The 284,469-nt window shown below is 48.0% G+C and overlaps 5 protein-coding genes across 26 annotated transcripts; 2 read left to right on the top strand and 3 right to left on the bottom strand.

Moving 5' to 3' along the window:
* Positions 1–9,584: 9,584 nt before the first annotated feature.
* ATL2 (atlastin GTPase 2) lies at positions 9,585–50,958 on the top strand. The gene is made up of 15 exons (XM_050894201.1): positions 9,585–9,714; positions 29,582–29,862; positions 34,641–34,775; positions 36,156–36,260; positions 37,404–37,454; positions 39,591–39,647; positions 40,671–40,763; positions 41,048–41,186; positions 42,040–42,167; positions 44,359–44,415; positions 45,694–45,765; positions 48,412–48,843; positions 50,287–50,301; positions 50,403–50,636; positions 50,926–50,958. Exons 1-14 carry the CDS (start codon positions 9,585–9,587, stop codon positions 50,508–50,510), a joined length of 1,803 nt encoding a protein of 600 aa, XP_050750158.1. The 3' UTR covers positions 50,511–50,636; positions 50,926–50,958.
* Positions 50,959–55,167: 4,209 nt separating this feature from the next.
* On the bottom strand, positions 55,168–62,791 carry EIF4A3 (eukaryotic translation initiation factor 4A3). The gene is made up of 12 exons (XM_050894149.1): positions 62,617–62,791; positions 62,374–62,446; positions 61,492–61,558; positions 60,408–60,470; positions 59,816–59,948; positions 58,636–58,716; positions 58,059–58,200; positions 57,124–57,262; positions 56,499–56,614; positions 55,822–55,929; positions 55,608–55,735; positions 55,168–55,374 (listed from the first exon to the last, which is right to left on the bottom strand). The coding sequence occupies exons 1-12, from the start codon at positions 62,786–62,788 to the stop codon at positions 55,358–55,360; spliced, it is 1,239 nt and encodes a 412-aa protein (XP_050750106.1). The 5' UTR covers positions 62,789–62,791; the 3' UTR covers positions 55,168–55,357.
* Positions 62,792–62,938: 147 nt separating this feature from the next.
* LOC127014255 (ninein-like protein) lies at positions 62,939–85,860 on the top strand. Of its 4 annotated transcripts, none has more exons than XR_007766163.1 (17): positions 62,939–62,956; positions 64,179–64,245; positions 65,544–65,694; positions 67,069–67,252; positions 67,514–67,650; positions 67,734–67,871; positions 68,153–68,291; positions 68,965–69,075; positions 73,797–74,122; positions 77,259–77,366; positions 78,072–78,141; positions 79,327–79,578; positions 80,644–80,856; positions 81,690–81,806; positions 81,900–82,154; positions 82,632–82,838; positions 84,969–85,860. XR_007766163.1 is itself a non-coding variant. In XM_050893498.1 (15 exons), the coding sequence occupies exons 5-15, from the start codon at positions 67,529–67,531 to the stop codon at positions 82,086–82,088; spliced, it is 1,785 nt and encodes a 594-aa protein (XP_050749455.1). In that variant the 5' UTR covers positions 62,939–62,956; positions 64,179–64,245; positions 65,544–65,694; positions 67,069–67,252; positions 67,514–67,528; the 3' UTR covers positions 82,089–82,593. The 4 variants fall into 4 exon arrangements, 1 of the variants encoding a protein (XP_050749455.1); XR_007766164.1 differs by having other exon boundaries at positions 65,544–65,649; XR_007766165.1 differs by lacking the exon at positions 77,259–77,366.
* On the bottom strand, positions 84,173–87,489 carry GINS1 (GINS complex subunit 1). Of its 3 annotated transcripts, XM_050893500.1 has the most exons (7): positions 87,415–87,489; positions 87,267–87,331; positions 87,064–87,159; positions 86,566–86,656; positions 85,919–86,035; positions 84,948–85,022; positions 84,173–84,669 (listed from the first exon to the last, which is right to left on the bottom strand). In XM_050893500.1, the coding sequence occupies exons 1-7, from the start codon at positions 87,487–87,489 to the stop codon at positions 84,601–84,603; spliced, it is 588 nt and encodes a 195-aa protein (XP_050749457.1). In that variant the 3' UTR covers positions 84,173–84,600. The 3 variants fall into 3 exon arrangements, with proteins under 3 accessions (XP_050749457.1, XP_050749458.1, XP_050749459.1); XM_050893501.1 differs by lacking the exon at positions 85,919–86,035; XM_050893502.1 differs by lacking the exons at positions 86,566–86,656; positions 87,064–87,159; positions 87,267–87,331.
* A 13,366-nt stretch (positions 87,490–100,855) lies between these two features.
* SLC8A1 (solute carrier family 8 member A1) lies at positions 100,856–222,844 on the bottom strand. Of its 17 annotated transcripts, none has more exons than XM_050894299.1 (10): positions 221,022–222,844; positions 118,613–118,719; positions 115,929–115,949; positions 115,094–115,111; positions 114,927–114,941; positions 114,151–114,219; positions 113,158–113,288; positions 111,884–111,983; positions 105,827–106,102; positions 100,856–103,389 (listed from the first exon to the last, which is right to left on the bottom strand). In XM_050894299.1, exons 1-10 carry the CDS (start codon positions 222,818–222,820, stop codon positions 103,013–103,015), a joined length of 2,913 nt encoding a protein of 970 aa, XP_050750256.1. In that variant the 5' UTR covers positions 222,821–222,844; the 3' UTR covers positions 100,856–103,012. The 17 variants fall into 17 exon arrangements, with proteins under 17 accessions (XP_050750256.1, XP_050750245.1, XP_050750241.1 ...); XM_050894288.1 differs by lacking the exons at positions 114,927–114,941; positions 118,613–118,719 and adding exons at positions 114,488–114,502; positions 118,167–118,270 and having other exon boundaries at positions 221,022–222,840; XM_050894284.1 differs by lacking the exons at positions 114,927–114,941; positions 115,929–115,949; positions 118,613–118,719 and adding exons at positions 114,488–114,502; positions 118,167–118,270 and having other exon boundaries at positions 221,022–222,840.
* Between the last annotated feature and the right edge of the window lie 61,625 nt (positions 222,845–284,469).

Here is a 284,469-nt window from a genome sequence, read left to right on the forward strand (position 1 = left end):
AGCCCCCAGCCCACCCGCCAGCAGCAGCACACCAGGATACAGCCCAAGCCTGCTTTGTGCTGCAAAGCACCAGGCATGCACACGAGGCTTTTAAGATCCAAGGACCAGCTCCAAAGCAATTCCCCATTACCTGTAAATGGGGAAGCAGACTAGCTTTGCAAAACCAAGATATTCCTAGCAAGCCAAAGCTGCTTCCTCCAGCTGAGATTTGACTCGCCCAAGGGGAGGGCAATTTGCCTTTGAAACAGCCAAAATGTTTTCTGCATTAAAGGCCCAGCTCACCTCTCAGTGAAAGCACTGACAGATTGTGCCACCTATTTATAAGGCAGCTTTGGAGTTAATTGTTTATGTAACCTATTAAAAATACATTCATTCATCCTTTTATTCTTTTCTTCCCTGTCAAAGAAATTGGTAAGACATGGTTTCAGGTGAGCTCTGACAGCTGGTTGCTGCTGCAGGTTGAAGAGGGGTCAGGCATGGTGGCAGCTCACAGACTCAGCATCCCTCCGTGCTGCTCACTGGGCATTGCAGGAGCATCCCTGTGCCTTGCTGCTTATCATCTCCCATCGCTGGCACACGCAGACCTCAGGCTCAGTAATGCAGCACCCTGCTCCTCAGAGAGCATCACACCTCTTTAGACCCCTGGTTAATGGTTAGACTTAATTACATTGCAGCAGCTGGCTCCCCAGCCCAGCTGTGGAAAGAGTCACAGATTTTAAATATTGGATTTTCTGATCTTGCCCTTTGAACCTATTTTTGCTGTGGCTGTTGGTAAACTGTGCGCTCCTGAGCTCAGGCTGCTGCAAAATCCTCTGTGGACTGCTGCATCCCTGAGCAGGTACATCTTTGTAAGTTGTACAAAAGCAGTGTTTGATGTAAGTTGGCATGTATGGCTGAAGGCAGGAGGCTGATTTCAGCTCAGTTTGGTGTAGAATTGCCGCCCAGTTTATCATGGACTCATAAAAGTGCTGGTGGGAAGGGACCTATGGAGGTCTCTGATCCAGCCAACCCTTGGAGCAGGACTGTTGCCAATGCCGGGTCAGAGCAGCTGGGGCTCTGCAGAACTAAGGCTGAAAAACTTCCAAGGATGGAGACCCCTCCTCTCTGAGTACATGTCCCAGGGCTGCACCACCCTTCCAGGGAAGGAGTTTTTCCTAGTGGCCCACCTGAACCGGCCAGGCTGCAAACTCTGCCTCTTGCTTCATGTTATATTGTCTTGACCTACTAGAATGACTTCGGCTCCATCCTCCCTGTATCTGCCCTCCAAGTCACTGTAGACTTCTGCTAAATTGCCTCAACCTCTTCTCCTTCCCAACTAACCAAGCCAGCTGTCTCCACCTCTCCATGTAGGCAGTGTCTCCTGACCTCAACCAGCCTGGTGGCCCTGCTGAGTCCTCTCCAGCTTCCCAGCAGATCCATGCTCATTCTGGAGGGGCTGTTCATAGCCACTGAGACCTGCTCAAAGGGGATGCTTAGAGCCAGGGCAGGCTGAAGTCAAGCTCAGAAACAAGCTCCTTGTTGTGTCTGCTCAGATAAGACTTCAGGAGAACCTGGTTTTGGTCGATTTCTGAATGAGATGGGTCTGAACCAGCTGGCAAGTGCCCAGCAGTGATAAGCAAGGCCTGCCCATGCCTGTCTCCTTGCAACATTGCAGCATCCTTCTGACCACTGAGGGCTATAGGGCACTGCCCTGAACTGTCTCCTCAGCCACACGAAGGAGCATCTTCCTGAGAGCAACACAGTTTTGGGACATCACCAGCACAAGACTGATGTGCCCCGAGCCCCAGACTATGTGGGGCTCTCCAGAGCAGCAGGCACCTCTCTACTGCCTCCTGGGCAACGCCCACCCCTGCTGGGGCAGGTCCCAGGGGCTCAGCTGCTCTCAGGCCCCAGAGGCAGTGTGGCTGCACCCTAGGGGAGCTGTTGCAGCTGGTTGCCCTGCCCAAGGCTAGCTCATCCATCTTCACCTTGCCAGCACAGCTCATCCTGACATGGAGAGGCGAGTGTAGTGCTTTATTTAGATGGATACCAGGGAGCAGGGTGGCTTTGCAGGGTCAGCCTGGGCATTTTGGCCGGGTCTGGGCTCCACACCTGAGCTTGGTGGAGACCTAATGGCTCCCTCCTCTTCTCCCCTCCGTGGGACTGTGATGTGCTGGGCAGCCCGTTCCAGCCCAGAGCTACCCGGTCCCCACTGATCACTCCTCTCTGAAGGATGGTGTCAGATGCCCAAGGCTGCTCCCCCCAGGTCTGAAAGATTAGACTGGAAGTTTCTGGGTGGGAGATGTCCCAGGGCTGAGGTCAGGGACAGAAATGTAATGTCTGCCCCGCTCTGTTATACAATCCGCTGTTAAATAATCACTTGGGGTCATTGCGCCTGCCAAGTGGCTGTGGCTGGTGGTGGGGCTGCCTGGAAAACAGGCTGTGGGTTGCAGGACTGCTGTCCCCTGGACGAGAAGAAGAAGGAAAAGCAGCTACATGCTTTCAGGCAGTCCCACGCTTGGACCCTTCCCAGCCTTGGGGTTCCTTGTTGCAAGGGGCTTTTTTGTGATGGAGGCACGAGCCTCGCAAGGGCACAACCTATTTGTAAAGCCAGTGGCCCGATGTTTGCAGTGGGCAGGTGGCTTTGGCCACGGTGAGAAAAGGCTGGTGTTTATCTGCAGGATGCTGTGGCTTGATGGGCACAAGCAGGGACCTGTGCCTGTCGCTGGGACACCAGGTCTCCACTGGGTCTGGGCAAGGTGCAGCGGGAACTGACGGCTGTCAGCTCCCGCTGCACCTTGCCCAGACCCGGTGGAGAGGCAGCACCCATCCAGCACAGCTCTGTGTCACCCAGCCTCACAGCTGCTCTCTGCGTTTCATAAAGCTGCAGTGGAGCAAAAGCTGGGGCTGAGCCATGGAGCCCCCATGCAGCAGCTACCAGCACGTAGGGGTTGGGCCAGTGCCACAGTCCCCAGACCCTAATTTCAGGTGGTGCTGCCCCTCTGGGACTGACACTCATTTAACAGCAGTGTATTAATGATTTTGAAGGTGCTACAGAACAAAGTAGCTGAAATGGGCACGTGGAGGACATTGGGAAGCCTGTAGGAATGGCTAGTGATGATCTGTGCTGGCCAAGTCCAGGAAAAGAAACCATGCTGGTGGGAAAAGCTCCCAAAAGCTCCCAAAGCAAGGCTGGGAAGCAGCCACACTGTGCTCAGAGCCTGAGCCTCGCTGCCCTGGGGTTGCCGTCCTTGAGCACGCATTTACAGCTAGCTAGCCTATTTTTGCTGGATAATTTCTTTCTAATAAGGGTTTTTGGAAGGTGGCCGTGCTCCCCTGAGGGTGAGGGAGAGCAGTTCAATACGAGCAACAAACTGGTGCGGGGCAGTGCGAGTTCCTGTTGTTTTCAACTCAGACGGTGGGTGGGAAATAGAAACGCTGGGGGATGGCTGGATGTCACTGAGGAAGCTCGAGTTATCCCTTGCTGGTGTTTTGCCACCCTGAATACTGTGCTGCAGAGCAGGGCATCAGCATAGCCCTGTGGTGGTAGAGGAAAGATGCTCTGGGCTTCTCAGTTTTGCTCTGCATCTCTCTGCACAGAGGTCAGGGTACCGCAAGCAGCGGGGCCGTGCCAAGAACTGGCCCAGCAGCCAGAGGCCAGTGCCCATGTGGGAGCACCGGGGGCCTGGGATGATGTGAAGTGTCTCGTGCACCTGCCAAACGTCCCTCATCCGGAGTGACAGCTGCATGGCAGCCCTGGTGCTCCTCTCCTCCCAAAATGCTGCTCACAAAGCTGGAGGGAGTCATGAGCCGGGTCCCCTGTGGTCCCTTCTGCTCCATCCCTGAGGCTGCTCCAGGACAGCAGGGACCCCAAGCTGCCCTTACGCCATCCCCAGAGACCCCTGAATGGCACTCATGGGGCTGGGGTGGGACACCGGCTCTGCCAGATCACTTGCGCACACGCACAGCTCACCTGCCCCAGGCAGCAAGCTGCCCTGCTCTTCCCATATAGTCAATTGCTCAACCCCCAAATGCTGCAGAGCCATGGCACCGAGCGTGCTCGCCTGACCCTGCCGGCAGGCTCTTCGGTGCCTGGCTTCCTGTGATCCGGGGAGGCATTCTAGCTTAATGCAGCTATTTTGTTATTTAATCCTGCTTGATTTTCCTTAACACCTTTCCAAATGTTTTAAGCTATCCTTTGTGGTGCTCATCCACTGTTTAATCTGAGATCAAATGATTGTATCTTAATCCCTGGATCTCAAATGAATTTGCCTTTGGTTTGGGCAGCTAACCATCCAGTCCTCTGCTACAGCCAGGCTGCGTTTATCCAGGGCAGGCACAATCAGGAAAGGAATAAAATGCCTTCTCCCTCCCCTTCTCTCGCTATTTCTCACTTTCTCACAAGTTAACGTTACTTAAACTGCACAAAATAGGTGATATCCCCCTGATTAACATTTCCAAATAATTTTATGTTTTTCCTTGTGATGAGCCATTGGAGCCTTTTTTTGTCAAACTACCTAAATGCAATCAAAGCCAGTGCAATACCGTGTTTTTTGTGGCTGACTGGGTGCACAGAGCAAGCTGACATGGAGCGAGTGTACAGGACAGCACCTGAATCCATTGTACAGTCTTCCTGGAGGACCCAGCCATGCTCTCGATGAGCAGTCCCCAGCGGCAACCTGGCACTGTGCTTTTCCCAAAGGACATGTGCACTTCACTTTGGTGGCATTGGAGTGGCCGCCTTTATTTCGATGCTGTCCTGTTTTCAGCTGGGATAGAGTTAATTTTCTTCCTAGTAGCTGGTATAGTGCTGTGTTTTGGATTTAGTATGAGAATAATGTTGCTAACACACTGATGTTTTTAGTTGTTGCTAAGTAGTGCTTATACTAAGTCAAGGATTTTTCAGCTTCTCATGCCCAGCCAGCAAGAAGGCTGGAGGGGCACAAGAAGTTGGGAGGGGACACAGCCGGGACAGCTGACCCAAACTGCCCAAGGGAATACTCCATACCATATGATGTCATGCCCAGTATATAAACTGGGGGGAGTTGGCCAGGAGGAGCGGATCGCTGCTCGGGAACTAACTGGGCATCAGTTGGTGAGTGGTGAGCAATTACCTTGTGCATCACTGGTTTTGTATATCCTAATTCTTTTAGTATTGTTGTTGTCATTTTATTATTATTCTTATCATTATTTTCCTTCCTTTCTGTCCTATTAAACTGTCTTTATCTCAACCCACGAGGGTTTTTTTTTTCCATTTCTCTCCCCCATCCCACTGGGTGGGGGGAGTGAGCGAGCAGCTGTGTGGTGCTTAGTTGCTGGCTGGGGTTAAACCATGACAGATGCACTTGCCTGGCCCAAGGGAGTGCATTTCTCAGCTCGGCAAGGGGACACCTGCAGTTGCTGAAACTCCCCTGGAGCCAGCAGAGCGGCACAGCCTTCTGCAGTTCCTAAGGGCACTGAGACAAATGTGGGGACCCTGTCGACACAAGCCCTGCTGCCTCTCGAGGAAGCCCAGGAGCATGGCTGGGGCTGGCGGGTACCAGCCCCTGTGACCATGCCTTCCCCACGTTCCTCTGCCTTCCCCATGCTCTCCTCTATCACACAGAGAGGTTTTGGTGCAGGAGAACCTCTGAATCAGACCGGCACAAATCCAAAGATGACAGGACGCTTATCTCAGCCCCCTCCTCTGGGTGCTGCTAAAACTTGGCTTCTCGTTTCATTGCGATTGCCCATGGCTATGCTGCGGGCCCCCTGCTCAGATGCATACGAAGAGGCTTGGAGAAAGATTAAACACCATTTTTCTACAGCTTGTTCTAGATTTTATTGAGAGTAGATTAAATCTAATAAAATTCACATGTTAATCCAGCCAGATTAAATGGCACATTCTGCTTTGTGTCCTTAGCTCAGCCCAGAGGCCAGACTGAACCTGGAAACGCAGACTGCAGAACTGGTCCGGTCCTTCATGTCTAGACTCAGCTGCAGGCTTTGATTCGATGCCAGAGATTGGATCCAGACAGTTTCATCAGTGTGTTAAGCATCATGCCCCAGATCCAGGCCTGGTTCAGAGCAGAGCGTAGCAGTCATCCTGGCCCTGGAGGGTGCTGCTGCCCCAGGCGCCCTCTTGTAAGCCCACAATGCTGGTGGGAGAAGCTCAGGTCCCCATCTGACCTGGGGTTTCCTGTAGGTGCTGCCATCACTGGGTCTCACGCCAGCTCCTGCTGACAGCTACCATGACTTTGAGGTACCTGAGTCCTCGGTGAGGCAGCCTGCGGCTAGTCCAAAACTCCTCCCGAGCTGGGCAGGGCTGTGACCACATGGCTAAATTGCATCCAAACCCGTCCTGATGGAATGATGGCCTGATGCAGCCTCATCCAAGGGTGTGGGGGGGACCCTGTGTTGGAGGGGGTTTGCCTTCCACGAAAGGACAATGACAGCTGCAACTCAGCTTCTCTGGTGCTGTGGGAATTCACAGCAGAATCCCTCTTTTAAGCACCACTCACCTCTGTGCAGCTAGTCTGGACTTGCACGGGAAGAAACCATGTGAAAGACTGGGAATAAACCACCTGCCTCCTTGTGAGGACCTGTAAATCTCGCTCAGCAGAGCCAGTCATGTAGCTGCAAAGGATGCAAATAAACTCTGCTGTGTAATTAGCACCCTTTGTGTGCCACGGCAATCATACTCAACCCCACATGCAACCAGGAGCCAGGTCTGCCTGCACAGGGCTCAATGCAAAATATCCTCCTCAGGTGTAAAGCTGCACTGCTTCACTCAAATCAGTATCACACAGTGATGCTTTGCCCCACAGAGGAGTTGGCTTGCGATATGAAAGGTCAGTTAAGCTGCAAGGACAAATATTGTCTTCTAAAAGCTACAGCCAGTGCTGATAGGAGTGTTTCCTAGCAAATACCTGCAGCACGCTAAGCAATCAGTCTTATTTTATTACATTAAAGAATAAAATGTCTACACAGCATTTTTCCAAATGAGACTCTGAATTGACATAGATGCCTCTGTGATGGTGGAGTACTTTCTCTCATCCCAAATTGTCTCTGGTAACCTGATCTTTGCATGCTGCACCATGCAGAAAAAGCACTAGTAGTGTGGACTGAAGCATGGTATCACCAATCACGTAGGCACCACTGGGGACTCCTCCTTTCTTGAACCAAGTGCCTTGTTGTTTGTACCAGCAAAGCAGACACAGCTCTGTGCCTTGGAGGGAGGCTGTACAGGTTCAGTGACTGGTGTGATTATCTCTGCAAGACATTTGATGGGCATCACAGTGACAGCTGGAGCAATTCCTCTTTTTCTAGGACAAGAGGTTTGGGAACTAGAGTCTGGGGGTGTGGAAAAGTTCTTTCTCTGTGGTAGCCTTGATGGCCTAAGGAGCCATCGGGAAATGCCACCAAGGAGACCCGAACCCCCGAGGTGCTTAGAGATGCCCAGGTCAGGTGAGAAAAAGCAGTTTAAAGCCTGTGTGGAAACGCATTTCACCATACTGGCATTTAACATGTGCGTGCATACTCCCCAGCAGCAGAGCTGGTCTCATTTTTAGAGAGGCAGGTCAAAAATCACCACAGAGCAGGCAGTAGGTAGGCAGACATGTCCTCCGGGTGAGGCTGGAGGCACCATGCTGGCTGTAGACAGAGCCATCTCTGCAGAGGGGCAGCCCTGGGATTTGCAGGTGTATTGGCACTCTAAGCAGCACTGCAGCTCCACAGCAGACAGTATCTAGCCCAGGCTTTAAAAGCAGCCTCATCTTGTTGTGCTCTTGCATAACAGTGAGATTGAAATTGCACTGTGTTTATACAGACCTAAATGATAGGAGTCTGTTTGCGCAAATGCTTGCACATGAAAGCTTCAGCTGGCTACAGAGCTTCATTTCCAGGAGCAGAAGAAAACCACTTAGCCATTTAACCTTTTGAAGACTTCAATCACCCCGATAAAGGAAGACAGGGCAGGATGGGGGAGAAGGCTCCCATTTGCACCTGCGAGACTGCCACCTCTACGGGCCGGCTGCACACCACCACCCCAGAGAGCCCCCCTAACACATACCATGCAGGCAAGCACGGCTCTGGAGTCTGCCCACTGCCTTTCCCCCAGCTGTGCCACAGCCCCTCGATTTAAACCCTTAATCCTGGGGAGATTATGCAATAGCTCCTTCAGGCTGAGAATGGATTATGCCTGTTTCAAAGGTATTTGGCACTGGGGCTGCACCAGAAGAGCCCAGTAAACCGGTCCAACCCCTCCTGCGAAAGCATCTGCAGGCAATTCCTGCAGCTGGTGCCTAGCAACATGCTCTGAGCTGCTCTGACAACAGCTAAAATTCAACATTATTTCATCCTTCCTCCCCAGAGGAGCAGCTCTTGAGTCATCACTAGGAGAGAATGGGACGTGTCTCCCACTCGGCTTGCTATAAATGAGTGGTATGCGAGGGGCTGCTCTCTGTGTCTTGAGCATGTGTGCTGCTGCCAGCTAAAAAGGCATCTCCTCTTGGCATGTGGGACAGCTGCAAGTTCAGGAGATTTGGTGAATTGTTTTTTCCCCTCCTTCCCAACTTGCTTTCTGCTCCCAACAGCCTCTCTGCTTCCTTGGAGCTCTCTGCAGGGAAGCCTGCAGGAGAACCAGGTTTGGATGCATGCTGAGTCCCACCTTGGCTTTGCTTGGGTGAGCCCCAGGTCATGCAAAGACACACAGGTAGCTAGCTACAAGCTCAGGGCTGCGCTGGGCACTCTCTAGTGACAGACAGCAACTTTTAGATCACCTGCATGACAGATGAAGGCACCTCTGAATCTGAGGGAGATGCTCTTGGGGAATGGTGAACATCAGAAAAAATGCATAGGAAACCAAGCTTCCCTCTTTATGGGGCTGAGATCCTCACAGAGGTGGTGAGGCAAACACCAGCCAGCCCAGGCAGGACCAAGCAGCGTGTTTCTGCATGTAGGTAGGGCGCAGGGATTGGTGACAGGAAGAGGGAGTCAATGGGAGGATCCAGCTGCAGAGAGCACAGGGGCTCGGTGGGCCGCACAGCCTCCAATGCCTGCTGGCACTGTGCAGAGGTGAGGAGGGCTCCAGCTGGAAGAGGTGGGAAGCTGTGAGTAGATGAAGCCCATGAGTAGTAGGGCCGTGGTGCTGCAGCCTGGGTGCTTCTCGGAGAAAAGTGAGACGAGGTGCCTTGCAGGGCTTTTCCAAGGGCTTTTCTCAAGGCCTCTGGGAGCAAGCCTGAGATCCAGGCAGATTTCCCAGTGGGAGACTGTTAGGAAATCTCAGGCTTGCCGGAGTGACGTGGCTCCCTTGGTGGTGTCGGGTCGGAGGTCAGCTGACCACCGTCTTCCCTGGCTGTTCCCAGTGCTAGCACTGGTTCACCACCACAGGGCTGACCCCTCCTCCTCTCCCCAGTCTTCTCCCTTGGGAAGCCCTGGGCGGCCCTAGTGACTGCAGCCAAGGGTCAGAGGTGTCTTATTGCTGTGGACGGTGGGGGCTGCCAGAAGAACCACCTTTATCTCACGGCTGTCTGTCCTCAGCTCCCAGCTGTCTGCAGTGCTGCGTAGCCTGGAGGGAAGGCTGAGACTCACCTTGTCACTAGTTTGGACTCTCCAGCCTGAAGCAGATGAGGAAAGACGTTGGTAAGCGCGCTACCACCAACAGAGACCTCTCCAGCTCATCCCAGGACCCTCAGCCCTTCCGGATGGGAGATTGCTCTGTTCCCCAGCCCAGGAGCGGTGTTCAGCATGCTTCAGGTGGGTGTTTGGCTTATGAATTTGTCATCATGCAGGTCATCTTAAACAAACCCAGCAGCTTTGCACAGGTTAGCTGACAGGAATAGAGAAGCATTTTATACAGAAAGGCATGAAGAACCTGAGTCTGATCTGGCCTTTTCTACTGTCCAGTGGGTGACTCTGCTTGCATGGATCAGGAACTGTCCTGTCCCCGGCCATGCCATGCTGTCTGAAGGCCAGGAGAGATTGTGGTGGATCCATTTCCCTTCCAGCTGCGGGAGGGGACAGCTCTAGCAGGGTGGCTGAGTTGCCCCTGCCTTGGGCAGAGCTGGCTCATTGCACTGATGACACTGGTTGTGTTGACTGGCCCAAAGTGGGTTTGGGACAAGCTTGGGACATCAGTTTTTTAAACCAGCATGGCCAAATCCAGGAGAAGATGCTGTCTGTAGTGCAAAACTGTGTCTTTGCTGGCTGAGGGGACTACTAGCCCAACCTGCACTTGCAGGTTAGACGTGTCCTCCTGCTCTGGCAGTCCTTTCCCACCACAGCCTGCCAGTGGTTTGCGCAGTTGCTCCCAAGCTCCTTTCAGGCCAAATCCATGGCTAGCTTAAGCAGTTTCAGCACAAACTCCTTGCATTGGCTGGCTCAGAGGAAAGTGGCACGCAGCTGGGAGTGTGGTGGAGATGGGGACCTTTGCAGCCAGGAGATGACATGTTGATAGCAAAATCCTCAGCTCAGAAAACATCTCCTTCCTTCCTGCAAACACAGAAGGACAGAATTAAGGTTGAGCTTTCTGACCTCCAAGTTCTTGACTTCTGTTCTCACATTACAGCAGCAGCAAATCCTGTTGCATGGAGCAGAAATCTATCTGTCTGTATACGCACTATTTCAAACTCTTCTCCATGTAAACTGTTCCAGACTTGATCAGAAACAAGGCTGTTTACTAACAACAGAACTGGGAAACTTTTTTAGTATTGTGGGTTTTTTCCCCCAGTTTTTTAGTTTTCATATTGAGCTGCTGAAGCTTAAGTCTTTACTTAAGTAAACACTCTAACAGTGTTTCTAGCTTTCAATGTGTTTCATACTTCAAGGTATTTCCCTTTGCCTGATTTCCTGTGTATTTCTGAAATACCTCTGTATGTAGAGTGTCCTCTGCCTTCTTTCTGATGTCAAGAAAGGTTTTCCTCTTGACTTGGGATGAGGTTAGAAGGACAGGCAATGGCACACTCATTTTCCCCAAATAAGTAGAAGGTATTAAACTGCAAAAGGTGAATGGCAACATTTTTTTTCTAGCATTTATACCAACACTTCTGTACGAAGGGGTTGAATCCTGCTTCCATTTATGCTGATGTAAATCTAGAATAATAAAGGTCTTGACAGTTTGACAGCATTGCATATTTTATTATTAAAAGTGGCATAACTAGAATTGAATATATTAGTTTGATCATTGTATACTTCTGCAGTTCTCACTTGCTGTGATTACAGCATCTTTTAGACATTTTAATGTCTTTTTAATGTGTTTTAGACATTAAACTCTCTGAGGCAGGGACTGCCACTGTAAGCACAGCACCAAGTATAACGGACCCCAACGTTAGGAAGACCCTTATGTGCTACCTCAGTAGTAAAGGACCAAAAGCAGGGTTTGGAGGTCTGGAAAGCACTTTCAGGTGCCACAACAGCCCGTTGGTTTTTGCTTTGAAGATCTCTTCTGAGCTTTCCCTCCACCTCCATTTAGGCAGAACCAAACTGTGCTTGTTTTTTAGATTGCTGTCATTCAAAAGTTGCACCTCCAGGACCAAATAAGTTAGCATAGCTCAAGACTTCAAGAAAAATGGTTTCTACAGAAAGCATTACCACGGTGAGGTGGCTTTTTGCAAAGCTGTTGCCCACTTCACATGCTGATTTATCAGACAAATGTGTTGTCATAACAAGTGACAAGGTCAGACTGACCAATTTGATTGTGAAGGTTTACATGACCTTTAGCAATAGGAAACCTCACAGACCTTTGTGCAGTAAAGGCAGCTAGCTTTAACAGTTGGCCTTTTAAAAGGACACAGTAAGTCAGTTTGGGTTTAGAGGAACAAGACTCTTACAAAACCCAGAAACAGCAGGAATGTTTGGTCCCTTGGGAGCCTGTGTGGCTTGTTCTGCTTCAGAGCTGTCCTTTTGTGCGTTTCCAGCCCAAATGCAGCAGCAGTGCCACAGTGAGCGAGAACTCAAGAGTGAGGAGCTGCTGTTATTGCCAGAAATGTAGAGCACTTGGCTCACTTTCCTGGCTGTCCCCATGGCCCAACAGAGGTACAAAAGGGAAGCGAGGGCCTAGCAGGGTGACAGCGCAGTGCAGGTAGCGCTGGACACCATCAGGTAGCCTTAAGGGATGGGCCTGGCAGCACACTGCCTGCGTTTTCTACATAAGCGAGCTATGCTGGGAGCAGTGGGCCGATGATGAGTGAGGAATCCCCGAGGGATGCTCACCCTGAGGTGCTTTGTGTGGCCTTGGGGCCTCCTCACCCTCTGTGCCATCTTCATCTCTTAGCCCCAAACACCCTGCTGCTCTCAAAGCCCCTCGAGGCCCCTCTCACCCAATGCACTGGAGCCCTGCATGCTCCATGTCATTTCGACGGCGGGGTGCAGGGCCGTGAAGAGGGCACCCCACCCTTCAGCCTGGGGGCCGGGCCGGGCCGGGCAGCAGGGCCCGGTTGGGGGTGTGTGTGTGTGTCTCTCCCGCAGCAGCGAGAGGCCCCTCACACTGCGTGAGACTCCGCCCCCCTCCTCAGGCACAGGGAAGGCTTCCTCCCGGTGCACGCGGGGTACTCTATCCCCTTTCTCCGATGCCCGTCGGCCCGGGGCCGCGCAGCACTTCCCTAACCCGCGGTCCCGGCAGACGACAGTGCGGCAGGCGCGGGCCGCATGAGGGGAATGAGCGCGCATGCACCACCCCAGGGGCGGCAGGGTCCGGGCTGCGCGTGCACCGCCCCGCCCCGCCCCTCCCCTCCCCTCCCCTCCTCGGACGGGCAGCCGGGGGCGCTAGGACCCGCCCTGCCCACGCCCCGCGCGCTGCCGCCGGCGGGCGATAAAGGTCTCGCGGCGGAGCTCTGACGTCACGGCGAGTTAATTTTAAACCCGGACAAGATGGCGGAAACGGACGCGGCGCGGCGCGCGGGTCCGGCCCGCCAACGGCCCGACCTGGCAGGTAACGCGCCTCCCTGGGCGGGCGGCGGTGGCCGCGGGCCGGCGGTGGGGCTGTCCGCGGGGCCCCCGCGGGAAGTGCGGGGCTGGGCGGTGGGACCTGTCGGCGGGCGGCGCCGGGGGAGGCCCCGGTGTCTCCCCCCTCCTCAAAATGGCGGGGGCGGCCGCCAGCCCCGACGCCCGCTCTCGAGGGGCGGCGGGGGAGCCGGCGAGGAGGCCCCTCCGCTCGGCCCGCTGCTCGCTCCTGAGCGGGGTCACCCCGCTCTCCCTGCGCGGCCAGGGCCTCCCGCTGTGCGGACGGCGGCCCATACCGGAGCGGGGGCGGCCGTGAGTGCGGGCCGGCGGTCGGTGACCTTATTCCCCGCTGCGGCGTGGCCAGGCCGCCCTGCTGCCCGCCCGTGTGTACATCACGTGAGGAACGGGGGGGTGCGGGCCGGCGGGGCCCCCGGGCCGCGGGGCGCTCGCCTGGTACGCTCCCGGGGCCGGAGCGAGGCAGCCCGGAAGGTGCCTGCTTCCTCGGAGCCACGTCCACCTGCGAAGGGAGCAGCACCGGGCAGCTCGGGGAAGGAGATGGCTGATACATGTTGGCCCGTCCCCCATACGGACCCCGTGCGGTCCACCGTCCGTGCTGTTCTTGTAATATATCCCCTGGTGGTGATGGGACGTGTCTCTGGCTTGGGTGTTTAGCCTTGGATGCGCTGGAGTCTGCGCAGTATGTTTTTTATAATATGGTTATTTCTCAAGAATAGCTTAAAAGCTGAGCGCTTGTAACCCTCTCTCTGCCATGCTCCATGTGAGGGTGGACCTGGGACTTGTGAGGACTGTACTGATTTGAACACTAAGTTGAATTGTGTGAGGTTTTTAGCACTGCACTAGAACACTGAACTATTTTAACATCTTTGTATAACTGTCACTTAATTTGGAAGCATAATGATTGGACTAGGCACGATTAAACAAAATCTAGCAGATGCCATGTGCCACTATTGGTTTCAGTTGCTTCATTTGCAAGCCAACTAGAGACTGGGAAATCTAACCGCACTGTAAACTGGCAGGTGTGGAGTGGCTACTCTACTGACTTTTTTTATAGGGAGGAAAAGGCAACACTTCTGAGCCTGTGGAAGTGTTTGATTGTGTTTGGCAGCATTGCGATTTTAATAATTTAAAAGAGTTCAGAGATTGAAATTAAGGATATGATACTGCTTGGGTACTGGCTTCTCCCCAGCACTGCTGAATTTTCTTTGATGGTTGTCTGTGTTTTCACCACTATGTAGTTTAATAATCTCAAAGCATTAGATTATTGCTTAACTTTCTCAGGGTCATAAAAGTGCCAGAACACCTGTAATAAATGGCCTTTAAAGTAGCTGTGTCATCGTTAGTGGTGGAAACATGTGCATGTCACTTAAGTTGCTTGTGTACTTTAGGCATGGAACAACTTAATTGACAGGGTCTGCATGTACAGCTATGGATGATCTGTACCTGCTTGCAGAAGAGCTTTCTGTACAATGAAATAAAGCAGAGTGGTAGATTGGAATAGTTACAAGAAGAGAAATGTAACAGGAGAGGCCTGTAACTCCTCCTGTACTATTATAAAGTGTTGCTTAACAGCTGTTATGTTCTAGCTTACCCTAAAGTCACTAATGATGTTACAGTTCCTCCTCAAATAATAGCAATAGCTCTGTGGTGTTTCAACTAGAATTCTTTTGAAAGCAGGGAGTGGGGTTGAGGTAGGCTGTATTCCTTCCTTTTCATGTTCACCCGCCTGCAATTTAAAGACATTTCTGAAATAGTTATGGCACAGAACAGTTTTACTTGAACTGTCATAAAAGCATTCTTTTAAATACGATAGTCATTCCTGGTTTAGGAGGCCAAGCAGCTCTTGTTCGTGTTGGATGGACAGGAATGCTTGAGCCAGGTCTTGCAGGAGTGCTGATACTTCTCAGGTACCTTGTGCCAACTGCAGTCCCTGTGTTTTGGTTAAATATCAGTGATTAATGTTTGCTTACTAACTATACTAATAAAATACCACTGACTGGAGTGAGATACTGTGATAGATGAGGGATTGTTTTCTCTTCTTGTTCTAATAATAATAGGGACACTGCCTCAAGCTGGCTAGACCGGGTAAGAGTGGGTCTGTTGGAGGGGAGGAGGGCTGAGGATTTTCCTCTGATGTAATAGAAGAGCACTTATCTCCTTGGTGGCAGTATCACATCCTTTTCAACTTTGAGTTTTGCCCAGCTACAAAAACAGATGTAATAAGCAGATGGAAATGCAGGTAAATTAAATTCTGTGTTCTTGTTTTGGTAGTGAAGCACAGTGTTGTTAGCCTCCAGTGCAAGCTGGATTGTAGGTTTCACTTCAGCACTATGATAAAACTAGTTTTAACTTTGTGCCAGTTGTTAGTAGACTGTTGTACATTTTAGCGTAGTCTATAAAAGCTTCTAACTGTTCCAAGGACATTAATAAGGAAGACTGCCAAGTTTCACTTAAATCTAACTTTTCTATGTAGGTGAAGTTTGAAGTTGCTTTTGTTACTGCACTGCAGTCGTGAACAGGCCCTGTCCTTGGGATGATTTTTGATATCCTGACATGGCAGTCTTTGAATGGGAAGTTTTAAACTTTAAAATGAGACTGAATTGTTTCCTTGTTTTTACTGTTGCTGCATGCTGTGCCTGCAATGTGATCTGCAAGCTGCCAGTTTGAGTGTGGTTTTCCAACTTTTTGCTAAATCTTGCATTAAATTCTCAAACTTACTATACCAATCATTAGTATTTTAAGGTTTTGTCTTTAATCTCAACTATTTAAGGTGAACAGGGCACAAAAAAATTTTCTAAGCTTCTGTATAGGCAGGCCTGCTGTATTTGTCACTTGTAAACAACTGGAAGTTTTCAGAAGTACTTATATACATTGGTTCTTAAGACTTTGCTTTTAGTGGAGAATGACTGGGTCTTTCTCAAAACATTTTCAGCAACCTGAACTTCTTGAGATATCCTGGAGGAAAGATGGAAGTAGCTTTCCTTGGTTTTGGAAGGTTGTTCTTGACACGAAGAATACTATCTCATCCTATAGCTGATTTTGAGGTCATAGGGCTGTGTAGGGAGTTGATTTACACTAATACATTTGTGGGATTGGGATTTGTATCTGAAACACCAGAACAAACAGATGAGCAAGTTTGAAATATATGTGAAAAGGTTGCTCAGATTGATGTCTGCTATTTCAGTTAGCTGCGAAGAAATGACTGATAGGAAGTGAGTGATGTTTGTTAGGACAAGGATTATGATTAAGTCATTTCTAGCAGCAAATTAATATGTACTAGGGACTAATGTTCTGAGAGCATTGGTAGCTAACTTGTCTGACCTTTAACTTCTGTTTATTTCTGACATTAATATATTTTGTGTAGTGTTCATTTCTAGGAAAGCAAGATTTTATGTGCTTGCTAAGCATGCTTTTTGAAACACATTCAATATAAAAGTCGGAGGAACTCAGAAGGCATTTCAATTTGGAAGTTGATCCTCTGCCCACTTAAGAAACCTGGAATGAAATCTGAGGAATTTGAAGATCTGTCTTTCCTCCCCCACTGTTAATTCTTATTTGACTGAATTTATCTCCTAAGACTTGAAGGTAACACCCATTGTATTCTGTGGCTGTGCAAACTAGTTACTGGGAGATGATCTAGGGTATAAATTAATGCTAGGCAAGTAACTCCCTGTTGGTGTTTAACTGGAGTTCTCACTCTGCAGCAAAGCAAGGAGGTTACCCTCCCCCTTTGCATTTGGGAGGGAGCGTACATATGCCGTTATAGTGCCGTAGCTGGTAAATTCACTTAATGAATTACCTCCGTAGCAGGTTCTTCATGTGCTAACATATCCTAAAGCTATCTAGTTAGTTTGCCTGGAGTCTGTCACTGAGAATTCCAGCTGCTCCATGGGGACATTACTCCTTGAGGTAACAAGACTAGTTTGTATGCCATTCTAACATGAGAATAGTAGATCTTTGTGCTCGGTATCATCTGTCAAGCTAGATAAGTCTCTTCTCCCTTTCCCATTAAGTAAACAGAAAAAATAGCTATGCCCATTTTATAATGGTTAATAACTGCCTCCTCTTTAAGGTTGGAAAAACTTAAAGCAGAATGTTTGACACCAAAGATGGCATTGCTGAGCCGTACAGCATCCAAGGCAGTCTGACAAAAGTTACCTGAATGAACGCAGGTAGGCTGGGTATTGGAATTTCTGTTTGATGCCAGCTGAATGAACTCATAAGCAGGCCTAATAGGAAATCAAATGTAATGTGAAAGAGAAGTCCATTTGGGCCTCTGCAGAAATGATTTATGAAAGACCAGCTTCTTTTAAAAGAATTGCCCTGCTCTTATGTATCCTGGAGGAATAGATAAGAGAACTCTCAAAGATGTAATACTGCACAAAGTGCATTTTGAGAAAGGGCTCGACTTACAGCTTGGTTACTGGGCCTCTATTTAAGGCTTGTGTATGGTATGAGGGATATTCTGATATGCTTTTCTAGGAGGGGAGATGTCTCGTCTAATATTTTTTTCTTGTTCTAGATGCATTTCCAGCTTTATTTTCAGTGCAGACAATGAGCAAATGACTGATTGCATTTTCAGCCCTACATACCAGTGATTTCTGCATGGCAAGGTGGGGTTTGTGTGCTACTGCAAGTCTTGGCAGGTTTCTCTTGAAACACTGGAATGGAAGCCAAAACCTGGAAGGCAGCGGAGTTGAAGACTTGAACTAATAAAACGTTGTACAGATTACAGACATGGAGTGTAGAATGTAACTTCCAGTAAACTGATATTTGAGAGTAGAACTTAATTTGCTCTTACACAGTTGTTGCTCAAGTGAGATCAGAGTCAGGTTCCAGTCTGTAGTTAGTGTCAAATCATAATACTTTTCTTTTCCACCGTCACCTTAGGGGTAGTCATGTTGAATTTACAAGTTCTTATTGGTCTCAGTAAAATATTTGAAGTGTCTTTTGAGCAATGTGTTGTATAATGATTCCAGGACAACAAGGCTTTTTTTTTTTTTACTTGGATTGAAAATTATAGAAACCTGATGGAGAACATGCATGAACTGCTTGGACTGACGTGTTAGGACTACTTCTTGTATGTTGTGCATGCTTGGAAAAGTTGTTCTCACATCTTATCTTCTCAAATAGGGTGGTACTGCTGAGTGGAAGAATAAGTGGTTAACTGTCTCTGTAAGCCCAATCTTGTGATACTACTGCCTGCAAACTTGCATGCTATGTCTTATTCCCCTCCCCTCCTCAACCTCTTCTGCATTTTCAGCTCCTCAGGTAAATGTAAGAAAGTCTTCTGGCTTTTACTTGTGGCAGTTCATTTTATCTTGATCTGTGTAGTGTGATCTACTCAGGGAACCTTAAACAATTGGGAAATGAAAGGTACCATCTGTCAATCTTCTACCTAATATGGAAATCATCACAGTACTGATTTCAGGGGAGGAACAGTCACTTGAAGTACATGAACTGCTAGGCATGGAGGCAGAAGCTTGACTTCCTTTAATGTATTGCTTAGACATAGAATAGTAGTGAAAATGACTGCAGTACAAAATTAGGTTAAGGTTCTTGATATAACCAAATCACTTTCTTAAAACAAGAAGTCATCTTGCTTTTAAGAGAAATAATTTCTTAAATGCTTTGTAATTCTGAACTAATACTAAGGGATTGTTCTTGTTAACAACAGCAATGTGATTCTAAACATGGCCTTAAAGCTGCTCTCAAAGCAGTCATCACTTACCTTCTAAGCAACAAAGTCCTAAGCTTGTTATGGGGATAAGGGAGGAAATGCAGTACAAAATACTTAAAAGGGAATCTTTCTAAATGCTAGTATGTCAGACTTCTTAGTACAGAAATTGTTTGGAAAAGTGCAGTAAGTAATGCTTTTGGGGGATAGGGCACAGAACTGGGGTATTTTCTAGAGCTAATAGTATTGTAGAAATAAGTAGCTACTGAAAACTTACCACAAGTTATGCTCTGAGATTTAAAAGGCAAAAAACTCCTTTCAAAATAAAATAATGGTGGTAGAACTATTAAGAAATGCTACTTCTGCTATTAAGCTTAACTTTTTCAATGGAAAAACCAACACGCTATCCACTATGAACATTTAGATAGCAGATGCGAGTAAATACTTGTGGAACCTTCAGATGCTGCTAGGAATCCTGCTTGTTTGAGAAGACCCTTAAAATGCAATCTGGCTCTTTTAAAGAGGTTGGAAGTTGGCTCGTGATAGACTGAATGTTATTCTTAGTCTCAGTCCAAGTACTTTGAGTTGCAGACATATCACTGTTTCATTAATCAAATATCAAACTGAGCTGTTCTGTAGTCTACACTGTTGTTGACTTATTTCTGTAGTGCATTAGAACTGACTAGATCAAGCTTTTGTGAGCTTTAAAGAGCAGCATGCTGCTATCTATCTCTGTTTGGGTTCATCTTCTAAGCCTAGACTTCTCTCCCCAGTGTTTGTCCTCTCTACGCTGTAAGGAAAGATTTTGTGGATCCACAGAATGAGGACAATAAATACAATCTACAAAAACTAAACTGTTGCTTGGAGGGAGGTGTTAAATATACAGTCTTCAGACAGTTGTATTTCCCTCTTCCTCCACACAAGTGGAAGATGGATATTAAACCATTTGTACTATCAACATATGGTATGGTGTGCTGTCCTGTAGAAGAGCAGTTAGATTGGCTAGATGTATTCAGACTAGTCCAAGAACTTGACTTAAAGAGAAGTAGTAACCAGCTCCCCTTCTGTGTTTGTTCCTTTCAGGAGGATGGTGTGGCTTGCCTTACCTCTGGGATTACTCTCTTCTTTTTCCCCTCAATGCCATACTCACCACTAGGCTTGACTGGCCAGCAGCCATTAGCATACGTACACATAACAACAGCATTTGCTGTCCGAGGAAAATGCTGTTTAAAAACCAAAAATGCTCTTGTTAAGACTCTTGCTTTGCTAGCAGTGGCTGAGGTTTCTGTGGTAACAAGTGTCATGAATGATGTTAAAGAAGCTTAGGTGAGTAGGTAAGTCTTGAGCCCTTTGAACTGATATGAAGGTGCTTGTTGCGTGGAACTGAGCTACTAAAGTGTAAGTGTTTTACAGTGTCCTTGTGACAACTTAACTGGTGATTTTGAAATCAAAATTCTAATCTACTCTTTAGTAGAGACAGCTCTTCGCAGGTACAGTATATTCAATAGGAACGAACGTTCAAGGGAATGCTCCTCTAGTGCAGGAAGGACTATGCCAAGCTCAAGGTCTTCCCACCAGTTACACATCCTAGCATATGTTATTGACAAAACTGAAACTAGTGTTAATCTCTGTTTGCAAAGGAAGGAAACCTTGTTAAGTGAAGGTTAACAAATGTGTTGGCTAGCCCAGCCTAAATCTGAAGTCTTTCAGATCTAGACAAATCCTTGGCAACACACAGTCCGATCCAGTTACAGCCCAGTTGTCTACCCATCTTTGCAATGTTATCACATATCACCAAGTCAGTCTCCACATGAACATGCTTCTTAACTGTACTTGTGAGTTCTGAGAGTCTGGAGAAGTTTTCCAGTTTAACTAGGTTGTAGTCACAAAGCTGAACTTTTCTTTTGGCACCAGTGCCCAGTCAAGCAGCTTGCGCCGCCCCCTCAGTTGTGCTGGTGCAGCTGTTTTCAGAGGCTGTAGAGTGCACAGCACATCACCTTGTGTTTGTTCAAGATAAGTTGGTGCCTGGACCTAGGATGGTGGTGCCAACACAGAGGGCAGTAGTCCTGTACTGTTCAACAGTACAGCTGAACTGACCCTATGCCCTGCAGATGAAGCTGTGTAGCTCTGCTTTTTGTTTGTCTTCAGCTGTAGTGCTCATTGGACTCTTATTGAGGTGATACAGTTTGTAGAAGACTGTTCGAATTCGATTGCTTTTTCTGCTGGTTTAGTTTGTTTAGCTGACTTGACTCTCAGCAGTGTTGGATATGTGGCAAAATTAGCAGGAAAGGCAGTGTGGTACTGCGTGGTGCTGGAAATGGGAAAGAGTGGGAGAGCCCTTGTGTGAGTGGGTGGTTAAGACTCAGCTATGCTACTGAAACAGGCTTGAAGAGGCAACAGAGGAGAGAGGAGGAGGAGGCAGTTACTGGCACTGTGCTGTTGGCAGAGTAAATGTACTTTGAGCTGTTGCCTTAGTAAGGGACTTTTGTGCAGCAACAGCAATGATGCCTGGTAGAGACTTGGGAGTTGTGGAGAGTAGGTGCAGGGCTCTGAAGTATATGGTCATGTGCTGTATCAATTATTACGGGTTAATTGCAGGAAAGTGATATGGCAGCCCAGGCCTCTTTCTGTACGTGCTTAGCAGCAGGGACTGGGATGAAAACTACTCTTGTTGTAGCTGTGAGAAAAATCTCTTCCTCCAGTGGAGATAAACAAATCACATTTTGCATGTGTTCACTTTTTTTGTTTAAATTCTCCCTAAATGTGGCTTGTGTGGGGCTTTTTTCCTGTTTTGATTCACATTGTTGATCTGGACATTAATTGTGTTGGCACATATTGTGTTTCCCCCAGTCACACTTACCTTTTATCTGGTGGGTGTGATAGTGATGCTACCAGGTTAAGAACTGGTAGAGAAGGGAGAGGGAAGAGGAATTTAAATATTCCATGAAGATGTCTGAAGGTAGTTACTGTATCAGTTTTGCTAGCTACGTGATCTAGAGAAGGCAGTTTCTTAAGGTAAACCCAGTCTCTCCCTGTCCTGCTCTTTATTCTTTGAAATGAAATGTAGACCTTTTTATTAAGACAGAATTACGGAGTTCAGAGCTGGAAAAGCTGGATGGGAGGCTCTCTTAGCTGCAGGAACCTAAAGGGAGGTGGGAAGCTGAGTGTAAACTGGAGGTTGGGCTAAAATATCACTTTTATTTAGAAGCTTCAGATTGTTAGAAGCATGGTTTGATCAAAAAGCAAAAATTAAAGCCTCTTTGGCTTGCTCTGTTTTCATAAACAGGTTGGTGTTCCTGACTGATGGCTTGTTTATCCTGGAAATGAGTATAAAACTGGCCCTTTAGCATACCTCCCTGTACAGCAAAAGTGAGCACTTGCTTTGCTTGCTGCTGAACTCCTCTGTGGCCATGGTATGGATGCAGCTGGGTGACTAAACCTATTCTAGCTGCTAATCTAAAGATCAAACATGGGGTAATTGCAGTTAGCATATCTCGCCTTATTCTTTTCTCCCTATCCCTCTCACTCAAAATCTTGGTTTGGGTTAGCTGATGGTTGTTTAAATTAGCAGCTGCTGACATGAGGAATACATACAAGGTACATAAAACATACTTATGGCCTAAACCAAGTAGAAAATACTGACTGAATCTTCTTGGGTGAGCAACAACCTTAAATAAAATCACTCTGAAATACAGGTGGAAGTCTGCCTGGTTTAAATCTGTGTGGCCTGCAAGGATCCAGTTAGCCTGCAGTGTTCATGAAGAGCTTTCACTTGCCATTTCCAGAGCCCATGGGTGAACTAGGGCATTGTTAGATCGGTATATTCTCATTCCCATCCTCAAGAACCTGGGGGGATGGGTAAGAAAGGGGAGAAAAGGTGAGGAAGAGGCCTTTTAGTGCTTTCATCTGCCTTAGTCTTAGTATTCTAAAACAGCATTCTTTGAGGGGGCTGGAAAAGTACTGGTAAACCTTACTGTGGGTAGAGATCCTGTTAGGTCCTTCAGTGAGTGTGCTAATAATAGGTGTGGTTTTTACACAGAGTGGAAGAAGGATGAGAAGCATGCTTTGTCGCTATCCCTACCCTCCAAGTTTTTCCTTGTAGCTATGGAGAAACATCTTTCTTACTAAGTTCATGATGTGCTTTCAGAAAAGCAATCCTTATTTTATTTTATATTTTTTTTTGTTACTAGGTTGTGTCGGGGTTTGTGCTGCTTCTGTCTTAGTCTCTGCTTATTGGTATTCTTACTTGTATGCATGTGCTGAAAATAGCTGAATTTGAGGGTTGACTTTTTTGCTGCACCTCTTCATTATAGTGAAGTCTCCTGCTAGCTTTTCTGTCCCCTTAAATGGAGAATGCAAAGTGCTAGCTTGTCAGTATTTTGCATAGCTATGGGAGAGCTGTCTGCTCCTGCATGCATGCAGACCATTCAACAGAGAAGCAATTTAAAGCACTTAGGAGTAGACAGGCCTATTGTTTGATTAGTTATGACGCTTCATAGGTATCTAGGTCATCAGAATATCTTCTTTTTCCCCTTCCCTGGCAGAATTGTAGCTTCAGGTACTTCTCGCTTGTGCTCACAGTTTATGTAACAGTTCTAGATCTGTCCCTTAACATCCCATTGCCCTGAAGGAACAGAGAGAATTAAATGCGTCTTCCCCCCCTTCCCCTACTCCTCTGTCAGCCTTATTGGATATCCAAACAAGTCTTTGGAACTTAGCTCATCAGTCCTATTTATAGCTGAAATAATCAAAACATTTAATTATTTCTGGCCTTAAAATTTGCTACTTGGCAGTATTTGCTAGTCAGCAATAGGAAAGCAGTGATGCATTAAGGTCTGTGGCAGTCCCATAGCTTTCATGTGGGTCTTGCTGTGAGTTTATTGAATGGAGTAGGACTGCTGGAGAAAGGGGAGGACAATTTTGTGACTTAAATCTGGTAATTTTTTTTAGTAGATGTGCCAGATTTTTTACCTTGTCCAAATAAGGTTTGAAGGTTAGCCTATTTTTTTTTCCTACGCTCTGGAACTCAGTTCACACATGCCTACACTTTCTCAGTTCACTACACCAAAACAAGAAACATTTAAACAGTTTGTCTCCTTTCTCTAAGGAAAATTTCCTAGGTGAAGCTCTTGAGAGAATGCATTACATTTAAATGTGGTACAGCAGTTTCCTCATGATAACTTATTTTAAGCTTTTGATTCAAGCTGTGAACTACTTCAGGCTGTAGAGGTAGAACAGAATTTCAGGCCAGATGGTTTGAGGTTAGTGTAGCCCACATCAGCTTGCTTTACCATTCAGGTGTGTGTGGGAACCTATCATGCATCTGTATTGAACTATGAGTGGGAGACTTAGATCGCTTTTGTATGGACACAAACATGTGGTGTCTGTAGAGCACCTGGAAAAAGAGTTCAGGGATGCTGAGAGCTGAAGTATCTAGGGGTACTGGAAGTTTTGATTTAAAGTTGGACTTCTAGCAAAGTACAGGTTTCTGTACAAACAAGATACTAAGACTACTAGCTTGAAGATGTAGAGAGTGAAGTCTTTGTAACTACTTGTGATAGAGCAAATGGAAGGAGTACTGATGAGAGCCATATAAACTAATGAAAGTGACTTCTTTAGACTCTGTTCATAATCCAAGTCCTAAGCCACTAAAAAGCAAATGGGATTTAAATTTATTTTAATGTTGTGCTGCATCTGTGTCCAACCCACTGTCCAGAGAAGCAATTGCTAGTTGTCATTCAGTGCTTTTTGATCAAAAACCTATACTGTACCTAAACCCAACTGAGTTTAGCAGTTAGTGTGTGCTTTTTTTGTCATGAAAGAATGTGAATGATGTGTTTAACGAGCTCAAGCTCTATTGGGGTTGAAACTTAAAGGTAACTGTGTTGGTACTTTATTTCAATTAATGTGCTTAAAGGGAGGAACTTGCATTTAAAGCAGGCTGTCTCTTATTTTCATAGCATGCAGGTTGAGCTGACTGTTCTCACTCCCGTGTTCTTATACTGCAGGACTAATAGGTCATCAGCTGCTAGCTGTGTACTTAGGGGAAGCAGGAATTAGCTTTTCATTTTACTTCATACTTTAGGAAATGGGTTTTTAGCTGAGTTTGTTCAGTTGAAATATTGTCTGTACATACACAAGAAGCTACTGTTCTCAAAATCAGGCTTAGCATTTCAACAAATGGTGCTTGTTCTGGATACTTAGCTGATGAGTGTCAATATTAGTCCTGCTGTAGTTGTTGCTGAGTGGAGTGAAGAGCTTATAGGGAAACTGGGTGGTAGTATCTTCTTTTGGCTATATTGGCTTCCATTCAAGTCTGTCTGCTTCTGTCTTGCTGTACAGTATTGCTTCTCTTGTATCCCCTAGCATGTTTGACCTGGGTTAGGAAGTGATTATGCACAGTCAGAACTGTGCATTAGCTCACATGCTCTAATTGAATGATACAGGTTGGAAGAAGCCAAAATGGAGTAGGGAGTGATTAGTGAACAGCTGTAGTAATAGGTCTGAATGGATGGCAGGCTTCAGAGGCAAGTCAAATTGATCTTCTTGCATCAGCTCCAGCCAGAGTGGTAGATATGACTGTAGTCTGGAGTATGTTAGTTCAGTAGAAAAGAAGCTTCAAAGGTCAGATGAACACCTTGAAAAAAGAAAAATGTAGCTATGGCTTTCTGGGCCTGCAACACTGCACTACAAGCTCTAGTGCCATATGCTTTGACAGATGAGAGCTTTTCTGTATGTACTAAAAGCCTGAGGCCCAGTCTTCTGTGGACATGGGGATTTCCAACGGCATTGAGACCAACCCCGTGAGTGAGTTGAATTAATCTACCAGCCGGTCTTTAGTACTCTGGCAGGAGGCAGTGTTGCCTGGCTGTTCTGCATGCAGTGCAAGGAGCCATCAGCCATGCCTCTGAAACAACTGCTCTCTGAGTGTGAATGTATGGGGTGGATGTGCTGGGTCTGTAACCCCATTACTAGGATGGAACTGGACTTTTCAAAGCATTAAGAGACACTATAACAAACAAACCCCCAAAACAACAAAAGTCTGTTGCTTTGGTTGCCTCTGTAGCAGTACTGAATGTGTTGTCATGGAGACCTATACAGGGAGGCTGCCATGAGCTTTGCAAGTCCAAATTACTGTCCAGTTGGCTAGAAACACTTCAGTGTAGGGGTGGTCATTCTGTGAATGCCACCTTCTAAAGTTAGTCCTCATCTGTTCCTATACTTGATTTGCTGGGACTGGACTATTGCAAGAACCTAGAGCAGTTTGTGGCCCTTAGACTGGGCTTTAGGACAAATCCACTTAAATTCTGGGTTTCAAGTAGTACATTATGACTGTGTTGGGGCAGGTAAGGAAAGGGAGGGGTGGGGGAAGTAAGGAGTAGGGCTTCATGTTCTGAATTTCATTAACTCCTGGCCTGAGTTGACTTGACAGTGCTATCAACATGCTTATTTTATGAACTACTTACAGAACTTACTACAATGCTTCTGCAGCTTTTGCAGAAAACCGGACTGTGAAGTGAGACTTCTGGTCCTGACCATTATTGTGAGAGACTGCTCTGAAAGTAGTTCTTGGAAGTGGAATGTGATCCTTCTGCCCAGGATGCCAAAGCCTTCTAGAAAGGCTTCCGAAGTACTCCAGTGCTGCCTGAGACAGTGACTAGCCAGAGTAACAGGGTAAGCAGCCAGAAGGTGGTATAAAGGACCAAAAAGGTTGTGACATCTGCCTAGGAGCACGTGACAGGTTAGCATATGCTGATTACGGTGCTGGGACGAGCAGTAGCACTTGTTCTACAGTTAACATGCTTAACTTGTGCAATGTCTGTCCTGGTAATTGCGAACTGGTTCAAAATCTCTTGAAGGGAAGGGCGTTCTCTGCAACTCAAGCATGAAGTTATCAAACCATCTCTTCTCGATGGATCAAGTTTCCTTCACAGCTGTCAACACCGTAGTTCTCCACCCTCTAAAGTGCTTGATTCATGGCGGTGATGGTCTTTTCTGTAGGTAGGTTGGGAGCTTTCAGTTATAGTCAAACTGACTATAGGCTGACTAGTAAAAAAAAATCCCCAACAAATCAACCTGACCCAAACCAAACAAAAAACCCAACTTGATGCTCTGGACTTGACTTTCCAATTTCTGCTGGTGAGTGAAAACTAATAGGAATTGAATAGGGCCTAAGATGAAGCTTCTTTTCTGTCTCTTCTGAGCTAAGTGAGCTCCAGGGGTGCAGAATACTATTAACAAGATGTTGTGAGCTTTTAACGGGCATATATTGTGTGTAAGCTCTTGATATCTACTTGTGGTAGGGAGAATCTGCTTGTTTAGAAATAACTAATGATAAAAGACTACTCTACTTGTTTGTTCAGAAAGCTTCTTGGCTTGAAGAGGCTTAGGGTGGCTATGCTCTGTGCTGGCAGAAGGATGCTGCTACAACTTGTGCTTGAGGTCTGGTAAGGTTCTGATGACTTCCAGGTAGGAAAAGATGGTTAATGTCAGGCTCCAAGTGAATGAAGAGAAGTTGCACGTGTTGCTTCAGACTATTTTACAGTCTACCGTAGTTTACAAAACTGATACCTTACTGGAGCTGAAGTATGTGTTTAAATAAAAGAATATAAGGCTGTTTTAAGTAATCAAGTTAAACTTGTTGCCTGGGGAATACATAGAAGCAGAGACTTCGATATGTTGTGTGAATATCTGTTTGCTAAAACACAGGTGTCTCTTCCTGGAGCTATCTGATCTTAATGCTTTTATCAATAGAATTATTCCCTTTATGTTTCTAGGCTGTGATGTTAAAGGCTTTCTTTCAGACTGTCAAAATCTTCGTACCTCACCTGGGCTATCCTCCCAAGTTTTCTGGCCTACAAAGGATGCTGTCTATATGGGGCAAAACCTCTTGTAAACGCTTTCAAAAAAGAGGGCTTGTTTAATTTCTGGGAATACAAAAGCTTTAGGCCAAAGGTGAGAGTTTTTCTTCTGAAGTGGTGACCAATATTGTGTCAGTGTAGTTTGTATAGTTTAGTGTCCTGTTGACAGCTATTCTTTTTGAAGTTACTCCTTCCAGTTGTCAGGCCTGATGGTGCAATTGATATTTTTGACCTGCTTTGTCAGCCAGTTTGAGTTGGGGTGATGCTAGGAGCTGTTTTGCACACCTACTTGGATAACGTTCGAGTTTAGTTCTAGCTGCTTAGGATTTAAGCATTCAAGTTTACTTCCTGTTCAAACCAAGTACTACACTAGCTTAATACATTCAAACCAAATTTTTTTTAAGATTTAGTGCCACTGGCCTTTGAGGCAGCACAGATTCAATGCTCGGAGATGGAAACGTCCTCTCTGATTTGCAATGAAGTGAAATGTCAGAACCGGCTAAAGAGAACTGCTGGAAAAACTCCAGGGTCACCATGTTACCAGTTTTTCAAGTTCATGGTAATAACTCAGATGTCTCATTACATCCACAAAACGGAGTGCGTTGGAGCACTGTTCATAAGTCTTTTGCTGAGGATGGTATCTAGGATGCAAAGTCTGGCAGGAATGACTTGGCAGGCCTTGTGGGTATTGGCAGGGTCTCTGCCATGAATGAATTAAACTGTGGTGTGTTCCATGGTGCCTCATGACACATCCTGCAAGAGAATTCTGCTTCTGGGCTGCTTCCACAGGAAGCATGGGGGCCACGTAACATACCTGTGTGCAATGCATCAAGTAACTGGAGATGGCTGCTTCTTTGTCTTTGTTAAAGCAATGCTTGGAAATGCAAGCATGACTAGCAGTCCAATGTACTTAAATTCATACAGTGATGTTCCCAGATAAGGAACTGCTAGGAAGGTGCCTCGATCAGGTTTGTACACATGGGATTCTGATAGAATATGGCAAAATGTGAATCTGGAGTTGGAGGCAATTCTGTAAGCACAAAACCACTTCCAGATGCTTGATAGGAAAAGTGGAATCAGGCCAGTGGTAGAGTTCATTTCTGCTGTGGGACAAACTTCAGTGTTGTGGTACTTGAGCAAGAGAGGAGACTTCATCTTGGACAGGTCAGTTTGGTTTTCTTTTAGGCCTCTAACCCAGTAACTCCTGAATTCTGGAAGCCAGGAAAATAGGATATTCGTACTGTTGTGCTGTATGTCTGAAGGGCTGTGTTACCTTAATTTATCATTCTAATAACTTGAATCTCTTCTGAGTTATAGTTCTTTCAGCTACTGGTTGATCCTGAAAGGGTGTTGATTCTTAAATTGTGTATAAAATGTTCTCTTAACTCTTTCAAAAAGAGTTGGTACTTACTGTTGTTAAATCTTGCTTAATGTCTCACAGGACGAGTATGAAGCCAGAAACTACTTCAATGTTTTTTGTTTTTCTTATCCCAGAAGTGTTAGGCCTTGCACATGCTCAGGAGTTTATCCTCTTGCAAGCAGTTAATAGGCACTCTGAAGTCTGTGCTGTACTGAGAATTGAAATAGGTGTAATGTGTTGGAATTAGAGAGGAACTTAGTAATCTGCTGATGTATGTAATCCTGGGGTTACATACTAGACCAGTGGTCTTGCTTGTACATGTTGGCAAGCAAAACTAACAGAAAACATTGATTTTTTTTTTTTTTCCTTTTTTCTTAAAATAGTATAAGAAGGTGGTGATCTAAAAATGGCCTTTTTGGTCCTCTTTGGAGCTTATTTTAAACTAATTAATTTTTTCCAGATAAGAGAGCAAAGGCCCTTGATTTTTAATGGAAGTTATACTTAAGAAGCCTTTAAAAGGGGTTTTGATGCTGAAAACTAGATTTCTTAAAACATAGAGGATGCTGAAGATCTGAAATGTAGACTATATGCAAAGCTGATGAAAATGGACAGGGAACTGCTGTTGATCTCATTGTCTGCACATGTGCATTCCCAAGAACATCACTCATGCTGCTGGGAATGAAAGCCCAGCTCAAGGCTTCACTTCAGAGAAATGTCTAGCGCCCTAAGCTCTGACTTACTAATGTATTGTAACCTGTCAATTTGCAGGTAAGCATTATGAGGAAGAAGAGGAGGAGGATGCCCTACCTGATTCAGATGCCCTGCCAGACTCAGATGATGAGGTGGATTTGGATAAGCCGTGCCCCATACAGATTGTTCTTGCTCATGAAGATGACCATAACTTTGAATTAGATGAAGAAGCATTGGAAAAAATCTTGCTTCAGGAACACATCAAAGATCTCAACATAGTAGTAGTGTCTGTAGCAGGAGCTTTCCGCAAAGGAAAATCTTTTCTGCTGGACTTCATGCTTAGATACATGTATAACAGGGTAAGTAATTTGGATTTTCCCTGCAGGAGAAAAGTAGTTTGGTATTTTAGTCATTTACCTTTGTGTTTGTTGACTTGAGCACAATATAGCAGGTCAAATTTTTCTTACTTATTGGGGAGTGGGGAAGCCAGCTACTCTGTTTCTACTCTGAAGAAGTGTATTTAAGTGACAGTTTTTCAGTATAAATTTTTCTGCCGTTATCAAGGGAACTTATTGGTGTCCCGATGTAAGCGGGTGTGAGAAGAACTTGAATGAGGGAGTGTGGTAGCCTTCTAGTTGAGCTTTGATCCTCCAAGTGGTGGCTTGGAGGAATCTTGCTTTGACTTGATCTCCTGAAATCATATTGTAGCATTAGCTTACGCATTGTTGCAAAAAGAAGAGTCTTATCAGGTAGCTATTGGAGGACTAAATCTGTTTAAATCTGAGGTGTGGTAAAAGGGAGAATGTCTCCTGTTTGCTGCTTGGAATGTGTCTCTGAACATAATCAAGGAACTTTTTAAATCCTTTTAAGTCATTGGTTAATAAATGCCTCATCCAAAATTTAATTTCTTCTTTTAGTTTGTAGCTTTTTGCTGGTGTTGTCTTGTGTCTACTATACTTCAGACTCTTAGCTGATATGGAGAAGGTAGGGTAGGGCCTCCTGTGAACATATACATCTGCATGTCACAGGTTGTTGTGTATTTCTTTTAATCTGTATAGTGAATATTGACAATTCAGTGTTTTGTTTCTTTTTGAGGCTCTTAAAAAAAAAAAACAAACCCTAGAACTGATTCCTTTTTTGGTCACTGTTCTTTGGAGTTGGAATTCATGGTAGCAGAAACTAACGATGACTGCATCTGGTTTACTTTTGTGCTAGCTGGCTTGAGGAGAAATCAAGATGAACCCCGCAGTTACAGGAAATATGGGAATATTGCAAAGAAGCTGCTGGTAGCTGGCAGATGAAGACTTCTTTCTCTCCCTCCCAGTAGTGCCTGCTGTTGAATTCCTCTCACTGATTTGCCAAGAGCTCTGTAGGAAAGACACTGAGGATATGGTAGGAGGAATACAGAGTAGCAAGCTGGTGCTCCCAACTTCTTAAGACTCTTTTAACCTAGGGAGGAATAAATGTTTCATTGATACAGCTGTTCAGTAGGTAGCCTTTTGTGTGTGTGTGTATATAAACCCTCTCTAGTGTCCTGTTTATATTAAAAACAAACCAAAAATCCACAAACAGAAAACCCAAACTCCCAAGAAGTATAGCAATCTGAGCTAGATGGTGGCTGTGTAGAGGTAGTGCTAGTTCCTTCCAAAAATAGAAGGGGTGGGCTCTAAGCAAATACTCTAACTTTCAGATTGTGAAATAAAACAAAAGTTCATAAAGCAAAATGGATTGAAACACTGTTTCAGCCTTGTGTTATATCATGCCTCTCTGTTCCCTTTATTGTGCAGTCACTTTTTTCACTTTTCTATAGGTGTACTTCAAAATACTGTGTTTAATTTGAAGATGAAGGCAAACTTGGCCATCTACTGTAAGAACTATCTCCTACCAGAAGCAGAGAGGTCTTGCTCTTCATGTGCTGCTTCTGGCCAGGCATTTGCATTCTGAAGCTGTAATGCTTATGGGCCCTTAGCTGAGCTGATCCAACTCAATGATGCATCAGAAGACACTGCACTTTGCCAAACTGTTTTCCTGCCAGCTCAGTGATATAAACTGGCTTAGGGAAAGAGTTTGACAAGGATCAGAGCTGCTGCAAACTGATTGATGGGAGTTGAGGATGAGAGAATATAAGTGCGATGCCTCCTCTCTTGAGCACTGCTGAATTGTATCAAGTCAAATGGTATCCTCTATGCTTATGCAAATTTCAGTACAGGAGGGGAGGCCTTGGTATAGTTTTATAGTTTTAGTCTGATTGCTCCATCTTCTGTCAGGCTTAATTACAAGTCTGTGTTTTCTGTGAACTAAATATTGGATCCTGCACAAAATACTAAAGCATCTGCATTCAGTTCATACACTAATGAAGCAATTTTGGGATATCCTCCCCTGTGGATATTAAAGTGTCATGAAAAACTTACCAAGATACCTCAGAATCCTATTTTCTTGTCTTAAACCAAGAGCTGGAGGTCATGTGAAAAGTTACCATTCTAAAAATCTCACTTGTGCCAGTTGAAGTCACAGGTAAGATTTTTGGCATGGCTGAGATTGGTCACTAGCTTCAGGGAGGTGGGCATCTCATTTCAAGCACTGATACTTATTGTTATGATTGCTCATTTGAAAAGGAACAGAATAATCTGCCACAAAACAGCAGCAGTTGTGTACTCAGCAAGCTGCTGCAAGGATACTGTGATCTTTGTTGTAGTTTAAGCCTCATTAAGAGTTGGGTGCAGTAACACTTGTAAATTTAAATTTAAAAGCTTTTTTTACAGGGGTATGACCTTCTTAGCTTCTATTAATCTGCAAGGTGCGCTGTGTACTAATGGCACTCTGTAAATAAAGCTGCATTGGTCCTGTGGAATATATTTAGAGAGGTTATCTTTTAAGTGACTAATACAAAATTGTAGTGCAACATCTAGCTTGATTTCATGTAGGAACAAAGCCTTTTTTTGTCGTCCTATCTCTTGAGTCTTTCAAGCCAACTTGATGGATGGAGACTGTTAAAATACTGAGTTTTAACTAAGGAAAGACAGAGGTAACAAGCTAGGAGTGCTTGAAACTGATGCAAAGGTCAGTCAGAGGCAGGCTTGAGTGCATCATCCACAAGATGAAGCAGCTTCAGCTGAAGCTGTGCCTGTTGAGACACCAAAGTCCTGTGACATGAATCACATATGAAATCGAATGTGGTCATATCTAGTGCTCATTGAGAGACTTGTCAAAAGATTTGTGTATTTTTGGTCTGAATTGCTAAAAATAAGGATAATTTCTGGACCAAAGTGGGAAAAAGTATTCTTGCATAAACGACAAATGGAACATATTGTTGAATAACATAACAGATTCTTTTGAAAAGCTACAGTCCATTGACATATACCTGTGAAATATGATTCAGCATTGCAAAACTGTATCCTGGAGTGTACTGAAGCCCAAAGCAGGCCTGGAGCTTTGATTTCTAGAGTGGTCAGTGGATGCATAAGCATCTTCTGGGATAAAAACTCCAGGGAAAAGCTGTTCAGGTTTTGTGTAGTCTCTCTGGTAGAGGTGTATGTGCATGACAAAACACCCCCCCACCCCCCCCCCAAAACACCAAAAAAACCCCCCAAACCAACCCCAAACAAAATACCTGTAAAGAGCTGTGGTTCTCTTCACTTGGATACCTGTGTTCATTTTCTGAAACTTTTATCTGCTCATCTCACTTACTTTTGCCATGTCTGATCCAAATAGCAGAGCTGAATGGTGTGCACTTAGCATTTGGGAGAATCCTGGTGCAGAACTGCTTGATTGCCTTTCCCTCTTAGTATGGTTTGCTCTGCATGCTGCTAGGAATGAGGAATGTGTGCAGTTCCCCCTTTAGAAATAAGCAGTTTCACTTATTTGTAGTAAGTATTTCTGTTCTGTACAGCCGCTGGGTGCTCGTGCTGTTTTCTGAGATGTTTCTTGAGCTCTTTTCTGAAAACTGCCAGTACAGAGTCAGCAAGGTAGAGACCATAGCCTAGTGAATTGAGAAGTCTCCCCTTTGCCCATTTCAAAGAGCACACTTTCCTGGCTGGTAATCTTCTCTGGGCAGTCAAAGGCAAATTCATTAAATGTCTCTGTTCTGCCAGCATGCTGTGTTCTAGCCTATGAAATAAAGGTTTTTCTCTCAGCCCCCTCATCAGTTAAACTGTTGTCTGCCTGCCACTTCCCTCTTCTAGGATTTCAGTGTATATAAGCCTATCACAATGAAACTTCCTCAGGGTGCCTCTTCATGCTCCTTACTTGCCCAGTACATAAACTACATTTCTGGGTTAAATGGGCTCATATAATGGCTGGATTCTTCTGTGTGAGCCACTGCTCTGTGTGTTGCCTGTCCTTGAGGACCAAAGACCTCGTTACAGTACCATCAGCCCAAAATGTTAGCTGCAAACTGTACTTGACTCTCTGATAGCCTTTCCCAAAGTGGGCAAGGTGCCAATAAACTTTTAATATGGATGGGTTGATTGTTGACATGTATCAAACTCTCAATGTGACCTTTTCTCTTGAATCCTAATCACATAGGAAAAACTATTTTGTAACTGACGAGTATAGATTGTAGATCTTCTGGTCCTTGCCTATTCTCTTCGGCTTCTGCAAGCTGGCGTTGGGAGTCTTGTGCTGGTCACTGTTAGTGCAGGGGCTTAGATGCTTAGCTAGTTTCAGTAGTTGACCTGTTTGTGAGGGGAAAGGGGGAGGTTTAAGTCAAAGATCAGGTTTTTTGTTCCTTGCAGAGGATTAGCTGTTCCTGTAGTTAAAATACATGCTATTTACAACTGCGTTTGAGTTGAGTTCTCTCAACTGTGAGAGAAGAGCATGAGTGTGAAGTGTAATCAATGGACAAAACTGAACTGTTCTCATTAGCTCTGAGTGCTTGAGACTTGAAAGCTGTGCACATCTACTCTTCAGTGGCTGAGGAGTTCTGCAACCACTGAAATACATAGACTCAAACAACATTTCTTTGTGGATGATCCTTGAAACACAGTAGAGTAGCATTGTGTTTTGATATTTTGTGTAGTATTGTCCATCGGCTCTGAGGAAGAGACAACAATGTGGAAGTATGCTAAAACATAGCGTGTTAAAAAAAAAAAAAAATCTCCTCCTTGGTTTTAAATAACTTTCTCCTCTTGTTTTGTAGACTTCTCCTTGCTGGATAGGTGGAAACACCGAGCCATTGACTGGGTTTACATGGAGAGGTGGATGTGAACGGGAAACCACTGGCATTCAGATTTGGAGTGAAGTGTTTGTAATTGATAAACCCAATGGAACAAAGGTAAGTGCTTGACTTAAATAGGTATATGTAAGGATTTTTGCCTCTGTGTATATCTTTAATGCCATGGGTTTCACGGAGGCAGTTCAAACATCAGTTGCTTTCCTTTGCATTCAGAGCTGCATAACATATTTGGAAACCTTATACCAGTGCAAGTATGAATCTTCCTGCTGGGCTGTAAGATTCAATCTCCAACAATAGTCCCATTCTGGGAGTAGTTTGTTTTGGCAAAGTCTATTCTGTCCAGGCTGATGGGTGGGTTATCCTGTGGATGTTGTAAAACTGTAATGGCTAGAAATACTATATATAGACAAATGCTGTGATAAGAACAGCTCTGTAACAAACACTGCTTTTTGAGAGGTGAGAATGTATTCTAGCTTGTAGCTGTGTTCTAGTGAAATGTAATGCATGGCTATAAGTACTGGAAACAGCTTCAGTGTCTGGAAGCTAGTCCTTCCACAGAGCTTAACAGGTAGTCTGTGAAAAAGGACTAAGTCTAACAGTGGGATAAAAGGCACTAACTCTATTCTGATCAAAGCTGGTGCATCTTTTTTCACTCTGAGTCAGTTTAACTACAAAGTTTGGTTGTAGGCGTTTATCTTCATGCTGAAACTAAGTGTTAATGTTGTTAATAAATATTTAGTCCACAATACTGGTGGTGTATCTTGAGCTATTCATGTTCTCCTGAACCATAAGCTCTTGGTTATTTAACTTTTACACCCTTTGAATTTGCAAAGGAAACATCTGATGGCCAATTAATACGGGACACTGATCTTAAATAGATAGTGGCTTAGGGGCATGTGGGAAGTTTTATCAAATTTCATAGCTAACCAAACAGTTCTCTGGCTAAATAACAGTTAAGTTTTGAGGATCTGTTTGTGCTCTGGCTGAAACCAGGACACAGATTAACTCTTATCATTAAGATCACTTCATTCCTTGTCATTCCAGCAGATAGTCAGTATCAATTATCTTGTTCTCTTCTGAAAATGATTATTTTAAGATAGATATATTTTTAAAAGTAACCATCTGACTCTTGGCTCTAATGAACTATGCTGGATTGTCAGCTGAGACTGAAGTTTTTCCAGTGAATAAGAGCTGTCTGTTACTCTGCACTGTACCCCCACTGGGCTGAGGGAGGCTATTTCTGTGGGAGAGGGTAACTAGTGTAGCAAGGCCAAGGACTTAAGGCTGACATGGCCCTCTAGATGTTGCTTACTCAGCTGTAGATGTGTATAGGCATTTGTGCAAGGAGCTGACTGAGGTTTAATAAGTAGGTATAGGGACGGAGACTCGCTCTACTTGAAATAGAATTTATCCCAATGGCCTGGAGTTTGAAAGTGTTAACAATTTGGTTAACTATTGCTGCTCTTTAAAACTCTCTAGGTTGCTGTACTACTTATGGATACCCAAGGTGCCTTTGATAGCCAATCCACTATCAAAGACTGTGCAACAGTTTTTGCTCTGAGCACCATGACGAGTTCTGTTCAGGTGAGAATACCTGTGCTGGAAAATAATCGCAGCTGTAGGAACCCTCTATCCTGAACATGCAAAGAATATCTCTCTAGCCATGCTTTGAAAGTTCACCTGCTTATCTTCCTCCAGCTATCACTTAAGCTTTCATATTTAATGTCTTATTTTCAGTGTAGTATACTACATAAGTTTCTCTGTGGAATCAGGGTTATTCAAGGCCAAGCTGAGTTAAATTGCTGACTGAACTGGGGAATCCCAAAAAAAGATGTCGAAGTAGCAACCACTTCTGTACAGATGTGTTACAGAATCTTTAAGACTTTAGATAGTTTGGGGTGAAATTACACTGTGATCAGCTAAACTTACAACTGCTGCTACTGTTAAACTTCTGACAATTCTCTTGTGCTATGCCCAAAACTACTTTTCAGCTTGTGCCTTAAATGTGCCAAAAGTGAGCAGGTTTTTGAGAGATGACAAGCGACCTTCTTCAGACAGGCTACAACATAATAGTAACAGGAGTATGTAGAACACTACTTCTGCCCTGTGGGGTTGTTTTTGGTGGGTTTTTTGTTTGTTTGGCTTTTTTGTTTCTTTTGGTTTGTTCCTGTGGTTAGGATAAGTTGTGGGTTATTGATGCAGCTTTAAGTTTACTGCTGTTCAGTATTTGTGCTATTGAAAGAGTCATGAGCTCCCTGGATAAAATCAGATTTCTCTGGGAAGATTTGAAAGCAAAAAAACCTAACTGATGAACTAACTACCCAGTTATTTCTGTGTCGGAGATGCAGCTGCTGGATCACTGAATCCTAGAGCACTTGGACTTGAGGGTGGCAAACAGATGTGCCCTTCTCAATCCTCCTGTCTCACACCTATGTGGTGATTTGAAGCATTCAGCAGTCTTCTCTGATTCCTTTATGGCTTGCTTCCTTGGAAAGAAGCTGTTTTAAGAAGGATTAGGGTAGTCAGCAGTGGTTTTGTCCCTAGCACTTTGTATAAGGAGGTGACTTTTGTTTGAGATGTGTCCTATGACACCTTTCTAGTTGCTGACTTTCAGGTAGTTAGACTTTTCTGGAGGGGGTAAAAATACTCAAGATACCTAAAAGAGACTACATGAATGTAAGATAATGGTTTCATGTTACACTGTAATTCTTTTATTGTCCCTTGCAGGTATACAACTTGTCCCAGAATATTCAGGAAGATGACCTTCAACATTTGCAGGTAAGAATATGCTGAATTTATATTAAGCTGCTTCTGAACTGATAGTCCTGACATTGTTCTTGAAGTTACTACTAAGGTAACTGTGATTTGGGAGCTGCCTGCTACTTCATGTAAAAGACTGAAGCTGACCTGATGCTAAAACTAGTACTGCCTATAACAACATTATTTGCATCAACTCCATGATGCTGTGATGCTTCTGCTGTGCCAATGCAGAGGTAAAATAGTACAGGCTTCTAATCTTGCTAATCTTACCTTTCTGAAGTCTGTTCTCTATATAGTAAGTTCTGAAATTCCCAAAAGGATGAGAAAGGAAAATGATTTATGGAAGTACTTAATGAGAAAATTCCAATGTTTCTGCTTTTTCCCTAAAATAGGAAAATGGATGGTATTTCATAATCAGTTTCTAAAGAGGTGTGGGAGCTTGGGTCAGGGCAGAAAGAGTATCTTCTGCCCAGAAGCCTTCTCTAGTTTTGCAACTGAGAAACTTCTACAGAGTTTTATTTCTGCTTAGAAACAAAAGCAGGAAAGAGTTGTCCTCTCTTTACTGTGGGGTTGTCATCCTCTAATGGAACATTGTGGTCAAAGGCAACTGAATTCTGGCTTCATGTGAGTGGTTCAAGAACCTTATCTCCTTAACTTAAAACCTGTAGCTTTAAAGGCTAGCTTGTGTATTAACAAATGCCTGCCTGTGCTTAGGCCATGACCTTGTCGCAGCTTAAAACTGTTTTACGTGTCTTCTGATTGAAAGGACTTCTGTCTTGGTCAGTGCTGCAAAAGACTGGCTGCCAATACTGGAAGTAGAAGAGCACTAACTAAACATAGTCTTGTGATGCTGTTCTCAGTTAACAGAGTTGTATCACTGGGCCAACACCCGCCTCCCACCCCCAACCCAACCAAGCACTGCAAACGAAAAAAGCCTTAGCTAATTATTTGAAAGCCATGCTTTCCTCATGACTTTGGTCCTTTGATAGCCTCAGTGCAATCTGAATAGAGTGATCCCTTTCTGTTACACTGGAGGGTGAGATTTGAGGGAAGGAAGGGTGATAAATATAAGCAGTGGGTAGGAGACACCCATACATTTAAATTTGGGGCAAGGAATCATGGGCTGAGGGAAGGAAATTCTGAATTTCTGTTATAACAGGAATTTCTGTTATTCTGAAATACTGTAGTCTCTGGCTGCCTTTTGCATGTAGCAGGGAAGTGAATGGAGTAGGGAGTTAGGATCAAAGGAGCCAGTCTTATATGGGTGCTTGGCCGCTTCAGAGCTTCTTTTGCTCAGGGTGACAAGGGCTTGGAAGTTAACTTCTGTTAAATTAGTCTTGTAAGTTCTCAGATGTTCTTGTGATCAACACGGGGGGAATTGTCCTTTTAGCCATGAAATATCTGAGATGTTCCAGGAGTTAGTTTTAATGCAGAAGAACAGTTGCCTGGTACTAGAGGATACTGGTGTGCTTCCTTCATCTCGACCTCCAAGCTGTAAGGGGGCTAGCATGGATCAACACCTGATGGTATTGACCTTTGCTGAAACAGCCAGCACAGTCCATAATTTGTGTTCTTGTGGGTTGTCTGGTGCACTCAGTCCAGTGAAGAATGCTGCTGCTGGTATTAAAGATGGTGAAAGCAATGAGAGGAAGACAGGTGACTTCATAGTGGAATGAAAGAACAATTATCAGTTAAGGTCACAGGCTGAAGTAGAGATCTGGGAAGCTGCTGAACTTGGCTTGTATTTAAATTTCTGATACACTGACTCTAGCCAAATTCCTCGATTTCCAGGAATAAATCTTTTGTGGGAAGTAAGGGGCAAATGTTAGACAGGCTTACCTCCTTAGCCTAGGAAACAAGCGTTGGAAACTGGCTTGCTGAGAGATGCAGCCAGCCTTCCTCTGAGAATAGCCCACAGGCCACCTACTTAGAGCTGCGGTGCATTGACAGTTATGGAATGGCACTGAAACCAGTGGAAATCGTCTCCTTCCTGAATTCTACTGAGGATTGGTGTACTTGTTCTTGAGGTGTATTGGCCGTTCTCAATCCATAATAGGATTTAAGATCGAATGCTTTATTTTCTAGTGACATAATAGAATATTTTACAGTAAAAAAATGTGGTTTGTGTGGCACCCTTACACTCCTCTTTCTCAGTTGTTTACAGAATATGGAAGACTAGCTATGGAAGAAATTTACCAAAAGCCGTTTCAGGTAACTATGTGTTAAATGGATCTTAAGCAATTGAATGTGTAGACAATATGCTCAGGATAATTTATGAAGAGAAATTAGTTGCGCTGAAGCTAGCCTGTTCTTTACAAGACTGATTTTCCTTCCCTGTCACCATGTTTCTTGGCAAAAAACACAATGGAAACATGCTGAAGAGGATCACATTTTGGGCAAGTATAGGTTTGTGCCTGAGTTAAGGCATAAAAGGAATGAAAGTGTCAAGTGATATGCAGATGCTAAGGAGAAGTTTCACACTGCCTTCTTACTCATTACTCTTTGAGATATGGTTGGTCTTTGCTGGTGGTACATGGTTCTGTGTAAAGGTCATGTGGCCTCTAAGAAATAGCATTGAGGAGGGCCATGTTGCGTTTCATTTACTTGAAGTGTTACTGGCTTCAGTGTTAAAAGTCTCAAAACTGCTAGCATCTCCTGACTGTTTACTAGGCCAGAGAAGGGTCTGAGGCTTCTTCTGTTTAGTGGAGACAAAGACTGAGATCTCTTCCATCCTGAAGTATCTTCCTTCACCTATAAGGGTACTAGTCGACGGCTGTTAGTGGTGAGTTTTAAGACTCTTGTGTCTAGAATATTCAGCCTGCAGGTGTGAGTCCCCGATGTTCTTGTGATTGGCCCATGCAAGATGCATTCTTCGTAAAGCACCTCGTCTGATATAAGAGTAATGTCAAGGTTTGTTTTCTGTCTTCAGTTGATGGGAGAGAGGACAGTGTAACCCCTGTGGGATAGCGAAAGGCAAACCCATGGAACAGGGAAGCTATCTTTTTGAAACACTTGGGTACTTCCTTTCAGATGAGGAGTTGCACTTGTGTGTTTGGTGTGTGAGTTTGTTTGGTTTTTTGAACAAGCAAACACTTGCACCACAAAACTACAGGGCTGCTTCATTTAGAGCAGCCAAGCTTAGAAATTTTTTTACTGAAAATAATCATGTGTGATAGAGTTTTTGACGTTAGGAATGATGCAAGCCATTCACTGCTGTTGTTCTTCTGGTTACAGACACTAATGTTCTTAATTAGAGATTGGAGTTATCCTTATGAACATGCATATGGCTTGGAAGGAGGAAAAAAGTTCCTAGAGAAAAGATTGCAGGTAAGTTATCTACAGTAGTCCTAGTGTGGTCTTCTAACTTAAGCGATAACTTACCGTCAAGATGATGATGCACGATGAGCTAACTCTTTGTACTAATAAAATACATTTGTGATGTTCCTACTCGTGTGCGGCGTTCTGGGGTTTAGAATTTGACATTTTTAGGTTCAGGAATGAAAGCTTAAACACACTTTTGTGCTCTTATTGCTTTTAAGATTAAATATCAGCTTAATTGCAGTACTGCAAAACTATTAGCAGTTCTTACTGCCTTTTTGTTTTTTCTTCAGGTAAAGCAAAACCAACATGAAGAGCTACAGAATGTAAGGAAGCATATTCACTCCTGTTTCAGTAATCTTGGCTGTTTCCTGTTGCCCCACCCTGGTCTTAAAGTTGCAACAAATCCAAATTTTGATGGGAGGTTGAATGGTAGGAAGCATTCCATTGTGTGTTTCTTGATTCAGATCACTGAGTTTATTTTCTTTTGTAATGGAAGTTAAACACTGAAATAGTTGGCTATTGAAATGCTTGACTGGAAAAATGTAGGGCTAAAAGGTGAAACTATAGAATGTAGAAATGTGCATTTTGTGTTCTTTTCAGTGATTTAAAGCTAGAGGAGTCAAGCAGGCAGTGGGAAGGGATATCTTTGTGTCTTGCTGTGGTTTGTAATCTGATAACTTGAGACATACTTAAAGGTCATTAAATAAGGATTCTAAAGATAAATAAGGATTCCAGAGGGGAGAATTCACAAAATTAAAGACTTTACTTTCTTAAAATTGAAAAGCTTTTCTCTAAGAACTTGCTAAACTAAAGGTCAGAACTAGAATGACTTTAAAATAAAAGCTGTAGGCTTCTACTGCTGCAGAATGAGAGGCAGTCAGGATTCCTCCAGTTGCTGCTTGTCCCCCAATAGAGGGAAAGTATCAGAATGGCAAATGCTTAAAAAAGTGGGTTTGCGATAGTGGGATGCCAGCCACTTCTGTGCTGAGGGCACAGACCTATGGGATTATTGTGTAAGATGTTGGTGTAACTGGCGAAATGCATTTTAAATATTACAAGGACTATGGAACCTTGTTCTCTCAGTCTGAAGTTAAGATTAAAGAGTAGGCAGAACTTAGAAAAGCTATACTATCTATTTAAGCCCTTAAATATTTTAGAGGCAGTCAAGAGTTGTGACGCTATGGATTTTGAAGGTTTATGGGTTATCAGTGTTCCTTTAGGAAATTGAAAGATTGAAAAGAAAACTAACCACTTTTTTCTGAAATTAATTGAATTTTACTAGATATAGATGAGGATTTTAAGAAAGAACTGCGGAATTTGGTACCATTACTGCTTGCCCCTGAAAACTTGGTAGAAAAAGAGATTAGTGGATCCAAGGTGACCTGTAGAGATCTTGTAGAATACTTCAAGGTAAGCAAACTCATACTAATTATTTCTGTTAATGGCTTAAAAGAAAGTATTCTAATTTTAGGGCATGTTCTTCCCAGAGAAGGTATCTAGGCTGACACTCACTGATCAGCTCACTTTTATTTTCATTTCATTACTCTGACTTTCCAGAACTGGCACACAATTTCCTAACACTATAGCTCTTAGCAAGCTACTATTGGCAAAATTGTGGGGCTTTTTTTGTCTTTGTAAATAGGCTGAAATACTTCAAGCTGTATTAGAGATTTTTTTCCTACTTTGAAATCCTAGTTTGTCTGGATATGTTGCCTTTTTTTAAAAAAAAAAAGAGGGTCTCATGTAGATTGTACAGATAGAAAACCAGCTCTTAAATTGCTAGGTATGCAGTGAAAATTTCAGATACTCCCCTCAGGATCTTTTAAGGAAGATGCTTTCTAAACACTTGCATGTGCAGCACCACTGTATGCTCTGAAATATTTGTGTATGACACTTGCAGCTGTTAGACTCTTGAGCTGTTTTGGTATCATGGTGACACCAGCAGAAATGTGATAACATAATCCCTACATCACCAGGAATTGGTCTGGTGTGTGTAACCTTTTTTGAATTGGAATGACTTAGACAGTTGGCTTGGTAGGAGAAAGTGGCACTCATTCCTAAAGACATTAATTTTGCATTACTACTTTAGAGCATGCATGTTAAAGGTAGAACAGAGTTGGGCTAATGTTAAGAAAGAAGCTATGCAAGGGAGGAATCTGAGACCAGAACTCTTTAACGTTTGTAAAATGAACTAACTTTTTATAGAGGAAAGACATGATATGGGATGCAGAAGTCATGGCTGTTCTCACAAGCATAAAATCAACGCTCTGGAGCTCATATGTTCAGTCTCTGTATTGACATGGTTGCATGCTGCTTTTTGTTCCACTTTCTTCTCTAGTAAGACCTGATCCTATACAGTGTAGGGAGTGCACATTCAACAGCAGTTTAGAAAGGACTGCACCCTAAAAACTGAGTGTAAAACCTCCTCTATTGAAAAGCTGCCTGATTCACGTCCCGTATCCAGTCTGCAAGCAGTCATGCAGGGTGCTGCGGAAACACTGTGGTTATGTAACTAAAGAGGACTGCTCCCTTTGGACTGTGCATCTAAAGCTGAGATCGTGAAATCTGAGTTGGAAACTGGAGGGGTTTTACTTGGAGGAAATAGCTACAGAAGCAAGGAGGGTGTCGAGGGAACAGAGTCCTGTATAACTCTATACATTTTTGTAGGTTGTCCTGCAACCTAGAGGATTGGGTATATAGGGACCCTGATAACCTTGTTCTCTCGTCCTTTACAGAGAAAAATCCTTAGGGCAGAGGCTTGTAGACAAGCCAGGCGGGGAGAGCAGTAGTAGCATGAAGAAGAATAACTGCCCAGCCTCTGAGGGACTGAGTGGCCTTGTTGGTCTAACTTGCAGAGCTTGTCCAAAGTGTAAAATGGCTACTGCTGTCTGCTATGCCCCATCCACTAATCCGTCCCAAAGGGCTGTGCCGTGGGCAATCTTGTGGACTGGAGAAGAAGACATGAAGGACATGTTCTCTTCCAGCCTTCTGAAACCCTGGTGAAAGAAAGGACACCTGAGGATTGGTGGGGTGGGGCACAGAGGGATAGGCTGGCTGCCTGCTTGGCTTCTAGAAGTCTTTTGGCAGCTCAGCTCTGTCTGCATTAGTGCTTTGATCTGCTTCATTTTTCCTCCCATGCTTCAAGGGAGTAAGGCATGTGGGGAAATCTCAGTACTGGTTCTCCCAGCACTGGGGTGTGTTTGGACAGACCTCTTGCCAGAAACGCTGTGTGAGATAGTAATCTTCACTCTTTTGTTTTGGGTGAAGATTCCCTGCCTAGCAAAGACTTTTTCATGTATTTGAGGGAGCAGAAACCTGCTGTCAAGCCTGTCACTTCTTGAGATAGTGGCCATGTCTCCTCAGGGTGCTCTGCTACCCTGCTGGGCCCCAGCCTCAAATGCACAGGAAAGTAAAGGGATTAAAACACTAGGGATAACTGTGAGAATGCCAGACTTGTATGAAGAAATTTGCTTAATTGAGTATTTAGCATTATTACAAAGAAATAATCTATGAGCTGTATCTTTATATCATCCCTCTTTTCTCCTTCTCCTCAATCGTAAATGTTTAGGAAAAAGAAACCTTTTTTCTTTCTCCCATTTAGGCTTATATTAAAATCTATCAAGGAGAGGAGCTACCTCATCCGAAATCTATGTTGCAGGTATTTTACTTTTCTTTCAAATAATCTGATAGGTGATGTGTACTTTGTAAGTTCTTTGCAATTGAAGATCATGACTGCTGTGGGTCTGAAGCTCCCCCACACAGAGCTGTAGTTCTTGAAGGAGCTGTGTACTTTGAAAACCGTCTGAACTGTGTAGCCTGGGTACACATTTGTGTCTTCCCTCAGTTCCATCTACCAAATGGAGCAGGGCTAAATATATCTGGTTGGTTGGGTCTTTTAGCTGCTTCAATTTCTAGAGCATGTGTTTCCTGTAACTTTCTGTTTTGTCAGTATCTTTTTTTGGACTGTATTCAGGGGGCTTTTAGCATCAGATGCAGCAGATAAAATGGAGAAGGCTTATAGTAATGCAGCTATTGCCACTGTCTTGCAGTGTTGGGCTATTCTATGTGGGTTTGTTAGATTGGGTAACTGCATTGAGGTTTCTTTTCTGGGTTGATCCAAAGAGGATGTAATCAGCTTTAAAGTGATCTGAACACAAACTGATTGTATAAAGCTGTGTGTTGAACCCTTGAATTGTTTGGTATGAAGAGCTTTCACCAAAGTATGGGCTTTAGGGTCAGTTTTATCCATTTTGTGTTTGTAAGACTTGGGTTTTTTTAAGCTTCCTGTGTCACTTCATTAAGACATGACTGTTCTGGGTGTTTTCTCATCCTTCAAGGAACCAAATCTTTAGACTTTTGGGGGAGTTCAGAAAGCTCATTACAATGAAACAAAGGCTGCTATTATTTCCTCTACTTAGGGTGCCATAAATGTGGCTGGGAGATACAGAAGATGACATCTTGCAGCATTAGCTAGAGTAACTGTCCCTGACGTGACACAGGTTGAAAATAGTCTTAAATTCTTACAAATTCTGACACCAAAACTGCACATAATAATGCAGAAATAATACCAAATGCAGAAATAATACCAATGTGCTTCTTACATCACTACCTGTGAGGAATTAGGATTAACATTTAATAGTTTAGTGATCCTTATTTGCTTACTAACAATAGAGCATTCAGAAGAGATTGCTCACGATGAAAAGCCTGTAAAGCACATAGAAGTTTGTCTGCAGCTGTACTAGAAAGCTGAAGAAAACGTTCTCCTAGTCAGTAATCTGTTTTAATGTATATTGCTAACCTCCACTTGTTTTTGTGGGGCATTTTCCTGGCCATCTGAAGCTTTGGAGGTTGTGTGGGGGTATGTTGGGCAGTGTAACTACATGTATATAACTAGCTGGTAACGCTGTGATGATACATAGTGCTCAATGTTTTCTAGGCAACAGCAGAGGCAAACAATCTTGCTGCTGTGGCAGGAGCGAAAGACTTGTACAGTAGAGGCATGGAGCAGGTATGATGACACAACTTTTTCGAACTGCCTACATGCAAATACAGGCCTTCAGTTTTAATGTTGTACTTGGTGTTGGTTATGAGCATGTTACTGGAGAACAGTAGCTTAGGGCCAGTGCTCATGTGTCTTCTGCACTCTGCTCTGAGGTTAGATGTCTGCAGCAAAACCAGGATTCTTTGAGACAGAAATTGCTGGGGAGGTATGGGAATGGGCGTGTTTAAGATACCACCTGTTAGTTCCCCCTGCTGCTCTTGACAGACATCTTAAAATTCTGACATGAAATGGGTAAACAGGTGAGGAGACATTTGGTGGGCCAGGGTTGTGCAAGGGTAGAGTTCTAGTATTATAGTGTAATGCTTCTGAATTGTAGTCATTCATTAGCTGGAAAACGCAAGGATTGAAATTACTCTAAAGTTTTAAAAAAACCCTTGAAATACAAAAATTATCTTCTCTGAAAAAGCTGTATATGTAATTTCCTACTTGCTTCTTCTCTTGAAGATAATGATTTATACCACTCCAAGCTGAATGTCTGGATGGACTTCATACTTCAACGTAGTGTTATGCAAGGTTTTATCATAGGAAATCCTGAAAACAGTTACACGTCTTGTAAAGCTTAACAGGACTATGCTTGTTGTGAAACTCTACAACTGGAAAAGACCAGTAGGTGTGATAACATGCTACGAACATAGCTCCCCATTAACTAGGCTAATTCTGGTCTTAATTGCTGAAGTACCTTTCCAGTTTGAAATTAGAGTAAGACCTAATGCTAATAGCAGACTAGCCAGTTCCAGTTGTTAGCAGGCTGTTTTGAGAATGCCCTGCTGGTGTAGGGGGACTCCTTCGTTTGTTTCTATTTTGGAAAATCTCTTGAAATAGTAAATGGGTTGTTTATAATAAATGCCAAGTCTGCCTTCCTACCTTGAATCTTCAATGGTGGCTGAGATACTGTAGTTGTAAGGTTTCTTACTTGGGGCAAGGAATAAACAGGAACAGATGTTCTCTTCAACAGACTTTGTTTCCATAGTAATGTTGCCCAGTACTGTGTATTTTTGTATCACTGTAGAGATACACACAAATGTCTTGAATCATTTTTTATCCAGATGTCTCAGATGTTCTTAATGTGACACAGCTCTGAAATTTCTATTTTTAGGAATGAAAGTGGAGGCTTTTTGGATTTAAGACTGGATTATGTAAAAATAGTTCTTACTGTAGCTTCTGAGTTCTCCACATGAACCAAAGCCCTCCTTTACTGAGTGCGCATAACCAAAATGCTGTCCCCCTAATGACCTTAAATGTAAGGAACAACAGGTGCAGTCACACAGCGTAAGAAAACAGTGGCAGTTATTTGTGTGGTAGTCCTGATGCATCAGCAGCTCCTAGTGTTTAACACTCTCTGGGCAATGTGAAAAGATCCTTTTGGAGGATGAGACTAGTATCCATTTTCCAGGGAGTTTTGCCAGATGTGGAGGACTTCAATATGGAAAAAGCAGAAGGGTGCTTGTTAAACTTGAGCAAGGGGCAGAGTGGGGTTGTCAGGAGCTTGACAGTGAGGTTTGCCTTGAAGTTAGCCAGTGAAGCCATGCATCTTGTGAGGCAGAAAGGGGATGCTGTACTCTGAGAAAGTGATCTTCTGTGTGTCCTGCTGAAGGGATAGTAGCAGGAGAAAGTTAAAGTTGTTGCTGCACTCAGAACATGAGATGACAAGCACTATGATAAGACTACCTTGAGGCAGGAGAGGGAAGGCTGTTGTTTGACATCATATGGAAAGAATCTTCAGTTTTTAGACATAGTCTGACTGTGAGGGTCTGGAGGAGTTGGAGCTGATCTGCCATATGTATGTCTCTGGCCTAGGTAATCTCTAATCATAGTCCTCAAGGGGTCAGAAATCAGTCTTACAGAGTAGAAGTCCTTGGAGTCTAACTATTTTCATACCCATGCTGATTCAGGGAGAGGAAGATGGTGGTGTCCACATCACGGGTATCCATTTGAGTCCATGGTCTTGTCCCTTCAGCAGAAACATACTCTCACAAGTTGATCAGAATCAAGCCTAGAGGACAGTCTAGGGAAGAATAGACTAGAGATGTCAGCAGCTAGTTCTTGTTAATTCATATCACCTGGTAAGTTCCATGGAGCCTGCTAGTGGCAGCAATAAACAGGAATAAACTTGTTGAGTGGGCAAAACCTACCCTGTTTGTCCAAGTTCTGCACTGACCCTCTCACTGAGATGGGTGACCAGGAGTGAAAAGCTGAGGGGAGGGCTTGTGGCCTTCAGAGTTCTCCTTAACCTTCCTCAAGCCAAGCTTTCTCTGCCTCCTGGTGTTCCTTATTTCACCTTTTCATGACAGGAATGTACATGTGGCTGATGTCCTGTCCTGGGCTTGCCCAAAGGGAACAGTTGAAAGTATGAGTTCAGTCATGTACTATAGCTCTGTATGTGATTAGACAGATAAGGCTCTTGCTGTGCCATGATGCAAAGTACCTTTAGCTGCTCACTTGAGACAGGACTCTCGAGCTTACAGAGCCAAGAAAGCTGCAGGAGGTAGTCTGATGCTGGCTTGAGAGGGGGGACAGCGAGGAGCAGGTTTGCTTTCTGTACAGCAGAAGACACTCAGGATGTGATGACCTCATCTCTGATTGCTCTAACAGGTTTGTGGGGGAGATAAGCCTTACATTGCCCCATCGGACCTTGAGCGGAAGCACCAGGATTTCAGAGAGTCAGCTGTCAGGCAGTTCTGCTCAGTGAAGAAGATGGGAGGGGAGGAGTTCTGTCGGCGCTACCAGGAACAGCTTGAAGTGGAAATCGACGAGATCTATGCAAACTTTGTGAAGCACAACGATGGCAAAAACATCTTTTATGCTGCTCGTACCCCTGCCACTCTATTTGCAGTCATGTTTGCCATGTATATAACCTCAGGACTGACTGGGTTCCTTGGTATGAACTCCATAGCTACCCTGTGTAATCTTGTGCTGGGGATGGCTCTTATATCGTTTTGTACTTGGGCATACGTTAAGTACTCTGGGGAATTCAGAGAAGTTGGAACAGCCATTGATCAGATCGCTGAAGCTATATGGGAACAGGTTGGTATCTGTCTTGAATGCAAAATCTTCCTTTCTTGAGCAGGCATATCAGTTTCTGTTCAGTGCTGAGAGTGAAAAGCGGGTCTAGACCTAATGGAGAATGCTGGTGCTGCCAAAGGGAAAAGTGGCTCCGAAGTGTGACTGCTTTCTTCAGTAAGAGATGCTGCACACAAAGAATATTAAACAAGCTTAGGATATTATCGAAAAAGTGTTACTTAAAGCAGCTTGGGTGGTGGGGAGTGGAGGGAGTCTTTAAAAATCTTGTTACTTTTTCAGAGCAGGGAATTCTTCTTTTAAAGGTATGTTTAAAGTGATAAACTTGCCCTGTGGATGTGGTGGATAAAATCAGGTGGTGCAAGAAATGGCAAAGGTGAAGCACTGCTGCCCTCCCCCACCTCACCTGATGGTGTGACACTGGAGGGCTAATTAGACCTCAGCGAGAACTGGCTGATGACTTGCAGCAACTGCTACAAGAGGATGTACAGCAGGTTTCTTCCTTCAGGAAGACTTGTGTTGTCTGTGACAACTTCAGTTGGTGCAACTACTGTTGCAAGAAATACTTGACAGACAAGTAATTTCTGAAAGAAAAGATGACATGAGTGTAAGAGTACCAAAGCTGGAGGAGAAAATCTTCTGTACAGAGATTTTGCTGCCTGAATCCAGTTGACACAGCTGTGCCAGTAAAGCCAATGTAGAGAATTCCTGACCAACTCTTACAAGTAGTGTTTGGAGCATTCTGAGTAGCTATGTCCATTGCCAGCAGAAGGGAAACACTTTGGTGCTGTTGTTACTAGAAATAAAGGGCTCACTGAACTTAGCTGGGATGACATTAAAATGGGTCCTACAAGGCATGAGCAAGTAACTAACTGGAGCCTTCTATACAGAGGCTCTCTTCTACATCTGAAAAATGACTGTTCAAGGCTCATCATAGGCAGTGGTACATTAGACTGATCTGAGCAACCAGGTAAGGTCGAGCAGAAAAAGTGGATTTCTAATAATAGGAGGGAAATGAGCATCAGTGTACTAAATTTTGAGTTACACTCCTACCTAGTGATTAAAATAGAGGCTCTCCTTTACTGCTGTAGCTTCTTGCTCTGGAGCTTGGGGCTGAAGAGCACTGCAAGAAAAGTGGAAGGTGTCAGTTCTATGTGTAGTACTCACTGAGTGCAGCTGCTGCTGTAGGATACCTAGAGCACATAAGGCTTGACTTGACTGCTGACCTTCCCTGGAAGGGGGAGAACTTGGCTTATGCCAAGGAGCTTGCCTTTTGTGGGAAAGAGGAAGGTGATCTCCAAAAGAACTTGCTGGTGGTAGTGTTACAGTTGCACATCACCAATATAGGCAAAGCACCTACAGGTCCTGTCTGAGTCACTCTGATTATTTACCATGTTCTTGCTATTGATTTTTCTGAATCTCTGCCTTTCTTTTCCCTCCTTGCTTCAGAGGAATCCCAGGAAGGTGAGAAGTCACTGGCAATCAGTTTCTGTTTCTGAACTTGATTGACTTTTTCTGCTGCCTTCTAAGAGCCGCTCTTCCTAACAGCTGAATTCATGTTTTAGGTGTTTTCCAAACTCTTTGAAGTCCTTAGACGCCGAATGATTCGCCGTGCTCTTACATCAGTGCCACGACAGCGACTCTCATCCAACAATAACAAGAAGAAAAACTAGCCAGTATTTTTAACTTTCTTTCTGTATCTGAAGTGTTCACACTTACATATATAGGACAATAAGCTGGACCGTCTGGGCCGGTCTGCATAAATGCTGTAACCATACCAGACTGATGCTGCATATAGGGTATGGAATTGCACATCTATCTTCTAGGAACTGTAAAGTGGTTTGAATTCAGTGAAATACTGCTGCATAGGAGGGATATCACTTGTGTCCATAGCATGTGACTGATTTAACCTCATTACCGTAGCAGCAAAACTCATTTCTCTTTCAGTTCATGCCAGACTTCAGCATTCTAGTTTGTGTCAGACTTCAGCATTCTAGGTTTTTTCATTATTTCTTTGTATGTTTTTATATTTTATTTTCCTTGGTTACCTCATTTTTTTGTTTCTTTTGCATGTTTCTCATTCCACAGGTGTTGAAGCCCATGAGTGATAATTTGATGGAGGATCATATGAGGCAGTCTGTAAAAAACTCTATCAAAGCAGGCCTGACCGAGCAGGTGTCTCACCATGCCAGACTAAAGACAGACTGACAGTTCATCTCCTCTTCAACTCTGCCCTCTCATCTTAGACATGCTTGCTGTACCATGAGAACTCAATAATAAAAAAATAAATAAAAATAAACCAAAGTTTACAATCAACTGTAGAAGTAGTTTAGTGTGACTGGCTTCACAGATTGCTGCCATCACCTGGGAAGAGTAAGTTTGTCAGTGCTCTGCTTCTAAGACAAACTGGTGCCATGGAGACTGCTGGGGGTGGGAGGGAGGGTGTCTGTTTTATGTATAGTCCTGGTGAACTGCATGTGTGTGTTTGGGGGGGGGGGGGGGGGAAATCTTCCCCCAGTGTGTGAGTTGATGCAGTCTCTGGCTTACAGTGGGAATCTATCCTCTGCAGGAGGCAATTTCAGGGAAGTATAATGATCAGACCCACATAAGGTGTGCTCTCACCAAATGTACCCAGCTCCACACCATCCCCTTACCACCTCTAATGAGTGTTTCTGTGTATGGAGTGTATCAAGTCGGTGAAGCTATTAGAGCCACTACATTACAATATATATCTTGCTTTATTGCCTTTTATACCAGTGTTACACAAATGCATGTATTGGTTCCTCACGCTGCCGATGGCAGAACTGAGTTGTAAGGGAGGCAGTGGGTCAGAGTGTGTGGTGTCTTGCCTTGAACTCGCAGACCTGGTCCTGAAGGAGGTGCATATCAGAACTGAGCTGTCTTTTTCTGCAGTTTAGCCTTCATGTATATAATATTGCCATTAATTCTACTGGGGGAGAAATTCCATCCAAAAATGTTGCCTACAGCTACCAAGCAATGAGTTAGGATTGTCTGTACAGTGTGTTTAGTTTTTATTTTTTAAGAAATCACAGATAGGGCATGTATATGAAATATAAATATATAAATACAATTTTGTATCAAAGTTTTGTAGTTTATGGCAAAACCTGGTTCTGTGGTAGCTAAGTGCAGTCCCTGTAAAGGAATGTTTGTGGCTCATGTAAATGTGTGAATGCATCAACAACTTGAAGTTTTTTGATATATTTGTGATATTTACCTGCCTTGAGCACTGCAATCTCTCACCCCCTTGGGAAAATCAATGGGAATGTTTGTTGTGAAACTCTTGTCTTCTGTTGCATTTTAAAGTTATTTCCTGTAATTTATTTTCAGTACATGATTAAAATCAGTTGTGTATATATGAAATGAAATTCGTGCTTATTTTTAAAAGATGTTTGAGTATGTATTCTACTACATAAACTATGTCGAATACTTATCCTGACAATTATATGAACAAATTGTCTATTGTACTTCATAGCTTTCTGTTGAAGCTGATGTTCCTCTCATGCTTGTCTCTGAAAGATGACATCTGTCTAGCTCATATCCCCTCCCTGTATAGGAAAACTTTCTGGTATTCTAAAGCACGCTTCTTGACTTGTGGAGTTGCTTGTCAGCTTCTGCCCTCCAACAACTGTATCATTCTGAAATCTTGTTACTTGCTCTATTTTCACTCTTGACTAAATCAGTATCAACTAAAGCATTTTCAGATGTGTGGAGTGTAAAGGCAGCTAAATAATTAACTGCTGTAGTTTCAGCTGGACATGACTGTGCAATAGCTGGTTTTTTTGCATTCCTAAATGGTAACAATTTCCATCAACATTTGAGCTTCATCAGTCTCCCCTCTCTTGAGTGAGGGAAATCATCTGTCTAGGACTAAAGCAATTGCACTGTGACTTTTGTACCATAAAGAACTGCTGGGGAGTGGTGGTTACCTGCTCTCTGGAGATGAGGGCTCAGCTCCAGGTGAATGATGCTGAAGATGAGGTAGGAATGTTGCATTTTATGATATCTTATCTCAAACTGTACAGATTAAATACTGTTATTTAAACAATCTAATGCATTGTTGAATCTCTTTATTAGTCAAACTACTAGTCACATAGGGGGCTTAGAGGGCCATGCTTGCCTTTTGCTTCTTGTGTTCTCTGGGAAGGTATGAGTCAGATTTGAAGCTGTGCCATGCCTTGCTTGCCCTGCAGTGATGGTGAGAGCAGAACTCTGTCCAGGATGCGGACAGTGAAGCTGGAAGGCTTTATCCAGATTCTAACCTAGTAGAGGACTAGGAGGTAGAGAACAGGGCGTGGGGGGGGAGGGTTCCTGAACCCTCTGCCAAGAAGTTGCAGAATTAATGCAAAAAACCCCAACTTTGTGGGAGGGATCAAAGGTAGGAAAAGGCAGGGGCCAAGGTGACTTTTGGGAGGAGCTAGTATGGGAAACAAATGATTAAGGGGTCAAAAGGGGTTGGTCGCGGCAACAGGTTGCTGGTGAGTGTTCTTGTTCCCGTTTTCTCTGTTAGCTCCATGTCTCACCCTCTTCTTGGGAGAGGGGACTCTGTGCATGTGTGCATGGAGGCCAAAGTACCAGCAACTGTAGTGGGACCTTGGGTCACAGGGGCTGTATGTTTGGAGTGCCAGCAAACCGGAGACTGGAGCGAGTGGAAAGCAAGTGCCACCAACTGCAGAGTGAGGTTGTGTGTCTGTGTGTGAATATCAAGCCAGATTTAGCCAGCAAGTACGATAAGGGGCCTGGGAGCCAGGTACTGAAGCAGCAGTAGGATACACACCTATTTCTGCATGAGGCAACTGGAAGGACAAGGAGGTCCCAGGTAACTGTTGAGGAGCCTGTTCAACTGAGACCTATTTGTATGTGTATGCATCCCTCTATGGGAGGCACCTAGAAACAAAAGAGGCTCCAAGGGCCAGTTATACAGGATAGACTTGTGTCTGAAGGCCAGTTACTGAGGGCATCCACAGTGGGTGTGAGGAAGGGTGGGCTGAACCAGCAACTGGAGTGGGGCTGTGGGCCATGTCCATGGGCCAGCTACTGGAGCAGACTGGATGAACTGAGCCTCCTTGCCCAGTTACTAGAGGGATCTACAGCTTGTGTATGCATGTTTATTATTTCCCACTAACAGACTCCATCCTGATCAGCTGGAGAGGGACAAGATGAGGGTATCGGTGCTCTTTGTGCCAGTGCTGAATGTTGACCTGTATGGGTGGTGTGAGCACATGTTGTGTGTGCCCACTGGGAATGCTGGCTCAGCCTTGCTGCTGGTTGCACATGGGGGCATAAAGCTGTAGCAGCCTCACCTCTACTGGGCAACCCCTTAAAATTAGTACCTTAGTAAAATAAGGTTAGTGTTTCTCAACTTTTGCCTGTGTACTTTTAAGAACATCAGGATTGTACACAGAGTGGGTACAACAGAACTGAGGAACTTTGCTAGCAGAATACATGGGGGCATAAAGGAGATGATGATAGATGCTCGCTTTCTCTACCCAGGGCTACTCTACTACTGACTCAGGAGAGGAGTTCTGAGAGCTGTTCCAGTTCTGTGCAAACTGGTGGTGTACTAAAGCCTTGCTTCCCCTGTCCTCCCTGAGCAAGCAAGAAGCAATTTAACAGAAAAAGCAGAGTAAAACATGGTAACTTACCCCACACCAGCAGTATAGCTCTGGCCAACTCTTGCCTCAAAAAGGATACAACAGAGCTAAGTAAGAAAGTTACATGGAAGATACTACAGCTGGCAAAGTACAGCATAATGCTGTAGGGAGACAGATGAGAGATGACTGGGAAGATGTAACAAGCTACAGCATCAGAAAAGGGTGGAGAAAGCAACAAGATAAGATACTTGCTCTTTGTTAGTTCACGAAATGCTGATTACAATGTATTTCTCCAGCTGGCATCAAGTTAAAGAGGCACTCACCCTCACAAGGACCTGCTCAAGTCCCTGGGTTCCTTAGGAGGGGAAATCCTCATCTGGAGCAACAAGTGATGGGATTTCTGGCTCCAGAAAGGCAGAAACAACAGGAAATTTCTCTTCTGGTTATCTTATTTTGTAACTCAATTTTCTTAGAGCAGGATAGGGACAGGCCACAGATTTTTCCTGTAGATGGCTGACCCTTAGAGACAAGGAAACTAGAAAGTACATCAGGTAGCATGGCACAGCAATAATGAAAGGGTGGAGAACAGGAAGCCCTGTATTTTATGAACCTAGATATAGCGAGTGTCCAATGTTTTTTCAGTTGTGCTAGTCAAGTATGGCAGTATCTCAAAACTCCCTGCCTGTTACTATCTTGAGTTAAAGTAATTAAGCACAGGTTATGGTAAAACTTCCTTTTTTTTTTATTGAAAAACATGGGTGGGAGTAAAGACATTATTTACACAAGTTGCCAAGTGCAGCTCAACTCAAGAACATATGACCAGCAATATGATAAAAGGATGTGGGTCCAAAACAGAATTATGGAGGCTACTAATAGTACGAGTACAACTCCCTGGTAAACACGGACCTTCAGATAAGATCAGCAACTGAAATGAGAGAAAATGAGAGAATGTAAGTATGCACCAAGCATGCCGAGAGCTGCAGTACAGCGCACCTACTGCTGTTCCCAGGTTCTTCCCCGGGGGAAGCAAAGATGGGTCAGGCTTGGGAATGAGGCATGTGGCAAAACAAAGCATATGGCATTTCTCTTTCAGATGCAGCACACCAGTTTCCCAACTAGAGGAGGGCAGCAGCCTCAATGGGGCTGGCCTGCACTCACCGTTCATGGGCATCTCGTCTATCTGGGTGGAGTAGTACTGCTCAATGTCTCGCAGGATGCGGATGTCGTCATTCTTCACAAAGTTGATTGCTACACCTTTTCGGCCGTATCTGCCTGATCGGCCAATTCTGTGGAGGCAGAAGGAGAGAGAGAATGGAGCCACCTTGGGGAAGGGTAATCCAGCCACACTCCCCCATGTGAAGGCCGAGCTTACCTGTGTATGTAGAGTTCTCTGTTGTTGGGTAAATCATAGTTAATGATCAGGGACACCTGAGGCACATCCAGGCCTCTAGCCCAAACATCTGTTGAAATAAGGACTCGGCTGCAAAGAGAAGGGGACAGTTATGGCTTTTATACCTGACTGAGGTGGGTGTGAGAGCTGAGAAGTTGTAGTCTCCAGCACAGGGCATTCCCTGCTATTCTGCGCTCCTCCCTGCCCACAGTACACTGGCAGCATCCACACTTTTGCTGCAAGGAAAGCTGTCCCATGCAGCATCACCAAACTTCAGGGAAGACAGACAGTACCAAGGCAGCTTTGATCTTTCATAAAGAATATGACACTCCTAAGAGTTTAAAAAACAGAGGACAGAGCCCAAATATTTTTCTTCCTTGACTTGTTTTAAACGCAGCAACTCCCAGCCTCTTCAGCAAAATAAGAGACTAATTCTATGCCTAGAAGTATGAGCATCCCTCCTTGGAAAGTGGCAGTCTCCCAACCCCGTGACACCACAGGGGGATAGATGGGAATCAGAGCTCTTCCTAATTTGAGCTGAACAAGGCCTTCAGAGAGGAGAGGTATTACAGGCTTCTGAGGCCTGTTCCCTTCAGACACTAGAAGAAATCCTGCCCTGAGGTAGCAATACTGTAAGCAACACTGTTTAAGGCATTTACCTTGCACCAGATCTGAACTCTTTCATGATCGACTCTCTCTCCTTTTGTGGCATGTCCCCATGCATGGATGAAACTGTGAAGTTGGCTTCCCTCATCTTCTCTGTGAGCCAGTCTACCTGTGCATACAGCCAAGCAACCTGGGTTAGCTCTTTGCTCAGGACAGCCAAATGCACTAGTTGTGCTTGGAGAATGTTTGCAGAGACATATGCTGGTAAGGACTGAGAGACACTTTAACAAGCACTCTGGAGCTAAAGGAAGTAAATAATCCTTACAAAGCATCGGCTATATGATACAGGGCTCCATGAGCCCTGCAAGGAAAGGAATTAAGGACATTTATTCAGAAAGTGTGGTTTTGTTTCAGGGATTATAAGCAATTAGAAGAATAAGCACATTCTCACCTAATCAGTTCTACTTCTCTAAAAAGGCAATTCCTGTCAACTATTATCAGATCTGCCTATAACCAGTTGTTTAAGCTAGGCACATCCCAAAGACACATGCTTAACCTCTGTTCTTACTAAACTATTCCCAAATGGGGAAACAACCAGACCTCTTAACTGGGTTTGTCCTAGCACTCTCCTCTGAGTCACCCTCAGAAAGTAACATGCCCATCTGATGGCTGCTGTACCTTTCTCTTGGTGTTACAGAAGATGACAGCCTGGGTGATTGTGAGCGTGTCGTAGAGATCACACAAGGTGTCAAACTTCCATTCTTCCCTCTCCACAGCCACGAAAAACTGCTTGATTCCTTCGAGGGTCAACTCATCACTGTAAGGAAGAAGAACAGCTATACCACACAAGTAGGTGAATACATACAATGCAGTTAGAAGGGCCGGGTGTGCTTCAGCGGAGACGACGTGTGCTGCTGGGCCTATACACAAGTCCAAGTTGTTCTAGAAAGTCCCTGGAGAAGTCTGCTCTAAGAAGGGCCTCGAATGTGACCCATGCAACAGAGACTAGAGGCACCCTCTCTGCTCTAGACAGACAGCTTCAAAGGGAAACATTTCTGTTCTCATCATTTTTACGTTCAAGCTTCTCTGACAAGAGAGACTGAAGAAAGGTAAATGGGGCAGTGTAAGAGATCAGGCAAGAGGGAGGCTCCTCCTGTCAGGCTGCTGAGTTGACTCCTGCTGAGTGCCAGTGCATGAGGACCTGTGATACCACCAGACATAAGCTACACCTCCAAGGGCATTAAGGATCAGTCAGCTAAAGGCTTTTTTTGGCTTGCTATATAATAGCAAATTAATGGAGGAGCACAGGAATCAGGTAGGTGTGAAAGATGGATTTCCAGGAGAAGAGACTGCCATACATGGGGAGGATGAGGGGGCAGAAGGCAGTCAGCCCAAGCAGCAACAAACAGAACTGGACAAGGATAAAGTCAGAGACACGAGTTGGCCTCTGCTGAAAAACAGGACATGACGATGCCTGCAAACACCTAGGCAAACTGCAGTGGTGAGAAGGAACATGAGAGAGACTCTGCACATTTAAATCCGTTAACACTGTGAACTGCCCAGGGCTGGACTAACTCAAAGAGCTCCTGTTCTTTCCAAGGAAACTCACTCACCGTTTCACCAAGATGCGAATGGGGTCTGTCATGAATTTGTTGGTCATCTCCAGAATTTCATGAGGCAAAGTGGCACTGATCAGAACCACCTGTGTAGCTGGAGGCAAGTATCTGTACACATCATAAATCTGCTCCTTAAAACCTGAAAAGCAAATCAAGTAGCACAGAATAGTTAGCATATCTTTCTCCCAAATACCATGCTCTTTCACAATTTGATGTGGAATTCAGTATTGGGCCTATGCTATGAGATGAACATTAATGAGTGAATCAGTAACTCAAAGCCAGTGTCACATATTGCTCAGTTCTTCCTCATTTTCCTAAACCCACTACAATGTGGCCATGGTACCCAGTAAAGTATGAAAGGCAGTACTCAAGAATTTATAACTATTGAAAAGGACACTACAACTAAATCAGACAAGGCATATTAAGTAGTTTAACCTGTTACAGCCTATAATTAACTATAATCGTCTAACTTTGGCAAAACCAATTGTTTTTAGAAGTGGGACTGCCAGCTGGGACACCCTGCAATCATAAAGGGGTGAAGAGAAAGGAAGTAAAAGGGAGACAAATATTCTACCTTTATTGAGCATTTCATCTGCTTCATCCAAAACCAGCATTTTGATGGCACGAGTCCTTAAACTTCGACGACGAATCATATCTGCAAGATTTCACTTTGTAAGATGAAAAGGCTCTGAAAGCAAGAGAGCCTACACTGCTCCCAGCCACTGTCAGGCCATTTTGGTGGAGGAGGAACAGGTACTTCCCCTGTTGCCAACAGAGACTGGTTTTTGGTGACAGAAAGCACATCCAAGGGCCACAGCATGCCCACTGCACCCTGCAACCGAGGGGGACGTCTCTGCAGCCTGGCTAAGGGAGCACTGACTGCAGGGAAGCTCTGAGAGTCCAAGCCATGGGACGCTATTTGCTACAGGCACAGGACAGGTGACTGAGTCTCCCACGGTAACTGCAGCTGGATGTGAGAAATGCAAAATGCTACGTGAACTTTTCATCAACAGACAGGGCAAATCCGCACTGTTTGAACAAGCACATGGCTTTGGGTAATCCCTTAATACTGTGATAGAAAAGTATTTGCTATTAGTGTGCTGTTCAAAGCCAGCCCAGTTCGGTAGCTGCTAATTTTTTGTTTTTTCGCCTGTGGAGACGAGCTCTATGTTCTCCCAGTAACAGCTGCTTGTGTAAGAAAGTGCTGCCTGTTTCTCAGAGATCCAGAAGATGTGAGCTTGAAGGCTAACACTATCACTGTGGTAACTGCCATGAATAGTAAATATAAAAATCTTCATGCAATGAAACCAGAAAGTACCAGCTGCAAGTGCACCTGCTTTAACAAAAAGTGAGCGATGGCCAGTACACAGAAAATGTGGACCTAACTTGGACATTCAAGTAGACCCAGCTCCTCCAAGATTCTGAAGTATTTCTTGGGCTTGTAATATTTTCTCCTTAAAAAAAATACTCTTCGTTCCCATGCCACCATATAAAGAAACACTTCAACAATGAAAAGCAAAATATAAACAGAAAATCCACATACTATCCCCACTGATTTCTCTCTAGTCTTTTCCAGACATTACTACAGTAAGTTGTTACCTTTTTATACTTCATGTTAATGTTAGATTAATGGTGTCATGATAAATGTAATTTTCATGCTATTTCAAATCTAAGCGCACAAAAGTTGCAGGAGCTTCCCATGGCTCAACTCAGGTCTGAAGCTGGAGGTGATGTAGCCTCCCACTTCTCCTTACCAAACACACGGCCTGGAGTGCCAGCAACAACATGCTGCCCATAATCCAGTTTTCGGATATCTTCGCCCACATTGGTCCCTCCGATGCAGGCATGACACTGGACATTCATGTAGTCTCCCAGAGCAAGAAGACCCTGTGTTGATACAAAGGAATGGCTTAATTAACTGAGCTCTCATGAAGTTTGTATTTGTGAAGAGATGCAGGTCTGCACAGTCATACAGTGTTTTTTTTAAAGAGATGCAAGCACAAGCAGTTAGTGGGATTTTTTTATGTCTGTTACCCAAACCTCCTCAACAGCAGGCTTTCAAACACTGGAAACTCAGTTCCCCAGGGATCATAACTGCTTTAAAAGTGCTGTCCTTAAAAATTCCATTAGGAATGTGTAAAACCTTAGACTGTTAACCAATGTGGTCATGTAAGCAAGAACGGATATAATGCAGATGAGTAAAACAGCCCTTTATCAGAATTTCTTATTCCTTTCAGGAACAGAAAGAAAAAGCAGAAGCTGTGCTTTGAGCTCTGCTGGGGAACACCTGAGAATCAGCCCCAGGCCTTGCGAGTGCTTTACAGACGGCGATTTAAGTGCTCCTACCTTCTGAATCTGTACAGCCAGCTCCCGAGTTGGTGCCAAGATCAATGCCTGGGTCTCACGAACCTGATTAAAACAGGTGATCACATGGCAGTTAATCACAGGGCAGATATTCCACAGTACTCTGAAATATCACATCTGAAGGATTAATCACAGAATTTTGTGCTAAAACCTAGTGTTTGCAAGGGTCAGTACACCTAGAAAGCTGCTCTCACACAGAGCATTTACACAGCAACAGCCTCTTAATTAAGTTACTCTTGACAAGACAGCACTTAAGCAGTTCTTTGATAGCTCATTTTTCATTCCAACCTAATTTCTTAAAACAATTATAAAAGTGTGTACTTTCCTTGCAAAAGAATAGAAACAAATTTAAATCACTTTAATTTCATATGTTCAGTTCAGATAAAAACCTTGCATTGCACAAAGATTCCAAGATAATGTTTTAAAGTGTCACATTTGAAAAATATTATGAGCACTTTACAGAAATGAAGCAAAAAGATGACCTTTTCATTTAGAACATGCAACATTTATTTTTATGTCCCCAGGCAGTGACAGGTGAATAATAATCTAAGCTTTATTTAAGAGCGTACTGGCCCACAGAAAATCATCATTTTATCCACCAGCATCTACACGTTCAAGTTATACTTAAAAAACAATTGGATGGACACGATACCCCTGACTAGAACAAAAGCAAACATTTGTCAGTCAAAAATCTAGGTATGATGCTGTGCAATGTGCGCGAACTGTTCAGACAGGTTGCTGATGCTGTTAGGACTGTTTGAGGACAATTCTGCCTGCTGAGAGATTAATTTAGCCCTGTCATATGTTAAAGCGGTCAGCTGTTAAAGCCAACTGTATAATTACAAGACTTTATGTGAACTTATTTTGCCAGGGTGGGTTTAACAGTTAAATTGTTACAGAGCAGTCTGGTGAAATTTTCAGTCAGAAATTCATCTGAGGTTCACTGCCCATAATCAAAAGATTTCAATGTAAGGCTCCATTTATTCACTCTAAAAACAAAGGCTTTTATGATGAAGACTCTACCAATTTAGTTAAAAATCATTTTTAGCATGTGCTCTGAAATTACCTGTATATCCAGGCACTGCAGAACAGAGATGGAGAATGTTGCTGTCTTCCCTGTTCCTGACTGTGACCTGAGAAACAGATGTTTGGTGAATACTCTGGATGTCTGGACAAACAATATAGGCAATTTCAATATATTCCACCCCGCTGCTCTTTGCCACTCCTTCATTGCAAAGAAGTCAATATTGCCAACAGCGTATCTGACAAAATTTTGTTACAATCACAGCGTGATCTGCAGACAAGCAGCTTTGAGAACTGCAATATCAGGGATAGCACACTTTGTTGCAGGGTCCCCAGCTCTGGCATGTTTACTCCTTATCAGACCAGCATTTTAATTCCCTGCAATCTGTCGCACATAATTCTTTTTCTTTTAAAGTAAATGGTAGGTAAGCCAATACAATTTGGAAGGCTAGCAATTCCCACTAGTGACCTAGAAAGGATTTTTTCCAGTGGGATGCATATCCTTCTTTGTGTCTAGAAACAGAATAGATTTTCTTCTGCTTACTTTTTCCCTTGATTGAGACTGCAGTTGTCTCTATACTTCTCTGGCTTTGCTGGAAAACATTCTCAAGAGTCTCACAGCCCTATTCATTGAGAATACACAATATCTTGGCTGAAGCTTTATTACAGTGACATACCTAAACGTAATAAACTTTGACATTAACAACTGTTAGGATCACTGTTTATGTGCAAGTTAGCCAATTTCACCCTGTATCACTCACGATGCGATTTCCCCAATTCTGCCATGTAGCAGCCAAGGATCTCTCTTCCAGCTTAAAGGCGGCGAGTGTGACTGACACTCCCTCTCCAGGGACCGCAACCTCCTCAGGGCACACGTCCCTCCCAGCCGCGAGCAGGCCGCCCCCTCGCCGGCAGCCCCACTTACTGGGCGATCACGTCTCTCCCCTTGATGATCTGTTTGATGGCTCTCTGCTGGATGGCCGAGGGCTTCTCAAAACCTGCGGAGGCGGCCGTTACCGTCAGCGGCGGCGGGGCAGCCCCGGAACCGAGAGGCGGCGGCTTCACCACGCAGGCGCGCCGCCCCACATCCGGGCGCCGCCACCGACGACGGACACTCCCCCCCCCCTTCTCCCTTCCCTCTCCCCCTCGCTGCCGCCCCGCCGCGCACCGTAGGCGTAGATGCCACGCAGCAGGTCCTCGCGCAGCCCCATGGTGTCGAAGGTGGGCGTCACGTCCACCTCCTCGCTCGTCTCGAACTCCACCTTCGTCATGTCCTCCTCCTTCATCAGCCGCTTCCGCGCCGAGCCGGCCGTCCCGCCAGATCCCGCCGACCCCGACATGGCTGAGGCCTTCCCTCTCCCGCCGCCCGCCCTTCACGCACCGGCGATGGCGCCGCCGCACACCGAGAGACCGCCCCGCTGCGCATGCGCGGGGGTTGTGGGCGGGAAGGGGACGCGGCGTGCGCATGCGCGGAGGGAAGGCGGGACGTGCGCATGCGCCACGGCGTGGTGAGTGAGGGCCGGGGGCTTCGGGGCCGGTGTGGCTTAGGCTTTGGTCACCGCAGGCCGTTGAGCGCCGGGGGGCCGGCGCTGTATAGGCGCGCCGCGGGCCCCCCGGGTGCCCAAGAGCCTGGGCAAGTGTGTGGGGAGCATCCGTGCCACCCCTCCAGCCGAGGTGCGGTGTGCGGCCTGCAGATAGCTGCGTCTCTGCAGAGTGAGCTGTGGGCTGGCCACCGTCACCACCGTCTGCGTGGCCTGTTAGCCTCGTGTGAGGCTGTAGATCCTTCTTAAAACACCTTGAAAAGGGAGATGGAGGTTACACATGGGGAACGTGGGTTCGGTTCCCTCCTTAACATACTGCTTGAAGATGAGGTGGATTGGCCCTGATCTCTGGTTGCATGGTGATGTTTCCCCCTTGGAAAACCATAAGTGCTGATGTCTATATGTACGGCTTGTCTTGCCCATGTAAAAGCCAAGTGTCCAGACCCAGCCACACTCCAGGCAATTTGCAGGGGGAGGATGGGCTGGCTGTCAGCCCCATATCACCTCTTCTGCAAGACCAGGGGGGTCAAATGAGGGTTGATTTGCAAACCTGATTTACAGTTTCTCAACAGAGACCAGAGGAGAAGGACCCATGCTTTGCTCTGCCTTTCTTCAGCTGATGCCCTTTCCATTTCTCTGTCCATGTCAGGCAAGCAGCTGGGATCCAGTTTTCACAGAGCTGGATCTCTGGGTTTGCTTTTGGGGCAGAGGGTTTGGATGTGGGCATGCTGTGCCCCCTTATCCTCCATTCCCATCTGGGATTTCAGCAGGATTTGCATCTTCCATCTTAGCCCCTTTTTATCCTCTTCTTACAATGATTTTTTCATCCATGAACAGAGGGCAGATTTAACCCTCCTCCTGCCATGGGTACCCTGGATACTTGGTTGATCTCTGAACAAACCCTTAAACTTTTGTGGGAAAAGGCTCTCTCCTGCTTGGCACGGTACTCTTCTGAGTCCTGAGCTAAAATGTTTGACGTGGTAAAATGAAGTTGTTACAAAACCACAGGCATGTCTGAGGGTGCCTCAGTGAGTCAGGCTGAGTGCTGCACATGGGTTGTTCCCATTCTGGTTGTGAGCAGATGTGTCAGGAGCTGCATGTTCGAGTGGAGCTGGCAGGTTTGGGGTGTGTGAACCCCGCCCTGGGGCAGACTGTGACTGATGCTTTTTCCTCATTTTTCTTACTACAGAACCTGAAAGCAAACAGAGAGGCTGAAAGTGATAAAGCTCTTGTGAACGTGATGCTGGAGGCACAAGGTATGATGGTTTCCCTCCTCCCTATGTGTAATGTATTGGCAAGGCATCAGGAGAGGACACAGTACAGATCCTCTGGGATTTGTGGGGAAATGTAGGAGTGTGGCATGGTGCTAACATGCCTGGATTGAGTTTGTGACGGGAGTCATGCTGCTTGGTCCCCGTCATCCTTGTGTCAGTGACATTGGCTGTGCTCTTCTGTTGTCCTTACAGGGATGAATACAGATACAGGGGGCTTGGTCCTCACATTATTGTTTGACAAATAGTTGTGGGGAGGCTGTTTTTAGGATGGCTGATGCGTGCCATGTTTTCATCTGGAAGTCTGACCTAGCCTGCAGCTCCTGGTGGGTGCCCAGCCCTTCCTTGGACATGGCTGAGGCTCAAGTCCGGGCCCTACCAGAGGAGGTAGGTGCAGGAGGCAAGGCTTTCCTCAGCTTGGCTGAAGGAGCTGAGGAAGGAGGTGAGCAGGGAAAGGCTGGGAGCCAGCTTGTTGAGAGAAGGATGGGCGGTGAGTTCTAGGCAGTGAATCTGTAGAGTCAGAGGAAGTGACTGTCAAAACTAAGCTTTGCCTCCCCTAGACAGCAGGCACTGGTCCTGAGTTGGCATACCCCAGCATGGCTGCATTTTCTTGGGAACACAGATGGCTTCCCTTGGAGAGGAGCTGGTCTGTAGTGTCTGACCGCAGTAGGGTTAGGTGGGAAGGGAACTCTGGAGGCATCTGGGCTAGTCCTCCTCACAGCAGAGCTGACTTTCAAGCTAGACCAAGTTGCTCAGGCCTTGTCCAGTCTAGGTTTGAGTATCTCCCACGATGGAGACGCCACAGCTTCTCTGGGCCTGTCCCAGGGCTGCAGTGCACTCAGGAGAAAGAATTTTTTTCCTTATGGCCAGTCGAGGTTTCCTTGTTGCAGCTTGTTCCCGTTGTATTTTGTCCTTTTGCTGTGTGTCTCTGCGAATAGCCTGCCATTTCCAAAATGAAATTACAGGGCAACTGTATCTCTTCAGAGTCCCAGAGTAGGCATGAGGCCTTAATCCCCCTTCTCTCCCAAAACTGAAGCAGGATTCAAGTGGTTTTTATACCTGTCTGCATCCACTACTGGGGCTCACATTTCAGACTTTGTGGAGAGGACTTTGTTTCTTTGTGTGTGCGTGGAAGTAGAGCAGCGTTGATTTTCAAAAAGAGTTTTTTAATTGTGTTCCGTTTGCACTGTAAAAAAGATGGGATTTATTTTAAGAAGTTGTTTGGATGCTTCAAGCTGTTCCTGCAGCTGGTGAGTTTCTCTTCTTTTGTACTCATTTTTTAGGAACTGAAAGATTTATTTACTAAACTAGAAAAGGATGGAGATGGAAGGGTGAGCTTTGAGGAGTTGCAGTTTGGGTTGTTCAGCCACATGACCACCTTTTTCCAAGGTACGTCAACGTCTTTCAAGCAGCCAAGACTCAGCACTTCATGGGGTGAGTTGAAAGGCAGAAAGCTTTCTTTATAAAAAGGATCCTGGTTGATGGCCTTGATCTGCAGCTCCTTGGAGGTGATTTACGTTAACTTTGGATAAGGAACTATAAGTCATTGCCAGTTCCCTACACAGGACAGTTCATTTGTGTTTGATGTTTCTACAATGTCCTGCAGGGAATCCAGACACAAATCCAGCCGTCACACTTCTCTGTCTGTTTCCCCACAAAAAGGGAGGCTAAAGAATGGGTTCTACTGAGAACAATTCAGGCCAAGATGTTTTGTTTCACAAGGGGGTGATAGAATAGACATTAGTTGGGCATTTGAGGGTGGTGACTTGGGGAGAATTTTCCACCTGTCAGTCAGTTTTTGGGTATGGTCTGGACTTCAGCCATTGCATGGTGACCAAAAGGATCCCTTGGGAGCTGCCTGAGTAGGAGCAAACCCTGTGCAGGTGGAGTGGGATGGTAGTACAGAACAAGAGAGGGCTGTCGAGTCTCATCTTTTTATGGGAGGGAGAGGGATGCATATCCTAGCAGAGGGGGAAGATCACCCCAATTCTAACATTGGCTTCAGAAGTGCTGACATCTCTACACCTCTTGTGACTCAGGTTGTCCCCTTTTTAGTGCATGCACATTTTCTTTGTTTGATGTAAAATAATTCTTTCTCCTTAGTGCTTTTAATTCCAAGGAGTGGCAAGGCATTTGCAAATGCTTTTGAAGTAACTGCGCTTTAATGCCCTAAGGTGGAAGTGAATTGCTGATTACCCTGACAGCCAGGACAGCTCCATCCAGGATCCTGAGCAGAACAGCTCCAAAAAAAAAAAAAAAAAAAAAAAAATTAAAAAAGAATTGTTTCAGGTTCTTTTGGCTTAAGACTTTGAGGTAACAGTTCTCTGAAGATAGGCGTCTTCCAAACCTGGTATGAAATCGATGCTCTTGGAGATGTTACCAGTTCTGTATCAGCTTTCTGGATTCTGCTTTTTGGTTCGGCTTGGCTGAATCTCATTTACCTTTGAAGCTGACCTCAACCCAATTTTAGCTTCTAGATCAAACAAAATATTGGGTGGCAGTCCCCATCTGACAGTTTTCACAAGACCCTCTGATGCTATATAACTTTCCATGTTGGTCTTTCTGTGGATACTGAGTTTTCATGGGTTAGCAGGGAGACCAAAGTGCATGGTCTGTGCCTGCCAACCTGCTCCTTGTGGCTGCCTTAAGGGCAGCTCAGGACATCTTGCTCCTGGCAGCTTGGGGTTGTTTTTAGAACATTCTCCAATATTGATGGGATCCCTAGAGTTTCCTTTCAGTATGAAAAGCTGTCAGTTTTTCTCTGTCAGTTTTGCCCCGCTGACTTACCTCCGCTGTGTTTTTCCTCAGCGTCAGAGGACAGTGCACAGGGAAGCAGTCTGTCCTTCCAGCCAAGCTGCATGGGCCCACATCTCTTCTCCAGCATCAGCAACGGCACTAGATTTGCCAAGCCTGAACTTGTCATTGATATCTGAGCCTTGGCAGAACTCAGAGGAGATCCTCAAGGTCTCTGGTGCCGCCTTGACCGGTGGTGGTGAGTGAAGTGAGCAGCAGGGCTTTTCAGCAAGCAGCCGTCTGGGGTGGAAGAAGCACTTGCAGTCAGGTTCATGATGGGGTGGCAGGGTTTGGCCATGCCAGTGCTGGGGAAAATCGGGTGGATGGGATCTAGGCCTGTCTGTGAGATGGGGGGGCATCTCTGAAAGACTGGAGGGTGGTCAGATGGTGTAACAACAGAAGTCTTGTTGGCACTGTTAGAAGAGGGAGAAAGTTATTTCAATCTGTGCTGTCCTTGCAGAGGCTGAGTAGCAGCATGGAGAAGCAGGTGAGCCTGGCAGAGCTGCCTACAGCTTTGGACAACACACTCATGGTCCCCAGGAGCGGGCTTCAGCATGCAGTCATTACCTCCTATGGATACAAACTGCAGTGCCTCAGGTAAGGGTGCTGCTCTCTGTGAGGAGGGCCCTTTTGTGGCGTGCGTGAGATGTCTCTTAATGCACTGCTCGCCATGCCTGCAGGATCCAGGTGAGGCAGATCGCCAGGGAGAGGGACAAGGCAAGGCTGGACTTGGAGAAAGTGGAGAGACGCTGCCTGCAGCTTGGCAGGCAGTTGGACGAGCAGTACATCGCTCTCGAGCACACCCAGAGCAAGCTCAAGTAGGAGGGGTCCTTTTGGTGGGGCAGGGAAAATGGTTTTCCTGTGGGTGCCCACAGCCTCTCCCTCCTGTCCCAGTCTCCCTTTACGAATCTCCCGCATGTTTTGCCATTGTGTCAGTGGCAGAGAAGTCCCTGAAGACCCCCCACACACTACGGTCCCAGCATCCCTCCAACCAAGCTCTCATCTCCTGCTTTGTGCGTGGTGAGAGGGGGTGTCTGGACCTCGTGGCCATCTGAGAACACGCTCTGGGTGCCCCAACCATGTTGCTTTTTTCCCCCAGGGATTTTCAGGCAGAAATAGAGGCAAAAGAGCTGCTTTTGCAGCAAGCAGCCAGTCACCAAGCGAAGCTGGAGGCTGATACACGGTTCCTCCAGGGCAAAGAGGCCAGCCTGCAAGGGAGACTGAACCACACGACAAAGGTAAGTAAAATTGCCCTGGGTGAAACATCTTCACTTCTTTAGAGGAGGCAAAGCAGAGGTGGTGACAAAGATGGATGGTTTGTGTTGCTCTTACTGGGAAGGACAGGAGTTTTATGCAGAAAAATCATCCATACTATTAAATTAAGTACAGAGCTTGTTCCCTTGCCATGACATTATTAAACCCCCATGTTGTCTGTTGGGAGTGGTTTCGCCCTTGGTAACACCTGAACACCTGATGGCTGAGGCTAAAATTGTGCCAGGGACCATGCCAAAAGCAGAGACGATGGTGTCCACATGCCTGGGATTTTCCCAGTGCTGTTCAGCGTAGAAGTACAGACGGAGATACCTCAGGACTTGCTGCCTTTGTTGGCTGTGAGGGAAACGATAGTTTTGTGAAGCAGAGGTAGAGATGACCCTGTGGAGCTGTCTAGCTCATATTCTGCAAAACCCACTCCTACATCTGTCCTTTGGAGAGATGAGCCAAACCCCAGCCCACGTGGTGTGTATCAGCAGCGTGCTGTCCAAAGCGGGATCTCCTGGGAGCTGTGCTGAGTTTGGCATGTTGACGTGCCAGTTGTTTTACAGCTTCCTGCTGAAGGCCTGTGGCTGATGAACCTGTCCTGTGATGTGAGGACCCACAACATCAAAAGAATCTTCTTCCTTTTGTCTGCAGGAGAACACACAGCTGCAAAACAAGGTCACGGAGATGGCTGGGAAACTGGTGGCCTCTGAGAAGCTGGTGCTGGAGCTGCAGAAAGAGCTCAACCGTGTTGTGAAGGACAAGGTAGCCTTTCTTTCTCTGTTGCGGTTAAATAGGAACTTTTCAGGAACTCATCAAAAGATAGACCCTTTTCTATGAAATCTTGCGTATTTTAGGTCAGTTGTTCTGGTCTCTCCCTCTTGGAACTCTGCTGCACATCAATGACAACCTGGAAAGGAAAAATAATGGCTTTTAATTTAGACCTTTTGAAGTTTGAAAAAAAAGAATGAGGAAAGTTTGCAATTGTAGGAAATTCTACAATCTGCAGTCTTCAACTGAGAACTTTAGAGTTTGGTTTCCAGAAAAGAAAAGCTTTCTTTTTCACAAGTATTGAAGTAAAGGGTTAGTTTTAGTGTCTTCTGCTCCAGCGAGGCACCTGGTAAAATGGATCAGGGGAAAGAAATGAGTCTGTGATCTTGTTAGCCAGTTTGGGAAGGCTAGCCTGCCTGTAGTTTGGTGTCTCTCATGCGTGAAGAAAAATGTTTTTCATCCTCTTTCTGCATCTGACCCATCCCACAGGTGTCAATAGGAATCATTCTATTGAATCTATGAGTGTAGCACCATGACTCCGGTGATTTAGTAGAGCTTTTGGCTCTCCATTTGGAGAGATGATAATTTCCTTGATGAGAAGTGTTTCCCTGTGCTTATGCAGCTGGGCCAGGTGGAGCCCCACAGCCCAGAGCTCCCGAACCAGAGTGAGCGCTTTGCAGAGATTGTCCTGGAGTACGAGCAGCAGTGCCAGGTATGGGTGGGCAGCTCTCCAGGAATGCTGTCATGAAAGTACAGCTCTCATCAGCCCATCTGTTGGGCACTTTGGCCTCGGGGAGAGGAAGGAGGCAGCCCTGATCAGAGTGCAGAGGGGGGATTCCTCTTGCCTTGCTCAGAGTCCTTTGGCAGGAGGCAGGACACAGCTGTGCCCCCAGTAAAGCAGCCTGTCTCCTTGCTCCTGCAGCCCTCCATGGGTTGGTTCCCTTGCTGGGATACTGGCAGGAGGGAGTAGGGGTGGGTTGTAAATTCCTCCCTTCCTGCCACCCTGTAGCCACGGCCTATTTTGTTTGGGAACCATGTAGTTCTGTGTATAAGGACAGACGACCCTGGGCTCTGTTGCATTTCTTCTCCAGTGCAAGGAGAAAGCTGTTCTTCTTTGGAAAGCATGTTATCAGCTAAATTCTTCTATCTTTTGGTTTTTCCCTTCCTCCTTCTTGCCGCCACTTTAACAACCCCTGCAAAACTTGTTGCTGCTGGACTCTGCTAGAGAGTCAAGGTGAGCCTGTCCAGGTACCTGGTGTGTGTGTGGTCCAGGCATTGGTGTTGTGAGTGTTGTACCTCCTGCAGGGTGCTGTGCTCCTGCCCAGAGCTTTGGGCTCTCTGACACGTGAGCACAGCCTCTGTTTCCCTTCTCTTGTTTTTAAGTGACTTGTGTATCTTGCATGTTGTGAGTTGCTGGGTGCTCTGTGCCTTGGCTCCTGAGTCCTGTGCTTATTGCATTGCCCATTTGTTTCCAAGTGCTATGTGTGACTGGGGAACACCACTGAGTAGAGACGATGACTTATCAAATCCCCCCAGCAGGGGCTGAAATCTGCATTTTTGGCAAAGCCATTTCATGGATGCAGCAGACAGCCCCTCTTGAAGCTGTAATTAAAGGCAAACATGCTGGAGCACTATCCAGCACAGCATTGCTCCAGGTGGCACCAGAGGGTTGAAGATGCTTGGTGCTGCAGTTTTTCCTCCCATTGAGCAGCTCCAGAGTTGTCCATGAGAATGCTGATGGATGGAGAGGTTCAGTCTTCAGGCTTGATCTGCCCCTGTGAAGGCACCCACTCAGGTTTATCCTTTCCCCTTGTTGAATGCTGTCAGCTCCCCTCCTCCTCTGCTCTCCTGTTTAGAATGGAGATTAAACAAACTGGGTTTGCATTTGTCTAGGTATGCTCAGTAATATTTATTAATTGGGATCTTTGGAAGTATCCTAGTTCGTAGTCTCTTGCAGCCCATCAGTTTCCTGGGTGGCAGCATATGGGATATAATTTGATGTCTGCTCAAAGTGAACAGTCCAGAGGGAGGCAGGATGCCTTGTACGCTGTTGCTTCCAGCACTGGATGGAGGGTGTGAAGTGAAAAAAGCAGTTGCCCAGCTCAAGACACCCACATGGAAGTAGCTCATTGCACTGGTGTCGTGGCTCATAGCATGGTGTTCAGCCATAGGACTCCTTGCTGCAGGCAGATGTTGGCACTGAGATGGGTTAAACTCCTGTGCTGGCCTCTGAGGGTGTCTCTGTGCTAAGCAGGCCGCAGGACCTGCCTCGTGCTGTGCTTCCCATGGGATCAGCACCTTCTCACCTCACTTTATTCCTTCTGCAACCTGCAAATGTTCCCTTCCAGAGCCCTGTAGGACTTGCTTCACCGTAAATCCTTCTGTTGCTTTGTCTGCATACAGTAGTGCTTGTTGGCTAGCCCAGATGCCCACAGGAGTGTCTTGACGATGTAAACGCAAACCTCTGGGCTGGGTGAGGGATTGTATTGAGAACACGGTGTTTCTTGTGTGTTGGTCGCTAGCAATGGTTGTGTTTAGGTCAGGAGGGGTCTTAGGAGGTCCAGCCCTCTGAGGTGTTTGCAAAAACCCCTGGTATTGTGTGGTTTTGCATGCAGGGGCAGTTGCTTGTGGCTCTTTGTGCTTTGCAGTGTCCAGTGATAGTGGTCGCGGTAATCTGAGCTTGTATTTCTTCTCTGGCTCTTCCAAAATCTCTCATCTCTGCCTGTTTGGGAAGGAAGAAGATCCCCCTGCCTTATTCTCTGACTGTGCTGGTGAGGGGTCTCTGCTCTTCATGCTGCAAGAGACCCTGAGTACATGTGGCTGCTGGGAGCCATGGGCGCTTGGCCCCCGCAGCCCTGGGGAGCTTCATAGCCGCATCATGACCAGTCTCTGCTTCAGGTGCTGTGGGACCAGAATGGAGCGCTGCAAAGGGAGCTGGAAAGGCTGCGTCTCCAGCTACAGGAGAGCAGGGCTGAGGGAGGGCTGCCAGCAGGAGGTAAAATGCAGGAGGGTTCGGTGCCTCTCCATCTTCTCAGCAAGAACAAGGTTCCCTCTGGATCAGAGTTTCCATGGGAGTGTGAGGCGGCTTGTTGTGCCTGAGCTGCTATTGGCAGTTCTGGTACTGGGCAGCCATGGGAGGGAAGAAGGGGATGATGGGTGGTGAGGAGGAGGCGGAAGACAGAGGGAAGGAGGCTCTTTCAACTCAAAAACTGGTGATGGTGACCTGTGGACTAGGCAGCTGGGAGCAAACAGGCAGATTTTCACTGTTGAAGATGTTGAAGAAACACAATATAATAAAGAGGAAGGAGCCCCAAACTGTGGGTTGGAAGATTCAGGTTGAGCATTGGGAAAAAAATTCTGGCCCAGAGGGATGATGCAGCCCTGGGACTGGTTGCCAGACAGTTCAGGGATCTCCGTCTTTTGGGGTTGTATGGACTTGACTGGATGAAGCTGCAGCCATCCTGATCCGGACAGCCAGGCCTGTCCTGTCTTGTAGGCCTGTCCTCACAGGGCTCCTCTCTGCCAGTGTGCCGCTCTCCCAGCCCTCTGGTTCCCACTTCTGCGTGCACAGAGATGTCACTCTCAATGGAGCAGCTCCAAGAGCAGCTGCGGGACCTGAAGGTGCAGCTGGAAGCCAAGGTTAGAGGGGTGGGGGGAGATGTCCTGACTTCTTGGCACAACTGCTTGGTAAGCACCCTGCTACAGCATGGCTGATGGGGCATCTGCTCCGGGAGAGTTGCTGGAGAGTTCACGCTGGGGAGCAGGGTGGTACCTCGTCTCTCTGCTGGGGTTATTGCATGTGCTTCCCCGGCCCATCTTAGCTGGTAGGAGGGTTTGGTGCCCTCACTGGCTGGCAAAGGCTTTGTGGAAATCTCTGTCACCTTGCGAAATGGTTCCCCATAAGGAGCAAGACCCACAGAAACAGAGATTAACTCTACTCAGTGTTGCTGTCACGGTAAAACCAGCGACAGGACCAAGAGGAGAAGCAGCCAGGTGTCTTCTGAGGGCATGGAGGGGTATCAGAGCCCTGTCTCCCTGGGCTTGCAGCACACTTTTAACCTGCTTGCCCTAAGGTGACGGTGTGAGCCCAGCCCTCTCTTTAGACAGGAGTGAGTGCTCATGTGAGAGGCCTCAGTTTCCACCTTCACTGCTCCTTTTGCTGCTGAACTGAGAGGTCGGGGATGCTTGCTGGTTTCCATTGCAGCACTGGAAGAGTAAATCCTAAACTGCCACACAGGTGACGAACAGTTCAAGGACCACAAAGCTGCTTGCACATCTTCTGCCTGCTTCACAGTCCTGCCTTTGTGCTCATCAAATCCTGGAGTTTCTAATGTTTACAGGGGAGCTGTGGGGAGCAGCAGCTGCTCACCACCACATCTTGGACAAGGGACCACTCTATGGGGTGGAGGAAGGATATGAGGAGCAGTGGTGGATGATGCCCTGGCCTCTCCCTTCTCTCTAGGGTCCCTTGCAAACAAGGAGAAAGGGGAGAACTGCACTGCTTGCTGGGAAGAGCTGGGACCCACCGATATCTGCTTGTTAGAGGCTGCTGCGTGAGACTGATTATTGCCCTAAATTCAGTAGGGACCAGAACTGTCTGAAGAGTGTCCCCTGTTGAGAAGGACCAATAGATCGATCTGAGTCAGAGCTATTGGAGGAGAGGGGAGCTCCCGGGAGCATGGTGCTAATACCCAAATTCTGTCTCCTCCCAACAGGTAAACTATTACGAGGAGGAAATCGACTTAATGAGGAAAAACTTTGAGAGCGAGAGGAAGGACAGTGAGGAAAGCTTCAAGGCTGAGATGCGCGAGATGGAAGACGAGAAAAGAGACCTGGAAGAAACAGTTGCAAAGTACTGGGCTGTAATTGATAGCTTGAAAGAGCAAAAATGTGTGTGGAACCTGGAGCTGGAGGAGAGGTTTGAGATGGAGCAGGCCAGGGTGGGACAACAGCACACTGAAGACATTTACCATCCAGGGCAGCAGCTGGACCAGGAGAGAGAAGAGCTGAGGACGCAATGCAGGGACAGAGAGAGCCTGAGGTCTGGCACTGTTCTCTTTCTGGGGCTAAGTGGGAGACTAGGGGTGCATCCCCTGCTCATACCAGAGTAGGGTATGATTTCTCATGAGGCTGGAGAGCTGCTTTAATTTGGAAGAAAATCTGGGCAGTATTGCAGGGCTGCAGCTGTTCGAAGTGAGACGTCTAAACTCCCCTTACATGAATGCTGTTATTTCAAGACTTTAAGTTTCCCTGCATGTTCTACAAGCTTGTGTCAGAGGCAGTGCCCAGCAAAGGTTGTATCTCAAAACAGTGAGAGAAATAAGAGAGCTTTCATCAGTATTTTCTTATTATCTCTCTCTTGGTCTTTCAGCAAACCTGCCTCTACTTGCTAGATCATCACAACCTGATGTCTCAAAAGCAGCAACAAATGGCTTAAATTTCTCTATATAGCCAAAACAGACTGGCTTGTGGGAGAGTAAGGTTGTCACTAAATGGCTGTTCATCTTCCCTTCCTGTGCTTGTGGTGCCAGTTCTGCAACCTCCCCAGGGGCCAGAGTGGCCTTGCAGAGGAGACTGGAGAGGAATTGGACAGGAAACTGTTGCCTGTCCATGCCTGCCCCCTCCTGCTTGCCAGCACACCCTACTGCTGCCCCTAGGCTTTCCTCCTGTGTCTTCCCTGCAGTGGCTCCCTTCAGGAGCAGAGTCCCCTTCGACAATATGCAAGCGGAGGATTTTGCTAAGTCATTATCCCCGTTTTAGGGCTGAGGAGCTGAGATATGGGGTAGGTGTGGGAGAAAGGATGTGACTTGGCTGAAGTCTGTGGCAGACCAGGGGAACAAACCCAAATAACAGGAATACAAGGCATTTGAGCTGCGTTACCACCATCTCTGGTGAATGGTAGAGGGACTGGCTGTAGCGGGGAGCTTTCAGAGTCATTGGAAAACATCTGATGGATGAGTCTTTGAGAAGTGCAAAATGGTGTGGGAACTTTCTGTAATGTTTAAGTAATTGCCTTGACTTTGCAACCTAAAGAAAACTTTGCATTGCCTCTCCAGCAAAAGTATGTTCTGAGGCTGGCTGAGCTTTTCAAGCTGTGTTATCAAATCCAGGTCAGCAAAATGGTTTTTATCTTTAGGAAAGGTGCAGAGGTTGAGCATAACCAAGAGCTGTCATGAAGTGAATGCCAGCGTGAGGACAGCTGTAAGGCTTTGTTGCAGCAACATTGGTGTGAGAGGAGGTGATTTCCCAATGATAAAGTCTCCAAGGGGAGACCTTCAAGAGCAGCGTGCCCAGGAGAGGCAGCAGTGGAAGCGGAAGGAAAAGGACATGGTCTCTCCGTGGAAGAAGAAGCAGCTAAAGTTGAAAGAGAAGGTTAATGAGGAACAAGTCAAGATGTGTGAGATGCTGGCTGTTGAGAAGAAAAAGAGAAAAAAAGCCCCAGGATGAAATGGGAATAATGCAGAGATCATGGGGCTGAGGGCTCTGGTGTTGGAAGGGACAAAGTGTCTGGAGAGCTGTCCTCTGGGGGCAAAGGAGCAGGTCCCCAAGACTCAGATGAGCAGGTAGGCCAAAATCTCCTGTTGCAACCTGAGCACCGAAGGAACAGAGAAGAAATGAAAAATTGTGTGATGGATGGACCACTGCAGACAGTGCAGATGTGTGTTGCAAATGGCCTGCTCAGTCTAGAAGCTGGAGCCAAAGCTGAAAGCATTTGTCAAGGAGAAATGAAATCTTGATAGACAAGGGGATGTGCTTGGGAAGGAGGCAGAGAGCGCAAAGTTAAATGGTTTGCCTTCACACAGCAGACACAGCAGCACGTCAGGACATAGACAGACTTGATCTGGAGGGCAAGAAGAGGAAAAAAAAGCTTTGGGAGACAGAGTGGTACAGCAGCATAGGAGGAAACATGACATTCAGGCTGTCAAAATAGAGCTGGAGAGGGAAAGGAACAGGGTGAACCTGGAGCTGATGCAGCTCAAAGATGTCATGCACTGGCTGGAAAATGAACCCAGAGCTCAAGAGAGTGGCAGGCTTGAGCTCAAAGGCAGTTCACAGAACTAACACAGTGCTGCTGCTGCAAAAAAAGCAGATGCCTTGTGAAACACAAGGCTGCTTAACAACATGATGGTCCAAGACACTCTAACAGCAGCTATGTTCTGTCATGCTGTCCCCCGCATATCTTTTACTAACCGTGGGAGCATGGTCAGAGAGCTGCGATGTGCTCACGTGGCTGTGGCTGACTACGCACTCGTCTCCTCTGCCTTGTACAGCTATACGTGGGTGTTGGAGATGCCACAGGAAGCACAGCATGTGAATCCTGATGTAAAACTGACTCAAAGCAGCTGCTGTGAGGAGCGTCCTGCCAAGCAGGGAGAGCAAACGCCACACAGCCCATGCACTAGTCCTCTCGCTTGCTTGGAGAAGAGAGGAAGAACTTCCCCACTCAGCTCCTCTGCCTCCCACATGCAGTGCCACAAACTGCAGTGCTGTCCTCCTTGCCAGGATGAACAGTCCGTTCTCCTGTGCTCTCCCCTGAGGAATTTGGGTCCAGTATGGACCTGGCATTTAGCAGTAGCTATTGGATAGGACTGTCTGTTTAACACAGGACTGAGCTTCCTTCCCACAAGTGCCAGTATTCATGGCCTCATGGGAGATGGGGAGTACCAGTAGGAGTGGAAGGATAATGAGGCAGAGAGGCTACCTTGGATTTGGGGTCATAGTTGTTGTGTCCAGCACTGTAAAATCACGGAGGCCTCACAAGCAAGCTGACTTCTCCAGATGTGGCTCTATTGCAGTTGAGGGGTTGGGCTCACCACCTGGTTATCCTGTAATGAAGTCTCAGTGTGTCTTGATGAGCCAAATCACTTTGTTTCCACTCCTTGGCAGGCCTGCAAAATAACTTCAGCCAGCTGGAAGCCAGGCAAATTCAGAGTCTGATGCTATTTGTCCTTATTGCCCTTTATTTCCCTTCCCTTGAAGACCTGCTCCTTCTCTACCAATGTCTCTTGATTGTCCCCACATGTTTTGCGTGAGTTATTGGATGGTTGTTTCTCAGATTTCTTTAGTTCTTGCTGTCCTTGCAAACCAAATGGGAGTAGAGCAGGGAGCCAGTGTAGAATGGCAAGAGCAAACTGAGCTTTTGCATAGTTTTCTCACTCTGCTGTCTCTCCCTGCAGGGGAGAGCTGTGCTGGCTGCTGGAGGAGAACAGCTTGCTGAAAAGTCAACTCAGGAGACTCCGGCAAGAGCTGAGGCTAGCAAAGGAGAAGGGCAGCGAACACGATGAGTAAGAGAGGAGCCAGCTGTGGGAGGCTGGCAAATGGGTGGATAGCTAATACGTGTAAAAGGAACAGCCACTCAGGTGCATTTACCATATTTCAGCTGGCTCAACCTCCCTTTTGTTTTCTCATTTCTGAGCAAGCCAGCACTCTCACACCCTTCGCTCTACGCAAAAGCAGCCAGTGCTGGGACAGGCTTGGCCAGCCAAAGGCTTGGGCAGGCCAGAGCACAGGGTCCGGAGCCCCGTTTGGGGAAGGCTGTGGGGATGGGTGTGCTGAGGGAGGAAAGGATGGGCTTCTTTGCTACACAAACCTTTTGGCCAGTGGCCTGCTGCTGCCTTAGGAAGCTTGAGATAGGTACTGGGGTCACCCACTGACATCACTGAGCCAGGTGTCTGGTGTGGATGGTCCCAAGAATCTGCTAAGCTGGTTCTCCCACTGTTCTTCATCCCCTGATTTTTAGGCCTCTGACAATGTTGCAGGACTTCGGATGTCCCCAGCTGTCTGCCCTGGGCTGGGCTGAGTCACCTGTTGGGGCAGAGACACCTGACTCACTCCTGAATCAACTCAGGACCATACCTGTTTTGGCCTGGCTTTGCTTCCTGTTGCAGGCCAAAACCAGATGTGTGGCTCCCCAGAACGGGGCCCTTCTCTTGGGGGCTGTGGTTTGCTGCTCTCTGGCCTGAAGCTGATTGTATCCCTCTCCCCAACAGGAAGCATGTGAATGAGTTGGCCAGAAAGAAGGTGGAGGAGCTGGCTGAAATAGCAGAGTTAACAGCGTTGGTAAGAAGCCGTTAACGCTAACTGACAGGCTCTTGGCTGAAGGATTTAGGAGAACAAAAACTGCACGTGCTTATAGAGGAGAACGGGAATGTTTGTTTCCAACATTCAAACCCAGTCTTGCTTTGAAGAATGAGCTTCTTTTTATAGCTTGTCAAGTAGGGAAAATTTGTGTGACAAAAGCCAGTGAAGGTCTTACAGAAGGGAAGGTGTTACTACAAAATCTCTAATGAGGTTGACTTTACCTACTTGCACTCTTTCTCCCAGAGACTTTGCTCACTCCCAGTCTCAAACCCACGTGTTCACAAGCCCTTGAACACTTGCACACAGAAGACCTGGCCAGGATTGCTTGTGTGCAACATGGACGAGGATTGCAGGCTGTTAGTTCCTCACACTGTTCCTGGGATTCCTCATGACTGGGAACGACAACCTGTTTTTTGGACATGTCTTTTGTACTCTTTGGGGCCATCAGCCACAGCAGGGTGGCCTTTGCTGGCCCTTGCTGGCTTCAGCTTCCATTAACCTTCAGCCACAAACCTGCTGCCCATTGTCTGCTTTTCCTCCTTTGGAGGAAAGCTGTGTTGGTTGCCCGTTTTCTTGGGAGGCTAGGAGATGAACGGGATGTGGAGTGTGTTGCTGCCCTGCTGTTATATGCAGGCTTTCTGCTGACATGTTACCTGTGCTGTGGTCTGGTCAGAGCATGGGCCAGAAACTGCACCTTGCTCAGTGTTACTGCTGGCGACAGTGTCCTAGGAGCAACGTCTGGGGGATGGTGCCCTTTAGTGTTGATGCAGGCTGCTTTTGTAGTCCTTACGCTGCTCTTTTGTCTGGTACTTTCATGCATGCACATGGACACGTTTCCATTCATATTGTATTCTTACCAATCTTAAGATTTCTGTTACACTTCTGTACAGTCGCCCCACCCCCACACCTAGTGACCTCCTCGAGGGCTATCATCTGTGTGGGTTTTCTTACCCGGGAATGCTGTACTTGAACTCGGCCGCTGGGCTTTGGTCAGGCTGGGAAATGAGGGCACTTGTCCTGAGTGCCCGCAAGGCCCTGCAGCGACAGCAGTCTTCCTGAGTGGGAACCCAGTGGGGACAGCGTGGGACAGGTTAAGTCTCTGTTGCCTCTCTTCCCACCCCAAGCCTCTGTGCATGAATTGTTTTTTTTCTCAACCTTTTCCAGAGTGAGAAGAGCAAGGGAGAGGTCTCCCACCTGAATGTCAAGATGCGTCAGCTGGGCCATGAACTCACTGAGCACAGGGCTGGCCATGGTGCTGGCCCTGGCATTGTCCAGCTGCAGAGCCAGAGGCTTGCGGGTGCTGAGTGGCTACAAGGAGCAGAGACGGCTGCAAGGCTGGAGCACCACCAGCAGTATGCAGCATGTTGGATGGAGACAGAGCTACTCCAACAGCAGCTCAAGACCTTGCAGGAGAAGGTGGGTGTCATTTAGTCGGTGGCAGGGTGGCAGGCTGCTAAGTGGTCCCTGTGATGTTGGTATTGCCCTGCTCGGGGCTGTATTGGACACCTTTCCCAGGCAGAAAAGACTGTCCTCTTCCTCTTTGTGGGGGACAAAGGACTCGTCCTCCTGCTCAGATATGTCTGAAGCCAGTTCAGGTGCAGCTTGGGACAGGTCCTTGCTCACAGCTGCCCCTGTGGTGTCCCCTCTGTCCTTGTCCTGTGCGGGCTGGCTGGGCAGAGGAGATGGAGGCTGAGCGGAGGTGGCTCACACAGGAATGCCAGGAGCTGTGGTTCCCCATGGCTCAGCTGACAGAGGAGCTAGAGGAGTGGCAGGATCAGGTAGGGGCTCTGCAGGGATGACAGGGGCCAGGCAGGCCATGTCTGAGGGGAGGGAGGGAAACAAGGTGATCAGAGCAGGGGAATAAGGACTGCTAGGATAGAGGAAAGCCAATGTGAGAAGCCTCCAAATGTGTTAATATCCCTCTCCTGCCTTCTACCCTGGGGACAGGCTCAGGGACTGGCTTTCCAGAGTACAGCTTGCCCATGCCAGCCACCCCTAGGTAGCCCTAGGGCAAAGCTGAACCAGACCTGCTTCCCAGTACCAGGTTTGCCCTTTGCTGGTGGCAGGAAGCAGAGGACATGTAGTACAGGCAGGGATTGAAGCCCAGCTTGCCTGGGATGTATCTAAGAACAAACCCAGGTGAGCAGCCCCCTCTGCCTCCTGCCTTGGTGCTAGGACTCCCTCCTAGAGGATCCCTCCAGGAACTCCTGCTCCTTGCTGCTCAGCAAGGGGAGCATCTCTCAGCAAGGGGTCCCTGTTTCTTCTCCAGTAGCTCTCAGTGCTCTCCATCCCTGGCTTCGCAGGCTGCCCAGCAAGCACCACTCCCATGGTCCTGCTGCTCTGCTGTGGCCATGCTGGCGTGAGAGCCAAGGCGGAGGCTGAGGGTGCTTCCTAACCTCTCCCCTCACCCGCAGCACACCCTGGGTCTGTCCCATTGCTGGCACAAAGCTGTAACCAGCTATCAGCCTTTCTGTATTACAGCTCTTAGAAGCCAAAGCAAGCCTGAGCCTGGCCCAGACTCGGCACGCTCTGCAGCTGCAGCAGGCCAAGGCCCAGATGAACAACATGGTGCCAAAGAAACAGTTTGAGCAGCTGCAAACCAGCTTGGGAGAGGAACAGTGCAAGGCTCAGCAGCTCCAGGAAAATCTCCACCGGCAGGCTGAGCAGACGTGCAGGCAGCTGGTCAGGACCCAGGTAAGCAGGGAATTGCAGGAAGTCAGTCAAGGGTACCGGCGAGGGAGCACTGCTAGCCTGGAAGGCAGCTGTGGTCGAAGCCACCAGAGGTTTGGGTGGAAGATGCTATATATCAAGAGCCCACATGGAAAATGCACTTGATCTTCAAATTCAGCTGCAATTTTCATTCTTCATGAACCCAGTCACTGCCCTGCACTCAAACAGGAGCCCTCCCCGCTCTAATCCACCTACCCCAGACCAGATACCCTGTGCCTAGAGGAGCAGGAGTTATCCAGGGAGACACTCTGTGTTGGCTCAGGCTGGGGAAAGAAAGTTTGAGTCCTCTACGTGGAGATGTGGCCTGCACAGAGTGGGGCGATTCTGTCTCTAGGGCACTGGGCAACAAGGTGTTGGGTTTTTGTGAGTTTGTCCTTTGTTTCAGGACAGTGTGATTCAATTGAACTAACCTGGGCAAAGATGGAGCAAATTATAACCTAAGGAATTAAAATGAGCAGACACAGAAACTGCATCCAAGGAAACTATGTCTCTCCCTGGGCTTTTCTGGACATGGCTGAGAGAGGGAGGCCATTGGCTTGTTTTTATAGAAAACATTGCTAGGAAATCTGTGCCTTGTCTTAAAACTGGTTGGTGCTGACCTAGGGAAGGTTGTACTGCTCTAGACACTTGTCCCACTGCTCTTTGCATCCTGCACCACCTCCGCTGAACCCCCCACGCTCTCCTTCAGGGAGTGTGAAGGTCTGTGAGCAGGGCCCTGGGGAAATGCATGGTCCAGGATTGCCAGGGGCCAGGTGAGTGCAGGACAACCCAACGTTAGGCTTTGTTGCCCGCTGCAGGAGGAACACGAGCATCTGCTGCAGGCAGCTGCGGAGCAGGCAGAGGGGCTGGAGCACAATCTGAGGAGTGCCGAAGCTCTGCTGGCAGAGAGGGTAGCTCAGCTCAAAGACGCCCAGGTGAGTGCAAGAGGGGTTAGTGCTGCGTGTCCCTGCCTGGCTGGGACCCCTGCATGGGGATGCTGAACCTTAAGCCTCCTGTCCCTGCTGCAGGCCCAACTCTCCAGGAACAAACTGCTGATCGAAGACCTCCGTGAGGAGAACAGGGGGTTTGCAATGGCCCTGCAGGTGGCTGAGCTGAAGCAGAAGAGCACTGAGGAGAAGAATCAGCTGTTGGAGGAGCAAGCCTCAGCTCTGAAGCAGCTCATCGGAAAAATCACGCCAGCATCTCTGAGTGGGTGATGGGGCACCCGCTGTGGCAGCCCTGCCTGTGGTCCTGGCCGGGGTTTGTCAGGCGTGGAAGGAGAGGTATGGCTGGGTTGGGCAATCAGCCTTGTCCTCCCTGGTCTTGCCAGGATTTTCCTGGGTACAAAGTAGAAAACGGAGAAACCAGACAGAGTCCTTTAAGGAAATTGGTCCTGTGGATAGCTGAATTTTCCTACTGAAAGCACCAGCTTTGGTGCCTTTCTCAGTGGCGGAGTGTGCTGTTGTAAGTCAGGTCTGTCTCAGGGCAGCCATCCCGCAGGAGCTGCCTGCACTTTGGCAGCATGTTTGGTAGTGGTGCAGATGCTTCCTCTGCGGAGGGTTGCTGTTGGGGCCACACTGTTACAGCTGGAAAGCCAGGGCAGGAGGGCTTTCAGGTTCCTGTGTCTGGCTCGCTCCGAGCAGGAAAGCTGTGTTGTGGCATTAAAATGTTTGCAATATTACAGCATCTCCTGCCATCACCAGTCTGCTCTGTATTTCAGTAGCCTCCCCCAACTGTTGCTGAACTTTTATTCCCTACAGCTCCTCTTGGGCTCTAGGAGACACTGGCCCTCCTAAAGCCTGAGCCTAGGATCCAAACCAACCTATTGCTGGATTGTTGCCTCTGGGGTGAGCAGAACAGAGGGGCTCAGGGAAGAGCCTTCTTTCAGTTTGAGCTTCCAAGGCTTGGGGCAGGGTTGGTGACCCCTACTCAGCACTGCACTTCTTCAAAGGAGACCAGGAGACAAGGTAAGTGAACTGCGTCATCTTGCCTTCCTTGTTGGCCTTCACACACTGGCAGTGAGTACTGCTCTTGCCAAAATAAGTTGTCTAAAAGACCGCAAAGCCAAGCATTCACGTGAGCAAATACCAAATTTATTGATCTGCCCAGGGTGTTACCCTCTGCATGGAGGATGCATCATTGTCACAGTGCCCCTGCCTTGCTCTGTGCAGAGCAGGGGGTATTTACATGGGGGCTGTGGTTGCTGCTAGCTGTGAAAGGACTCCTAGGATTTTGGGGGCTATGGAGACTACTATGCAAGAGAGACTAGACAAGCCTGGTTGGATCAGGGTAGCAAACCAGAGGCTGGGCAAAGTCAGTACAAAGAGGGCTTAAAAATAGGTCAAGCTGTTGTTGGTTCAAGAACAAAAAGGGATAAATTGGCTGTGAGCTAAAACTCAGCCACTGCCTTCAAGTCCCAGCCTGCCAGGGCAGAGGGGTTCCCTGGCCCTGGGACAGTGCCAGGAGATGGCTGGAGGCTGTGACTGAGGAGGCCTCCTTGCTCTCGGCATGCTTTTTCTGCCCTGGTGGATGACAGCTGAGACTCCTCTTTCTTTGCCTTGGGGCAGCCCTGATTACAAGGGGCATGAGGGAGTCTGGGCTATTACAAGGAGGGAAGCCCCACAGAGGGCGTGGGCTGGCCCAGGGAGGTTCCTTGGCTGGGGCTGGCAGAGCAATGCAGATATGCCCCAGGCATTTATCCTGTTCCTGTATTCTTCCCTAAGTGCTTTTTGGCTGCTGTCAGAGATGGGGGCTAGGCAAACCTCTAGTCTTACCTAGGTCTTATGTTTTTGGAAGTGTTATCTCTCAGCCACTACTCAAGAGTGAGCAGCTCCATTAGAAAAACCAGACAGGGAAAGCAGCTCTTCAGCCTTGCTCTGGTTTTGTGCTAACTGGAATCCTTAAAACCCTCTGCTCCCTTTCCTACCCCTACTCCGAATGGTCCCTAGGCCCTGCCAGACCAGTGCTCTGGGGAAGGAGGCTCTTCATAGAGGGACAGAGGCACAGCGCAAGCATGCTCAGAGAAACCTTGGCCAGGGCCATGACCCAAACTGCAGTGCTTATTCACTCAGCACCTTAAGAAACAACATTTATAGGCCTCTGATGGGAGACAAGGCTTCATGTCTAATCCTAGAATGAAGCTCATGCAGCCTCATCTGACACTTGGAGGAGCAGCTCCACTGATACACCTAAATAACCAGTTGAGCATTACCCTGCAGGGTCAAGATGGGTTGGACCAGAGAGCCAGGTCAGAGCGTTTAATGAACACAACGTTAACTCTTGAAAAACACTAAATTGAAGGCTGAAGTAGTTCTTTATTTTGCAACCATGGAGCTCTCCTGGCTTCTGAAGCCCAGTCACTTGGTGTCTTACTCCCACATGCATAGTGTGAACAAAGAACTGCTGCAAACAAAATTGCATTCACAAAACCTGCTTGTAGCTGTGGGGCTTAACACCCCGCCCCATCCCTCCAATGCCACCCCCCACTACGCTGGATTCCCAGGATCTCGACATTACCAGTATACACCCTTTGGTCATAAAGAGCTGGCCGATGTGGTTTGCATATAAACTCAGGGCTGATCTTCATGTCAAGTATCAAAGGCCGTTAAGAGGAGTGGCAGGGTGCCCACTGCAGAAATGCTGAGGTGTCTGAAGTCCTGCACACACAAGAGTTCAGTCCCTATTGTGGGCAAGCCACCAAGCAAGGGTTGTCCCTCCTGTCCTGCATGCTTACGACAGAATGTGCTCAAGGACTCCTTGTCTGATTAACTGCTCGCATTTCCAGCGGGGTAAAAAGTGCTGCACAGAAACACAGACAAACTTTCCTTGAAACCCAGGCAGACTGGATTTGTTGCTGCACACAACCAGCTCTGTCTGTTGTGCTGTATGCCCGCCGCATCGTAGTACCAGATCAGGCAGAGCTGAACCACAGTCCTGGGCCACGCAGACAGCTTGCAGCATGTGCAAGGAGCCGTGTGTTCAGAAACTGTGATATGCTTTGAAGCTGGGATAAGCAGGGGGATATCATGGGAGTGAAAGGGAAGGAAGAGAATGGACCACACTCTCTTATCGGGTACCTGGCTATTCTTCTTCAACAGGACAGTGGTACCATCATCGATCTCAAATTCTCCATAGTCTCTTAAACACCGCACCTGCAAAGCAGAAACACAGCTCTCTGATGATCAGATCTCCCATAGAAAACACTAGACATCACTGCTGACTTACAACACATGCCCCAGAACTCTAAGGATGGACACATTCCTACCGGCCTGCTGGAGCCTCAATATAGAGCAGACCTGGAAATGCAGAACTGGACTGATCCCATGGTCTGTGGGCTCTGCCTGATGTTCTCTTCCTGCATCTGCCTGGAGCAAGAAGCACCAGCGAGAAGACCAGCCCACCCCTCCACAGAGACTAGAGGAAGAGCAACAAAAGAGACAGGGTCTGGGGAACAGCAGCAGCATTTCCAGGAGAACCTCCCCACACACATACCAGAAAATGCCAATCTGTTAACAATGAAACTGTCTTAAGAAGCAGGTTGATTGTCACTACATGTTCGTTCGAAGAGAACATCAGAACAGAGCACTTCAGCTACTGACTCTGATTTCTCACATGCTCTTGCTTTGTTGTATCAATTGTGTGAAACTATTTATAGTCTTATTTATCAGAGTCCATTTAAAATAACAACAAAGAAAACTAGTTAACAATCCTTAACATGGGAACAAGGTTTCTAGTTGATCTGAGAGTTGATCAATGCTGCAAATGGGATCAATGCTCGCTGGGATTCAGACCACTCACCCCGCCACACCAGTTCCCTGCGGACTAGAAATGCCATCTTTCAGCATACTTTGAGCCCTCAGTAGAAGAGGGAGTAAAACGCTGACAGGCAGAGTGTAAAGAGTAAAATGTAGAAGCTTGTGGAAGCTTTGGTGCTCTGAAAGGCTTTGCTCAATGACCTTCTGACTTGGGATGGGGGTGAAATTCTCTAAAAAAAGATGGTTGGGCAAAATGTTTGTTCACAGACAGAAACCACCAATCTTGCACTTACTTCGATGTACAGGCTTTTAGGAGGTTTTATGTCCTGTGTAAGGTCCAGCCCCTCCTCTCCTCCTACTGACCTCATGTAGGTAGCCAGAGACTTTTTGTACCGATTGAACCACTCCACCTGTGGACATTAACAGCAATCTCTCAGGCAGAGCCCAACAGCTAATACTGAAAGACAGGTCTCTGATGTGTGAGATCTAGTTTATTTGTGCTGTCAGACTACTGTTCCCAAATGTGTTCTTGCCAGCCAAAGGTGAACACAAGCTCTTCTAAAGGGAAAAACTGCCCCAGAGGCAGAGCAATCTGGATTCAGGGTAGGACCCATGCTGCTCATGTTACCAGCTCTGTACGTGGGTCTAGAGATGGCATTTGAGAGCAGCATGTGAAGACCTAGTTCTGCTGGCTGCGAGACTGATCTAGGGAAGACCACCTGATCCTTAAAAGTGCCAAGCATTACCTGCACTCAGTATCCATTTGGGACTGTACCCATAGACAATGAATAAACAAATCAGTATTTACAGAAAGGCACATTAAGTGTCATGTTTATAGTGAGGGAAGAGAAGTCCACCCTATTTTGACTCTACTAAATAGATAGTCCATCAGGAGGAGTAAGTGGAAAGAGGGGAAGAGTTTAAGACAAGGCTGACTCACTTCCTCAGCTGACATGTGAAACTGGATAGTGTTTGGCAGGACGCTGCCATACTCCCACCTTAGTGCTCGGATTCGCAGCAACCGGTCGTACCTGGGGGAAGAAACAAGGGGCAAAACCAGCATCTTTGCTGAGGCGAGTGCTGGCAATATGCCCAGGCAACACTGATGCCCCAATCTGCCCTCAAAGCAGAAAGCAAAAACTTGGGTCGTTCCACCCACCTTCCTTTAAAGGATGTGATTTTTGGCCTATCCAGTAATTAAAACTTTTAAAGAGCAGGAGGAAACAGGGCCTTCTCTTGGTGCTAGCGTTTGGTGGTACCAGCAATGAGCACAAAGAGAGCCAGCCCCAGAGCTGCCCTGCTACTGCACCTCGCGGAGGAACCATTCGCTTGGGTACCCTGCCTGTTGAGGCTGTGCCCCTGTGCCGGCGGGGATGAACCGACGTTCCGTGGCCCCGACGGGCCGCGGCACCCCCCCGTGTCCCCCCGCCGCACTCACAAGTAGGCCAGGATGCAGCGCTGGTTTCGGAGCAGGCAGCAGTGCCGAAACCGGATGAGGAAAATCAGGTCCGTCCGTCCCGACTTCGCTTCGGACCTGGACCAGGAGGAGCAGCCGCGTTACAGAGCTGCGGGCCGGCCTGGGGGAGAACCGCCCGGACTACTGTGGGACGCACCGCCCCGGGACCGAGCAGCGACACTCACACGTCCGCCTGGTTCCGCTCGTACAGCGCCCGCATCTCTTCCAGCGCGTGCCGCAGCTCCTCTGTCTGCAACACCGGACACGGTCAGTGAGAGTGGGCCGCCACCGGGGCCCGTCCCGCTCCCCCCAGCCCCGGCCGGCCCCGCTCACACGGAAGGGCGGCAGGTGCCCGCCGGCGGCGCGGTGCAGCTCCCGCACCAGCCCCACCGCCCGCTCCCCCGCCATGCCGCCGCGCCGCGCGCGCGGGAAACCCGGCCACTCCGCAGCCAATGGAGGCCGGGGACGGGACCTCGCGACGCGCGGGGGCGGGGCCGCAGGGGGCCGAGCCTCCCGCGGGCCCCACCCGCCGCCATTACGTGCACCGAGTTGTGCCGGGTCTCGGCGCCGCTGCTGCCGCAGACGGTGCGGTGGGTCTCTCGCAGCTGAGGGCTGCAAACCCGCGTGGCAGAGCCAGAGCAGCCCCCCGCCCCCGGCCGGGGGAGGCCGCGGTGGGGCTTACCTCTCCCAGCCCAGCGCCTTACACCAGTGAACCCCGCGGTCCTGGGCCCTCCCTGGGCACCCCTGTCCCAGGCAGGGCAGGCGGCGCTGCCGGCACCCCGGCACCTAGGCGAGCGCCAGGGCCTGCGTCCCGGCCTGGAGACCCCCACGGGACTGGGCAGAGGGAAGCACCAACCCTCCACCGGGGCAGGACAAGCCCAACTCATCCGCTTTCCTCATACACCCCCGTCTTGCGGCTTATTTTGAAATTTCACTTTTCCTGTTTCCGACTTTTTTTTTGGCCTTCCACCCCAAGGTGGCCCTGTGGGCCAAGAGTGACAGGAGCGGCAATTCGAGAGCCCCAGCCCAGCCTTGGCTTGGAGCAGGGCTACCCCCGTGCTAGGTCGGGTCCGCTGCGGACAAGCCCCGTACCCATCCCCGTCCCCGAGGATGTCCTCTTGCACACCCGAGGACGTCCGCTTGCACACCCGGGGCTGTACAAGCCCCTGCAGGGGGACCTCGTGCAACATGAGCTGTGCCAGCAGAGCCAAGGACACGGCAGGTTAAAATGAGGGGAACCAGGGTGAGGGGGTTCCAGCGTCAGAACGCTGCGAGGAGCCCACCGAAAGCCGTGGGGTCTCTTCCTCTCCTGCCAGCCGGGGCTGAGCCCGTGACTTCCAGACGGTGCCTTCCAGCAGACGCGATGAGAGTGGGGAATGGGGGGCGTTACCACAGACACTTTTGGGGTCACGCTGAGAGCCCCTGAGTGAATAAGGCAAAAATTAGCATTTTTACCCCGCACTTTAAAAAAAAAAAAAAAGAGGGTGTGCCTGTAGCAAAACTGATTTCAGCATTCCTCTTTTTGGTCTTCTCTGGGGTGCTGCACAGAGCTGTCTCTCTGAAAACCTCCTCACTGTACTACCCCAGCCCTTTCTGGTGCATCTCCCTTTCGCCAGCAGCATTCTTCAAACCTGAAGCTTGCCAAAACTAAAGGGAGGAAAAGAAAAAAATGTGAGGTGCATTTCTGGATGGGACAGGAAATTTTTTAGCACTCAAAGCCCTGGAAAGGGAGTCAATAACCTGGGGCCACAGCTTGTCCTGCTCCAGGAGTTTACTTCCCTGACCGTGTGTTTCTATGGTTACTAGACATAAAAAATGACGAGCATTTCATACAGCACAGTTATGCAGTGACAGTCAAAAACCGGAGGAGTGGGGAGACCACAGTGGGGCTTTTACACCACGATTGAGACACCTCAGTGTGTTTTTGTACGCCTGAAACATTTACGCTGCTTGTGTTTGGGATGATGTGGCACCTGTATAACTGAGCAGGGACTGTGGCTGGCTCTGGCAAGAGTGTTTTAATGTTCTGAACAACTGTTTTATTTGGCATTTTAGGCATGGAGGGAAAATGCCCAGAAATACTCCAGACAGCTGAGAGCCGGAGATGGGCTTCTGGGGCTCTGTTCCCCAAACAGACCTGTTTCTTGGCCGCACGGTGCTGCAGCCAAAAGACACAGCAGTTGTGTCTGGGGGGGACAAGAGGGGTGACATGGCAGAGCTGGTGAACTCCACTGCAGAGGGTATTGGTTCACCTCTTGTCCTTGTGCTGCCACCGAAACAGATTTGTGCCTACCTTGTACTGCTTCCTTCAACAGTGTGGCACGTTTTCCAAAGGATCTGACCTGTATGTGGTATACTGATGTCTAGATGGGGAGCACATTGCTGTTAGCCAGCCATGGAGTAACGTGATCCCATGGTTGGAAACCAAAGCTAGAAAAAAACCCACGCGTGGCTTTAGCAGACGCTGTAGGAGCAGCCATCGTGGGGGATTTTGAACGACGCAGTGCCAGGACAGGATGTTGGTCTTCAGAGATGTGCTGCAGCTGTGGAGTTAATGAATGGACACGATGCAGTTTTATGGCCAGGGTGTCATGCAGGAGGGCAGATGGCATGGTCTTGGGGTGCCTTGTGTAAGGAGTAAAAGTGCCTTGGAGCCAGGATTAGTAAGCAGCATCTCTCCCCTCTCTCCTCCCGGCTGTCTGGCTGTGGCAGGGACATCTACCCTCTCCTTTCCCACTCAACCTGCAGCATGGCAGAGGTGTGGGGACTGAAGAAGCCTCTGTAAAGTGCCTGGTCCCCAGAGGGCTGTCACTACAGAAGCATCACGTGTGGCTTGTCATTAATCATTGTGTTCTGCAGTGATAATGGACCATCTGAGCCAGAAAAGATAATAGCAATAAACATACGTCCCTAATTCCAATTGTAGCTGCTGAAAATTGCTTGTTGCATCTTGCCGAGGGATAGAAATGTAACTCAGCTTTGATTGAAAAATTCAGGGGAAGCTGCCTTATCTTACTCCTTTGCCAGATTAAAAAAGCCTCATACATAAAAATAGACAAAATGAATGAAGAATTTACAAACATCTATATTTTGTGTTAGGAGATGTGATAAAATTAGGAAAACAGCTGAAGACACTGATTTATACAACTCTGACTATTTCAGGCAATGAGAGGTTTACATATCACAGTTTAACAAGATAAAAGGTCTCCCACAAAATACATAGATGACAGACAACTCATCTGAATTTGACATAACACAGCATCAAGTACACATGTAATGTGATGAACAGTGCCAGGTCATTCCCCAGTTAGGTAATATACAACCTCTTGAATAAGGCAGTTCAAATATAACTCTTAATTCAAATCACAACATACCCAGGCAGCATGCAGGGAAAAGTCATTTATTTTGTACATTGGAATGACACAACTTGCAACATGTTTCCATTTTATGTAGTTAGAGCAACAGGATATAAACCATTCAAATAATATATATATATATCAAGTCAACAGTTGTCTTTACTGGAATAAAGATTATCTGTTTTTGGTAAAAATAAAACTATTTGACTTTACTAATTAACAAAATGCACAGTGATCAGAAACCCAATTCTTCTGACAATTGTCTTCCCCGGCTCGCTCGCATTTCCCTGTGATGCAGCAGCTGCGTAACCCCAGATTCAGAGAGCTCATTGCACAGAGGAACAAAAGTTCACTGGCACGCGGTTCCCATGGCTGCAGACTGTGCTGCGTGCTTTATCACATGGTCGCGTGACACCCACACCTGATGGACAGCGGTGCTCCCATCACACCCGTATGCACCCCACGGCTTGGAAACTGCATTTCATGTCTCCATTTCTGGGCGCGTGTCCCATAAAGCACTTACACATGTGCCTGACCTTCGGCGAGTCAGAAGTTGAATTGCGCGTGGAAACCCATTCACTGGAACAGGGCCCTCATTTCTTTATTACCAATTAATTCCTCCGGACCTTTATGACCAAGAAATTTAAGAAACTGCTTATCTGTTCAGAAGTGAAAAAAACCTGAGCCAAAAATCTCGCTGATATGGTGGAGCCTAATGGACTGGATGAGGATGTATTTCTACTGCAACAGACTTGGGTATCACAGAAGATAATGAAGGCTTTTCCTAGCATTGAAAAGTTCTTTCAAAAGGAAGAAATGAGGAAGGGAAATAAGATTTCTCCCTATAAAAAAAAGATTTGTCATTTCTGAGCAGACTAATCTGGGGAGCTTCTCCCTGGTAAAGGGCCATACATTCCCTTGTTTAACTGCGTACCTGCAGGGACGGATCCTCTTGCTAAGGTATCATGTCCCACGGTGGCTGGGTCTCCTCTGTCCCTGTCCCCATGCAGGGAAGGGGACAGATCCAGGCGTCAGCGGGATTACTTCTGCCGCCGTGTCGGGGCTGCTGCGGGCGCCGGGTGTGTTGCAGGAATGGCTTTGGAGGGGGCCAGACCTTGTCAGGCTGAAGCCCCACAAAGCCCTGAGCAAGGGTTACCCATGTGCCACAGGGCCTGTTAAGGGCTAATAAAGGTATCGTGCTCATAAATAGCAAATGAAGATGCAGAAGTTACCCACGAGGGGGTCCAAATGCCCCAAGCCTGCAAATGGGTGGTCGAGAGATTTCTCTCCTTTGGGTGAGCTACACAGCAGCAACAGCAGCCGCAGCTGAGACCTTCCTGCTAGAGAACTGTTCCAGGCTTCAAAACCCATCTTGTCTGTGAGAAGAACTACAGGAGAAACCGGATTTTCAGAGTGATTGTTACTGGATCCCATTTATCACCTTTATAAAGTTGTCTCGTGCCTCCCTACTACTCTATTTACTGCTCCAGTAAAAAAATCATTGGCATATTTCTTTGCCCTTAAAGATACAAAAAAGCAAATCCTCAAAAGATAGTGGGGAGAAAGGTGCTTTCACAATGACATTCAGAGCAAAAAGAGAGAAACGACATTTTACAGATCATTAGAGAGCTATCTTTGGCAGAATATTTCAAATAAATTATTTTTACAAATATTTTCTGCAGTTGTATATTTATTTTGAATAGTTCACTTTTAGCTATAGGGTTACTGGTTCACTACTCTCTATTAATAGGAAAACACCACAAATATAAAAATATATGAGCTCAGCACAATTTTTAGGCTACCACAACTGTCTCCAATGATTTCAAAAGTTGTAGATTGATACCACAGAAAATATGAAACAGGTTTTCTAACAGCGTGTGTCAGGTTAGAAGATCACAGCTTGTAGCTGTTGTAAAACGTGCTGGGGAGGGCGGCTGGCACCATTGCATGGGATTAGCACAGAAACGAGTCGGAGGAGCCGGATGCTCAGAGCCAGTCTCTGCTGCCGCTGGACATCCCCCCGTGGGCAATCGTCTCTCTCTGACCATAAGGCCTAGAGATGTTGCGCTGGGTGGTGGCTGAAGGGTTTCCACCCTGGGCAGGAGAGGCGGAAGCGGGTGGGTGACGCCAGGCTTGCTGCGCTGAGAGTTTCTAATAAAGCTGTAGCCGGTCCTGTGCTTTACCCCCAGGAGGGAGATCAAGTGCGGCTGCTTTCACTCACAAAGTTGCCTCGTTTCACCTTCGCATGGGGAAGAGCACCCATAGAGCCGCAGGCTTTGCCCTTGCACTGTGGCCAGATCCTGCCCTGGGCTTTGGCCAGGACCCCAGCGGGATGATGACTCTGCCGGGGACCCCGAGCCTGAGCTGTGGTGGCCCAAGGAGGGGGCTTGCCCAGTCCCAACCTCCTCTCCCGGTGGCACATGCCACTGAGTCCACCGAACATTTAGATTTAAATATTTTGCTTTGTTTATACAGCATGTACAGAATATACAGCATCAGATAATTATTTCCCAGTAGACTACGAGTGTCTCCCAAGATGACCTCTTTTATCAACAAATATATATAAATCGACGGTAATAAAAGAGTTGTACCAACAAATATTATGGCTTTTCAAATAGTGTAGCTGCATTGTGCCATTGAACTTATGAGGAACCATGAGAGAGACAGAGAGATCGGGAGGCTTCAGCTGCTGAGCCCAGGGGCGACCCTCAGCTTTGACTCACCGACGCAGGGGCTTTGCATTGTTGGGGCAGTGCCGGCTCACGGCACCAGGCGCGGTGCAGATGACAGAGGGAAGGTGGGGTTGAATTTATGACCCATGCTCTGGTTTTTGTCTCCAGGCAAGCCAGTTCTTCTGCAAACTCTCCTTTCAGGCCTGCTTTGGAAAAATTTGGCTCTGCCCATCTGGGGTCTGCCTGCCCCGTCCCCGGCAGGGGGACCAGGTGGTGCGTCAGGCTGTCAGAGATCTCTCTCTCTCTCTTGGTCAAGGTTTGCAAAAGACGTCTGTCTGCCCTAGAGTGTGTCTGTGAGGGGGAGGACGCACAGGATGACGGGTGACACAGGATGTGGGGGGTGACCATGGTGGGTGGCTAGGCTGACCAGTGCTTCGGGTGCGTCAGGAAGGGTGGTCACAGCCTCCTTCCTGCCTGCCTCCCCTGTGCTACTCCTGGGGCAATAGGGAGCTCCCCTCGGGCTGCTGAGCAGGGGAACAGTGGCTGCTGTCGGAGGAGAGCTGGAAAACGTGAGCCATCATTTTTGGAGCACATCATTGATATGCTCTAGCACATCAAAAATACCAGAGGACAACCTTGCCTCAGCAGTGCCATCCCCAGCCACCACCCTGGCACAGGGTGCCCATGAGGCGGGTTACCTGTGCCTCAGTACTGCACGCCTGCTGCCTGTCATGCCTCACGGGATGCATCTAGCCCCTAGCTGTTCCCCTCACTTTTTAGGACCAGCGAACCATTTTGAGCTCTTTCTCTCCTGCATCCTGCCGTTACAGGGGGCCCTGGCTGCCTCACCCATGGGGAGCATCCCGCATCCCTGGGACAGGCTGCGCAGGCAGCTGCCAGCTCCCTGCCTGAGCGTCCCTCCACACCTCAGTGGGACAGTGGAAGAAGCTGCTGATTTGAATTACATCTCTGCCAAGACAGATGTGTTTCTGTGTCCTCTCCAAGCTCATAGCAACAGCCTGTTTTCTACTCTAGAAAGAGGAGCAGGTGCTTTCCCCGTGTTTCAAGTGTGCGGAAATAGCTTTTGAGAACTGGAGTGGTCATTCAAGCATCGAGATAACTGGATCACTTAATTACAGCAGAAAATTAGTAACGGATCTAAATCACTGCTACCGTCATTTTTTGACTAATTCCCATCTCATTTCCCTCTTCTTCAGAATATTATGGCCACTCCCTGCAGGCCTTTCTGGCTGAAATCAAGGCTGATGCTCACATGAACAAGCATGGGCAGCCCAGGCCTCTCCTTTGGCTCTGCCTGCAGGATGCTGGGCTATGAGCAGCTCTGCCCGCTGCAGCAGCGATGCGGAGAGCAGTGCAGAGAGAGTCCCATGAGGAACCTGCTGCCTTTGAGATGTGTGAACTTTCCTGGTGACAGCTTTGCTCCCTGGCAGTCTGACTCTTCTTGCTGGGAATATCCCATGGGCTTGTTTGTTGGGGGGGGGGTGGGGGTAGCACGTGGTGTCCTCTGTGTCCTCTTCTTGCTTGATTAACAGTGGCGTTCGCACCTGGTGAACACCAGGTATACCAGAGACCTCTCCAGATATCCTAGGGACAGTGGTAGGTATAAAGATGCCCATCACTGCTGAGTGGTCTTCAGGAAGTCATGGTTTTGATTTTACAACCTCATGCCACGTCTTTTTGGCACAGAGATCCTGGATACAGAGCGCTGCACTGTACCAAACTCAGCATTTTGTGGCTTTTACCAGCATGTATGTGTTTCTTCCAGCAGGAGCTAGGAAGCTTAGGAGAATTCACCAACTTCTCCCCTCCATCCACAAATAAAACCATTTTGCTGGATTGCTGAGCAATGTCCTCAACAAGTACTCTTGAAAGCTGGATTATTTGCAGGGCTGTGCCTCCTAATGCTTAATGCATTACGGAAAAAAGAAGCTGGACAAGTGTTGTCAGAAGTTGAGTTGTCATCAGGGAAAAAATAAATAATGTTTTCTTTCTTGCTAATATAGCGACTATAATGTCAAAGGTATTATTGCAATCTTTTGCTCTCTAGAGCTGCTAGAAGTAGTGCATATTTCCTGATTAAGGGCAAGACAAGCAGGTCTCCTGCATGACTCGCTACATGAGTACGTTTTCTCAAGAGCTCAGAAGATGAAGGAAGCAGCATGGGGCAAACAAATGAAGACACAACAGGCATCGGTTTGTTTTCATCTGTACAGGAGGAGTTCAGCCAAGGGGCATCTAATCACAGCTCTTATTGCAAGGCAAGACCAGGGCAATGCACAGGGCTATAGCTGAAAGCAAGGGGCAAGGGAGCCATCTCAGCATTACACAGAGCAAGGAGAAATCCTGTTGTGCACCTCCCTACATCCCTGGGAGTCACAAAGCCACTAGTTTGCCAAAGCTTTCATTAACGCTCACAAATAAGCCCAATAGGAACCTGGGACACATTCATATCACCAGGATCCAATCTATCCTGTGCTAGTGCAGCAATTTTACAGTGACTCAGCAACTCTCCATGTTTCTAAGTATCTCTACAAAGAAGCTCCTCTGCCAGAAACTCACGTTCCTGTAAGCGAGGAGCCTGCCAGGGGCTGTGGGCTGGAGCAGAAGGGCACGTGCTCCTGGTGATGACAGTGCCATGGACGGCCATCGCAATTTTTGTCAAGGAAACAGAGCAAGGCTGTACTCCATGCAGATCTCGCCCTGCCGTCATCTGTAAGGGACTCCTCTGAGTTAGAAATAAAGGAGAAGAAATAAATCCAACCTCAACGAAGAGGTCAGGAGGTGCAGGGAGAGACCCCTGTGGCAGTCCTCCATGTTCTGCAAGGGTTTAGGAGCTCTAAGTGTGGATAAGCATCCCAAGCCATTGCAACTTGCTTTACTTAAACTCTACCCATTTTAAGTGGGGGCAAGAAAGTTTTGTAGGCAGGTAGATAAGTTTTAGAATATTTAGAGCACCAAGAACAGGCTCCATTTTGAAAGAAAGGAGTTGAGGTGGACCTTGAACCTCCAGTTAAAGCAATTAGTTTGCTCTGGAAGCGTAGAGGCAGGGTTGGGGTGGGGCGTGGAGTTGGAGCATCTGTGGGACTTGATAACAGTGGAAATTCAGTAGAAATGTTTAATCTGCCAAAAACTCATGAGTGAAGGACAGCAGCACAATAAAAACAGTGCCTGTGGGTAGGGGCTGTAATGGTGCCTGGGTGATGAGCAGGAAGGGCTTACCATGCTGAAGTTTGCCTTTGCTTGCGTGGTCCTTTGCTTGCAGGGGCTCAAGTCCAAGACATCTTTTGGAGTGGTTAATCTTTGCCCTGAGATACAGACAGCAAGCCTGAGCTAACAAGCATTGCTGTTTGGTCCAGTGAGAGAGGAGACTCATCCCACATGGGAAGCCCCCAGTTGTGGGGCAGGAGGGACAGAGAAGGCTCCTCTGCAGGAAGCGTGTAGGAAGAAGGCATGTGAAGAGCCTCCACAGGGGGGAGCAGCACAGAGCAAGCCCCAAGTTGGATTATCACCATGCGCAGATGGCCATTTTGGGGCCTTGAGATGGCTCAAGGTGGATGCTGGAGGACCCTAACGTCAGGTAGCATATGCTCCTGGTGCATTGCTAATGCTCCTTCCCACCACTACCTGGAACTGCACACTGTTGGGGGTGGTGTGTGTGTGTGCTGGGAGGGGTGGAGAGCTGTCGTAGTGCAGTACAACAGATCAAGGGCTGTTTTGAATCAAATAAATAGATCAAAATACTGCCTGGGGTTGGTGCCCATAGACAGCCAAAAAAGCTAGAAGCTGTGCTATAGCTGTGCAGAAATCAAGATGCATGTCCGTAGCCACGGCAGCTGGGGCAGGGGGACATGGTGTGGCAGTGCCTAAACCAGGGTTTCCAGGTCTGGGTGGGACCCCATGGCACTTTTCCCTTCCCCATGCCCTCTGATGCTGGACATCTCACCGGCAGCACCCGGCTCCACCGCCCAGCAGTGCTCCACAGCGCCCGCTTTGGGAACCATGTGCACCCCAGTGCCCTCTTTCACACTTCTAGAGAGGGGAGCCCCAAGCTGGTGTTCACTTTGGGAGGGTGGGAAGGAGCCAAGGGAGGGTCCAGGGCCTGCAGGAGAGAGCGATGAGCCTCCCTGGGGGCACTGGGTGCTTAGAGGCAGGGCTGGCCGTTCTCGAGATGCTCCAGAGAGAAAGCAAGACCCTGTGGAGACCCCTTGGATGCTCTCAGGGACGTGCCGTAGAGAGCAAATCCTGCTAGTAACAGCAATCTTCTGGCTATCTTGGCTGATAACAGCTCCTGCTTGGCCAGACGGGCCCCTTTCCTTCGTAGCATCCCTTCCCTCTGCGAGAGGGGTGTGGCTGGCTGGCAAGAGGCTCTCGGCACCTCTAGTTCCAAAAGGAGGAAGGCTCAAATCCTTAAAAGGTGAGGAATCTCACTGTATTTATTGTCCCATAGTGCTTTTTGCAAGAATACAGATGCCTCTGGATGCTTTCCTGCACAAGTCAATTTTTTACAAGATAAACAGGCTTTGCTGCAGCTATTACTGTGCATGTGTATGCATGTGTGTGGTCGGTCATCGCATGCTCAGAGAGGCCAGAGAGGTTCCTGGTGCTCTGCAAACATGCTTCCCCAGATGGTCCTGGGTGCCAAAGCCTATAGAAAAATACTGCAGGGGTTTCTCCCAGAATAACACCCTCCGGCATTAAGTTTTCCCTCTCTTCTCTCTGTGTGTCACTTTCTGGCTATGCCCAGCTCTGCCCCTCCAGGAATGCAGCTGAGCCTCCTCCTTAGGTACGTATATGGCCCTCAATACCATTGCACTTGATTCTTACCCAAGCATTTAAAAATAGCTGTAACAATAACACATGGGCTCTGGTTCTCCCCTCCCCGCCCATAGCAGAAATAGCACGGTGAGTTTATAGACTGCATCCAGACTTGTGACCAGAAAGTGCTCAAAGCCTCCCTTTTCCCTTTTGTCCTTTAAGAAAGCGATGAAAGTGGGGAGAAAGATGCACAAATGCCTCTTGCAATCTCCCCTTGCCCCAGAGCCACCGCAGGCTGCCTGGAAGTGGGTGACACATGGGCAGGCACGTTGTTTGGAGATGAGGGATTCGCATCTGTGGAGCGAGCAGTTCCCGCGCTGCCCTGGCACAGGTGCAGGCGGGCGGTAGCAGTTCAGGTAGGCTCAGCCGTGAGATGCTGCAGGTTTGCAGCTCCTGCTGGCACCAGGGACCTGCAGAGTCCCTGGTTCTTTTGCACCTTTTCCGTGTGTTCAGGTTGTGGCTGGGATTTGCCTCCACTCCCGTTGGCCCCTGAAGAGCTGGGGATATGGTTTTGCTAAGATGCTCAGGGCTGTCACTGCTCTGTGCGCTCCTTCCATTTGTCCCCAAGCGCTTTGCAGTGGCCTGTTGAGTTATTTGGATGTCCATCTCTGAATGTCCTTTGCACTGTGCTGCATCCTTTTCCACGGAAAGGTTTGCCTTTGGCTAGTTGGGTGATAAGAGCAGGTGAGAGCAGCCGGGGCAGGTGGATGAACGGAGGCTGAGGGTTTGAAGTGCTGTTTCTGGCAACCTCCCTGAGCCCGGGTCTTTATCAGAGATGCTCGATGCCCTTCCCTTGCGAGGGAGGGTGGGGAGACTGGCAGGGACGAGAAGGAGATGGGAGAGCACTGGCATCAGACAGGGGACCTGGGGAGCCAGGCTGTGCCCCACGGGGTGGGCGGGCACGAGGGCAAGACGTGCCTGTGCCGGGGGCTGTGCTCTCTCCTGCTGTGCCCTGGCAGCGTGCCGCTAGGCGCTGGTGTCTCGTGGAGGAGGGCAGTTTGCTTTTGCCTTTGGAGGGTTTAGTTTAAAGATGAGGTTGGTGCAGAACAGCAGGCATTACACCCTTGTGAACACAGGCGGGTGGCTGGGTCTCAGTGGAGCAGTCCTTCCCCTCCTTGGCATGGCAAGGTGGCAGCCAGGTAAAAGGCTCGCTGCTCATCTGTGGCTCCTCCATGAGCAACTAGGCAAATACACATCACGCTTTGCATAAGCTCGTTAAAGATGCCAAAAAGCACGCGGCTGGCAGAGAGTAATTGCATAAACAAGGCTGGTGTTTACTGTGTGATTTAGGCCTTGTCCTAAGCAAGCAATGCTCCATCATTCCCTTTGGAAAGCTCTGGGAGCAGAACAGTTATTTACTGCCTGTTAAATCGAGCTGCTACACAAGTCCCATTCGACTTGTTAATGACTTCAGTGACTGCAATTCATTCTGAAGAAGCAAATGATGAGAGTAAAATACCAACATCACCTTTCAGTAGATGTAATTACTGGGTCAGGAGAGCTGCTTCACTTTCATAATTCACTGCCTGGGAAAAGCACACGGACATGACCGGCTGCATTTGCCTGGGGCTTGAGGAGTGCTGAAGCTTGACCTGCACTTGTCCTGGAGGGTGCCGAGCACCCGCAGGGAGAGCGAGGCTGGTGGCACATCTGGCAAAAAGCAGCATAGGGTGTGGGGAAGGGCCAGGTTTGCATGAGAGCAGCCCAGAGATTACGTTAAATCCTCTACCTGCCGGGGTGTGTTAGTTACCTGCTCTGCCACACATCCCCTCACATCGGCAGATGGGAATTTTACTGCCTCTGGGCCTCTACAGACACGGTCGTGCTGCAACAAAATCAACCACCTCCTACCCTCTCTTTTTTTGCTTGGTGGAGCTTGAAAGTCAGACACGGCTGTTGGTGCCAGTCTGATTGGCTGTGCAGCCCCATCCTGACCCTGTGCAGCGGATGGACAGGAACGTGGGCAGGAGTGTGGGCAGGAGCATGGGCAGGACCCCAGGAGCATGCGCCCCAAGCACGCGTGTCTCACTGGGAGGAGCAGGGAGAGCCCCACCAGATGAAGGCAGCGCTTGCCTGGGACCTGTCTCCAGAGCTGGTGTTTGAGTTCAGCTGTCAGAGCAGGACCTTGGAAGCATTGCAGGAGGGTTTATTTGGGGACAGCTCAACAGATGCTGGATGAAACACAGGGAGGAGCAACATCCCTGGACACGTAGAGACTTTTCTCCTCAGTGCTGGCTGAGCTCTGTCAAGCCACGTGGGTCAGAAACGGCCCACAGCACCTGGACTGGGGCATGGGCAGGGAGCTGCCCAGAGCAGCCCGAGCTCCTGGTTTGCTCGGCGACCTCATGGGGTGTCTCAGATCTGCTTTTGTACCCATGGACCCTGCCCTGGTAACGCATCTCCTGCATTCCCACTTATCGTTAGCTAGTGGCTTAAACTAGCGCAAGTCACCGTGAGGCTGGAACAAGAGCAGGAGTAGTTCTATATAACTAGAGGACACAAGCAGAAAGAGCTGCTAAGTACCTTGGGGGCATATGCATGGCTCTCCCCGAGTCTAGGGCAAGCCAGCACTGATAGGGGACCCAGCACAGGAGCAGCTCCTGGCCCCAGAAGGGTTGCACTGCAGCTTTGTCCCTGGGCGGTTTCCTGCATCCCCCTGAGAGCTGGGCGGGCTGCAAGCCCCAGCTGTACTGCAGCACACTGAGCTTGAGGCACAATGGAGATGGAGCAGGAGAAAAGCCGTGAGATGGGGCAAAAGCGGGCGTGCGGAGGCACCGTTGCCACCCGTCAGCGGCAGAAACACAGCAAAGGCAAACCAATGAGTAAAGAAGAGATGGGTACAATGTAAGGGGAGACAACAGGAAGGGAGGGAAAGTATTTCCATAGAGAATATGCAGGAGCACTACTGGATCCATCAGGAATCATTACAAACTTTATTTGTTTGTGCATTGTGTACCATTGATAAGGATCATCACAATTAGTGGACTCACTGCCTATAGTGGTGGGCAATACACACAAAGAAAAATCAATGAAGCCAAACAGATGAAAATGAAATCATTGTACATAAAGTTAATCATAAACCTGAACAACCTGTGCCTGTGTTTGATTCTTCCCCCAAAACAATGAGAAACAAAAAAAAGCGCCCCCAAAACCCATGAAAAGTGAAAAAAAGGCTTGAGGAGAAAAAAAGCTCCACAACTTCATATTTCTAGAGAAAATCTTACAACAGGCTAAGTAAAATTTCCACAGATTGTTCAAAATGAGTACAAATACCCGCAGTCAATCGGTTATGGTACAAGCGTCAGATGTGGTTTTCAGCTTGGTGGGAAGAGCTTACCAGTGGACGTGCAGGCTGGGCATTTGCCTGGCTGGGATGCCAAGAAGCCTGGCGAAGGGTGTAGGATAAGAAGACATCTCTCAACATCAGTGCACAATGTCATCCCTCTGCTGCGCCCAGGGGAGCTCTACATCCACACCTCCCCGGGCTTGGCTTACTACCCCAGCCCGCACTGCTGGAGTCGGGGGGTGATGCTGAGTTACACCTCCCTATCTCATTCTTCCCATCGATTTCAGATTTGGTCAGTGCAAAATGTGGCCTTTTTCCTTGGGGGATGCTTCCTGGTTATGCTCAGCGGTGTGGGAGATCTCGTTACGGGCCTTCAGCCCTTACGCTGAATTATTCTGCCTCCAAATGGCTGTGGGAACGGACCAGCTTTGGGGACTGATCCTGATGGCTTAACACTCAGAAACAGGGGGGGTCACTAGACCTTTGGGGACGCAGGAAATAGCAGGGGGCCAAGGGGTTTTGAGGCAGCCACCGGCTATAAAGGCAGCGGCAGGCACGGTGCTGGAAGCCAGCCATGCTCGTCCTCCTTGGGCTCCCTTGGACCTTGTGTAAAACCTCCTGTGGACGGTGGAGGCTTTCACACCAGCTTCAGCATGTCCTGGACTGGCCACTGTGGGGGGGACCTCGGCCACATGGGGGGATGGAGCCTGCAGTCTCTGGGGTGTGGGTTTTCGTCCCCTGAAAACCTACATCTGCATGGCTGTTATTGCTTCTTGTGGACCCACGCGCGGGGCAAGAAACGGGGACAGCTTTCCCTCCTTTTACCCCCACTAAGAGGAAACAAACAAACGAACAAAAACCTATGGCAAAACTAATCTAACTAAAATAAATAAAACCCAGTGAAAAAAACCACTTGTATCTGCAATGCTCAACCCACATGGCTGGAAGGACTATCGCTATAGGATGCTATATACAGATAGGGTTCATTTCATTCATGCAAATGTTACAAGTACCACGACAGCATGCCCGAGGAGGCGACGAGGCGGGAGGAAAGCCCTTGCCACTCCGCGCAGCCTCGGCTTAGGACACCGGACACGAGGTTGCAGCTGCGCATCCCCGAAGCACAGAGGGGGAAAGGTGAGGGGTATGTGGGGGGAAAATGCTAGTTGTACACACGCCAAAACAAAAAAACCCAACCAACCCCAAATCAGTGACGAAAACGGTTTGTGTTCTATCCTTAGAAAGCTCCCAATTTCCCCTTGTCTTCCGTCCGGTCTCTCGCTTCTCTCCAACAGGGCCAGAGGGGATGTTCCCGAGTGACGAAGGCAGGCGGATGGTGGTCAGAGATCAGGACCCTCGCTTCCCTCTCCTTCCCTCACCCACTGCTCTGTTTCTCACCAGCTACTCTGGCCTTCCCCATACCAACGTGCCCTGGTTGCCTTTGCGTCCATCCTCCCGGGGGGCCGGCAGGTGGGAGAGAGCAATGGGAAAGGGCTCGGTGACTATCAGCCGCTCTTGTTGGTAGAGTTGCAGAGGGCCCTGCCGCTGGGCTCCTGGCTGGGGCCGCTGCCCAGGGAGGGGTCCTGCTGGCTTTGGGGTCCTGCCTAGTTCAAAGGATGCTCCAGAGCCGCTTTCCGTCAGCAGGTGTGTGAACATGGCAAATCTCTTTTATTCTTTCTCTGTTCATTATACACGGCGTTATATCTATATCTATACCTATATATCACTCTATATAGATACATATAGATATATATATATATTTACTATCTCTGATTGTCCCTTTAGAAGCCCTTTATGTGGCAGTAGGCTTCCAGAGATGAGAAGAATATGTACAAGAGCCAGAGGAGAATAAAGAGTGAGGACGTGAGCAGCTTGGAAGTCCGCGGCCCGCCCAGCTCACCTCCAATCTCGGGTCTCCGCCGGTACAGCAGCACGCCCACACTGATAAAAGCAAAAATGGTGAAGAGGGTGACGGAGAAGGCCAGGGTGCCGGGCGAGACTTGGAAGGCTTGTCCGTGCGCCGCGTGGTAGATGGCTGCAATTGACCAGGCCACCCCGATGCCCAGGAAAACGTTCACAGCATTGCTCCCGGTGACGTTCCCGATGGAGGCATCTGCATACTGGTCCTGCGTTGCTGCTACTTTGCTCGCAAATGTATCTGCAAAGGGAAGGCGGAGAGAAACCCTCAGGAAACAGCCAGGTAAGGAGGGACAGCAGCAGGCAGCTTGGGGACAAATGTCAACGGCATCACTTGGGGAATGAAGATAGTGGGTAAGGGGACGGGGTACAGCCCCATCTATGGGCACTCCCAAGGAAGGGCACATCTGGCCAGAGCCAGAGTGACAATCAGGGTCCAGAAATGCCCAGGAGGGAAATCTCAATGTCCAGAAATATGGGGCTTCCCCCAATATGGCCCCAGATGCCCCACAGTGCTTCAAGCAAGAGACAACACTTGCCAGTACTACACTGTGTTGGCCCCTTCTCCCACATCCACTAATTTGTTGACTTGCAAAAGAACTGAAAAGGTTGGAAAAGCTTTGTGGGAGCCACAATGGTTTGTATCTATCCTTCAGGTCCCCTGAAGTTTTGTATTTGTGTTTCTGTGTTTGCTTTAATGATGTCTCTCCAAAACCTTTTGCCTCACTAAAGTCCAGTGTCTCGTGCAGACCCTGACGCTTTGGTAAACAAGTGGTCATCTTTCACCCCTCAGGGAGAAAAACCATGCAGGTGGGTGTACGCTTGCCCAGGTGATCCACCAGCTTTAATACCGGTGGCAAAAGAGCTGTGATAAAACTCGGCTGGACTTTTACAGGGCAGATCTTGTGTCAAGTAGGCCAGCACAACACTGCTCTGCACCATAGGGAAGTGCTGATTTTACATCCAAACCCACTCTGGATCTGCAGGGAGGGTGAGCAGGAGGGGGGATTAGCATCTGGGTTTTGTCCAGGTGAGCACTCTCAGCTAATGATGAGAAGATGAATCCGTAACACATCTGCACTCCCAGATCACCTTGGGTACAGGCAGCAGAGTGTGGGTCAGAAAAAGAACACAGTGAGGTCAGATTTAATGTTTTTTAATTCTACAGAGTTTCCTTTACACTCCTTCCCAGTGGGGCTCCAAGGTGAGTTGGCGAAGTGCAGCCTGGCACGAAGACCCAGCGTCATGTAACAGCAGGGGCTGGGCACCTATAAGCACAGCAAGAGGGGCCACTTGCAGCAAAGAAATCAAAAGGCTGCTTTATTTTTTATAAAAAGCTCCCATGGAAATGCATCTCACTGCTGAGGGAAGGAAAAGGCATTTCCCCTTGTTCTCAGCCTTGGTCAGGGTGCAGTAATGGGGTTGTGGGACAGTGCTGATGCCTCTGTGGCTCTCTAGCTGCCACTGTGGAAGGAGGGATGGGGCATATCTGGGGCACTCTGCCAGCGCCAGCCAGAGTGTGGAAACAACCACGTGCACTTCTGTAAGCTTGAGCAGAATTTTTAATGCAGGGAAGGTTCCTGTCAGTCCTGATTTCACTGCATATTCGTCTGATGCCTGCCCGCCTCCTGGAAAGCAGGTGTGGAGGAGCCCAACTAGCACCCAGCTAACACGACATGGTCTGGGAGCATCTGCTAGTTCAAACAAGAGTAGCCAAATGTATCCTAAAAAGAACTTCTTAAATGCCACCTTTTGTCAACAAAAGCAGGAGGGAAGATTTTCGCTGTCAGAGGTGTGAGACAGCCCTGCAAACCTCACACCTAAAAGCTCTAGTGCCAGAGGTCTAAAAAATGCTCCTTCTTCTGTTCCTTGCCCAAATCTGTTCTTCTGTCTGGTTCTGCTGCTTCTTTTTTGGGATCTGATAGCATTAGGACAATTTCAAGATCTTCGAGCACCCCAGTGCTGATCACTGGGAGTCTGGGGGTGGCAAGGGAAGGTGTGACTGACGCAACAGGTGGTTGGGTTGGGTTAGAGTCCCTTGTCCGGGAACCAAGCTCTGCCTGGCCAGCACAGCCCGTGGAAGAAGGTGAGTGAAAGGCACAGGCCCTCTCACACAAGCTCACACAGGACTTCCGAGATCAACTGTGTCACTGGGACCATCCTCTCCAGTGCACCAGTTCATCCCTAAGAGGGGCCCTTTGCTGAGCCAGCAGAAAAGGAGGCTGGGTTGTAGCAAGTCAATGTGCATTGGGAGGACAAAGTGGCATGCAGGTATGGGAACTCATGTTTTTTTCTCTCCCTGGTCAGTCCTCAGTCTCTGCTGTCTTCTGAGGCTGGGTGACCACTCGATCAGAGACACGTGTCCAAACACTTGTTGGGCTGGGGCCTTCTACGGGCTTCACAAGTCGCATTTCAAGCAGCTCCTCCAGCTCAGCAACCTCACCTTGATCCATCTGAACCAAAGCTGAACTTGGTCTCGCACAAAGATGTCCATGCTGGGCAGTGCGCCCTGAGTATGGACTAGCACCTAACTCACCTGGGAGGCAAGGTTAAAGGAGCAGATGCTCAGAAACAAAGTGCAGGACTGCCAACACAGGCAGCATTTTAATCAAAGACCAGCTTCCTACTCAGACTGGGCAGAGATGGACCTTTACAACAAACCCTGCTGTTGTCCTTACCTGGCACCGATGTCCCCAGTGCAACAAACACGACTGCGGTGACTGAGTCCTTCAAGCCAATGGTGCAGCCGAAGTGGGATGCCAGGTCGCCAATGAAAGCTGTCAGGAGGCCGATCATGAGGATGGAGACGACGAAGCAAGCCCAGCCATTCCAGTAGTCTGTTGGGGGCACGAAGGCAAAAAGGACTTTCCAGAAGACGGTCAGAAAGTGCATCACATAGTCGAAGCAGGAGGGCAGCTTCTCCTCCCCACATTCATCGTCATCGTCGTCTTCCCCTGGAGAAAACCACCAGCACCTGATTAGACTCACCCATCCCGGGGGAGGCTGGGCAAAGCTCCTGTGCATACTGCAGCCCCTCAAATGCTGTCTCTCAAGATTTGGGCCCTAGAAGGCCTTGACTTCCAAATATCTTATTTTCTGGGCAATCATCAGAGGGCTCAACAGTCTTTTCTGGCCCCTTCCCACGGCACAGAGAGACCCTCCAAAGGCATTGGTCTTGAAAACCAACCTGCACTTCAGAAAATGCAGAGCCTCACGCCAGCACCTCTGCCTGAGTTTAACAACCAGATGCTTTCTGGGACTCAGCCCCTGCTCAGGAGCCCTTTCCCCAGAAGACATGGGAAATGACTGGCCTCACGCTGGCTGGAGCTGATCGGACCCAAGCTGTTGCTGCTTGGACCCACCAAGAGCAACATGTGCCTCATGGAGACTCCTCTAAGGAAGCCCTTTTTGAGCTGCTTTTCACAAGTGCCTGTGATTGCTTCCAGCTCTCTGGAAAGATGGCTGGTTTTGGTGGCTGCTGAGCTGCTAGCTCTGGTGCTTCAGCTTTTCTGCAACCCAGGATCCAGCCATGAAGAATACCTGCCCTAAAACCTCCCTGGTCCATCACTGCTGACTGTCCTTCCCTGTTGCATTTCCCTGCCCCTTCATGTGCCTCCCTACAAGCTCTGGCTGCCCATTCTTTTTGGTCTGGTCTGACCCAGGTCAGTGGGCACCCCCTGCACAAGAAAACGCTTTCCCATTTGCACCTCTTCCAGGTAGCTGTCAAGCACCCCAGGTCATGAGCCAGCTATGGGGCATCATCTGTCACAGTAAAAATGCACTTTCCTTCTTCTCTTTATTTTATGTCCCTGATCTAGGTCAGTGCTTCACTTCTCACCAATCTGTTGTTAATGCCTTGCAGGGGTCATTTTCCCAGCGTGAGCTTGCCAGCAGTCCTGGCCCGATCTCTGCTCACCAGGAACATTGTGTGGGTTGGACCCTGGCTCTCCTGCTGCTGTGCTGAGCACTCGGCCCCGCACAGCGCACTGCTGCTCATGGCTGTGTCCCCTGCAGCACCTGCAAGACCTGGGTCTCCAGCACAGATGAGGAGTTGGGGACGTCAGTCCTCATGCCCATCCTGCCTGATGTCCCGGGGGCTCTCAGATCCTGAGTGCCAGCTGCTGCATGCCCCCAAAGGCTCTTGGGGAGTTATGTATCCACAGCCATGCCCCCTGGACATGCAGGCTGGCTCATGCCCAGAAGCTCTCCTGTGGGTGCCAGGGAAAGAGCTCAGCAGACGTCATACTGTCCTGGCCCCCTCCCCTGGTTCCTTGGCCCTTTCCCCCAGCACTGGCCCAGCACATCTTCATCTTGTTGGTCCCGGCAGGACCATGGGGATCCAAGCAGGTGTCTCCATTCCTCCCTTCCCTGCTCCAGGCGTCAGCACCTCACCTGTCTCTCCAAAGCCACTTGGCATCCAGCCTCCAGGGAGTCCCCATTGTGTGGGGCTGACCCCACCAGTGAGCCCACTGAGGCTGGTGACCTCTTGCCTGACTCCAGCAGCTCTGACGAGGCATCTCGTGAGCCCACCGGCCAGCCTGTCCTCTGGGCAGGCTGCATGGTAAACATGGAGCTCCCCCAGCCTGGCACAGTGCACAATGCCAGAGTTGTGGCACAGTCAAAAACTCCTCCTGCTCACACTGGAACCATGCCCAGGTATGAAGGGGAGGCGACGCCTTCCCAATGAAATCAGTGGGAACCTTCCTGCTGCCCTCAAGGAACAAGGATGGGTTTCTAAGTCACAGACGTCGAGGATTCCAAGGCCATTGTGAGTTGTGTTAAAGACATCCCTTGCACCTGGGTTGGTGATTTGTCATTGTCTTTGATGCATTTTTTTCCGTCTAAGGATGTGGACCACCAGATCTCCCTGCACGGCTGTTGGCAGAAGCTCCTTACCAATGGGAGGACGCAATGTGCAGTCCATCCCTGTCAGATGGCACGAGTGAGCCTGGCTCTCCTTCCTGGGAGGACACCTCAGGATGGCAGAAAAAAGGGGCCAAGTCCCAGAGTAGCCAAGAGCACCCAGTGAAACCTGAGCTTCTGCTCTGCTCCACCACAGTGGGCGAGGGGACAAGGTCCCACCTCGCCAGACACTGGGTTTAAGGGGATGATGGCTCTGTGCCTGGGAAAAACTGCTTCTCCTGGGAGCCCCAGTACTGATCAGGCTGGCATAAACTTTTGAATGAGACCGTGCTGTTTTTATCTGCCCCACTGCTGGCCAGGGTGAACATTCCTCCTTTCACATCTTGCCCCACAAATGCGGATGTTTCATTGAATAACAAAATGTATAAAGCCTCCCACAGGGAGAATAAAATGGTCTTGCTGTACGCTGTGTACCAATACCTGGGTATCAGTTAACCCCATGTTCAAATGGTGGCTCCGTGCCATGACAAACAGAGTTACTGGGGGAAGCTGCTGGTGAGTTGCTTGCTCTGTTGCTGCTCATAACAACAATTGCTTTCTGCCTCATTGCAAAGGTGGTGATGAAAAGCCAATTGGGGGATCAAGACATGGCATCCTTCCTGGGAAAGTGGAGGCCAAACGCTGTGCACTGAAGTTTCACCCTCTTGGCTATTCCCATTTGTGGTCCTGCAGAGAGTGCACACAGCTCACAGGAGCAAGAAAAGGAAAAGGCCCAGGGATCACCCAGATTGCGATCACCCTCAAGAGATTTGGTAACCTGTAAGGGGAATCAACCTGCCTTTGGTTTGGCCCAGCTCCGGTACATGTAAACCTTGCACTCTGCTGGCATTCTTGGGGCTCTCAGTAGAGATGCAGCTGCAGAGGAGAGGGTAGTGATGGAGCCAGTGAGAGCAAGGCAGGAGGGAACCTCTAATGCAGATAACTGTCTGTACACAGGAGATATGGCATCCCATATGAGGGCTGGGGTGAAGCTGAAGGGGATTCAGTGGGGCCACCAAGATGATTAGACCCTGGAGGATGTTGCCTATGGGGAGAGGTGGAAGGAGCTGGCTTGGTGAATCAGGAGGAGAGGAAGTTGGAGGGGACCAAGCAATAGCCTACCGTGACTTGGAGGGCATGTACAGAGAGGATGGAGCGAAACTCCGCTCTGCACTGACGAGTGATACAACAAGGGGCAACAGCCACAAACTGCAGCTTGGATGGTAACATCAGGAGAAAAGTCTCCTCCAGGAGGGTAGTGCAGCCCTGGGGGACATACCCCGGCTGACGGACATCATCTTTGGAGGTTTTCAATATTTGGCTAAATAAAGCCATGACCAACCAGGGAAAAGTCCTACTCAGCACCCTGTTGGGGTGCAACTTTGCACACACTGTTTGTCTGCAAAGCACCTTTGCACATCAAGACCAACACATAAGACAGAGGCAGTGGGAAACTTGATGTCTCCACAATAACTTGATGGAAAATTATGTGTTGCTTGGCTTTAAAGCTTCAAACTCACTATGGCAGAAACAGTAGCTAATCAGTGGCATGGTGGTATTATTTTGGCAGATATAAATACTCTATTCCTGTGCATTGTCACAAAGATAAGGAACAGTTTTTCAGCCTGGGAAACCTATGCTGGCCTGTTTTTTTTTGCTCATTGCACAAAGGCTGCTACTGGCAGGGCACACTGTCCTGTGCTCACACTAATTTTGCAGCAGGTATTTTAATCCTCTCCCAAGCTGCATGGCAGCAGGACTGTCATGGATCTAAATCTTTATGGAGACGATAAAACAGACTGAAAAATGAACGAGTGCCACTGTCATAACACTTATCCAGATCTGTCTATCATTTTGTTAAGCAGAAATAATGTCTCTCTTTCGAAGAGCTGGCCAGATCCTGTGAAGGTGACTTGAAACTCAGAGTGAGGTCAAATGGTGACCCGGGGGTGCATTCAGGAACAGGCTCACAAACCCCAGGATGTTTTTGCTGTGGAAGAAATTTCATGGGCTGTTGGGTGCACACCGAAGGCAGCTATGGTTGAGAGGCTTCAACTCAGCCCCGCGAACAGTACGGGATGGCATGGCACAGTGTGGCACAGTCTTGCCTGCACCTGCACTGCCCTTCCACAAACCTGACTTCCTGCTGCTCCATCACTCAGCCTCCCTGCCAACATTGCTGCTAGTTACTCATTGGGTGGGAAATGGGGTTTTAATATTTCTTTTCTCAGCTGGGATGTTACATTTTGAAGTGGGAATGTGTGACTTTCACCTGTTCTCCATGGTGGGCTGCAGGGAAAAACTCAAACCCAAACTCCCGTGTTTGAGGCATTTTAGCTGGCTCGGCACAAAGCTTGAGGAGCTAAATTCAGGCAAAAAAACTAGGTCCAGAGCTCAGAGACAAACTACTGTTCCCCAACTGCAAGGGACAGATCATGTCCACCAAAATATGCCACATATATTAAATGTTTGTTAATTATCCAGTTAGCACTGATGGTGGCTGTATATTCAAGACATGGTGGCAACGGGGCTTTCACATAACTGCAGTCTTTACATGTGTCACAGAGATGGGATCCAAGTACCAGTGATTATCTTTGCTTTAGTATGGCATGCAATTAAATAATTGATTCTGGCATAGATTAGTTTAGCTGTATTAGCTACAAAACCTGCAGCAAGAATTGTCTTGCATGATATGTTCAAGCTGTATCTGAAATAATGGGAGGCTATTGGCTGGAGGCTCTAAGAATAACTGTGCTACAAGAGGAGTGATCACAATTTGAGGAGAGAGCGGCTGCACAATGTCGTGTCCTTGTTTTCAGAGGTGGAGGGCAAATGGTACGGCCATCACTTTTAATTACTTTGTGCTGGGCAGAGGTTACCCTGAACAGCAGAGCTTGAGGTAGGAAGTGTGAGTGTTCCCCCATGCATTTCAATGCACAATTAGCCAGATGAGCTCAAATTGCCTTCCCCGGTGATTTAATCTAAGCTGGTTGATTTTGCCCTAATCCGTGCACATATGCAGCCCAGGCTGGGCTGTGAGGCTGTAACATCCAGGCAGTGTGTTATAGTGTCTCCAGCTGTTAAAACCACATCTGGAGGAGACCTTCTTTCTTTCATCTTCCACAGATGTGGTAATGCTAATATATCCTATACTGGGCATACTGGTAAACATGGCGCTGGCGCCTGTGAGAACAGTACAAGAGGGCATTTCTGAGGGAAAGGCAATTCTCCAAGAGAAGGAAGATATGATCAGATATGATCTGATATGACCACAGATATCACATGCTGCTGCAGCTATTGGGCTGCTGAACCATAACCTCCAGCCATAACTGGCTGGAGCAGCAGGAGTTCCTGAAAGCAGGGGATCAAGGGCAAATTTTTGCCCGCAGAGATGGGGATTCAGTGGCTGTCTTCAGGGCTTGGCACCCTCGCTACTGCATTGTCCTCACCGCAGCAGTACGGGGAACACCAGGGATGGGGAGCACTGCTGCTTCGCACCAGCATCATTTATGCTGCTCTGAATTTAAACACTGCATTTGCCTCCCAAATCTCTCTCACTGAAATGACTTTTTCCCTCTGCCATCTGGTAACAGCCAGGGTGTTTCTCTGCTGGATCCTACAGACACACTTAATGCAGGAGGTTTCCTACACATCAGACAAGGTGCTCTCATGAAAGGGTTTAATCAGCTGTCTTATTTATGCAGACGCTGTAAATACCTCTGCCACCTGTTTTGCCTCCTGCTGCTCCACTACGGTCTGCATTACTGATACAGCCAAGCCGAGACACAAGCGAGGTTGATCGTAATTCACCTGGAGCTGTAGTCCAAACTCACCCGCACTGACAGTAATAGCCTCAATAAACTGCTCCCTCCAGCTGTTTGTGCCAACCACCAGGGCCAGGTTCGTCTTCTTAATGAGCTTGTCCACTGTATTCTGTGGATGGAGACGCAGAGGAGAGAATTAGGGGCTGTCGGGCTGGAGATGCTGGGCTAAAACCCACCGGCACTAATGCTCACAGCCATTCACTTATGGAAAAAGCTTAGATTTTAAGCTCAGGTCAAGAGCCCCAGCAGCGAAAGCAAATGTAAGTACTTGCAATTCCCCTCACTGCCGCTCAAAAAGACCTTTTGAAACCTGCTCATGATAGGAGTTTGAACCATCTCAGCAGAGGTTTAACAGCAAATAGTGCTGAAGTGCCACAGCTCCTGTCGTTCCCAATGCCTTGGGAAGAATTTTTACTGGGCTGCTTCAAAGCACTAACTGGGACTTGATCAAGGCCCATTCACAGAGCTGGGCTCTACCTCTCTGTGCTGCTGAGGAGCTGGAGCTCAGCGCCGGCAGGGAAGGTGCTGTGGCAGCAGTGGGTAGGAGATGCTCCTGAGCAGGCAGCCTGAGGGCTGCCCGCACACTGTGATGCCTTAGACGCACACTGATGGTGGGCAGCAAAACCATGGGAGGGAGGCAGCCACTGCTGCGACACAGTAAAGGTGATCTGTTATTTTTTATACTACAGAAAAATGGAAAAGATAATGAAATGGCCAGTTTTCAGCTCTTGGTCTGGCACACGCATTCACAGCAGCTTAGCTTCACAACCATTACTTGCATTTAGGGTACCAGCCCTTTGTGCTGGGAGTCCCAGGCTCGGGGCTCACTCAAGACCGCCTGTAAGTAGGACCTGGGTGCAGCACATCACTGTGAGAATGAGCTTATATTTTAAAGCAACCTGCATTTTGGAGCCCAGTCAGCTCTTAGGCTCACCAGATTGATGTGCTTGTATAATAATAACCACAAACAGTCTGTGAGTGGGACAGAAAGTCTGGGATCATTCCCCAAGGACCATGGCTGTGGGCTAATGGACAGAGTGAGGATGCAGAGTGTATTTTAACCCACTGCCATCTCACTGGAGTGACCCTCACCCTTTCATCATGCCTTGGCTCAGCCATCTTTCAAGGTGTCCCTTGGTCCTGCTCTGAGACCTTGTGATGCCAGGAGCTGCCTCGCTTTGCTGCGATACCATCAACATGTGCTTGCCAATGCTATGCAAACCCAAAAGGAGGGTCCCCAGCTGGAGGAGAAGAAGAACAGGGACAGGGGATGTGGACAGTACCTTGAACTCATAGGATTCCTCAATGATGACTTCAAGCTTGGTGTGCTCCCCCAGGACTGGGCGCCCCATCTCCGCGATTCGACGCTCTTTCTCCTCCTTGCTGGTCAGTGGCTGCTTTTCTTCGTTCTCCTCTGCAAAGCAAAGAGCCCGTCGGTGAGCCAGGCCCGGCTGGTCACTCTCTGGAGCTGGCTTCCCGTCAGAGGGGGAGGTCAGAAAGCCTCCAGGTAGGAGCGTGAGCAACAGAGCAGCTGAGAAGGAGGTCATGGAGCAATAGACAAGGTAGTTTTGCTGGGAAATGCTAGCAAGAGGCCTGCAACTCATCCAACCTCAGAAGGAGTCCAGTTCACCCTCAGGGCTGGGGAATAGCTTATCGCCTCGTACCTGCTGCCTCTCCCACAGGGATGCTGGGAGGGGACAGATCATCACTAAAGCTGCACCATTTCCCAGCTCTCCAGGTCTGCACTGGGGCATGGTCAGGACATTTCCATCAACCTGTTGCAACCAGAGAGAGCTGCCAGCAGCCCCAGGGCTGAGACGGGTATGAAATCTTGGCTCTGCCTCCTTCTGAGCAGGGCTTTACCTTGGGGAGGGGGCTGGCAGCCGGACAGCATGAAACTCCTGCTGTGATGGTGGGGCTGGAGGAAATAGTGCTGGGCCATACAGGTGCAAGGAGCCATCCACAGGGCATGGCCTGGCCCCAAACCCTGAGAGAGGAGGCAGCGGAGGGACTACAAGAGCAATGGAGCAGGTCTGCACCTCCACTGGCATCCGTGCAACCTTTGGGGCATGGGGACCCCAGGCAGCATGGCTTTTGTCACTGTCCCTGCACAGACCCCCACTGAGCTCCCTTCCAGTCCAACCCAGGGATGAGAAGGATATCAGGGCTAAAAAGGGCTGGATTCACTGGAGACAGGAGTTAAACTGTCAGTAGGCAAACACCCCAGTCAGTCAGTGTTAGACCGCCACGGCCCTCGGGCATCACGCTGCGGGTACCTTTGATGGTGACCACGGTGCAAGGAAGAGGATGATCTCTAGCCTGGATCTTCCTGAAGACAGGTTTGCCTATCAAAGCGATCAGCAGGAGATCAGCAGGAGGGACTGTACGCCCTGTGCAAACTGCCACTGTGCGGTTAGTAAACTCTACACCTACTTCACACGGGGTTAGTGTTGCTCCCTTGCCAGCTGCCCCTCGTCTGCACAGGCAGCACCACACTGTGGGAAAGCCCTTCTCCTCCTGCTGGTCAAAGGGACTGGCCTCACGGCCAGAGCCTCGTTAGTCTGAATTATTGTTTCTAGGGCTCTTGAGGGGCTGCTTTGCAACATGTGGGACCCAGGACCTTCTCCCCTTGCAGTGCCTGGCCTAATGAGGGATGCTCGGCTGGCTAATGATGGATGAGCAAACCCTGCTGCCAGGTCTCACTGGTGGGAAGGACAGGAGCTGCGTGCCTGAAGCAGCTATGGGGTCCCACACCTTCTGCAGTGCTCAGGCATCCTGGCTGCTGCCTGGGGAGTGAGGACAGGCTCCCTGTGCTGTGCAGAGCCCTGTGCACACCTCCTGTGCGGGCAGCAGGGAGGGAAAGGCTGGACCAAGTGGAGAAGCCCCTCCTCCTCCAAGAGATGGAGGGGAGCTGCCTGTCGCTTCAGGGGTGATGGCTCACCCTTCGTGAGGTAGAGGTTAGGTGTGTGCAGCAGGCAGAGCACTCTGTGAGAGGTCACGGTGTTAGCATGACCGGCCGGGGCAGTGGGGCTGCAGCACGGCGCCTTCTTACCCTTCCAGAGTTTCCCTCCAGGATAGAACAAAAGCAAAGAGGAAACCAAGAGGAAAGAGCAGGGTGAGCACATGGCCATTAAGAGGAAGGGGGGGGGGGGGGGGGGGGGGGGGGGGGGGGGGGGGGGGGGGGGGGGGGGGCGGCAGAGGGAGAGCAGAAATTCATACCTGTGATGGTGAAGCCACCTAGATGAAACCAAAAATATGAGAGAGAGAGAGAGAGAGAAACAGAGAGAAACAGAGAGGATTAGCATCGGCACAGCAACATGGACACCCTGCAGCCAGCAGGGATGTGGTGGTCCTTCCCTGCCCCATGGCTGGGGACTGTGGACATGGGGGGGCTGCTCCCCAACACGCACCCCAGGGATAGTGTGAGGACACCTGAGCACAGGCTTTTCAACCCACATCTGCAAGCTGCCACCCCCCAGTTTCTAATATATGCTGCGGAGTGGATAAAACCAGTGCGAGTCTGCCCTGGGGCTAGGGGTGCTTTGAGGAACGAGGGTGGCTTTGCTTCCCTCCCCAGCCACCCTATCCTGGGGATGGCCAGCAAGGAAATTCAGAGGCTGGGTGAGCTCTAAATCTCCCCAAGACTGGAGGCAAAGTTTGCACTATTCCTTCAAAAAGGATTGGCCAAATTTCCTGTCCAGCCACAAGCATCCCTAAGTTGCCAGGCAATCCTGTTTCTGCCATGCCAGTGTAAGAGGCGATGGGTTAATTTGCACAGCTCAGGTTTGTAACTCGGGGTGTCAGTGGGTTTACTATGGCTGTAACAATGCCACCTCCAAAAAATGCTCCTTGCCACAGCTCGTTAACGTTAGTGACTTTGGGGCTCTACTCCGAGGAAAGATGTGGCATTAGATACCTGAGCTTACTTAAATAGTGCTGACCAGCCTAAAAGAGAATGTCGTGAGCAAAGAAAAATGTCAAACAAAATCAATTGTCTTCCGAAAATATGCAGACAAACTGGAAAAATGGAAAAGAAAAATGAATGCGCGCTTACCAAGCTCATTCAACAACAGGGCTGTGAAGGAGACAGACAGAGACAAACACAGAAGAAGAAAAGTAAATGAATAATGAAATCAAAAGGGATATCCACAGAAAGACTCCAGATCCCAGGGCACAGATTTCAGATCTGTAAAGCTGCGGTACACCATTAGTGTTGAGAGAAAGGCACTAAAAATAAAGGAACAGAAACATTTCATGGGATTGTGGATTTAAAATAAAAACTATTGCAAATATGGGATGGATATGGGTTTAAAAGGCACACTCCAAAAATTCACTTTTCCCCTTTGAATTGTATGTGCAAGATCTTCCATTGGTCTCGGAGGCAGTTCTGCCCTGGGGGAGGCCACAAGAAGTCCATGTGCAGCGGCTACTGGCTTTGACCGCCTCCAGCTGCCTAATGGGGAGCAATAGTTCCAGCAGGTAGCTGCGTTTCTGGTGTATACAACTAGAGAAGAAAAGTCTGTGGCAAGGCTTGGCTCAAGGATCTTGTCGCTCAGCATTTTAGGTCTCCAAAACAAAAGAAAAAGCCTATCCCTTAGTGCACTGGTGGGTCTCTGGCCCCTGAGGTGCAGACTCCACCATGGCTACATGGCCCTAGGGTAACATTTCAGAGATGCTTTCATCTCCAGGGTGCTGAGCATAGAGCTTGGCCCGCCTCGCTGCCTCTTGTACAAAACCAAGCACAAAAACCAAGTTAAAAAAAAATCATTGCATGGCCAAAGCAGCAAATAGCATCCTTTAAAATCTTGACTTGCCTTCCAGCTAGTGAGTTTGCAAAGCTGAGCTTCCCTCAGGTTTCCTCAGTTATCTTTGTGACCAGGAAGATGAGGAACTTTCTTTCCTTTTCCTTTTATTTTTAATTAAAAATTTCAGCTGAGATCTTGTGAATTGGTACCACGATTCTCAAACCTGGGGCCTGGAAAGCATGTTTGCTCTTGCTGGACTCACAAGGCTGAGCTCATGCTGGTCACTGTGAAGCTGGGCAAAGCTGGAGCCGCCGAGTTGAGTTGTCTGTGTGTCACTATACTGACAACACTGGCTATGCTCCATAGATGCCACCGGCACCATTTAATGATACAAATCCCACCTGCAGAGCTTGGGCCATGCCAGTGTGTCTGATTTTTTAGCCCTGCTTCTGCTAGCTGGTCACATAAACCAGCAGGAAATCTGATGGAGGGAACGATGCAGCTGACCTAGATGGCACCTGCACTGAAGGGGAACGTGGCATCGCTGACGGATGTGTTTTTAGCCTGAAATACAGCAGCATGTCCCCACTCAGCATGGGGACCACTGGGGGCCCTCTCTGTCCTGAACAAATAATATATTACAATCCCATGCCTGCTGAAGGGAGAGCTTATGTCCCAGAAATTAGAAAGCAGCTCCAAGGAAGACAGACCAAATGCTGCTACCAATTTTTTACAAAGGCTTTAATAAGGGTCTGTTGTAGGGCAACTAATTATCTTAAGTAACTCTAAAACTACTTCTTGCTCAACCACCAATAGTGCACAGAATTAGCTGTTGCCATTAAATTTCACTTAATTTCCTAGCAGAAAAAATGCATAGAAAAATAAGTGAACTCTGTCTTTTTGGGAAGGTTTGCAGTTGATTTAGAAATGTGATGAAAGAGGAAAATGTTTTTATTATTCCTATGAGAAGCTATTATCCAGTGCAGAGCCACGAAACTTTATTTGAGTATAACCTGATTTCTCCTAGACTGATTGCATCTTATGGTATTACATGCTTGTGCCATGACTCTCAGCTATTTTCAGATCCTAGTGCCAGTATAAAAAGGCTAAAATTACTGCTCTGGCCATGCATTTTATTTCAAGTGAAGGCTATTTTATCTTCCGATAAAAATGATGCAGCGTCACCTTTTTACTTCTCAAGACTGAATTTTCTACTTGATTAAATGAAGGTGTAGCTGCGACGTGGCAGGGCAGTGCTCTCAAAATGTCTCTGAGGGCTGGTGATGCTCATAGTCCCCTGCCCGGGTGCTCTGGGGCCATCCCGGGAGCATGTCTTGCTCCTGGGGGGCCCTTGTGAGTGAGACAGAGTCCTCCCGAAATGAAAGAGGAAAGAAAACAGAGCAAAAAGGTGCAGTGGCCAAGCTTCGAAGGAGGGAGGGCAAAATGGCCAGGAGCCAAAGTGCGAGGAGAAAGGAGTGTGAGAGTAGGGAGACACAGAGAAAGCGGACGGCAGCGTCTCGAGAGCTGGTCTGGTTTTACTCTCACACCTTTCACTCCTCGTCGTAGCCACACCGGGTCCCCAAGCACAAGGAAGAAACTGCACTCTTTCTCATACTCCTCACGGTCAAGTACTCTAAGGGTAATGAATTTCCTGTAGGAACACAAGACAAAGGCAAACACATGATTGGCATCACACACGCATGCAGTTCACATCCGCCTGGGTGCTGTGGTGCCAGAGATGGTTGGGTGAGGGGAAGTGGCTGCACATCCCCCCTGGGGCGTATGGTGAAGGGCAGGAGCATCCCCACCACCCGGCCTGGGTCGGACCTTGGTGGGCTGGGGAAAGGCTGAGTTCAGGGGGGATGGGAAGTGTCCTCGCTCCTGCCCTTTTCCATAGGCGTTGGGGATGCGAGCTCGGTGTTGCAGGTGCCAGGCATGAGTGAGCCAGACAGGGACACACAGGCTGGGATCAGCCCCGGAGCACGTCCCCCACCTTTCTTCTCACTCATCTCCACCAGCCGGGGCTCCCCGATCTCTAGGTAGAAGGTCTTGTTTTTCTCATACTCCTCATCATCTATCACCTTGATTGATATCGTTTTGCTGGAACAGAGAAGAAGAAATAGAGATTGAAGAGTAAGGGGGGGAAAGGGAGGAGGGGAGACAGGGAGAGGAGGAGGAGGGTGGAAATGGCAGGAGAAGGGGGCTGCGGACAGAAAACAGTGGGTTTGGTAGCACAGGCTGGAGGGGCAGCACAGCCAAAAGCAAAGGGCAGGAGCCGATGGGCTGAGCTTGCCTCAGGATGAGCATGGACCACCAGGTCAGAGCACCAGCAGCTTGCAGGGGTGCCATCCTCCCTGGCAAGGCCAGAGACCATGGCTGGATATGATGCAACCTGGACCAGCCTCCCCCAGAGGTGCCTTGACCCGGGGACAGCAAGACACGTCCCTTTCCAAAAAAACAGGGTACAGAACAGCCCTTTGACAGCTTCCACACACCGCATGGGCTCCTGGGGGAACAAGCACTGGGAAACAGCACAGACCAAGCCCCTGAAAGCATGATGCACTGCTTAAACCAGCCCCTGTGCACGGAAGAGGCTCTGTCTCGCCAGGCACAGCAGATCCATGCAGAACATCATGATTAGCTGCTCAGTTTGGGCTTTGAAGGCTCCAATTTACAAGCTTGAAAGGGATGCTGGAGTTAAGACTTTCTCTGTGGAGGGAACAGAAGGGAAAGATAGTCTTTCTGGTTAGGGCAGGGTGAAGGAAAGCTTCACTGACTGTGAGGTTTGACTTTTTTATTTTCCTTTGCAAGCAGCACATCATTCCTCAAGCCCTGAAGGTCTGGTTCTCTCTTGTTCGAGAGCTGTGCAGCAAGTCTCTCTTCTCACATGGCCCGGGGTTGCTGAATTTGCCCCTGCGGCAATCAGCAGGGCAGGTCCAAAGGCAGAGCCCCTGCTCAGAGTACTGCCACAAAGCACACACCATGAAGGGCGAAAGCCTCACAGGACGCTGTGGCCACCAGCAGAGAGATTTGCTCCTTGGGGCAACCAATAGAGTGAAAATTGAGTGAATGATTTACTTTACCAGGGGAAAAAATTAGCACGGAAGAAGTTTTCCAGCTCTTTTCAGGGACTCACCTAACTAGCCCAGAAACATCCAACTGAAAGCTGCTCACCAGAAGGTGACCAAACCCCTGGGGTACAACGGGCTAGTGCATGGGGGGGACTACTGTGGTCTTTCCTACAGTGCAAAGCCCTTGCAAAGACAAGACGGGGGGCAGAAATCCAGCAGCCCCTGCTCCTGCCTGGAGTGTCCTGCTCACTGTCATGCGCACGTGGCGTTGCTGCCGGGACGAGACCTCCTCCTGGCTCTGACCTCGTCCCAGACAAGAAATAAGAAGGCAATAACAACAAGAAATAAAAGGCAATGCAGTGACTGTCTGCAGCCCTCTGCTTGCTGCCGACCTCTTGGCTGGGTTTGCTTTTTTCCCATGCTTGACGGCACTGCCCCCCTATGAATGCTCTTGCTTAAACAAGCTTCCCAGTTGCTCTCCCCCTGCCCAAGCCTGTCTGTCCCATCATTCAAAGAAACACCTCTTGTCCCATCCCCAGCTCCTCTGCGCTTTCCACGGGCAGCCAGTACAAGTCAGAGCAGCCCCAAGGCTGCTCTAATATATGATCAAGGAGGATCTGCTGTTCCTGGCAGGTCTTACCACTGAAAACCCATAAACATGGAAGAAAGCCACGCTCTAGGGGAGTGAAATTCAGGCCACGCTGCTGTAATTTCTGGCTTTCTCCCCTCCTTGCACGTCTGTACTGCCACCCAGAGCCCCTCTGTCAAGCTGACAGAGCCAGGACAGCTTGCTAAGGCTCACAGAGCAATGTGGGCTGCAGTGCTGAGCACAGCAGCTGAGGTGTCTGCCCCTTGGTTTCCCTAGCTGGACACAGTGGGATGAAGTATGCTGAGACTCAAAGTCCTGACAGCGCAAGTATGTGCTGAAATTTGCATTTAAAATTTCTCCGGTGGCTCAGGGACTCTTTCAGCACAAGATGTGATAGCGCTTGTGTAAACAGAAAACAAAAAGGACACTGTATAGAACCCTGAAACCCCTACTGCTGAGTCACTGCAGGGCCAGAAACCTGGAGTCCCAAATGCATGAGACAGAGGGAAAAAACAGCAGATTAAAACAGAAGATTAAAGCAGCCTCTAAACCATTACACATTTTCTTCACCTTGTGTGAATCTGGGGTCAATCTAGATGGTGTTTCCAAGCTGTCCCTCAAATCCTCACAGAGGTCTAGAATCAGCTTTGATTTGGGGACGAAAGTGGTGCTTCTGCCATAATCTAACGTCTCCAGGAGCTGGGTATTTAAGCCAAACACTCAAGATCCCATGAGTCTGCAACACCACAACCCTTGAAAAAGCTGGAATATTTTTTTCCTGCCTTGTCCCTCGGTCACACTGCAGGTGGGAAAGAGCAATTTCTGGAGCATCTCTCCAACAGATTTGGGTGCATGGGGCTAGAGGTCCCTCTGCCAAGCCAGGCTGTGTGTTGGCCTAAATCACCAGGCTTGGCACACCTCCTGCCTTCCTCCCTGCCCGCTGCAGGGAGCCCCAGTGACACCATGGGGCAAGTTTGCAGCAAACCACTGCTGCTGCTGGGGTTTTCCTTCCATTGGTGTTGAGTTCATTTCACCTGAGCTAAAGAGCCCTGCTCTGGCATGAAGGCTGAGGGCATCCATGGCGCATCCAACTGTCTGCACTTCTGTACCAGAAATTGCTCTTCCCTGAGTCTGTAGCCAAGGCAATTGCTGAGGGAATGAGTTTCATCTCATTTCCATGTACCAGAAATCAAAGAATAAAACAAATCTTGCAGAATTGCAGCTCCAGCTCTTCTCCTCTTGCTGACACCCAGCAGCAACAAGAGAAGGATGGTATCTTTGTGAACACAGCATACAAATCTCTGCCCTTGCTCCAAGCCCAATGCTCTTCATCAGGATTTAGTTTTTGTTTCAAACCATGCTATTTCATTCGAGCTGTAAAGGTCTTTTAACAGAGCATTCCAACACAACGCTTAGTTACAATAGCCCATGGAAAAGTCCTCTTGGCTGGTGATGCTCTAAGGATGGCGCACCAAGGGAAGAACTGCTATACTCGATCGGACTCAATGGCCATCCAGCACAGCATCTTCTTCTGACAACTGCCAAGAGCACCTTGGAGTAGGAGGATATAAGAGCAGGATGGGCATATAGACAGTATTGCCAACTGATGCTCTCCCAGCCCCCAGATATTTGTGTCTCAGGGGTTTCCTAGCCAGACCAGGTTTCTATGTATTTAGCTATGCTCTGCAGATTTCTCCCATTTCCCTTTGAGACTGGGTAAGTTTTTGGCATTTGTGGTGTCCCAAGTGCCAGGGAGAGCAATGTGGTTGCTAATGCCAGCTCAGTGTCATGGACAGCAAACAGCTGCTCTTAGGAGGGGATGTGTACTTGGCACAAGCATGCCAACCCACCTGCATTTTCTGGGCACATCTCTGGAAAGCGCAAGAGAGAGCACCCAGATGCCTGCCTGCAAGTGACCCTGGCAGGGACACAGCACTAGCAGGACAGCGCTGAATGTCCCCTGTCAATGGGCAAGCAAACTGGCTTTGTACAATGGCAAAGGCAGGGCAAAAAGAGAGCTAATGCTTAGAGAAAAATGCTAGCTGGGGAAGGCACCCTGTGAGCAATCTCATGCATGTGCAGGGACAGGTACATACATAACTAGCTAGCACAGTCCAGCACAGGGTGACAGGAGCAGAACAGAGACCAACAGGGGAATATTTCTCTACAAGTATTTTTTTGACCAAGGCCACATGAGAAGATGGGCGCAGCACTGGGCAGAGGTGTAAGGAGCTGGGACTCCCAGCTCTCCTATCTCCACTAGCCTTTTCTCTCTTGTGGGATCAGATGGCACCAGGAATGACTGGTGACAGCCTACATGGACCTTTGCATTTATTTTGAACCTGAATATCTGCACAGTCACGGTGCACCAGTGGAAATCCTCAATATATTCACAAAAATCCTGCCATTCCCAATCTACACTGTACTGCTTAGTTACATGAATTGGCAGAAACCCCTCTCATGACTCGGACAAGTGACCAGCACTGCAAGGACCAAGGGAGCTTGCTGTTACCAGGGCATCAGCAATCAGCTCCAGAGAGATCCAGGCAGGACATGCTGGGGGACAGGGGACATCCTCCAGGGCATTTCTTCTTGACAGGGCCAGATCTCCAGGAGCAGAGATGCTGCTCAGATTCAGCATGGCGAAAGGTGGTTTTCATTGCTGCAAAACGCATCTCTTACCTCTCTTTCAGAACTGTAGTGATGCCTTTTTAACACTGCTTTCTTTTCTTTTTTTTTTTTTTTAGTGAGAGAATGAGGCCAGCTACCTCCATCCTTGGAGATGTTCAAAGCTTGCCTGAGCAACTTGCTTTAGCTTTGATGTTGGCCCTCTGAGAAGAGGTTGGACCAGAGACCTTCTAATCCAGAGATCTTCCAATCCAGAGATCTTGCCCACCTCAACCCTGCTGTGCACCTAGATCAGAGACCGTGCAGCTAAGAAAGCATCACTGTGCCCAGATCACCTATGAGCTGGAGCTGGAATAGCTAAGAAGTACTGCACGTAGCCAGTAATGGTGTCTCCAGTGGGCCAGGAAAATTATAATCTCTAAACACACAACCAACTAACCACTATAGCAGTCAGTAACTGGTTTGCCCATGAGAACATAGCATGCTGTCACTGCCTGGACAGACAGACACTTAGTCCTGAGTCAATAGAGGGAACAATGCGCTTATGCAGCTTGTCCCCCATTCAGCTTCCACTGATCACCCAGGAGAACTACATGAATAGGTTGGAGGACTTTCAACTGCAGATTCATAGTTATAACATCCAGGGTAGGCAGTTGGGAGCGGAGTCCTGTTGCCTAAGCCTGGTGCTGCCAGCCCTGACCCCCCAACAGCCAAGCACTTCCCACCCAGAGGGTCAGCGATCATGGTGAGAGAATAGCCACGAGGGATGCACATTCTGGAGGTGACATTTCAAAGCCACATCCATTGGTGCTGCCCATTCCAGCATGCGTTCTTAAACTCCCACAGAAAGCTGCCACATTGATTTCTCATACATCTGCTTGTCAGCCAGTCACTTAATTAGCTGAAGTTAAAGCTTTCCATGAGAGATGGGCATGTGGCTTGGGAGACTCCCTGCCTTGCAGAGCTTGTGTCAGCGCTGGGCACTGGGCAGTGCCTGTGCAGAGGGGCAAGTGGGCTGCTGTAGGGGACCAGGTACCGTGGGGGAGAAAGCTCCCAAATCATCATCAGGGCTGGGCACCATCAAAGCCAGTGGCCAGGGCCATGCAAACTGTCTGTGGCCACAGCAAGGAGCCTGAATCAGACCCCAGGGCACGGCTGGAGCCAACCACCAAGACCAAGACAGCTCATTCTCTCCCCATCCCTGCCTTCACCATGCTTTGCTCTCCATGTCCGTGGCTGTCCTTATCTGCTCGGTGAGCCTCCCCGGAGGCTGCAGGGGCTCAAGGCCCTGTCCGTGCTGTTATAGATGCAAAGAGACCTAGCTGCTCCCGTGTCTCTCTCTGCAACACACAACTCTTCTGACTGGGGCACTAGGGAGTGCTTTTATGCACTTAGCAGCTTCATTGCTCAAATTTCTGACAGCTACTCGAGGAGGAAAGTTGTCTTGTTGCTGGAAGGAAAAGGAGCAGATCAGGCTTTTCTTCCACCAGTTGACAACAAAATTGCACCTGATGGTGAGGAGGTGACAGCCTCGCATGCAGAGAGACACCCAGGTCTGTGGTGGAGGCGTTTGTCCCAGCCACAGGGGACGTGTGCCTGGTGGGGGACACATGAGAGGGCAATGCGATGCCTGCTCAGCCAGCGCAGGGACGCACCTTCCTGAGGGACAGAAGACATGCAGACATGGGCCAGATTATGCGAATGACCTTGCGTGACACATGATCTTAGCTGTTACCCAGTGGTCTCTGACAGAGGAGAGGGTTCATTAGGGTTTCTGTCCCTGCTGATGGGATTCCATCTTTGTAAGACGTCCCATGAGTCACCCCTGCAGGGCCCTTTGCCGAACCAAACCTTGCTGACATGAAATGTCTGTACTTAATGAAAATTGTGCCTGCAGCGTGCTCCAAACATGACATGGAGGGCAAAGGAAAACCTGCCTGAAGCTAAGCCTGATGCGTGCTTTGGGAGGTGTGGATGTGAGCTGATCTGATGTGGCAGCTTGGTTTGCTGGTCCAGCAGCCCAGGTCTGCATGAGGCTGCACAGTCCAATGCCTACCAAAACCATGCTTGAGCACACCAGCCTGGGCACTGCAAACAAAGGGAGGCAGAACCGGTCCCTCTATCCTCCCCCCACCTCTGGAGCGCAAATTAATCTGGCGGCTCTTATTTTCTTGGTTGCCCTCCACCTCTTTCTCCAAGGCTTGCTGAATCAATCTTTGCAAGACCACAGGGCTGTGTTGTCATTTCCATGGCTGCATAAACCTACCGCTTCCCTGGCCTCAGGATGCACTGAGTTTAAATGACAATATACGTCTCAAATACATAATGCTGGCCTGCTCCAGAGCATTACTAACAGGAAAATCCTGGAAAAGGATCCAGCCTGCTCTTCCTTGGCCTTGCAGAGATACAAGATGTGAGAGGTGGTTTGCAGAGACAGGAGGACTGAGAGCTGTTGCTGCTCGAATAGCTGGGAGATGACAGGCACAGCTGATGCTCAGTGTGTCAGAAAACACTTTTCAGGCGTGACAATTGCCAGGTAAGATGATTTCACATGCTAGACTCAATGCTGCCTGACTCTCCTCTTAGGAAGACATATTGGGCAGGATTTGTCAGACCAGAAATGCTTTTCTGGGGAATCCTGGATGTTTGCTCTGATCTGACTGTGAATTTTGCACTCTGGCTAATGCACTTGTTCATTCATCTGCCAATGTCACATCTTGCAAGGGGCCAGCTAGGCAAAGATGCATGGCACTCTCTTGATCTGCCCCAAAACAGGGCCTGAGCCCTTGCTTGTGCTTAAATGTTTCGCTGTCCCAGGACAGCTGAAGGTGTGGCCTCCCCCTTCCCGTGGCTCTGGATGCAGTAACACCAGGACAAAACAGTGCTTTACTGTTCTTTCCCAATCCCACTGCGATGCACATCTAGTGATGGTGATTCACAGTCCTTAAAGCTCCCAGAGTGCCTGCTGGTGGCAGGATCAGTGGGGAATCAAATAGGAGAGACTCCATCTAGATCAGTATCTGGATCTCCAAGGACAGCATGCACAAACAGTGCAATACAAGTGACAATGACTAGGAGGGAAAACACATTTGATGTGAATTTGATCACCCCCCCCCATCAGCAATTGCTTAAGGCGCCTGGGAAAGCTGACAGAGCAGAAATAACTTCTCCCCTGTCTTTGCACAACCCTGCTCATGCCAGCTAAAAACTGCCATTAGTCCCTAAAAATTCAGCCTGTGCTGCAAGCAAAGGATTGACTGCCCAGGGCTCAACCCAGCCCAACATCCTTGCTCAGTATAAAACCCTGCAAATCCCATTTCTAAGCCTGCAGGGTTCAAAGCCAAAATCTGGCATTTCCCCCCATTCTGCCTTTCCGGGATTTTCTCTGTGTGCCTGGCTGGTCAGTCAGGTCTGTGGGTAATGCAGGCAGGTAATGAAGGGGACAGAAACTCGGCTCCAATGTTTCATCATGCTCTATTGGCAAGATTTGCCCTGGTTCACAGGGAGTGGGGTGATGGGGGTGGTGTGTTGCAGGGAAGAGACGGTCAAGGCTGGATTTGAAATCCCCACTGGAAAACTTGAAGTGGAAAACAAGCATGGTGAGAAATAAAGTTGTGAAGGGGTTTGGGTGGGAGAGGACCTCTGGGTCAAACCCTTATCCCTCTCCCTGATTGTCCTCGTACACGTTTTCCCCAAGGAAAGCAACTGGAAACTCATACAAGTGCTTCTTGCTTCTCTACGCACCCAAATACACATACAGCTTTTCTTTACAGCCAGGTCCTCCCTTACGACAATAATTGCTCTAACCTTTCAAATAAATACGAGTTGCTTTTCCCTGTGTGGACCTGGCATAGTTGCCATGACAATGCTCCTCAAACACGAGACATCGCCCTTCTTGAAATGGCTTTGGCACTCCCCAAAATGAATTTCAACGAGCAACTGCCAGCACAGAGGACATTTCTGTAGCCCTATAAATCATTTAGCAAACTTTGCTGAGTTAAAGCTGACTGAACAAAACAGTGGGGACCATGCGAAATAATAGGTCCATGTCTAACAGCATGGCTTCAGCATCAGGAATTGGGATTCAAGGAAGCCCAAAATACATTTGCTGTGCATCAGCTGCTCCAGCGCTGCCACTGCAGCAAGATTTTGTATCCATCATAGCAGTGCTTTCCTCCCAGGGAAGGCACATTTCAAATCCTGCTTGCCTGGGTTTCAGGGCAAGGGCGAATTTCCCTTGTTGTTTGGGAAGACACTGGACAAAGGGTCTCAGTTGTGCCCTGCCACTCTGCCAGGGCTGCTGATAGGTAGCTCTGGTGCTGGAAAAGCAGCTGTAAGTGGAAAAAGGAGAGGATGAGGGGATGCTCAGTGACAGCAGAGGGCATGCCACAGAAATTCAAAGGGCAAGCATCAATATCAAATGTGCAGGCTCCTTTTCAGGAGCAGTATCCAGGTTCATTTTAACTACATGCTCAGTCAGGGATGCATCTGACTCCTGTTATTTGCTGGCTGGCCCCAAAGATCAGCCCCCTCTTTTCAAGACACTCCCCTAAAACTCTTGGATTCGTGACCCAAATGCAGGATCAAGGCCTCCTGATGGTGTTGTAGAAATAAGCACTTCACCATCACTACGTTTGTCATCCTTTGCCTAGCGATGCAAGTGACTGACTTCAAGACTCGGAAGGTACCAGTGACTGAACCATTTTGTGCTGTGCTACTCACACTGGCATGCTATGCTGCTCTCAACAGTTTCTGTGTCAACTTAGCAAAACACGTGTGCATGCACTCACACATGCACACAAGTTGCAGTCAAACTGCTGAACAAAATGACATCTGCCTCGACACGCGGTGTGTGCATGTGTGCAGATATGATCTGTATTTGCAAGTGCAGCACACAGCAAACATCCTACCTGCTCTCCCTGCGGAGGCCCTGCTGATGCTAATGGACTCCTAAGCTACGGAAAAGCCTTTTGATCTTTTATGAGCTTGTCACCAAGTGTCACACTGAACGGTTATTAGAAGAAGTTGTAAGTAATCTCCTGTCAAGGGAGGTTCAAGTGCAATGCTCACATTTTAGCAATTTAAATGACTGGCTGCAGAGTTCACTCCTGGTCCAGACTCCCTTTGGCAAGTCACCTGTGCTGGACCAGTACCAGGGGTTACCTGACTGTATAAAAGACATGAAGCCTCTGGTTACCAGCATATGAAATGCTGTCATTATACAGGCTTGAAGCATCAGGGATGCTCATTTCTGAAGACTATAACCCAAGCCGTGAGGTACACCCCAGTGCCATGCAATGCTGTCGTTATGCCACAAGGCAAGCCCTGCTGGGGAGGCAATGCAGAGTTACCCAGGGATAAGGCCAGCAAACTCAGAACAGGTCCCGTAAAGTACTCCCCAGCCACCCCCAGAGAGAGGCTGCTTCTATAGCAATGCTACCTTAAACAGTGACAATGTTTGGAGCATTAAGTCAACAAATGACCCCAAAATCTCAGCTCTAAGTTCTGCACTAAAGGTGCTGCTTGGTGTTTTCACACTGCCGTTTCCATCCTTTGGGGGTGGCTCTGGCCAAGAAAGAGCATGTGCTGGGGTGGAATGCCAGCAGCGGGGTTCCTCTCTGCCCTGAGCCCAGCAAGACATTACAGGGAGGGAACAAACTTGGCCCCAGGGCTTGGCTCCGAACATGGCAGAGCAATGGGGAAAGCTGGTCTGCCTCTGAAATTTGTGTCCCTGGACACCACTTGTTTTCAGAAAGAGGGAGTAAGTGCAGGAGCTGACTTTTTACCTCCCCTGGCTGGAAACACAGCCAAGCCTTCAGACAGTTCGGGAGTTGTTTTCATTTTATTTTTTTCTTTCCCCCTTCCTTTCCCCTTGCCTCTCCAGAGGGCAGAGGAAAAAAGCATGTCAGCTGAGAGCTGAGATGGGATTTTTTCCCTGCCTTTTCAAACACCTCCAGGTCTTTAGTAGCTGCCAGCAATTAATGCCCATCCCCTCGCAGGGACCTGTCTGAAACTGCACCGAGAAGACCAGAGGACCCTAGTGTCCTCAGGCTGCTGTGTCCTGGCAGAGGCAGGCGCTAGAAGATATGCAGGGCTGTGGTACCTGGGTGGAGGGTGTTGCCGCAGCAAGGAGCTATTCCCCATCCCTGCCAAAGGGTTTTGCCACTCTGGTGGCTGCAGCATCCCGACAAAGGCCACTCCAGTGGGGTTTCCCTGCTGCTGGACACACTCGAGGTTGGGAGCACGTGGGCAATTTCAAGAGCCACCGTTCACACTGTGTGACTGACACGCCGTCTGTTTACTGCCAAATAAATTAAACTGTGAAATACGGCCCTCTCATCTGAAACTCTGTGTATAAAAACCCTTTGAAAGATACACCAGGTCTCCTGAAATCCCCAGTGATATATGGGGTTAAAGTCTGCGGTGGGAGCACAAAAGCAAACACATATTTGCTAAGGATCCCTCCCAGGGCTGAGATAGGCAGGAAACCAACCCTACGAGGAGGATGAAAAAATTCTGCTTCTGTCTCCAGTTACCAAGGAGATTGTTTAAACAAAGCTAAAATAAGAGGAACTGAGTGGCTGAGGGAAATGAGAGTGTGGAAGAGCACAAGTGCTTTGTGATGGCTTGCTGCCTTACAAGCTGGGCAGGGTCCCTGCGATGGGCTCAGCCTTGGCCAGCAGCTCTTCCCCTCTTCCTGGAAGAAAAAGTCCACATTTCAGTTTACATGCACCTGGGTGAAAATGGCAAGGAGCATTTAAAAATGGCAATACAGAAAAGTCCTTGCCCACAGAGGCCTCAGCCATGTGTCAGCCCCATTTATGGCAATTGTGGCAGCAGGATGCAGCATTTGGTGCTCTCAGCCTAGACCTGTCTTTGCGTGTTCAGGCCATCAGAGGAGACCTCCCTGTGGGAGCAAACTAAATCCAGCTATATGTGGGGCTAAAAATCACTCCCCTTTGTGGCCAGCTCAGCAGCTCCAGTGCCCGTCTATAAGCTCGGAGGACTGGTGGATATATAGAATGCTGGATGGAAAATCCAACTGCAGAACTTCATGGACACACACATGCTGGATTTGCTCCTGTGACAGTCAAAGGTCAGAAGCCAAAGACCACCAGATTGTTTGCAAAGACAGGGGTCTCTCAAGCCCCACAGGTTGCACACCCCACATCAGGGGCTGCACAGGGGCTGCCCCAGGTCCAGCTGCGTGTTGCTGTTATGCTGGAGACTGCAGAAGTTACGTGGAAGCATCGATTCCCACACAAACCCCAGCGCCCGGGAGCTGGTTTCCATCCCTCTGCAATCCTTAGTTAAGACAACAACAGGGAAAAGTTCCCAGATGCCGTTTCTCCAGCTGATCCTCATATCTTACACATGCTCATCTGGATGCCTGATGCCCTCAGGGCTTTGAGTTAAAGGCAGAGCATGTCAAAGTGCCTGTCGTTAAACTTGCCCATGACTTTCCGCTGTTTTAGAGTCTGTTTCAGCTGCTTGATACTTTGCCAGACTTTAGCCATTCAGACTGAAACTTTCCATGTGGAGTGGCCACTGCTGAGAGAGTTATGAAAAGCCCCACCATCTTAGTCACTGAAGACCCAGCTTCGGGAAAAAAAATATACTGCTTTGCCCATGCAAACATTTTTTTCCCAAACACCATATTGAGTAATTCTCTCTTCCTTATGCTTTGCTGCAGAGGATGAAACTTAGCAGAAGGATCTCTCCAGTGCTTAGGATGTGCCAATCCCATAAAAATTTGCTTAAATTAGACCAAGTTCTAAGACTCTAAAAACTTGCAAAATGCGTAGGCTTTCTTCGAACTGGCAGCTCAAGGTCTTGGAAGATTTCATCTGCTCTGGAAATGCTCCATCCTCTCCCAGTGCCAAACCTGCCTTTGCACAGGCTGTGCTCTCATCAGGGCTTTCCCTGTGCCTGGGAGCCGCTGGGGAGCTGGGAGCTCTGGCTGCAACAGGGAAGCTGGCTGGCCTGAGTGCCCGCGGCAGGGGCAGCTGCAGGGCCTGGGGAAATCTGACATCCATGCCTCCCCTCCTCCTTAGTGTTGGCCTCTGAGCTATCAATGTCTCCAAGCACGTGGACTCCTGCTTGCTGCAAGGATGACAGGCAGTAATTTTGGTAGCGCTCCTCATCAGCTTGTGCTAGGTAAGCAATGAAGCTTGCTGGGGCATCTACACCTGCCCCCTCGTACTCAGCCTGGGATCTGCAGGGGATGATTCTCCTTTTCCGGCTACCCTGATCCTGAGCTCAACTTAGCAAGCCAGGGCTGCTGGGGAAAGAGAGAGGCACATGGCTGGAGTTTAACTCTGGGCCAAAGTGCTTGGCTTGGTAGGACCATGCTCCAACAGACTCATTGTGTTGTCTGGCTGCAGATGGAGCGATGCTACAGAAAAAACCCGCTGCTCCTGGGAAGGGCAATTTAAAACCAGAAGACTTAGAAGCATTTAAAGCACAAAGAGGTAGAAACACAACTCAGTATTGTGCTCAGGACTTTCTCCCTAGCCTGGGCTTGGTGGGAACCACAGGGATGGTTTAGGAGCTGCTGGGTGGAAGGAGGGCAGGAGGGAGGCCAAGAGAACAACGGCTGCCCAGAGAGCCCTCCCAGTGCAAAGCCTGGGAAGGGAAGAAAGAGAGAGAGGAACAAAGCTAGCATTAATTGCCTTTGGCTCCAGAAAGCCATGCTGGTGATGGTAATTACAGTGTTAAGAAAAAAAGGTGCTTTTAAGAAGTGTTCCAAAGACACTGTCTGTCAGGATTCAAGGAAACTGTAGCAAAGTGTAGTAAGAGGAAAACAAATTGACCAAAATGACCAGCCAGGAAACAAAGGCTGACTTTTGTATTCTGCCCCTCTTCCTCTCTGAAACTCATTAGCTTCTCCTTCAAGAATGGATACGCGCTGTTGTGGGGATATTAGTGCTTTCGAAGAAGAGAATGAAATCTCAGCAGGAGACTCCATTCAAAGAGCCTGTTTCAAACAGGCTGAGATGCCCTTCCAAATGCTCTGTGATGCAGCCCCCACCGCTGTCATTCATCACATCAATTCACACTATCTCATCATGATATCTATTTTTTGACTAAATATCAGGATGCCTAACTGAGCATGTTTGTTTATTACAGCCAGGTAGGGATCCTCTAGTAGCCACACACAGCTGCAGTTCTATTTTCTCACCAGAGCTCACATTTTTAAAGCTATTTAGGTGTTTAAGGTTAATTTAAACCCTAACCACAATAGCTGTGGCAGAGCTGAAGCATGGTCAGGGTTTTTGGCCATGCACCTGCAGTCTTCAGCCTGAGCCTGACTGGCCAGAAGCTGCAAGAAGAACATCCGTGGCAGCACAGTCCCAAAAACTCAGCTGATTGATAGCACCATCATGTGCAGCAAAATGCATGGGGATCCAGACCAAATCTGGAGAGAAGGGCTGTGAGGCCGCACAATAAATTCAAATTTGCCCCTCTGTAGTTTTCAGCATGTTTTGACTGCATTGCAAAATGAATCCGGAAAACCTAGGCAGCAAGCAGTGAACAAGCCTCCAGAAGTGCTCAGAGGATGGCAGCACCGGGAGAGCCAGGGTGAGTCCCAGCTCAATGGGCACGGGGCTCATATGTTTGGCTGAGCCAAAGTGCCCAGGCGCAGCTGCTGCAGCCTTGGACTCAGGAGCCGTCTGCAGAGGTGAACATTTGTTTACAGTTGCTGTTTCCCCAGAGGAACCTTTGCAGAGCATATTAGCAAAAGTCTCTGATTTTATTGGCACTACTCAGGGAAGATGTCAGGGCATGGAAAAAGAAAAAAAAAAAGCTTAGGAATTTGGAATGGTGCTGCATGCATTTGCTGAGAGAGATTTTTAATTTGCTGCCTCCTTTTCTGAAAGCTACACAATGTATCAAAGAACATGCATTTTTTTTAAAAAAAGAACCCTCTAGTAATGGTCTTTATTGTTTCCCAATTCATAGCTGCCAGAGAGCCTGGAGGATTTTTCTGCACAGAGCTATAAATGATACCCCACATTAATGATTGCTTTCACTGATCTTTGGAGGAAAATTCAAGGGCGACTTGTGAAGATGAGATTTCCATTTCTTCGCCTCAAATAAACAGCTTCATGTCAAAATCCTAGCAGATGATAGGCAGAAAAGTGTGCTTCCAAGCTCCCAGAAACCCAGATAAAATGCCCAAGGTGTATTCCAAGTGGATGACAAGTTATGTGCGATGGGCCCTGCCAGAAAAGCAGTGAACAAAAACAATCTCCAGCTGAAGAGCAAAGAGGACCCTGCACCACGTCCTTGGGCTAGGCAGCATGCTCAGGCACGAGGGAAGACCACAGCTTTTCCTGGCGCCAGAAAACACCGTTGTTTCCCAACTGAAACAGCTGTGCCATAAAAAATATCAGAGGGAGGCTGGTTTGAACGCTGAAGATAATACACATTTACATCCAGGTATAGGCACCAATTCCTCTGCGTTTCCTAAGAGGCATAGCAAGTCACACATCAGCCCAGTTACTTCCCTGGTACACATATGGTGTCCCACAAATAGCAGGGCCATGTATATTTAATAGGCACTGGCACACACACACACATGCACAGCCTAGAGGCATGCAGACAGAGCTGCAGCAGCCTCAGACACTTGCAGCCTCGATGCTGGCTTGTGGGGTTTTTTGCCTATTAAAGTCCAGAGCAGCCCTGTTTCCCTTCTGCTACTCCTGTTTGCGATCTTCAGCCAGCCACAGGTAAGGGTTTGTTTTCCAGCTGATGGGCACACACAAACCCTGTAAACACAGTGTGTCAAGAAGGGAGGGTAACGCTGCAAGCAGCACAAACCTGTTTGCTGACATGAGGGGAGTTATATTCATCATGAATTTTGTCCTTTATTAGGCCTCCTGTATTGTCTCTATTATTGATGAATCCAGCCTCATTTCCTCAAACTGCAGGGGAAGCCAAGAGCTAATCAGGATCAATAATTTTTGGGCTGGCACCCTTCACTCGCTGGCACCCCATGGGAATGCATCCGGTGCCAGGGGAGCCAGGATTTCCATTCTAGGGCTGTTACGAGCACTAGGAAAATGAGCAATATCCAGGCAAATCAAGACCAGCTGTGAAAGTCACTGCAGCCGTTGGGAAAAATTTGACCAGCCCGTAGGGCTTCCCTTTTTCTAGCATGTTGATAGCTACAGGAAACAGACACTTTTTAAAGTTTTCACAACTGGGTTTCAGGAGGACTCGTCAGCCTTATTAAATATAATATTTCACTCTGTGAGCCCTTATTTATTTATTTATCTTGGCCCTCCATCCCCACAAAGCTGCCTGGAAGTGAGGAAACACGGCCTCACTGAATTTCAGACTGAAGCAATGCTCTCGGTCTGCAAGCCAAAGAACAGAAGCCAAGTTAAAAATATGCATGCATATATATATATATATATATATATTTGCAATTATTCTTTGTGGCAAGGGTTTGGGAATTTGTTTTGTTGCTTTCATTGTGTTTATAGACCTTCTTTCCAAATCTGATACTTAGAGAAACATATTTTGTTACTATATCCAGCAACCATTATGGCATTTTGATTTGCAATGTGACAGGCTATTCCACAAACAGGACTCCAGCCAGGCCCTGGTAAACAAGAGAAACAAGGCTGGGAAGCGAGGTATGTGGACGGCTTGTTTGTGTGGTTTGCAGCTGTTTATTTAATAAAGATCTTTGCATAAGCTGGATTCCATGTATCGATGCAACCAAAACAGATGCTGCTCAGTGAGTGCATCCCGGCGGTGGTTGATTTTTCCCACTCTCTCCGTACTGTTTGCTTCAGCTATGTGCTCAGATCACAAGTGGGTTCATCCTGTTCCTCTGTGTGGATACTAAAAGAGCCCAAATGCCTCAGAGGAAATGAAAGTGCCTGACTTTGGAGCTGGCTGTGCACACCAGCCATTTGCACCAATTTGCATATGATTTGCATTTCATCACTAATCACTGCACAAATGTGAGGAAAATATCGTTTTAATCAGCTGACTGTGGGCAAACAAAGTAATCTCTCTCGCAGTTTGGAGCTGGCGATCTCCTGTCATGGCATCAGAAGTGATGTAAATCGCTGCTCAGATGGCCTGGGCTTTTCCCAGACAAGCCAAGCTGCCAACCCACGGCCATCAGGACACCCTGCCCTGCCCGTCCGCTCTCCTCTGGTTCCTTCTCCCTGGCAGTGATAATTTCTTCTAGGAAAGTGGTGTGATGCTCTGTGCTACCTATGCAGTTGTTACTGTCAAGTATATACCAGCATCCCAAAGCTCATGCCTGCAAGCAGAGGCTGGAGGCACTGAGGCACAGAACTCATCCCAGCCCTGCCAAAACTGATGGACTTGCTCTCAGCAACCCCCGCCATCCCTGACAAACAGATATCTCCAGGGGACACCATTCAGGCTATTGGGAAGCCAAACATTGCAGATAAACCTGCTTTCACACCTGAGGATGGGCAGTTCACCAGCAGTGGGCTCTGTGGGAGAACCAGCAGCTTCTCCTCCTGACCCAACGGTTTTCCTGTCTTTGCTTTGCACTTGAGCTCTTTTTAAAATCTGCATGTGGCTTTCAAAAGATGCCATATGAAAATCTGAGCAGCTCACAAAGTGCTGTGCCCTTGGACAGGCATGGAAAAGGGAACCATGGCCACAGAGAGCTACTCGAGGAGGATAAAGGCGGGTGCCCGTCACCAAATGGGCAGTGAATTACAGTGATTTCAGTGGGGTAACTGGACCTGTCTGTCGAACTACAGAGGCTGTAAGAGTGACACATGTGTCCCTTACAAAGCCAGCTACTTTTTGTAGGTATTTTAAAAGTTTTCTTACCAGAAAGAAATAATCTAGCAGCAATTGACACCTCTCTTCCCATTGCTTGGCACCGTGGGAAAAATCTCCTTTCTGCTACGGCAGTGGGAGGTGGGGCAAAGTCAGGAAAGATGGCTTTTGCTGATGTTGGGTGATCTCAGACACACAGCCAGCACCTGCTGCAGCCCCTCTCACCAGCACGGCTCTGCCCCTGCACCCTCAGAGGAGACAATGCTCCAGGACCTGCACTGCTGACGTGGGGGACCGTGGGGTGTCCCAGGGGAGATCGCAGCCTGCTTGCTGGGAGGGTGAGGCTTACAGGATCACCAATGCACACTCGTTTCCCTGCCCTGCCTCTGTCCCCTCCCTCTCCTTGGGAAGTCCATGACTGCTTGGATGTTTTCAGCCGTGTTCAAAAATGCATTTTGGCATAGCGTGCTTACTAGACATTGGAAAGTTATGGCCTGCCAGCAGGCTTTCTGCTGCTAACCACGTGCAAACTCCACACGCAGCCTTTTCTGCAGCAGGGTCATGCCTGATGTCTCGCTCCTGTGTGAGTTTTCAGGTGTCTAATACAGGGTTGAGCTACTCCAGCCTCCACATAATTCACTTGAGACATCAGTCAGCCATGGGCAAACCAAGTCTCATCAATCAGCCAAATCACAAACCGAGCCTCATTCATGCCAGCACATGCAGAATGGCTGGTTTTCTTTCCTGAATCTCTCAAAAACAGGCAAACCTGTTCAATTCACCTTTTAAAGGTTTGCTGATGGGTCAAGACAGAAGATGGGAAGTTCTGACCAAAAGAGGAAATTTCTGCGCAAGTCTGGTGTGACTGGGTTTCCCGAGGACAGAAGTGGACGTTTGTGAGCCTGGGGCTGAGATATTCAGCAGAGAAATCCCAGCTCTGCTCATGACCCACCGTATGAGTTCTCAGGAGAATGAGCCAGGCCAACATTTCAGCGCAGCCTTTGGAGGAGGATATTGAAGTCACCCAGTCAAACTGGCCCAGTGCCCAGTGGCCAGGGTCACCCCAGTGGGCAATGGGCCAGCTCGGCAGCTCTGTAAATACAGCTTTTTTAATGAAAGTACCGAACTGGATCTGGATGTCTGGCCTTAACAAACCCAGATTAACCAAGGACTGACTCCACTCTGCTGCTATTTTTAGCTTCCAAAAACAGTCCGACCATGCGCCGCCTTACACCGTCTGCCTGTCAACCCTTTCATCTTGATTCGACTCAGAAACGGATTCGACACAAGCGTCCCTGTATCTGTTAGTCATCTCCAGCGACCCTGTGGTGCTGATCTTCCACCTCTTTCCACATCACGCCTGCTTTGGGCTGTATTTCGATCCATGCAAATGAGTGGGTGTCATTCCCACAAAACCACCTGAACATGCACACAGTGTCTCCTCTGAGCCTTGGGAGCTTTGCTAATCTAACAAACTGATACATGCACTGCCTCTCAGGTTCATTTTGCCACTGACGAAACACATCTCTGGAAGCAGCAGCTGTTTGGGCTCATGCACCAAAATCACTCAGCAGCTTCAGGGAAGGGAGACCCGACGGGGCCAAACCGGGTGTGAGGCAGAAACGGCTTAGCCACGTTGGATTTGATCAAGCAGCCTTGGTAGGTGCCAGCTGAAATGTCCCAGCCAGCTGGTGGTACGGGGAGGGCTGCTTGCACATCAGGATGTCCAGATCTGCTTGGAGCGTGCTGGAAAAGTGATGTCCTGCTGGGTCAAAGCCAAACAGATATGGCCCCAGCTGCCTTTCTCTCAACACCTCCAGGGCTGAGTGCCGGCACTCCAGGCAGAAATGCCATGTGCCTCTTCCCAGATAGGTAAGGCACTGCACAGACAGATACTCGCTGATATGGAGGTGTAAAACCCAGCACTGAGCTCATGCTTAAAAACGGAGGTCCTGCAGGACTCCTTATCTCTCCTGCTCCATGAAGTGTAGCCAGATGAAGCTCTGAAAAACAAGTCACGTGTTTTTTCCCCCCACTTGTGATTCTCAGAGGAAGGCAGGGTCTTTAAAAACGTAGGCAATTATTAGTGGTCTGGCTCTATTGTTTCCCAAATCTCAGATCACCAGAAGAGGACAATTAAGTTTGGATCTGGAAGTCAAAACCTACTTGAAAAAAACACACTCAACCCCACCCCAAACCCTTTCAATGGGAGCTACAAATCCTGCTGGACTGGGAGCTGCTCCTTTCTAACGACAGGATTTTATAAGTGGAAGGAGAAGGTTTTTTTCCACTGCAATTCAGCAGCGATTTCTTTTTTTCTTCTTTTTTTTTGTCAGAAGGTATAAGATGAAAATTTATTACAAGTAAATATTTCCTGGAACACAGATGGGGCCATGTTGTGCAGATGTGAGAGTTAAGCCTTATCTGCATCACAGTTTCCAGGAAGCTGCCCGCTTTACCTCCCCAGTCAGCAGTAACACATAGCCCACACCTCACCCGTGGACACATCTGGTCTTGCCTTGCTGAGGAGTGTGGTCACCAGCAGGCCATCCACAAGCAATGGCTGGGAGGACGGCTGCACTCAGAGCAGCTCAGCTCTGGCTCCGGCTCAGCCTGGCAGTGGTGGCATCGCCTGCTGCCAGCTCTGAGGGGGTTTGGTAGCACAAGTGAGAATGCCCCTGCTGACGCTCGAGGCTGGACTGGCTCTGTTACCTCTCCCATCCTCAAAACCTCCTTGCCCTGGAGGAACAAGATGCTGAAGGAGGGGAGATCACCACAGACCCGTTTCTCAAATATGCGCTTTATGACCCAAAATGTGTAGTTTCCATTTTTATTAAAAATGACGCATCGCTCTACGTCCCAGGATCCATTTAGCGCACCTTATGCTATTGGTTAAATGCCAATTCATTTACAATCTTACTTTCTACGTTCATAACATAAGGGTCACAGTGCCCCTGCAAACACCGTCATCAGATCCTTGCTGAAATGGCTGAAGCTCTCACTTGTACAAAAGCAACCTCACCATCCTAAATCAAGATATCCTTACCTCCCCATTTAAACACACACCAGTCCAACAGACCAGCAGATCACAAAAGCTGTTTGGTCTTCTGACCCAAATAACAAAACTCAAATGCCTTTCCCCACGTCAAAGGCAAACCATGGGACTCCCATTTGAGTTGCACCACTCACCATGGTTTCCAAGCAGACGGGGCCCAGCTCCATCCTGCTTACATCACTCCAGCTAACTGCAGACGGACTCAGCAATCCCATCCGACAGACATCATGAAATGAACTCCATGATATGACCAATCCTCTAAAAATACTGCTGTTTTACAAGGGGGAGGGCCGGGGTGGGAAAGTGCCAGCATTTCTGCTCTGGCACATTTTAGTCTGGCCCTGCTCAGTTTTCAGCCTGTTCAGCATTACGAAACAGCAATATCACATAGCACAATTAAATAGAAACCTCTCCTTCCTGCATGGGGTCATCTGTCGTGGGGAGAATGTGTGTGAGATGGATCCCCTCCATGCTCTCCATCTCCAAGGAACCTGCAAAAAGAGTTTGCAAATCCCTTTTTCTTCCCCGAGTAGCCGTTCCTGTCTGCTTTCTGCTAACAACCCGGCTTTTATGTGGGAGGATAGAGAATTGTGCACAGGAGGTTTGGGGAGACCAGGCAGAAATTTCCGTGCCCCTGTGAAAACAGTGGGAAACGTGCTGCTCGTGCCAGGCGCAGCAGTGCTTCGTCCCTTGCCCGTCGCTCCCAAGTCCTTCCTCACACCCTCTCCCCGTCAAACGCACCCATGCTGTTTGGCTCTTCATTTAATCTCAAAAGCAGCTGGACTGAGGCTGCTGTCCCTGTCCTTGCACCGCGCTCCTGCCCCAGGGGTGCACCCTCTCTCCAGCCAGGGCTGTGGGCAGCGTGCAGCACCCGTGGGTGTCTCAGACCTCGGCAGTCCTGGGCGCCTTTCCCCCCTGAGCGTGCAGGATCAGTCATCTTACAGAATGCCCATCCCCTCAATTAAAACATTTGTTTATTATCCCTTTCTGATCCCCACAATCCATGCAGGGAGCAGTGCCACTTGCCAGGTATCATTCAATAGAAAGCTCCCAGGAGCAGGGTAGCCCCGTTCAACGTGCACCCTTCCCCAGCATGTTCGCCATTGAGCCCCGTGAGCTGGGGTCACACGCACGCCTGCTCCCTGGCACTTCTCCTCCCGCTACCTCCACTGGGGAGGGAGCCCCAGCAGCAGGGGCTGTGGCGCAGCCCTGACACCCACCCCAGGAGGGATGCTGAATCACGCCGGAGTCAGCAGCGAGAGCCACCTCCTTGCCTCATCCCTGAGTCTTGATCTGCCAAGAGAAACCCAGGCCGGTCACAGAGGGCTCCTGGCAGCGCGCCCAGATGCTCCTCTCACTTAAGTGCATTTCCTCTGAGTGCACGCCTGGTGGAAACAGAATTAAGGGAGACCATTGCTGCCCCTTCCCTCTCTCAAGGAGCCAGGTACCTCCCACGTGCCGGCCTGCCACAGAAAGGATTATGAGCTGTAATTAATGCCTGGCCCGTTTCCCAGGGTTGTCTTTTCCTTCTTGGGAGGAAAGGGAAAGGGAGTTGTGTGGTCGTGCCAGCCCTGCCAGCGCGATGAAAGTGCCATCGTGCAGCTGAGCCCAGGGACATTCCTGGAGTCCAGCATCAGGCAGAGGCATGCTCCAGCTCAGGCTGGCAGAGCAGAGAGCAGTGCTCATCCCTAGCCTTCATCTCCAGCTAGGCTGCAATATCAGAGGGTGCCCTGAAACACGCGCTGGGAGATGCAGTTGCCCCCGCCCTCTGCCCCAGCCCTTCCCTACGGCACGGCCTTGGTTTTGGGTAATGTGCAACATCACCGGGACAGTGGAAACACCTGACTGGCAGCAGCTCTTCGGGCAAGGATACCAAGGGTAGAGGAGTCGTTGGGAATTGGTGGGAGTTATTTCTGCAGTAATAAGGAAGGTGGACAGTGCACAGGGACGTGTAGAGGACTGCCATCTGGAAGACAACAGGGCATGCAACTGTTTTTCTCCAAACCCGCCCTGAATGCTGCATCCATGGCATGATATCTTCAGAAAGATGAAGGTGACCTTGAGATTTGTTGGAGGATGTCTAAAAAGCTCAGGAGGGGCCAGTCATGGAAGAGGAAAGTTTTCCTGAGAAACACTCAGGGTATCACGGCAAAATCACCCTGTCTGTTGGACAGGGGAGGCAGTGGTGCTGGTAGCACAGAGGCAGGTCAGGCTGGCTGGCAGGGAAAATCCACGGCAGTGTAGGCTAATGCCTCCGTGCAGCAGAGACCATGCTACAGCCTCTGCCGCACCAGGGGAATGCCTGGAGTTACTCTTTGCCAGATCTCCCAGCTTTCCTCCCTATTTTCTCCCCATTGCTCCATCCTTTTTTGCAGCGAGGGAAACCTTTTCTCCACCTGCATCAACTGTCAGCTGCCCCATGAGTGAAACGAGGCCGGAGTGGGGTCTGTGGTGCCAGGAGGTTTTGGCACAGTGAAACCTGGGGGGAAACGAGCACGCCGCAGCCCGGCCCTGAGGCGCCTGTTGCGCGTGGGACTTGATGTCCAACATAGTTAATGCCTCCTTAATCACTCATAAGCCACTCTGCTCTGAAAGAGTAATAATAACGATAAAAAACCCCTCTTTAGTCTCTTTGCTTTCTATTTTCCTGTTTGTAAATCCCAAGGCCTTCAACAAAACACTACTACTGCTGAGTGAATTTAACCATTAACCTACAAAGAGCCAGCCATGATTGTGCCTCTGAAAATAGATTTTATCCATTCCCTCCACTCCCCTTTACTGATCTAGACACAAATGCTTAGTGATTGTTACTTGGCAACCATGGTAAAAATGTACTGAGCCACAAGTGGCTACAAAGGATGAAATCACTGTCATGAAATTTCCAAAATAAGTACTGTAATACCAGAACTCTTATTCCTAAGAGGAACAAATAAATCTTTTTCTTCCTTATATATCTTTTTTGTTTTAAAAGAACTTAGTTTTTTATTAGCAAGGTACAATTTTTCTTCTTGCTTCTTTGTGAAGCTTCTTTGTGACTTGATTCAGCTTATTTTGCTGCAGTAAGTATCCTCACATACATTTCTATGTGTATATGGGCACACAGCGTTTGGGAAAGCACATATACCCTCTCCTGAAGTCTGGTCGGAAATACACAGTTGTAGAAGGGTTCAGGTGGGCAGGGACCTCTGGAGCTCTTTGGTCAAAGCAAGGCCAACCCCAAAGCCAGGGCAGGGTGCTTATATATGTCTCTGTATAGATGTGTGCATGTGCATACACACCATCTGGCACACTTTCCAGGTGCTCAGAAGCAAGCCCAGAGCACATAATAAAAGGTTAATCCGTCTGAGACTGCTTTAAACTAGATACCACTAGTGCAATGAAAAGCTGGGATGGATACCCGTTATTGATTAATCAACTGCCTGAACCTACAGTTGTCAAACGTCCAACTCACATCTCCATAAATCCATTCTTCTTCAATGGCTTAGCTCCTGTATTCAATGCTATGTAGCCCCAGGGACTACCAAAAAGAAGATGCAACTTGTAGGAGATACTTTTCCAGATAATGAACATCTGAGCTTTAATCTTTGAAAAAATATTTCACAGTGAGAAAATGTTTGTGCTGCGGCTCTCATATGGAAAACTCTGTGCCTTTATACCTGATTGAAAGCCATCCTTGGTAGCCTTTGATTAATACATGTTTCTCTGTTGGTCTCTCAATAAAGCAGGGAAGAAGTTAATGTTTTTGCTTTGCTCAAAGGTCTGGAGGCTGGCCAGCTTCCGGACAGACTGAACTCCACACAATCAGAGAGATGTAAAACCAACGTATACCAAGCTTAATTTTTCAAACAGGAGCCTCCTGAAGTTGTCTAACTTCTCACCAGGGAAATATTTAATTCCAGAGATTAAACACTCAGCCTGGAGACTCAGAGGCAAAATGTAATGCTGATTAGCGTTTGTCTCAAAGCCTGATTATTCACACTGTTACCCTTTCAGGGAACATACTTCTTTCACATAAATTTGTGCCCACAGATCTGCTTTCTACTCTGATCAATACCCATTAGTTGCAACTTTTCCTAGATCTGAGTAGCAAGGGCATCCATTCCTCTCTAAACCAGTGCTAGACGGGATCAGCAATGTGAAATCAGATTCACCCCAGTTTTCAACCCAGCCCAGCCCCAGAGCCCTGCATGCTGAGCTGGTGCTTCAGCTGAGGACAAGGAGCACAAGTTGGTGCTTGTCCATCTCTGCCATGCTCGCCCTGGCAGCAGCAAAAGCTGCGAGGGGGTTTCAGCTCCTGCAGTGGGAATATCCGCTCAGCTCCCTTCTGCCTCTTAGGGTGGAATTTTGTTGGCAGCGAAGCAACCCGCACCATCTCTTCCCGCAAGAAAGGGCTTAGGGAGCAGGGTCTGTCACTTCTCTAGGATATTTCCGGGCTAATGCAGGCACTCCAGCATGCTTGCAGCGTACGGTGGGTTGAATGCCCTGGTTTGCAACAGAAGAAGCCTTTCCCTGCTCTGCTGCTGCAAAGGAATGAAAAATCCTGGTGGCAAAAGCCGTGCTATGAGCCCTGCACGTGGTCCAGCGTGGCTACCCACTGAGGATGCTCCCTGTGCAATGGCAGCAGTGCTTGTTCAGCCCGTCACAGTCAGTGCTCTCTACCCAAACTCGCTGGCATCCCTGGGCTCCTCCATGGCTGAGACTGGGTCCCTCTGAGCCCTGCCTTGGTGGTATGGCCTGAGCAAGGAAACCCGTGAGCCGTGGATGGACCCTGGGCCCTCGCTGACATCTCTGAGCCACTCTCAAATGCTGCTTTCCTATTTTCCTGTCTGGCTAGAATGCAAGCACAAGTCTGGAAAAGACGTCTGCATTTCCCCAGCCTTCCCTCTGCAAGGGTTTGGGACCAGCACCCAGAAATCTCTGGGAGGCCCTTGCAGACAGTAAAACGGTGGAGGAAGCAGCTTAACTGTGTGAAATGAGATGATGCCAAGTAAACATGTTCTTCCCTCTTCTCTGGATTCATCTTCCTCACCAACCTACTCCCCCCTTACGCCTGGCCAGGGGGTTCAGGCTCCTGGGACAGGCAGGGTGTGGCACAGGGCCGCCCTGATGGACACAGTGCCGGCATCTGGCCCACCTTGCTGGGATTTCATCCTAGGCAAAGCCAGGGAGGAGGCTCCCCGGCTCCCTGCAGTTATTTCATGCCTCCTCCCCAAAGCCTCCGAAAAGCAACTGCCAGAAATCCCGTGGGCACAGAGAATAGCTTTGGGGCTCCCTAGCTCAGAGGGAGATGCTTTCATATGTGAAGTAGCATGAAACAATGCTGAGAAGGTAAGAGATCCCACGCAAACAGGGTGACTTTTTAACTAAGCTGCCCAGGCCAGTGACACAAAACTAGCCTTAGAAAAAAAACATACTACAAAACCACACACAGCATTTTGCATCTGTTTCCTGAAGCCTGTGTTTAGCTGGGCTCTAAACTCCCCCAGGAAACATTTCTGCTTCCTACTAGCACTTTAGAAATGGGTTTGAACACTGGCTTTTTAATCGGTGAGAACTGCCGAGCCATATCATATTTCCCATACTTAAAAGCTGATTTTTCACAAGTGCACTTTTAAAAGATTCTTTCAAAAAAATCCCCTGGCCTGCTAAATTGCATCTGCTTTCTAAACATACAGCGCAGACATGCAGAGCTATGGGTGACTAATAGGTGTTTAAGCTAGCTATTATTTTCTTCTGCAAACAGTGGTGAACCACAAATGCTAATCATATGGGATTTCATTATCTCACGTGCCGAAGACTTAGCACTCCAGAGAGCTGATGCACGGGGAGAAATTAAAACTCTGCATCTCAAAAATGCAAGCCCTAAATGCGCTGCTCTGGAGAATGACGACCCAAACCCACCTCAGCAGCCCTTCTGCAGGGTCAACTTGTTAGCACTGACTTGCTGGCAAATTCCCGGCACGAGTGATTTGTGGGTATTTCATGCTTTGATTGCAAAAGAGGTGCCCAGCAGCAGGGCAGTGTGACCATACAGACACATAGCATCTTCCCTGACCCCATGGCCTTCTCAAGTGCTGTCTTGCCTCAAGCGAGCGCCCTTATAATTTCACACCATGTTCTCGATGGCTTGGCAATAGCTGCATTGCACTGAGGAGACGTGTGTGTAGAGAGCTACATGTGCCTATGGGCAGGAAAGCAAAGATTGTCCATATAACCTGAACTCTGCACAAATGCATGCGATAGTACCTCTGAAGTTCAGTGTTCACATACTACATCTCCAGCAGCCAAATGTAATGGTACCGCCTGCGTAAATAATTCTGACCACACAGGAACAGGGCCAACACACACACTCGAGTGCTCCTGAGAGAGCGCGTGTGAAACATTCATTTTAAACCATTTCCACGCTGAGCTGCCATCACTGGGAGCATTCTGAGCTCAGCAGCACTTTCAAGATTCAGCCACAACTAAAACCCATTTTCTGGCCAACAGACAATCTTGGCATAAAAGCCAGGCCCTGCCTGCCTCTGCTCTGCACCCCAAGGCGCACAAAGAGCAGAAGAAAGGAGATGTTCCTTCTGTCTTACAGGCAGCAAAAGGAGCCGTTTCTGTGAGATTTTAGGTTGGTTTTTGTTTTGTTTTTGTTTTCCCCTAACACCTGGAACAAAAAAAGGTTTCCTATTTTAATCTCCCAAAAGCTAATGACCTCCCTGTCTTGGGGTCAGCACATTCCTCACCTGCCAGCAAGTGACAGATTAAAACAGCCACCTTCACTGCGGTTCTCCAGTCTGGGAGCTTTTTGAATCAAAATGAGACAGGCTATTTGCCAATTCACTTTTAAGTAAAACGTGGCTTTCAACGGGGCAGGAGGACAGCTGGGGAAACGGCAGCCTCCCCTGCCTCCTGCGCCGTGCATATCACACCAGGGCGAGAGGCACAGCAGCAGGGATGCAGCAAAGCGGTGACCGAGGTACCAGTGCTGGCAGGGGTCCTATGTCCACCTTCTCCTTCCACCTCTCCGTCCCGCTCCTGTTTGGCTCGTCTCTGCCCTCCTCTCTGTCTGCCTCAGCTTCCAGCTCTCTTAGGGACCAGAATCCCAGCAAGCCACCAGAGCAAGCAGCACAGCAGCAGCCATCGGCAGGAGGGGACATCTGCTTAGCTTGGACAAGCGAGGATCAAATCCCTCGACAGCGCGGCACGGACACAGTAGCCTGTCCAAACACCCTTGTGCAGATGCCTTTCTCCATTGCCCGGCTTCTCTCTCCCTCCCTTTCCCTCTCCCCCTCCACTGAGGACAGGATCAGTCCAGGCAGGGAGCTTAATAACCTGTCTCCGGCCTACAATAAGCATGGAAGCCCTTGAATAACTGTTAGTTGAGCCAAAAGAAGACTGCCAGTTCCCTCCAGCCTCCCAGCCAGTGAGCGTGGGGATTGTACTAGGGAGCAATGAGCTGCTGCCCTGGGTGGGAGCTCTCTGCGGCACAGGCAGCGCTGGGGCTGGGCTGGTACCCCTAACCCTGGCCCCATCGCAGCCTCATGTCTGCGGCCAGGTGGAGAAGCACAGTGAGGCCAGCTGCACCATCGGTGTGCAGCAGTGTTTGAAACTCTGCCAGCTGCCAGAAGAAATCGATTATATTTTAACACGGGTTATGATTTCCTCCTCTCTTTTAAGAGCCCAGGGGCAGCCCAGCAGTCCACCAGGCTCTGGCCAAGGCTAGTTTAGCAATTTATCTTTGTGTCTGGGACAACATCCTACAACAGGTGATGAGTTGCCCCGACCTCCACAGGCACCCTGGGACACACGTGGACACCAGACGAAAGGACATGTTGCCTCAATGGCTCTAAAACTGCTCGGAGATAAAGAAAGAGGTAAAGGCAGGAGGTGTCAGGAAGGCAGCAGCTGTCGGAGGAGCCAAGGGACGGATTAGTTTGCATAATTCATTCCCGCACTTCAAGGGGAGGCTCAGGAGCCAAGGTCTCCTCTTGCTGAAGTTGCTCTCCTCCGTCGGCGTGCAGCAGAGACGTGATCAATCACGGCCACTGCAGCTCCCCGGTGACATTTCTAAGTGCTCTGCTGAGTGGAGATGGATTAGAGACGGTCGCGGTGTAACGGTGGGGTGCCCAGGTCTCTCTCCCGGGCTCCTGCAGCCACCGAGCTCCATCCTCGCTCTCCTCTCAACCACCTTTCCTGAGACAGATGGGATCAAGGAGATAACGCTTGTACATAGCGGCACCAGTCCCGATAACAAGCTATTAACACGAGGCATTTTCAGACTGTACCACTTTTAACAGGAGACTGACAACTGCGGAGTAAATAACATAAAGCAGATAAAACCCAAGTGTTTCTCTGTCTGTACGAAGTGCGGCTCACAGCTACAGGGCAGTGTTCAGACTGTGAGCCACACGCTGGAAAACTCAGCCATGTGGTCTGATCCAGCACACATCATCACCTCTATCTCAATCTTTCTGTGCCTCAGTTTCCCCTACCTCTACGACAGCATGATACCAGCCGGGCTTTGTGAAGCACCTGGGGACCTCTGAGCTAGAAGGGCTGCATAAGACTTTAGATGCAAATTGCTGAGCTACTGCAGATTTACGCCGATGGCTTCCTTGGGTTAAGTATGGGACGTGGATAGCGGCATGACCAGTTGGGATTTAGCCTTCGGAGCCTAAACATGCTCTGGATTTCTTGTGTGACCACTTCAGCCCTGTTGTATCAGCTGCCCCTCTGTAAGCAACGAGAAATCCTTTGCCGAGCTTATCCTTGTGCACAGTGCACTCCCCAGGGCTGCAGCTGCTCTTCACTCTCTGCTTGTCCAGCCATCCTGATCTCAAGAAGAAAGCCCTGAGCTCTGAGGCATTCCCTCTCAGCTCTCTTTGGAGCCTCTTCTCCTGCAATGAAAGGACAAGAGAGCTGTGTGTGCCCTTTGCTCTCACCAAGGGCAAGGACTGCTCCATCCCGCAAGCGTCTACTTGTGGCGTCACAGCCTCTGCCCAGAGGGATGCTTCCCCTGTTGGGGCTGTGCTCCCCAATGCCAGGCACAGCTCCCAGCTGCAGCTGTTTTTTACTGGGTTGCTATTTTTACTGGATAACGCTTCTGCAGGTCACAGGACCTTCTACTCTACCTCTGCCCAAGGAGCCATCAATCTGCTGGGCAGCTGTTTCCACATCTGGGAAGGAAGGAAGGAGCCCTTGGGCTGAAGCAGCACTGGGACAGCACAGTTTGAATGTGGTGCCCTCCGTTGCCTGCTACATCCATTCCCCCAGCAGCCTGGGGGGACCTTTATTTCTCACCAGCACTACCAGGGCCACAAACCTCCCGCATGAGGTCCAGAGCCACGTGCAGAGGCACCTGAGGAGAGTGTGGGAGCCCCTCCAGGGTATGAGGAAAGCAAAGGGGCAATTTGGCACCGCTGATGTGATGGCTGGATCCGGGCGTGATCCCACTTCGCCACCCAAGCTCACAACAAGCACGGACTTGCTCCAGCCGATGCAAAAGACATCCCCCAACAATTTAGGTGCCAGGGAAACCCTGAAACCTCTAGGCTGGACCAGAGGATCAGCATGGCAGGGGCGAGCAAGAAAGCAGACGTAACCTCGAACCGCAGGGCAAACACAGGTGGCTTTCAAAAGCGGATGGAAGGAAAGATCGCTCCTGAAAGAGGAAACAAGGTGTGAACTAATGAAGCCGCTGAGCAAGGAGACAACGGCGCTGTTTGTGCCAAGCGCTGCAGAAGCAGCTTGCAAACAGAGAGCAGCAGATGTGGTGGGAACAGGCAGCACCCAGGGAGCTGAGGGCCCCGTCGCCATGCAGACACCCAGCGCCGGCACAGAGAGCTAAAAATACACCGCTCCCAGCATGACGCCTGGGAAAGAGCGGGATTCCCATGGCACAGCCAAAAAAGCAGGGAGCATGCTGGGAGGCACAGCGGCACCAGGGCTGTCGTGCAAACCCACTGTCTTCCCTGGGAGGGAGCTGGGCTGGGAAACAAGAGGCTCTGGGAGGAAACAGGAGGAAAATGTGCAAGTCATCAGTGATTTCCATCCGGGGGACAATCCAGATGCATCAAAGGCGGGTCCAGCCCTGACACTGCAGCTTCAGTTGATGCCTATGGTTTGAGCTTTTGTTTACTTCCCATCGGAAGACCCTGCTTCCCTTGCCAAACTTTTACTACCGTGGCTGACATCTGTCCAAGCTCAGCATCAGCCCTGCATGGACCCTGCTGGGTCACTTGGCTCGAGCAATGCACCAGCCCTCCCCGTTCACAGACATATGGCACTGCACTGCTGGCATGATAGAGCAGCCCCTCGCAGCCTTCCCACCCAGCTCTGCTGCCCACCCGAGGCCGACGCAGATGGGGGCATGCAGGCAGGTGGGCAGCGGGGCAGTTGCCGCGTATAGGAAGCCAGTGTGTTTTCTATGGGGCCTGGGAGATGCAGTGTGCATGAGATGGTGGACAGGGGGAGAGGAGAGCCTTGGGGATGGCTCGGCTCAGCTCAGCACTCCTGGGGAAGAGCACCCAGCAAAACTGGTAGCTCCGCTCTCAGGTCAGTTTAGGGGGTAAGTCATTGCCAATCCACAAAGCCATCTGCCAAGCAAGGAATTTAAATAGATGACATCTATTAAACAGATGAAGGGGATGTTGCTTATCAGTGCAGGGGGTGAGATCTAGTCTCTCCACTGGAAGAAGCACAGGTTTGAGTCACGGGCAGTGGCATTTTTGAGGTTGCTCATCTACCCGCTTGGATTGGCACAAGGGCGTGCACGCTGGCTACGACTCACTTTGTTCAGAGGTGATGTTCTTGCCCATCTCAGCAATACAGGATGATGTAAGTATATCATCCTTTATTACTATTTTCATTCTTGACACATGGAAAAATTAATTTTCTTTTAAAAAGTGATGTATGAAGAACCCAGATTTGCCTGAATAATATACGAACCTATAATCTGGCTGTTACCCTTTGTCTGAAGCATTAACATTAGCAGAAGGCAATTTAGGATGATTGCTTTTAAGTTGTAAAGCCAATGTTCAATTAAGGCATGAAATGAAAGACTTATCACTAGTACTGGCATAGAGATTTATTCTCAAAGTGTTTCTTTTCAGCCGTAAAGATGCTGGTTTTGTCAAAAGTGACATGTTTAGAACAAGCCGCTTTTGTCTCATATTACTACGAAAAATGGTTTGGAATCAAACATTTTTATATTTAGGATAATGACAGCGTTTTGCTAAAAAACCTCAACATCATGCTTTGACTTTCATTTACTGAGTTCCGTTTGAGGAGACTTCCATTCCTCTGGTGGGTCCTGCTGCACCACGGGCTGTAGAGGATACCGTTCACCTTCTCTGACACCTCTTTCGCTAGGGCGACGGCAGTGGAAGCTGTGGTGATACCATGAATGTTTTAACGACCAGAGCTCCCAGCAGCCTCCCACAAGTCTGAAACTTTGTGGGATCCCAAAATGAACTCTCTGTGAATCAAGTCTTTGTGAAACGCTGGGGATCAGAGCTGTAGGCAGCCTTCCCCCCAGCAAGCAAAGAAGTAACTGCAAGTTCGTGGCGTGTGAAAAAAAAAAAGACAAGCGTGCCAAAGTGTGGTGTCAGATGGGTACCCACAAGCCCAGCTGTCCCTTGGCTGCACATGGGGAAAGGAATGGCGAGAGGCATAGTGAGGGACGAATTTGTGAAGATCCAGCAACTACAGCAGGAAAAACTGTGCACGCAACACATGGGGTTTCACTGGGGAAATAAAAGAGAAAGCAGTGACAAATAGCCTGCTGGTACGTAACGTTACACAGCAGCCGGTCTGCATGCTGCACGGGGCTCTTCAAGTGATTGCTTTGTCCCACGTATTGCTGATTTTCTGCATGCGGTGCCATTTCTTTGCTGCATGCTCCCCAGGCCCCAGCGTCCATTCAACCCCATGCTTTCCAAAGGGAAGCAGTACGTGCTTGAGCCACTGGCTGCAGACTCGGGGTTTGCGCTGGACTAGGCACAGAGAGCGACTCCTGCAGGAATAACAGAAAAGGGCACTTTTTGCTGCTTGCTGTGCCATCAGTGCTTGGAAACATCTGGAGGACGCTGATGGGGGTGAGCAAGCCCCAAGCCACATGCAAGGGTCAGCCACGGCCAGGGGGCTCAGGCCACCCGGCGCTGGTAGTGGGGGAATGGAGGAGGTGCACATCTTTGCAGCCTGCCTCTCCCTAATTCCTCCCAAACAAAAAAGTTTTTTTACCAGAAAGAAATAATCTAGCAGCAATTGACACCTCTCTTCCCATTGCTTGGCACCGTGGGAAAAATCTCCTTTCTGCTACGGCAGTGGGAGGTGGGGCAAAGTCAGGAAAGATGGCTTTTGCTGATGTTGGGTGATCTCAGACACACAGCCAGCACCTGCTGCAGCCCCTCTCACCAGCACGGCTCTGCCCCTGCACCCTCAGAGGAGACAATGCTCCAGGACCTGCACTGCTGACGTGGGGGACCGTGGGGTGTCCCAGGGGAGATCGCAGCCTGCTTGCTGGGAGGGTGAGGCTTACAGGATCACCAATGCACACTCGTTTCCCTGCCCTGCCTCTGTCCCCTCCCTCTCCTTGGGAAGTCCATGACTGCTTGGATGTTTTCAGCCGTGTTCAAAAATGCATTTTGGCATAGCGTGCTTACTAGACATTGGAAAGTTATGGCCTGCCAGCAGGCTTTCTGCTGCTAACCACGTGCAAACTCCACACGCAGCCTTTTCTGCAGCAGGGTCATGCCTGATGTCTCGCTCCTGTGTGAGTTTTCAGGTGTCTAATACAGGGTTGAGCTACTCCAGCCTCCACATAATTCACTTGAGACATCAGTCAGCCATGGGCAAACCAAGTCTCATCAATCAGCCAAATCACAAACCGAGCCTCATTCATGCCAGCACATGCAGAATGGCTGGTTTTCTTTCCTGAATCTCTCAAAAACAGGCAAACCTGTTCAATTCACCTTTTAAAGGTTTGCTGATGGGTCAAGACAGAAGATGGGAAGTTCTGACCAAAAGAGGAAATTTCTGCGCAAGTCTGGTGTGACTGGGTTTCCCGAGGACAGAAGTGGACGTTTGTGAGCCTGGGGCTGAGATATTCAGCAGAGAAATCCCAGCTCTGCTCATGACCCACCGTATGAGTTCTCAGGAGAATGAGCCAGGCCAACATTTCAGCGCAGCCTTTGGAGGAGGATATTGAAGTCACCCAGTCAAACTGGCCCAGTGCCCAGTGGCCAGGGTCACCCCAGTGGGCAATGGGCCAGCTCGGCAGCTCTGTAAATACAGCTTTTTTAATGAAAGTACCGAACTGGATCTGGATGTCTGGCCTTAACAAACCCAGATTAACCAAGGACTGACTCCACTCTGCTGCTATTTTTAGCTTCCAAAAACAGTCCGACCATGCGCCGCCTTACACCGTCTGCCTGTCAACCCTTTCATCTTGATTCGACTCAGAAACGGATTCGACACAAGCGTCCCTGTATCTGTTAGTCATCTCCAGCGACCCTGTGGTGCTGATCTTCCACCTCTTTCCACATCACGCCTGCTTTGGGCTGTATTTCGATCCATGCAAATGAGTGGGTGTCATTCCACAAAACCACCTGAACATGCACACAGTGTCTCCTCTGAGCCTTGGGAGCTTTGCTAATCTAACAAACTGATACATGCACTGCCTCTCAGGTTCATTTTGCCACTGACGAAACACATCTCTGGAAGCAGCAGCTGTTTGGGCTCATGCACCAAAATCACTCAGCAGCTTCAGGGAAGGGAGACCCGACGGGGCCAAACCGGGTGTGAGGCAGAAACGGCTTAGCCACGTTGGATTTGATCAAGCAGCCTTGGTAGGTGCCAGCTGAAATGTCCCAGCCAGCTGGTGGTACGGGGAGGGCTGCTTGCACATCAGGATGTCCAGATCTGCTTGGAGCGTGCTGGAAAAGTGATGTCCTGCTGGGTCAAAGCCAAACAGATATGGCCCCAGCTGCCTTTCTCTCAACACCTCCAGGGCTGAGTGCCGGCACTCCAGGCAGAAATGCATGTGCCTCTTCCCAGATAGGTAAGGCACTGCACAGACAGATACTCGCTGATATGGAGGTGTAAAACCCAGCACTGAGCTCATGCTTAAAAACGGAGGTCCTGCAGGACTCCTTATCTCTCCTGCTCCATGAAGTGTAGCCAGATGAAGCTCTGAAAAACAAGTCACGTGTTTTTTTCCCCCCACTTGTGATTCTCAGAGGAAGGCAGGGTCTTTAAAAACGTAGGCAATTATTAGTGGTCTGGCTCTATTGTTTCCCAAATCTCAGATCACCAGAAGAGGACAATTAAGTTTGGATCTGGAAGTCAAAACCTACTTGAAAAAAACACACTCAACCCCACCCCAAACCCTTTCAATGGGAGCTACAAATCCTGCTGGACTGGGAGCTGCTCCTTTCTAACGACAGGATTTTATAAGTGGAAGGAGAAGGTTTTTTTCCACTGCAATTCAGCGGCGATTTCTTTTTTTCTTCTTTTTTTTTGTCAGAAGGTATAAGATGAAAATTTATTACAAGTAAATATTTCCTGGAACACAGATGGGGCCATGTTGTGCAGATGTGAGAGTTAAGCCTTATCTGCATCACAGTTTCCAGGAAGCTGCCCGCTTTACCTCCCCAGTCAGCAGTAACACATAGCCCACACCTCACCCGTGGACACATCTGGTCTTGCCTTGCTGAGGAGTGTGGTCACCAGCAGGCCATCCACAAGCAATGGCTGGGAGGACGGCTGCACTCAGAGCAGCTCAGCTCTGGCTCCGGCTCAGCCTGGCAGTGGTGGCATCGCCTGCTGCCAGCTCTGAGGGGGTTTGGTAGCACAAGTGAGAATGCCCCTGCTGACGCTCGAGGCTGGACTGGCTCTGTTACCTCTCCCATCCTCAAAACCTCCTTGCCCTGGAGGAACAAGATGCTGAAGGAGGGGAGATCACCACAGACCCGTTTCTCAAATATGCGCTTTATGACCCAAAATGTGTAGTTTCCATTTTTATTAAAAATGACGCATCGCTCTACGTCCCAGGATCCATTTAGCGCACCTTATGCTATTGGTTAAATGCCAATTCATTTACAATCTTACTTTCTACGTTCATAACATAAGGGTCACAGTGCCCCTGCAAACACCGTCATCAGATCCTTGCTGAAATGGCTGAAGCTCTCACTTGTACAAAAGCAACCTCACCATCCTAAATCAAGATATCCTTACCTCCCCATTTAAACACACACCAGTCCAACAGACCAGCAGATCACAAAAGCTGTTTGGTCTTCTGACCCAAATAACAAAACTCAAATGCCTTTCCCCACGTCAAAGGCAAACCATGGGACTCCCATTTGAGTTGCACCACTCACCATGGTTTCCAAGCAGACGGGGCCCAGCTCCATCCTGCTTACATCACTCCAGCTAACTGCAGACGGACTCAGCAATCCCATCCGACAGACATCATGAAATGAACTCCATGATATGACCAATCCTCTAAAAATACTGCTGTTTTACAAGGGGGAGGGCCGGGGTGGGAAAGTGCCAGCATTTCTGCTCTGGCACATTTTAGTCTGGCCCTGCTCAGTTTTCAGCCTGTTCAGCATTACGAAACAGCAATATCACATAGCACAATTAAATAGAAACCTCTCCTTCCTGCATGGGGTCATCTGTCGTGGGGAGAATGTGTGTGAGATGGATCCCCTCCATGCTCTCCATCTCCAAGGAACCTGCAAAAAGAGTTTGCAAATCCCTTTTTCTTCCCCGAGTAGCCGTTCCTGTCTGCTTTCTGCTAACAACCCGGCTTTTATGTGGGAGGATAGAGAATTGTGCACAGGAGGTTTGGGGAGACCAGGCAGAAATTTCCGTGCCCCTGTGAAAACAGTGGGAAACGTGCTGCTCGTGCCAGGCGCAGCAGTGCTTCGTCCCTTGCCCGTCGCTCCCAAGTCCTTCCTCACACCCTCTCCCCGTCAAACGCACCCATGCTGTTTGGCTCTTCATTTAATCTCAAAAGCAGCTGGACTGAGGCTGCTGTCCCTGTCCTTGCACCGCGCTCCTGCCCCAGGGGTGCACCCTCTCTCCAGCCAGGGCTGTGGGCAGCGTGCAGCACCCGTGGGTGTCTCAGACCTCGGCAGTCCTGGGCGCCTTTCCCCCTGAGCGTGCAGGATCAGTCATCTTACAGAATGCCCATCCCTCAATTAAAACATTTGTTTATTATCCCTTTCTGATCCCCACAATCCATGCAGGGAGCAGTGCCACTTGCCAGGTATCATTCAATAGAAAGCTCCCAGGAGCAGGGTAGCCCCGTTCAACGTGCACCCTTCCCCAGCATGTTCGCCATTGAGCCCCGTGAGCTGGGGTCACACGCACGCCTGCTCCCTGGCACTTCTCCTCCCGCTACCTCCACTGGGGAGGGAGCCCCAGCAGCAGGGGCTGTGGCGCAGCCCTGACACCCACCCCAGGAGGGATGCTGAATCACGCCGGAGTCAGCAGCGAGAGCCACCTCCTTGCCTCATCCCTGAGTCTTGATCTGCCAAGAGAAACCCAGGCCGGTCACAGAGGGCTCCTGGCAGCGCGCCCAGATGCTCCTCTCACTTAAGTGCATTTCCTCTGAGTGCACGCCTGGTGGAAACAGAATTAAGGGAGACCATTGCTGCCCCTTCCTCTCTCAAGGAGCCAGGTACCTCCCACGTGCCGGCCTGCCACAGAAAGGATTATGAGCTGTAATTAATGCCTGGCCCGTTTCCCAGGGTTGTCTTTTCCTTCTTGGGAGGAAAGGGAAAGGGAGTTGTGTGGTCGTGCCAGCCCTGCCAGCGCGATGAAAGTGCCATCGTGCAGCTGAGCCCAGGGACATTCCTGGAGTCCAGCATCAGGCAGAGGCATGCTCCAGCTCAGGCTGGCAGAGCAGAGAGCAGTGCTCATCCCTAGCCTTCATCTCCAGCTAGGCTGCAATATCAGAGGGTGCCCTGAAACACGCGCTGGGAGATGCAGTTGCCCCCGCCCTCTGCCCCAGCCCTTCCCTACGGCACGGCCTTGGTTTTGGGTAATGTGCAACATCACCGGGACAGTGGAAACACCTGACTGGCAGCAGCTCTTCGGGCAAGGATACCAAGGGTAGAGGAGTCGTTGGGAATTGGTGGGAGTTATTTCTGCAGTAATAAGGAAGGTGGACAGTGCACAGGGACGTGTAGAGGACTGCCATCTGGAAGACAACAGGGCATGCAACTGTTTTTCTCCAAACCCGCCCTGAATGCTGCATCCATGGCATGATATCTTCAGAAAGATGAAGGTGACCTTGAGATTTGTTGGAGGATGTCTAAAAAGCTCAGGAGGGGCCAGTCATGGAAGAGGAAAGTTTTCCTGAGAAACACTCAGGGTATCACGGCAAAATCACCCTGTCTGTTGGACAGGGGAGGCAGTGGTGCTGGTAGCACAGAGGCAGGTCAGGCTGGCTGGCAGGGAAAATCCACGGCAGTGTAGGCTAATGCCTCCGTGCAGCAGAGACCATGCTACAGCCTCTGCCGCACCAGGGGAATGCCTGGAGTTACTCTTTGCCAGATCTCCCAGCTTTCCTCCCTATTTTCTCCCCATTGCTCCATCCTTTTTTGCAGCGAGGGAAACCTTTTCTCCACCTGCATCAACTGTCAGCTGCCCCATGAGTGAAACGAGGCCGGAGTGGGGTCTGTGGTGCCAGGAGGTTTTGGCACAGTGAAACCTGGGGGGAAACGAGCACGCCGCAGCCCGGCCCTGAGGCGCCTGTTGCGCGTGGGACTTGATGTCCAACATAGTTAATGCCTCCTTAATCACTCATAAGCCACTCTGCTCTGAAAGAGTAATAATAACGATAAAAAACCCCTCTTTAGTCTCTTTGCTTTCTATTTTCCTGTTTGTAAATCCCAAGGCCTTCAACAAAACACTACTACTGCTGAGTGAATTTAACCATTAACCTACAAAGAGCCAGCCATGATTGTGCCTCTGAAAATAGATTTTATCCATTCCCTCCACTCCCCTTTACTGATCTAGACACAAATGCTTAGTGATTGTTACTTGGCAACCATGGTAAAAATGTACTGAGCCACAAGTGGCTACAAAGGATGAAATCACTGTCATGAAATTTCCAAAATAAGTACTGTAATACCAGAACTCTTATTCCTAAGAGGAACAAATAAATCTTTTTCTTCCTTATATATCTTTTTTGTTTTAAAAGAACTTAGTTTTTTATTAGCAAGGTACAATTTTTCTTCTTGCTTCTTTGTGAAGCTTCTTTGTGACTTGATTCAGCTTATTTTGCTGCAGTAAGTATCCTCACATACATTTCTATGTGTATATGGGCACACAGCGTTTGGGAAAGCACATATACCCTCTCCTGAAGTCTGGTCGGAAATACACAGTTGTAGAAGGGTTCAGGTGGGCAGGGACCTCTGGAGCTCTTTGGTCAAAGCAAGGCCAACCCCAAAGCCAGGGCAGGGTGCTTATATATGTCTCTGTATAGATGTGTGCATGTGCATACACACCATCTGGCACACTTTCCAGGTGCTCAGAAGCAAGCCCAGAGCACATAATAAAAGGTTAATCCGTCTGAGACTGCTTTAAACTAGATACCACTAGTGCAATGAAAAGCTGGGATGGATACCCGTTATTGATTAATCAACTGCCTGAACCTACAGTTGTCAAACGTCCAACTCACATCTCCATAAATCCATTCTTCTTCAATGGCTTAGCTCCTGTATTCAATGCTATGTAGCCCCAGGGACTACCAAAAAGAAGATGCAACTTGTAGGAGATACTTTTCCAGATAATGAACATCTGAGCTTTAATCTTTGAAAAAATATTTCACAGTGAGAAAATGTTTGTGCTGCGGCTCTCATATGGAAAACTCTGTGCCTTTATACCTGATTGAAAGCCATCCTTGGTAGCCTTTGATTAATACATGTTTCTCTGTTGGTCTCTCAATAAAGCAGGGAAGAAGTTAATGTTTTTGCTTTGCTCAAAGGTCTGGAGGCTGGCCAGCTTCCGGACAGACTGAACTCCACACAATCAGAGAGATGTAAAACCAACGTATACCAAGCTTAATTTTTCAAACAGGAGCCTCCTGAAGTTGTCTAACTTCTCACCAGGGAAATATTTAATTCCAGAGATTAAACACTCAGCCTGGAGACTCAGAGGCAAAATGTAATGCTGATTAGCGTTTGTCTCAAAGCCTGATTATTCACACTGTTACCCTTTCAGGGAACATACTTCTTTCACATAAATTTGTGCCCACAGATCTGCTTTCTACTCTGATCAATACCCATTAGTTGCAACTTTTCCTAGATCTGAGTAGCAAGGGCATCCATTCCTCTCTAAACCAGTGCTAGACGGGATCAGCAATGTGAAATCAGATTCACCCCAGTTTTCAACCCAGCCCAGCCCCAGAGCCCTGCATGCTGAGCTGGTGCTTCAGCTGAGGACAAGGAGCACAAGTTGGTGCTTGTCCATCTCTGCCATGCTCGCCCTGGCAGCAGCAAAAGCTGCGAGGGGGTTTCAGCTCCTGCAGTGGGAATATCCGCTCAGCTCCCTTCTGCCTCTTAGGGTGGAATTTTGTTGGCAGCGAAGCAACCCGCACCATCTCTTCCCGCAAGAAAGGGCTTAGGGAGCAGGGTCTGTCACTTCTCTAGGATATTTCCGGGCTAATGCAGGCACTCCAGCATGCTTGCAGCGTACGGTGGGTTGAATGCCCTGGTTTGCAACAGAAGAAGCCTTTCCCTGCTCTGCTGCTGCAAAGGAATGAAAAATCCTGGTGGCAAAAGCCGTGCTATGAGCCCTGCACGTGGTCCAGCGTGGCTACCCACTGAGGATGCTCCCTGTGCAATGGCAGCAGTGCTTGTTCAGCCCGTCACAGTCAGTGCTCTCTACCCAAACTCGCTGGCATCCCTGGGCTCCTCCATGGCTGAGACTGGGTCCCTCTGAGCCCTGCCTTGGTGGTATGGCCTGAGCAAGGAAACCCGTGAGCCGTGGATGGACCCTGGGCCCTCGCTGACATCTCTGAGCCACTCTCAAATGCTGCTTTCCTATTTTCCTGTCTGGCTAGAATGCAAGCACAAGTCTGGAAAAGACGTCTGCATTTCCCCAGCCTTCCCTCTGCAAGGGTTTGGGACCAGCACCCAGAAATCTCTGGGAGGCCCTTGCAGACAGTAAAACGGTGGAGGAAGCAGCTTAACTGTGTGAAATGAGATGATGCCAAGTAAACATGTTCTTCCCTCTTCTCTGGATTCATCTTCCTCACCAACCTACTCCCCCCTTACGCCTGGCCAGGGGGTTCAGGCTCCTGGGACAGGCAGGGTGTGGCACAGGGCCGCCCTGATGGACACAGTGCCGGCATCTGGCCCACCTTGCTGGGATTTCATCCTAGGCAAAGCCAGGGAGGAGGCTCCCCGGCTCCCTGCAGTTATTTCATGCCTCCTCCCCAAAGCCTCCGAAAAGCAACTGCCAGAAATCCCGTGGGCACAGAGAATAGCTTTGGGGCTCCCTAGCTCAGAGGGAGATGCTTTCATATGTGAAGTAGCATGAAACAATGCTGAGAAGGTAAGAGATCCCACGCAAACAGGGTGACTTTTTAACTAAGCTGCCCAGGCCAGTGACACAAAACTAGCCTTAGAAAAAAAACATACTACAAAACCACACACAGCATTTTGCATCTGTTTCCTGAAGCCTGTGTTTAGCTGGGCTCTAAACTCCCCAGGAAACATTTCTGCTTCCTACTAGCACTTTAGAAATGGGTTTGAACACTGGCTTTTTAATCGGTGAGAACTGCCGAGCCATATCATATTTCCCATACTTAAAAGCTGATTTTTCACAAGTGCACTTTTAAAAGATTCTTTCAAAAAAATCCCCTGGCCTGCTAAATTGCATCTGCTTTCTAAACATACAGCGCAGACATGCAGAGCTATGGGTGACTAATAGGTGTTTAAGCTAGCTATTATTTTCTTCTGCAAACAGTGGTGAACCACAAATGCTAATCATATGGGATTTCATTATCTCACGTGCCGAAGACTTAGCACTCCAGAGAGCTGATGCACGGGAGAAATTAAAACTCTGCATCTCAAAAATGCAAGCCCTAAATGCGCTGCTCTGGAGAATGACGACCCAAACCCACCTCAGCAGCCCTTCTGCAGGGTCAACTTGTTAGCACTGACTTGCTGGCAAATTCCCGGCACGAGTGATTTGTGGGTATTTCATGCTTTGATTGCAAAAGAGGTGCCCAGCAGCAGGGCAGTGTGACCATACAGACACATAGCATCTTCCCTGACCCCATGGCCTTCTCAAGTGCTGTCTTGCCTCAAGCGAGCGCCCTTATAATTTCACACCATGTTCTCGATGGCTTGGCAATAGCTGCATTGCACTGAGGAGACGTGTGTGTAGAGAGCTACATGTGCCTATGGGCAGGAAAGCAAAGATTGTCCATATAACCTGAACTCTGCACAAATGCATGCGATAGTACCTCTGAAGTTCAGTGTTCACATACTACATCTCCAGCAGCCAAATGTAATGGTACCGCCTGCGTAAATAATTCTGACCACACAGGAACAGGGCCAACACACACACTCGAGTGCTCCTGAGAGAGCGCGTGTGAAACATTCATTTTAAACCATTTCCACGCTGAGCTGCCATCACTGGGAGCATTCTGAGCTCAGCAGCACTTTCAAGATTCAGCCACAACTAAAACCCATTTTCTGGCCAACAGACAATCTTGGCATAAAAGCCAGGCCCTGCCTGCCTCTGCTCTGCACCCCAAGGCGCACAAAGAGCAGAAGAAAGGAGATGTTCCTTCTGTCTTACAGGCAGCAAAAGGAGCCGTTTCTGTGAGATTTTAGGTTGGTTTTTGTTTTGTTTTTGTTTTCCCTAACACCTGGAACAAAAAAAGGTTTCCTATTTTAATCTCCCAAAAGCTAATGACCTCCCTGTCTTGGGGTCAGCACATTCCTCACCTGCCAGCAAGTGACAGATTAAAACAGCCACCTTCACTGCGGTTCTCCAGTCTGGGAGCTTTTTGAATCAAAATGAGACAGGCTATTTGCCAATTCACTTTTAAGTAAAACGTGGCTTTCAACGGGGCAGGAGGACAGCTGGGGAAACGGCAGCCTCCCCTGCCTCCTGCGCCGTGCATATCACACCAGGGCGAGAGGCACAGCAGCAGGGATGCAGCAAAGCGGTGACCGAGGTACCAGTGCTGGCAGGGGTCCTATGTCCACCTTCTCCTTCCACCTCTCCGTCCCGCTCCTGTTTGGCTCGTCTCTGCCCTCCTCTCTGTCTGCCTCAGCTTCCAGCTCTCTTAGGGACCAGAATCCCAGCAAGCCACCAGAGCAAGCAGCACAGCAGCAGCCATCGGCAGGAGGGGACATCTGCTTAGCTTGGACAAGCGAGGATCAAATCCCCTCGACAGCGCGGCACGGACACAGTAGCCTGTCCAAACACCCTTGTGCAGATGCCTTTCTCCATTGCCCGGCTTCTCTCTCCCTCCCTTTCCCTCTCCCCCTCCACTGAGGACAGGATCAGTCCAGGCAGGGAGCTTAATAACCTGTCTCCGGCCTACAATAAGCATGGAAGCCCTTGAATAACTGTTAGTTGAGCCAAAAGAAGACTGCCAGTTCCCTCCAGCCTCCCAGCCAGTGAGCGTGGGGATTGTACTAGGGAGCAATGAGCTGCTGCCCTGGGTGGGAGCTCTCTGCGGCACAGGCAGCGCTGGGGCTGGGCTGGTACCCCTAACCCTGGCCCCATCGCAGCCTCATGTCTGCGGCCAGGTGGAGAAGCACAGTGAGGCCAGCTGCACCATCGGTGTGCAGCAGTGTTTGAAACTCTGCCAGCTGCCAGAAGAAATCGATTATATTTTAACACGGGTTATGATTTCCTCCTCTCTTTTAAGAGCCCAGGGGCAGCCCAGCAGTCCACCAGGCTCTGGCCAAGGCTAGTTTAGCAATTTATCTTTGTGTCTGGGACAACATCCTACAACAGGTGATGAGTTGCCCCGACCTCCACAGGCACCCTGGGACACACGTGGACACCAGACGAAAGGACATGTTGCCTCAATGGCTCTAAAACTGCTCGGAGATAAAGAAAGAGGTAAAGGCAGGAGGTGTCAGGAAGGCAGCAGCTGTCGGAGGAGCCAAGGGACGGATTAGTTTGCATAATTCATTCCCGCACTTCAAGGGGAGGCTCAGGAGCCAAGGTCTCCTCTTGCTGAAGTTGCTCTCCTCCGTCGGCGTGCAGCAGAGACGTGATCAATCACGGCCACTGCAGCTCCCCGGTGACATTTCTAAGTGCTCTGCTGAGTGGAGATGGATTAGAGACGGTCGCGGTGTAACGGTGGGGTGCCCAGGTCTCTCTCCCGGGCTCCTGCAGCCACCGAGCTCCATCCTCGCTCTCCTCTCAACCACCTTTCCTGAGACAGATGGGATCAAGGAGATAACGCTTGTACATAGCGGCACCAGTCCCGATAACAAGCTATTAACACGAGGCATTTTCAGACTGTACCACTTTTAACAGGAGACTGACAACTGCGGAGTAAATAACATAAAGCAGATAAAACCCAAGTGTTTCTCTGTCTGTACGAAGTGCGGCTCACAGCTACAGGGCAGTGTTCAGACTGTGAGCCACACGCTGGAAAACTCAGCCATGTGGTCTGATCCAGCACACATCATCACCTCTATCTCAATCTTTCTGTGCCTCAGTTTCCCCTACCTCTACGACAGCATGATACCAGCCGGGCTTTGTGAAGCACCTGGGGACCTCTGAGCTAGAAGGGCTGCATAAGACTTTAGATGCAAATTGCTGAGCTACTGCAGATTTACGCCGATGGCTTCCTTGGGTTAAGTATGGGACGTGGATAGCGGCATGACCAGTTGGGATTTAGCCTTCGGAGCCTAAACATGCTCTGGATTTCTTGTGTGACCACTTCAGCCCTGTTGTATCAGCTGCCCCTCTGTAAGCAACGAGAAATCCTTTGCCGAGCTTATCCTTGTGCACAGTGCACTCCCCAGGGCTGCAGCTGCTCTTCACTCTCTGCTTGTCCAGCCATCCTGATCTCAAGAAGAAAGCCCTGAGCTCTGAGGCATTCCCTCTCAGCTCTCTTTGGAGCCTCTTCTCCTGCAATGAAAGGACAAGAGAGCTGTGTGTGCCCTTTGCTCTCACCAAGGGCAAGGACTGCTCCATCCCGCAAGCGTCTACTTGTGGCGTCACAGCCTCTGCCCAGAGGGATGCTTCCCCTGTTGGGGCTGTGCTCCCCAATGCCAGGCACAGCTCCCAGCTGCAGCTGTTTTTTACTGGGTTGCTATTTTTACTGGATAACGCTTCTGCAGGTCACAGGACCTTCTACTCTACCTCTGCCCAAGGAGCCATCAATCTGCTGGGCAGCTGTTTCCACATCTGGGAAGGAAGGAAGGAGCCCTTGGGCTGAAGCAGCACTGGGACAGCACAGTTTGAATGTGGTGCCCTCCGTTGCCTGCTACATCCATTCCCCCAGCAGCCTGGGGGACCTTTATTTCTCACCAGCACTACCAGGGCCACAAACCTCCCGCATGAGGTCCAGAGCCACGTGCAGAGGCACCTGAGGAGAGTGTGGGAGCCCCTCCAGGGTATGAGGAAAGCAAAGGGGCAATTTGGCACCGCTGATGCGATGGCTGGATCCGGGCGTGATCCCACTTCGCCACCCAAGCTCACAACAAGCACGGACTTGCTCCAGCCGATGCAAAAGACATCCCCCAACAATTTAGGTGCCAGGGAAACCCTGAAACCTCTAGGCTGGACCAGAGGATCAGCATGGCAGGGGCGAGCAAGAAAGCAGACGTAACCTCGAACCGCAGGGCAAACACAGGTGGCTTTCAAAAGCGGATGGAAGGAAAGATCGCTCCTGAAAGAGGAAACAAGGTGTGAACTAATGAAGCCGCTGAGCAAGGAGACAACGGCGCTGTTTGTGCCAAGCGCTGCAGAAGCAGCTTGCAAACAGAGAGCAGCAGATGTGGTGGGAACAGGCAGCACCCAGGGAGCTGAGGGCCCCGTCGCCATGCAGACACCCAGCGCCGGCACAGAGAGCTAAAAATACACCGCTCCCAGCATGACGCCTGGGAAAGAGCGGGATTCCCATGGCACAGCCAAAAAAGCAGGGAGCATGCTGGGAGGCACAGCGGCACCAGGGCTGTCGTGCAAACCCACTGTCTTCCCTGGGAGGGAGCTGGGCTGGGAAACAAGAGGCTCTGGGAGGAAACAGGAGGAAAATGTGCAAGTCATCAGTGATTTCCATCCGGGGGACAATCCAGATGCATCAAAGGCGGGTCCAGCCCTGACACTGCAGCTTCAGTTGATGCCTATGGTTTGAGCTTTTGTTTACTTCCCATCGGAAGACCCTGCTTCCCTTGCCAAACTTTTACTACCGTGGCTGACATCTGTCCAAGCTCAGCATCAGCCCTGCATGGACCCTGCTGGGTCACTTGGCTCGAGCAATGCACCAGCCCTCCCCGTTCACAGACATATGGCACTGCACTGCTGGCATGATAGAGCAGCCCCTCGCAGCCTTCCCACCCAGCTCTGCTGCCCACCCGAGGCCGACGCAGATGGGGGCATGCAGGCAGGTGGGCAGCGGGGCAGTTGCCGCGTATAGGAAGCCAGTGTGTTTTCTATGGGGCCTGGGAGATGCAGTGTGCATGAGATGGTGGACAGGGGGAGAGGAGAGCCTTGGGGATGGCTCGGCTCAGCTCAGCACTCCTGGGGAAGAGCACCCAGCAAAACTGGTAGCTCCGCTCTCAGGTCAGTTTAGGGGGTAAGTCATTGCCAATCCACAAAGCCATCTGCCAAGCAAGGAATTTAAATAGATGACATCTATTAAACAGATGAAGGGGATGTTGCTTATCAGTGCAGGGGGTGAGATCTAGTCTCTCCACTGGAAGAAGCACAGGTTTGAGTCACGGGCAGTGGCATTTTTGAGGTTGCTCATCTACCCGCTTGGATTGGCACAAGGGCGTGCACGCTGGCTACGACTCACTTTGTTCAGAGGTGATGTTCTTGCCCATCTCAGCAATACAGGATGATGTAAGTATATCATCCTTTATTACTATTTTCATTCTTGACACATGGAAAAATTAATTTTCTTTTAAAAAGTGATGTATGAAGAACCCAGATTTGCCTGAATAATATACGAACCTATAATCTGGCTGTTACCCTTTGTCTGAAGCATTAACATTAGCAGAAGGCAATTTAGGATGATTGCTTTTAAGTTGTAAAGCCAATGTTCAATTAAGGCATGAAATGAAAGACTTATCACTAGTACTGGCATAGAGATTTATTCTCAAAGTGTTTCTTTTCAGCCGTAAAGATGCTGGTTTTGTCAAAAGTGACATGTTTAGAACAAGCCGCTTTTGTCTCATATTACTACGAAAAATGGTTTGGAATCAAACATTTTTATATTTAGGATAATGACAGCGTTTTGCTAAAAAACCTCAACATCATGCTTTGACTTTCATTTACTGAGTTCCGTTTGAGGAGACTTCCATTCCTCTGGTGGGTCCTGCTGCACCACGGGCTGTAGAGGATACCGTTCACCTTCTCTGACACCTCTTTCGCTAGGGCGACGGCAGTGGAAGCTGTGGTGATACCATGAATGTTTTAACGACCAGAGCTCCCAGCAGCCTCCCACAAGTCTGAAACTTTGTGGGATCCCAAAATGAACTCTCTGTGAATCAAGTCTTTGTGAAACGCTGGGGATCAGAGCTGTAGGCAGCCTTCCCCCCAGCAAGCAAAGAAGTAACTGCAAGTTCGTGGCGTGTGAAAAAAAAAAAGACAAGCGTGCCAAAGTGTGGTGTCAGATGGGTACCCACAAGCCCAGCTGTCCCTTGGCTGCACATGGGGAAAGGAATGGCGAGAGGCATAGTGAGGGACGAATTTGTGAAGATCCAGCAACTACAGCAGGAAAAACTGTGCACGCAACACATGGGGTTTCACTGGGGAAATAAAAGAGAAAGCAGTGACAAATAGCCTGCTGGTACGTAACGTTACACAGCAGCCGGTCTGCATGCTGCACGGGGCTCTTCAAGTGATTGCTTTGTCCCACGTATTGCTGATTTTCTGCATGCGGTGCCATTTCTTTGCTGCATGCTCCCCAGGCCCCAGCGTCCATTCAACCCCATGCTTTCCAAAGGGAAGCAGTACGTGCTTGAGCCACTGGCTGCAGACTCGGGGTTTGCGCTGGACTAGGCACAGAGAGCGACTCCTGCAGGAATAACAGAAAAAGGGCACTTTTTGCTGCTTGCTGTGCCATCAGTGCTTGGAAACATCTGGAGGATGCTGATGGGGGTGAGCAAGCCCCAAGCCACATGCAAGGGTCAGCCACGGCCAGGGGGCTCAGGCCACCCGGCGCTGGTAGTGGGGGAATGGAGGAGGTGCACATCTTTGCAGCCTGCCTCTCCCTAATTCCTCCCAAACCAAACAGACCCCTAAGTGAAGCTTAAGGGATGCTGGGGCTCCCAGAGCTGTGAGAGAGCAAGGCCATTGGGGCTGAGCTCTGCCTGGGAGAGTGGAGCCCTCCGCTTCGCTGACTCCCATGGGGGGCAGCCATGATCTGCCTGGTCCCAGGGAAGCTTGCCAGTACGTCTTGTTCCAGTTCGGCACTATTAATTTGGCTAAGCGGTCAGAGCTGGCAACTTGTCTGCACAGAGTCCTGAACTGAATAATAAGCCCCGACGTTGAGACACAAGGTAGGGCCAGGATGGAGCAGCCAGCAAGCTCTGTGAGCTGCTTCTGTCAGTCTGGCGCTGCCCGCCATGCCTGGGGGTCTGGCACTACCACGCTTCTTGCCCCTCCAAAATGCATCTGTGTCTCCTAGTTTCTTCCCTGTTTACAAGCTGTGATCCAGACACCCATGTGCCTGCTCTCAGCCTAGAAGCACAGTACAGACCAGAGTTTAACTTCCCGAGATTGCAGCTCACATCTTTCTCTGATCGTCTTGCAACATTCATGTAAACAATATGCATGCAAGCAATAACACACACAGCAGCTCTCTGCTGGCATAAAATGGCCAAGTCCGTCACGCTCAATGGAGAGGCACTGATTTCTGCAAGGCAAAGGTCTAGACCTGAACTGCCACTAGGACTTTTTCTTTTTGGTAGAAACGTTATCCAGCCACACTTCCATGTGCTCAGTTGGCAGTTGTTTATTTTAACGGTATGATCCGGCTAGTTAGAGCAAGACAGCTGCATATCTGCAATTAATCCATGCCTGAAACAGACTGAAAATGAGCAATACAGTCTGCTTGGGTCTTAGGGTGCTGATATGGAAATCCCAGGGAAAAGATTAAAGGAGGAAAAGGACATAATATCTCTAAGGGAAGTTTATTCCCACAAAAGAAATTGCTGGGTTCATTTATACAAAGCTGTTTCTCAAGGCTGTAGCGATTATCACCTTGCTGAGATATTTTCCAGCCACACTTTGCAGAGGTCTGGATGGATCAGAATTATACCTTGGTTCTGGGCAGCCTCTGGCAAAAGTTTATACAGCATCAAGAAATGGAAAAAAAAGTACTAGAAAGTTTCTCGCAGTGAGAACATTTGTCACTGAGATGTTTCACGGAATAAACCCTGGGCATGGGACCAAAAGAAGTAATTGGACTGGCCATGCTCCATGTTTAAGATACTTGTCTTGGGCTTTTCAAATGTGAAAAGAATATCAGGTCTTTCTTCCAGAGAGCAAGGAAGAGAGGCGTTGATGGCATTTGTTTCTCAGGCTCACATATCCTTTAGGCCTTTACCCCGAAGCCATGCTGCTTCATCCCTCGAAATGCTGCCAGCATGAAAACCTGCTGTTTATTGCTGTCCTGAAAGCCCTGCAACGCACCAAGCCGCCTGCACAGTGTTGCCAGAGTGGGCAGGAGCAGGCAGGAGCCGGCAGAAGCATGCCCACGTGGGAACACCCCACGTGGGAGTCACGCTGCAGCACATAGTGAAATTAGCCCTGGAGTCGTGCAAGGACAGTGTCTCCAGAGAGGCACCTCGCCACATGCCTATGGCTCAGGAGAGGCAACAGAGATGTTTTCAGCACGCCTTTTGCTGGCGGCTCCCCTGGGCCGTCCATCTGCCACCTTGGTCCTGAGGGTGCCTCCAGACTGCCAAGGAGCAAACAAACCCCAGCCCTTTGTGCTCAACCCCCTGTCCCTTCCTAAATTCCTGACAGCTGGGAAAGGGAGGGAAGAAGATGGTGTGAAACACAATGGGAACACTGACAGGGTAGAGAAGACTGTGGCCGGAGCTACCACCACGCATCAGGAGATAAGGAGACCACAGCTGAATCTGAAGGAGCTGGGGACAACAAGCCAGCTCACACACTGCCAGCTCTGCACAGGGAGAAGCTAGCTTGTTTCTTGAAGCCTCTGTTTCTTGACTCCATGCTGTGCATTAAACATTTGGGCTGGCACACACAATGGACCCTGCTGCCTGCTGAGCTGAGCATCCACTCAACCTCATTTCAGGAATGACTCCTGTGAGGACCTCAGGCTGCACGGATGGGCCCAGCAAGAGGCTGGGAGGGAGCTGAGGGAGAAAAAAAGTAGATCCACAGCTTTGGGGTTCACCTGGGACAGCCCCGAATTTATCCTCATGCAGGCAGCCCCTCTTGGTCTGCTGGGCTTGCAGCTGGGTTTGGGGATCCAGCTCCTGTTGCAGGTGTGAGGTGGCCTGGGGGGGTAGGGGTGGGATCTGCCTGGGAAATTCGGGGTCCTACAGGTCTGTGTGTTTGGAAAGACTGAGAGCGGCTGGCCTGGGCAATAGGGGAGAGACTGTGCTGGCTGCATGCAGCCCAGCCTGGACTTGGGAAGCTGCTTCTCACTGTGCTAGTCCCTCAACCCAGCGACTCCCCAAGCTCCTCTGGCACCACATCACCTTTCTCAGCAGGCATCTGTTGATTTGGATTTTTTTAACTAATCCTCCATACTAATATGTGCCTGGCAGGTTTTGAGGTAAAATAATAGCAACCGGAGCCACCAGTTATCCAAGCAGTAACACAGATGTAACAACAGCCCTGCGATTATGGGACCTGCTGCAGTCCCTGCTGAGATTGCCCATGCTTCTTAGGGATGTTGTAAGGATCAGCATATTGAAGACTGCAGCTAGCTGATGCTGTATTGCCAGGTAGGTAAGTACTCAAGCACAGATTAATTGCTAGCTTCAGGAGGTAATTAAAGGGACTCTGAGCCCCCCTTCCACCCCAGGCAGCACAGACCACACGTCTCAGCCCATGTGGCTGCAACTGCACAAACCCTCTGCCTCCTGAACTGTGGCAGTGAGCTGAGACAGATAGATTTACACAATATTTGTTTGCCAACAGGCGATCTGCCATCAATATTTAAAGCTGAATGAATCTCAAGAGTGGGATGAAGAGCCCTTCATAAGGCAGCATCCATCATTTTGGTTTTTAATTTTGCGCTTGCTCACTTGCTGCACAGCATTATACGCACATTGGGTAAATGAATAATGGATAAATAATTCACCAAATTGCTCAGCCTCTTGGTTCTCCCAATCATCATGGAGCTTGGGCACCTGGCACAGGGATCCGGGAAGTACCAAGTGCAGGTAGATGGGTTTTAGGGGGTAGAACCACATCGAGGCATTACTCAACACTTCTGAAATCCCTCTGCTAACATCTGTAACACCACAGCTGCCCAGCTGGCTCTATAGAGACATGTCAATGCCTCTTGTCCTCCCAACAGCGTTCAGGAGCTCTCAGGAGTCTCAGCAGCCCCTAAGCCATGTCTCTGCTCGCTCTGCCCATGCAATGAGTGCCGGACACCCATCCCTACCATTTCCGGTGTGCTGCAGGGGTGTCAGCAGCACTATGGGCAAGTGCCCAGGACTTTTTGCTGCACCATCTTCATGCCCCAAGGGCAGCCAGAGAAATCCCGGTCCTCCTGAAGCCTGTGCCGAAACTGCTGGCCAGGTAAGCAGAAAAGTCAGCCTCTGCCGCCATTGCTGAACGGGGATGATGGGCTTTTGTTACCCCCCTGGGTTGTTTGGCACAAGGGCCTTGGACACTGTACTTCACAGCCCTCATCAGCACCTTTTAAAGTGGCACTTCCTGAGTCGAGGGTAAAAGGGAGAATGCTGCCAGTGTCTGCTCTAGGAAAGGCAATGAAACCAAGAATGCAACGACGCCAGGAAGGCCCCCCCACACCCTCTTCTGAGGCTATGAGCTCGCTGCACCCCACTCCACAGCCATAACACATTTATACCTCCTGTCCCTTCTGTGTACTGGGCTGCTGCCCGATGTTTGGCAAGTCCCTTCTGCTCTAACACAGCTCTCCGCTCACCCTTCACTTTCCAGAATCAACATTGAGATCTGCAGGCCATGTATGCCTGGTTCAAATGCTGCATGATCATTTGCTGGAGCACCCAGAAGGCTTATCTGCAAGAAATGCTAACAAATGTGTAACTGGATGGTAAGAGCATGATAGGGGTGGGAGAGGCTGTGGAGCAGGGATTTACCATGTGCAACTTTTCTGTCAAGCTTCTCTGGGGACCAGACATTCATCCTCACCAGCCCCCCCCCAGTCACACTGACACCATTCAAGAGACCTTCATCTGCTTCCACCCTGTCTCACCCACATACCAGTAACATCTCCCAGTGCTCAGCTGTGCCCAGGTGTCCTGCCATTGGACTGGGGCATCTTGGTCTCTGATGATGAACAATCACAGCCTAACCCCAGGGCTGGGCCACCCAAACAGGCCCTACAAGCTGCCGGGGGCCAAAAGCAGAGCCACGAAATCCCTCGAGCCCTGGTGCCGTGGCTGGAAAGGCTCCACCTGCCCATGTTCGCTGGCTGCTGCCATTCCCACAGCAGGGACACTGCCACATCACCGCCCCTTTGCAATGTTGGCATGGCCAGTGCAGCAGCTCAGCTCTGCCTCTCCACCATCAGCACAGCATGCACCTCCGTTTTGAGATCTTAGCCTAAGCCTTGGTCAGACTTCCCCAGCGCACCACCAGAGAAACTCAGCTCTGCTGGGAGAGTCCCTCGGGACACTGGGGAAGAGCAAACCTGCCAGAAGTGCTGCAAAGCTTCCCTGGTGCAGCTTCTCCTTCTGGCCACCAGACACACAACTGAGCTGCTTGGGACTACCTTGGTCCCCAGCCCTGCACTAGGACCTGTCTTAATTTATGGTGGCAAACAGAAAATCAGCTCCATGTTTTTGGTGCAAAGGGCTCAGCAGTTCCTGCTGTATGCGCAGGACCTGATTTTTCTCCAGCAGCGATCAGCAGGCTCTGAACCTCTGTAAAGCAGCTTCCTTTGTGCCGAAAGCTTTAGAGCTACACCAGGACTTCTGCAACCTCTGGTCCCAGAGGGATGCACAGGCGGTGTCACCGGCTCCAGAGCAATTTCAGTCCCTCTCTGCCTGCAGAAGTGCTGATCTGACGTGACAGTCACGATCTAGGTCTGCTCTGGCTTCAGACCTGATTTGTGAGAGAGTTGCCTCGTTGTAGCTTTGTGCATTTCTGGGTCTCCAGATGAGATGTTAGAGCTCACCAGCTCCCACCTGATCAGAGTGAGCCAGGAAGATACAAGGCATGTCTTAAAGTTTAGCAACCAGATTCCTAAAACATGGATCCTGAAACATGGAAAACAGTTTTGGTTTTCCTGCAACATGGTTGTAGTAAACAGTCATTTCCCAATGCTAAACCACTTCAGCACACCCACAGTAATGCTTACCTGGTGTTGGCAAAGGTATTTTCAGACTGCAGGCCACCAGCATACACAGCCTGCGTACAAGCATGGGTCACAAGTACCCTGTAACATGAGGCAGCACAAGGGATGCACGGAAATGCTTTTGGCTTCCCCGGGGAGCTTTCTGCTCCTCTCCTCACGCCTCTTCTCTTGTATTTCTCCCAATTGCAGCTGTCACACAGACGTGCATGGAAACTCGTTGTGGCAGTAAAAGTGTTGCTCAACTTCAGCAGGAAACATGCACAGGAAATCCCTGGGAAGGCATGAGCACCCGAGTGGTGGCAGGGGCTAGGAGAAAGCCTTTCCAAACCACCCCACTGGGAAAAGCCACAACCTTGCTCCAGTCCCTGCTGCACCGCTGCAGTTTCAGCACTAGTGGTTACAGGGTGAAATACCCAAGGGGTCAGCGTTAAGGCAAGGAGCAAGCTAGCGCCGTGGCAAGAGGGGATCTCTCAAGCTCCGGTACAGCCTGGCAGTAAAATTTGACTTTTTTTTTGGACAGTTCTTATTATCCTGGGTTTTTTTGTTGTTTTTTTTGTTTTTTTTTTTAATAAACAACAACAACAACAGTCATTCTTTTGGTAGGCTCATGGAGCTGTGTTTTGCCATGAGAAATGGTTCAGCATGTGGTAGCTGAGTTCATGAGCAAGTGGAGCAGTGTCTTTAATACACTGCATGGATACTTCTTTTAATGGGAAAATTGGTGGAGGTACAAATGAGCAGAAAGCAGAAGGCAGTGGTGTAAGAGACCCCTCACCAGCCCCTGTGGACAGGGCTCCCAGCAGTAACAGTCGGGCCCAGGTCTCTGGCCAGCACTGCACCCAGGGTGGACAAACAAGGGTACAAGCGGAGATGGGGCAGTTCACTCCTATTCCTTCCCCACCACAATCCAAGGAAGAGAAACAAGAGACCAGCATCAAAGCAAAAGGTGACCAGATCCCTCTGCCTGCTTGGTTCCTTTTGTGCTGACCTTTAATAATTGCAGAAGGGGAAATGGGCTGGTCAGTTTGCATCAGAAATTCACTGAAGTGTCTGGTGCTTTCTCCTGCCTATCAAATCCAAGCCGCTTGGATGAGCCCAGTGAGCAATTAGTGCTACAACGTACAGCCAGAAATTTTAGAAGTCCATTTGCATATAGTTAGGAAGGAAAATGTTGATTAATTTGTTCTGATACACTCCAGAAAAAACTGCTCAAATAGCATCAGGGAGCTCAGGCAGATTATAAATTGCCTTGCTCAAGATTGTAAATATTGCATCTGTGCCTCCCTGTGTGTTTTAAAGATATCTTCATGGGCTGTGCTTGCGTGGAAGAGATTTGTTTTAATATTTTACCAAGAAATGTATATTTCATCTGTGTGGTGCTTGTGAGGGAGGGATTTTTTTATTTTGAAAAGCTTCTTCAGCTGTGAGGAGAGCAAGTGTGGACGATACACAAACATGCAACTGCAATAAGCCAGGATGCTGCAGCTGCCCTGAGATGTGATTAAAAATGCACAGGGCAGGAGCAAAAAAAAAAAAAAGAAAAAAAGGAAAGCAAGAAAAATGGAGCAGGTGATGCCTCTGTGATGAGGGAAACCAGGCACAAAGCACGGCGCTGAGCCTTGAGCCTCTCATCACCACAACTGCGAGTGCGCCAGGGGCCAGCCGAGTCGAGGCAGAGAAGGACCTTTAAACAGTGGCTGCTGTTAATTCAAGGCGATCACCTCTTGCCATCAATATCCAGGCATTTACTGATCAGGGCTGGCATGGCATTAACATCAAGGGATCTTATATCTGTATTTGTATCAGGGGATGGTCAACAAAATAGGTTGATCCCTCCAATGCAGGATGACAAAGCTTTAAGGCACTTGGACCTGCTGTTGGCCTCTCGTGCAACATTAGCAGCTGATACCACGTTTTCTCTTTTCCTCTAAGGAAGAAGCTTCAAACTTCAAACAAATTTTTGACCACGAGGGTAACAGATCTAAACTTCCTGGCCTTATGGAGTGATTTTCACAGACCCCTTAGAGGTCACCCATGGTCCCTCACAAGTCAAAAGCAACAGTGCTCAGTGCAGGATGTTGCCCAGGGTGTGCAGGGCCCCATTTCTAATGCGCAGTGCTGCAGCGAGCATTTGTTTGCAGGGCTCTGTGCTGTGCCGGCTGATGCTCTCCCAAAGCTCTGGTCTCCTCGAGCCTGGGGGCTTTGGGAAAAGCTGAATTTTTCTTCAAATGTAACCAAGTTTCACCCTATACACTTGGAGAGGAAAAACTGAAAGTCTGAACTAGATACAACCTAGCAGCTCCCATGGCCAATACAAGAGCTCTCCATTGTCACTAAACCAGCTGTCTCATTCAGGGGTACTCTGACCCAGGAGGTTTCTTGCAGCACCAGGGATGCCTGAGTTGATAGTCTTGCACTGAGATGTGAAAGCTGGCTTCCCAGGAAAGTTTGCAGCTCCTTGCTGCGGCGGGCTGTAGCTACACGTGCTCAGCAGTGTGCACAGCCAGCTGCCAATAAGATACTTGCTTGGGGAAGCAATGAGACTGGAGCCTGATGCATCTGAAGACCAGAAAGTGACCCCCCCTGCCTTGCTGGAGCCAAGTATCTACCTGAACAGAGGGTTCCTCTTCTCCAACAGACAGCAGAAATGTCCCTGAGCCCTGCACTCGCAGTGAGACCATCACACTCATGCTGGAGGGTGACAAAACCCCACAAGACCCTACCACAGCAACAGCTCCAAATGCCAGCAAAGCTGCAGACCTCAGCTGCGGGACTGAGAGAAAACGGGGCCCATTCTGTGCAACAAGCAATGTTTTAGGGAGAAAGTTAGGAGGACAGATTGAAAGAGCTGCCTTTTAAAGAGCTGCTAACATTTAAAGGATGCCTTGAAGAATTTTGTCTATTTTTGTGCTGTGAGCTGAGTTCTGCTGATCTAAATCCAGATCGGCTGCACTTCACAAACATAGCAGCTCTGAGTTCAGCCTGGTTTAGCTCTGGCCTTTTATCCTTGGGAAACGTGGCCTGCTCCGAAGATGGGAGGAAGCACATAGAAGAGAACAATGCTATGAAAAACACCGGGAGTTCAGTCCTTGAAGCCAAAGAAACAGGCATGTGCTTGCAGGGGGTAAAACCCACGTGCAGCTAACTGCAGTTATCCTGAGACACTGCAAGCAAATGGCTAATACAGCAGCCAGCCCATCCATCCGAGGCAGCTAAAAAGTGGAAAGACCTAATAGAAATTATACTGTAACTCACTTGCAATGCTACCAGGGATGGATTCGGCTTGGACGGTGATACGGTTTGCCAGTGTTCAATCTGCCACTAACAGCAAGATGCTGCACATGCTGAAGACCCATGCCAAAAAAGGGCCCCTTTGCTCCTCTGAGACTTCTCCAGCTTCCAGCAACTGATCTCCTCTGGCCTTGCCAGCGATACCTGTGCAGGTTGCAGAGATGCTTGCAAGCCCTCTGCAAACTAGGCTTCACAGAGGATGCCTGCCGCATGTCACGGCAGCTGCTTGGCCAGGGCCGTGACTGTGCCACAGGGTCTTTGCAGAAAACCAGATCTGGGGGCTGGGATAACACAGACAGAGGAGGCAGGGGTCCCCTGCCAGACTGCCAGCGGATGGGTGGGAAGCGCACAGCCCTACCGGTTCGCACCAGCACCTGACCTCTGTCAAGGCCTTCAGCCTGGCTGTGCCAGGCACTGGCAAGGTTTCAGAGCAGCACGAACACCAAGCAAAGCCTGTATACAGCTGGAAAGAGCCCAGCACATTGCTCCTTGGTGCTTACCCAGGCCTTTCACTAAAAACCCTCCATGTCTTTATTGCACACTGCTGTGAGGTAGAGCAATGCTGTTACACAGAGAGGAGATGTGAGACACAGCCAACACATGTCTTCTGCAGGGGTCAGGACAGACCTCAACACCCTCAGAGCTCCCTCCTAACACACCCTCAGACACATCCCTCTGGTGAGCTGCTCATGGCCGAACTGGTGGCCTGGCTTTCAATTCTCTCATTTCAACCACAAAGCAACAAAGCAAGGCAGAGCGTTGCTACACGTTGGAGTGTCTCCAGGCTTGGATCCATATGCACTGAAAAACAATGCTCTGAATGCCCAACTGCAACTAAAATCAACTGCTTGTATTAAGCGGGGCCAGAAGACCCACAGCTGTCTCCTCGGGAGCAGTGGGAGAAGGAAAGGTCTTTTGCTGCTGCACAGCAGCTGTCCTGCAGTGTGTCTTCCAGGTACCGACAGCTTATCTAGCAGACATAATCTGCCTGAAATTGTCCGCATTCATCACTTTTGCTGGGGTATTTGAGTGCCTCGCAATCTTTACCAGCTCTCTGCGATACAGGGAACTGCTGCTACCTGCTGGGAGCTGGTGGGGAACCGAACGGAATGGCGTGCATGAGTCCTTGGGGTGGGAGACGTACCCCCTCAGACCCTCCCTGCCAGGCTGCCCAAAACCCTCTCCCCCTGGCCTGTGACAGCTGGCTCCAGAGCATGACCATCTCCACCCTGGGTAAGCAGCAAGGACAAGGAGCTTGGTTTCCGCTCCTCTTTTCTCCTAATGTTCTACCTAGTGTTTAAAAGCTCCTGTTTCAATCTCCTCTCCTTGGCTGCCAGCAAAAAGCCTGCAGGGCACAGGAGGGGCAGCAGGCAAGTGCCCCCAGGCACCTCCTGTCAGCAGGAGGCCCCTAGCCCAGCGGACATTGGCAGTGGGCAAGCTTGCCGCTTCCTCTACTGAACACAGTTGCCCCCGAGCTGTGCTACTGCAGGTATTTGGGTGGCCACACGCCCTGCCTGGCCTCCAGCAGCCAGCCCACGAGGGGGAAGCCAAATTACTCTCCCAAACACATAACCTTGTGTCTGGACGTGCAAGGCAGGTCTCCAGCAAAGGCCAGGCACCGCGGGCAGAGTGCTGCAGTGACCGAATATTTAGTTGTTGCATCTGCCTCTGGTTTCATCCCTGTCAAGTGGCATAAACAATCAAATCAACATTAACAAGGGCATTTGGTGGAGGCTTTTAGGTTCTTATCTTGCTTTTAATGATTCATTCAGCTTCCCTTGGTTCTTGCAACCCAAACCCTCACCATCTCTTCCTTCCTGAACAAAACCTGCCGGGAGCCACCCCAGGACCTCTCAGCGCTGTCTGGAGAAATTAAAGGGGCTTGGGCTACATACCGGCTGTGAGGACTAAAGGACTCATAAGGGGAGGATGATTTCGCTACAGAGGCGCACAGAAAACCGCTGCGTTCGCTTGAGCTCATTATTCTTAATTAGCAGCTCCACAGACCAGAGTAACCAAGATACTCCTGCTGCCACCACGTTCAGCCACACTGCGTTTCGCGATGGCATGCTGGCATCATCCTCGCCAGCCCCCATCCCCCTCCTGCCACCACCACAGAACAAGGACGTGCTACCGCGCTGTGGCCCTGCAGCCAGGCTGATGCTCTGCTGATGCGGTAGCCACCATGGAGGGGACAGGTAGCACAGGAGGGAGGTTTTTTCCCGTGCTGTCCCCTCTATTTTCTTTTTCCACCAAGTCCTGGTGCCGCAGCGGGGAGAAAGTCCTCGTGGTTGGAGGGCAGAAGCCAGGGCGCTCCCCACACCACTCTGCCTGCCATCTAACTGCACCAAAGGTGGGAGGGAGCTACCTTCACCTCTGCGCCATGTCGGCCTGAGCAGCTCTCACCCTGGTTCATCCGGAGCGGAGAAACCCTCTAGTACATCCCGCATCCGTCAGGCAGCTCTCCCTGCTCCTTGACACTGATTTATGGTCTTCTTGTCCAGCTGCCAGAGGAACCCTTTATACCAGATAGCTTTTATCACAAAATAAGCCCTGGAAAAATACCACAGGCTTTATTTGTCATTCGCTCTGGGAAAGTTTTGAGCTAATAAATAAAGCAAAGTTATTTTAAAGGGCAGCAGCTTTCCTGAAAACTTAAACTCAGGGCTCTGACAGAAACAACAATACCTCCATTGCCTAAATACCCATAACCTCAGCTCCTACAAAATTAGGTTTCTCAGGCTGCAAAGAACAAAACTTTGCAAATCAAATTGCTTCACACTCATGTAATTAGCAATTATCTCCCTGGTGGAAAATGATTCCTCCACACAATATTTGGGTGAATCATACCCAAGTGGGGTTTTTTTACTTGTTTTTTGCATGTGCACACATACAAACACAGAGGCACATCAGGATCTTGGCCAAGTTCTCCCCTTTAATCTGCCCTTCATTTCAGTGCAGTTCAGACCAGAGGTCTCGGACCTTAAACCACAGTAGACTTCCAAGTGTTAATGTTGGCATTAGCAATCCCACTGCCCCACTGACACTAAAAGAAAAGTCAGGGATGTGGTCCTGCTCCCTGATGTGGTCAGGCCAGGACTCCCGAGGACAGCTGAAGAGTTCCTGCACAGTTCTGCAGAGCTGTTTACAGTGCTTGGGCAAAGAGGTGGGAGCGTAACTCCCCCATGGAGGCATGGACATGCAGGAGGCACAGCATCATGCAGGAGAAGGACCCTTCACCATGAGCTGGATTTTGCACCCTCATTTTCACACGATAGATCAGGGCTATCACATCCTCTGCCAGGACTCGCTTTTGCCTAAACCTCATTGCAGACATCCCTCCAGGGACAACCATATTTCTCCTTATTCTCCTGGTCTTGTGGGAGCAGACGTGGCCTTTCATCACTTTCCCAGCTGGAAAAGTTGGCAGGATGATGAAAAAATGAATGGACCTCGGTAAATTCACCCAGTGATGTTGCCCAAGATTAATTGAGTCCCCCTGCTCAGGACACTAACACAACCATAAGCACTCAATGCAGCCATTAGAACAATGTATATCCATGCATGTATCTATATTTTGATGGCAACTCATGAAAAGCTGGGCTTCAAAGCCGTTTAAACTCTTGAATTGGTTCAACTCCCAAATCAGCATGAAAACCACAAAGAACTAGACCACATGCTAGCATAAACCAGTACTGCCTCCACCATCCTCTGAAAAACACAGCCTTAGGGCTTTGCCCTGATAGAGAGGGTTTATGTACACTTTGGATCTAATCCAGGAGTCCTTAGTCACCTCTCAAAGGCAAAATCCCTGTGGCCCTATAAAGCAGCATGGCATTTGTACCCATGAGAGAAATGCAGAACAGGAGCCACAGGAGGGTTTTTGATTTCTTTTCAGACTGGCTGAGACAGGGACCTGTGGGAGTAGTGGAAAGCCACCTGCACCCAACAGAGAAAGCAAATGCAGCTCTGGCAGGCAGGGCTGGAGGGTGCTTGGAGCAGGATCACATTACATGCAGAGCTGTCCCCAGACTTCCTTTGTCTGCAGCCTGCACCGGCCCTCTCCTGTATTATTTCAATACGCAGCTTGACAAGGACTGCTCACTTTAGGTTGCTGTTGGCATTTCTGCTTGCAAAGTGCACGGGGTACCTAGTGCTTTTTTGTTAGGACTGGTTTCCCAGTTTGAAGGGAAACGTGACTTCATTGAAATGTAAGAATTCTGAATTCCACCCCCAACAAACACATTGCAATGCTGCTCTGGGATAAAAAAACCTCAAAGTCTTTTTTTATGTTCTCTTTCCCCTCTATACTGTTTAACATTGTTTCACAACGCCTCAGTAACAGCATGCATGATACACTCCATTTCTCCCAGCATGGTGAACCAGAATTTTATGTATAAAACTATTAACAGAGCAGCTCCTTGTGCTGAATGAGACACCAGAACTTGCTAGAGTAAAACACTCCCCCCTTGGCTTGTCATCGGGTAATTTGTCACAAAGGGACTCACTGAACATGAAGTTAGCTTAAATTTTTTTTTAAAACTTCATAAAATGAAGGAAACTGGCTCCTCTCAAGGTGGGTCTAAAGCTGAAAGGCTACAACACAGGGCAAGCAATGCAGCAGCCTTCATCATGTTCACCAAAGGGGCTACCACTCATCTTATTTCAGGACATGGAGTGGCCAGACATCCCTACTGCTTTATGTAAAACTTGCTTGTGTTGTTCCTGACCTCCTTAAGGATTCCCAAAGATGCTGTCCACCCTCCTCTGCTGACAGAGGCTGTCTGGATCTGCAGTGGTGGCATCATTTCATGGCCCACCTGGAAAACAGAGAGTCTGGCCCAGACCCTCCATGGACAGCTTCATTGGCTTCAGCAGGCAGTGGTAATTTACACCCCATGAAGAGCTGGCTGTTTGTTCCTGGGTGGGTTGCTGGATGGGAATTAGATCTGATTGCATGCTTGCTTATTCGGGTTTCGGTGCATCAAGCAGGGCAGCTGCTCTGTGGGACAGGTGGCCAATAGCCACGCGGGGCGGTGCAGCTCTGAGCCCTGGATCTACTCAGCCTCATTAGTTTGCTGGCAGAGCAATAAAAGGCCTTCAACATTTTGGCTTCCTCTCCTGCCTCCAGCTCACATGTGGCACAAAAATTTCCAACTTTTTATTTCAGTGTACAAAGCAGCTTTGTGCAGTAACCAGATTAAATTTGGAGAGAGAGTGAGCCATCAACTGGAGGCATCTGGTGTCAGAGCAGGAAATTTCAGGATAAGCATCTAAGAGCACTCTGTGCAGCACTATCATCTCATGCATAGTTCAGATGGCTTCAACCTCGTCCAGGCCTCACGAAAGGATGGCAATGAAAGCCAGTGATCAATAGTTAAGAGATCTGACAGAGGCTGCAGCTTTGAAAATAGCTCAGAAGTGGAAAACAAGGAGGAAGAATAAATGGTCAATTTTCAAGAGAACAAGCTCACCAGTGGGGTGCCATACAGTTGCATAGGAGGATATAGAGGGCTTCGTAAATTCTTTAACAGTCTGAGAAAAAAGCCCATTCACACACACACACACATACACCCCCCCCCATATATATGCACATATGTATACATACAAGTATGCATATATACATGTATGTACATATTTGACTCAAGCTCAGAGAGAACTGTGGGACTCTTCAAAGGCACCTGAGAAGGGTGAGGGAGTGGGAAGATGAAGTCTGAAGAAATTAATGCAAAGCAACGCACACATCAATGGGAAAAGACCCAAACTACTCCTACACGCCCTACATTGTAAATCAGCTGTAGCTGCTCGTGAAAAGGACTTCGCAGCAGTCAGCCTGGTGAAGAACTCTGCTCTGACATCAAGAAAACAAAAGAAACCCTTGGACGTGCAAACAGTGGGTTGAAAAAATTAGTATCAAACCAGCACGATGACATTCAGTAAATCTGCAGCGAGGGCACATATGCAGTTTCTGTCATTCCACTTCAGAAAGGGAGAACATCAAGTAACAGGGTGACAACTGATAAAGGGGTGCAGAGATTTCCACAGTAAGCCAGGCTGCACACAGTGGATTTGTTTAGCTTAAAGATAAAGCAATATATAAAAGGTCTGCCTGACACTTCTCATTTATCCTTCCTTGACACAAGAACAAGTGATCTCTTGGTGAAATTAAAAAGCAATGGATTTAAAAGAAACAAAAGGATTTTTATATTCTCACATAAAGCATGCCAAATTGTGGCACTAACTGATGAAGTATTTTTGAGGTCAGAAGATTAGTATGATTAAAGACAGAATCAGATGTTTAGGTGGAAAATACAGTTACTTTAAATGAAAGTTTAGAAAAAAGCATGCAAGCCCCTGTGTTTTTATCAACAATATGCTTTCTCATTCAGTCCAGGTGAAACAGCTAGGAATAAAGAATTGGTCCAGAGGTGCTGGAGGAAGGTTCATAGCCCCAAAGCAGTGACCCTGGAAATGGTGCAGCTCTCCCACCACGCCACTGTGTGTCCTATGCCGGGTGCATAGAAAGGGAGATGCTGGCTTATGGCAGGGAGTCAGGGACACGACAGCCCAGCACCAATGAGACCATTACTGCAATATCTTCCAACTCCCATGCCCACCTTTCAGTATGGTTGTTGGAGGATCTGATAAAGGCTGAAGACCAGGAGAGGTTTGGAAAGCTCACCTGGCAGAGTGGACCCAGAATAGGGAGGCACCCTTCTGCTCATTTGGGAGAGACTGATCTAACCTGAAAGGCCAACAGTGTAATTTGTGCCAAGAGGAGCCTGAGGAATCCAGATGGTTATTGAAACATGTGAAATGTATGCAAATAAGTAAGATGAACAAAAAAAATTGCTATGTCTGCAGACAGAAAAAAGGGTTGAATTTACTGGAGAAGGGGACTAATTTAACTCCCTTTTCTCTGGACCATGTAACACTCAGCATAACCCCCTGAGGAGGGTTTCCCCAGACTCCCAGTGGATAGGATTTCATCCATCAGCTGTTTTTATCCTACGGCAGCCTTATTTCCCCATCCTCCCTCCCTAGTTTGACTCCTCTCAACCTTGTGCTTCACAGCTGCGTGCTTTGGTCAGAAGAGATGGGTTTGGAAATGAAATTACTGCAAGATGCAGAGGGCAAGCAGGCAGCCCAGGCTGCGCTTCCAAAGGTCACGTCCTCCTGGCCTTTCCTATGGGAAAGTGCTCTCTAAACCTGCTCACACCCTTCTCCAACAGGTTCAGAGCCCAAAGCTGACCACCCAGTTACATGCCTGTGATGCCTTTCTCCAGCTGGGTTACCCTGGAAGGACCACTCTGCTGCAGGGAGCAAAAGGCTTTTTCCTCTCTCCTCGCTGGGACCCTGATGGTGTTGCTCAGAGTCAGACAGGAACTCTCGCTGGGGAAAAATGAGCAAAGTGGCTGCTCCATGTCAGTGGTGGGGATACAGAAAGGGACAAGATCTCCCCATGGTGGGCTCAGCTTTGTGGTGGAAATGAAACTCCAGTTCCTGGCTGCTGTGAGGCAGGATCCGCAGACTGAGCCCAAGCAAACCACTTGCCATGGTGGGGGATGTTTGCAGAGTGAAATAGCTTCATTTCTTAGCTTCACATGCCCTTGGATACATTGATATTTTCCTCTTGTGCCACAGAAGCATTGACAGCCTTCTTATGGAGCAGCTCTGGGACGACAGACAGGTAAGGAGCAGCATCGCAGAAACAATGTGACTGCCAAGGTCCTGCTGTACCTTGGCACCTGGACTGGGCACAGGACTGAGTCTGTTGGTGCTCAGTGTGCTCTGCCACCGGGCCATGCTACCTCCTTGCTGCAAAGTCCCAGGTGTGCTCTCCAGCAAGAACAACAGTGACTTGCAGCTGGCTCGGGACTTCGCAGCCACAGAAACAAAATTGAGTTTTGCCTGGTACTGAACAAGTGCAGCCAGGGCCTGGGCAAGGCAATGCCTGCAGCAGAAGGCGGCGTGCACAGAGGCCTGATGGTCACTAGAGCTGGTTACTACCTCCCTTTCAATGGTCCCACCAAGGGGAAAAAGACCGTAATGCTATTCCCAGCCCCTGCTCTGACCTTGGTAACCCTAGTGGGCCACCATCTGTGGTCCTCTTCTGTTTGCTATGGGGTGATGCAAAAAGATGGGTGACATGTAAAAGCCAGCCTTCTCCTGGGACTGCTCGAGCACACATGCCCACAGGAAATCTCCATTGCAGATCTCCCTTCAGCCTCTTTATACTCAGAGAAGAGTGGAGTGATAAGATCTATGCACAGTTTTCAGCTGCTGCTTTGTTTTCGAAGGCAGCGTAGTTCACCAGATGGAGGAGATCTGTGCTTGCCCCGACTCTCTACGAGGTGGTTTGTTTGTGGGAGAACTAGCACAGTCACCCATCACAGTTACACCACGACCCTGTGGCCTGCAACTGGTTTAGGGACCATCTCGCAGGGGACCCGTGAAAGGTGATGGAACGAGCATGTAGTGCCTTCCAGCGCTGGTGCAGGGGGTACCACATGCCTGACATTGCTCACCCTTACAAATAGCTTTGGTAACGATGCCTGAGCCTGAAAGCACGTTTCCTTCTGCTCATCCTCACCACCCACAGCTCCCGCTGGCAAGTGCGGGGCAGCCAGGTGGGACAGTGCACTGGCTGCACCTGACAGACATCCTGGTGCTGCTCACAGCCATTTATCCCGGCAAAGGGCTTTCCAGCGCTGCTGAAAACAAAATACTTATGCAAGCCAGAGCTGGAGGGGAAGGTGAATGGCCCCTGGTCCTCCCAAGCCACAGCTCCTCCAGTGCCAAAGCCCAGGCTCCCCAACACAGGTGGGCAACGTCTGGAGGGAAGGGGGAACTTGTACATCCTTGATTTCTTCCCGTTGGACTCTCTTCATCCTGTTTGCCACCAACAGGCTTAAACTGGCTTTCAGACAATTTAAGTTTGTGATTTTTTCCAAAGGCATCTCATGGAAAATGTTTGGAGGTCTTCAGCCCGAAAGCAGCTGCCAAACACTACTACACAGGGGCTGGGGGGTTTCCTTCCTCGCCCCCCATCAGGGCTGTTTCACCAAGGGGCAGTGGAAAAGCCTCTAAGCCCCTTCACTCACCTTGCATTGCCCCTGTGAGACAAACAGCCCCCCCGGTATGGGAGCAGCTTCACTGTTGGCCACGCGAGGGGCATCATGCGTGGCTGAGACCCGGTTCCACCACTGCACTGGGGCAGGGAGAATGGCAGCAACACATCCCCATATAAGTTAGTGGGGCCTGGGGAGGACCCCTGGTCCCTGGGGGATCCAAGGAGAGAGACTGGGCATGGTTCATGGTAAAGAGAAACTGAGAGCTGGAACACCGTTGAGAAAGAAAGAGGTCTCTGGGTTTTGCATGGACAGAGAGGAGGCGCACAGACACATATAAGAGGAGGCGAGCCGGACAGTCACACATCCAAGAACGGGCAGAGAAATCATTGCCACCAGTGGCTGCAGGGTCCTCCCCATCCCATAAAATCCTGTCAGAAAAGCAGAGAAAGGCGGGGCAGCAGCTGATAGGAGGAAGGTGCCAGAGCTGAGAGTTCAAGACACTCATCTGGGATGTACAGAAGTGAGGCTAGCCCTGTCTCTGGCACATCCCCAGCAATTGCCCCAAAGCTAGGGATCAGACAAATTTAAATATAAGGTATCTTGATCCTTATACAAGCTCTGACCCTACAGTGGAGTCCTTTGGGAAATAAAACCAACAACCACAAGTCCTTTCCCTTTGGAGCAGCAGCAGGAGCTATGGCTTTGCATCCCTAAGCACGTCAACACACATTGGACATGCCCTCCTACAGCCCCAGCTACTATTTCTGTCCCCGGGTTTCCACAGCTTCTTCCAGAGATGCCAGTGTGGTGTCCAATTAACTCATCAGTCACAGCTCCACAGGCTTTGCTGGGTGCAAACTCTCAACTACATAAATAATAAATAGGAAAATTAACATCTTGTCTCTGTTTCTCTGCTCCTTTCAATTGCAAATGCATCTGGTGCAGGCACCTTAGTGTATACACACGCGCGCGCGCACACACACACACATGGAGAAGCTAAGTGCCTGCATTCCAGTTTGATTAATTCTGCATTTGGTGATGAGTTCAGTTTGTGGCAAGGCTGTACACACAACTAGAAAATAACATTGACTTTAATAGACCTGATTTTCATTAATCTTGCTGCTTCTCTCTCTGCCTCACCAAAGAAAGGAACTGAGGTTAATCAGAAAAAAGGAGTCTCCTTCGCAGAGCTGGTGGGAGTTCGCAACAGGACTGTGTTGGTTATTTTCCATATTCCCCTGAGGCCCATGTAGGAACAGACATTTAGTCCAAACTATATTACTTGGCTAACAAGATTTACAAGCAGTTTGAGATAATGCAATCATTTCCAAAATGAAGGAAAGGCATTCTCTAAGATGCAAACTGGGAGGAGGGAGCCGAAGGCTCATTTTCTCAAAATCCATTATGTGCAGCCTGGGTTTTGCATGTGTGAGTGTGTGTGTTGCTTTCAGACTACGAAGACTGAATTAAAGGCCAGCTCTGTATATTCACCGCTAGCCCTTATCTGCAGCATCATTTTTCATCTTCATCTGGATTTTTTCCCTCCCTCTGCCTCCCATGAATCTTATACAAAACAATGAAATCTAATCAGGCTGCCCAACCTCACCTCATCGCCGCTGCGTGTTACTCTACGCAGCCTTTGCTTGTCAGCAGCAACGCAAGAGCAGAGCATGTATCAATACAAACAGGAATGCTTAGCTAATGCAATAATGCTCTCACAGACGGATGCCTGCTTTGCAGTGTGTCAGATCCCCAGAGATCACGCCTGCTCCTTATTCACCTGAAACTGTGGAGTAATGTGATTAGCTCCCCAAAATGATCTACGGTCATTGAATCATACAAATCAGAGATGGAAAAACCAATTGCATCATACTGCTGTCCACCACGTCACCTATGCATGCATCCATGCCTGTACACACAAGCTCCCTGCTACCGATGCAGGATCTCTCCCTAGGGCTGAGTACAGTTGGGTTTTAAATTACTCTGGTGACGGGGCTTCCAGTGTCCCCCTGGGAGTCTGTGAGCTAACCAGGCAGACGTCACCCACTGTACTGACAGTCCTTCCTCCCCAAATGACTAATTTTCACTTGCTCCATCATCCTTGCTATGCATCCTGCTGAGTTCCCTGCCAGAAAGCAATCTTGTCCCAGCTCCACCAAGCTCTGCACACACATTTCTGCTGTTTCACTACAAGCGAATCCCTCAGGCTTTGTCCACCCTCATGTCCGTGGTCCTCCTGGGGCTGTGCACTGAGCCATGCCCATGAAGGCAGCTGAGGTTGCACTGCAGAGAGATGAGGAGGTGTGGGTGGTCATGGTGCAAGGGGCAGGATAGCCAAGGCAGAGGCACTCCAGGATGGGTCAAAGACCGTGCTCAGCACAGGAGAGGATGCACTGAGGTGCGGCTGGAGGAGCAGTGGGAAGAGCAAGGGAGCAAACCTTGCTCGCCCCAAAAAAGGAAGGTGGCACGTTAGAAATCCTGCATGGCTTTACAGACAAACTACCTTCATGCACTTCATTTGCCAGGCTTCACGTGCGCAACAAGGTCTGGTAAGTGCACAGGCTGTTTAATATTAAATGTACTATTTATTATTTACACAGCAAAAAGTGCATGCTAAGGAGCTCTTCCAAGGCAGACACGCCGAGCCTGGCCCCAAAAAACCTCCCTCACTCCTCCCAGCAAGGCCAAGAGGAACAAACTCTTTAAAAGTCTGGGAATACATCCACCAGCAGCACGGGTGTATGTAGGTCATGGCAATGCAGTGGAGCCCGGGACCGCAGCCTGGCTGGGCCACTCTGCCTCGGGCCAGCGCTGTGGCTGGGCCTCTTCCCCCAGCCTGCAAACCAGGTCTGCTCATGGCGTGATTTCCCTCTGCACCTTTCCTCCTGAGCTACACCGTGGGGGAGTTGTCCTGCCCTTGGTATTTTCTGATTTCTGACAAGGTGAAGGCAGCAAGGGGGAAAAATAAACCATTTCGAAACAGGACAATGCTGTACATCGACAAAGAAAAGGGAAGAGCGAGGATAGACTGGGACCTCAGCAATCCATGGTGTGAGTGCAGGGGGATTTTCACTGAGGCTCTGGACGTGAGTGTGGGGGGACAGGACTGCAAGGCTGCAGGGAGAGATTCCTGCCGCAGACGGTGGGGAAAAGCTCCAGATCTCTTTGGAAATCCCTCTCATTTCAAGTGGTTACAGAATAGCACCAGGTTGCCAATTAAATACAAGAGATGTTAAAGCTAAAAGTACCTGCAAAAGCCTTAGACCAAACCCCAGGCAATGCTTCTTTGAAAGAAAAAAAGCATATTTCTCTTAACTGGTTAATAGTTCAGACTCTGGCTAAATTTGTAGGAGCCCACAGTAAATCCAGGGGTCAGCTAATGTTGCTGTCTGCCTGCCATCCTCATGCTGCTGCTAGGAGCATGGGATGGCCCCTTCCTCCTGTGGCAGCTTTCTCCTGGGAGAGCTGGCTGCACGTGGTGGCCCCAAACCCAGCCCTGCCGTGTCCAAAAACACACTACAGCTCAGGGCCAGGCAGGCAGGCAGGCTGCCCTCCTCCCCCCCTGCCCCATACTCTTGAAAGTCCCAAGTGCTTTATTTTGGAGATGTTGATAGCAAGACTCATCTTCCAAAGCAAAGAGTAGCCTCCTGGATTATGCCACTAGCAAGGCTTGTCTCCCAGCATGCTACCGAAAAGGCTGTGACATAGACGATCGCAATGGCTTCGAGGGGGTTTCGTGTTGATGCATTCAGAGTACCTCACCGCCTGCCTCCCAGACACAGGAGCCATTTAGGAGGCATGACGTTTTAAAGAAAGCAGCTGTGGTATTTTCCCCTTGCACAGAGCAGTTTCTGGCAACTTCTAAAGAGAAAAAATTAGCAGCAACAGCCAGCACACAGTGTAAGAGACTTTCAGATGATACCCTTATCCTCACCACACCGTCATGAGCCAAAGTTTGACACTTTCATATCAACACTTCTCCCATGTAGCTTCCATCAGATTCTTCTCCAGCACTTCAGCGCTTTTCATTCCTGCACAGACTTGTATTTGTTGATGAGAAAATGGAAATCACAGCTCCAGAAAATACAAGTAAAATCCTATTGCACCCAAACACCCTGCAGCTCAGACAGAGACTGCACCTCCTCATGACCAACGCATGTGTGCTTAGCCCCAAAACACAGATAGCTGGGGAAAATTCCTTATCCAAATCCCACCAGGCTGAAAATTTCTACATATATACGGTGGAAGCCCATATCCTTTAGCTTCCAAATACCCAGTGGTTTGCACAATGTATCTCAAAACCACTCACTGCTCATTGGCAGGGCTGTGTTGCACTGGGCCAGCAGAAGCTGCTTGATAAACTAAAGCAGCTCAGAGTTCAAAGTAATGGAAGAAGCAGCAGGCAAAACACTGTAACTCATCAGACAATGTAAGATATCATAAGTAATAAGCAGCAGCAGCAGTCTACAAAGTGGTTTATAAAGGGCTTGATGAGTGACTCAGCTGAGCCTCTGGATTACACACAAGACGAATCATTTCATTTCTGTCCTTATGCAGCAGCCCATCTGCAGTGTGCAAGGAACCATCCCTGCTCCTCACATCTCAGGGGCTTCAGATAAAAGGGTGAGAATAGCTGCTAAAACCAGGCAATACAAGGCAAATTTTTCACTTACTCCTGAAAGAGATGAGAGATTCTGCATGCCTGATCTGTGTAATTGGGGAGTACTTGATATACACAGATGTGCAAAGCCCTAAATGGACACATAGCTCTGAAAAGTTCAAGAAGCAGGCTGTGCTGGCTGATAGCTGTTCCCAAATTCAAAACCAGATTTGGCCGGAGGCACTGACTTACACCTTATAAAGCTGCACTAATTTCTGCCCTGTGCAATACTGTTGAAATTCAGGAAACAAAATATCTGCAAGGGGGACCCATGGTGAACCTGCATACTGTCAGGTGCAGAAGCTACAAGCATCCACTTCTCTGACCCCATCCAGCCTCCACCTCTAACGCATCAGTCCTGCTTCCTCAACAGAGCCTCCCTGGCTGTCTGCCCAGGGGGATCCTACTGCTTCAGCTTCCCTAATCTCCCAGGATTTTTCCCCAGGCTATCTCCATTCTCGCTTCTCATGAAGGGTACCTGAGTAACCTACTCTCCACTTTGAATTGTGTGAATCATGCAGAGACATGGCCAACCCAACAAAGAACTTGCCTTATTCTCCTGAAGGATTTGGGTCAGCATCTTTGAAGTGTTTCCTCTACTTGCAACAAGGAAACTTCTGCTGCACATGTAGCATGTGTGTGCAGGACACATTACATTTCAGGCATGTGCTTCCTTGCAGGTTCATCTGCAAATGCACAGCCAATGATGTGGCCAAAATGCTCCTTGCAGAGCACTCGTACAGTCGGACCAATAGTGAGCTGTGTGCATTCACCTGGGACCGACATGCCTCTGGGACTTCAGCCCTGATAGCCCTATTCCTCTGCTTGCACAGAGACAGTGTATTGTGAAGGTCCTGTCTGGGGAGAAGCAGATTCCTGCAGCCTGAGCCTAGCGCCTGGCTAAGAGACAACCGAGGGGGAAGATGAACCCCTACTGGAAATGGCATCTGTGGTTTCAGAGTCACACAGAGAGACCAAGCATTTGGAGTGTAATGACCTCCAAATATTGCTCATCAAAGCAACCTTAATTATTTAATTGCATTTGCAGCAAAACATACAGGTGTGTCAATCTTGCCAGGGGAGCTGGGGCATTCCTGCAGGGTGTTGAGTTTGGGATACATATGCGGCTCACTCTCTACTGAAGCCCAAGTTATGCTGTGTGGGGGCCCACGGACACCCTTCCTTTCCCCCTTGCATGACGGGCGGGCAAGCAGCTCGCATCCCCAGGTGTGGGCTCTGCCGGCGAGCTGAGCTGCCGGGCAGAGGAGCCTGGTGCCGGGGAGGGCAGCCGAGCACAAGCTGGCTCATCCCTGTGCTCCCTGTGAGGCGAGTCCTGCTAGCTGTTATCAAGCAACAATGCACTTCTGGGCTCTTGCCAGGCGAGATGGGTTCATGTCAAATGGAAAGACAACAGGAGATAACATCTTCAAAATGCTTCAGATCACTGCCTTGCATTTCAGTCCACTGCGCCGAGGGAAAGTTGCCCCAGCCGCCCTCCGCTCTGCATCCCCCTGTGCAGTGGCACCACTGCCACCGCCTGAGAAAGCCCCCAGCTGGGCTTTGGCATCTGTGATTGATAAGCCTCAGGCATGGGGACGGCGGGTCCCGGCTCACCCAAAGGAGAGCCATTCCCTGAAACTCATCTGTCTCTCACATAGCGCTCTGCTGCTCGATGTAGCTTAGACAACATCCTTCGGCCCCCACAAGCTCACTTGGCTCACGCTCAGCAGCAGCAGGCAGGCTTTCGGCTGCAGATTTCACCAGCAGCCCCAAAGTGGAGCTCTCCATACCATGACATTTCAAGGCAGCCCCGCCATTCCAGCACCTCTTGCTCTAGTCGGTTCAGCATTACCCAGAGCTGATTCTAAGCCTTAAAAGGGTTGGTTTTCACTGTGCCACAGACCCATATAACTGCACCCTGGGAATCACCTAGTTGCTAGAGGAGAAGGGTTTGTTATGAATGAGGACAGAAGTGCCTGGGAGCTTCTGGTAAAAAAAATAACATAAAAAACCCCCACAGCAATCAAATAGTTAATGCCGTTTTTTTTAAACCCTGGGCTGCCATTGCTCCTGGCTGGTTGCAGGTAGGAGCCCCTGCAGCAGCCAGCTGTCTGGTCCTGCTGGAGCATGGGGTGTGGGAGAGGACTGAGCAGAGCTTGTGCCATAGCTGACATTTCCAAGAACAGTTGTGTCAGCAAGGCTGGCCAGGTGCGAGACCAGGAGCACACCGAGCCATACCTAGGGAGCAGTCTGGCTTCCCAAAGCATGGCAAAATAACAGCACAGTCCAGTCTTCTCTCCAAACTCATGTCTGTGAGTCATCTGTGCTTTGCTGCCTTCGTCCATCTACTTCAAAACAAAGACCCACATCTCCGATGGTGAAGAACAATGTGCAAACAGTTCCCCTTCACCTGAGAACCACAAAACTGTCCGGGGAAGTGTGCAAACCCCGCTTTCTCCCACTCTACAGCCGGTGGCTTGTCAGTAAGGCAAGCAGAACAAACACTTTCTGGCTGAAAGATGGCTTCCAAGAAGGCTGTGGCAAGGGAGAGTGTTTCTATTCTGAGCCACATCTCCCAAGGTCTCCAGCACCCGGCTGCTTTCCCAGAACTTGCTTTAATTTCTCAGGAATGAAGGGAGGGAGGGGCACACCACAGAGACCCCCTTCCTGGGGGGCTGCCTTTTGGCACCGTGACAGTGGGCTTTCAGCTTTGAGGCAGTCATAGGGAGGCAGGGGCAAGCAAGTATGCCAGAGCGCCGCGGGCTCTGCTGTTTGCTCAGTTAGGTACGCCTAATCCTGCACCATCAAACATCAAACATGTCAGGCTCTCCAGTTCTTTTTATTTCCTAATTTATTCTCCCAGGCTAAGACGTTGGCTGGTTTGTTCCAGTGTAACTCCTCTCCAAGGCAGGTTCGGAGACTATCCCAGCTTCCACCAGATGGGTAATAAACCAGGATAATAATGCGTTGCTGCAGAGCAATTAGCAGGGGGAAAGGAAAGCAGAGCGAGGGAATGAGCATGAATGAGAGCTGGCGTGAACCACCATGTCTGCAGTGATTTATTTTCAATTTCACTTATTAAAACCGCTCTGGGTACAGATTGCCTTTCCCCACTTCGTCTTTGTTATTGCTCCACCTGCCCTGAGACTGGGCAACATGGGCGTTTTGATAAACTAACTGGAAGTCTGGCTAATTTCCCTGGTGCTTCCTCTGTGGTGTGATGAAACCACCGCTCCAGAGAGCCGCGGCAGCCACGCCAGGCAAAGCCCTTGCTGTCCCTGAGGCAGGTCTGTGCTGCAATGCCCTGAAGCACAACTGTCTCCCCACCCTTGAGGCAATCTCCATTAGCACTGGCATCCGCAGGCCAAGAAAACAGCAAGCAAACATATTTCTCCTCTCTCCAGATGTCCAGCCATCAGGATCAGGGGACAGGAGGATAAAGGTGGGCCCCTCTGACTTGCTGCTTCAGGTACGGCACAGGGGGCTGCCAGGGCCATGGAGAAACCAGGCTCCAGGAGAGACCTCTGCCCAACACGGAAACTGCCCAACCAGGAGCAAACTCACACTATCCTCCTGTAAGGCTTCGCCCTGACTGAGAGGATGGTGCTGGCATGGACCCGGGGTCAGCAGGACTGCCTGTTCTTATGGATGAAAATGAGTCCCAAAGCAGTTACTCCAGGCTGATCACTTGAGACATTACAGCCCTCATGTGAGCTGAGGGTTGATGTAGCACAGATTTTTGCTCCACTTAAGACCCTCATTTCGGTACTGCAGAAGAAATGAGCTTTTACTACAGTCCATAACAGGCACTCCTTCCAGCTTGCAGGACCTCTTCAGAATAGGATATGGGATGCCCAGTACAACATCTCCCACTAGGCAGTTATACCCTGGTCTTCAGCATTTCCTTGAGTCATACTCCGCAGGCACCAGGGCTTGTTCTGTGCTGGAGGAAATTCAAGGCAAGGACACTTTGCAGCACCAGAAGTTACGGTGGTCAAAGCTATCTTTCCCATAGAAAATCAAGTTGTTTCAGAGAGGAGCATCTTAATCCCTCACCAGTGGAGAGTCTGCACACCAGCCGGCATGGGATCTGTCTGTGTGGGAAGCAAAAAGCTAACAGGGAGTTTCTCCCTCTTGCACTGATGGAGACCATGAGTATCTCCCTTGCGGGTGGCAAGCTGCCAATGACTCCCAAACATGCTGTGGTCTGGACCATGCTCAAGAAACCACCCTGTCACATCAATAGCTTCATCAGTTATCAATCAGCTTTTTTTCTCTCCTGCCTTTAGGTCACCAAAGTGTTGAGGGCTGGTGCTGCTCCAAAGGGCTTGATTTCCTTCCACAACAGTTTTGCATCCATCTCTTCTCCCCAACTTGCTTGTGTCTTCCACCTCCCCAAGGGTTTGTGAGACCTAATCAGCCAATTCAAAGGTGTTCATGGCCAGATCCAGCAGCATCTGCCATCCTGCACTTTGGACCCTGAACTGGACATACTGCAGCAAAACCAAATAAAGGGCACTGATTTCACAAGTCAAAGGCTTCCTTGGAGCAATGGAAAAACACCTACTTCCCATGCTAAACCAGGATTTGCACATCTGTCTTCAGTGCCTCACACAAGGAATTATGGCTGCCTCATCGGCAGGATTTAGAGCTGCAGTCAGCTCAGAAAGATCACGAGGCTGTATTTACTTTCTGACAGATGTACAGGTTTATCACATCCTCTCCCTTGAGTATATATGCCCTTGAGTATATATACACCCAAGGTGCCTTTGGGCAGAACTCTGAGAATATGACTGAGAGAAGATCCTGGCCTTTTTCCGGGCAGTTAAGCTTCCTGTCCAAGCACAGCAGGATTGATAGCACAAGGCATGCCAGAGAACGGGTTTCCTCACTTGTGCAATGTACCAATTTGGGTCTAATTTGCCCTGGCTGCCAGCTACTAACACGACAAGTACTTTAACCAGACATGTTCTTAGAGTGCTCCCCTTGCTCACACGTGCTGGGCTATATGGTTGCACAGCGTGATTGTGCATCTAAAATTATGGCAGCTGATAAACTGAAGGCAGAAAAGGAAGTTAGAGCTCAAGCAAAAGTCTGCCAAGTTTCTAATAAAATTCAAAACGCAGCAATATTTAAGAGCATATATGAAGCCAGCATTTGTCTGTGTTTCAGTCTGCCTTGAAATCCCCTGAGCAACAACCCACGTGGAGGCAGCTTAAGGAATGGAAAAATCAGTCACTTCTATTTCTCATGTCTTTTTTAGCCTGCACAGTACAATATGTAGTGGGAAAATGAGATCCAAACCACTTACTCGGCAACAAAAGCAATTTTGGTTGTTTTCAACTTGAGAAAACCAATGATACCTCTTCCTAAGGCCTCTCATGACAGAAGTCCATGGATGCTTGACCAATCACCTATCCTCAAATATGAAAGTTTCTCAAAAGAGTACACATGTTCACTAGCTCCCCAAATGATCCTTTAGTTCCATTGTCCATGGGCACACGTGTTGTGATCCAAGAGGCTTGTTCACAAGTCTAAGTAACAAAAAAATCACTTCCTCCCACCATTACTACTGCGGTTCTAGCTATTTAGTGCTGCACTCCTAAGCACAGGTTTTTAGTCAGTTCTTGTTAAATATCCAAAAGGGAAGAGGCCCCTGGGCATTTGTGCTGGGTCTGCGGTTGTGTTCTTCATCTCGTAGAGACAAGGTTTGGGAGATCCCAGCTGCCAAGGTCCCTATTCCCCCCAGTCTTGCAAAGAAAACAGTTCTTCTAGTGGTGGGAGACACACACAGATACCCTGGACGAGTCAGGAGGAAGGTGAGGGTCACATTTATCTCTTGCATATCACTCTGTGTCAGCACATCCATGTGCTCTGAGCTAAGCCTGGAAGGAGAGTGCAAATGTGATTCCCTGATGGTTTCCCATCCTGGAAACACCTCAGCAAGGACATTTCTCTTCTCTCAGGTCCAAGCGAGGAAGACAAGGCTGCTCTCTCCAGCATAACCAATGTCTCTGCAGGCATTGCTGTGGTGTGGAGCTGGGCCAGAATGAGCCAGAGGGCCACCTACACGACTTGCTGCCGTGCCATGGACACCATTGGTACAGCTGAGCGAGTGAGGAGGGAGAGGCCAGTCTAGCCTGGAGCATCTACAGAAGTATCCTAAGCTGTTATTCTCTGGGTGAAAGGAGGTGACAAGGTGTTCGAATCAGTCTCTACCACGGCAACGTGCAGAACAGAGTACAAGGACTATGCTATAGCTAGCTTCCCCTAGGTGGAGGGGAAAGCTTCTTGTAAACTCTTCATCCCAACCCTAACCAGGTTATGGCTATGAGGAGGTCCACCCTACCTCCTGTCCATTGGGAACAAGCTCCAATGCCAAGACAAGGTGGGACATTGCAGTTGACAACAACATAATATTGGGGTCAAAGGAGACCCCAGTCTCCTAAGCGATCTAACCTAGAGCAAGGTAAATATTTGGTGGGTGGAGAGGGACAACCCTGTGGCTGCAGAGAATTAGGAACCTGGAAAGAGACAGACGGGGCTGAAGTTGCCCATGGCTGTGCGGAGACCCCCTGTTTCCCTTTCCATCTGGGGCAAGCTCTTTGTTGACATTTTGACTCATATCAACATGTTTGCAGCTTTCCGCACTCTTGGAGAAGAGGGGAAAGCTCATGAGAAACAGCTCTCAGCTGCAAAAAAATGTGCCTCTCAGAGGCCTTAGCCAGGCCAAGGTGGATGGCTAGAGAAATCCTTATGAAAGCTTTCACTAAACAAGATGCCAATGGCCCTGAGTTGCAGCTGATATTTCCTGAGCTCTGATGATGTTAAGTCGCAACCTGGTGTTTGGCACAACCCCTTAAAATCACCACTTTGTGTAATAAGACCAGTTTTCTAAATACCATAGCTCACATTTTAGCTGCTTGTTTTATCAACTCTAATACCAGCTCGCATGATGTGAGAAGTAGTGCCCTACAATCAGAAATACCTTTGCTTGTGACAGTTTTGGCTCTAAATTTCGTCTCTGAAGTACTAATTGCCCTTATGGTGGGAGTTTTTCCCAGTTTTCCTTTTGAATATAAGGGATCTCAGATCCTTAAACAAAATAGAGTAAATTACTGCATTTGAGTAGAGGCCACTTGCTCTGGCTTAAGGAAAATTTCTTTATTTCCTCTAAATATCCACAATTCTCTTTAGAGGAATAATATTTACTATCAGAGCTGTCCAAAAATGTCTCGTTAAAAGATTTTTTTCCTCCACAAAACTTATCTTGCAATTCTTTGCTGAAAATTTCAAGCCTTCTTTATCCTCCAAACTAAATGTTTGAATACCACTTTTTCCCTGTCTATTTTTTATAATATTATTTTTAATATTATTATATTTCTTTTATTACTAATTTTATTATTATGATGATTATATAATAGGAAATACCTATTTCCCTGCCATTTCGTTAAGTCCTACCCATTTCTTTGACTTTCCTTCCAGCGTTTCATTAATTTTTCAAAACTGTCAAAAAATGGAGGGGAAAAAAAGAAAAACTGCTCTCTCACTTCTTTTTGCTAAACAGACTTTCTAAAGCTGATGACATTCTGAAATGCTACAAAGTTACCACTGTCATGGTTTTACTTCTGATTTGCTATATCAGAGATTTCTTCCCACAAACCCAAGGAATTCTGGAAAAGATGGAAAGTAGAAAAAGAGAGAAGTTTAAGAAAGAAAGAAAGAATTTCTTCCCCAACCCTTCCTGTGACTTGACAGTCACCTACAGTCCTGTTTGGAAAGATGGAATAAGAGCCAGAAAGCAAAAAAGGTGAAGATTCTAGGTTTTGGGTTGGTTTAGGATTTTTCCTGAATTAATCTAGCATTTTCTTATTTCAACACTGTGATGTTTTGTATTTTTTCAATTAAATTTCTTTTTCCCCTCTTCAACCAGCTCTACCCTTCAGATTATGTAATAATTTTTCCTATTTAATATTTCTCTAGCTCATCTTGCATTTGCTTCCAAAAATAGGGCTCAGCACTAATTATTTCTGGTTCTGGGAATAATTAACTCAGACAAGAGCCCTCCCCATATGCAACCTGCATCACTCCTGCCCACACAGCGCATTGTGTCTACATTTATCACATCCAAACACAGTTTCATAATTCTTTGTGCAAAGAAAATTGTAAGACACAGGGCACCATCCTCTGCCCTGGTATTTTGGTTTCCCTCTGCTCAAGATACACGCCAAAGCCTCCATGCTGGTGAACTGCTGTCTCTAAGGACATGCTACCCCCAGGAAGTCCAGGGGCAGGCAGTTTCCTAGTTACAAGGTGTTTGTCTTCCGCACCAAGTGTCCATTTACCGCTGGTAAGATACGGAGAACGAAAGCTCTGGGGCATTATCAGCCTAAGTCAACACATACGATTAATAATCATTACTTCTGCACTGCATATTGCTTGGCACTCTCAGCCAGATTAGCTCTGCTTTTTGCATCACAGCTGTACACATGCTTACTACCAAACAGTTTACAACCAATGCAACTACTTGGGTGATCACCAAAAACTACAGATATGGCAGAAAGACTTTTTTTATCTCTTGAACCATCAGAAAACCTCCAGGGCTAAAAAAACAACAATAAAGTGATTTCCACAGGGATTAAATTATTTTTTTCCCCTATACTTGCTTGAGTGTTTGCTTTTTTTCTGGTTTACATGCAGAACTGCCCTAATCATTCTGGCAGTAGCACTGCCAGGCCCCATTTCTTATGGTGAGAAGGGAAGCAGGCGAGCGTGAGCATGACCGCCTGCCTAGGGGAAGATCCTCCCTGCAGGTGCAGCCAAGCTGGCGGAAAGCAGCAGCTTGGGGCAGGATGGGTGAGAGGTGCTGAAGTGACCAGCTCAGACAGGGACAGAGGGAATCGCTGCCCCGCAACTGCAAATTTCCGGCTATTTTCAGAGCATAACCAAGTAAGTTTGTCTGCTTTTAATCCTGAAGGATAATACTTACAGTCCTTTAAATTGTCTGAAATAAGAGAGGGGAAAAAAAAGAAAAGAAAACCTGGAATAAGGACAAACCAAACAGAAATTACGTTCAGAGAAGCCTCCTGATACCTCTCAATGTCCAGTGCTGGAAAGAAAGATAAATGCTAAAATCTTAAGCGTGTGTCATAGATAGTAAATCCTGGCTTTGCAAGGGGACACCAGGGACCCACACTGCTTTGGCCAATTATACCCTGTGTTTCTGCTGTCCAGTATCCTGCCCATCCTGCCTGATACAGATGTGCCCTTGTGTGGACCAGCAAATCAATGCTTGTAAGTTTTTGGAGAGCCCTATGTCTCCCGGGTACATGGCTCAGGACCTCCAGGCCATGAGGAGCTGCCCTGGTTTTGTCCTTATAATGCATGTTAAGAGACACAGACTGACTAGGAAGCAGGTGCCAAGCAAGACGAAAAAATCTCAATGAATTATTTCGAACAAACCATGCCCAAAACCTATGAGCTTCTAATCCAGGTTTGAAGTGCAGTGTGAAGAGCCGAATCCAGCCTTTCAGTCTAGCAATAGCTAAAGCATATTAGAGAAGCTATGAAAGTCCGTTGGTTTCTCTTGAGAGACGCTCGGCGATTGAAGCCAGCAGGAGGAGCTGTGGGCAGGACACGGCTGCTGTTTTTCTCCTTCCAGCAGACTCATTCCCACCTGTGGGTTGCTGAATTGCAGAAAGCTCACCCCAAAGCCCACTGGCTGGCAGGGGAGCTGGAGCAGTGATGCATACCAGGAGGTTCCTGCAGGTAGGTCCCAGACCCCTATGCCTCCATTTCCCACCTGCAAGGGCAAGATTTATGGGTTTTTTAGGCTTGTACAAAGTCTGCAAAGTCCTTTGGGCAGGATGTGGTGTTATCAGGTGCTGGCATGGCAGGGCCCTGCTTTTGGTCCCTGGATGTGGAAATACTGCTCTGTTACGTGAAGCAATAAGCTGCTGTGGGTGCTGGGAGAGAGCGAGTGGAGAGGTGGTGCACAGGAGGGAGAATGCCGCAAAGGTTGGGGAGGGGGGACAAAAGCATGTGGCCCGCATGGTGACAGGCACAGCTGTGGGCTGCAGAGGAGGTGAAGGGCAGCAGAGACAAAGCAAGGGTAACCCGTCTGACCTGGGTGCTCTCAGGAACCCGCATTGTGGTTAAACCGCCCAAGGACAGGATAACACACCATGTATAAAGGATCCTGCATGCACCAAGAGGACTGGCAAGCAGGGGGATTCCCAGCACAGGCAGGATGATTACACAGTGAGGAGAGCCAGGCTGGGCTGGATAAATCCCAAAGGGCCACTGCTAGACTAGCATGGGAACACAAGCAGGAGCAGGCTGGTTTTTGCTGCATGATGCCTCTGCTGGAGGACAGGAGCTGAGAGGGACACTTTTGGGGCAGCAGCCCCCATGCATGCGGGTTCCCATTCACAGTCTCAGGCAAATGGGAGATGCTGGATGCCGGCTCCAGCCACACACAGCAGGGCAAAGATTTTCCTCACTGCCCTGAGACATCTATTTTTAAACTATTGCATATGTTGCCTTTCATTACCAGTCATATTCATTTGCTTTGAAAGGAGGTTACAAATAAGGAGAAAGCCCCTCGTTAGTTAACTGACTGGATGGGCCCATGCCTTTGGCTGAAGTGATTTATTGCCTCCTGTCTCTAATAGCAGCCACACAGGCTTAAAGGCTGCACGAGGAAGAGCTGCTCAGCTCTTGTTTGGAAATGAACTGGGCAAAGACCAATGTGGAGGAGATGGGATTGACCCCAGTTGTTGGCTGCCTGTCTTTGAACCTCTAGATACCTCTTCGGCGGGAGGTCCCAAAAAAGGGGGCCCTCCCTGCATCGTGCCAATCACAGGTCAAAACCTGCCCACAGCTCTCCCGGCACAATGTTTGGTGTTATTTACTCTGGAGCATCAAAATTTGCTCCTGCTTGGCATTTCTGAAAGGTGTAAATACAGGCAGGATAAATGGACAGAGATTTCCTAAAATCTCATCTACACGCATTTTTCCATGCGTAGAAATACCCCTACTCTCTGCTAACCCAGAGGGCAACTTGTGCCATCCTTAAAGTCAGTCCCAGCAACTGATTTATCAGACAGGTTTCTGGCTGCCTTCAGAGAGAAGGTCAGAAAGTACCACTGGGAATTGGGCTTCCCTGGGTGACGAGAGAGAGGGAGGAAAAAGATAAAAAAGGCCTAAAGGAACAGGAAAAAAGGTATAAGGAATAACATATTGGAAAGGGTGAGGGAAAATAGAAGAGAAAGTGGAAACAAAGTTTAAAACAAGCTTCAATAGCCACCAGGGAAGCAGAAAATAAAATGAACCCCTGGCCTCCAACAAGGTGTTCAAATGCCTCAGTTCTGGGTATCAACAGAAGAGCTCAGACAGGCAAACCAGAGGGATGTTATTCAGAGCAGCTTGCTGGCTTTCCCTAGAGTTTAATAATAGCAACTGTATTTATACGACTAAAATGTTTTGTTAAAAGGCTAAGTACTGGTATGTCACGCTAGTCACTTTAATTTAAAATAAATTCTAAAAGTTCTCACTGGAAAGGCTTGCAGCTAACTATAAATATATGCAATATGCAGATGAATTTTTTTGAAAGCAGATTTATTCTTCTTCAGAGGCACTAAATTGCACAACAGTGCAGCATTTCTGTGGCACAAATTTCCAGAGGCCCTGGGAGTCAGGCTTTCTAACGGATCTTGCTGCATTTTTTTTTAGCCCTTCTGCACAGAGCGGCAGCTCTGGCTGGTTTGATGTGGGTTTTTGATATGTGAAGAGATTTTAAAAGATAGAAGAGAGAGAGAGAAAGGGAAAAATGAAAAAGGAAGAGTTCTGGGCAAGGTGACAGCTCTCATCCTTCCTGTTATTCTGAGTGTTTGGAGGAAAAACCTGGTCAGTCAACTATGAGACTGAAAGCAGCTACCCAGATGCCAGTCCTGGGGCTTCTCTAGGTGAGTGACAATGGCCCCAAATGCTCATTGCATTCATTACTTTTCCCTAAATGGAAACCACAGAAAGTTTCCTCCAGGAATGCCCAGCCCGTGCTCTCCACTGGCTGTACTCACAGCGAGACGTTACCCCTGCAATAAGGACAGCTGGATGGTGTGCTGGATGGCACTTACTTCCCCTTCCTTCAAAGCCACAGGGAGCTCTTTGCTGGTGGCCAGCAGAGAGCAAAGCCCAGGTGAATCCCTTGATTCCTGCAATGCGGAGAGCGCCCAGCCCTACCTCCCATCCCATGTGTGGCCACACCAGGGGAAACTGCAGGAGGATGCAGGTGGCCCTTTTTATTGAACACTTCTATCTCCTTTGCAAGCCTCAGGACGGGGTAAAGGAGGTTCCTCTGCATTTCAAACCCCAGCTTCTGCAAGCTGACCCAGCCCTGGCCACTCCACCAGCCCCTTATCCAGACTGGCCAGCAGCACTCTGCCAGAAAGGGGAAAGCAGCCAGGCAGGTTCGAGCCTGCAAAGGGAACAGCAGCTTCCCCTCTTTTTGTGCTTGCAAAGAGTCTAAAAACATCCCCGATGGTCTTTGCATGTGCTTTCTTTGGCTTGTAAACGTTGCCGGAGCGCGTGACATCATACATTTGCGTTGCCCTAGCAGCGGTCCCACAGCAAAGCAACAGAGCTGCAGCACCAGGTGCAGAATCCAGCAGCACCGCAGCGGACTTTGCAGCAGAGCTCTGCCCTCACCTGAGGCTTCGGCCCTGAGTGAGCCCTCCAACACGTGGCGCAGCCCCATCCCACTGGGGCAGCCAGAGGGCACGCTCCATTCACGGGCCTTTGCCAGGAGCAGAGTTTTCATTGCAGCTGTTATAAAGGATAATTATGGTGAATTCCTTAGAAGGCACTGAAGTCAGCCTGCTACCAGATAGCAGGAAATATTTATAACAATCACTTCCAACTGCAGCCTTTCATCTAAAATCTAAACAGAAAGCTGAAATCCCCAGGCCTGTAAGTTGATACCTTGGCTATATATGGTCAAAGAACTACATGGGGGAGAAAAAGATGCTAAGTCCCTAGCAATCCTCTTACATGCGGCACCAACAAGATCCATTAACCTCTGTAAAATTAACAAGCCTATATCGTCAATCAGCTTTGAAGTATGATTGTCACGCTGTTGCATTAAGAAGAGCTCTGCTCTCCCAGGGATGTCTCAGTGTGCCACACTCACAGCCGTGTGTACAACAGGGCGCAACATGCTGGAAATGCACAGAGACGTCCCCCGGCCTCGCATGCCTGTGACAGCAGTTCTGAATTACAAAGCGCTATTAACTATTGCAAAGTCATTGGGTGACCCGCTGCACTCTTGAAGTAAAGCACCGCCAAGCAGAGGCAGGGCATTTTACAAGACGCTCACTGGCAAATAGGGGAATGGTGTTTTCTGGTATTCAGGCTTGCAGAAATGAGAGCAAAAACAACTCCTGCATGAAAATGGACCTAGAAAATCACAAGGCATTGAAACGCTTTGCTTCAGACACTAGTAGCAGCTATGACTTACTCTTTGTGAAAAAGTTCTTTTGATAGCAAAAGTCCACATTTTCCACTAAAATTTCAAAATTTTTTTTAAGAATCCCCCACGTGTCCTTCCACAGCAGCAGGAAATCGAGCTGCAGAGCTTTACTCAAGGAGGTGCTTCATGTGTCACACATGTTCCTGCAGCTGCCTGGCCCCCCTGGCTGGGAGCAACAGCACAGAGGTGCCCATGCCCCCAGTGTGGGGCACACAGCCTGGCACAAGGTCCTTCCTCACTACCCGGGAATTAACAAACTGGAGCCTGGCTGGGACAGCGATATTTTCTTGTCGTCCTCCTCTGCTTTTAGCTGAGCATTTGCTAACCTAACACCACAGATGTCAACGCTGTCCTCCCTTCCCCTTCGGCTTGCAAACTGTTGCCTACCTCCCAGCTTTCAGGTTTACTGTAATGCTGGAAGAGTCACTGTTTCTGGCTTTGCTGCATGGTTGGGAGGGCAGGGACGTTGCCTCTTAGGTGAGACACAGAGTAGGGAGGTATGCTCACAGACACACAGGCTTGAAAACCAGCATTGCAGGTTTTCCTTCCGGGGGGAAGAACAGGTTCAAAGCCCCTGAAGAATCAACAGCTTTGGCCCTGTGATATTAAGTACTTTCTCTCTCCAAGACACTGCTGTGCACATGTACTCCACCACAGAGATGGTCTCATGCTCAAAGCAAAGAGCTGGCATTCCTGCTCTCAGTCTGCTGCATGTAGGCTTTTAACAGCTCACCCATAACATTAATCGCAAACCAGTCAAGTGAGTTCACCAACACACATAGGCCTTGAGCTGGAGCTCACAATGCTTGGTCCTCATCAAGAGATCAGCCTCTGAATAGGACATCTTATAAAGCAGTCTGACAGGCAGATGAACCCATTTGCCTCTGGGGTAGCCTGTTTCTTTTTCATTTCAGTTGAATGCCTTCCTGCCCATCCCCAATTCATTAATTGCAACTCAGTTTCAAGAAAACAGCAGTGAACATCTGAATTAAAAAAACAGAGATTATAAAATAAAAGTCATGTTTCCTTTTGTGAGATCTAACATACTGTCTCAACCTGCTTATTGTTACTAGGCAAACAGCAGCAAATTAATTTCTGCATATGTCCCTGCCATATGTGGTGACAAAACCACGAGCACCATTTCTGTTTAAATACAAACGCTCTTTTGTTTCTCTTTCTGTAACTCATGCTGTATCTCAGCAGGGCATGGTCACAAAACCACCAAGCAACCAAATTTTGGTCTCAGTCAGTGCCAAAGCAGCAGTAACGCCAGCTAGTTATGCCACAGCAAATGGTGAGTTCACGGGGTGGAATAAACCATCAGACACAACAAACCTCTTTGCAGTGATGGCAAATAAGAAGATGCAGGCTTGAGAACTGCATGTTGAAATACAAACCCCAATAGCTTTTGCTGGTAGTTATTATGTGGGCTGTATCACAGTGCATATTTGGCTTATCTAACCAGTGCTGGTGCATTTGCAGCAGGAGCTCGTCCTGCAGGCAACATGAGGCTGTACGCACATGCACCACTGCACATCCTGGTGCAGCCTGGGGCACATGCCCAAAGAGCACCCAGGCATCCTGATTTAGATCCCAGTAAAACACAGCTCATTTATTAATTTTTGACACCTGAGGACTAAGCCCACTGGACATCAGTTCTTTCTGCAGGGAGCCTGTGAGGCCAAACGAGGAGCAGCATTATGCCTGTGTAGGTACCCACAGCACATTTTGGTGCAGGATGACCCAGGCCCACCTGGTTTGAGGCAAGGTACAAGCCTTCTTTCCCTGAGCCCATCACACTCAGAAGATGAGCAGAGGAAACTGGAGTGGCAGGACAGAGGGGAGGCTGGGCTGGAAACAGGGACAATACGAGGAAAGACAAGAGGTCTCTGTGGGAAGAAGGGGTTTTCCAACCCCAGAGGAGGACTAGGTGTGGTAAGGAGAGACCTTGATGCCTGCTGACCCTTCCCAGCTTTCTCATGTGCTCCAGAGCCACTTTGCTGTCAATCTTCATTCTGCATGCCTCAGAAGCCTGGTTACCTCTGACCACCAGTCCACATTGCTCCTTGCCTGCGTGCCACAACCAAACACGTGGTGCTCGCAAACATCAGATAGGAAATGTGGAAGGAAAGATCTGAAAAGGAAGGCGCATCTGCTAGATGTGCCCAGCCACAAGGTTGGAAAGGAAAAGGACCAACCCCAAAACAGAGCAGCGATATTTGCATGCAGACTCATGCAGTTGCAACCCAGCCGATTACACTCCCTAGCTGACAGGCAAGAGCTGTATGCGCTCTTTCAGGTGAGTATGCAGCATCCTCGGTAGAAATCTGAAATATTTGTTGGATCCTCTCTCAACAATTTCAACAGATATAACCCAGGGGTTTAGCTACTGGGGAAAACTCTTCAGGTTTATCTGCAGCCTTTTATACTCCTCTAGACTTTAAAAATGCGCTGCCTTTGTCTGCAGCCGATAGCTTTGAGATTTGAAAAGAGCTCCTTTGCCGAAAGAGCAGCTGTGGAGCCTACCAACAGGAGCAGTGGCCAGATGATTAGCCCTCCTGCTTCAAGGCATTTTCAGCCACAGCTGTGGCTGAGCTGGCTTCCCTCTACCAGGCTGTAGCCACCCTTGCAACTCTTCTGGCAGAAAAGGGAATTATTCTCCCTTCACCTGGCAGGAGTTGCTCCGAGGCCTCAGTGCTCACATCCACAGGGTAAAGACAAAATGGCCTCCAGTTCCCTGCCAATACATTCTCCTTCCTCCACTCGGTGGAGTCAGTGCAAAGAAAGCTCCCATTGAGCTAATGAGAAGGAAGAAGTACAAGTCTGAAAAACACATCTCTGATAGGAGCATTTCAAAAGGCAGCCACCTTCCAGAAGGCAAGAACTATTCTCCACCACATGAATTATCTACAGAGATGCGAGAAACTGGTTGACACTGAGAAATTAGATAATAAAAGCTCTGATTTAACTCATTAAAGTTTCCGTTATGGCTCCAGGTATGTGTAGTCCCAGTGCGTGCTGAATTTTATTTATGCCTGCATTGCACCCACCTTTGGAGAGCACTGCTACAGGGCACAGAGCGACAGAAGAAGAAATTGAAGGTAATTTTGTTCTGCAGCTCAAGAGATGTGAGCCATTTCCAGTGTTACAGTATGCAAGCAAACCTCCACCTCCCTCACAACTGAACCTCAACTAATGTGACTACACCCCTACAGCAGGATCATGGCCTAGGGCCTTCTCAGCACAGTAAATCTCTGCAGGTCACTCAGTGTTAGTGTTGTGATGTGGATTTCTGTCATCGAGGACTGAAGTAGGCAAGGGTGACATTTTGTTTTGTCCCAGGTGTCTTCTCTAAAAAACAAGCCAACCCCCCCTCTAAATCTATATGGTTTCTCCTCCTCCAGCTTTTTAAATGAAAAACAGGTACGCTTCTGTGGCGTTTCCAATTTTCCTCATTTTCACTGAGAGGAGAAAATGCAGTGAGGTACTTCTGGGGAAAACCCCTCAATCAAACATTTCCCCAGTTCCAGCTGTTGTAGGAATGACAACCAACAAGCCTGTACAACCTCTGTCACACAGGGAGGAAAGCCAAATGACCTTTACAGGCCATCTCTAGCAGCTTTGACATACGTAGCTATGTTGTATTTGTAGTTTAGAGCAGCTGTGAGATGAAGCCTTTCTCTACAGCCTATCATTTAAGTTTAAAAATCAGTGGCCTCCATCTCGACCAAAATCCGCCTCCAGCCAGCAGAGAGATCCCACAGAGCAATGAAGAAAACCGCACTCGAATGTGAAGGTCACCTAGGCTGCTTGGACACACCAATAGGCAGAGAAGATCCTCAGGAGATATGAGCTGGGTTTTCCTGGGAGGGTTTTACCTTCCTCCGTTTTGCCTCTCCTGGCAAAAACTGAAGAGAAATCCTTATGCTGGTTCCCCCTCACTTGTAAGCACCGGGGCTGCATGACCTGTTTGCTAATGGGAGTGATGGAGAAACCAAGGAGGAGCAGGAGAGAGCAATGCTTGTGCTGGCATGTCTCCAGACCCACTTTGCTCACCCTGCAGCATGCCCCCATCCTCAGGACGGTGTCCGTGCCAGAAGGGCTTCCCCTCATTGGTCAGCAAATGTTTTGGCTTCCAGCCTCCCAAGGGTTTAAACTCAGCCAGTTAGTCCCGGGTTTGTTACAAACTCGTCATAAGCTAGTCTGTCTCAGCCTCTCCTTTTGATACAGTAGCTTCACACCACTCTATTGTGTTAATGACACACTGTTCTTTCTGCATTAGAAGTCATTAGTGCAGTGGTGTTGGGGAGATAACTGCTGCCAAATCAAGGCCCCTGCTCACAATAACTGGTGCAAAGAGAACATCATTTTACTTCATTTTTAATGACCCAAATGCAAGCCTAAAGCTACTCGTGTTCAAATGTGTTAGCAGAGCTCACCAGTTCTCTAATTAGTACTTGTGCCTAAGCCTAAAAAGAAACAAATGAATAAAATTCATGCCACAAATCAAAGGGTGCTGTACCCCAGCAAGGACTGAAGGGCAGGCACTACGCCCCAGTCCCCATGGTTGCTGGTAGAGATCACCATCATGCTGAGCTCTGGGTCTAAACCTGGCATGTGGCTTTGCAACTCCTGCTCCTTTGCAGGATTTTCCATTACATAACTAGGGTGATAGAAGCAAATCCCTACTTGCAAAGAGCTGTTGTACAAGTTGCCTGACTTGATATATACCTTTTGAATGTACTGGCTTTCATAGAGAAATTGAGATGCTGAAGTGTTGTTGCTTCACCTTCTGCCACAGTTGCTGTTAACAGGGGTTTTCAAAACACTTGGCCTGAAATCTATCCCTTGCTTAAGTTTCCAGAGTTAATGAAGGGAAGTTTCGCTCAAAATGCAACTTGAATTTTCTGTGAAGCAATAAATAAAAAAAAAAAACCCACAACCCCAAACTTCAATTAATTTCTTCAGACTTCCAAACTAATTTATTTAGTCGCAACTTTCCTGAAAGGTAAAGCTTTCTTCCCTAATTAAATAATGTTCACATAGGTCAGTACATTTCCCTTCATGTCCAGCAAAGGAATTTTAAACGTCTGCTCTAGCTGGGAGGGAAGGGATTAACACAATATTAAATATGGAGCTCTTCATGTTACCTTTTTTCTTTCCCTCTCACCCATGCATGTACCCATCCACACAGAATGTGACTACCTTGGCACCAAAATGCTGACCAACAGCAAGAAAATTCAGATCAATTTATTTCTCCCTTTCCCATGCTCAGTGATTTTTCTCGGCAAGGCCAGAAGAATTCTCTTTTCCTCATTGCTTTTACCTTTGCTGCCTAGTGCCAAGCCAGGGCTGTCCCTGCAAGCACACTGAAGCTGAAACTTGTGCAATATCAGCTCAATGCATTTAAGACATGGATGTCAAACTCCTTGTGTATTAAGAGCCAAACAGCTTTTTCCAACCAGCTGTTGCAAACTTGAGCATCCCAACCTTGCTCTAAGCTTTGATGGGACTAGGGGCCTCTGAACATGACCCTGAGTGCGTTGCAGCTCTGGTATTGCTCACCAGCAGCTGAGAGGAAGCACTCATAAGAACCGTTGTGATTTTGGCCCCTCTTTCATTTTTCCTTCCGCCCCTCCTTTTCCAGTTTTCATCATGCATTCGCCTCTCTTTTACCTTACCCCGCCTCATGCCCATACATGCACTTCTCTCGTTGGTCTGTCACCTACTCTAATTGCTGAGGCATAGGCATATGCAACCCTTAGGCATATGGGCACCTTGAGATATATGCATCCCTTTTGGAGACGGCTACAGTTGCTGCATGAGTAAGTCCATCTACTCACACCAAGAGGAAAGGGCAGTGGTGCGAATTAGCTTTGTAGCTGAGCTGTGCAATACCTGAAGGCGAACAAATGCACTGTGTCCATGATGCAGAGCAGTGGCTGAGCAGTGCCACACTCCCTTTGATGTGTAGGATTAAGTGCCTGGTTTTTAAGCCCTGAGAGTCTGACTGTATTTTCCAGAAGGTCTCTGTTTTATACCATGCACATGGCTAAGTGTCCAAGGAGGCTGCTGTGGCTCTCCCTTCTCACTGGTGCTAGACTCTGCTCTCCTCTTCTCCACTTCGCACCTGAGACCTGAGACCCCAGCACAGTATCAGCGTGCCTATAGCCTGGCCATGAGATTACAGCGATTGGGGGTGGAAAACAGCGCCTCTCGCGCCCCACCTGCATGGCCTGGCTGCCTTGCCCCCATTGTGAGCAAGCCCCATGCTCACGCCCACGGACGCGATAGACGTCTCCTCTCACAGGTTTCCTCCCAGCGCTGCCAAGCCTCTCGCCCTGCATCACAGCCAGCAGCTAACAGCTTCCCAGCATCTCCACTAAAAATGCACTGCTTTAGCAGTGTAATGAGCTCCCCAGGTTGTCTTTTACTGACTCCCCACAAATCACAGAAAGGACAAACTGGTGTTTTGGTTCATTAGCAAGTGCTTTGTAGAAATCTGTTTGTATATTTGCAAGAGACCAACATGCTCATTCATACTAGGTCTAGGAAGACTTGAATTCAGAAGCAACTTAAGCCTCCCACCTTCCCTTCCAGCTCTGCAGGATTGACAACAGAGAGCAAATCTCCCCCCAAAGCATGGCAAATTCTTCCCTGGCACACCAAGGGCCAGACAGGACACTCTAGATGCTAGTCAGCATTTTTCTTAAAACCCCAACTCTTGGAGCTCTGGGATTCAACAAGAAATTTAATTTTCACCTAAAACACAATGAGTGAAGAACCCCCTGAGGCTTTAGCTCTTGGCACGGCAGAGGAAAACATCACCAGAAGGGCTCAGGCAAATAAAATGAACCTCAATGGCATTGGCATCACTTTGAGGTCTTGTAACATTTTAGGTAGCCAAATCACCAGGGAAGCTGTTCATGACAACATCGCAGATGTGACTTATAGGTTCTGTGCATGGACCTAGAAGAAAGTGGGGGCAAAGACCAGGCGAAAGAGGAATGTCAGGAGACAAGGATGCAGGAAAAGGAGCTCTAACCTTTTGCTTGTGCTTTTCAAAGTTACTGCCTTCAGGAGGTAGAAGCCCTCTGGCACTTTATATTTAAAAATTAAAACAGGCACAACCTCCTTTGGCACCCAAGGCTGAACTAAAGCCTTCCTTAAGGGTTTGAAGTTGCTGAGGAAGAGGAATTTGGGAAAACTTCAGGCTGGTTCTGCAATTCTACTCTGCCAGATGATATGAATCCATCCAAGCTTACCCTCATCACGTTTTTACTACATTAACACCCAGAAACAGCTATGGGATAAAAGCAACTGCTGCAGTCCACAAAGCTTGCTGGCTCAGCTGGCACAGAGTGCAACAGTGAATGTTTGAACACAAGGCAGGCACTTTACAGGGAAATCAAACTGCCCTCCTGGCTTGGAGACGGCAGACTAAAGGATCAGAAGTCAGGGGCTATATATGTGCTGTGGCAAAGGAGCAGGGAGAGGAAGTAGCTGCTTTAGTGGCTAGAGCAAACTTGTGGGAAAATAACCTAAGATAACTTTGCAGGATTGTGGAGCAAAGGGGAACATCGGCCTTGTGCTCCCTGGAGATACCAGGAGGCCCCTGGCTGGCAGGCACAGGGGCAGGAGCTTTGTCTCCTGTGCATTGGGAGAGAAGGGCACAAAGACTGTTTCTCTTTCTCAGGCCAAGTATTTACAACCCTCTCCAATCTTCCCGTTTTCAGGATAGCCTCTCCTTGTGTAGGTCTCTGCAATGGTCTGTGCCCAGCTGCATGGAAGAGCAGAAAAATTCCCCTTTCAGTGCCAGACCTTTGGGTTCCCATTACCTGCTCTGGGAGAGGGAGGACGTCACACAGAAATAAGGAGCTGGTGGTTCAAGGGAATTTTCCTAGCTCTTCTCTTCAGATGTGTTTCTTAGGTGAAGTTTAATAAGCACAGCCCCTAGCCCACCGCTGCCTTCAGATCTGTTCGTTAGTATCTTTGTGAGGGCTTTCCAAGACTGCCAGTTCTCAGGGGGCTGAGATGCGGTGTTTTAATTGCATATAATTAAATACTGCTCCCTTATCTAGATTTCAGAGTTTACTGTTGGGGCTTCAGTACCAATGCTCTCTTCCCCTCTAATTAGCTTCCTTAATCTGTGCAGCCTTGCTTCTTCCCCCATGGGGACAGGGCTCTCCTGCAGGGAAGTTTGGATTGCATCTAATTATTAGCAAAGGAGACAGACGGCAGGCGAGCACTGGCCCTGTCCCAGATATCCGTTGCGAGCAAAGAGCCCAGATTAGGTGGCCACAGGATAGCTCTAAAGGTTGCATGTGTATGCATGCATTTGTCTTTCTGCTCCATCTGTAGGTTGCTTTGCATGTTACCCCATCACATATTTGTGGCAGAAGACCATGCAGGACAGAGGCCACCTGACTGAAGTGCAACTCACATGATGAATGCTTTTGCCTGGCTAGCACGTAACAACAGGAGAGAAAGAATTTCCAAGACCTCATCTGGCCCAATCCTGTCCTAAAAGAAACAACACACCTGGTATCTTCAGTAAATTTTTGAACAGTGTCTCTAAGCTGTCCTCTGCTGTTGACAGAGGTCACCCACTTCCCCAAGCTACTCCTGAGTGGACCCATCTGTACTAGGAGGAAATTTTCCCTCCTGTCTAATCTGAATTGCCTCTGTTGCTTCCTCAAGACCCTGCAGACACAGAGGATATCTTATTGCCCTTTACATAGCTCAAGGCTTAGACCTTCCCTACGCCTGTGTCTTTCTAAATTAAACAGCCTCAGTTCTCACAGTCTCTCACCTTGGATCACATTTCTCAGACCACCAGTCATCTTCTGTGCTTTCCATTCGACTCTTCCCAACTTCTTCTGGAATCAAGTGCTCAGAGCTGGACACAGCTGGGCAGAGAGAGTGTAAGGATGGCTGCACTCCTCGTGAATATCTTCAGGATGATGTCTGTCTCATTCATTGCAAGAGCATGATGTGAGCTCAGATTTGGCTGCGAGGTCACAACAGCACCCCCTGACTCAGTCGTTCCCCTCCCACTTGAATTTGTGCATATGACTATTCTTGCACAAGCACTTTACAGTGTCTTGCTCCTGCTCAGGCTATTTCCCAGCCCATCTCTGTAAATCCCCATCCTACCTTCGACAATGCTTCCAGCCTCACCACTCTTTCTATCTGCAAGTTTAAACACCAAAATTCTCTTTTCCACACCCAACAAGCTCCGGTTCAGGACAAGCACCTGCTGAACACCTTTTCACCCTCATCCAGTGCCACATTTCTCTTTCCAGATAGGTTTGACCCCAGTGGCCCATTTAGCCAGTACTTCCTTACGACAGTACTGAACAAGGCAACATTAAAAGCCCTTCTGAAGCTGAGTGATATGACAACCACTGCTTCTCCCTTACCCAAAAGGCTGGCATAAAAGGAAATTAGGTTGGCTTGATAAGATTTGTTCTTGACAAATATATGCTGGCTGTTATTCATCTCCTTGTTATCTTTGAGGTACTTATTTACAAATAACGTGTTGATTTATTCTAGGCTCTTTTAGGTACAAAAGCAGACCTAATCTGTCTGAGCTGCTTTTGAAGGCAGCTCCTGAGCTTGCCTGCAGATCTCACCTATTGCCCAGGAAACCTTCCAGGGGGACTGCTAGCAGCTCTGAGAGCCCCTCAGGCACTTCCCTAACAACATGAGGCTAGATTTCAGCATGCTTGCTGGGTCTGAGGACAGGTAGGTTACATCATCTCTGTCCTACACCTGCAGGCCTCATGAACACAGACGTCCACAGAGGGACCTGCTTCTTGGTGGAATCTGTTGTTCAGCTCCCTTGCCCTTCTCCCTCTGCATTGTTAAGGCATGGACAGGACATCTCCTTCCCCTCTAATTCTCGTCCAGTTCATGCTCGGCCTGACTCTGACCCAACACTCCCACGCTGCTCTGTTAGAATCCTCCCTAATAAACTGACCCATTTTCAGGTTTTGGTATGATTCTTTCTGAGTTCCAGGTCACTGGAGAGCTCATGAGTCAGGTAAATCTCCTGTTATACTTCCCTCCCTTTCCCTTGTGGTAGGATCATTTGTGCCTGGGGCATTAATACTGACTTTGTTTATATTATTTTCACCCCACGTAGGAGTGATATCTTATCTCCCTAGGTCCCATCACATATCCAGTTGCTAAGGAGGAACATAAATTTCAATAACCAAACCTAAAGTGTGAATGCAAATCTACTGAACTAAGCAAATACAAAGCCCTGTGCAGACTCTGGTGCCAGGTAAAACCTGCGCCCCACCTGCTCGAGCCAAGGCAACAGGTTTCATCTCAGACCCAGCCTCCCATTCTCAATGAAACCAGTGTGTCTCTCCCTTGCTCATCACAGCTCTATTTATTCCAGACTCCGTGCAGAACAGACTTCTTTTCTGCCTCATATGCTGTGACAGGGCTGCGTATTCATGTGAGAGCTGTGCCGTATTAGGACAGGAGAGCCTGGGCTGCAGAATGGCATTGCCGAGAGGGAAAGGAGGGCTGCAGCCGAAGACGCACAGCTCCTTGGAGCACGATGTCCGCAGTCTCCAGACAGGTGTGTTTCTTGCCCATGTCTAAAGGCATGCCAGGATAAGTCATCTGTCACAACACTGGTGAGAAGAGCACTCAGGCTGCAAGGGTAAGGTATTGGGTCAGAGGACACCAAAGCCAAGGCCACATGAGCAGTGCAGAGACAGGAGAGTGAGCGCTGGGGAGAAGGGGCTGAGGAGCTGAGCCATTAGCACTGTAAAGTTGAGAGGCTGCCTGGGAAGTTTGAGGAGCTGATGAGTGCTTTAACAGATCAATATATTTCTACTCCAAATTGTTTGCAAAGGCCCAACATATAACTATTTTGTTGTCCTGGAAGTAAGCAACAGAGTTTGGAAAAGAACTCAGAGCAAATAATCCTTTTTTTTGTTTTGTTCGGGACCCAGCAAGAAACTTCATGTCCTTCTTACATCCCAGGCAGCCAGACAACAGCTTTGTCACGTGGCGACGGTGCATCTGGCCTCTGGGACAAGGCTCTCCTCAGGGCGTACTGGGCCTGTGGTTAATTTAGAGCCACATCGCATGACCCCAAAATAGCGCAGTGTGTGACTACCGCACACCAGTGTTCTAACAGGAGCAAATAACCAGAGGACTCACTCAAGCACTCCAAAGAGCAAAGAAGCTTCCTGACAGAAATGCCATAAAATTTAAACCACCTCTAGAAAAAACCCAAAGGTAGTATCTCTGCACTGGACTCCACTCAGCCCATCTCCATCCCTGTCCTCAGCCATCTGAGAGCATCTGTACTCACAGGACCTTCCCCTGGAAAGGACTTTGCTCTGATAGGGCAGGTGTATGCCATCAGCTCCATCTCTCTCCTTCCAGCACCCAGTTCATGGGCATCCAGTCTGTGCCCCCGTTCTTTGTTATTGCTTTGTTTCTCATTGCCAGACACATTTATTGTTACTTTGATTGTGTAGGAAGGAGTCCAGACACTATGGAAATGGAACCATATAGGGACTGGACGGAGGAGGCACATGCTGGTCACCCTCTTATTTGCACAGCAGTGGGAATATTTTCTCTCTTACGCAAAGATATTTTTAAAACAGAGAATGCCGTTATTATTTGTTGTCACCCAAGATCCAGCACTGCCATTCTTGGAAACTAGCACAACGCCTCCAATGTCAGTGTCAGAAACATTACTAGTAGAGTTTTTGATATCTCCCAAGATGTCCTCAGGCTAAATGGCATTTATGACTTGGAGAGGGCTGACCTTAACTCCAACCATGCCTGAGACTGCAAAGCAGAGAACATACCCATGAGTACCAGTGCAGCTAGGCCGTGCACCCGGCTATCACAAACACTGTGGCTGTGAAAGACTAACTTTTAATCAAAGCTCCTCATCTGAGAGTACTGTAGAAATACAGGTGGTTCAGTAAGACCAGACTGGGAAAGTTAAGCTAACACAGTTATCCTGTGGTGTTGGAGAACAGGGGAAGGAGCAGAGACAAGGGATAGCATAGGTGTCTTTCCCCTTGCACAGCAGTGATGTGCATGTCCTTCCTAGTGCAATTTTGTTGCTGGTGTGAGCAAAGCCAGTAGGGACACATACAAGGCAGACCCAGACATGAAAGACTACGCGTCATCTCTGGTACGCCTGCCTGCCAAGGGCAGAGCGATATCACATCCCCCTGCCGGCAGAGAGCCGGCCGATAGTGCTCCATCCGCCTGCAGCATGCGGGATGATGCCTCTGGGCTCAGCCTTTCCCCCCCGGGAAGGGTCTGTTTCTGACTCAGCCAGTTGTCTGCCAGGTCCAGCTTCTCCTCTCTGTTTGGCTTTGGATGACAGCAGATGTTTCTCTGCCCGTCTGCACAGATGCTTGGATGCCGGCTGTGGTCAGCTGTCTGCTTTTTGTTCTGTTGTTCTTAAGCCCACAAATGCAGCCCTGCTGCTGGAAGAAAACTGCTGAGTGCCATCCACCGAGGTCAAACCTGGCGGCAAAGTGTCAGAGGAAAGAAGCCTATTTCCAAGGCAGATGCACAACTTGAACTCAACACTCGCATTGGGGTCCTGTGTACCAATTATTTACCTCTCCCTGCTCAAGGATTTGCCACAGTAAAGGATCCCATGTGCACAGGATCCCTGCTCTGTTGACAAGACCTGCATATCAGAGCTGGTACTAATGCTGCTGCCAGCAGCGCTCAAGCACATGCCAGGGAAAGAAGAGAGTCTGCAAAGGGGGACAGGGCTTCTCCTATCCCCCACTCTTGTCTCCCCAGCAAGGAGCTGCAGAGCAGCGCTTCACTCCAAGGTAACTCTTTTCCATGCCAACAAGCTTCGCTAGGGTTGCTGCTTTAATTTCTTAAAACAAGCCTAGATCCTGTGTTTTATAAATTACTACAATGCATTTAATAGGTAGCCTTTTCATAAAGGAGCACAGCGGATGTGTACACAGGCCCTGATGAAGCTAATAACTGCCTCTCAATGGCTTTCAGAGAGTTATTACATATTTAAGATCCAAGCTCCCTTAATCAACCACAGAGATGCAGCTGGCAGCAGTAAATTGCCAACAACAGCTCATTACAAATAAGGAAACATTGGCTTTTCAAGGACAAAAACTGTGTCAGTTCTTCAGCGAGAGCTAACCACTCTTGTCCTCACCCTTCTCCCCCCCATTCCCCCCAGTGATGTGCTGGCACAACTTGCTTCATCCAGTAACACAACCTCGCTGCCTAATCCCCTCCACAGGGGATATCATCAAATCAAATTCCTTGATTTCATGACTTATTTGGGCAAACGGCACAGACTGCATCCCGTGCTCACCCTCCCCAAGCAAGCTACGGGCAGGACTTGTCCCACAACACCATGATGACATGCCACAGGAGCATACGCCCTGGCCTTACTCTGGGGAGGAGAGGACCAGATCAAGCCATAAGACACTTAGAGACACTGTTGTGAGTATGCACTTTCCAGGCTTGAGACCTGACATGGCGCTTGGGAATGATTTTTTCAGTACACACCATGTCTGTGTCACTCGGTGCCCAATCTGTGTGCACAGGACAACAGCAAGCACCTGCAGGCACTTGGGCGCAGGAGAAAGGGGAAGGTCTGTGAACACCATGTGGCCTTCTTTCCTTGCTGTCTTGTAACAGAAATGTGGGGGTTGTCCAGTGCAACTGAGACAAGAGCACAGCAGTTTAAGAGAGATGCACATGGCTGGGAGATATTAAGGCTAACATTTTAGGAGTGTTCAGGAAAGACTTAACATTGTGTGAACAAGAGGAGAAAAAGAAAAGACAGCTCACCCTGTTATGGCTATATCTTCCCCCTTGAAAAGGGGACGACCAGCTTTTGGCCTTCAGGACCCAAAGCAATGACACATTTCAGCCCCAGGGGAACTTCTGCTCCCCAAAACTCCCCTGGAAAGGGAAACAGGCCCCCATGCCACACCCCAGCCCGGTGTGACACGTGCTCAGCTCCCTGCTGTGGGCCATCGCCAGGGCCACCTCCCATAAGATGGGCACCCAGGGCACTGGGTGCTCCTGCCAAAGACCCAAGACCTAGATCCTGGTGGCCATATTTGAACTGCCTGCAAGTCCCACTGGGCCAGGCAAGACTACCAGTGGCAAGGAGAAAACATGCTCTAAAATCCAAGCTGGACACTGGAAGCAGGCCAAATAACAGTTTAATCTTTGTTTGGTCTGTTCTGATATCTCACACTGTGCCTTCAGACAGTAACCTTGTGCAAGCCAGGGCTTGCGAGGGAGGGGATGCACACTGACCCATACAAACACAGTGGGATGGACAAAGAGAGAGATAATGTGTTCAACGATGAAACATGAAAAGGGGAATGTTTGTTTGCTTCACCTTCAGCCTGGTTTACAGCAGTCTCTCTGCCACATCAGAAGACTCTCTGCTTTTCGACTGCATCCTACTGCAAGGCTGACCGTGCTGGCGGTTTCATTTTTTTCTCTGAAGCTGCACACCACGGATGCAAAACTGAGCTAGAGGGGTCCCAGGGATGAGTCAGGATTTTATTTTTGCTGTTTCTTTAGAAATATCTCACCCAACTTCTTTTGGAAAAGAAAAGGGGAACTTAAAAAAGCAGTACCACTTGGTTCCCCCCCTGCCACAACCTATATTTATCGACATTGACACTTTTTAAAGGGCTCTTGGGAGGGAGGCTATGTGGTCTCTGGGGACACTTTCCGTAAAAAATCAGAGGATTTAGCTGATGTTTGTGTCACTGTTAGCATTTGGCTCCTAGATTTATGCTTCCAGAGAAATGCCAAAGCTGGCTTGGACAAGTCAAATTCAATGGGCCAAGAGTGTCACTTCCTAAACCTGCAGCAGACACCTTTTATAAAAACAGCTAAACTTTATATTAGGAACAGCAAGATCTGACATAAGATTCTCCATGCATTTACAGGTGTAACTACATAGGTGAAATACCAGTTTAATCGGCTATCCATATAATTGTGTGTACCATCTTCCTCACTGACTTATTAATGCAGTAAAAACTTTTCTTTTTGGGGTGTGGGTGCAGACATCTGGAATGCAAATTGTAATAGATCTCTAGTTGCAATGTTATCTCTAGAAAAACTACTATTTTTTGAACATGAAAGAACACACAGTTTTCATATAGCTTTGCAGTCACATCTGGAAGAGGTGCCCCTCCTGATGCTTCAAGACAGCAACGAGAAGAGATCCCATCAGCTGGGAGAAGGATTGCATCCTCCTCTAAGAGAGGAGGCTGGACTTGTTTTGAATTATTTGGCATTCAGTCAGGAGAAAAAAAAACACTGGCTAGGTGAACCAGTGACCTCTTCCGTGATCACAATAGCTGTGATAGACAGGTGGGCAGGAAGAGCCTGCAACTACACATCGTCTCCATGTTCTCATCAAGAAAGCTTTAATCATTAATGGACATGCAAGACAAGGCTGGAGTCACCTTGTTGAGGATGGCCCCAGAGGGAAGGCTCTCTCTTACACTTTAAATCATAGCACCCTGTCCTACCCTGATGTTTCCGAGCCCCAGGTACCTGTGCAGCATCACTGAGACTGACCTTGCTGAGACCCAAGTCAGACATCTTTAGCTTTCCCACACAACTTGGAACAATCTGTCGTGCAAACCCAGCTAAGCCCTTTGCAAAACACATTTAAATGCTGTTTCTTTCACTTGCCAACATGCACCCATTGAACACACAAGCTGTGCTTCAGGAGCAAGGAGCAGAAAAGCATCACTCCAAGAGGCTACCATGCAGTGCTGGGATAAAAGGTTCCATAGGAGGACCAACATCTTCTCCATTATACATCTTTTTTGGTAGCATCAGAATGAGATCTTTGTTTAAATGCACAGGAGTGGCATGGCTTGAGCAGTTACACAGCTCTTTTATGTGCTCTGAGAAAGGGGACATCAACAGACTGCAAAATGGGAAAGTCTCTCTAGATGCTGCAAACAAACAACATGTTACATAATTGGGCCTTTTGGGAACCAGAGGAAGGTCTCCAGAAGATCAGGACCCTCCCAGCACTTTCTAATTTTACTGGGACTTACCAGCAAGCCAGCCCTCTAATAGTAGAGACTTGTACACAGTTTTATTTCATCCTCGTGTCCCCCTGCACTGCCCTACCTTTGTTGTTAGTGCCCTGGAAAAACACATCTTTCTCGATTTTATCAAGCTGATGATTGATAAAATCAACAGCCTAGAATGGCAGAGCTGAAGAGGCACTAAAGACCTTTAGAAAGCGCAGCAAAGCCATCTCTTGGCCACCAGAGCATGGGAAAACCTGAAGTTTTAGAACTTTATTGAATCAAATGTGCTGGGGAATTGCACCATTCTACATAGCTGTGACGTAGCTGAAGCACAGCACTAACAAGCAATGACATTGCAAACAGACTTTAGCTCTATAATCCACTTATTGTGCTAGCACATCTTCTTTATTCCCATTAGAGCAAATTCTTCCAAGGGAGGATGCCTGTAAGCAGCACCTCAACTTCAGGACCACAGTGCCTTTGTGCTACAGGGCTGTCCTAAACTTGTGCCCAGTCAAACACGGACCTGCAGGAAATCTGCAAATCATATAGCTTGTACCATCCAACACCTGAATATGGACTGTAGCAGCTAAGTTTTAGATGAATACCTACTGCCTTTCAGGCACATGAATAGATTGCAATTTGTACAATCAGTTTCATCCTTCTGCCAGAAAAATAAGGTATGTGCATGTCCTCTCCCACCTGAACGGAGCAAGCCCCTTGGTCAACATATGGCCCTGCAGTCGCCACCTCCTCCCACCCCATTCCCCAAGCCCTCATCTGTACCAGGCTGTGAACTCCTAAAGTGTTGTTTCCCATGTACCGTCCCTCCCTGCGATTCCAGGGAGAGACAGTTTAAAGGCAATAGAGATATGATGGCAATGCCCTGGCATCTGCACAGAAAAAACACACTCGGGTTTCCAAGAAAGCTGTTTTCCCCCATTTCTTGCTTGCTATGCACATGCTGACAGCCAGTAAGAAAAGGAAGGAGAAGGCTTGCTGCTGTGGGGAGGGCGCACCAGCATGCACCGGGAGGCCAGGCAGCAGCTCCAACAGGATGTGGTCAGCCCATTTCCAGCACACCCCTTGGTTACTGGGCTTGGCAAAACTTGGTTACTTGGTTACTGGCAAGAGTCAGCAGTGAACAGCTTAGTGGACGAAAGGCCACCAGCAGAGGCAGTAGGCACAGCATAGTGGGCCCCAGCACAACGCCAGGGAGAAGGCACCGCCATCCCACTGCAAAACCCCACATCACAGACTGAGCACCAACAGGCAGTGCAGACACAGGTGACACCACCTGTCTTTGATGGAGGACCAGAGATCCTGGCCACAGTGATGGATCCAAGACAAGGGGGAAGCCCAAGCCCCTCTGAGCACAATTGCAGAGCCTGCGGCCATGTGTTTCGCCTGCCATGTAAACATGTCACATCCCAGGGGAGCTGAGATCATATGTCAAAGTCTTCCTGCCAGTAGCCCAGTTTTGCTAGTGCTGAGTGACCTGCTTAAAAAGTAAAAAGCCTTCGGGGGATATCCTTATAGCCTAGTTCATTGCATCTCTGCACAAAACTCCCTGCTTCTCCCAAAATGAAAAAAAAAAAAAATCAAATAACTGTATTCCTCTTTACTACAGTTATCATTCAGGAGCCAGGAACAATGGCATATTGTGTGCTCTCGACTCTTGTGTGAGCAACATGCATGTTCTGGCCTCCAGATTGCTGGAGCTGTGAAGTTCTTGCTCAGTTTTTCCTGAGAAGTCAAAACCCCAACTGGTCTAATACCCTACCTGAGAACTACAAATCACTTTGTTCTTTCCCCCTACTTCAAGAACTTTTATGATTCCCTCATTGGCTTCATTCTCCCTGTGCACACAGAGCAGATACAAGTAACAGTCAGAACATGAGGCCCACTCTGGGCACTCATCATGGGTCTGTCTCAGCTCCTAAGAGACCAGTTGTATGATACGCAACACTCAAGCCAACATTTTGCTCTCTGTTAGCAGTGCCCTTTATCAGTGACTGCTCCAGGTTCTACACAGTGGTTTTGCGCTGGAGCCTACCATTGGCAGGGACTGATCTACAGACACAGACTTCACTGTAGGAAGAGCCTGAGGCTGGAACAATGCAACTCCCAACCCTTGCTCCTCCCAGAGGCCCAACTGGGCAAGGAAATGTGTTCATGACATATCCAAGGATAGATGCTTTCTACCATGATTTACTGGGCTAATTTATATTCTCCACATAATGTAATAAACAAGGCTACAGCACTGATAATTTTTCCACCATCCACCTAGCAACACTCAGGAGTAGCCTCCAACAGCTTTCAGCCTTTCTTTTCTTTGCAAGCAGCCAAATGTGGTTGCAGTTGCATCCTAACCATGAGACTTCTCTGCATGACAATACTTTTTCAGGACATGCATTGGACAATGACCCAGGCCTGCAGCCTTTAGAAGAGGAGGAGGTGAAGTGACCTTCACCAAAGCCCTGAACAGAGCATCAGTGGAACAGGCTGTGACCCAGTCCTGGATGACCTGACCCTCAGCAGGCAAGGGGAAGTAGATGCCACAATTCATACACTCAGTTTAGGCCCTTTGCAAGACAGGGCCTTGTGACTGGGTGGTAACAGCCAGCTCAGTTTTGTTCTCTGCTCCACTGTAGAGCCAAGGCTATAGAGATCTGCTCAGTGCATGGGTAGCACGCAGGAGGCTGGGCTCACAAACCTGTCCCACCTCCTTGCTGCTGGAAGGGTGGAGTGCCCCGGAGCAGGCATCACTCTCTGGTCTGTTAGCAAGGCAGGAATGCAGCATTTCAGGCTCCCCAAAGCACATAAGGCCATTCATGGCTTACTGCAACACGCTGGCACCCAAACACCTCCAGTGCAGCTCTGGGAGCCATGTGCATTTAATTTCAGGAGAACCAGAGACTGTAAATAACAAATAAAACCTTCACTTACACTATCTCATCATTCTGGAACTCCAGCTCCCCACAGGTGTCTTCAAAATCCTCTCCTCCACCTTTGGCTGAGCCTTCAATGGTTTTGTAGGGCACGATAACATTTCCTCGCGCACCAGAGGTTCGTAACACTTTCACTTCCATGGTCCCCACACTTTCACTGACGTGCGTTACTGGCTCCTCAAAGGTGAAGATGCCAGCGTGGTCATCATCAAAGATAGTGACGGTGGCAGTAGATGGTGATCCCAAGCAGGCAAGTGTTGAGACACGACTGGCCTCAAGAATGCCCTCATCTGAGGCCTCAGTGCTCACGCGGACGTTACTGAGATGGACCAGGAAGTTCTCATCCTCCTCAAATATGTCATCGTCGATTATGCCAACACGGATTTCCTTCTGGGTCTCTCCAGGCTTGAAGACCACTGTCCCTTCAGTGAACTCATAGTCAGAGCCAGCATTGGCTGTCCCATCCTCTGTCCGGAAGTCAACGTACACTGTGTTGGTCAAGTCGCCTCCCCGGCGAATGATGGTCAGAGCAACAGTGCCACAGTTCTCCAAACACTGGTAGGTACCCTGCTCAAAGTAGAGCTTGCTGATGGGATCATTTTCTGCCACCTCACTGTTGACCTCATGCATGCTGACGGCTTTGCGGGCCTGGTCTGCAGCATGTCTCTTCAAGATGTTGCCAGCTCCCGTCATGAGCCGAGTGGCCTGAATGCGGTAAAAGGCCCTGCTCTTCTGCTGCTGGCTCAGGACCTGGTAGTTGGCCAACTCTATAAGCTGTTCAATTTCCTTGTCGGGGTGCTTTTGTTTCAGCTCCTTCAGGATCCGAGCCATTTCCCTCCTGGCTTCCTCATCATCCTGGTCTTTCTCATCCACCTCCAACACCAGTGTCCCATCCAAAAAGTTCTCCACATGAGAATTAGCAACCTTTCCGTCCATCTCAATATCAGCTTTGGAGGAGGGCCGATCACCCTCATGCTCAATGATCATGCCTCTCTGCTTGCCAGCTCGGTATTTCTTGTAGACGTACTTGTAAAATAAAAGCCTCCTGTCAGCTATCCAGGCAAACACCACACAGATGGGGAAGAAGAAGAAGGTGAGCAAGCCTTCCCAAACCTCCACAATCCCAGGAGAAGACACAGATAAAATAATGTAAAGCCAAGTGTAGGCAAAGATGCTCCAGGCTGCTGTAACAAAAAACACTCGCAAGTGCTTGATTTTCCTTATCTCTCCATCTGGAACAACGTAAACACAGATCGCAATGATTACAAACATGTTAAATGCAGCACTCCCCACAATTGTGCTTGGCCCCAAGTCCCCTGCCGTGAAGCCATGGCCACACACTTCGATAACAGACAGGAGGATCTCAGGGGCAGACGAGCCCAAGGCCATCAGTGTGAGGTTGGAAACAGTCTCGTTCCAGATCCTCACCGTGGTTTTGCTGGTCTCGCCGTTGGGCTTCTTGATGGTTATTTCCCGCTCTTGGGATGTAATGACTTCGATGGAGGACATGAAGCGGTCAGCTATGATAGATACTCCCAGGAACATGTACACCATTGCTACAAAATACACTGTTGCCCGAGCAATTTTGTCACCGAATGAGGGGTCTTGGGGTTCCCATATTGGTAAAATCACACCCTTTTTGCAGATGTATGAGCCAGTGCACTCCTCGGTGTCGTTCACAGGCAATTCACTGGGGCTCTCCGCGTGTATGCCATCTGCATGGAAAACCAACACCAGCACAAAGCTCAGGAGTTGGAAGCTCACTGGGAAGGTGGGTGGGTGAGTTGCTCGTGACATGACTGCTTCCACCGAACAGGTCCCAAATATCCTCAACCTGCAGAGAGAAAAGGAAAGATGCATTAAGTGAGGCCGACCAGAGAGAACAGATTTTCCTCTACACCCTGTTTATTTCCCATCTTTCCCAAACATATAATCAAGTTACCCTGTTACTCAAGAAGACCCATCTAATGAGCCCATTTGTGTTATGATTACTACAGTTTTCCATGTACAAATCATCTAGTTCAGTTATCTGAACAAGGTCAGATTCAGATGCTACCAGCGGGCTAGCACTTACCCCCTTTAGCTACTATGATGTTTAATGCCACTTTCTTTCTCTTTGCTGAAAGCCTATTTGTTCAATTGCATTTTCTTCTTTCTCATCTAATTAAAGCCCATCCTGCTTCACAGCTGGCAGAAGTGTTTCCCATTTCAAAATTACAGTGCACTCACTCACTGGAGTTCAGGGTAAGAGCAGGAGAGGATAGGGAAATCTACTATCCCCCCATCATTTTTAAAAAATGTTTTTATACTTGCCATTTTTAATCACTGTAAACTATGTATTTCACAGCCTTTTCTTGCTCACAGTCCTCCCAAGCATTTACTCCACATCAGAAATCCGCACGACGTGAACTCAAGCCCTGGCAAAACCTTATTCTTAACAGTAACTTGGTCATAAGGTGCACCAGAAGGTCAGTCTTTAATTAATGATTTTGGAGCCATTCCTTCCACAGCGCATCACTTTGCACCTTCCCAAAACTGGAATGAGCCCCATATGCATTCAAGCCTCGCTCTCTTGGCATGCTTCGAGAGGAAACCTGTCCCTGCACTCTTTTCCCACTAGGTCAGCTTTGACGGCTTCCCCTTCAAGGGCCTTTCTCACTCCGTTTACAACATCAGTCATTAGGCATGACTTGCCCTTGTCCTGCCTCAGTATTTTCCAGCAGTGTAGAGGAGCCGTTAAAGAGGTTCGCAGTTAGTTAACAGTGCATAAACCCACAGAACAGATGCCTTTAAGTACATAGAGATGCTTAGTGCAAAAACCTGAGCATGCTCAGTGTTACATTCTCAATTTTACTAGCCAATAAAAGCCAGATTCCTAGTTATTAAAGCTATATTTTCTCCTCAAGGAGAGCCTTTGCTATACTACGCTTCTCCATTCCAAGTTAATTTAATCACACGGTACTTAAAAATGTTTCTATGAAGAGAGGAAAATGAGTACGTCAAAACCTTTACTTTGCGAGAGAATACAAAAGGCTGAACTGGTTTTGCTCATAAAAAAACGATACCCCAGGGAAAAAAAAAAAAAAAGCCTGGCCATGAAAGGTTTCAACTTCTAAGAGAAGGATGGTATTTCCAGGCCCATATCAGAGATGGGACACAAGCAGGAGATCCAGTCAACATCTCCCGAAGTCCAGCCTCCACAATGCCTGGCAGGTCTCACCCTACCATTTGACATCTGCCTGGTCTCCAGCAAACACAACACCAGATCTGACAGCTGCACAGCTGCATGCACTGGGAGACACAGACCAACCCATCCACGCTAAAGGCTGCATCCAGTGACAGCATCCCAGCTGTCACCTGGGCCTGGTCATAGCGAGCGTGACCCAAGCAGGACGGCTGAGCACACCTTCCCTCTTCCTCCTGAAAAAGAGCTTGTTTCACAGCACAGCTGGGAACCAGGCTGGCTCTCCAGCCACACAGCAGGCTACACATGCTGCATTGCTGACTGCAAAAGTACAGCCAGGCAGGTGTTCCTGGGGAGAAACATTTACCTTCCTAAACAGGGCCTCCTTGAAGAAAAGCACCTGGTCACCACCACCCATCTCCTTATCCCCCATGACACAGAAATCACCCCTCCTCATTAGGGCAGGGGCATATTACACAGGGACAGGGCTGCGTGCAAGTGAAGAACTGGCTGGAGGAAGCAATGTGTACCATCCTGCACCCACGTTACAGGATCTGCTCCACAAAGAGACATTGTAATGATGGATCAAAGCCCTCTCCTCCATTTGCTTTTATGTAAGGATGCTGTAGTAGGATTATTGGGCTGGAAGAATAATACTGAGAATTTATCAAGACAGTTTTATATAAATGGCATTTCCTCACCAGGAACTGTTGGTCTGCCTCCCCCCCCCCCCCAGTTTTCTAATTAAGAAAAGAAAAAGATACACAGAGCAGGAAGTGAACAAGTCAGAGAACTGGGTGATAAGAACAGATAAGATGAACAAGAAAAAGCAAGTCTCCTGTATGAAGACAGATTTAAAAGAAAGGAGTTGTTTGCACTGGAAATCCTGCTAATGCTACAAAAAAAGCTCTTACTGCTGGAGTCAGAAGCCCTGAACATTGCTCCCCTGATCACAGTCCCTGGGTACTTTCTGCTTCGCAGAATGTAGGCTGTAGCCACTGCTTACAAATCTGAAATAAAAAATTGAAAACATGATGTTTGTAAAGAAGAGTACCTTGTTGCAGGCCATTTGGCAGATAGCTAAGTTGAAACAGATGTGCGTTCATGGTCATTGAAGTTTAGCCGAAGCATGAATTAGTCACCCAACATCTGTACTCCTGTGTTTCACACTGCTCCAAACCAAGTCTTGGAGACATTTGATAAAGGGGCTGTCAAAACACAGGCTGACTTGGTATCTACTCTGTTTATCCCAGATAGCTCCTAAGCGTAGTTTTGGGGTTTTTTTTAAATATGTAGGCTTAAAAAAAATTTAGTGTGGGCTTAAAATATTACTCAGCTGCATGTTTCTTCACCCTCTCTTTCTAAAGGGTAGTAGTTTCAACAGAAAACTCAAGAGCATCCACCTGCCCTTGTTCAGTTAATTTTCCCCCTGTGGCAAGTCATATCCTTGCACATGTACAATTATTCAGAGCAACCAGGCATTGTGAAATCCCCTTGGCAAGAAGAGGAAACAGATGGTTCTAGAGAAAATATTATGCTTTGGGTCACTGATTTAGGTCATAAAGAATAGGAGAGTCCCATCACACTTTGGACCAACTCTACAGTCTTAAAAGGATTTGAGCACTGGAAGTCTGAGCCAGAAAAATGACACCCACCAAATCAGATTAATAAGTCACTTGAACTTTATTTGCCATGTTCTTCCCTTTCAAACATTCTAATATAAGTTGGTTTTGGTTTGTTGGTCTGGGGTTTTTTTGTTTGGGTTTTTTTTTTTAAATCAAGTCCCATATTAAGTTAAACAGGAGGAAAAAAGGCCTAGAGGCTTGCATCTGAGCAATCCATCTTTCTGGCCTTCCCATCCAGCTCTCCATGTACAAACAATGTTTTTCCCTCAGACAGCAGGAGATAAGAAACATGGAACTTTTCTGGAGAGTTCAGATGGGTGGGGAAAGGCTGGAGCTTTGGAAGAAAACCCCACCGGCCTTGGCAATGTGCCAGGACCCTTCTTTGAGCGGCAGTAGCATCCCCCAACTCTATGTTGGACTTTCTCCAGCATTTTGTGGTGTGGTCATCAACCAAGATTCACATACCCTCACCAGCTTTCCTACCTGAACCAATTCACAATGAGTGTTATTAACACCAGACTCAGGAATTATGGAGGGCTAGAAAATGCTTGGCCACAACATGCTGATTACACACACAGAACCAGAGCCTGACACTCAAAATATCTCTGAGAAGCAGCTGCTATAAAATTAGCAGCATTTCTTTATTTGTACAATCCAAAATAAACAGCTTGGTCCCCAGAGACCCTCTTACTCTGCATTTGCATAGGGTCTCGGCCTATGGTCAGCACACTGCTGCAGGCGCAGTGGTAGGAATATTCCCAGACAAATCATTCATATTATTCTCTAACAAGAAGCAAGGCTACCAGAATGCCAGCCCTCCCTCCAAACCCAACTTTGTTAGCTTTTCATTAAGGTGTCTCAATTGCATTTCCCATCCCGGCCATCAACAATAAAAGCAAATGTGGTAGCTGATTCACAGCATACCAGGTTAGCAGCCCTGGCAAACGTTGCCTGCTGCAGGGCTCGTGGCCTTGGCGTCACTTCCCCAATGCCTCTTGGGTCAGATTTATCATGGCAGCACCGGGCAGGGGTGCAAGCTGCCCTCGGGCTTGGTGTTGGCCATACGTGTGTGGTGAAGAGCCCCAAACCACCACCCCAGGCCAGCACAACCCTGCCCATAAGCACTACCCCATGCCCAGGGGCAGCACCCAAAGCCCTTTTCAGCACAGAGGGAGCGGAGTTATCCTGGGGCTCCCCAGAACCGGCTGCCTGAGGGCTTTCAGGTAGAGCCAGAGCTAACCAGGAGAGCCAGATTCCAACTCAGGCTCTCCTGAAGTCGCAGCTGTGCCCGTTCCCTTTGTGGACAAGCTCCCCCAGGGTGCTAGCAGTTATTTTTGCACAGTCATGGAGGAAAGCCTGCAAGAGGCTGCATGGTCCCTTCGAGGCAAGCTCAGTTTAGATGCAGCTCCTGGCCAAGGAATGTTGGTCCAGCCTTTATTCCAACCCTTGGTGTTGTAAAACACCAGGAGGGCAGTTGTTGCCCACCACAGGGCTAGGAGGGTTGCAGAGATATTTGCGTCCCTGCTGGACATGGGAGCTCTAGGTTTTACAAATTGGTAGGAGTGTGCTCCTGCTGCCAGCTCATGCTCCAGCCCCCCAGCTCAGGAGCTGCCAGATGGAGAGAAAACAGCCTTTTAGACTCTGCTCTGACCTTTCCCTGGCAGCAATGCTCCTTCAGGCTGGCTAGTTGCTGCATGCAAAGTGAGCCTGAAAGCTGCTCTGCGTTTCAACAAAGCACAGCTTTTCCTGTGTAGCAGCCTCCCAAAAGTCCCATCTCCATTTGGGCACTTTGCCTTTGAAATATTCACTGGAAGACCCTTCCTGTTATTTTCTTACACCTTTGTATCACACACAGGTTTATGACCATCTGCAACAAGCTGGTAGCACCATTATTTTTCAGAGTACTGAAGAAACACTGCTAGCCCAGACACTTTCATTACAGAAGAAGGATTGGGCAAGGAAGGAAATGGCCTGGGCTCACAAGGAATGAGTGGCCACACAAAGAGAGAGTGAGAGATTTTCCATGGGGAATTTTTTTCCCAGCATTCGACAGAAAACCTGTACAGAGCAGCTGTAACACAGCAGCGTTCAGGCCATTACAGCCACCACCGACGCTATCTGATGGTGCCTACCCCACTGCGACATCAGCTTCATAATAAACATCATTACTGTGAATTTACTGCCAGCTTGTATGGGAGAGGGTGTCCCCACAGCTGTGTCACTGGTGTGTGGGAGGTGGGAGCAGCACCCTCTCCCCACAGGGTGACTGGTTGCTTGCTGGGGGGCCGTAGGAAGTTTGCTCTTCACACGAGTGGCTGCTTTTCGACATGCTGTGGGGACACAACCAGGAGCATGTTGCAACACCACGGGGAGTTCCAGCCAGCCCTTCCCCATCCCATAGTCAGAGCTAGAGAGGAGCTTTTCCTAGTGAGAGTGCACTGCTGCAGGGACACAGGGAAGGCAGCTCAAAACCCCCTTTGCTGGTGTCAGGGGCAGGAGAAAGATGGTCTCTCTTCAGCCAGAGGGGCCAAAAACTGACAAAGAAGCTAGTAGCTACTGCAAGGCACAGCTAGCTTGCAAGCTAGAGAAACAGAGCCTCAAAGCAAGCCAGCTACTCACTCCCCTGCCAGTGTCCCTGCTGAAAAGACAGCAACCCCAAAAAAGGCCCCAAGTGAGAGGACAGGCTCTCCTAGCCAACAAGTGCTGCCTCCCCCAGAAAAAATGGCTGTTTCAAGTTATGTGCCCTATGCTCCTACCCCAAGGTCAGACCTAAAGTCTCCAAGTCACAGCACCCCTTTCCCAGTTTCTGTTGCAGGAGAGCAGCACTTAAGAGTCTACTGCAAGCAATAACCAGCCTTCCCTGGGGAAAGCACTGCACACCTTGCTTCCATGGATGGGACTCATACCCACTGCCCCATCTCCAGAGGGCTAGCAAACCTCTCCTCTCCTCTCCTGCTGACCCTTCCTGGCCATGCTGAAGCCTGTACACCTGTGCCTCATTGAAAGCAGCAATCTGCTTCACAGCAGGGCAGCTCGAGTAAAGCCTGTACTGGGAAAAGACATGACTGTAGGAAAAAGAAAGCCCAAACAAATTGTCTGGTCTCTGAAGATCAGTCAGTAAATCAGCCAAGAGCCTAGGTCCAGCTTCCTACAGCCTAGGGACACAAAACGGATGCCAACAGCCCTGCAAGGTACAGGGTGCTTGGAGATGTGTCTAGGCAGCCACAGGCTCCACTGGCTTCACTTCTGATGTTGACGCTGACCCATGGCACAGCTTTGGTAAAAAGTAGCTCCTGCCAGCTGTGATTTTTACCCATCAAAGCAGGAGAAGGACCCTACTGCCACACTGGCTGTACATCCGGGACCTGTGGAGAAAAGCTGCTATGTCCAAATACCGTGTTGCCACTCAGGGCTGCACAGTGTGATGGCACTTTAAACACAGCTTGGAAAACCCTTGGCTCACAGCCCTGCTCTGGCTCTGCCCAGCTCCTTCTCCCTTCCACCCAGCTCTGCCACTCCAAAACAGGCACAGCCTGTTGGCATCCCCAGCCCATGACCATCCGGATCTCCACATCAGGAAAATGATTTCCAGGCCATCAGCATCCTGATTGCATCAGTACAAAAAAACCATCAAAACCTTTCCAAATATAGTCAGAGGCACAAGCCCTCCATGAAGCCAATCAAGTAAAATACACATCAGGCCACTCTGTTTTCTGTAAAGGACATTAAAAAGTTAGAACAATTATCAGTCTGCAACTGATTTTTCCAAGTATCCTATCTCTTCAATGAAGCATCCAATCTCCTCCCACAATCTCCCCAGCAACTTTCCAAAATAAACAGATAAATAGAGAAAATAAAAAATCCCCAATATAAAATTTCAGCCAGATTGGATGAATTTGGGGGCAGCTTGCAGAGACTGAGCTTGGAAGTGTTTGTCAGGGAGATTCCAGCCTTGCTTTTTAATGCATGGAGACCAAGTGGCAAGTCATCCCTTTCTCCCATGATTCAAGATCTCAGCAAGGAAAATGCCAGGAAATGAGAAGCAAGGGAGAAATACTACATTTCTTTTGGGGTTGTATTTTTTTTTTTACATCTCCCCTCCTACTCACTGCTGTCTCCAGACCATTTCTCGATCCCCACCACCTGCTTTTGGTCTCTTCTTTATCAAGCAGCATCAAGCTCTTCCCTATTATTCCTCCTGGGCTGTTAATGCCTTCCTCTGCCTGTGGAACTCCCTCGCTGATTTAAGCACGGTGCTATCTGCCTGGTCTCCACAAGCCAGCTTTGAGGCTGCCTTGCCGATAGACTCCCTCTGCAATCTCAGGGCAGCCCTTCACCTCCCTGTGCTCTGTGTCTCCCTCTGTAAAATGGGAAGAGCACCTCCCATGAGTGTTGGGAGAATAAAACACTGCTAATAAGCCTGAGGCTCCTGGGTAGCCTGGGGAGGAAGCATCTGCCCAGAGGTGCCCCACAGGGGCCAGGAGACAGGAATTAGCAGGCCTGTTGATTTCCTCTCTGTCTGCCTGTGTCCGCTGTTCCCTCCGGGCCCATTTTTGTACTGGGTTTGTAGCTGTGTGTGGGTCCCCTGTGCAGCGCGATGCTCTCCTGGGCTCTGCGGGAGGAAGGAGCAGAAAGCTTCAAGGGAGCAGAGACAAATCCCCAGCCCCAGCTCCCTGCGCCCATCCAGGGACGAAGAGGTGGTAGACGTCCCTGGGAATGTGTGTGGGGAAAGGCTGAGGTGAATGCAAGTTGTGGACCCCGGTGATTTGGACACAGTCCTAGACAGGAGCTGGGCAGGTTAGTTTGGGCTGGAGGCCCACCCTGGCACACTCCATCCATCAGCTAGGTACCTAGCCCTGGCTGGTGAAGGGTGGTAGCACCTCCCAGGAGAGTCACTGTCCAGAGGTACAGCTCTCACACCGCTGACTCGAGACAGAGCTGAACACTAGTGCTGAGCAGATGCCCAGTTTTTAGACCACCAGATCTCAGGAAAGGGAGTCTAAGCCCAGGTGTGTGCTGGGCCTTGGTTGCCTATCTGAAAAGCAAGGTTAACCACCCCTCTCTCCTCCCCAGTCTCCCCCACCTTCTCTGTCTCCCCAGGAGCTCTTTGCAGCAGCAAATCTCACTTCTATTTGTAGCCAGGTTTCCTTAGGAAGCCAGGCATATGAAATCACAGTTTCCATGTCTGTCTGTCTGTTCACATCACTCCCCCCCTCCCAATTTCAGCTAAAATCACCACAGGGATAGAGATAGCAGAGAAAGCCAAGTTCCTACAAGCCTCCTGAAAACAGCTGGAGAGATACCACCCATGTCCTTGGCAAGGGAAAGACCGGTCAGTGAGCTCGGCCCATATTGGATGTCAGAGTCCCAACGGCATAGCACCCTCAGCACCCTGCAGCAGACCCAAGTACAGCCAGGATTTGCACAGCTGTGGGCACCAATGTCCATGAACTGGGAGCACATGCAGAACACGGCACCCTGAGTTTGAACAGAGCTCCAGGTTGTTCACTGTACGGGTCGCAAGGAGAGCCAGTATCGCATGCCATTTGTGTTGTCTATGACCAACCTGTTGGTTGGTTGTCCAGTGATGCTCATACCTTGGAGGACACTGGGCTTTGTTGTAGGATCTGAGTTTCATTAGGATGCTGGAGAACAGTGGCTTTTCCCCAGTAAGCCAGCAGGACTGTATCCCCCTGAAAACAGCAGAAAACCAAATTCTGTCCTAGACGCAATGCCAGAAAACTGCAACCCTGACAGCCCTGAGCAGATCAGGACACTACCAAAGGCCCAAACAGGCAGAGAAATGGCTGTGCCTATATGACATCATGCAAGGTGCTGTGTAGACTCCCAAGAGCAAGGACATGAGCCAAGTTCATGCCGTGCCATGTACAGCAGTGCTGGGAAAGCAAACTAGGCGCAGCCTAGGCAGCTGCAGGACAGTGAACATTTAAGTCTCAGGAGCAGTTCACAGCCAAAAGATCACAAAAAGCTTAGTGAAAGTGCGGGAGAGAGAAGCAAGCAAAGTTTCATCAGCTTAAAACTGTGCTACTCAGTGTTGGCATTCAGGGATGCTAGGCATAAAAAGTACATCCAATCTCTTCAAATATCTTGAACACAAACCCTGGTACAGAGGAAGCTTTGAGCAATGTGGCTCCCCAGCACTGGCTTAGGAGTTGTTTATGCCTCCAGAGAAAGAGAGCTGGCGGGGTATAAGAGGAGTCAGGCAATGCATCAACTTTCCTGGGGAGATGGTGGTGGGGGTTCATGGCTTGAATGGTAGGTTATGGCTCTAGAAATGCTAGATTATTTCCCTATTTGGGCTAAATGCCTCTGCTGGAAGAGGGGCAAAGCTGCTATTGAAGAACCAATCGGAAGGAAAAGGGGAGAAAGAAACGTTTATCAGATGCACCCAAGGGAACACAAATGCCTTTCTTCGGTGATGTCCACTGCCCCAGCCAAACCCATACAGCACAGCTCTTTTTTCCCAGACGCCATCATCACATCAACATGCAAGTGTCCCAGCTTCCCTTTTCTAAATAGAAGTGCACTTCTCCTTTGTGCTGGTGAGAAAAAGCACATGAATGCCTAGGCAGGTGTCGGGAGAGCGCACAGAGAACCCCAGCCTCTCTCAGCCCCCATTTCCATTGCCTGACTCGCAGATTTCCAACATCTGGGACTGGAGGAACAGCTTCCTGTGAAGCGCAAGCAAAGAGGAGCCCTGAAATCAAACACTTGCACCCACACGCCTGTGACCTTGTGGTTTTACTACAGCTTTCATTTTTAGACTCCGGTTCTCCCTAGTGCTTGCTGCATTTCTACAACATTTTGGCAGTTTGCTTTCGCCCTGGAGACAGAGCTGAGTGTGGGGTTGCTTAGCATGGCTTGGCGGGGAGAGAAGCAACAAGGCTACGATTAAAGAATTAAACTCGAGATGACGGAAGAGCCCCAGCCATGCTTCCACCTAGACAAAGCCTACGTGATGAGCGCTGCTTAATGCCAGCCCTTAATAACACACGCTGATCGAGACGAAAATGGGAATTTCATCGTGGCTGCAGGTGCCTCCGACCACTCACCTCGGAAATCGTTTCAAGGCAGAAATCCCCGTGGCTGGAGGAAAAGCAGCCCTGCCTGGAGGCACGAACACCCCCGCCGGGGGGAGGCACCGCATCCCCGCCGCCGCGCACGGGGGAAGATGCCCGTAAGCCCCCCGGCGGGAGGAGGCTTGCTCCAGCCCCCTTCCCGGCCCCACCTGCCCGGCAATGCCCGGCCTTTGGGGTAGGGGGGAGGCAACCCCCCGCCGCAGCCGCGCCTCCCGTCGCGACATGTCGCTATTGGCCGGCGGGGGAGGGGGGGAGCCCCATCGCCTGCCTAAAGGTGCCGTGGCTGGGTTGCAAAAAGCATTCCCGGGGCCGGGGGGGGGGGGGAAAGCGTCCTACCCCCGCCTCCCCATCGGCTCCCACACGGCTCCGGGCCCCCCATCCCGCCTCTCCCATCCTCCCCCGGCACTGGGGACCCCGGTGTAGAAACCAGTGTCGGGGCGGCAGGGGACTCGCCGCGCTGGGCAGGGTTGGGGCCGAGGCGGGGGCCGGTCGGTCGCGGTCCTACCTGGCGCGGGGCAGGAGCGGGCGCCGCCGGGGCCGGCTCAGCAGCGGCGGGGCATCGCGGCGGGGCGGGCGGCGGAGCCCCGGTGCGCGGCTGCGGCGCGGCGGCGGGCGGGAGGGAGAGAGGGAGGGAGGGAGGGAGAAAGGAGGGAGGAAGGGAGGGATGGAGGGATGGAGGGATGGAGGGATGGAAGCAGCGCGCACACACACACACACAGCGCCCCGGGGATGCGCTCAGCCGGCCCGCCCCGCAGGCAGCCTTCCCTCCCTCCGCATCCCTCCGCGGCGCTGCGCGGGCAGGGAGAAACCCGTCGTCCCTCCTCCGCGGTGGCAGCTTCAGCCCTCCTCCTCCTCCTGCTGGAAATATTTCCCGATTTCCTCCTCGGAGCGAGGGACTTTGAAAGGCAGGGCTGGTTGCGGACCCACCCCCAGCAGCCCTGCCCGCCCTGCCCGGGGCAGCCCTCAGCCCTGCCCTGCCTGAACCCAGCCCTGCCCTGCCCTGCCTGGGACAGTCCCCATCCATGTTCTGCCTGCCCCCAGCCCTGCCCGCCCTGTCCTGCCTGCCTTGCCCACTCTGCCCGGTCAGCTCCCAGTCATGCCCGTCGTGGCTCGTCGCATCCCCCCGGCCGCCCTGCAGCCTGCCAGGGCAAGCCCGACCCCATTTGCACCCTGCAGGAGGGAGCGAGCCCTGGGATAGATGGCGAGAAGGGAAGCGGGGGGGGGGCGTGTGTGTGCAAGGAGTGCCTTGCTGTGTCTGTCACCATGCCCCACAGTGTTGCCCATGGCTGCTATAGGGAGGCAGGAGGCCAGGAGCATCCCAAGGGGCCCTCGGTGGAGGTTCACTCCCCTCTCACATCACCAATGTTGTGGTGTTTGCAGAGGACAGTGGGGGCCATGGGGTGACAGGCAAGGGGCATATGGGTCATCTAGGGCTCTCCTGGGAACTGTCCCTGCATCTGGCTATGTCCAGGTCAGCCCCTGAACCCACAGAGCCTCCTGTCCCCACAGGAGGGTCATCGGGGTTGAGAAGGTCCTGCAGGAAGCTAGCAACCTGGCACAAAAGGACTTGGTGCACCTCAGGCTGGCCCAAGTGTCCTTCCTGTGGGCAATTCCCCTTTCACCATGCCTGAACAACTCTTCCACCCTCCGCTGGCTCCAGCAAGGAGCAGATGAACCCATTGTCCCACCTTCCAGGCAAAACTCTGTGGCTTTAGGAACTTAAAATAGGACCAAAGCTAATAACTCTCACACTGGTAGTTGCAAGTACCCAGCGACCTTGAGTAGCCCTCTACGCCCAGATCCTCAGGTGCAACAAGAACCGTGGAGAAGCAGAGCCATTATTCTAGCTCCTGCACCCTCTTACACCTTCTCCCTCTTACCTTGTTGGCTGTGCCTGTAATTTTTGTCACCACTGGCAAGACAACAAGCCAGAATTTTACCTTTGGATTTCATTTGTGCTTTTCTTCCTTTCTTTCCTTTTTTTTTAAAAAAGATTTTTGCATCACCGTGTCCTTCAGCAGAGATGGAAAACTAAATTTCTCTGTTCAAGATGAGGTGTAAGACATGGACAATGTCACAAAACTTCTTTGTAAAGCACTCTGTGATGAACTGACCAACCAACAAACCAGCTACTTGTTATTAGTGTTGCAGCTGTTATTGATATTACTTAGTTTTGGTCTCACTTTAAGAGCTTATTGCCTACACATGGGATGAAAGGCATTTCCAAATAAGAATTTGTTTTAGAAAAAACATGTTTTTGTGTCCAGTAGCTAACTCTGATTGTCTGTCTCACCTCTTTTGTTTTAAAACTCTTCAGAGAAGGGATAAGGTTGCATCTGGCTGTGTGTGGTACCTTGATGGGACTCAATTCTCTCAGCAGAGCCATTGATATAAAATGAGCACAACTAAATGTGTACAGCATGCACAGTGCTGTGCTCTGATCAGGACCTGAGCAGAGCCGTGGATATGTATCAGCGGTGTTTGGTTTGGCAGTGGCTGCGGGATGCAAGGTACTACACAAGCTGGCATGGCAAACGGCTAGTGTGAGCAGAAAAAATTGGCATGGTTGCAGCAAACAGAATCCCTGCTGTTACTTTTCACCCTGCACACTGAAATCTAATCATTGCAACAGCAAGCAGTGGAACTCAGATTTTAATTAGCTGTCAGCCATGAAGTTCTCCCTAAAGCTCCCTGTTTTCCTCAGTTATGTCACTGACCTACTTCCCAGCTCTTTCACTGAATATGGTACACAACTCCTCTGGAGCAGCAAGACATTAACTCTGCTAATGGGGATCCACTAGTGAGCTGCTCTCTGAAGATCCAGGTGTGCTCCCAGTTCCTCCCAGCCCACCTCTTTCTGCAGCTTGCAGTGCATGTTCCTGTCTCCCAGTGCCTTCTTCTGAGACCCTCAGAAAGGTTGCTTCAACTGAGGGATTTTTGTGACATTTGAGGGGAGCTGAAGAAAACAAGAGTTTGTCAGTGTTTGTGGTGATGCTCATTAGTCCATGCAAATGAACCCTTTGTATCACCCAGCCTTAATGGCACTGGGACAGAAAAGGTGAAGCAGGGATGCAACGTTATCCCACCTGCACCTGAGAGCAGCTTTCATCTGCTCGAAAAGTGACTGGTTAGGAGGGATAGGAGGCTGGCAGAAGATGTCCCCCACTCCTCAGTCCCTCACACACCCCTTTCCAGGCACATTCAGACCTTCATCTTTCACAGTCCCCAAGACAAAGGTGGAGTTGGGCTCTGAAAGAAAGAGTGGAATTCAGGGAGTAGGGGAGACAGTAAGCCCAAATGATGAGAGGAGATACTGTGTTATAGAACTGCTCCACACTGCAGTAGCTATGGTTCACACTGCTTTTTCTCAGCCAAGCTAGCTGAAGTGGTAGCTGTAACAGCATAGAGCTCTGCATGGGCTGTGAAATCTGCTGGACAAGCTGAGCAAATGCTCCTGTGTTCTGCCTGGTGCTCCAGGCAAAAATGCAACAAGACTGCTCATGTCCTGACAGAGCAAGTTCGTCATGGTGTGGGCACATCCATGCTTCATCACGATTGCAGCCTGGGCTGTGCTGGGAGAGGCAGCGGTTTGCTCCAGCTACCTTTCCTTCCCTGTCTCTCTTTGCAGTCATGCAAGTGAACACCTACCATTGCAAACGTGCTTACAACCACTAACTAGTAGTCTCAAAATCATGGAGATTCTCATGCCAATGCTAACGAGTGGTTCATTCATTCATTCATTCATGCACACCCACAGCTCACTCTGACAGCAGCCTGCGACTCTCTGCAGTTGCTGGGGGAGGTTTCCAGGTATTGTCTACATATGCAGAGCAGAAAGACAATTCCTCCCTGCAAAGAATGGTGTTAGTGGACTGTGGAGTGTCGAGCACAGGACGGAATGGTGCAGGCCAATTCTCTGCTCAATGCCTTGTGAAAAAAGACATCTGAGCTCCTGCACATTTTAGAGGAGCGGGACACAAACCCTCAGGTATTTCTTGCTTGAAAAACTCCTGCCTTATATTCCCTGTAAATGAGACAAGTGGTCAGGGCAAGGTCAGTCTTCAGCTCAGCCACAGCATGCTCACCTCTGAACAGCTGTCCTACCACCCTTTCTTGGCTCTGTCTGGAACATCTCAGTGGGATGCTTTGGTCTCTGCTCCAGCTTTTGTGGGTTCAGATAATGCTGGAGGATAACCAGTGAATCCTCAAAGGTTAGTTATCTCTGGTCGTGGTTTTTCTTGAGTCCCTCAGGAGATGCCAGAGAGATCCTGCAGGAGCAGATGGGATGTCACCTCTGGCTTGCCATTCATCTGTCTTTGCTCCTCACTGCAGCAGACTTGAGTGTGCGCCCACTGAACCTTCTCTGGCTCTCCTCTGCTTGTTCTTGGCAGAGACCTGGAGATCCCTGAGAGTGGTGTTTCTAAAAAAGATGTTCAGAAACATAGTTTTCAGCAATTTGAGCATTCACTTGCACTGTCACCTTCAAACCTGCCTTTGCCGTTGGGAGGATAAATCAGGCATTTAGAAATGTGGTGGATGGAGTGGGACACAGCAGTGAATAGGAAAGGCAATTCTGTGTGCTGGACATCATATATTTCTTTTTGAGCTCTCCAGGGAGTGCCTCCTTAGGTGTTTCCAAGCAGCTGGTACAGTCTGAGTCCTGATGATCCCAGGGAGGTCTGAGCGCATGACAGTTGTCCATCGGCCAGCCAGAGGTCTTGAATGTGGAAGGTGTCTTCCACCCCTGGAAAACCGAGAGTAAAGACTATAGCCCAGGGAGAAGGCAGTGCTCAATGGGATGTTTTGGCACACCTGTGAAAAATTGGCAGCGTATAGTTTGCCCTCACTGCAATGCTTTGGGAGCCCGCAGAGGTAACTGGAGAAACCATGCTTGTGCTGCTTTCGAGCTCTCCCCCAAGTACTTGCTCTATGCTGTGTTTTATGCAGGTTTAAACAACAAATCCAGAGCACTAATTGACGAGCATAGCATTTAACAGCTTGGGAGAGAGTTTTCCTGGAAGAAGCATTGATTGGCCAAATTTTGCAGAGCACTGCTTGTGCGTGGCAGACACAAAAGAGTATTTGCACTGGAAACCACCTGCTGCGTGGGAGTTGAAAGCAGAACTAGTTATAGGGGCTGGGCATGAATTTAGGGAGCTTGGAAATGGGGAGAGCTACCTGTATTTTGCAAACATTTAGTCCACAAAACAAGCCACACACTCTTCTCTTCAAATTCTGCTTCAGAATCTCACTTTTCTTTTTGAAAAAACTGCTTTCTGGTCATCAGGGATATACAGGAAAAATTCAGTATGTGTGCAAATGACTTCAGCGCTTGGGCTTAATGTAAGAGGTGTACAAGGTGCAAACTGTCTCCTTACTCTTCTCAAAGGAGTAGAAATTCAAAAGCCTTCTGACAGCTGTCATTTGTCTCAACAGCAGTGCATAGTAATACTAGCATCTCACTCCCATCCCCATTTCACAGCCAAAAACCAGTTCCTAGCCTGAGTCACTGGAAAATGAAGGACCAGATGTCTGCTGCTGAACACTGTCCCCTGTCCCTTAGCATCTTTTCCCACCAAAAAAAATGAAGCTTTGTTTTGCTGTTACAAAACTGCAGAATACAGGAACTAAAAATGCAGATGCAAGGTCAACTGAAATGCGTTTCCCAGTGAAAGCAATAGCCTAGGGACTCTGCTGCCTCAAGATGAGTGTCCTGCAAGGGGCCATGGAGCTGCAGTGTGCCAGTCCTGGGGCAGCCCTACAACTGAGCAGGCACGAGCACTCTGTACTTGACGCTCCAGCTCTTTTCACCACCATCCCAAGGCTGCCCTGGCCTGGAAAAAATTTGGCTGAAAAAAAAAAATCCCCCCAAATCCAGAATTAAAAAGCAACAAATGTTGTGTTCTCTGGATTTGCCTTCTGCTTTTGAAACCTAGAGGTTTGATGTTTTCCAATTTACTTGGTAACCAGAAGTAAGTTAAAAAAATGAGAGATGAAATAGTGATATGTAATCACATGACTCCAGGAGCTGGGACTTTAAGAAAAAACAAAAGGGCAAGTACCATGATAATGTGGCAAGATCTGGGAGCTGTGTCCTGCAAACTGAGGACTGTGATGCTTCCTCAGCAGCTCCGGTGTCACGTGAGGCCATATCCCTCGTTTGATCTGTGTGCAAGGTTCCCATTGCTATCAGTGGGAGATGCAGGGTGAATCAGATGTAGTGCATGACTCCGGCTGCGGTCCCTGGTTGTGAAGGTAATTTGGCCTCCTCTGTACCATCTGTTTGCCAGCCCTGGGCGAGGCTGGATATTCCAGGGAAAATAGAGTTTTTTATTAAAAGGGGGAAGTGACTGACCTCAGCTGCACAAAGCACCTTATTTATATTTTATTTATATATTCCAGGTCAAGAAAGCTGCTGGAACACCTTGCAAAAGCCCAGCCCATTAGGCAAGAGGATGTGAAATGACTTCGCTTAAAGGGAAACTTGTCTTCACTATAATGGGCTCTAATCTGTGCTGTCCTTGCAGGGTGGTCAGAAACCTTCCTTGCCTCCTTGCTGCTTTGACTTTACCAACCTCTGTCTCAGCTCTGCCTTGTTTCACCTCCAAGTGGCCTTACCTGACTAGGTGTCCCTCCTGACCAGCACTAGTCACTGACAAAGCGCTGACCAGCTCTGCTGGAGATTAGCCTGTGAGTCCCAGGGATAGAGTGGAGCCAAGGAACATGGTGTCCGCTGTTATCAGCATGCAGCAGTCAATTTTAGGCCACAAGGACCCATGGGACTGGGAATTTCTGTGCTCCTCAGTCTTCCCCAAGGCACCTTGGAGAAGGCATGTGCCCTTGCTCCTGGCTGACTCTGTCCCTGGAACAGCTGAGGCAGCAGCACGGTTCTTATTCCAGTTCCCTTCTCTCCCCACGGCTTAGACGCGAGTCCAATGGACAGGGACTCCCACTGGTGCACACACAGATCTTGCTATTTTGGCACAGTTTTCTCTATTTGTACTCCTGAAGATGTATAGACCAAAAATGCTTGTCTTCTCTGTGCTGCACACTGAAGCAGTGGTGAGGCAGTAACCAATGCTGCATGTCCTAAACATAGTAATTGAAGCCCTGCATGTAAAGACAATTTAACCAAAAAAGAGAGAAACATAAGAAAACCAGGTTTAACTTCTGGATTACTTAATGGTTATGGGTTTGGCTTTTGCTGGAGATTTTGGAGAAATGAAACTGCACCATTTGTGAGACCGGATTCTCCTTTCAAATTCCCTGTGCTGTCATGTGCCGGCCTGTTCCCTCCCTGGAATTTCAAACACGGCCTGTTCAAAAGCTGCTCTGAGCTGAATGGCTTTTTCATGGCTTTCTGGATTGTGATGATGCTTTAAAATGATTGAAGATGCTCCTTTGCCACCTGCCTCATGGTTAGAAATCCCCACGTCTCTTATAAAAATCTTCTGCTCTTATGGGAAGCTGTTCCCAGCTTCTGGCAAAACTGTTTAGGTTCTGAGGCTGTATCCCTGTGTTTGTATGTGCAGGAGGGACATGGATATGTGTGTGTGTGTGTGCATGCGTGCAGATGTTTCCTAATGCAGATTGTGCAAGCTCTGACTTCTTCCCTCTGCATTTCTGCTTATTCAGATGAACTCCTGCTCTTCTGTGAGTGCTCCCATCTCTTCAGTGGGTGAGACAATTTCCTGAGTGTAGCTGTACATCCAGGAGCATGGGCTGCTGTGGTGTTTGTATGTGTGTAGGCTGGAGATCAGGGAGACAGGGCAGAGCAGGGACTTGAGGATTCAAGCATTCTCTGGCTGCTGCTGCACCTCCTGCTCCAGCAGTGCAGACAGTGCAGGGGCAGGTATGGAGGGAATGGCAGGCATGGGAAGGCATGACTGTATGGGGAGAGAGCAGAGATCTGGCAGTAGAACCAGTCCACTGGTGTGTAGGCAGCTGTATGTTTAGTAGACCAGTGCCTTAGCAGGGCTGATGGGAATACAGGCTTTCCTCTTTCATTCAGCTCCTTTCCATGTGCTCCTCAGTCACTAAGAAAGTTTCTGGCCCCTGCACCTCAAGACACCAGTGTGGTCTTTTGGTATTTGTGCCAGGGCTGTTAACAGCATCTGGCATTTTATTTGCCATAAGTAGACTCCAGAGTTAACAGCTGTATTTACATGACCAGTGGCATCAGAAAGGCAGGCAACAGCTGCAGAGCCACCAATGGGAAGAAATAAGAGAAGTGAGAGGTCTAGAAGACATGATTCAAGAGGAAACATTGCAGGATGCAGACTGTCAAGTCAAGAGAAGACATATATCCTTGCAAATCTGAAAGAATAGATGTTTCCCACTCCTACTGTCGATAAGATAAGAAGGCAGGAGGTTAAACTACAGGCAGGGAGACTGAAGTTTGACACGAGGAAAAGCTTTCTATAGCCATGAGAATAATGGTGTAGGCAGCTGGATTGTCTGCAGAGAGGTGGAAGTCTGTGTCATGGAAAGGTTTTAAGATCAGGATGAGCAAACCTCTGTTGAGTTCAGATCAGGTGTAAGTGACCTAGCTCTCAACATAAATTCATCAGGAAGATGTATCTGAGAGATAAACAAACAGGAGACATTCAGCACATCATAAAAAGAAAACCACTGTTGCGGTTAGTAGGGTGAAAGAAAAGAAAACCTGCCTTTAGGCTTTGGACAAAGATTTGGTGTAGGAAAACAGTCAGAGCACTGGAAATTAGGCCATGCTGGGAGAGAAGATCTAGGTGGCAATGCTATCAAAGCTCACACAACCTGGGAGCAGACTGACCTTGGTTCCAGGCTGGCGGCCAATTTCCTGGGCAGATGAGCCGATGAGCCATTTAACCAGTGAGACACTGGGGAAGAGAGCTTGTTGCTGCTCTGAAGCCCATGATATATCTCACTTGGGTTTTGTCCTGTCAAGGTTTGTTCCAGGCTCATAGCCATTTAACTCACTTAGCAACCTCTTCTGTTAGTTTTTTGTGCTCAGCCATAGGAACCTTGAAGGTTACCCAAATGCCTTCAGGAACTGGTGGCACAGGAAGGCTTGTGTTGGAAACATTCATCCTGCCATGGTGGTCCTTTTCACTTGCCCTGCTGGGAGCCTGTCCCACTGTGAACTGCAAATGGTATGCAAAGGTATGCAGACAAATGGCCTGCCCTGACCAAACTGCAACACTAATGAGACAACAGCACAAGGGCACACATGGGCACTCCCCATAGCAAAGACAAAATAATGTCTTTGGTTAACCCTGACTTATGGCTATATAAGATACAACATGAAGTAAGGGTATGAGAAGCTACCAGAACCTGCAGATCATAAGAAGAGGAGTAAAGTATATGCAGCTGACCATCCCTGACCAGTAGTTACATTAACTAGACAGCAGCATGAAAAATGGTAGAAAAGAGAAACATCGCATATAACAAAAGCAGGGTACTAGCTTAATTGCTGACTGAGGTAGAAATTACCAAGGCAACCATATCGTGAGTACCAAATAAGTGTATAAAGTCAGGAAACCTGGGGCTAGTGAGGAAGAAGTAAATAAAGGTGGATGGCTTGTCTGGGAGGAGAGACACTTGGTAAAGAAGCAGAACCTAGGAAGAATAAAAGGGGCAAAACCAGAACATAAGGTAAAGCAAGTGACATACTCAGGACTGATTGGGGGCTGTTGGTCAGCCCTGTGCTTAATTATGACAGTTTGAAGCAGGAGAATAAACCTGCTGTTTCCACCCTTCTTGTGTCCAGCTTGCCTTCATGGTCAGGAGGGACTTGGTGTGCTTTGGGATTAGTGAGAGCTGTCTCCCTGCGACTGGTGAGGAAACCCCTGAAGGGCATTACCTAACCACACCGCCCTTCCGTTCCTTGACAGCCTGACTCGGTCTTTCAAGTCCCCACGTCTCCTGACTGACTCTACAGAGGATCTTCAGTGTAGACATTGGCACCGTAAGAGTTCAATAGCTGAGGACTAATACAGGGAACCACGTGACAAATGAGGTACACATGCACGTGGCTGTACCTGAAGTCAATCAGGCCACACACATCTGCCATGTTCAGCACACCTCCAGCTCTTCAAGGAGCCTGACTCACTGCAGTGCCTTCCTGTGGATGGTTTGGGGGGGAAAGAACTAGCTAAAGTGAAGTCTCTGCACAAGTCACAGCCACAAAAGAAAGGACATGCATCAAATAAAATCCACTCCAAAGACAAGAAATGAAGTTACAACTCAGGATGAAGGTAGGGAGTTTGTGCTGGCAAAACATCAGCTTTATTAAGGTTAGTCTTCAAACTTGTCTTGTTCTGTGATTTTCCGTAGGCTGCATACATCAAGGCATGTTTCAAGATAATCAGACTGTCTGTTTCAAAGAGAAGAATGTTAAAATCGGGTATGTTTTTATCAACAGGGACAGAAAATGTCTAGAAAACATGAGTAGTGGCACAGCTTGTAATGCTTACAAACTTGTCCTGTTTTGTAGCATTCCTCTAGGTCTATGCATCAAAGCATGCTTAAAAATAGTCTGCCTGGTTATTTTTAAGGTAAGAACATTGAAATTAAGGGTCAAGGGCCAAAAGTTTTCTAGTGCATTATGGTGGGGGTACATCCTCAGGCATTTTAACACATTAAGGGACTTTGCAGGCACACGTGAAGCAAGGTGCACACCTAGACAGGCTTGCCCCAGCCTCTAAAAATGCAAGGACTGTCACTGAATTGTGGATCCTCAGGTGGGTCTTTGGTGATTTATAATGGAGATTCTCAAGTGTCTAGAAACAGACCGGCCATTTTTTCTAAAATATTCATGATTTGTCCTGAATCTTACCCAATGATTTGTAGCTGAACAGACCACTAAGCAGATTTTCAATGGCAGGCAGTACAAAGTTTTCTCTTCTCTGATAATACAACGTGCATGCTCTGTACACACTGTTCTCCTCCACAGGATCATAGAGATCCTCATACACACTCACAGCAGAGAACCTTCAAGATTAACTCTTTTGTCTAGGTTAAATTGGAGATATGTCACACTTCAGGGGAAGGATGAGGTTATCAGCAAGGCTCTAAAATGCTCTAAGTATCGGTTACTCTTGTGCTCAGAAATTCACTTCAGATCAAATCAACACAGGCCAAAAGGCAAATCTCTCAGTTATCAAGAAAGATGCTTCTCAGAGAATCTATTTTCCATAACCAGTGGCAAAAAGTATTTCAAAACGAGAGAAACTTTTTAATGCATTTGTTTTCCAGCCTGTTTTGTGGACTAGGCCTAGTACAAAACATGGCAGGAACACAAGTGCAGGACATCACGCAAGGGTCCACTGTGGTGCTGGAGCTCATTGTGTTACACCTTTGAGTAATGCAGCCAGAGTGCAACGAGGACACCTTTCACAGCTGCATACCTCTCTTTTTGCAGTATTTTGCCCATGAATTAACACTACCAAGAAGATTTGGAAAACCTGCTAGAAGGTTTCCACAAAGATTTGGCTCATCAGCCACTTGGAAAAACGCACATGGGAGGTAAATGCTAGAAGTGAAACCTGTATTAGCTCGTCGGTCAGGATGTAGCTTCTGCCTTGTGCCAGAACATTGGTATAACATGTGGCTTACATCTGAAATGTGTCACAGCAGGCAGCAGAGCAGCAGTAAACATTACTGTTCTGGATAATCAATAAAAATGGAGACCTACTTATCCAGCTAAAGATAGGGCAATCCAGAACATCTGTCTTGCTCCCGAACTGGGCATTTATCCTGGACAGGAGATGCTTTCAGAGCCTTGCTTCAAACAGCTATGCTCTGAAAAGCAGTCTAAATCTGGGAGGTCATCTTGAAATAATAGTTGGCAGGCGAAAGTGACTTAACATTTAACATGCTTTAAAGGACCATATGGAATAAGTTACACCAGAGTAAAACAAACACTTGTCTCTCATATCCAGTGTTATTGTTAGCAACTTATTCGACTGTGTGTATTTCTCAGCAGTGACAATGACTCACTAAATAACAGGATAATACCACGGATCACTAGCATGTTGTGGTCTGTGGCCACAGGAAGGGTTTACTTTTACTGTGTACATGTTGGCAGTCTCAACACGCTAACAGCAAATCCAAATGTTTCTTGCCACATATAGGGTAGAAGCACAAGATCTCTGCTTGGAGCCTTTCTGTAAGCCAAAAAGATAACATGGAGTATTTCTAATACCATGCTTGCCAAATTGCAGCAAAAGCAATGAGCTGAGAATTAGATGCTGGGAAAGTAGATGTCACCTTGGTTTTGCTTCCTTGTTCCAGTGTGTGGATATGGCAATTGCTGATGCTGGGAATCAGCATAGGAGGGAGCTGTTTCAAAGAGATGGGCACCCTATTCCCACACTAAAGCCTAAACCTTGATGCATAGTTGGTGCTGTTGGAAACAGGCATCAAAGCAAGCTGATTTGGAAGGGTGAAGAGGTTGTAGGGCAAGAGATAAGACTCGTCCATCAAGCCCTAGGCCCCTGCAGGAAGCCTGAGAGTGGTCAGAGCTGCCTCAGGTGGACAAGCACGTCCCTTCAGCTGCTTCAGGACTCTTCACGCTTCTGCCTGAAGCCTGACACACTGAAGCCCTGCCCAAATCACTGTGGGCTAGGCCCCTCAATCACCTCCACTAAGCTGATGTCCTGTCCCTTGCTTCCTAATGCTTGTTGAACATTACAGATAAAACTCAGCATCTCTTTAAGATCTCCCTGTAGCCTGGGAGACCAAGTTGCCTGGAGGACTGTTTTCAAGTAGATTGCATCAAAGGATCCCAGCTCATCTCCCAGTGGGTTAGGGGCTGTACAGGTAGCCCAGGATGGTGGCATGCCATTTGTCTCCTTGCACATTGCTGTCCAGGCAGTCTGCAGGGACCCATCTAGCTGACAAAGAGGAGACCACAACCCCATTCTGGCGATGTTGCAACATAAGGGTGTCCAATACACCTCAAAGTAGAGAAGAAAGCAAAAAGGGAACATTTCATGTGCAGGTTTCCAACAGGGACTCAAGGAAGCTTTGGTGGGGGGATAGAAAGGCAGCAATAGTTTTGCAGGCCACATTCCTGCGCTTTCCATGTTTTGTTATTTTTCCATTTTCACATTTTCCTCTAGTTTCCTGCTTTTGCTTATGTAAGAGGGAAAGAAAAGCCAATTTGATGTTTCGATGAAAGGAAGGACAACTCTCTGGAAGAGCAGGAAATGGTGTGCGGTGGTATCATGTGGGATTAGTCTGCAACCTCCAGGGCACGCCGCAGTCTGTGGGATTACCTGGGTAACATCCCAGGGACAAAACTTCCGGTGAAACTCATACTCCACAGGATAAGGGGCTTGAAAGCACTGGGAGACTGAGGGTAGGAAAAAGGCTTTACACACTGTTCAATATAGTATATTCCCACAGGGAGTAAGACAACCCAAGCACTGAATCTCCCAGCCTGGTAGGGGAAAATCTATAACCGAACAGCACTCCTTGGCAGAAGAAGTTCCCAAGCGTTTGTCCTCTTTGGGTATTTACAGATAAGTCATTAGTCATTGTTAAGCTGAGTGGAACCCAAACTAGTCTGGGGCATATGTCTTCCCACTGTACATTTACCCAAATCCTGACATTTTCCAGAATCCCAGTTCTGTGAGGATATCTTCCTTCTACCTATGCCCACCTTTCTGTATAATAAACGGATAAGGAGTTTTCCAGCGTGAAATGCATGCCTTCTCTTCCCTCTTCCCTCTTCCCCTTCCCTTCCCTTCCCTTCCCTTCCCTTCCCTTCCCTTCCCTTCCCTTCCCTTCCCTCCTTCCCTTCCTTTCCCTCCTCTCCCTCCCCTCCTCTCCCCTCCCCTCCTCTCCTCTCCCCTGCCCTCCCCTCCTCTCCTCTCCTCTCCTCTCCTCTCCTCTCCTCTCCTCTCCTCTCCTCTCCTCTCCTCTCCTCTCCTCTCCTCTCCTCTCCTCTCCTCTCCTCTCCTCTCCTCTCCTCTCCATCTCATGTCTCTGGAAAAGGCTCAGCTAGAGAGATCACAAACTGAAACCTGCATTTTATGTTAGCAACGTCAGAGTTCAGCATTCCAAGGATTTGGGAAAGATCCTAAAAACAAACATCTCAAACTCAGGAGGAAGTTCAGCATTAAATATAAAAGAAATCCAAATATGTTGAAGTATGGAAATCAAAACAACTTCAGCTTTGCCCTGCAGTGACCCCATGCAATAAGAATACATTTATGATTAGATCACAGTGACGGCTGGAGCCCTAGATAAGAATAAACTGAGTTTTGAAGACCTCCAGATTTACTGTATTGTTGCTAGGTTTTTCCCCCATGTGTTGCCAGAATAACACTGAGTTTCTTAAAGGATCACCTCCAAAATGAATGTCAACTCATAAATTGCCTGCTTTACCTGTAAATTGGCAGAAAACACCACCACTGCTTAAAGCTGTCATGTTGTTGCCTCTTCCCATAGCAGCACAGATAAGCACATGGCGGGTCTGAAGAGTGAGGCTCATGGCTGGAGTCTGTCTGAAGCACACTGGAACAGCAGATCTCTGCAGCCATGTCCCTAGCCAGCCTGCTGGCACATCTTGCCGACCGCTTAGGGAAAAGATCCTGGGCACCTCTAAAACTGAGCTTTTTAGCTCAGAGGCATGCAACTCTGAATTCATATTATTTTTTCCTGCATTTGTAAAGAGACTTTCTCCATATGCTGAATGCCTTGTCTGGAAACCCCAGCGCTGGGATTCCTCCCGTGTGAGCACAATTCAGCAATACCATGGTTCCGTTTGCTAGTGAGATGCTGAGTACCTGAAAACTTAGTATCATCCAGAGCTATTTTGTAGGAGCTAGACTCCAGCTTGGCATTAAAGGCAACTTGTATCATGGGATGGAAATTTAGTAGTAGTTCATGTCTGTAAGTGACCAAAAATGACAGCTGGTTTAGACCAGCTGAGGCTATTGAGGGTTATTTACTCACCTCTCTATGCTGTGCAGTCAGTTATTATACACAAAATTTTTATAAAGAAAAAGTTTGTGAGGCTAGATGGCCCAAAGTTTAACACAGTGAAACAAAAATGGCAGCACAGTTTCTCTAAAACACATGCTATTTTTACTTCCCATCTGAAGTTCTACTCTTATTCAAAAGCATTATGGCCATGTGTGCACAGAAGATACTGGACATATTTGTGCTGCTACACATGAGATGATAGACTGCAAGCAGCAAGCACCATGGTACATGCTGCAGTATTTACATGTGGTGCTTGCAGGCTGCAAACACAAACTTTTCCTAAAATGCCATTCCTTCTGGAAAACTGCCTGTCTTTGTGAGTCCTCTGGTGAAACTCTCCCCAGATAGATCATTGTCCCTTCATCTGAAGGAGGAGAAACAAGAATAGGAAGATGATGTTTTGGGAGCAAGAAAACCAAAGCTGCCCATTTTCAGATTTTTTTGGAACATCATATTCTTCAGGCCTCAATTCCTTTGGCAAACCAGATTTGAATTGGCAAATGGGTCTGCAGGTTTCTAGTCTGGGAGCAGGCAAGGCCATCACATAAAGCCCATTTCTCTAGAACATACGCAATAAAATGTATCTGGCCAGAGAAGTGGATCAGTCTGTCAATGTGTCCCCAGAATCTGCCCCGATCTTCTGACTTACTAGAGAAAAGACAGAGATGGTGTCCAAACCCTACCCTTCAGGAATCACCATAAAAATACTGAAGTTGTCTGAAGGAGGAGAATATACAGTGGGCTTACTTCAAGCCAGAGCCAGTTTGCAAAATCCTCACTGAGTGACTTCATGGTGTAGCTCTCCTCTGTGTGATTTATTTTGAGGATGCTCTCTTCTTGGGCACACTATAAACCACAAACGTGGCTTTCCCTTCTCACAAGAAAGTCTGAATTCAGGGACCAGTTCTGGATATCTGGTGCAAAGACTTCTTCAGACCTGACATCTGAAACCAAGCGTGTTGGGTTTTTTTTGAAAGCCACTAAGATTTAGGAAGACAAACCACCAGTGCACCTAGAAGTCCTGTGCGCCTTTGCTACTTGCACGAGACACAACATATTCTTGCTTGCTCCAAGTGCCACCGGGGTGAGGGTAGCTTTACCCTCGTCCACGGCTGGTGAGAATAAGCACTGAGCTCAGCTTTGCCCTTGTTAGTTGACTCCCGGGTTTTGTGCTGCCCCGACTCAGCTCGGCAGCCTCGCTCTGTCTGATTGTGAGAAAGAGCAGAGCTCCCCCTTCCCCCTCTCGTCCCTGCTCTCTGGCAAAGAATGGTGCGTGGGAGGACCTCGTGGCGGATGCTCGGAGAGTGCAGCACTCATAATGACTAGTCACTTATAAAAGACATGTTAGTGATACTATCGCTAATGCTTTATATGACTATTTATATTCATGTCTAGGGTCTCTGAATGAGATCCCATCAGCTTTGCACAAGGGACCAAACAAACACTAACAATACCCATGACTAATCAATAGTAAATATTAATAATAGCTAGTACACTGATAATAATAATAATAAACATTAGTGATAACACAGCCTGCCTGAAAATACTTCTGATAGAGAGAGGGAAGGAGAGGGGCATAAAGGATGGTCTGCCCTGGGGCTGGGAACTGAGTGATGACTCCTGCCACCAGGGCTTTGTCTACTGGGCCACACTGTCCCAGGCCCTGGGCCAAATGGGAAGATCAAATTAAATAGGTCCCAGCTTTTCCAGCTCCATCCTGCCATCCTCTTCCTGGCCTGCCCAGCACAACTGTTGGGTAACGCCTTGCTCAGGGACCATGCACAATCAGCTAGTTTTTGTCTCTGGGGAGAGGGAAGTACATAGCCTTGAAGAGACGGGGGAGGGGGGGAAGGGAAAAATTGGGGAAAAGCTTTTATCTATCAGCAGACTTACAGCAACCTATAAAACAGAACCATATCCAACAGAAAATAGAAGCAATCTGAGTAAGTGTGAAATGCAGAAGTGTTCTTTCATAGCAATAACAGCAAAAAAGTTTATTTGTTAATGACTCAATAACAATTAAAAAGCTATCTATGGGCCCCAATTACTTAAAGATTAATTTCTGTGCTAGCATTTCTGTAGACAGGTGATATGTATTTAAAAGGTACTTGTCAAAAAAATCAAAGTTTGCCTGGCACAGACAAAATTCAGCTGCAGCTTAATTTTGAGTATTTTCTTTTCAGCACTTGAGACGAAATCAGACAAAGAGAAGATTTGTATTTCAGTCAGTATAAAAATGAGGAATGTGGGAATATCCCTGGAAATGCTAGCTAAATAAGGGGAAATGAGGGCTGTACGCACGGGCCCTCTCAACTGCAGACTCTACTATGGAGTTGCAAGCAAACATTTCCATTATGTTCTTCTTATGTAAGGACAAGGGAAAGCATTTTCATTCATGAATGGAAATGTTTATCACATTTGTGGTCTAGTAATGTCCCTTTACAATCATCTTTCATATCTCTGGAAATCTCCTACAATTCCAGTCATATTCCCAATATTATTTTCAGTTCTTTCTGTAAAATTTCACTTCACCTGCTCTGACGTTTTTTCCAGTCTGTTAACCACCTGAAAACTGAGAAAGCTTTACCTAGCACTTTGCAGTGGGAGTATGAATACCGTATTATAACACCTGAAAGCACATGAACTGTTACTCAAATGCCATTCTTTAGCATTTAAAGAAAAATCTCACATTTAACTGTACCGCCGCAAACCAACAAGATTTTAAGCCAAGGCTACAAAAAGCTTTTTTTGTGTTCTTTTTAACAAAACACTTCCGTGGAGAAAGTCTTTCTGCCAAGGGTATACTCTGCTTTTTTGACAGTGCCCAGTTCACAGAGCTAACACATTTCAGTGCTAGTTTGAAGGAGAGCCATTACTTCAGTGCTTTGGAAATATTCACAATAGCACACAGCTGTTTTCGCTGGGGTCGACTTTCACAACACTGTAATGGCAGTTAAAACTGTACCAAAAATCCTTGCACAGGATGTAATCAACCTCAAATCTACAGAGAAACATTGAGAAACTGCCTTCAAGTGCCAAGAAAAACAATGGTCGTTTACAACAAGCTCTTCCTAATGTCCAGTCAGCTCAACCCAAATGAGACATGTTTAACAAAACGAAAGTAGGACAGACCAGAGAAGAAAAAGCCCTTGACTATTTTTATGAATTTTTCTAAATAGAAACACAAAAAGACTCAGACACTGGAAACCACCACCGATCCCTCCTGCCCCTCTGTCCGCCGAAGCTCTAACATCAGTCAGCCTGTAAATCCAGTTCATGAGTGATAAAACGCTTGCTTTCCAACATTTTTCTCTTGCCTCTTTCAGACACTTGGAAAGTTTCTGTCCCTCCAGCGGCAAAGCTGTTATATGTCATGTTCCTTACTCAGAGAGCTTAACCACTATCCAGCTATTGGAGTCATCCCATAGTCCCAGATTTACCGCTTTTCTCAGGATGTCAGTCTAACCAAATACCTAGGTGTTCCCAAGAAATGCTTGAATTGCTTTTCACTTACCCCAGCCGAGCCTCAGCAGTTGTGGGTAAAGCAGAATGGAAAAAAGCCCTCATATGATAGTGTCTCTAAATTTACCAGAAAGAAAGGAGCTGGAGCGCTTGTCCTTTAAGTGTCTCTAAAGATGGTTTGCATAGCTGGATCTCAGCTTATCTATGCTTTTCTGCTTTTGCTTCCATACATGGATCTGTTCCCAACAGTAACTTCAAGCTGTCGAAAAGAAGCTATCTGGCAGCTTTCAGCTTCATCTGACACATAAATGAGCGAAAATAAATAAATAATGATCTTTTCTGCTGGCTCCCTTTTTTTTGATTTGCACCACAGAACACCTTTTCTTTTTTTCCTTCTCCCCAGAGCAACAATTTGCTATTTTTTCCAAAGTAATTCCTAGGTGAGGGCAAGCAGAAATGACCGAGGCAGATCTTTCTTCTCCCTTTCCTGCAGGCTCACATAATTTTATTCTCAGAAATATCTTTTTTCTTTTTCCTTTGCTTTGCTTATAGGTCAGGGTTTTGCATGTTTGCTACTTGGAAGCATGTCAAGCCAATATACATCATGTCTGTAGCGAGGGAAGGTTAAGAGTCAAATTTTTGGAGGGAGAGAGATTATAGAAGAGCCACGTGACTGCTCCCAGATTAGCAGCAGTAGCAGGAGTAAGCATTCCTCTGATATTACAGTAGCCACCGTGGGACATGCCTGAAACACTGAAGAGTGGGAGCTGCAGTTTGGAAACTCCTTGCAGATGTATTTACGAATAAATCACTCCTTGTTCTCCTTCCTACCTTCCATACTTCCTAGGTTTCAGTTTCAGAAAGGGCTGATAAAGGACAAAAAAAAGTGCACAGGGAGCCCTGTGTCACAGGTCAGGAAAGTAGTCGTATAATTAACCTTAACTCTGCCCTTTGTTATCTCTGCTGTGCAAATGGGAATGTTAAGGGCTCCAGTGAAAGTGCAAGACTAAGTATATGTCATTATTATTGCATGTTATAGTGGTAGCTGGGAGTAAAGAAGATATTAGGGACGTAATCGATTGCTTCAGACTGGGCTCCCTGGATGAAAGAAAACTGGTGAAAGACATATTCAGGCACTTAGATATCTAAGGCTGAATGTAGGTGTCCATAATCAGACCACTTGAGTTGAAAATGTCATCCTCAAACTTGGTGTTTTTGATTCACTGCAGGAGAAGGAAATTCCTTGTATATTCCCACACATGAATGACCTTGACTGTTTGAGACTTTTCCTAAACATCTGTTGAACACTTGTCAGAATAAAAGTTTAAGGGCTCACCAGCTCCACCTCTACAGTTAATGATAAACTACGTTATTTAATGATTATGTTACAAATTGCCCAGTTAGAGATACTGCTTCAAATGGCATATTTGACTCCTGCTCTTTGGTGTCTCAGAAATTGTCAGGGATGTGTGTGTGTATAGATGGGGATCCTGGGAGGTCTCCAGCATCTACCTGGCATCCAGAACAAAGACAGCTGCCCTGGGAGCACACCCCTGCATCCCAGAGCAAGCAGAAGGCCCATGGAAGCATGAAACAGGCAGCAAAAGGAATCACTTGCAAAAGATGAGTAAGTATGAAGGGGACCCTCTGGTTTCTAGCATGCCAGCCAAATGATCGGTGCCTGTTGTTTGGGGTGTTGGGAAGTAATGGGAGGGGAAAAATTCCTTCTGGAAATCTGTCGTAGGGTTTCTCCAGCCTTTCAAGAGCAGGAGCCGAGCTTATCCTAGGAGGGTGCTTGAATGGGAATATATGCCTCTGTTGCCTGTCAGACAGGCTTGGTGACTCTGGAGGTCTATGCTCTAGTACAAATAAGAACATGATTCAGCAAAGCATTTAAATTCCTGCTTAATTTTAAATATTGAATAATACTTTTGACTTCCCTGGGTTTATTCATGTGATTTTATTTCTATGTTTTACTAGGTTGTCCAGATATGGACATGAAGCTGCCACAAAGCAGTATAAAAAACAAACAAGATTTGGTACTAACATGTGAGTGTATTTGTGTTTCACAGGTCTCTTGACTTCCATGTATTGCTCCTAAGAAGTCTTAGGGCTAACCAAAATGGGCTAAGGAAAGCAAGACTGTTGCTTCAATTCATTACATGTATCCTCCTTTCCATGAAGGAAATTTTGAAAACCACAGGTGTGCATAACTGAAGAAAAGCATATGTGGCTTTGAGAATAACATGATAATGCTGTACTCAGAGTTTTGGTAACCACAAGGCCAAGCGGGTAGGCTGTTTTGTGGCTTTGATCTGCCCTTCTGCCCAGCCACCGTGTGTCACCCTCTGGATGAGTGACACCACCCTCTTTGAACTCCGCTCCCTACACAGAGTGGCCAAAGAGCTTCTCATATTTTCCATCAAGAGCTTTTCCATTCTTCCCTGCTGGGAGAGGTGAAGTTTGTATCAGGGCATGTGGGTGATAAGGTGAAAGACATTTTCCTAAAGCAAAAGAAAAAATAGGCAGCAGTGTTGCCAAGCACTGAGTGGGCCACAGGGAGATGGAAATAAAACACCATTGACCTTCGTGCCCACTGACTCGTCTCCTCCTCCCCAAAACAAGCAGGACAGAGGCAGAAAGTCCATCTTTGGTGGTGAGACACATGGAGGACATCAGCAGCTCTACTTGGCCTGGCACCAGACAGATTTGCAGAAGTGCTGGTGAGCGCAGGCCTGGGATCAGGACTGGTGCCTGCACCAGACGAGGGTGGTCAGGCTGTGTCCGCTGAGGCCTGGTCCCCCTATGGGGATCCCCTCGTCCACCCCGGTCCCCTCCCAGGGCTGCACAGCCTCCTGGGGAAAATCCTCCCCAGCTCTTCACTCAGCAACTAGGCGCTGCATCTCCAGGATTTTGTTCCAGGAGGTTGTGCTTTTTTGTGCTGTCTGTCCTCTGCCTGTCACAGTCAATGCTGTAGCCTTGAGACGAAATGGAGCCTTGGTCTTCAGAGCCACTAGTGCTCTTTCCCATGCTGTGTGCTGCAGTTTCAAGCCACCAAAGAGGTATTGAAGTGTCTTTTATGAATATCAATGTGAATTTCACAAGAGTGATTTAAATATAGCTGCCTGCTTTCCTGGGAGACCCTGTAGCTGTATTCTCACTGCAGCAAAAGCTGCACCATATGCCCAGCATTCACAGCCGTTTCCCGAAGACCGCCAAGGACTTGTTATTCTGCATTTGGCTTGTACAGGCTTCCAAAATAAAGGCTTGCTGGGGAGAAAGGGTGGAGGGGCAGACTGCAGCTGACGTCTTCAACATGTTCAGATGTGCTGCTCAGGTGCATTTATGTAGCATTACGTGCTATGAAAGCTGGACGCAACTCTGAGCAACCTGATCTAATGTGGAAGTCAGCCCAGCTTTGAGCAGGGACTGGACCTCCAGAGGTCCCTCACAACCTAAATTATCCTGGTATTCAGTGAGAAACTCAGTTTAGGATATAGTCGTATGGCAGAGGAATAGCAAGGAAATCTGAACTCCTAGGGCACCTGGGTCATTTTCTGTCTTTCTGTTGTTTTTTGTGACTGTCTTACAAACTCTTTGAGCATGGTCCATCTCTCATTCCACATACACGGCTTGTCTCCAATGTTGCTTGAACCTTACTGCACTGCAAGTGAAAATCTACTATTTCCCTCTTTTTTTAAAGCAAAGTGATTAAAATGCAGTTGGGCCTGTGCCCAGGTAAAGCACAAGAAAGTCAGGCAGCCATTCTTTCCTTGTGTTAAGTATGTAAAGCTTTGCAAGTGAATAAGACTTTTTCTGTTTAGGGTAAGCAAATATGCCTCAAACCTGGGGAGTGTCCAATTCTTAGTGATTATTAAGTGATTGTTTATTTCACCAAGGTATAAATTACTATGCCTTCAGGACAAAGCTAACAGAAAAAATGCTAATTAGTGCTGGTCAGAAATTTTCCAGTGGAACATTTTTCTGTCAGAAACTCTCCTGATTAGTCAAAGTTGAAATGTTGCAGAAGAACATGTTCATTTTGCTGAATCTCCAATACCACACAGTGGGCTGAGGTGGGGTGGAGTGGGATTAAGGAAAGAGGAAATCCATTAAAACCCTCTTGCTGATCCCCTGCCAATTTATCTGCCTGGCTGCAAGCCTTGTGGCAGTGCTAGGGACTGGAGTTTGGGGCAATCTGCCATGCAGCCAACATGCTGGTGGACAAGTCCTGAAAATTCCTGGCTTCTGGATGGGAGCAGTAAATACAGAAGTCAGGGAGCCTGCCTCATCTCCCCAGCTCCCTTTCACTGGACACCAGCCTGGGAACGTGCATGCAAAATATCAACATTTCCAAATGAGATACTTCAATCAGCTAAATCGGACCTTCTCCTTGGCTTCCAAAAGAGAAGACTTGAATTTTGTTCTGGGATTTCTGCTGAAAGAGAAGGAGGAGCTGGTCTGATACTGAGTGTTCATTTGGAGTCAGGCTTCTCCAACCCAGGCATGTAAAATCTGGATGCAGTGCTTTTTTTCATCTCACACTTTCCTGCCTTCTGACAGAGCCACCTCTGAGGCTGAAGAGATGAGGATCACAGCAGCCTGGTCCCTGTGATATTCCTAAATTCAGAAACAGCCACATGGGCTCCAATTTGCATGTAACTTGAGACACTTGAGGGCTCTATGGCCAGACTGGAACTGAAAAGCCCATGAGCACTGGGCTTTGGTGGCAGTGATTGAGGAGTCTGCTGATATCAGCTCACCCTGGACCTGCACTGCAGGACTTGGAGACCACACATGCAATCAGCAGCATGCTTAGATGGTGTATGCATCGTTGTAAGTTTGCTCCTGGCACTCCTTGTGCCTGCTAACTCCTTTGCTTCACTCCTGCTGAAACCATCCTAGCTCTTTGGACTTCCACATCTCCCTCCTGCAAAGAACACCTCTGGAGCCAAGCACCCATGGGGGTGGTGAACATGACCCTTCCCTTAGCTAGTGCCACCTCTTCAGATCCTAGGGCTGGCAGAACATGGCTCTAATGCTGATTAGAATACTGCAGTAACCAGGACTAAGGGCACCCTGAATTGCCAAGCATTATTATTTGATGCATTTCAATATTTAAAGAGCTTGATAAGATAATTTAAGAAACACTGTCACTTTTTAAATTATTTGTAGACAATTTATAATGGAACAAATCCACTTGGAATGAACAATATTCTGGCTAGGGTAGATGTATGGCTCAGATAGCTGCCTACATTTATTTAAAACATCAGAGAGATGACAATTTTAAAATTCTCTGCTAGAAACCTCAGGTCTCAACAGGCCAGATTCCCAGCCAGTAGAAGTAAGCAGAGGATCCAGGCGGTGTCTTAACACTGGTTGCAATTTTGTTGAAGGACAGTTTTGCCTTTGGAAATAAAGTAAAAGAGACAGAGGGTTTCCCTGAAAGTTTTGTTTTCAGTGAAAATATTTGGGTTGTCATCTAAAACTCGAAAACCGTAGCTGGAAAAAAATGAACTGCTGGTTGCCAAGAAAGAAGAAAAAAGCCTGCTGCCTTTTTTTCTTGATTTATTTGTTTTCCTGGAAACATCCTGATGTGAGTGGCTGCAGCAGTTTACACCTGATCAGGATCAGGCCCAATACCGATAGCACTGTCACTTGCTTGATAAAAGCCATATGAGTCTGCACGGAGTTCACTGTGGCAGTCACATCTCTCATACGTATCACATAGCTGCTGTGTGCCTGAAGCAGAGGGCAGGGAGGCAATGGTACAATTCATGCAATGTTAAAATGAGCTGCTTTATGTAACACAATATGCTTCAAATGCACCCAATGCACCACGGAAACTGTGCGAGGGAAGCCAAGAAACCTTTGTACAATAGCACAAGCAGAGACAAACAGTCTGTAAAGGACAGCACGCTTGGTTACCAGTGAGGGAACATTCTGCATAGAACATCCCCTTTGTTTCTGATTTTCCCATCCTGATCATCAAGGGGGATCTCCAAACATGCCATCAAAAGATGAGCCTGGGAGTAAAAATTCATACCTGCAGTGGATCCTGGAAAACAGGAGGTGCTGGTTTTACAGTGCATAGGAATTTTCTCCAGCCACCCTTCGGTGGTCCAGAGAGAATCACCACACTTTCTTTTCTTCCTAACTACCACTGGGGTCTAAGCCACTTCTTCACCTCCTTCCTCTCTGATGCTCCTATCTGCTGCCCCAAACACCACCCTGTTCTCTCAAATTGTATGAGTCCGGGTAATTAAAAAAAATCATTCTCAACCTGCACTTGATGCGAAAGTGGAAAGTGGAAAGTTCTCTTTTGCGTGGCTTTTCCTGCTGCATTGCTAGCTTAGTCCAACTCACTGCCTCTGCCTACAAACCATGCCTTGCTTGTAGCCTCAGGTCTTTGCCAATCCTGCAATCCAGTTGCTTTATACAGCCAGCACACAAGGGCAGTGCAGGGAGAGGACTACTCTGTGGTGGTGCTGACTGTTTCCTATGAAAACCAGCCCATTGCTCCACAGATGCCTGGGCCAGGTGCATTAGCAACTGGAAGCTTGGTTTACAAGCAGAAGCTGGGTATCTCATTTGGCCTTTCTGTTCTGGTTCATTCCTGTGCAAAACAGAAATGATAAGACTTTGTTTCCACTGTTGTGTCTCTTTGGATTTAGGGGGCAAATTCTGTCTATTGCTGGAGGTACAGAGGGACTTAGAACAGAAAGGTCTTATTCTGCTGGGTTTCTACGTACGGCTGTAACACAGTTAGGAAAAGCAATTCTTTTTTTCACCAGTGAAGCAGGTGGTGCATGCAACAACTGCTATGGCAAAAAAATTCATCTGTCCCAGAAAACATGAACAAACGTAACAGAAGTGTAGCAACACAATAGTTGAAGGTTTCAAAATGTTCACAGTCTTATGCTGGATGAAGGGAAGAGAGAGGCAGAAAGAATGGAGTTGCACACTTCCAATCACAGCAAACCACCTATGAGCAGGCACCCAAGGGCAGGTTTTGTTCAGCCATGACTGAATGTCACTAGCACAGCTCTGCCAGTCATTCTGCAGCCAGAGGGGATTTTGGAGCCCTGAATGGTTGAATATTGTGGATTTCAGACATTTCTCTGCTCTACACTTTGCTTATGGCCTGATACTCCTTTGTCCTGAATAGGCAGGAGACCCCATCTTTTGATTTCTTTCCCTGCCATGAAACCATGACCAGATCCACCCAGGCCAGTGGAGCTGCCAGGATAAAAGTGGTGCTTTATTTGAGGAAAGCTTAGTCACAGAATTTCTCCTGAAGGTGCCCGTCATCCTAGGAATCCCAGAGGTCATTTTTAGCCCTCTGGGAATAGGAAGGAGTTTTCCATCCTGTAGGAGGAGGAGTGTGGCTCAGGGGCTCCCTTGCTTCTGCAGTCATGTCAGGGTGATGGGATTTTGACAACTTTTCTCCGGAGTGTTTTCGTTTCTGTTCATCAGCTTGTTGGTGTGATAACATTAATCAGCACTTCTGTGGAAACAGTGCTTTTGGAGACGAACATTGTAATCAGGATGAAGAGACACTGATGAGTATTGCTAAAATTAAAGAGTCTAAATTCAGCAAAATTACTTTCACTAGGAAAATGTATTTTGATCCATGGCTGCCGTTATCGACTAGCTCCATGCTAGCTTGACAAAGCCAGGCATGCTTGCAGTCGGAGGGGGTGGCACCTCTGTGGAAGCCCCAGCAAAGATGTTCCTCACACCTGACATTTTCCCAGTGGTACTTTCCTCAGTGTGTCAGTGGTCTCCCTCTTATGCTGTCATCTGGCCAGACACTTGCAGCAAGCAGCTTTGGCTCCCAGAGGGAAGACAGTCCAGAAACAGAAAACCCAGCCCATGCTTGTGCTGGAAGAACTGGCAGCTGCCCACTGCTTGCTGCAGTGCCCCTCATTCTAGACCCTGCTGCCTGTTGAAGAGGTTCGGGGTTTCTGCCTGGTGTTGTCAACCTCGTATGGTCCATAGATGTACCAGGGCTCTCTGTGACAGTGTCCCACCTGCACGGTAAGGAGAGAAGTCTCAGGGTGACATCCGAATGCCCTTGAGACAAGAGATGCCATGTGCAGATACTCCATTGACCTTGCTATCTGATCTCTTACCACCACCAGAGATGCATGCTATTAACTCCTCAGTGGAGGAAAGGCTTTTCCTAAGGCAGCCTGAGCCCTTCTTCCATCTCTGACAGCCTCTCAGACAGTGCCTGCCCCTCTCCGTTCATGGTGCCCAGTGTTTCTCAGCTCTTTGTAGGCATGACTGTCGCACTATAGAAAAGCAGCCACATTGGGCATGCCACACAGTCCTGCTCCTCATCTTCTTGAACTCTCTGGCATGCTCACTGCTCTGCTGATCCTTCACCTCACACCCCAGCAGCCTCATGCCCCACTCCATTCAGGGATGGGTAGTGGGAGACACCCTCCCAGCTTTGTTCATCTACCTTTTATCTCAGTCAAAAAAAAAGTCCCAATTTGGCATGCTGGTGACTTGCAGCATGTGACTGAGCGCAATGAGACCACGCACGTGTTTGAAGACAAAGGGTAAAACTGAAATCCCCTATTAATGCTTTCCTTTTTGAGGCTGCAAAAGTCTCCCAGTGGAAGGGATTGTCTCTGTTTTCCCTCTGGCAGCTCTGTGCTTCAGGCTCTGATCTCTCCTGGATTTGTGTAAGCCTTGCTGGAGGCAGCAGCTACAGCTATGGGGGCTGGAAAAGGGCAGTTGTTTGCACCCCCCTGTTTCAATAGTACAAACTGGAGTAGATATAAGTATTCAAATCCAGAGAGTGATGCAAGAGTGTAATGTCAGTGTTAGTGTGACTAGAATCAGGTAATTTGTGCATGAACGTGACTAAATATTAAAGGAAGGTATCTATTTGCCCATAAACCTGTCAAGGGTGAAGCATTTCAGAAGTATTTCATGGCCTATAAAACTGAAATACAAAGCCTAAAAGTATCACTTCCCAATGAAAAGCATGAAACGGCTCACACTGCCGATGCTGGGGCCATAAAGCTGCAAGTGCACAGCTCTGGGGCATCCCAAGCCTCTGTTTTCCTATCCCTGCTCAGGAGAAGTGGGAGTTGCTTCAGCCTCCATGATGGGCTTTCTGCTTCACCACCTCTCTGGAAAGAGTGAGGAAAGCAGAGGAAAAAACAGAATTTCTTACTGCTGGGTATTGCTGCTTATACTTCACACATTGCCACTTAGTATTGTTAATGCAGTTCATACAACAGAGGACAGATTTAATATGCAATTAATATAATTACTAGGTAATAATTAATAATTTCCTGCATGTTCTCAGGGGTTTGAAAGCAAGCCCCAGGCTGGCAGAGCAGCAGTCCTACACAGCATGCCCGATCAATGATTACGTTTCCTAATTTTTTTCCCTTTGTCAAGACTATCTGCCCAAAATGTTTGCTTCTCTCTCAGTTGGAGGGCAGAAAGGGGAAGAAGGGAGCTGATTTTGCCTGCTGCTTCCTTTTTTACTGTCAGAAACATACCCCAGCCACTTCTGTTTTTGTGAGTTGATTAGATGGTGGCCTCTGGGCCCTCAGAAGTGAAAGACCTGCCTGGCCCTGGGTGAAGATGTGGCTTCTCCCACCTGCCATGAACCATGCGTTTGTGGGTGGGCAGATGTCGCTCAAGAGAGGACATTTCAGGAGCATCTCAGGCATCAGAGACAACTCTCATCTTCCCACTACTGCTAATCAGTAATGATACCCAGAAGACCCTCACATGGTGAGGGACAGCACTGGCCTTCACCATATCAGCACTGCCCCCAACATCCCCACTCTTTTCTTGAGGCATAAAAAAGGGCATGATGTCAGCAGCCAGAGGAAAATAAGAAGATGTGCTAGGAAATCTTTTTTCCCCGTGGGAGCAGTTAAACATGGGCATGGAAGCCCAGAGAGGCTACAGGATCTCCATGCTTGGAACCACTCAAATCTCAGCTGGACATGGCCCTGAGCAACCTCATCCAAGCCTGACCACATTCCCTTCCCACCTCAATTATTCTATGATTCTCTGTATTTCCACAATCCAAAGGTTTGATAGAGAAAGTTTTCTGGAACTGATGGCTGTTGCCTACCCACCAGCAGGCCCAGGGCAGAGGCACAGAGCTGAGTGTTTCTTTCATGGGAGTGGGCTGGCTCCAGATTTACCCCCGTCACAGACACCCTAATCTTTGTACTATGTTTTGTCTTCTGCTAGTTTAATATTCAGGACTGGAAGGCAGTGGAGACAGAGATTGATCACTTGATACTTTAGCAGTGATTATTATGAATTCATTCATTCAAACTAATTTGGAATTTATTTTTCTTGCTTTTGAAGGCTGCCTTTGGATAGTTTAATAACATTACTTCTAGTGACTGCAAAAATAAATATCTGACAGCTCTAGTTTAGCGATGTCTCATCTGTATGGATGTTTTCTGATGTAAAATAATAAATACATGCTTGTTAGGAATATATGATCCATAAATCAAAATTTCCAAGGTCTTTGATTAATCTTTGTGAGTGGTGTAAGGAAGATTGCTTTCACCCTGTCACAAGCAATTCCTGCTTTGGGCTCTAGTAGCAGCCACTAGCACTGAGGTCACAAACCAGTTTCTATTCAATCCCTTTTGCTTTCATTTCCCTATAACTTTCTGAGACATTCACCTCTGGGGCTAAAATTTTCCATGCTGAGCCTCTGCCTGAGGAGGGCTTTAGACAGCTGTATTTTGGGAGAGAGAGTGCAGAGGGCAGTAAGAGGCACTATTTTCCCCTCCTTCCTATGGCAAGGACAGTGGGATAACATTTGCAAAGAAGTGGCATGAAAGTCCTCCTTCTCTCCAAAGAGATGCATACAACCCACAGCTGGAAGGAGCTGGCTGAGGCAGGCTTACAAGCACATGAAAAATACTGTATCAAGTATGGACTCAAAGGAGTTGCATGGGAAGTGGTGTGGTATAGCCCCAGACAAAGACTCCATACCTGCACAGGCAACGCCTATTCTCATTTGTGGGTTGCTCCACTCCCCAGGCACCATCCCCAGGATGGGGATGGGTCAGGGAGCTGGGACATCTGCAAGAGAGCATAAAAGTCTCAGAAAAATGCCTGGACCTCCCTGATACTAATAGGTTTTCTGTTTCTGTTTTACTATAGACCATGAGTATCCATGCCCTGTTCACAGCACTTGAAAAACCTTTTAACTGGGGCTTTTGGAGCAATGAGTTTCCTGGAAGGAGGAAGCATTGTCTCTAGAGCTGTCACTCCCTGCCTGATCATCTGCATGTGAAGGAAAGACATGGTGCTTTCCAAAGCTATATTTGCTTGGTGCCACACTACGTGGCTTGTCTGCCATGTGGCAAGAGAAGTTGGGGGGTATGGGGCAGGGATCTTGGGCTTCAAATGTAGGTGCTGATGTAACACAAGAAGAGGAAATGGGCATATATCTCGCTGTATGCAGGTCTGCCTGTGCATACAGATCAGGGCTGCAGCCTGGAGGTTTATCCAGATGAGCTCTTATTCCAGTGTCCTGCCCTCCCTACCCCTGGGTATGTTGTTTCCACTAATTAAGGTGACGCTAATTAACAAAAGCTCTTTGTAAGTTAGCTCTTGGTTTAGAAATGGACCACCATTCCTCCCAAGAGCATTAATTTCTTTAGAACTATTTTAGATTTTGTTTTGCTTCTAACCTTGTTTTTGTACTATACTCTGGAAAAGCCTGGTTCAGCCTAGAAAAACCTGGCTGGCAGAGATGGCATCTTTGCTGATAACCCTGGTCTCTGCTGGCAAAGCAGTTGCAGTTGATGTTTGTCTCCCTGCCTGTCCACTCCCCACAATTATCCCTGGTTAACAGTGCTGCTGTGCCACAGCCTCCTTGGTGTCATCTCCTGACTTGGAGGAGATTAAATAGCACAAGCAGCTGAGGTTGCATGAATGTGCGCCAAAGAAGGAAAACGGAAAGAATTAGTTTTTATGGCTTATTAAGTACAGTGACATACTGAGGCCTGTCTAGAAAAGCTGGAACAGCTGGCTTTTAGATAACTTCAGTCATTTTAAGGCCACCTTTTGCAGAGTTTAGTAGCCTGTTTTAATTCTTGATGGTCTGTCAGGTGGAGGCCATTGGCTGCTCTGGTCTATAGCATCAGGTGGCTAACCCAGGACTCCTGGATAAGCTGGTGGGAAGGTACCTGTGGTGCCTCTAGTTCAAAGGGTGCCTTAGTGAGGAGTTTGACCACATATACAAAGTGCATGTGATTCCTAAGTCTATCCATTTCTAGCATTTATGACTACCCGTACAGTGCAAGAACTGCAGCAGATCCAGTTGCAGCCCATTGTAACATGTATCTGATGACCAGCCATCTCTTAAGCAGACCTCCTGATTCAGTGCCATGTAGGCAGACTGCGTTAGATCGTAGGTACCAAAAAACCTCCGCTGGTGCCCAGCATGTTTATGACCATGGGTTAGTCCTGCTGGAAACCTGAGTGACCCCATAGCATGTTTTCTTCTACAGCATTAGGTTTGCCAGTTCAGATGAGAAGATGTCGTATCTCCAGACATGGATTTAGCAAGACAATAAAAAAATCTGCATAAAACCCTACACTTTTTGCAATGGAATTATGCTTTTAGCTAAACTCTAGCCTTAGCTTAAAGTGTAGCAAGGTCTTCCGGATTAAATTTGTCTTTTCAAGCCCACATAGTTATTCTTAGTGGTCTAAGCTCTTAAGGTTGCTGGAAGTGTAAGGATTCTGGTTTAAAAACATCCAAGTAATTTTATGACTCTGCTTCCAATGTATCTGGAAGCAGTGACAGATTCTTAATAATTTCAACTCCGTTGAAGAGCTAAACTGCAGTGTGATCCTGCTAAAGCTTCCTATCTGCCTGGAAATGAGTCAACTGGTGCTATGACAAGCATGGGAGCAGCCGGTGTGCCGTTGGCGTCAGCTGGAGTGTCTCTACAGAACGAACATATGTTCTCCAGTGCAGCCACTTATTCGCTGTTCCCTTGTTAACTTTTATGGTATGATTTTTTTTCCCCCTTAATTAAGAACTTTGACTTTTTGAGAGGTTTTTAAATTTTCCCTTATCTGTGGGGGCAGGGAAGGGCAGATGCTAGGAGATAGAAGCTTTCATTGATGAAACTGATGAGGTTTTTCATGTCCTACCTAAGAAGGAAATTGGAATAAAGACACTAGTAACTCGAGCAATGTTCTGAAAGATCTTAATGATTGGCAGGTTGTTAAATTTGCATCCCTGCTATCTGGTAAAAAGGGAGGAAAATTAGATGGAGTTACATTAGGCTGTTGAATAAATCTCTAAAGACTGCAAAGTCCTCAGTTTAGCTCAGAAATGTTCTGCAAACTTGGTGGTGGCACTGGGTGTTTCAGGGAACTAGATCTACCAGGCACATTAGTAAGAAATCATAATAAAGAACAGAATTAGTGGGGACATGGCAATAAGAAATGGAGTTGTCATGAAGCTAGAAGGAAAGTATATTAATAAATGTTTTAAAAGGTAGAGGAGGAATAAATGCTTGTTTTCTCCATGGGGAGAGCTTGCCTGTGGAATTTCCTGCATGTCTTTGAAAGGAATCTAGGAGAAGGTGGCCAAGCTTGCTGCTGATACAGACCTGTTCTGGATGGTCCAAACTGACTGAGGAGCTGCAGAATGATCTTGCAAACAAAATTCACTCTATTTAACTGCAAAATGACATCTGTGCGTGGCGGGGGGGGGGGGGGGGAGGGGCTTATATGCTTATATGCTCTTTGTCTCTAAATTATCGTGTACCATTTACAAAGACGATCTGACGATTTGTGAGACATTGTGTATAGCACTCTGAAAACATCAATTCACAGCTCAGCATGGTCAAAAAGCCAAATGGGATGTGAGTAATTATTAGGAAAGATATCCAGAGAAAAACAGGCAACATCATTGTTATCCTGCTGTATAAACCCAACGTGTGCCTCAGACTTGCACATGGCATGAAGCTTTGTGTACTCTGTCTCACAGAATATCATGGGAGCAATGAAGGGACAGGAAGAGGGGATCTGGGAACCAAGGTATGGGTGAATGCTCTTTAAGAGTTTAACTATGACTAGAAAGAAAACAACTGAAAGGGCTGTGATCAAGTCCTCCACATTCATGAATAAGAGTGGGAGCAGGGAAACAGTAGATGCTGCTTCTCATAACTGAAAAATATTCCAAGATTTTTTAAAAAGCAATATTAAAACAGACTGAAGGAAGGATCCTTTTGCACGGATCCTTCATTGCATAACGAAGCTGTGGAGCTCCCTGCCAGGAGATGCTGAACAGACTAAAAATCTAAATGAGAGAAAGCTTAAAAAAAAAAAAAATTAGAAAACTCTTCCAGAGTTGATCTGTCAAAGGTTGTTTAGCACGATAATAGCTACTATGGCCTACACTGTGGGCTAAGATGCTGGGCAAATATGGCAAGGAAGAGGTTTGTGTGGTGTCTCCCCTAGAATTTTTCCCTGATAGCATGTGATCACACAAAGTGCAGACAGATGTATAATGACTATGTCTGGTCTGTATACCTGCTGAAAGAATAACATTTCTCCCTGTGTATTTTCTTTTCTGCCATTGAGTTTTCAGGCTGTTCAGAGAGGGGCTGTGTCACTATATGAATTTACAGAAATAAGCATGGTGGAACTCTGTTTTGGTTGGACTTTCCATTTTAATTCCTCCAAAGGATAATGACAATGTAGCATGCAAGAACAGGTGACAGTCAGATATTTGCAGTGTATTTGAGACAATAAAGTCTATTTTGTTCTACATAATCTCAAGAGCCCAAGTACAAGGTGTCTTGCAGTCAGCATTTTCCATGTGGCCCTGAATGACTTGGAACAAGAATGTGAAATGTGATTTAACAGTTTCAGTGCTTGTCCTCAAAAGCGGTAGCATTCTGATGGTGTGGGATCCCATTGCATGTATTTTTTCCTGAGCCTGGGTATCTTCTGGATTGAAAGCACTTTGCACATTGTGAGTTACTCTAGCAGTGATTGCTTTCACTGCTAGAGTGAAAGTGTGAAAATTTCTTTTTATTGCTACCACTTGCTAATCCTGTTTTGGCTGGTGCAGCCCCTGCAAAGAGCTCTCTCCATGGGATGTGTTACTCAGAAATGATCCATACTATTACTGAGATTCAGGAAGTGCTTTGATCTGTTTTATGGAGAGCTTCACTTGCAAAGCAAACCTGGTGAGCATTTGCTGTCTGCCAATTTGGTGGAAAGGAGAAAAACTTAGCTCTTTATTTTATCCCTTTGCCTGACATGGATAATTTTGCCTCTTGTATATTTACTAGTCTTCAACCTGAGAAGTTTTAAAAGTCGGTATTTCTCAGTACAAGCTAAACGCCCATGGCTCAGCATCAGGTGAATATGTTGGGGATGCCTCCCAGATTGTCCCTGCTCTTCATGGTGGGTGGCAGATGAGGCAGAAGTGCGTACAGAGATTGAATGAGTTTTTTAACTGTTTAAAGAGGAAATTGGGAGAAGGATGGAGCTGGCTGGTGAGCTCACAAATGAACCACATAGGAGTTGCTGTATTATTCAGTGTCCAGCACCAGCTGCTTCAAAAGGAAGGTCGAGTTTGCATCTGTGGAATCCAGCAACTTCTCCAGTCTGGGAGATGCCAAGTTTGGGGGAGGGCTTTCTAAAGATGGGGACTTGTGTTCCTCTGAGGGAAGCAATTGCCCTTTTAATCACTTGGATGGGCAGCAGTTGAAATCAGATTGCTTAGTGCTTTCTGCTGTAAGGATGTCTCTGACTGTTTGTGGTTTAAGGAATTTGCTCTCAGTTTCTCCAGGCTACCTGTCATCTTCTGGATGTGTGATTGTATTCACTGGTCTCCGTATAGCACAGCATTGCTCTGTCCAGGAAGAGTTCAGCCCTGTTTCTGAAACAAGACAGACAGTGGTGGTGGCTTGTCCAAGCTTGGCCTGGCAATGAGCTGCTCTTTGTAGTGCAGGCAGGGCAGTTTAGCAGCTCTGCTACCATCCGTAGTCACCTGCCCCATGTCCGTAGTCACCTGCCCCATTCCTGGCTCCTGTAAGCAGGGCTTCTGGGAAGGCAACGAGCCTGGGGCCCAGGATGTGGAAGACAATCCCAGGAAGAGTAAAAGATGTGTAGACTTGGTTCTCTGAGAAACAGGAAGACCAGGACTGCTAGGGGTAAGCCAGCTGGTGCACTGGGTCTTTATTTACTGTCCCCTCTCCTCCTGTATGCTGCGTACTGGCTACTGAGAAACAAATCCATAACTAAGATAGATACTGCAGTGATTGGTTAGGGTGGCAGGTAGCATGTCTTGTTACTGAACGTTAGCATGGGCATTGGTGGCAGGGGTAACAAAGTCCTGGCAGACCCCTAGAGAAAGGGAGACTGTACTGCACAAGGTGGGGAGAGAGATGGGAGGGATAGGCTGGGAAAGGATGGGGAGAGGATTTTGAGTGCAAAGCACAGGAAGAGTCTGTCTTTGAGGTGAAGGCGAGGAGAGAGAGCTGGGAAAAGGGCATATGGGTAAAGGAAGAGACTGGGTTACCCAGGCTAGTTGGGAGGGGGAGGCTAGGATGACTTGAGAAAAGAGACTGAATCAAAGTATCACAGACAGAGATCAAGTAAGAGGAGACAAGCCATGTGGAGGTGAGGGTAGGTGAGCCTGTGCCACTTCAAATGTGTTTTTTCTCCCCGTAAACCTGAAAGGGAATCCCTGTTTCATTCTCTGGAACCGAATCCCTATTATAGCTTCCATTTGATAAAATGGGAATAATATCACCTTGGTTAATAGTGGTGTGGTGAAAACAGGTGCATTTGTGTGGTGAAGGACTGTAATGACAAGCTCTAGAGCTGGAGGAAATGAGCAAATTTGCCTGCAAAGTAGGCTTTGTGCTGTGTGATAAGTAGCATCTAAAATTGTGGATGATGCAGAATGTTGAATTTTAAACTAGATGAGAGACCTTCATCTGTCTGGTCTGAATAAGACAAAAATCCTGTGGACAAAAGAAATGTTTTATTTAAAAAAAAACCCAAACCATCTAATATACACAGGAGGTGTGGATAGACTTGCAGATTCATTTCTGGGGACTTTTTTAGGTGTACTTGAACTGGGAGAGATGCCAAGAGCCATAGCACCTCTTTCCATAAGCTGTGTTAGAAATTTAACTTAAAATATGCTCTAGATTTAAGGAAGGTTAAACACTTTTAGAATATCTAAATATCTCCTATCTTCATGGTACAATAATTTATTATCAAGTCAAGTCCTGCGCCTGAAGACAGAGGAACAAATTGTGCTGTTTCTGCTTTTCCGTTGATGGACTTTGATTTCTGTCTGGTAGCTGTTCCATATGGCTTATTACTTTTACTACCTTTTCCATATTAATAACATCCTTGCTTTTCTGACATATATTTCTTATGAAAGCTGTCAATTCCTCTTACCCTCATCAGTGAACAAGTCTGGCAAACATGTTTATGCACTGGATCAGATGCCAGTCCTCCAAAGCAAAATGAAACTAAAGTTACCACAGCTGGTGTCTAAATCTGCTGACACTGCATTCCCTTGGGAACAAACTGATTTACTTGGTCTATATAGAGCCTTGTGAAGCAGAAAGCTGAGCCCAGGTCAGGAAACGGACAAGGCAGGACCAAAGCATGATGCTGTGTGGTAGGTAGAAAAGAAAGTTTAAACGAGAGCCCAGTCTCACTGTCATGGAGGAAAGGATTCCTAGCACTTTCTAGCACTGAATTGTGAAATCTTTGCAGACATAATTCTAATAGAGTTTCTTTGCAGTACAGCGATTGTGGTGATTGATATGGACAAATGTGATCTTGAAAGAGCAGTAACGAGACAATATAGCCCAATACTAAAGCAAATGCATTTTGAAAATCAATTTTTGAAATTAGAATTGCAAGAAAAATCATGCAAGTGTGTATCTTTGTGCCTGGCTCTCTCATTTTTGTCTGGCTTTTTTTCTGCAAAATTTTTAGCAGTGACCTCAACCACACTGACGTGGATTATTATTCTCTCAGAAGGCTGTACTGTGACAGATGTGCTTACCTGCTTATACCAAAAGGCTGGAAGTTAAAGTATATTTTGCTGTCTAGTATCTTTTTAGAGGAAGTGAAAATGTTCTGGAACACACTTAGCAGTATCAAGAGGAAAATGTGAATCCATTACGGGGGCATAGATAAAAACTTCTCACTAAAAATTTGTGTGAACAAAAGAGTAGAGAGCAGATACTTTACAGAAAAGCAAAACGGGCAGAGTTAGACTAAACTGTGGGTCTGACCCAGCAAACGAGTTTGCAAACACATTTTCCAAGTATTCACTTGGCGCTGTAAACAACCAGTGCAGAAGAGAAATATGTGACCAGTTCTTTGTAAATCTTTGTGAGCAGGGAACTAATCTGTAGCAATTTTCTCGTTTATCACCATCTTCTTTCCAAACTTCACTACCTCTGAAAGTTTGCTAACCTCAGACATGAGAAGGAATGTGGTGTTTTTTACTGATATTTGCGCAAGATGAAATCATCATTACAGGCTTGGTGAAAATGTCAAGCTCTTCCCTTCTCCTGGAGTTTCTGACAGCTCCTGCTGTACAGGCTGCACTCCCCTCTGCTGGAAGGAAACTCAGTGCTCGGCGGGCAAGGTGCCTTGGGTTGCCAGTAGAAGACAGAAACCATGCTCTTTCTTCAGCAAGGGAGGTTTTCCTTCCACTGACTGGTGAAAGGCTTGGTGTGAGGAGGAAGATGCTGTGTCCTGTCCCTGGCAATGCATGCGTACAGTTTAATGACTGTATTTTGCTGGCATGGATTTCTTACTCTTGTCACTGTAAGATTTTTCTCTCTCAAATGCTATGTTTAACCTGATGCTTTGTCATGCTGCTGTCTCTGAACAACAAGCATACATCTTTAGTGAGCTAGCTGCAGTATTTCCCAGATCCATGCCCTTTGGTAATCTTACTAGATTTTTCTAGCTAGTACATATTATTATACCTTTATCCAAATCATGGAAAAAAGATTTCATATGTTTTCCATCTCAATGCATCTGGATATGTTTGGAGCTGCAGTGCTCCAGGAGTTGAACTAGCATGAGTCAGTGATAGAGAAGACAGAGGCATACTAGGAAATAGGAGTACTTCTTTTATTTTAAATTGTCAAGAAACTCATGTGTACATCAGGAAAAAGTGATGCAACATGGGCCACCAAAATTTACGCTGTTACCAGATGCTGGGCTTGCAACAGGTCTATCTGACTCCAGCAAGACATGCCAGGTAGTTTTGAAAGTGCCAAGCACTGTAGATTTGTCCATTGCTCAGACTGCACTCACTATAACTGCCAGGGGGAAAAAAAAATCACAAAAAAAGACAGCTTCAGTTTCTACTTTTCTGTTGGCAGAAAGATCTTTAGCCTGCTGGAAGACAGGGCACAACATTAGTACCCGCTGTCTTGTGGTGATGGTACCTCTAGCTAGCAAGGGTGGGGACCACTTCACATAGGTTGTCTTTCCTGATGCATCCAGGTTTGTAGAAGCATCCACCACAATTGTTGATTCATCATTCACTGTGTCCACAGTTGCCTTTTCTGTGATCACAGCTGATCACTGAATGTCTGAGCATGGCTGAAATTCCTGTGCAGGGACTAATGCTAAAGGTGAAGAGGCTAAATTGTATCCACTCACGCTAAAGCTACACTTTCTTTTGATTCAGACCAGAAAGCTCTCTCTCTTCCTTGTGGGATAAAAAAGGAAAGTCACAATAGGACAGTGTATTTGGGATTTGGCACTGGAGACTGAGTCAGGAGAAAGTGGCCTTAATGATCAGATTTGCTTTTGTTGGTACAACTCTAACCATTTGATTTATTTTAATGATGGTGGTTTTCATTAATGGTATGCCAAAATCAGCAAAGCAAACTGTGCTGGAATCTATTGTCCTTGGATCACCTCTCTGAGTTCAGGTGTTAGAAAGGACAGACGCTACAAATAGGAAAATGGTGTCTTTTCACCGGAGTAATGTGCCGTAGTCTGACATTGAGGCTTCCTGGAGCTTTGCTTAGTGCACTGCAAAAAATCTGTGGCATTGAAATAATTATTAACAAATTTCTTTAACACATGTTGGCTTTCTGGTGTTGGAAACTCACCTGACACATATTGAATTATATTGGAATATTGCCATTACTTTACCGAAAACTGGATTGGACACTTTTTTCTTAACATCCATTTCAATAATCTTCAACAGTCTTAGAAATTAAGAAATGAGAGCACTATGTGACTAATTACAAAGGAATCAGCACTTTTTAGAGGGTCAGTAAGATGGCTGTGAATTACAAGAACTCTCTAAATGCCTGTTAGAAACTGGCAGAAATCATAAACCTGTTAGAGAAATCATTTCCCCAGTTAGAAACTGGGGAAATCATAAACCTGGATATGATGCACGTAATCCCACTTCTTCAGTGAAAGGGAATATGGACCTCTGGCCATGAAGGACTGTGCAGAATCCATGGTTGGAATGAAAACAGCAGCACTCCTGCTTCCAAATGATCCGCAGATCTTGCGAGCAAAAATATTCCAACGTTAACAGCAAACGTTATTCAGCTGTATGTCAGCAGAGTGACATCTAATAATGGAGTTATCAAAGCTAAATCAAAATTGGTCCGAAGAGAGAATTAATTCTGGGCTTTCCAACATAGGAAAAGAAATGAACCCATAAACATCCACTTACATAAAGTTTGACTTGGACATCAAAAGTCTTCCTTCATAAACATGCCACAAATATTTCTTAATAGTTCTTAATATCTGTTGGAGGTTGCACAGGGGGTCTGTAAAATGCCTGAGAGCAGATCTCAGAGGATGTGTGCCACACAACGTGCTGCTTTACTATTCTTTCAGCCTTTTCCCTTCTAAACCCTCCCAAAGCCTCCATAGTTTTGAAGACTGTCTACAGGAAGGAAAGGCTGAGTTAAATTCTAGTTTTTTGGTGACACTGATGTCTTCAGGACCTTTAATGGACTTACCTCAGCAGGTGTAGGAGCTCACCAGCACGTTGAAGTACCTTTGCTTGTCTAATTTACTTCTTAGCATTTCCAATCTTATTTTTAAGGGGGAAAATGTAAGATTATGGTGTCTAAATACAACACAGTGTTGGAAGTCTCACATGGGACCAAAAGACAGAGGATGTGCTCCAAGGATTAAAAGCAGTGAGCATTCACTGAAGTCAGTGTTGGGCCATCTACATAGTCCACAGGGCTATGCAGAAAGTGGTAAGAGGCCACTTGTTCCTCAGGAGAGCATTTGGAGGTAGACAGCAAAGGCATGAGAGTGCAGCCTGGCTGGATAGATTTCCAGGCCTAAGGATATATTTATACCAGCTTAACAACTGAGATGTGTAAGTTCATTTTAAGGCAGGATATACACTGAAACATCAGCAGTTCTTTCTGAATATGTTTAAGTGCAGGAAAGGGCTCAGATGCCTTTGGAGTGGACCATGCTTTTGAAACAGCTTGAGCCCAGCAAAAACATGATGTCTGGGGGACTAAAAGAGGACAACAGTGCACTGGCTGAAGTCTGGTCAGCTATGCGAGGTTGGCAATGCTCTGTTTGGGGTGTGGAAGTGAAAGATGAGCCATGCCTGAGCCCTCAAAGCCATACAGAGAATGAGAAGGCAGCAGCTTCCAAACATCAGGGAACAATTCCTCCTGCCACATCCTTGGACCCTTCACACTTACTCTATTTCCTCCTTCTCTGAAAACCAGCCACCTCTATTTTCCTGTGTGGCTTCTCTGCTCACTTCAGGAAGTCGAAGAGAAGTGCCATTAAATGACCAGAACTTGAATAGAAGTGCCATTAAATGACCAAAAGTACAACTTTTTCAGAACAGTTAATCCCAAATAAATTCAGATTCCAAGTCATGCTGTGTAAAAATGAGCACTTCCCTAATTTGCTTGAAAATTGGAGCTTGTTCCCCATAAAGGAAAAAGGACCTTCAAATTATTGAATAATCTGGATTGGTTTATTTATTTCCTCCTGCAATTTCAAAGTGCTCAGAGTAGGCTTGTGTTGTGGATTTTTTTCTTGGCACTCTTCTTGGGAGTTATTGTGGAAATATTTTACCTACTAAGTATCAGTCTTATCTTTTTATGGTAGTTTGCAGGTCATTTGCACATACCCTTCCCCAGCTCTTATGTGCACACCACACCGTTTCCCAGAGCAGGGACCTGGGATGCTTTCCTGCCTGCCCTTCCTCTGCTGTCTTCTTCAAGGGGTTCTACTGGGGCTTGCAAACTTAACACAATGGAGTATCCTGTCCTCAAATTCCTATGTTCCTGCAGCCAACATCATTCTCTTGAATTTTGCCTAGAATCACTCAAGTAGTTCCCAAAATAAAATCTTGATGAAAGTTTTTTGAAAGGCTTCCCTCTTATGTAGGAAGCTGCCTGTACCAAATTATCGAGTCTAGAAGAGAGCTTCAGAGACTGTGCCAAAACATGAAAATGTGTCACCACCTGTAATATCTGCACTTCAAGCTCAGTATCTGTATTTCAGAATATTATTTGGTGATAAGTTATCTAGAGGTGCATGCATGGTACTTTGCTCCTGAGCCTTTTTCCTGATATTGCCTCATAAAGGGTTACTTTGAGGAAGATAGCAAATTGAATTAATCCTATGAGGAAACTACATTTGGAGTGTTCATTCACTTATTAGAGCAGAGTCAGTGTTTAACTTTTCTTCAACACAGTATTAGAGGGAAGTGAATGAATTATTGAATGAACTATCTTCAAAAGTTCCCTGAGGCTTATATCATCCTGCACTTACCAAAAGTATGATGCCTGCTGTGCTCAGATAATCCATTTACAAAGCTTTTAAAAATATTTAAGGGTGAACTTTGTAGGTTTCCTATTTCCAGTTAAACAAAACATTGACTTCTTTTAGAAAAGCCTTTAAGGAGCACAAAATCTCATTGTTTAAAATAATTTTGGAAACTTGTTCCCAATTCCCAACAGCCCTCTCTATTCTTTGAACTGATTTTTTCTATAGTGTTATTTTGAATAAGTCATTTTATCTTGAGTTTGCCATCTCTGATTACCCCATGTTGTTCAGAATGCAGTGTACACCTAGAGATCCTGTGACTTGGGATGTGCTGAAATTGCTGGTTGCTAGAAGGTGTGTGGGGTGCCAAGAAAAGGCATTTTTGCCATTGTCCTGGTTTCGGCTGGGACAGAGTTAACTCTCTTTTTAGTAGCTGGTACAGTGCTGTGTTTTGGATTTGGTGTGAGAATAATGTTGATAACACGCTGATGTTTTAGTTGTTGCTAAGTAGCACTTATCTTAAGCCAAGGACTTTTCAGTTTCCCATGCTCTGCCAGCAAGCAGGTGTGCAAGAAGCTGGGAGGGAGCATAGCCGGGGCAGCTGACCTGAACTAGCCAAAGGGGTATTCCATACCATGGAATGTCATGCCCAGTATATAAACAGGGGGGAGTTGGCCAGGAGGCGCGGATTGCGGCTCTGGCATTGGTCAGCGGGTGGTGAGCAATTGCATTGTGCATCACTTGTCTTTTCTTGGGTGTTATTTCTTTTTTGTTGTTGTATTCTTTTTCATTACAATTATTATTCTTCTTCTTAGTTAGTAGTGGTTTTTTATTTTTACTTTAGTTGTTAAACTGTTCTTACCTCAACCCACGAGTTTTACTTTTTTTCTTTCCTCCTCCCCACCCCACTGGGAGGGGGAAGGGGGAAGCGGCTGCGTGGTGCTTAGTTGCTGGCTGGGGTTAAACCATAACAGACATGCTTTATAGACTCCCAGCAGCACTGGTGGGAAGGACTGCTGGAGATCTGTAATCTAACCTCCTGTCACCAACACTAGATCAGGGTGGCTGCAGCTTTGTCACAACTCAGCAACAAAACCTCTAGTGGTGGAGACTCTCCCCATCCAACCTGTCTGGTGACCCAGATCCTGGGGAAAACATTTCTCTGAAAGCCCAGCCTGAACCTGCCAGGCTGCAGCTTTCCATTTTTGCTCCCTGTTGCATCGTATTCCAAGAGTGTGGCTCATTGTTGCTGTAACTGCCCTTCCTGTAGCTATTAGATGTCTCCTCTGCCTCTTCACTGACTGCTGAAGTGCAGCTTGCAATGCTTTTCTGAACTATGTGCTGCTTGGCCACCACTATGTATAGGGTGGTGAGTGTTGCCTCCTCCAGAAGTTTTTGTTCTTTTTCTGCAACTGTTGAATTTCAGGCTCCTACTGATAAAGGTCAGCCCCAAAACTGACAATAAGGTTTAGCTCAAAGTCTCCAATTGTGTAACCAAACACTCTGCACGTGCAGTTTTAGGGTCCAATGATCTAGACTAGATGTTGCTCCTCAGTGAAATTTGAAGTCAATTCTGTGACAGTGAATGAAAAATGTCAGTGATTTCATTAATATTGGTTTAAAACAGACATAAAGCTTACTGATTGATCCTGGATTTTTGTTTAAGCTGGATATGTTTCAAACATTGCAAAATAAAACATTTTTTTGATTGATTCAGGCCTTTTCCCCCTTATTGCTCTGTTCTTACAGAATGAGCTGTAAGTACTTGAAAGTACAAAATTTGAACTGCTTTGCTAAAAAGGTTGAAAATGTGGTCCTGGAGGTTAATCTACAGCAGCTGTTGTGCTATTCAGTGGGAACTTTTGCCTTAACATCCTAGGGTTTTTTGCTGTTCTAATGGGTTGTAGGGGCTGTGACTAATCCGTGGTGCTGTGGAGGCAGCGGACACGAGGGAACAACTTCCCCTTTACAGTAATGGGCTGCTCGGTGAGCCAGTAACCAGGTCTCTTGTGTCAACATGTTACTTGCATATGCTGGGACTGCTCTCTCCCCTAGCAAGAGAAGCAACACTTGTCCCTTAAGGACAACAAAAGGTGCTCTTACAGCAGAGTGAGCAATGTTGATATTAGAGCATGTGGAATTAAGCTAAAGGTAAATGTGACTTTTAAGAGGCTCTAAGTTATCCCAGTTCCTGAGGGCAAGTGACTAAATGACTGCATGACTAATAAATAATTTTCAACCTAAATTGAATAATAAATCCCATCATGTAAAATCCAATTTTTTATTCTATATATATTCTGCAGTCTCTCCACTTCTTGCTATGGTCCATCAAGTTGCAAAGACATCCAATACAAACAGCTAAGAGTCATTTGCCTTGATTTAGGGTTTTCATCTGCTGCACAAGCTGGGAAATTAATTGAAATGGGTGTTCACACTTCAGGGGAAGCAGATCTGAGCCGACTGAGACACACAATGACAACTTCCAATTTGTAAAGGGCAGCCTTCAGATGACTATGGCTTTTGGTTCCTCAAATGAGCAGCCCAATACAATTTCCACAGCCTCTGTTTAATATTTTGCTCCTGGGAACAGTGGAGAAATGGGAAAAGGGTGCTTCATACACAGGGATTTTTCAGTGCTTTTGGGCACTGTTGTCATTTGATTCCTAAAATAGAATTAATGAGTCCTGAAGGTGAATAGGATCAGAAATATCTATGGGAAAGTCTCCAACACCTCTGTTAATTCTGGAAGCATCCATAACAGTGTGATGGATGCTCTGCTCTTCTCAGACTCTGGTTCTGCTTGTGAGCACACAGGTTTGGCAGTCCTGCAGATGCTTGGATATCAGTCAGCACCCTTCTAAACTCCTCTGAGACTGTTGACATTGCAGTCACCAAAGATCTTGAGGTAAAAGTGCAAAGGGAAGGGATCTCCACAAGGCAGGTGATAAAGTTGATTTGCTGATGAGGAAAAGATGAGTCTTGCAATTCCATGATGATTGTGTTGCATGGGACCAGAAAAGGTGTCTGTACCTTCAGACACATCAAAAATATGCATCAAAGAAGGTGGAAAGAAGTGCATGGTAGATCATGTGGATGCCTTTGAATATATGAAAAACCTCACCACATAGGATACTGCTTTCTCACATAAGGTTGTTGAGTGGATATAACTGGAACTGGCTGCCCTGCTCAAGCAGAAAAACCTGCTGAGAAGGTATAAAAGATCACAATTTGTTATACCCTGGGTGGCATAAACCATTCAAATTGCCTTCCTCTTGGGGTTCAGAAGGTCATGGTTTAATATGAAGTCACAGTACAACCTGTTCAAAACAAGTCTCAATGTTTTATTACCAATTTTTGGCTCTCCATTTAGCTTTCAGATATTAGACTTCGGCTTTGGATGAAGACTTGATATGTTTAGCTGGAAACCAGACCTTTTTTGCAAAACACCATTTAACTGAAAACCCAATTTTTCAGTGCAAATCACTTAATACTTGATTGTGCCCAGCTAGGCACTTCTGATGTCCCGCTATGCCTGTTTCATTTGTGACCCACAGGCTGACTAGCTTCTGAGACATTCACATCTACTTGAGCTTTGCAAAGCCAACCAGAAGTATCCACAGATATTTTGCAAATAAAACACATGGACTCACTCCAAGGAGACCAAAGACACTCTGTAAACTTCCTGCGAACTTTCGGGTAGTGAGGAACGTTAATTGAAAGCAAAACCATCACTGTCGCTCAAGATGTGTTTATACCATTTATTCTGGAAGATTTTTGAGTTGTAATTTGAAGGTGTAAGGAAGGCAGCGCTAACAGCGAAGTAGGGACAACAAAACTCTCACGGCAAACAACTCCAAAAGTTGCCAATTAATCTGAGCAGCAGGGGTGGTGAGGTAGAGAACTCGAGTGTGTTCACAAGTCATCTTGCAACTCACCAGCCCAACGGCACTTGGGAAAGGAACATCCATACCCCAGTAGGAGAAATGAGTGCTGGGAGGGCTATTGATCAACAGCGATTTCCCAGGATTATCATCATCTGCATTGCCTGGAAAATGGGGCTGATATGTTGTTGGAAGTCCTCTGTTAGAGGCTGTCAAAGCTAGTGTCCCTCAGGGGTTATCAGAGGGTGAGGCACAGCAATGTTGATGTGAAACCAGGCATCAGGCTCCATGTATTTTTCCTGTCCAGCATCACTTTTTTCTTAACAGCTCACATTTCACACTTTTTTCCTCCTATTCATCATGTTCTGGATCTGCTCTTGTCCACCTAGACCTGCATCCCTCTGGCCATTGCCCCTCCATCTCTTTCTTTTTATTGGTCTGACCAAGGTCCTGTCAGTCTTGTTAGTCTGACCTGTCACAGGTATCCCATGTGATATGCAAAATCCTGCCTCTCTTGAGGCTGCAATTTGCTGCTGTAATAGTCAAGTCCATCACAAGAAAAGAATAAGCTTTCTGTCTTTGGACAGAAACAGTCAGATGATCTGCTCCTGATAACTACTACAGTAAGTCTGGAGCCGTACATTACAAATAAGATCCTGTGATGACTCTATTTGCTCTTATGGAGAACTTTGCCAGATCTGTCAATGCTAAAGGAAGCAGGGAAATGAACATATCTGCGCTGACTGAGACTGTTTTGAATTAACTTTCTATTTCTTTTTATTTCCCTGAGGCAAGGTCACATGAAGGTATTGGAAAATTTCAAGGCAAAGAAACTCAACACCTTAAACTCTGTATAAAATAGAGTTTTATATATATGAAACCCTGGGATATTTGGCAGTCTGGCTAATCTCTAAGCAATAACTAAGGTTTTAAATGCTTTCTCAGAAAATCTAAAGGATTTAATTCTGGCAAAATGATGTCAACACACTGTCAGTTTCCTCTTGGTAGGTAATTACAGAGAGCAATAAATGTTTTTGAACTCCTAGATGTGGGCTACATCAAGGTGAGGAGGATAAAGCATTGAAGTTGTTCAATGTAATCCATCTCCTGACTTGGAAAGATATGAATCTGGCAGACACTTCAGCTGCCAGGTCACATGCTAGCACAGTGCATCCAAGAAGCTATAAGATTTGTGCAAATAGCTTGCCTCCATATTATGAAGCCCATGTGGTTTGGCTGAAGTTGTGGAAGGGACTCAGCGTTTGTGATGCTGAGATCTGTCCTCTTGCAGCTCGTGTGCACCTCGCCTTGCAGGGTGAATGGATTATAAAAATACAGTTGAGAGAGTTGATTAGAAGAAGATAAAATGGAACTTTTAACTAAAACACCTGTGTAAATGTAACGATATAGTGCTGTGGTCATAAATATTCACCTTGAATTAGATGGAAGTCAGTGAACTCCGTGAGGTGTAATGGAGAAGACAGTGCTGTGCAGAGACTGGTTTTTAATTTGAGAAGTACTCCAGTCACATTTAAGATATATTTTTGCTTTTATATATGATAATACCACTTTTTCATGACACATGCAGAAAGTTCAAGAAGTCTGGGGGAGGGGTTGTTGGCCTTTCTAAACACTATTTTACATTTTTAGCATAGTTTCTGGTGGGGGGAGCAAGAGGACATAATGTCATTTTTTTTCCTGTTCACCTGTCTACTTGCAAGCTCACAGTTCTTGAATCCATTTGCCAAATTCAATGAGAACTGACCAAAGGGAAGAGATCTCAAAGCTGTCAACTTAAATTATATCCCAGTTACCTCCTAACTGCTACATTACTTTCTGTATGCTTAATGAAAATTGGCATTTACATGGATGTAATAGCTCCTTTTGGGCTCATATTCAGTTGAAAAAAGGCTAAGAGCAGTGCTTGCCCCTCCCACATAACCTGGGTCATCCATCCTACAGAAGCTATTCAAAACATTTTTTCTGAATAATAAGTTTTTTCAGTCTTGAAAATTTCTAAACTAGCTTTTGTAATTCACTGGTATTAATCATAGATAGGACTATTCCACCCTGATGACGTGGGAGAGAAGAAAGACTTTTATTTGGCTGAATGCTGATTTTCTTCCCTTTCAAGAGCTGCATTTGTTTTGTGTATCATGTACTATCAGAAACGTAAGCTAGAGAAATAGGCACACAAGAAAACAGTGAGCAAAAAAGGAATGGAAAACAATGTTGCCAGGGCAACTTTCTCGTGGTTTCCAAAGATATTTTTTTTTTAAATCCCTGAAAATTTTAGTCATACTTTTTTTTAATACATTATTTTTATCTATTAATTTGGAGTTTGCTTTGCCATAGCGTGGAAGGCGTGGAGGTAGAAGACAACCTCTCTAGGAGGAGAGGTGATTTGTCAGTGAGGTCTCAGGGCTGACTTTGCAGTTAGCCAGGACTGCAGCAGCCTGATGTGCCTGTAAGGAATGTGCTGAAGCTGTGTGGACTGACACGTTGTTATGCACCAGGAGGTGCTGCTTCGTTATGATCCCAGTGAGAAAGGCATTCAGATGCTGTGAAGTAAAATTTAAATGCTGTTTATTAGAGCTAGCACTGTAAAGGAGAGAATAGTAGAGATAATGCTGTGTCCCTTCAGATACTGGGAACCCCTAGCTGTGCAGCACCAAGCGGGTCTCTGATGAGGGCACTATGTGCCATGCAGGCCCCATCCATGGAGAGGTTCCACTAGTTCAGTCATTTGAGCTATTATATGATTTTCTTACATGAAAAAAACTCCATGCATCATTTCTACCACCAAACAGAAAGGATGTTGCCGTGAGAACTTCTTGCTGCACTTTTAGGTAAGGGCAAGGCCACACAGGTGCATAGCTGCTGATGATACCCTGTGGGAGCTACCAGCAAGCTCCTCCATCACCGTGAGCTGGCAAACGTTGTCCTGTGGCTGAGGGCCATGTGCAGCACATCCTGGAGGCCACAGTGGGCATGCAGCGCAGCATAAGCCATGCCCACCAGGGCCAGCTGTGATGAGGATCACTGGCTCCTCAATGGGCAGGGGTTTCCAAGTCAGGACCATGACAAGTGCATCCTTGTAATAATGGCTGTGGGAACGCATTGTGGGGGGGCATGTGGGAAAGCCATCTGGGACGGGCCCTTCCTTTGCTGTTGCACTCCAGAGAGACTCTGCAAACCAGAAACATTAGTTTTCATGCTGAAAACAGTCCAGAATATGCCATTCACAGATATCTTTGCAATATCTTTGAATATTATTCACAGATATGGTTTCAGAAAAAGAAGTTGTGATACTTTCTGTAACTGCACAGTGACTGCAATAAAGCTGTACCAGTTATTCATTTATTCTCCTCCCAGATACTTAATCTAAAACAGAGTATTTCCAGCATACCTTGCAAGAAGAGCGATTTTTGTTGATGAAAGTTTTCATCTTACCCTAGCATGATTAAGTGCAGTTAGGAAATCACCATTGTTCCTTCTAGGGCTGTAGGAATTTTTTTTTTCCCCCCAAACATGGGAGATTCTAAAGCCATAAAAAAGGAAAACATTTGGCAAATGGAAAATTGAAATAAAACTTGCATCGGTAAAATTAGATTTTTTGCTTTGATAGCAAGTGATTTCTTTACTTGAAACAATTAGCTTGCAGGAAAAATATAAGAAAAATTGTTGTGATTGAACAGACACATTTAATCCCGAAAATGCAGAAAAGGGAGCTTGGCATTTATCTGAGTTATGTAACCAATCCCTCAGTGGAACTAACAAGATTTTCAGGAGCACGTCAGTCCCCAAATTCATTGCAAATCCTCATACCATGTGTAGGGCCACAGAAATTTTCAAAGCCACTGAAGATATGTGCCCTTTCCCTCAGAAGAGCATCCACTGTCTTTGCACTCTGCAGATGTTCACATGCCTCTTCACACCAGTGTTTTGAGGAGTCTGTGGTGACAGAAAACCAGGCTATCAATTATGAGAGTAAATCCCCTACTGCAGTCAGTATATTGCAACAGGAACTGTGCTTCCTTGTCTCTCCGATTCATTCCACCTTGAATGCAAACCTGGTTATTTCCCAAGCCCACTGGAAATATAGAAGTATGGAGCCAAACTAGCTAGTAGCTCACAGTAGCAAAGCAAATTTCTCACCTTGCTCAAAAGTCTTGTCTCCAAATTTTGACCATTCATTTCCTAACAACAACTAGGCATAGTCAAGAAGAGATGCTGAAAACAGGAAGAGTTGCATTAGTGATGGAGATCATCCCTAGCCTAAACCATGTGTATGCGAAAGCACTCCTAGCTACAGAGCACCAGGAACTGAAGGCAGAGGCTGCAAGGGATTTCAGAGCGGAAAAGGAAGACAAGATCACTGCACAACTGCTGTGCAGAATAGTAGCTGGAATTATTTGTGAAATGAAAGGAAGAATAGGTCACAAATTGGCCTCTTGCTCACAGTATTTCTGAAATCAAAATTTATGTGGTCCTTGCAAATCCTGTTGTGCACAAAGAAAGCCCTGGTGATTCAGGGTTGCCAGCTGCCCAATGCTCCATGTGCTTGCTTTGGAGTGGTGGTGGTTTTGGGTTTTGTTTCCTGTGAGGAAAAAAGTGTGTATAGGCCACCCCAACTAGAGTAAGGTTGGGTTTCCTGCTCTGAAATGGAAGCTGCTAATGTAGGACCTCTGTGTGGCCTCAGTACCTGCTCTTAATGGTGTTTGCACAGAAAACACTTGCAAAAACCAACTGAACTGAGACACAACAGTTCCCAGCCATATCCTTCAGCTTTTCCCAAAGTATTTCCAAAACTTTGAAAGCACATGAGATGTTGAGACAACAGTAGGAATAAAATGTTCAGCCAACCTTGAACATGTAGCAGATTGTTAGTTTTTCTGTAGGCTTTGGAGTGATGGGCTTCAGAAATAATGTTACTGGCAAATGTGGTCCCTTCCAGGGCTGACATGTTCTTCCTGCAGGAGTGAACCTGCCTTGTTTGTTTGCTGAATTAATTTATTTGCTAAATGGTTTGGACAAATCATTTTGTGAGTGTGGGTGTTCAGCCAGCCGTTTGTATCCTGGCTGCTGGTTACCTGAGCTGTGTGACATTATCCCTGCTCACTGCCCGGAGGGTGGCAAAGAGAATAAATGGTGAGGCATGCCTCAGGTAAACAACTATGACTAGAAGCCTGTTCCAGTGTTTGACCACCATCTCGGTAAAGAAATGCTTCCTAAGGTCCAGTCTAAACCTCCCCTGGTGCAACTTTCAACCATTCCCACGTGTCCTATCACTGGATACCAGGGAGAAGAGATCAGCACCTCCCTGTCCACTTCCCCTCCTCAGGAAGCTGTAGAGAGCAATGAGGTCACCCCTCAGCCTCCTTTTCTCCAAACTAGACAAACCCAGAGTCCTTAGCCACATGTCACAGGACATGCCTTCCAGCTCTGTCACCAGCTTTGTTGCCCTCCTCTGGATGCATTCGACTACCTTAACATCCTTTTTAAATTGTGGGGCGCAGAACTGCACACAGTACTTGAGGTGAGGCCACACCAACGCTGAATACAGCGGGATAATCACCTCTTTTAACTGGCTGGTTATACTGTGTTTGATGCACCCCAGGATGCAGGTTGCCCTCGTGGCTGCCAGGGCACACTGCTGACTCATATCAAGCCTGCTGTTGACCAGCAGCCCCAGATACCTTTCTGCAGGGCTGCTCTCCAGCCACTCCTCTCCCAATTTATACTTGTGCCTGGCATTACTCCATCCTAGGTGCTCAATCCAGCATTTGTTCTTGTTAAATTTCATGCCAATGATGATTTCCAAATGCTCCAATTATCTAGATCCCTCTGCAAGGCATCTTGTCCCTTGAGAGAGTCAACAGCACCTCCCAGTTTGGTATCATGAGCAAACTTGCTAATGGTGCATTCAACTCCTGCATCCAGATCATTGATAAAAATATTGAGCAGGACTGCCCTAGAATTGAGCCCTGAGGAACATCGCTGGTGACTGGTCGCCAGCCAGATGTAGCCCCATTCACTACCACCCTTTGAGCCCTGCCCTTCTGCCAGTTCTTCACCCAGCACACCACGTACCTGCTCATCTCACAGCTGGACAACTTGTCCAGAAGGATGCTGTGAGGGACAGTATCAAAAGCCTTACTAAGATCCAGAAAAGCTATATCCATCACCTTCCTTTCATCCACTAAGCAGGAGACCTTATCGTAATATCAAATTAGACAGACAGGAACTCGTGATGTTTTTTCCCTTTGTGAATCTGTGTTGACTGTGCCTGATGATTGCATTGTTCTTTAAATGCCTTTCAATAGCGCCCAGTATGATCTTCTCCATAATTTTTCCAGCTACTGAGGTTAGACTAACAGGTCTGTAGTTCCTT

The sequence above is a fragment of the Gymnogyps californianus genome, chromosome 3 (assembly GCF_018139145.2).
Source record: "Gymnogyps californianus isolate 813 chromosome 3, ASM1813914v2, whole genome shotgun sequence".
Classification (NCBI taxonomy): domain Eukaryota; kingdom Metazoa; phylum Chordata; class Aves; order Accipitriformes; family Cathartidae; genus Gymnogyps; species Gymnogyps californianus.

What these genes read in the sequence shown, in the direction of transcription:
- LOC127014255 (XM_050893498.1), top strand. Translation starts at nt 67,529, where the DNA reads ATGGAGAAGCAGGTGAGCCTGGCAGAGCTGCCTACAGCTTTGGACAAC. An exon ending in TACAAACTGCAGTGCCTCAG is followed by an intron (nt 67,651 to 67,733) that starts GTAAGGGTGCTG and finishes CCATGCCTGCAG; the next exon opens with GATCCAGGTGAGGCAGATCG. An exon ending in TAGCAGAGTTAACAGCGTTG is followed by an intron (nt 78,142 to 79,326) that starts GTAAGAAGCCGT and finishes AACCTTTTCCAG; the next exon opens with AGTGAGAAGAGCAAGGGAGA.
- SLC8A1 (XM_050894299.1), bottom strand. Translation starts at nt 222,820, where the DNA reads ATGTCACGAGCAACTCACCCACCCACCTTCCCAGTGAGCTTCCAACTC. An exon ending in TTCCAGAATGATGAGATAGT is followed by an intron (nt 118,720 to 221,021) that starts GTAAGTGAAGGT and finishes TCTCTGTTCCAG; the next exon opens with CAAAACGATATCAATCAAGG. An exon ending in ACTGGGGACATCGGTGCCAG is followed by an intron (nt 103,390 to 105,826) that starts GTAAGGACAACA and finishes TTCCCTTTGCAG; the next exon opens with ATACATTTGCGAGCAAAGTA.
- GINS1 (XM_050893500.1), bottom strand. Translation starts at nt 87,489, where the DNA reads ATGGCGGGGGAGCGGGCGGTGGGGCTGGTGCGGGAGCTGCACCGCGCC. An exon ending in GAGCGGAACCAGGCGGACGT is followed by an intron (nt 87,160 to 87,266) that starts GTGAGTGTCGCT and finishes CTCCTGGTCCAG; the next exon opens with GTCCGAAGCGAAGTCGGGAC. An exon ending in CTAAAAGCCTGTACATCGAA is followed by an intron (nt 85,023 to 85,918) that starts GTAAGTGCAAGA and finishes TCTGCTTTGCAG; the next exon opens with GTGCGGTGTTTAAGAGACTA.
- EIF4A3 (XM_050894149.1), bottom strand. Translation starts at nt 62,788, where the DNA reads ATGTCGGGGTCGGCGGGATCTGGCGGGACGGCCGGCTCGGCGCGGAAG. An exon ending in GCGTGGCATCTACGCCTACG is followed by an intron (nt 62,447 to 62,616) that starts GTGCGCGGCGGG and finishes CCGCCTCCGCAG; the next exon opens with GTTTTGAGAAGCCCTCGGCC. An exon ending in TGCAGTGCCTGGATATACAG is followed by an intron (nt 60,471 to 61,491) that starts GTAATTTCAGAG and finishes TGTTTTAATCAG; the next exon opens with GTTCGTGAGACCCAGGCATT.
- ATL2 (XM_050894201.1), top strand. Translation starts at nt 9,585, where the DNA reads ATGAGGAAAGACGTTGGTAAGCGCGCTACCACCAACAGAGACCTCTCC. An exon ending in ATCTTGTAGAATACTTCAAG is followed by an intron (nt 42,168 to 44,358) that starts GTAAGCAAACTC and finishes TCTCCCATTTAG; the next exon opens with GCTTATATTAAAATCTATCA. An exon ending in ATCCGAAATCTATGTTGCAG is followed by an intron (nt 44,416 to 45,693) that starts GTATTTTACTTT and finishes AATGTTTTCTAG; the next exon opens with GCAACAGCAGAGGCAAACAA.